At 39.7% G+C, this 276,412-nt stretch overlaps 1 protein-coding gene, 2 long non-coding RNA genes and 2 pseudogenes across 7 annotated transcripts; 3 read left to right on the plus strand and 2 right to left on the minus strand.

The window, feature by feature from the left end:
• The first annotated feature begins 1,326 nt into the window (after nt 1-1,326).
• Nucleotides 1,327-26,282, plus strand: LOC144381728 (uncharacterized). 3 transcript variants are annotated; one of them, XR_013447503.1, is made up of 4 exons: nt 1,327-1,409; nt 21,475-21,625; nt 24,682-24,779; nt 26,026-26,282. It is a non-coding gene; the product is annotated as an uncharacterized LOC144381728 (long non-coding RNA). The 3 variants fall into 3 exon arrangements; XR_013447504.1 differs by lacking the exons at nt 24,682-24,779; nt 26,026-26,282 and adding an exon at nt 14,778-14,855 and having other exon boundaries at nt 21,475-21,713; XR_013447502.1 differs by lacking the exons at nt 24,682-24,779; nt 26,026-26,282 and having other exon boundaries at nt 21,475-21,713.
• A 12,841-nt stretch (nt 26,283-39,123) lies between these two features.
• On the minus strand, nt 39,124-75,338 carry ZBTB10 (zinc finger and BTB domain containing 10). Of its 2 annotated transcripts, none has more exons than XM_036097088.2 (6): nt 75,211-75,338; nt 62,415-63,300; nt 49,127-49,225; nt 44,687-44,863; nt 44,303-44,475; nt 39,124-44,041 (listed from the first exon to the last, which is right to left on the minus strand). In XM_036097088.2, exons 1-6 carry the CDS (start codon nt 75,307-75,309, stop codon nt 43,736-43,738), a joined length of 1,740 nt encoding a protein of 579 aa, XP_035952981.1. In that variant the 5' UTR covers nt 75,310-75,338; the 3' UTR covers nt 39,124-43,735. The 2 variants fall into 2 exon arrangements, with proteins under 2 accessions (XP_035952981.1, XP_035952980.1); XM_036097087.2 differs by lacking the exon at nt 75,211-75,338 and adding an exon at nt 73,304-74,367.
• LOC118538840 (uncharacterized) lies at nt 74,420-136,206 on the plus strand. Of its 2 annotated transcripts, XR_013447822.1 has the most exons (7): nt 74,420-74,582; nt 74,696-74,896; nt 75,368-75,639; nt 76,980-77,085; nt 86,884-87,150; nt 118,955-119,190; nt 135,786-136,206. It is a non-coding gene; the product is annotated as an uncharacterized LOC118538840 (long non-coding RNA). The 2 variants fall into 2 exon arrangements; XR_004918792.2 differs by lacking the exons at nt 74,420-74,582; nt 74,696-74,896 and having other exon boundaries at nt 75,069-75,639.
• On the minus strand, nt 128,534-129,138 carry LOC118538838 (ATP synthase F(0) complex subunit f, mitochondrial pseudogene; annotated as a pseudogene).
• Nucleotides 136,207-171,023: 34,817 nt separating the features above from the next.
• Nucleotides 171,024-173,883, plus strand: LOC118538844 (alpha-tubulin N-acetyltransferase 1 pseudogene; annotated as a pseudogene).
• Nucleotides 173,884-276,412: the final 102,529 nt, after the last annotated feature.

A 276,412-nucleotide genomic window follows, 5' to 3' on the forward strand; every position in this document is an offset into this window, starting at 1 on the left:
ATGTTTTTTGAGTCAAGTCTTTTAGCTGTGTGGGGAAAACTGCCAATTTTGCTTAACTGCTCCTGAGTGGGTTACTCCCTGCAAGTCTACTTATGCTAGAAGTAGATGCTGAGAGATTTGCCTCCCTTTGGCCTCTTCTGTCTCGGACTGGGGTTGATGAATGTTTGGGTTCAAAGGGCTTTTCTCTTTGCAAAGTAAATAGAAGGAATGGCAATGTGAAGAGTGCAAGTAATTAAGTAGGAATGTATTGTCAATTTACAATATTGTTTCTACCCATGTCATCATTTATTGACTGTATTTGTTATTGCATGTGCAAAATGTAGCCCTGGAGTAAACAGACTGAAAACAGCCTACTGGTTACTTACAGTGATGTGGGAGTTAGGCCAGCCCAGATATTTATCTTTAACAATAGGGTAGGAGTTCTTTACATCAGAGCTTTATAGAGATAACAAAAGGAGTAACTGATGTGGTAATGATTGCACCAACCCTGCAGAATAAGAACTACAAGCATTCTACAATACCTGGTTTACATATGACTACAAATATATCAATTTTGGTTTTTTTTTAAGATTATTTATTTATTTATTTGTCAGAATGAGAGGGAGAGAGAGATAGCACAAGCACGGGGAGCAGCAGAGGGAGAGGGAAAAGCAGGCTCCCCGCTGAGCAGAGAGCCCGATGTGTGGCTCAATCCCAGGAGCCTGGGCTCATGACCTGAGCCGAAAGCCGACTACAGACTGAGCCACCCACGTGTCCCCAAATATATCAATTTTCAATCCCTCTTCACTCTCACAAAAATCTTACCCAGGTCTATAGCAGAATAATCCCCATCACGGAATGGATTCTTCTTCCCATATTATCCAAATTCTCCTGTCCCCTACAGGGGAGCGGGCTCCAGGGTAATTCCTGGGAGGCAGCTTTCTCAATTCAATTTAGGGCAGCTTACATCGGGGAGGGAAATCTCCCAGATTTTGATACTCCTGAGAAAGATATGTGAATTCCTGTCCCTGATTTCTAGCTCCAGGGCAATGGCTTCCTGTTTGCACCAGGCTCTGATCAGCCTTCTGCCCTTATTCGTTCTGAAACTGTCCAGCTGCGCAGATGGAAGTTTTATTTTCTCCTTTAGCAGAATTGGGGGCCGGGCTGAAAAGACTCTCCCCATGAGCAGAACGTGGATGCCCGATATTTGTGTGAAACCCATACTTTCCCCATCCATGACCCACCCACAGCCGGGAGGCCTGGAGGTAAGGATTTAACCATCTGACGGGCAAGAGCAGAGGGGCCGTGACGTCATCAACATCCGCCCAGCGCGCGCCCGAGGTCGACAAGGTCATGGAGGGCAGAGCTTAAGTGTTCAACTTGCTCCAGCCCTCGCGCAGCACGTCTCCTTCGACGACAGGGCTTCTCAGGTAAGCGAAACATAGCCTAGGAGGAAAAAATGAGCACGCACACAGGCCAAAAAGAGAAAACAGTTAAACACAAAATCTGTAAATGGCCTCCTTAGGGGGAAGTAGCCTGGAAGTTTCCAAGTATCACGAAAAAAAAAAAAAAATCTTAAAATACTGAGCAAACATCCGGCATGGTTTCAGGTAACAAAAGAATAAAATACTAGTAAATTTTCCTAAATTAGCTGCTGAATTACTAACATCCATTTGCGAAAAAGATTTGAGATTTAAATGAAGATGAACGCTCAAGGTACTTAAAAAGTAAAGTGAGAATAAAAATGGACGAGGGCCATTAAGGCTCAAAACCAGATGGAACAGAAACACTGACAAGGGGAGGGAGGAGGTGCTTCGTGTTCTGCATGCTGCCCTAGATATGGCTAAAATTTTACAAGAAAAGGGATTTTCTATAAATGTTTGGAAGAATACAATACCCAACAGAAACATACTATTGTCTATTTGGAAACTTCTGTATACAGTCACTTCTTATGTATTAAGCAAGATACTGCCATCTTAAATATTCAGAAACAGCATTATGCTCTTAATAAGAACCACTAAATCACTAGCAGGAGGAGGCCTGATTAGAAAGTCTCCATGTTAGTTTAGGGTCACTGATTGCACTTCTTCCAGCATGCATTGGTAGAACCACCTATGTGTTTGGCTTATACTGTCATTTTCTGAGGATTCCAGAGCCTCAGGCGTTCACTGGGGTCATCTTCCTGTCAGTGGGTCCACAGCATTCACCAGGCTCTTTGAGCAAAGCACTGACAAAGGTCTTTTGGTCTGCTTTTCTAGATTTACGATGACACATTCTCCCCCATCAAAATGTTTGTACATTTTTTCTCCTATCATTGAACTTTATCTGTATTTTTCTTGTTCTGCAGATAAATACAAACTGATTAAAAGATACTAATTTTAATTTCCCTTTTTATTTTTGTACTAAGGTTTTTTGTTGTAGTAATTCAATGCTAAAGTGATAGTATTGTCATTTTAAGAAGATTACTTAAGCAATTATTTAACATTTTTTAAAAAAAGATTTTATATATTTATTTGAGAGAGAGGGAGAGCATGAGCAGGGGGAGGGGCACAGGGAGGAGGAGGAACAGACTCCCTGCTGAGCAGGGAGCCTGACGCGGGCTGGAACCCAGGACCCTGGGATCATGATCTGAGCTGAAGGCTGATGCTTAACCTACTGAGCCACCCAGGAGCCCCAGTTATTCAACATTTTACATTATATTTGGTTAAGTAAGAACATTAAGACAAAATCTACTGGTTTTATAAAGGAAAAAATACCTCTAACGTGTATATATGCATATGTGTATATAATGTATGTATGTATATGCTAAGGTGTATACAAATCAGTCTTCTTTACTTTAACACCTTAATAATGATGTTTAGTCCTGTGAGATGTCATGATCAAGCAAGATGCATTGCCCTGAAAATTTAAACACACAGTTGCAAAATTCTCATACTTCCAAACTTTCATCCATTATGCCTATAAGAAAACTCCCCTTTATTACTATATATGTGCAAAATATGGACCTAATTCAGTAACAAGTGTTTTCTACAGCCTTTCCATACATTTCTGCATAATGAGATGTCTTACTGTACTTACTGTAAGCATATTACTAGAAATTATGTCTTTGGTTGTGCAGCTTTAAACCAACCCTCAGCCTCTCAGCCTCTAAAAACAAGCAGTAACATCCCAAGTCAAAGTTAGAGCCCTGAGCACCTTAGAGAAGCATTTCCTGAAGTCTATTCTGTGGACAGCAGTGAGAACCTGTGTTAAAGCCCGTGTTTAAAAGAGCGGGGGGAGGAGGTAGGATCCTTGTTAAAAACATTTTGGGAAGCATTTTATATCCTCCCTGTTGGAGATTCACAACACACATTAACATATTAAAGACTCTTACATTTATGCTCAATTGATTTTCAACAAAGGTGCCAAGGCAGTTCAATAGGGAAAGGATAGTCTTTTCAACAAATGGTGCTGGGACAATTGGATATCCACATGCAAAAAGATATATTTAAACTCTTACCTCCCATCACACTCAAAATTTTAACTCCAAATGAATCATTCATCTAATTGTGAGAGCTAAAATGATAAAACTCTTAGAAGAAACGTAGAATATCTTCATGACTTTCATAAATATTACCCAAAAAAGCACAAGCCATAAAAGAAAAAATTTAATAAGTTGAACTTTATCAAAATTAAAAATATTTGTGCTTAAAAAGACACCATTAAGAAAGTGAAAAGATACGCCACAGAGAAGATACTTGCAGATCATATTTGATTCAGGTCTTGTATCCAGAATACAAGGAACTCTTTCAACACAATAATAAGGAAGTAACCCATTTTAAAAATGGACAAAACATTTCAGTAGATATTTAAGCAAAGAAGATATATGAATGGCCAATAAATACATGAAAAGCTCCTCAGTATTATTTGCTATCAGGAAATCAAATCAAAACCACAACTGAGATGCCACCAGGCACCACTATGAAGACTAGTTGCTGAAGATGTGGGGAAATTGGAACTCATGCACTGCAGGTGGGAATGCAAAATAGAGCAGCCACTTTGGAAAACAATTTGGGGGGTTTCTTGAAAAGTTAAGCATAAACTTACCATATCATTCACAACTTTAATCATAAGTATACACCCAAGGGAAATAAAGACGTATGTCCACACAAAGACATGAATGTTCAGTAGCACTATTCACAATAGCCAAAGTTCACAGTGGAAACATTCCAAATCCCTGTAAACTCGTGAATGGATAAAAAAGAGGTATATCCATATAGTATATTATTTGTCAGTAAAATAAATGAAGTACTGATACATGCTATAAAATGGATGAACCTCAAAAACATTATGCTTAGTGAAAGAAGCTAGACACAAAAACCAAATATTGTATGAGTCCGTTTATATAAAATTTCCAGAAGAGGCACATCCATAAAGACAGAAAATAGATTAGTGTTTGCCTGGGACTGGAGGTGGGAATTCAAAGTAATGGCAAATGAGAACAAGGGATGCTTTTGAGGTGATAAAAATATTCTAGAGGGTTCTAGAGGGGAGGGGGGTGGTAGGATGGGTTAGCCTGGTGATGGGTATTAAAGAGGGCATGTTCTGCATGGAGCACTGGGTGTTATGCACAAACAATGAATCATGGAACACTACATCTAAAACTAATGATGTAATGTATGGTGATTAACATAACAATAAAAAATTTAAAAAAAATATTCTAAACTTGGATTGTTAGTAGTGGTTGTACAACTGTAAATTCACTAAAAATCATTTAATTGTACCTTTAAAACAAGTGAATTTTTCATGGCATGTAAATTATACCTCCATGAAGCTGTTGTTGCTGTTTAAAGGAGAGGGTGTTCTCTGTTCAAAACAAGTTTGGGAAACATTTTATATCCGATCTCATGGAGATCCACAATGTATATTAACATATTAAAGACCAGCGCCTGGGTGGCTCAGTTGGTTAAGCGTCTGCCTTCGGCTCAGGTCATGATCCCAGAGTCCTGGGATTGAGCCCCACATCGGGCTCCCTGCTCAGCGGGAAGCCTGCTTCTCCTTCTCCCACTCCCCCTGCTTGGGTTCCTGCTCTCACTGTGTCTCTCTCTGTCAAATAAATAAATAAAATCTTAAAAAAAAAAACATATTAAAGACCAAGAAACTCTATGGTAAAGAAACCTATTTAATTTTTTAATCCAACATAAACCAAATTTATATGACCACAGGAACTTTAAAAAAAATTACACCAATTAAACTGTTTCAAAATGAGTGTTAAGGGAAACATAATTAGGAATTGCTGAAGGGAGTTCCCTCCACTCTCTATCCCTTAACTTCTCCAAACCCTCAAGTCTAAGGAAATGGCATACACTTGACTAATCCTGAGACTTTTTAGCAAAAATAAATACAATTTATATATTTAGTGAGTCTGTATGAATCAGCAAACTGGAAAGGCCTCTCTGCCCACCCATGACTGCCATTTTGTGTACCAGATTTCTGCTAGGGCCTCAGGTTGAGAGGCTGAGATTAAACAGTAATTATAAATGAAGCTGAAGGTAATTAATTACATAATTTTGAGTTGTTCCAGGGTAATTCCACTACTAAAATTATATCATAAAATTAGAGCATTAAGAAGGATTACTGTTAAAAGAAAAATAGGTGTGAATAAAGCACCTGATCCATGTGTGAATCATGTCCAAAGGACTTGGCTCCTATTTGAATCATGTATAGCAGTTGAATGACAAACATGTGCTTGCTAGATTCCTCAGAGTCACTAGTTAAATAATTGATGTAGATCACATCTAGAGTCCTGATCATGGGAACTATCACTGGAAAAAACTGGAAGCCCCCAATTCATGGGTCTTTTGTTCTTTATGGGGGGTAGGGTGACTGTTGAATCTAAGGTATGAGGAAAATTTGATTAGAATTATTTACATAAGGAAGGAGAAGAGGAATTTTTAAAAGAAGCATTAACAAGATATATTTTGCAAACAAGTATTTTATACTTTTCTGTCAAAGAGAGACATGAGGGGCGCTTGGGTGGCTCAGTCGGTTAAGTGTCTGCCTTCAGTTTGGGTCATGGTTTCGGGGTCCTGGGATCAAGCCCTGTGTCTGGCTCCCTGCTCAGTGGAGAGTCTGCTTCTCCCTCTCCCTCTGCCCCTCACCCCCTGCTTGTGCTCTCTCTCTCTCAAATAAATAAATAAAATCTTTAAAAAAAAAAAAGATTCTCTCCCTCTGCCCCTTCCCCACTCACATGCTCTTTCTCAATCAATCAATAAAGAGAGAAATGATTGTGGGAATGAGAAATGGATAAAGGATTTATTATACCCAATTGGTTACTTTGTAAAGAATTCCTTATAACCGTATTAACAAAGAATGGGGCACCTGGGCGGCTCAGTCTGTTAAGCGTCCAACTCTTGATTTCAGCTCAGGTCATGATCTCAGGGTGGTGAGATTGAGCCCTGCATCAGGCTTTGCGGTCATTGGGGAGTCTGCTGGAGATTCTCTCCCTCTACCCCTCCCCCAGCTCATGTACTTTGTCTTTCTCTCTGTCTAAAATAAATGCATAAATTGTAAAAAAAAAAAAAAAAAAAAAAAAAAAGAACTACTACAAACACATATCTATATGGAATACTGTTGGACTATGAAATGGATTTGCTAAGAGAATGATAATTTTTAATGATACTCTTCAGAAAAAATTTGGCTTCAATCAAGCAAGGCACAGAGAATGTTATTTGTCCTTTGTCTTTATTCCAAATATATGCAAATAATATTGATGAGCCCAAAAGATACCAGCCAGAATTTCAGAAATGTTGGTTTTCACATTTGGGAAGTGAATAGAAACTTTTGATGGAATTATTTTAGGGGCATGCAGGGTAAAAGGCCAAAAGAACATTTTTGAACACCATTTAATATACATTTTGCATTAATCTATTCATAGTTACTTGTAACTAGAATACTCTTTTAAACAAGTTTGTATTGAATAGGAAAAGAAAAATCATCCAAGAGTAAACTTGTTTAAGCAAGAGAAGAAAACTCCCTTTGTTCAAATGAGGGGAGAAAGCAAGAACTTTTCGATAATCTCTAAAGTCTGAATTTGTGTTCTAAGTACACATGTAAACTGCAGCTTAATAACATGCTTATGACAGAAGAACAAGTCAGAAAGACTGCAGGTATGCAACCCCAGTGCACTTTGGAAACCCAAAATGCCCCCTTTCTGCCAGCCACCCCCATCTAAATTAATCTGATTTTTGTCTGTAATCTAACTTTTGTTTATACCAACATTTGTCTATAAAGTTTGGATTTCAAACGTACCTATTTTGCAAATTCCACTTCCACTTCTTACTGGCTTTCTTATGCTAGTTTTAAAGTTTTTCCCTCAAAATCAGGCTTGCCTCTGACAGTATCACAGCTTCATATATTCTTCGTGTTGGTGGAATCTTGCTTTCTCAAAAACAGCTTCGCAATTTCTGGTGTGCCGTTGCTGTTTTCTAAATTAAAAAGTAAAACATTTTTTACTCCTACTTATAAACAGAATGCCTTATGTTTACTCCAGGTTGTACAAAGGGTTGAGGATGTGAAGAGTGAGATGGAGAAGTCAAAGACTTTTTTGAAGGATAGGAGTAGAGTTTATTTGTAAAGGAACTGTGTCCACTGATAGAAGTCACCTCTATGTGCCTCTTGAATCTGGGTAAAATGACAAAAGAAGAACCCCGTCAAGACTTTCTCCATATTTATGTGTCGCTTCATTTTAGCCTATAGCTTAAAATGATCTCTGTTCTCTCCAGCTGGATTCAAGCATTGTTAAGTACTTAACGATTGTTTTAAATAATTTTACTTTATTTTTTTTTAAAGATTTTTTATTTATTTTTTGACAGAGACACAGCGAGAGAGGGAACACAAGCAGGGGGAGTGGGAGAGGGAGAAGCAGGCTCCCCGCAGAGCAGGGAGCCCGAACCCCGAACCGGCGCTTGATCCCAGGACCCTGGGATCATGACCTGAGTCGAAGGCAGACGCTTAACGACTGAGCCACCCAGGCGCCCCTGTTTTAAATAATTTTAATAACAATTATGTAATCACCTTCACAGAATGTAGAGAAAAATGAGAGAAGAAAAAATAATCACCCTTTGTTCTACTCCCCTAATGCAACCTTTGTTAGCATTTTAATATGTTTCCTTCGGTTTTCTATCAGCTCTTTTTTTGCATAGTTGTGATCACAATCTACTTACAGTTTGGGGTTATGTTCTGTAGAATAAGATCTCCCTCGTTACTAAACGTTCTTTATAATCGTAATGTGGAAGCTCTGCATAATACAACATATTGACAGTCTTTCATTTTTTGACATTTAAAAAATCATAAAACAGTACTGTGATGAGCATTTTTCTGCATATGCTATATCAATATTTTGGGTTTAATAATTATCTGTAATGAATCTTAGCCCTCCAAGACTGGCAATACAGCAGGGTGGCGCTCCGGGAGGGAGTCCACAATGCCAATGGATGCCAGCCTTCTCCTAAAACTTTGCACTGGTTTAAAAAATGTATTAAGAATCAGATTTGTAGCTTGTTTAAGTCAGCAACCACTCAGAATTATAAGCAAAAGAGAAAAGATGAAAAAACGTTAGGAGGAACAGAGGGTCTTGAAGTTCATTTCTTCCAACTGTATCAGGGAGGATATCCTACTGCCAGAGAGCAACTAAAATGCTTGCATTTGTTTGATTGGATATCCAAAGGAATGCACTCTTGTTAGTTAATGTCAGACTCCTGTGCCATTTTCAAGGTCAAAAATAGGTTGTTTGACTTAAATGGGAATTAAAGGAGAATTAGAATCTTTTTAAAAATTATTTATTTAAATAATCTCTACACCCAATGTAGGGCTCAAACTCACAACCCCAAGATCAAGAGTCACATGCTCTTCCAACTGAGCTAGCCAGGTGCCCTGAAAATTAGAATCTAATAGCCTTTTGTTCTCAGTAAAAAATAGTTTATAGGGGGCACCTGGCTGGCTTATTCAGTAGAGCGTGCGACTTTTGATCTCAAGGTCATGAGTTTGAGCCCCATGTTGGGTGTAGAGATTACTTAAAAATAAATAAATAAATAAAACCAAAAAAATAGTTTATATTTTGTTTTCATTAAAGAACCCTGGCTGGCTGGCTCAGTGGGTAGAGCATATAACTCTTGATCTCGGGGTTGTAAGTTCGAGCCCCATGTTAGGTGTAGAGATTACTTAAAAATAAAATCTTTAAAAAAATTAAAGAACCAAGGCAGTGCTACTCAAGGTTATATGCTGCAGTATTTTCATAGATTGAAATGGTTGATAAGCCCCAAATTGGTTTCTTCAATCTCATTCTTCATTGCTTCCTCCCAAATAATGTATTTCATTGTTAATATAAAAGTGCACTGTTGTACTCTCAAAAGAACTTGGCAGTTCATAAATAAAGAATGGGGAAAAAGTATGCAAATCTTTGCCAACCTCCAAGTCCCTTCAGGTTACTTTAGCTGTCACACGTAATTTCCCAGGAAAGAAAGCAGCCCATGTCTATAAACCAGCCAGTTAACTCATCTACACTTGCATCAAGCACTTCACTCCTGTGTAATTTTTTCATCACAGTATGATTTACTGTGACAAAAGCATTGATGAGGTCAGTAACCACATTTTGCTCAAACTGATTATTCAGTAACTGTAGGCAAATCTTGAAGCATCCTGCAGCAAGTAACAGGTCCTTCGTCACAACGTCACAAAACACCAGCATTAATTAAATTTCCATTACCTATAACATGATTCTTAACACGTCAGTAAGATAATAATAGAGCTGTTGTTTATAATTGCTTAAAATATTCTTTTCTGCCTCCTCAAAAAAACAAAAATCCAGACATCACAAATGCATTTTTAGTGTATCTGTTTGAACTATAATGAGCTCTAATTAATTTCCTAGGGACTGTTTGTCCTAGCTTGGGTCATCCTTTTGGTTCTTTTTTTTTTTTTTTTTTAAAGATTTATTTTATTAGAGAGAGAAAGAGAGTGGGGTGGAGGGGGAGAGAGAGAATCCCAAGCAGGCTCCCCACTGAGCGTGGAGCCCATGCGGGGCTCAATGCCATGACCCAGAGATCATGACCTGAGCTGTATTCAAGAGCTGGACACTTAACCAACTGAGCCACCCAGGCGCCCCCATCCTGTTGGTTCTAATCCTACTTGCATTTGACCATGTTGCTTCTCACTGCACCTGGATTAAGAACAGAAATAGAAGAGAGGGCTCTGGGGCCCCAGCCCTTCCCTCTATTTCCACTGGCATGTGAACTGGTGGTAGCTGTTCTATTTAACTATTGCTGCATAGCAAGCTACCTGTAGTTAGTGGCTTAAAACAACAACCATCATTTATTTTGCTCATGAAGCTACAACCTGGGACAGGGTTCAACAGGGACAGCCTTTTTCTTCCCACAGCATCAGCTGGTGACAACAGCTATGAGCTGGAACCATCACCCAAAGACCCACTCACACGTCTAGCAATTGATGCTGGCTGGAAAGTGGGACTTTAGCTGGGGCTGTTGGATGGAACACCAGTATGTGGCCTTTCCATGAGCCTGCTTGGCTTCTTCACATAGCAGCTGGGTTCTAAGAGCACATGTCCTAAGAGGACAGAGCAAAAGTCTATGGCATTTTTATGAACTTCCTTTGGAAGTCATATGGCATCACTTGCAACTATATTATATTGATCGAGGCAGTCAAAGAGGTCCACCCAGGTTCAAGAGGAGGAGACCTAAGCCACACTACTTGATCAGAGGAGTGTTGGGTCTCATTGTACAAGGAGCATGTGGGATAGGGTATATTGTGATGGCCGTCTTTGGAAAATAAAATCTTCCACAGTTGCTAAATAAATCATTCAGATGGAAATACTAATTTTTTAAGAAGTCTGTTTTTAAAAATACTTAGGTACTACCATTGATCTCTAAGTACAATTATCTCATTCTATCTTAGTGAAACATAGAGGCCTTCGCAGGGGAGGACCCTTTATGCTGGCTCTTAAGAAGTGTGGTAATAAAAAAGGAGGGGCGGAGGAATTATTTATAGTGGTGGGAACAAGATACCTCATCAGTTATATTTCTAATGACGATACCAACTTTCAGACTGTTGGAAATAAATGATCTTGTACTCAGGTTATTCTGGTTGCATCTTAAGTTTAATTTTTCATGTAATGTATCTGAATAGGTCATAATTGACTTAGTGACACTTTAGTGTTTCACTAAGAGAATGACACACTAAAAACCAGGAATTAGTACATAATAGGAAATGTTATAAATGTGTTATAAATCTAAATACCTGATGTTTCCACAAGACACTAGAGTATTGGTTTCCAAACCATTATTTACCAATAAATGGGCATTGAATCAATGAATAAATAGCCATTTATCATTGTTCTCAAACAGAACTATTTCTCAAGTATAACGTGTTCCTTAATTACTCCTAAAACAAACTTAAGTCATGTCTATGTGAGATCAAAGGAGATGTTTTGGATAAAAAATAAACATCCAAATCCTTTTGCATCTGCATTTTTAGCATAAATGAGGTCATTTTATGCACATAATTCTGAGACGTTTTCATTTTAAATTGATGGTGGCTATTTCCTATGTCAGTTCATATAGTTCTACTTCATTCTTTTTAACATGTACCTAATAGGGTATCTTAGGTATTAGGTACATACCATAATCTAACCATTCCCTACTTATGGGCATTAAAATGTTTCTAGTGTTTCACTCTTACAAACAATGGCATCTCTGGATGATTATGAATTGCTTTGACTTTATTGTATTTTCTAAAATTTCATTTGTAAGTAATATGAAAAACATAATTTGGCTTCTAAAAAGATACCAATGCACCAGATGCATAAGATAGCCAGAGATAGGTTATTTATTATGTAAGTAGGTGTTCACATTTGGTTTTAATTCTCCCCATTTCATTTCAAAATGTTTGTTTCTAAGGGGAGTCTTCCAGAAAAAAAGCCTTCTGATTGGCCTTTTATTCACCCTACTTTTACTCCAGCTAGGCAAACAGTATAGGAGTAAGGGAAACATCTTGAGTAAACAGTTGAGAACAGGTTGGAAATGGAATCCTTATTTGGACAACTTTTAAAGAAATACCTTCTTTCATGTGGATTTATCTATTGGAGAGCTTGGATTATTTTCTTGCTCAAAGTGTACTCCTTGTTAGAAGTCAGGAGAGTGATTACCCTTGGATGGAGAGAGAATAACTGTTAAGGATCCCTGGGAATGACAGACTTCCAGGGTGCCGGTAATGTTGTTTCTTAAAAGGGGTACAAGTTTCACACAGATGTGCTCTGCTCACTTTGTGAAAATTCATCAGGCTCTGTACTTTTGTTGCCTTCACTTTTCTGTATTATGTTATTCTTTAAGTACAAGTTAAGAAAATAAAGGGCCATGGAATGAAAGATGATGTCATTTTGACCAACTCAAAGAAATCAATGAAATAAAGGGATGAGGCAAGAGGACTTGTAATTTGAGTAGTTTCAGGACAATGTGCTATCTATGTATCATTCAAGAAAATGAGAAAAGGCAGCTAATGACAAAATTCCCTCCATATCAAATAAAATTTTTGCTCTCATAAAAAATTTAACAATATTGCAGGCCTTGACTATTATTTGTTTGTCTTATCCATAAAGTTGTCACCGTTATTCTTTCCCAGGTGATTCCCTCCACCTCCGTACTTGATCTCTCACCCCCAAAATCCACCAACACCCTACTACATTAATTAGTCATGCCCAGTGTTGGCCTTTACACTGGTTCCTTTCCCTAAACCTATAAAAAAAATATCCAAATCTCTTCCTATCCTGGAAAAGGTCTGCCAACAACCAGGCTCCTTTCCCAGTGTTTGTCCTCCACTGTTGTCATCTCCTTCCCTGCAGGCAGTCTTCATTTTCTCTGTTTTTAACTATCTGTTAAATCCGTGCAACTACAAATGGTTATGTTGGTCTATTGCATTATTACATGGTTATCATAATAATTTGTGTGTTGCCCACCCCCACACTATCAAACTATCAGCAGTGAAGAGACTGTCCATACTTAATCATCATCATATTAGCAGAACCAAGTACAGTGTCTTCCTTTCTTTAAACTTCATTCATTGTTGCCACCAAGAAACTCTTAAGTAAATGACTCCCCTAGGGCCATGATATAAGAGCACATTCCACCTCCTTCCTCCCTCCACCACTGCCCCTCCTTTGGGGTCTTGATCTTTTCTGACTCAAGTTCTCTTAGAGTTGGTTAGTCCTGTAAGGTCTGGAATCTATCCTGCCCACCACCATATTCCCAGTAACTGACCAAGTGCCCAACTCGTGGCAGAGGCTTCATAGATCTTCCTCTAATAAATGAAATGAAGGAATGAATGAATGAGTGAAAAAGAAGAGTGGAAAGTGAATCTGAGGTAGATTGGCAAAGTTTTGGGAGCTGATACATATATAAGACATTTCTAGTTTTCATTCTTTGCTGTATCCTAGACCAGAGCAGTGTTTTTCAAGCTACTTGTTAAGATCAATTAGTAAGTTGTGAAATCAACTTTCTGAGTCATAATTGACATTTTGAAAATAAACAGAATACATTAGAACGAAACAAATAGAGGAACAGATTAAGATGGAATGGAATAAAAAATATTCAGTGCATTGCAGGAGGAAAAGGAAAGAACTATTTCATAACGCTTTCTCAGTTATATGTATACATGTAAATGCTTGTTCTAGATTTCAGTTTAAAATATTTCTTAACATGTGTCAGGCTCAAAAAATTGGAAAGCTACTGCCCTAGTAGCCCGTGCAAGATAGAGTTAACGAAACTTTGAAAGGTAGACAGCCATGAGAGAAATCAGGTTATCATAAAGATCAGCAAAGTTTGAGCTGCTTATTTCTTTATTATTTTTTGTTATCTTTTGGTATTTTTGGCAGCACAAAGTCTTCTAAACAAGTTAATCTTCAACTCAAAGGCACAGTTCACTTCAAAATGTCCAGAAAAATTTCTTGAAATAGGAGATAGATAAATCAACTATCTGTATAGAATATATTAATGTACCGGTGTCACAAAAAAACATTATACAGGACTCAGTGTGAAGATAGCATGCACTACTTTTTTTCTTTGTCAAAAAAATAGTTTCAATATATTTTAGATACACATATGCCGTTTAATATAGTTTAGGAATATTTTTACTTGATTCTCAGTTCTCTAAAAATGTTCTCAGGTTCAGATCTACCTTTACATTTCCTTAATTCATAGCAATTTCTTAATGAAATCTCATTTTCCTTTCATGTAACATATCTAATTTTCTTGCTATCCTTCCAATCAGATTGAGCTGGTGACCTTCACTTGTGACCAGTCACTTTGACTCTCTCTGACCATGTTACCCTGAGGTTAAAAGTTACACTATAGTACCTGTTATTGGATCTTGCTCTGGACACCCGCGTCTGGCAGGAGGCAATTCTTAGAGCCCTAGACAGAGATAAGGGATCATGCGGTGGCTTCTGTCATCACATGGAATGCGATGTTGGGAAAGTAGGTTGGGATGACATGCTTGCCCATTAAAGCAGAGCTCTGCCTGAATCACATGGACGAAGAATGGGAGGAAGGATGACATCAGAGATCTTGAGAAGACAAAAGACTAAACCAAATAAACAAATGTATCCCCCTAGGAGGTCTCGCAGCTTCCAGGCTCCATTGCACCTCAGGCTGTTCTCTAGACCGCTGACTGTTGAATGCATGCATGAGCTGTACTGATGTGGAAGGCTCAGCTGTCACATAGTCTGTTCATTAAAAATATTTTCTTTTAAGATCTCCTACATCCAGATTGCATTTAGGAGGAAAGAAAGAAAGCCTGAAGCAGTCAAGACACAGAACCAGACCAGACAGGTGATTCCAAACACTTTTCTTTCAGGTACACAAGAGAGCCATTTTTTGCTGTTTTCTCAAAATCTATTGTAATTGTAAAGAGAAGAAAATGAAGGAACATTGACTTTAGGTGTGGTGAGATTTCTGTCATTGGAACTTTCTGAGTATAAGCCATGTGATTATTGTCTGAGATGTGAGGGAAAGAATGCCAGTGTGGGGGGATGGGAGATGAGCCCACAGCGCTGAGGCCATTTTATCTCTTAGAACCTGTTCTAGAAGTTCTCCCAAATCACACAAACAAGCAAAAGGTGTTCCAACTCCCTGGCATCACTTGAGGGCCTGAGTTATCTGTTAAAGGCATGAAGCCACTCAAGGAGCTCTCTGACAGCCACTGATTTTTACAGATGGAGAAAATGACTCATAGGGAAACAGCAGTTTTTTGCCTTTACTATTTTCTTCTTGTGCTTTTATTTTTTATTTATTTATTTATTTTGAAGATTTTATTTATTTATTTGACAGAGAGACACAGCGAGAGAGGGAACACAAGCAGGGGGAATGGGAGAGGGAGAAGCAGGCTTCCTGTGGAGCAGGGCCCAATGCGGGGCTTGATCCCAGGACCCTGGGATCATGACCTGAGCCGAAGGCAGACTCTTAACAGCTGAGCCACCCAGGCGCCCCTCTTCTTGTGCTTTTAGAAACCTATTCAAGAAAAGGATTGAATGCTATAAGCTTTGTATATGAAAGCCCTATAAATATATTTCAGGGAGGAAAGGGAAGTTATTGTTTAATAGGCACAGAGTTTGCAAGATGAGAAAGTTCTGGAGATCTGTTTCACAACACTATGAATATATTTAACACTGCCGAACTGAATACTTAAAAATGATTAAGATGGTAAATTTTAGGTTGTCTTTTTTACCATAGTAAAACTATATTTCATCATGCGTGTTTCTTAAAATACTATTTAGGTAGGAACATTAGATAAACTATCTCTTCATTACTCTTCAGTAGTCCCTAGGTTCAACAAGGGATTACAAATCAAGTCAGGTATTTCAAAGTTATGTGCCCTGTGGTTGTTATCCTAAAAATAAGAGTAGTTATAAGAACCTGGGCACGCATGAGCTTTCATGGTCTTATCGAAGCTTTGCCTGGGTGCAAAATACGATTAGTCACCTTACCCTGTAGCCCATGGATGTAGCCCATGGGCTAGGAGGCAGTTTTCATGGTGCCTACTCGATGGTGAACAAGGAAGAGCTATGAACCAGAAAGGGAACTTAGTAAATTTTATAATCTGTAGAGAGATATGGCGTAGTTAGTGATAATTTCATGGTCTCTTTGCCACTCAAAATAAAAGAGATTAATGTAAATTAGAAACTTTTCCCAGTTCTCTAGGTTGAAGTGCACCAGACACTTGGAAAGTTAATTCTTACATGTGGCTGGATGATATACGTAGAAGACATCCAGTCCAGAGCCCAGACACATAGCACAAATTTTTATCTCTTCTATTTTGTAATTACCTACAACAGTGTTTGGCGTATCATAGATACTCTACATATTTGTTAAATAAGTGAATAATGGGAATGTAAATTAGTGCAGCCACTGGGGAAAACAGTATGGAAGTTCCTCAAAACGTTAAAAATAGAACTACCCTATGATCCAGCTATTCCATTTCTGGATATTTATTCGAAGAAAATGAAAATGCTAATTCAGAAAGATATCTGCACCTCTATATTCATTGCAACATTATTTACAGTAGCCAAGATATGGAAGCAACCCAAGTGTCCATCGATAGATGAATGAATAAAGATGTGTTATAGATACACAGTGGAATACAACTCAGCCTTAAAAAAGGATGAAATCTTACAATTTGCAACAACATGGATGGACTTAGTATTATGCTAAATGAGATAAGTCAGAGAGAGCAAAACAGATATCATATGATTTCACTTACATGTGGAATCTAGAAAAAACCCCAAAAACAACAGGACAGAAACAGACTCATAAACGCAGGAAACAAGCTGGTGGTTGCCAGAAGGGAGGAAAAGAGGGGTGGGGATGGGTGAAATAGGAGAAGATTAGGAAGTATAAACTATAAAATAAGTCACAGGGATGAAAAGTAAAGCATAGGGAATATAGTCAGTAATACTATAATAACTTTGTATGGTGACAGATGGTAACTATAGTTTTCATGGTGAGCATTTCGTATTAGATACAATTGTTGAATCACTATCTTGTACACCTAAAACTAACAGAATATTGTACATCAACTATACTTCAATTAAAACATATTTTTAAAGTGACTTTTAGAGAAAATAAAAGTAAGGGTTCAGTAAATGTTAGCTAACAATGTTTTAGATTTCCAACATAAAGGAAAAAATGCGCTCCATGGACGATGTGACAAAGCTGAGAAAACTGGAACGAATTGCAGTTCAAGATACTGTGCAGTGGGAGATCGGCTAGAAATTCAGATGAATTAAAAAAGGCGGTGAGACTTAAACGAAGATAATAAAAAAAGAGAGGCAGCTTTTGGAAACCTGAGCACATAGCAATAGGCGGTCATCCACTGTGCTGATAGATCGTATTCTCACACTAACGCATGTAGCTTTGAGACTTTCCTTTTTCTCGTAGTGACTCAGTTTCTTCAATATTCATTTAACACACATTCAGTAAGTGCTAAGTGCTCCTCTGAAGTTAGGAACATGTGTAAAACCTGGGCCCTGTCATTTAAAGAGTTCACAGTGGGGGGAGTGCAGACACACAACTCAAAATCATAATGTAATAACACGGGGTGCCTGGGTGGCTCAGTCGTTAAGCATCTGCCTTCGGCTCAGGTCATGATCCCAGGGTCCTGGGATCGAGCCCCGCATCGGGCTCCCTGCTCCACGGGAAGCCTTCTCCCTCTCTCACTCCCCCAGCTTGTGTTCCCTCTCTCGCTGTGTCTCTCACAACATAATGTAATACAAGTGTCCACATGGAAGAAGGGTGTGAGCAATGTTATCTAGTTAGTGGGAGGGATGGAAGGGGTATAAAAGGGTTCCCAGAGAAAGCAGTCATATTGCTAATGGGCCTTTGGAGTGGGAGTTTGCCAGGCAGATAACTAAACGGCAAAAAAAAAAAGAAGAAAGAAAAGAATAATAATCAGTAATAATAATAAAGGCCTATCATGCACAAGGCATTGTAGCAGACATTTGAAATGCATTGTATATTACATTATGTCATATTTCATTGACCTGTGAGGCATCTCTGTCCAGGAAGAGCTGTATTGGGGGACAAAGTATAGAAGACAATGACAGTGATTCTCACTTTCTTCAGTCACGTGGAAAACGATATCAGGATTCCATCCTTCACGGTTTGGCTCCAGTATCGCAAGCACTCTCTCCACAAATACACATACTCTGCAGAAATACAGTAAGTGTGCACGACAAGGGATCGAAGAGTCTGCAGACATCAACTACTTGTCTACACCGTGACAAGCTGAGGAAGAAGTGGTGCATAAACAAGAAACTTCTCCAGCTTTGTAGAATGGATCCCAGCAAGCCTGGGACTGGGGCAAAGGATTCTCCAGTCCTGTTTAGCCACAGAATTTCTCTTCCTCTTCCTCCGCATCATTCCCTTGGTAATTAATCAGGAACTGCAGTGTTACAGTACTTGAACTACTAACTAAATTTCATACTGTTACTCTTGCCATCACCTAAGAAGAAGAAGAATCTCACTTGGCTTCTTGTATGTCCTCCCTCCATCTAGGATTCTGCATGACTCTTGGTTGGGGCTCAGTAAAACAGAACTTAAAAAAGAAACTTTCTCAATAGGTTGATTTATGATACAGATACTATGTGAACAGCCATATGAAAGAATGGGGGCTGTAGGCTTCGTGCAGCGGTTCTGACTTGAACTCATCAGAATCCGTTGGAGGGCCTGTTATGTGGGGCCCCACCCTCCTGCACCTTCCCACACCCTCCCTTCCCCCCCCCAGAGGACCCAGAGGATTCTGGGTGGGGCCCCCAAATTCACATATCTAGCAAGCTTCAGGTGATGATGCATTCTTTGAAAATCACTAGCTTAGGGTCGTGAAGTTTAGTTGGCATTTGAACCAGGGTGTGAGAAATGTATGGCTTGTTCAGCTGAGCCTCTGATTCAGATTGTCAAGGCACCCAGATACCCACTTTAGAGATCACAGTTCTGCCTGTGTTTTATCTGCTGTGAGAGCAACATCACAACCACTGTCCTTCCATGTCAATGTTTGGCAAAGGAACTACAATAGAGGCTTTTATTTTTTTTTAAGATTTTATTTATGTATTAGAGCACAAGCAGGGGGAGTGGCAGGCAGAGGGAGAAGGAGAGAGAGAAGCAGACTCCCCGTTGAGCAGGGAGCCCGATGCAGGGTTTGATCCCAGGACCCCGGGAGCCGAAGGTAGCCGCTTAACCGACTGAGCCACCCAGGCGCCCCCAGTAGAGGCTTTTAGAAGTACCACCTCTTTAGTGAGAAAATAGTGTTTATTTGTTAATAAAACAGAAAAGACGGGTAGGGGGCATTGGTTCCTGGAGATGGTGATAATCCGCATCTAAGTGCAGTTGGTGTTTGTGAGATAGGCCATTGTGATGATGCAGTGTTGGGTTAAGGTTTTTTTTTGTGCCAGTCTGCCAGCCCTTGACTCGGCTCCTGAATGGTCCAGAGAGGCAGAGGCTGCCTCTTTGGCTCACGGTGGCACAGTGTAGGACTACATCCAGCTGGATGGAGGGTGTCAAAAGTTTTGTGTAGTAGCGTTACTTCCCCCCAGTCCCCAGAATCTTACTTGGACCCAGAGTGCTGAAGCTGGGCCACAGGAGGGGTTTAAAACCACTATCTAATACTAAGCTCAGAAACAACAAAAACAAAAACCAGAAACAAACTCGTAATTCCTGAATCTGAGAGACACCTCAAGAAATTTCCAGGAAAACCACCAGCTTTATAAAAGGGGCTTAAGGAGGGACGCTGGAGGCACACAGACCTGGGTTTAAGTTCAGCCTTGCATTTTAGTTGCTGATTTGAAAGATTTCTTAAATACTTAGTTTTCCTTATTTGTGAAAGTTGGACATTGAGGTGGTTTTTATTTTTTATTTTTCACAGTTGTGTACAATACTGTGATCAATATCTATACATACATCCTTGAATTAATCTATTATTATTTAGAAGAGATTCCTACAAGCTGCATCCCTTGGTCAAAAGTAGGAATTCGAGACATATGATCAAATTGCCTTCCTGACAGTTTCCAGCATTTTACATACATTTTTTTTTTTAAAAGATTTTATTTAGAGGCACCTGGGTGGCCAAGTCGTTAAGCGTCTGCCTTCGGCTCAGGTCATGATCCCAGTGTCCTGGGATCGAGCCCCGCATCGGGCTCCCTGCTCCGTGGGAGGCCTGCTTCTCCCTCTCCCACTCCCTCTGCTTGTGTTCCCTCTCTTGCTGTGTCTCTCTCTGTCAAATAAATAAAATAAAAATCTTAAAAAAAAAAAAAAGATTTTATTTATTTGTCAGAGAGAGAGCACAAGCAGGGGGAGCAGCAGAGGGAGAGGGAGAAGCAGACTCCCCGCCGAGCAAGGAGCCTGATGTGGGACTCGATCCCAGGACCCTGGGATCATGACCTGAGCCGAAGGCAGACGCTTAACCAGCTGAGCCACCCAGGCATCCCCCATTTTACATCCATTGACAGCAAATGAGAGTGCTTATTTCCCAGCATCCTAGATATCAGGGGATAGTTAATTCAAAACTCTTGATTTGGGTAGAGTTTACGTAACGATGTGCACCCAGTGTCGTGCTCTGTGGCAGTGCTGTACTTACTAATGAAGTGCAGTATTTTTTCACATTCCTTGGCCATTTCTGTTTCTTCTTTAGTGAATTGCCAGTTTGCGACCCATACCTATTTTTCGGTTTGTGTATTTTCCTGTTTTCTAAAAATTCATTATACCCACAGAACAGTAATTTTTTTAAAGATTTTATTTTTAAGTAATCTCTACACCCAGCATGGGGCTCGAGCTCACAGCCCCGAGACCAAGAGTTGCCTGCTCTACCGACTGAGCCAGCCAGGCGCCCCAGTAAATTTCTGTCTGCCATAAATTTGCAAATTTTTTGTCTTTTTATTTTTTTATTATGATGGCTTTTCATATTTAGAAGTTTAAGGTTTATGTGCACTGAATAATTTCTGATGCTCTTTGAAATTATTTATGGCATGCATTCCTAATGATTTTGGGGAAAATTCATTTATATGTACACAGAATTACTTTGGACCCCATCCATGGAGGGTTAGATGTGCAGATACTAGAAAGATATACAAAGTACAGTAAAGCCAGAAATGAAAGAAGTCACTCTTACACATTTAGTTATAGAACTAAATGTTTAATGTTTAGAGACATATACATGAATCAATACAATTCTTTTTTAATAATTTCATATTTTTAATATACTTTTACATATTTGTATCAGGTATCTTGGTGTTTAAATATTTAAATAAAACATTTATTAATAGAGATGATGAAATGTATTTTTCTTGGGAAGTAGCAAATGCACAATACACCAACAAAATATCCCACACTTGTGTTTACTCAAGCTATCACAACAAGGTAAATACGAATGAAGACTAAATATTGTTCTTTTTTATTTGTATAGGTCTTAAGACTCATTTTCTCACATGATTCCATAACGGAGGAGGGAAACATTTCCTTACCTTCAGGTTAAAGAAAGGACACTGATTGGCCCCATCCTGAGTTGGAGGGATAAAAAGAAATGTCCTGGGGAGCCAAACACCAGAGTTACCTCGGTACATTGCAAAAAGAAACTGTGGTGAATTTTTTTTTTTTTTCAAGCAAAGTGTTTTTTAATTGAAGTGTAATGCATACGGAAAAGTACACACATTCTAAGTATAGAGTTTGGTGAATGTTTACAAAATGAAAACACCCCTGTAACTATTACCAAGATCAAGAAATGAAACATAACATCTGAATTTTTAAAAAGTTCTCTCTCTTGCTGTGTCTCTGTCAAATAAATAAATAAAATCTTTTAAAAAAATAAATAAAAATTCTCTTAGGTCTTGACTGGCTTCCTTTGAGACCCTTTTGGGGCAGTTTTCTGTATATGTTATCTCAATAAATAAATTTCCTCAAAATGGTAAAATTACAATCACCAGTGCTAGTAATCAAAGAGTTAATTCAGTCTTCTAAATAATAAATACAGAAATCTTTTGGTTTTCAAGAATTTTTTCTCATTCTAATAAATGTTCCTTTAAAAAAAAAAAGAGGGGCGCCTGAATGGCTCAGTCGTTAAGCTTCTGCCTTCGGCTCAGGTCATGATCCCAGAGTCCTGGGATGGAGCCCCGCATCGGGCTCCGTGCTCCTTGGGAGGCCTGCTTCTCCCTCTCTCAGTCTCCCTGCTTGTGTTCCTGCTGTCGCTATCTGTCTGTCAAATAAATAAATTTAAAAAATAAATAAATTAAAAAATAAAGAAAATAGAAGAGAAACAGATGTGAAACAATTTCCAGAACCTAAATGTCTTCCCACCATTTGTCAATCAGTCATCTGCACCCTGTCCCCATGTTCTGGGTTTTCTTCATCAGCTTATTCTCTACAGTGCTATATAATAAGCACGGTCTTGGTAATTATTTTTTATATTTTGCTACATTTTTATTTTTGCGTTTTTACTTAGAAATAAAGTTATTATAACTGTAACATCTATTCCAGTATGTTTTAGCAAAAGGGAATAGGTCTATATTTTTTTCCCAAGCAACTATTTTTTTTCTTTTTTTTTTTTTTTTTTTCACCTCTCTCATATTTTATTGATTAAAAACAAGTCACAGGGCGCCTGGGTGGCTCAGTTAGTTAAGCGACTGCCTTCGGCTCAGGTCATGATCCTGGAGTCCCGGAATCGAGTCCCACATCAGGCTCCCTGCTTGGTAGGGAGTCTGCTTCTCCCTCTGACCCTCTCATGCTCTATCTCATTCTCTCTCTCAAATAAATAAATAAAATCTTAAAAAAAAAATAAAAATAAAAATAAAAACAAGTCACAGATTCTACCCTCACTTAAGGGGAGACCCAAGGAAGTATTTTCTAATGTAAAAGTAATACATGTTCATGTTAAAATTTTGGAAATGACAAAAGAAATTATAAAGAAAATGAAATTGTCCATAATCCTTTCACTCAGGAATAACCACTGCAAATGCTAAGATCTTTCCAGGATTTTATTTTTCTGTAAATAATATAGTTTTTTTCTTTTGCACAAAATTTGGACCCTGTGCCAGTTCTGTATACCGCTTTTTCTCACTTACGTTTACAATCTTATGGCTTTGTGTTTCTCATCAGAAAAACACATACCAAGAAATGTAAGTGAAATTAAATTCACATGCTACTCAGTAGTATTTCACCTTGAGCAGAAGAGGAAGTCTCTAGAACTAGAACATCTCTGTGGAACCAGGAAGAAACAAAACAAAACAAAAAGTTATCATGGAGAATTTAGTGGAGCTTTAGGGAGATTGACATTTTAGTTTCTCTCCACAAAGTGTCACAAGTACACACACAAGCTATACAACAAGCACTTTCTGAATTAATTTTATCTGTCATGGGAAATTAATAAGAGACCATCCAAGAGATCATTTAAGATGGGAGATAACTATTTAGAGAGTAATCTGAGATTAATCTGTAGGAACTGTCTTTTCCACAGTTCATGGGTTTCTCTGCAATTCATAAACATGAGGCACAGTTTCAAAGGTAACTGAATCTGTTAAAAAGCAAAGTTAGATTTGAACATGATAAATTCAGATATCAAAACTGGTAATGGAGAAGAGGATGTGACAGTAAAATTGTTATCTACCTGGCTGAGACTGAAACCAAGGTGAAAGCGTATTAAACTCAGATCCTCTGACGTGGATTTCTTCTAAATAAATCGCCAAGCAATCTTACTAACAGTTTGGAGATTTGCTTACTTTAAGAGAAATATTGAAAGGAAAATCATGGCTATTTTAATAATTTTGAATTGAGGAAGGCCTTTCTATACAAGACATCAAAGGCAGAAACCATAAAGAGAATAAAAATGTCAAAAAACTGGTCTATACATTTACATAAAAAAATCTGTACGGCAAAACAACTTTTTTTAAAGATTTTATTTCTTTATTTGAGAGAGAGAGAGAGATTGAGAGAACGAGTGGGGGCAGGGACAGAAGGAGAAGCAGACCCCCCGCAGAGCAGGGAGCCTGACGTGCTACTTGATGCCAGGACCCTGGGATCATGACCTGAGCTGAAGGCAGATGCTTAACTGACCAAGCTACCCAGGCGCCCCAAAACAATGTTTAGAAGGTTTTTTTCTTTTAACTGTATGTGTTGTATAACAGAAAAACATACCTCTCTCCACTGCGGGTTTTTTAAATGTAATTAATTTGTTGAGCTTAATTCATTCTGTGCCTCTGACCATGCTGGCCAATTTGTAATTTGTTTTGGGTGGGATATGGATCTTGTAGAAACAGGCCTTTGTAATTACATCAAAATAACTTCTAACAAGGTTTTTATTGAATACCAAAAATTATACTTAATTGGGGGGGCAGATAAATTGTAAGGAAGCAGGCTAGCACTGTTCAAGAGCACTCACAGCCTTTGAAAGGCTCCCAAATCTAGGTTTTAAATTCTGATCCTACACTTGCTAGCTGGCAGTTTATTTACCTTCATGACCCATAGTTTTTTAATCTGTGAAATGGACCTAAATACCTACTATATAAGGTTTATATGATGATTAAACGAGATAATGTATATTAGGACTTTGGGAGAGTACTTGGTAAACAAAACATTTCTGAATACACGGTCACTATTAATGCTCGGTATTCCTTTGTGGCAGTCATTTAAGAAAAAAACAACAATACTAAACAGTACAAACTAAAAAAGAAGCATGTATAATGAAGCTTGGGAATGTGGCTTCCACAGGACTGCACTAAGGTAAGGTCTTTGTCTTCAATATGGAGTCAGTTTTGTCTCAGTGAAAGTATAAAAGCAATGGGAAAATTTTACAAGTAAAGAAAGAAATGGAATTTATCAAATACACCACTGCCTGCATTCAATGAACATGTTCAGTTTCTGGAAAAGTGAAATCATTGTGATTCTAGACTAGACATGAAGGTGTTCAGCCTACCTCTAAATTTTGTGGTTTTAGGATTTAGATTGGAAATGTGTGACACTCCTTAGGGATTCTCTGTACCATCCAAAGAACATTTTACAAGAAGGTTAGCATCTAACTGCAGGAAACTTAGGTGTGACACTGATACGCCTCATGGCAGAAAACGAAAGCTTTGAAGGGAAGCATTCAGCTAGAGAAGTCTGCAAGTCCAGCCCAAATCTGACCGGCCACTTGTTTTTGTATGACTGGCAAGCTAAGAAGAGGGAGAATGGTTTTACATTTTTAAACAGTTGAAAAAATTTTTTCATGGCATGTGACAATTACATGAAATCAAATTTTGGTGTGCATAAGTACAATTATAATGGAACACAGCCACGCTCATTTGCCTAAGTACTGTCTATGGCTATATTCCCAACGCAGCAGCAGAGTTGGCCAGTTTTGATAGAGACCATATGGCCCCCAAAATCAAAAATATTTACTATCTGACCCCTTACAGAAAAAGTTTGCTGACCACTGGGCTCAAGACAAGCTTAGCTGGAAAGCAATATAGATGGCTGTTTTAATAATCTTGAAGTGGAGAAGGTCTTTCTAAACACACAATCAAATCTAATGCAGTTGTTAAAACGATGAAGTAGACCCACATTGTTTATTAACATAAAAAGATGTTGCTATGTGATTACATGAAAAAAAGTGCATATTATAGAACAGAGCACATAATATGATCACATCGTTTAAAATATAAAAATACCAGCCAATGGATTGATCAACCAACTGATAGATTGCGAAAGGGTGATAATTACCGTATTTTGCTACCAGTAGGCATGGACACCAAGCCACGAGAACGGTTGCTAGTTGTAAATAACTGATATGCTTATTTATCACTGTATATCCCGGAAAACCAGCCCTGCAAATAGACATATATGCATCAACATTATTTGGAAGAATAAACAATAAATGCTAACAATGACCATTTCTGGGTGGTGAGATTATGGTAATTTTTCATGTCTCTCTTTTATTTATTTATACTTTTCTGTATTTTCATGTTTGTTTGTTTTTTTAAACTAACAGCATCATTACCCTTATAATCAGGAAAAAGAAAAAAAGCTATGTCTGTCTGGAAAATGAAATAAAGCAACCAGCTAATTACTCAAAGAGCACCATTTCCGTAAACTGTGAAATGGAAATGATGTTTGTTTCCTAAAATAAGAAGAAATGTTTTGATTTATATATGATTTATCATACAATTTTCTGATTAAAATAAATGTTTATCGAAGAAAATTTGGAAAATACAGTAAGGGATAAAAAATAAATTATCCTAAAAGTTATCATTTTTTGTGTATTTTTTAAAGTTTGTGTCTTTTTATCTTAGTATTAAGATAACACACTAAAGGGCGCCTGGGTGGCTCAGTTGGTTAAGCAACTGTCTTCGGCTCAGGTCATGATCCTGGAGTCCCAGGATCGAGTCCCGCATCGGGCTACCTGCTCAGCAGGGAGTCTGCTTCTCCCTCTCCCGCTCCCCCCTCTTGTGCTCTCTCTCTCTCTCTCACTCTCTCTCTCTCTCACTCTCTCTCTCAAATAAATAAATAAAATCTTTAAAAAAAATATTAAAAAAAAGATAACACACTAAATTATCAAATATTCTTTAAAAATATTAATGGGTGCCTAATATAATGAGAATCTACCATAATTTATTTATTCCTACATGATTGGAAATATGTTTGTTTTTTTTTTAAGATTTTATTTTTAAGTAGTCTCTATACCCAACATGGGGCTTGAACTCACAACCACAAGATCAAGAGTTGCATGCTCTGCCGACTGAGCCAGCCAGACACCCCTATTTTCTTTCTTACAAATAACACTTTGAAAAACATCCTTGTATAAAAATCATCTCTGCTGTGGGACAGTTTTCTAGAAGTGCATTTGGGGGGCATAAACATTTTTTAGTGACTCTTGAACATATTACCAAATTGCTTTCCAGAGAGCCTCTTCTAGGAGTCCTGATAATCTTAATTAACCTCATACTTGCCAATTTAGAGTATTAAAATTTTTAAAAATAACGTCATCCATTTTCTAGAATGTTTTAATTTATATTTGACTAGTTACACTGAATTATCTTTGTATGCTTATTTGCCACGTAAATGGTATTTTTTTTAAAGATTTTATTTATTTGAGAGAGAGAGAACATATGAGAGGGGGGAGGATCAGAGGGAGAAGCAGAGACTCCCTGATGAGCAGGGAGCCCGATGCAGGACTCGATCCCGGGACTCCAGGATCATGACCTGAGCCGAAGGCAGACGCTTAACCAACTGAGCCACCCAGGCGCCCCTGTAAATGGTATTTTGATGGCAAGTGCTATTATCATAGCACTATCCTGATGACAGTTATACAATAAATAAATTATGGGCCAGAAATTTATGGAAAGGTTTTAAGGAATTTTTTTTCTAACAGTAGGGTTAAGGAAGAACTTTATCTGTAACTCTTATTTCTGTTTGTTTTTGTTTTGTTTTTTTTTCAAAAAACTGATGGCCTTCTATTAATCCACCACATGGGACTATTCTGATATTACAGTATTTTAACTTTAGCTGTTAAAGGAACTTTTGGTATTGATATTAGGACTAGATCATAGTCATTCTACTAAATCATTAAGAAAAAAAAAACTATATTCAACTTAGAGTAGGGTATTTGCCATTGATACATATATATATATATGTTTGTAAGTTAACATCCAAAAGGACTTATTTCTGTGGAATATTTTTAATGCAGTTAGTATGTGGTAGCATCAGATAACTGCAGAGGTGTGGTTGTTTACTTAAAACACACACACACACACACACACACACACCCACCCAAAACTTCAACTTTTAATGTTTAGGCTTAGATGCTTTAATAAAGTGACTTAGAATTATGAAGGAGAGCAAGCTTTTGAAACACACATAACTAACCCTTTCTCGCCAAACCTTAAGTGCTACCAAACCCCATTTAATATAATCCTGATATCATCTCCAGTCTTAATTTATACTGTTTCTTTCTACATTTCTAAAGTCTTATCTTAGAATCACATAGTTCTTTTTAGCTGGCTTTTCTCTACTTCATGTGTGCTACCAATCCTAATAGTCTTTCGTGTGATTGAGTCGCTGGCTTTGGTTGACATTTTCAGCAAGCCCTGATCAGCTTCGCATAGGGCAGCTTACAATCGGCTATTCTATTTTCTCATTTGACAAAAGCAAAAACCAGGAGAAAAGAGGCTTGTGGAGCTCACTATATGCTGCAACCAGCGGAAGGTGGTTCTTTCAACTCTCTTCAGAGAAATTCCTAGTTGGTGGCACGAGGTGTCATGTGGACCAGTCACTCTGATTCATTCCCCATAGCACTGCTCAGCGATTTCTACTTTTACAAATAACTGGAAAGAGAATACATCAGAAATGGCTTTTAGGAAGAAATATTTTATTCATATAGAGAACATTTAAGACATAATACTCAAACAATTTTATGAACAAGAATTTAATGGGTTGCATGATAATGGTCATAGGAAGATCATTCCAATATACTAATGTGTTTGCTGAATGAATGTTAAATAATTTCACAAAAGGAATTTCCATCCATTTAAGAAAATCTGGATTTCAATACCTGTTTACAACAACAAAAAAGTGACTTAAGATTTCTTCGTGTATTGAAAGTTACAAATTACTTGCTACTAACTCTCCATATATACTGTATTGAAAAAAACTGGTTGAGATTGACAGGTAATTTCAGAGAGAAGTTAAATATAGCCTTGGGCCTCTTTGACCCTGTCTTGAGCACAGGAACTACTATGAGTCATCTAAAAAGTCTTGCACCTAACGGGAAAAACTTTAATTGAGCCCAGCTTTCCCTGGTACGAATGGGCACAGCACAGGAACTATTGGTTACCTCCTGGCAAGACCAACTGAAAGATCAGCTGGGGGTTGGGTGTGTATGTGTGTTCCTTTTTTAAGTGTTTGGGCATTCACCCAGTCCTGTGGCTATGACATTCCTGGGCTGGGCATGCTGGTAGTGGAAATAGTGAAGGTTATTCAAACCACTAAATTCTCTACAATATGGAAACTGGCAGACTCACCCCCAAGCATAAGTTCTCCACCCTCTCCCTCCACCTCCATCCCACATTTAAAACATTAGTTCTCAGAATATTAATTACTTTAGGTCTTTATTTCCGTAGGCACTCAAAGAGAAGCTTAAAAAATCCTAACTGTTCTAATTATGAGGATTGTATATAGTGTTTATAATGATCAATTTACACATTTATACAAGTTATAAATATATAAATACAGAAATAAAAATCCTCTATTAGAAGTTGGTAAAAATGAGGATGATATAATTAGGGATTTGTTCGTAAATAGGTTGATCATGAAAAATTAACATGTGGATCAAAGATAATTTGGTGTTTTTCAACTACCAATATTCAAGCTGCCATTGGCAACACTTTTAGACTTTGGAGGAGACTTTTTCTAATCACAAGTGTGAGGTCACAGATACCTCACCTTACAGTGGGTAAATAGGTCTTGAGTGCCAACACCAATGGATCAGGAGTGACTACCCATAGCACCTCATGGGGAATTCTAAGGCTGTGTTGGTGATCCGTGAGAAATACGGTTTTTAGCCACTGTCCCTGTCAGCCTCAAGTGTGGGAGAGTGGGCGGGGTGGGGGGGATGGGGGCACACTGACCTTACATTTACCATTCCTGACTTAAACTAAGACGTTAATCGGCGCACCAAGATTTGAGTCCAAAGTCTGTCACCTGTTAGCCGTGACCCCTTGGGCAAGCTAAAATCCTTAAGCCTCAGTTTCCTCATTTGTAAATAGGGATAATAAAATGCTTAATCTTACGGGTTATTTTAAGGATTAATGGATTAATGTTAGAAAATAATTAAAGCAGGGTCTGGCATATGATAAGCACTCTATAAATAAAAGCTACTATTACTATTATTATCCATGAATATTTTAAGATTAAGTTGGCAGTTACAAATTTTTTTTTAAAAACACTAGGCCTTGAAAGCATAAGGAATCAGATAAAAGTGAAGCTGTTGTAGAGGGTTGGCTGAAGGCCCAGGGCCCCACCTACTCTACACCAGCTAGCCCCACACCCAGAGAGGCATCTTCAAAGAACCCCTACAATCCTAGAGCACAGTTTGAAAATCCCTGAAGAAGGTTATTTAGAAGTGAAAACAATGCTTGTCTTTTGAGGTTTGCTCTGCATTTGTTAGCCAGTTAGGCTTAACTAAGAAAGGTCATAGTCAGGGCAAAATGGTCAAATTTAAGGTAGAGAGAAACACACTAGGCAGTAAATTTACATGGTTACCATTAGAATAAAAAAGTTTTAATTGACACTATTTTTGGCAAATAAGATTAAAATTCACTTCAGGTTCGTTTGAAGATGAAGTAGATCCTTAGCTTTGTATTTATATCTAAAACATAGCTGGATATAGTTGAAAGAAGTTAGCCAAAGATCAGATGAAGGTAAACAAGGAGCTAAAGTAGGGAACTCAGAGATGAGGGTAGAGAATGGGGGACTGCCCGTTACGCACAAATGCAGAAAGGGAAAATAAATGTTTAAACAACGCATTCACTTTGAAAATTCACATTATAAATAATTTTACTATATTATTTATTTACAGAATGAATATTGTTACTAGCAATTATCCTACAAAGTATATTTTCTCTTTAAGGATGGATTTTAAAATAGAAATGCCTTGACATATTTGAAGAGTTCATGCTAATTAGTCACTGTATATCTGGTAATTTGGATCACTGTAAAGAAAAAAACAAAGGGTCTCTAATAGAGCTAAAGAAATGTATCTGATCTGATAATAATGATCTCAAATACCAAATGGACACATTAAAGGAAAACATTCTTTAATTACTCACCAAATTTACCTGCTCAAACATGTAAAATTCACATGAAACTCAATCGTTTATTCTGAAAACTGTCTAAATCTCATCTACAAATCATGAAACTTTTGCTTGAGGAATTCTCTTTCCAATACCTCGTGAGGCTTATGTAAGTCCCTTCTCCAATGTCTACGAATGAGAGAGCCACAGAAATGAGTTACAGCTTTACTTCTTAGAAGCCTCGGAAAGCTTCCAACTCTGAAACTAAAATATTAAAGGGCTTAAATATATACCATATTCTCATTTTTCATCCCACAATGAAAATACTTTAAACATACTTCAATTATTACAATGGAATGCAATTATATAGCACATTAATCTTTAGTTTCAATTGCTTAAGACTCTGCTTTACTGTCATGCTTAAGTTTGGCTTTCTGTTTGTACCTGTGGCTAAAAAATAAAACTGACACTGTTTTTTAAGATATACAAAATGCAGTTGTCTTATTGATCGTCTTCAACAATGAATTATGTTAATAAAGGTGAGAATATAAGAAAAAAGATTCTATTAAAAAGCAGGGCATTAATGACAGTATGATATATTGGGAAAATTCTCAAATCAGATTTTTCAAGTCACTTCCTTTTGCAGAAAACAGACTTTTACAGTGCAAAACAAGCTAACTCAATTTTATTTTTCGCTTGTGGAAAATACTACGCCTGCATCATTTATGCTCAGTTTCCCCAAAATGGCCATTCGGAGGTCTAGATTAGAGTCACAGTAATACTATAAAGTGCTTACATTAAACCTAAAAGTTGTAACAAATTGGCATGTCAGTGAGTGATAAATGCTTAAAGAGTGAAAACATATCCATAAATGGCTGAAAATGGCAATGACATTCATCACCTACACGTAGGCAAAATGTCCTCGGATTCTCAAATCTAGGATTTTTGCTGAGACAAAGATGAAGGATATGATGTAACTTTCAAACAGCATGGGGTAACATGTGATAAACTTCACAAAATGTGTTTTTGGTAATTTTTTATGGAATTTCCTGATTCATATTTTTTTTTTTAATTTTATTTATTTGAGAGAGAGAGAACGAGAGACAGAGAGCATGAGAGGGAGGAGGGTCAGAGGGAGAAGCAGACTCCCTGCTGAGCAGGGAGCCTGATGTGGGACTCGATCCCGGGACTCCAGGACCATGACCTGAGCCGAAGGCAGTGCTTAACCAACTGAGCCACCCAGGCGCCCCTGATTCGTATTTTTAAAGTTGTGCACACATTGAGAAAAAATATTATGCTATGGAGCATTCAGCAATTTTTAAGACTTAATGGCTACCCAAATAAGGACAATAGTCCCATTCTTCCATCTTCGTGACATAAATGCACTAGGACTGTCCTCATAAATTTTTTCAAAATAAGTATAAAAATTAAAGCAGCCATAATTATAAATCTATCCTGTTGCTTAAGGAGAGGAGTAGTCTGGGCCAGAGGGACCTGAAGTTTTATAAGAATTTAATAAAAATGAAAAATTTCTCACCTCTTTTAGACTATGATCTAAAATGCAATTAAAGGAAAAAGTAACCCTCATCTTCCTTGTAATACATTTTCTAAAGGGAGTTGAATCATTAAATTTACACATATTAAAATTATACTGCATTTAAAATCAGTTAATTATGAAATTCTTAAAAGCCTAGGATTAAGCAACATTTAAATTTTTATATCAAGCTGCAAACTTAATCTTACCCTGGAGAAGCAAGTTTAATGTTACATTAAATGTTCTATACCAGTGCCAGCAAATTAATATTCTACTTTATAAGAAATATTTTTGGATGCTTTTCTTTAAAATCTCTTTTTGGTTTTTTATATTATTTAATTCTTAGCCTTAAGAGTGAGACATTAAACTGGAAAAGGGTGAACAGTATGGGTTTCTGATACTATATTTACAGGACTGAAGACATACAATATTGTTTTCTAGGAATGGAAAAGAATTTTTTAAAGATTTTACTTGAGAGAGAGAGAGCAGGGGTGGGGAGGGAGGGACAAGCAGACTTGGCACAGAGCCCTATGTGGGGCTCAATCCCACGACCCTCAGATCAGGACCCCAGCGGGAATCAGGAGTTGGGAGGCTCAACCGAGTGAGCCCCCGAGGCGCCCCTAGGAATGGAAAAATTTTAAGTCCCTAAGTACTCCTCAAATATAGTATACTCACCCCTCCCCCCTTCCAATTTCCACTGTTATGTAGACTATTACATGGAAGGATGAGAATCTGTGTGGCATTAAGAGATGAATAATCGGATTTCAACTCGACTCAGTTTAGAGAATAGAGAAGCATCTCAAGCTAATAGGACCTGCAATGTGAGGTAATGAGCTAGAGATGAACATTTATGGAATGAAATCAAGCAGAGGCCGGGGAAACGTGTAGAGTAGTTGTTTCTAAGGTTACTTCAGTTCACAGATTCTATTGATCCCTATAATTAACAGAGATACATACATGTTGATACGATAGCTAGATACACACCTCACCAAATAAAGTGTTAACCTGATTATTTGCATTAAGTATCTCCAGAGAAACCAGATTATAGTTTTAATTAAGGTGACTTTGCTATGCAGTAGTATGGTATGGTAAGACCCCATATAGTAGAATGTAAATCTAAATAGACTCTTGAGGTCATCCAAGAGAAATTAAAGAACGGTGACCCAAATTAGGATTTGAGTGAAAGTCCTTTGTGTTTCAAACAACAATGCATGGTGTCATTTAAACAAGTATTTGTAAACTCTGAACAGAGGTCAGTGGTGAGAGTCCCCAAGGCTTGTCATTGTGATCATTTGGGCTGAATAAGAACACCAAGGGAAAGAACACTGGGTGAGTGCCCGGCATAGAATTAAGGCAATACCAATACTTACAGGGCCAAGTAAGAAGAGAGTTGTATGAAGGAAATTAGTCATTAACAGAACCAAACGCTGCAGAGATGAGGATTTTGCAACTAGTCATTAGTGGCCCTTATGAGGATAGTTTCAAATACTGAAGTTGCAGTCGAGATTGCAGTGGGTTGAGTGAATGGACTGCCCAGACAGTAACCCTGCTGCATTCTTAAGTGACTATGTTCTTCTCAGAGTTGTATCATATGTCCTTCCCGAATATATCTGATGCTCCTGATGGGATAGTATCTTACTAGAAGAGCGACAAAACTTTTTCTAAATTCCTTAGAATCAGACCTCTGTTCTGATTAACTTGGGCCTTAATAATAAGAAAAAATTCTTGAAACTATTTTAAGTCAACGTTGAAACTTTTTTTTAAAGATTTTATTAGAGAGAGAGAGAGAGAGAGAGGCTGCGCACAAGCAGGGGGAGGGGCAGAGGGAGAGGGAGAAGCAGATTCTGTGCTGAGCAAGGAGCTAGAACTCAGAGCAGTCCCAGGACCCCTGGACCATGACCTGAGCTGAAGGCAGACGCTTAACTGAGCCACCCAGGTGCCCCTGAAACTTTTAAATAGAAATTTTGACTATGAAGAGTTGTGTTCAATACTTGGTTCATTTGACATGTATTTAGTAAAACCCTACTATTTGCAGGAAACTGAGGAACACAAGACCACAAGGGTATCCTCAGTAGGGCTTACAATGGGGAATTAGTGTCTGAAACAATGACAGATTTCCGGTTCAGTTTAGTAGTCTTTAGTCTTGGGAATATTTCCTCAAGGGCTTGATGGAAAGTATTTTTCAGGTCAGATTCTTTGGCTCATTTACTCACAAGCTTAGCATTTTCAAGCTATGTCCAAGATGACTGACAAATCTAATTTACTGACATCTTTTATGAATGGAGATATTGAAGACTCCCAAATAGTTTACATTCTAAAGGTTATGGAAAGTCAATATTGTAGAACATGATTAAGGTTGAGGACTGATGTAAAATAATCTTTTAACATGGGATAAAGTGGCAATAAAAGGGTCTAGATCAGAAAAGTATGTATTTTTATCAGCAAGTGGCATTTCCTCTTATTAAACACTGAATGTATTTCTGAATTGGATGTATTCTTTAATTCTCTTATTTAGGAACCAGGGAATGGGGCTGGGGGAGGACACCTCTGTACCGGGATATGGTATTTAACTGAGTTCCTAAACAGGTCTTACTGTCTAATCAGAGCCAAGATGGTAAGGTTTTTATCCTTCTCAGCTAAAATGGTGCCACCAAAGTGTTACATCTTGTTGCTACTCCAGGTCTGTAATTCTGGAAAGAAAATAATTGATATTAAGAAGGCACATCATTCTTTAATGTATATATTGCAAGGACAGAGAGAGTAAGCGAGAGTGAGAGAGAATGAATACATGTGGAGTGGAGTGAGAACTTATAGATCAGGGGTCAGCAAAGTGCAGCCTGGTGCCTAATCTTGGAAGTAAAGCTTTATCAGAACACAGCCACATTGTTCATTTACATACTGTCTATGGCTGCTTTCATGATACAACAGCAAAGTTGACTAGTTGTAATGGAGACCTTATGGCCCACAAAGCCAAAAATATTTACTATCTGGCCCTATAAGGAAAAAGCTTGCTGACTCCTACAGTTAGAATCCTGACCAAAACGCAAACTGTAAAATACAAGGCAAACATGTGCGAAGTGAGTAAGATTGGACTTTTGAACACTGATTAGATATTTGATGTTGAGACTTAGGTGTAAATATACTATGCTAAAGAAAAAAAGGCGCATCAAAATGGAGTCTGATACTTAGGCTATTACTTTCCTTACTAATTAACTTGGAGTTGGGGGGGGGGGGACTATAGAAGCTTGTGATTTCATCCTTTGAGAAAAGGTGATGTTCTTTCCCTAAGGCCAAAAATAAGTGGACTGAACATTAACCCCAAGGGCTTGCAATTGTACTGAACTGCTTTACTGGATAGGAAAACAACTCTAGGTCCGAGTAACTTCATTATCCCCCTCCACCTCCAAATAGGAGGTAGACTCTGTTAAGGTGTCAGTTTCCCTGAGTACCTAAATGAATCTTCTGAAGAGCTCGTCTAATCTTACACACTTGTCCAATATAGTTCTTGTCCTATAGAACTAGGAGGCACCTAGAAAGTAATATATTCCTATCCCAGAAAAAGATAAATAGCGGATATAAACATTTTCGTTTGCTGTATAAGGTCCATGCAAATATTTTCAAAGTAAAAGCATTTTCTCCTTCTATTATGTTGGAGACAATGCAAAGTGCCGTGTATGCATTTTCTTAATCTGTGCCATTTTATATTTTTAGTTATCCTATCCATCCACAATTCCCAATCATTCCTGCTTTTCAAAACCACTGAAATGAAGGGCCTATTTGTTCCCTGCTTGCTTAATTTTGAATCTCTTTCCTTGGCAAATGGCTTGTAATAATTGAGAACAGAATAGAATGTGAAGTCATTATCCATCACAGGTAACCATTTTCTCACAAATGAGTCTTCGATATTTATCTGTTGAATACATATATAACCAAAGAGAGGAGTCCATAGGCTAAAAGGGGAGCTCACATTTTGAGTACAGAATAAGTCACCAGTAGGAACAAAGAAGGGCCAGAAAATAGACGGGGTGCCAATTAAGAGTCAGCTGCCTTCAGAAGGCACAAGTAAGGGCCAAAGTTTAGAATGCCTCCCAAAAACTGCCTGAAATCTAATGTAGGATTCTAACAAACATTTTTTAAGTCTATGAAATGACAAAATCCTAAAAGGAGGCAAATTTAAGACTACCAATAAAAGAAAATCCATACCAATGCATAAAAAACTGTTTCAAATCTCCATTGCCTTGGGTGACGGTAATTCCCTGGACTAGTACTCTTGGTGGACAAGGACTCAGTCCGTAGACTTACCCTTCTTTGGAATGACCTCACTGATTTAATGCTTTAGGTGACAATTACTTGAAAAATTACTGTGGTAAAATGTACTTCGGAGACTTTACCCACATTGTCTATGTGAATGCCAACATCCCAGTTTAGGGATCCAGGTTTTAGCAAGAACAGGGAAGAAGGTGAGGGTGACGTAAGTACTAAGCTCCATCTTCCACACGAACACACATTTGTCTTTCATATGGTATAAATGCCCTCTCAACATGCCTCTCTAACAAATACAAAAATCATTATTAGCGACAGATCTAAATGATCTTTACTGATGCATTGTTGCACTCTCCATCAAGGTATAAACTCCAATAGGGTTTTCTCTAGGTTTTCACATCCTCCTTATATACACTGAGTATTAGACACTTAAGATTTTAGTGGTGACAAGCCAGCCATTATTTTCAAACAAGTATTTTGCAGCAAATGGCTAATACTTAAGCTTGTCAGTATTCCAAGTTAAGTAGATGGTGTAGGTTAAAAAACCCCAAAGGCTACTTGCATTGAGATTTCTGTAGTCATTATTTGTTATAGCTTGGGTTTGGTCATTATGTCTTCAGATATGGTCACCTAGGGGTGTAGTGGGGAAAAGTCCCAAGGGATCCCACATAACCCTGTGCTTGGCAACACAAACTGCTTGTAAACCCAATTAGCTTGTTAACTATATGCCATTAGATACTAGCAAGCAAAATCCTAAAAAAGTTGCTGACATCTTTTAATCATCACTTAGTAAACAACTTTGAGCTCAGATTTGTGCCAGGAATTGCACCTGACTATACTTTGTAGTCCCTAATTTCAGTTTTCCCAAATCTTAAATCACTTATCCAATGAGTTTTAGATACAGGTAAAATACTGAAATGAAGTTCAGAAGTCCTGGATCCCAAAATGGACTGAAAATCATTGTAACCTCTCTGGGAATCAGTTCTTTTTCTCCCTCAAAATCTTAATGTGAAACATTCTACAATTATCTTGCAATATTTTGTGTTTTCCTACTGAGTTCACTGTTGAGACGTGTGCCAAGAAGATTGTCTTTTGCTTATCTTTCACTACTATTCTAAAACATACTTAATTATGCTTGGAAGATTAGTAATTTCTTATTGCCAAACTGGTTGTGTTGGAAAAAAGAAGTTACCTGGCCGGCAGGCAGAAGGTAGTATCACCAGCATGTAAAGGCACCATGCAGTCAGCCAGCCTGTTTTTTATTCACTTTAATTCAACTGTATAGATTTCTTGTGGTTCATTTATTTCCTTCTTTAGTTCAAAATTCAGAAAAGTTTACAACAAAGACTATGATCCGAAGGACCTTTAAATTACTGGATCCATGGTTCGATGAGAAAATTAATTTCCTACACCAGCTTCCAAATACTGGTCCGTGATGACTTGCAAAGTGAAAAAGAAAAAAGCTCAAACAGCACTTTTTTCTATACAGTTAAGCATGATTTCTAAATGTCCACTGAGTCCTTTTTGGTGTCATGAGATATTTATGCATGACTTTATCAATGTTTTTGCTAAGCAAAACAAAAAGCTGGTTAACTACAATGGTCCAAAAGCTTCTAAGCAAAAAACGAAACAAAACAAAAAAACACCTATAGACAGAAATGTTTGGTCAATATTACCTTAGCCAAAATATTACCTTAGTCACTATTACCTTAGCCAATATTACCTTTGTCAGGTAATCTTTCACTTTCTCTAGAACATCTCAAACACTAGGATATTTCGTTCGTTCTTTCTGAAGCAATCACATTTAATCTTTTGGTAATTATTAAAAGCTGCTTTTTAATCTTGAGCCAAGTGGTCCCAGTCTTAACCTCTCAAAACCATACAGTATACCTAATTATTCTGCCACAGCTCTTTTACAATTTTAAGACACCAGGCCTATGTGTTACATGGGCAGCCTTCTCCAAACAAAACTCTCATTTCCTTTGGAGAGTATCTAGTCATTTGTACGATTTCCTTTGTTCTATTACTTACAAAACCCAGGTAAGTGTGTTTTCTCTGTATTATTAAAGTTTCAAAGACTTGAAACATGTATTTACTTATAATTCATTAGTCTGCTAATATGCAGTAAATATGGGATGAAGTAGTTTACCTTTGCTTTTCAAACCACTTCCAAAATTATGCACACATGTAAATTAGAGGGGAAATATCTCAATGTTTTCTAAAACCTATAGAGAATTCCCACAAGTAATAAAGATGAATAGATGAAATGCTGATTACAAATCACTGTTATCTATTAAAACAGCTCTCCAAGCATCACTAGGAGGTAGTTTGAGTCATTCTATAATTCAAACTTGTAAACCTTAAGTACAAAGGTATCTGAATTATACATAAGTCAAAGTTTACAAAGATGTTCCCCTACCCCAATTAGTCTAAATTAGTACACTTTTAATGCAAAGAAATCTGAATTAAATGTCAGAGTCAACAAAATTCACAAAGCCAGAAGCAAGTTTAGTGCTCACAAGTTTATATTTTTAGGTTTGATAAAGATTCTTGTGTATTTTCTAAATACACAGACAAAACAGTTGTGGAAGTTTACATACATGTCTTAGGACACTTATACTAGGTAGGTAAATTACATTTAAAAAAATTGGTCTTCGTAAAAGATCTTCCCAAAGAGCTTTTACAAACAGCAGGCAGAAGAAAGCGTTCTTTTATGTTTACAGTGTTTAAAATGCCGATTCTCCCATTTCATAATGGCCTCAACCATCCCTCTCTCCTCAACCCAAAATTTTGTTCTCAATAGCCAGTGTACTCCAAATTAAGTACCCAATGTCCTAAAATTCAGGGCTAGAAAACATCTATTAAAGTGTGCTTATCCCTAACACATTTTCATCTATCTAGAACGGTTCAACTTCACTTGAAAGCAGGGATACAGCAGGAAAAAAATTTTCCACTTTAAATCCTAAAAGTGACTACGAAAAAACACCTGTTAGTTCTAAGCACATATATTATGTACCATAGTTAAGTTTAAGGATCTGGGTGACTGAACGGCACAAAAACTGGGGTTCACGTCTAGTTCTTCACTTTAAAACCATCCTTTAAAAAAAAAAAAATGCCACAGCCAATTAATAGCATGTGCTACACTGAGGTCAGGTATCTTATTTCTAGCCAGGTGACAAAACTGCTTTATTAGGAGGAAAAGAGTGATAAGGGTATTTGGGGAAGGAAAGATTAGACACTCAAATTCCTAACATAGATGGTTTACAGGGAAAATAGGTCTCCATACAAACTCCTTTAAAGCCCTGAAACTCTACAAAAGTTGTTTAATGAGGCAGTTAATAGAGCCCCCTAAAAAGAGGATGGGCTTCATTCAAAATCAAATCTGGTCAAAACCCAGCTCTACCACTTAGTAGCTGTGTTATATCGGGCAAGTTATATTGTGCAAATTTCTTGGAGCCTTTCTCTTCCATAAAATGGAGACAATAGCACCTACTTTATTGGGAATTAGAGAAAATAATGTAAAGCTCAATGGCACATGTAGGCACTAAAAAAAAAAAAAAAAGTTAGCTTTTGGAATCATTATTCAGAAAAATAAACTCTATGTTGACAAAATCCTAAAAATATACATAAAGCTTACCAAAGTTTTAAAATTTATGACTTTTTTTAAAACTCCTCTTCCATCACACTTTCCCCTGTCATCTTCAGGCCTTTTACACTTTATTGTATGACTATAGATTTCCCAACCCTGATCCTTTCATTTTCTGTTTTCTCCCCCTTTCCTCTTGGTTTTGCATCTATTATTAAACTAAGATGTATTAGGCCTCTATTATGTACCAGTGTTGGAAGCACTTTACGTGAATTCACTCATTCTATCTCCCTCTTCTCCATCAGGATGGCTCTACCAAAACCAGCTAGTGTTTTCCCCCCAAATTTCAAAGCTATTTATTAGTGTTCAGTTTCCCCTTCCTACAGTTTTTTTAAGCTCTTAATTGCTAGGGCACTAAAATTAGCAACATATCTAGTGAATATGAAAAATGAGGGCCAGGAACAATGACAAAGCAGGGACCATATGGAAGTAACTGTCTCTGAGAACCCTAAGAAAGAATACATGATCTTAATTTATAGGAGAGGGTCTGTTACTAGAGTGAATAGGAAAGAAACAGTTTATATTTTTCCTCTTCATTAAAATTACAACTCTAAAATATGTTTCATTTAAAATATAAGTTACAAGAGAAAAATTCAGCAAATGTGTAACACATAATTCTGCCAGGGCTCCACAGACAAAATTATGAGTATTCCATTGTCACCTATGAGACCAATCATAAGTTCTTAGTATCTATCAACTTCCTGAAATTGTACTGTAAGTCAGAAAAAGAATATACTTAAAAAAAAAAAAAAATAGAAACGTCCAGTAGTATACCTTAGTACTAAAACTATTTTTTAAAAAAAGACCTAGAAGGGAAAAGGCAGTCCCTCGAGATCATGAAACAAATAAGTTAGGCAGTCAGCAAGTAGAAAAATCTGTCAATTCTGTTTCTGGTAAAATGTTTACTTTAAAGAAGAAATTTTTATATAGGCTGAGGCTAATATATTCAAGAGTATAAACATTCCTTTGGATTACCTTTCTAAAAACAAACTTTTAAAGTATCATATTTCAGTTGACTAAAAATATAGCCAAATCTGTCACAATACAACATAAAAGGTAATGGACAATTATAGAATATTTTAAATTAACAGTAACAAGCCATCTACATCAAACCTTGTTTCCAACTAAAACCAAACAAAAGCACAACAATCCCGTAGTGTACCAAGTGTGTATTTCAATTTACTGTATGCAATCTAACAAAAATTTGGTCATAATTTACCAGATATACATAAATGATTTAAGTAGTAAAAGAAAATTCAGTTTAAAGAGAGTAAGTTCATATCTTGAGGAAAAGTAAAAGTACATAAGAATGTAAAGCCAAGTCCAGTTTCTATGCAATAAGTGAACTGTAGTCTAATAAAGCAGATTTAGGTGATTTTCAGATATATATCTTTTCTCTTTAATATATATTTATATATAGACAGATCTACCAATTGTAAACTATGGTTTATTTTAAAGGAGGGGGATAAATGGGATGAAAGAAATCTTTATACTATACTTACATATTCACAAAGCAGAACATTTTACGTTTAAAATACTTTTTCATTCATAGTATCTTTGCCCAACTAACGTCTACTTTGGACCCCACCAGAATTACATTATACTCATTTGTCTAGAACACTGAGAAATAAGATGTACTCTTCAGTCTTAAACAAAAATCAAACCAAACTATTCATGTCAGTTTTACAGTTATGTAGAAACTACAATAAAGTTTAGATGACAAAATATGTATCTAACCATGTCACTGTACTTTTTATCTTTGATTTATCCAAGCAGAAACATCAATGTCTAACATTAAACCATTATACTACCGAAATTGGAGACAATGAGAAAGCTTGTCTCTTTAAAAAAAAAAAAAAAAAAAATCAACCTTTCAACTTTGATCAGATGGAGCACCAAAGGATTATGTCTGTCAAAGTGTACTTAGCAATTTTTTCCACACAAATAGCATAATTTAGTGACCTGATATAAAATAGGAAAATATACTCAATTTCTATTTAAAAGAAAGCTGAAAATATGATATCCCTCAATCTTATATAATATACAATATGTTCCTGATAAATGACATGCATGTTAATATTAATTATGTGAAATGCTGCTGTGAGTTTATCAGCTAATTCATCTGTCAGACTAAATAAATCTGACAATTTCAATTTAATATATCACCCCTTGTACCTTGAAGAATTTAGTTAACAGAATAATTGTAAAGCCTCTCAGTATTTTATTTGTAAGATTTTTGCAGACTGTTGAATCATGGTGACTACCAGAAAGACTAAATATGAAGATGTAGTAAAATGTTGAGGAATTGAAAAAATAATTATCATAATTTCAAAACGCTCAATATCCCAGTAAGTATCAAACAGAAGAGAATGCACTTTTTGTGGTTTTTTTAATGATAAAAAGGGCACAGGAGTAAAAACCTGATATTTCACTTATATCGCATAACAAGCTAACCAAACTGGACATGGAGGTCAAATTAGGAAACAAATCATTTTACTTATTGTTTCTATGACTTTTCTTTTTGATTAGATTTCTGTCTTTTCAAATAGGACTGAGGTATAGTACACTGGCAAAAATAAAGAGGCAAACAAGAATAGTGCCAAAGTAACAGATACCCAAAACCGAATACCATGTCAGAAAACGTCATGTAATAACCATTTATCAGATTAGAGCAGCAGGAGAAAGTTACTTCTAAATCATAATCATTTTAGTGGTATTTGTCAACTTCGTCACGTTAACTTTGCAACATCATTTCTTCATTTGTGAAGTAGTAAAATTCATGTCAAAAAGGAAAGGGGGAATGGAGGAAGTCAGTTCATTCCAATAAATTACCTCTCCAGTTCTTATAAACATGCCCATCAGCACAAAATTGAGAAATAATATCTAAGACTAGAAGAGACTTGGTTTAAGTTATGAAGCAAATTAAAATGGAAAAATACAGAAAAGTAGAACCAATGGGGTTGAAAAGGCCCCTCACTGAAAATCTGTATTAAAAAAAATAAAATTAATAAAAATAAAAATAGAAACAAAACTCTACTAGTACAAACTAGCCTGAGTGGTTTGATGGACAGGGTAATTGGGTCAGCTGTCACTGTAGTCTTAAAAATGGATTTTCTTCATTCATGTTAAAGTGGCACATGAACGTAAGCTCTTTAAGGATAGGTACAATATATTCGTAGGACCCAAGTAGTTACTGTATATCCTATAAATAAAAAATACTTTTACTTTGATAACTGACTGAAGATGTGGGGACTCCATGTAATCCAACCACAAGGTTGTTTGCTGTACAGTCCTGTGCAAATATAAAAAAAATTTTTTTTTTGCTATAAGGCTTTTTGACCCTACAGTTTTCACAGCAACATAACTACCATCCAGCATGTACCATATTTTGCAAGCCTTCAAGTTCAACAATTCAAATTGTCGATTCATATTATGTCCAAATGCAGCATCCTTGAGGAGTATAGGTCAGTTAATCATCTAGAGACATACAAACATCTCCTGATTCATCCCATCGAGATGGATCATTCTGATCTTCTCCATCATCAACCAGCTCTTCATCAGCTTCTCCTACTTCATTCTCTTCATATTCTTCATCCCGAGGGAAATCTGTATCCTGTCCCTGATCTACACCTTCTTGCCCTCCTGGCTGTGATTTATCTGCACAGTCTACACAAACACCATAGCGTCGAGATCCATGTCTTATTCCAACACTGGCTGCTAACATGAAGATCTTCTTACACACCATACATTTGTATTTTTTATCCTTTTTATGCACCTAATTAAAGGGGGGAAAAATCCAATATAAGGACAGTATAGACAATAATGCATTTCAACCATTCAATTAAACCACCCATTTAATAATGAGTGAATGATACCCTTGTTTTTCTGTATAAAGTTCAGTTCATAAATCACATAATTTGTTTAAAGCAATTTAATAATCAACCTTCCCTAAATTTCAGGTAACAGTGTTAAAATACCTTAAACTTCACTGACATATATTTTATCTCAAAGATCAGTTATATTTAAAGTTACTTACCAGGGAATGTCTTTTCACATGTTCTCTGCGAGTAAACAGTTTTCCACAAATATCACAGCTAAATGATCTGACTCCCGTATGAATGAGCAAATGCCTTTTTAGTGTTCGTCTGTATTTGGCTACATAGCTACAATGAGGGCATTTTAACTTGTTCATGATTAGAGATGATTCACCTTTGAGAATAAAAAAAAAACCAAAACAAACACACACAAAGCAATTATATACTGAACAGAAAACTTGCTATCAAAAGCTTGTCTATCCCTAGGAATAGGGATTATTATAGGACTACCAGTATCTTAATTTTTTAAAACCCAGAACATGGAAGCTTTTAACTGTGAAAAATCATTTTAAAATTTCTGTAGAATTCAGTTGACTAATACTTGCCATTTTCCCAAGTTTCTTGTTTTGGCCAAGATTCAGGCAATAATCCATACTTGAAATCATTTGAAGCACCTGGTAGCAATCCATACTTGAAATCATTTGAAGTACCTGGTAGCAATCCATACTTAAAATCACTTGAAGGGCCAGGCATCAGGCCATACTTGAAATCATGTGAAGTACCTAATACAATTGAAAAGTGATTTTGATGTAATGATGGTAATGAAAATCTGTCTCTTATTAGAATAAAAAATAACCCCAGAAAATAAATTTATTATATCTTATGAGCATTATGATAGAATAGCTTATTATAAATAGCTAGATAAAAATCTCTACAGTGTAGTCTGAAACCGAAATGTCTTCATACTTCATTTAATAGTGCATGGAGACCACATGAAACTACTCTTTTATACTGTACTTCAAAGATATTCAAAACAGAACTCTCTTAATAACTGTCACCCTGAAGCCCAGCTTTGGAACAGGATAGTCTCCTTATTGTCTCCAATCACATAATCTTGTTTTAAGACTTATCAGTATAGAAAAATGGACTAAGAATGAAGAATATAAACCTCTCTTTCTAACTCCATCCTTAAGTGAAAATCCGAAAAGTAGAATCAAAATAGTCAATGTCCCTTAAGGAATTTGTGCCTAAGGATCTTCAGACTAGCTAAGATAAGAATTACCTCCTCTGGATAGCATTCCCTCCCCCCCCCCTTTTTTTTTAAGATTTTATTTTTAAGTAATCTCTACACCCAATGTGAGGCTCCAACTTACAACACTGAGATCAAGAGTTGCATGCTCCATCATAAGCCAGCCAGATGCCTCCTAGATAGGATTCCTTCTTGAATATGTATGTCTTTACCTGGCTCCAGGAATCCTTTGGCAATGTAAACATATCCAGTGTTCTCCATAGCTAGCCAGCTATTGCCACCCTGATCCAATCGACCATTAACTCTTGCCTCTGGATTATTTTCAATAGCCATCAGAGTTTATCTCATACTGTTGCCCTCTTAGAGTTTGCTCTCCACACAGCAATTATAGATTCTTTCAGAACTTTAAGTGAGAGCCTGACACTCAAAAGCCTGCAAGGACTACCCATCTCACTCATATAAAAACCAAAGACTTACAATTATCTTACACAGCCTTACCTAATCTAGCCCTTGATCTAACCACCCACTTGGGTTCCTCTACTTCAGCCGTACTGGCCTTTGTACTGTTCCTCCATGGGAAAATGGCTCCCTCTGCAAGACCTTTGCACTCTTTCCTCTGCATGAACACTCCTTTCCAGGCTATATGCTGGCTTACTTGTGCAGTAATTTGTTAATTTTCCTTCCATGAAAACCATGGATTTTATAAAAGAATGCTTGCCAAAATGGGTATTCTAAAAATTCATTTTCCTCCATCTATCTGCCATATATACTACTTCTCTAAAAATTAAAATAACCTAGTATTCCTCTTTGGTGAAAGTATCAATACCCAACAATGCAAAAAGGTCCCTAAGGTATTTAAAAATTTCATTACTAATAATGTAAATTATTTTATACTTGGAATATCTTCACCCATTTTTTAAATGTCAGGAAAGCCTGCTGTTTCCATAATTACATAATTAAACTATAATGTATTTTTGTTTGAGGGAAAGTTTTCAGAATCCTAAACTGAGACACCATTATCTGTGTGTGTGAGGGGCGGGGCAGGGGATGGAAATTAGAATGGGGGTGGTAGCCTGTGAACATGAATCTATCAATTTTCAGCTTTACATTTCTAAATAAAGTTTGAGCTTTGACTCATAGTTCTTGATCAAATCAGTGCAAAAAAAGAAGCTCTGAGAGCAAGGACTGTGCCTGTTTTACTCACCTTTGTATTTCTAATGTCCAAAGCTTACACCCTTCAATTATTTGTTGAATAAATGTATCTTAGCAAATACCAACATGTATATATTTTTGATTTGCTCAAAATACTTGCAAAACTAATATCAGAAATCATGTTAGGTATGTTAATAACCTCAAGTTAGTACTTTCATTACATGTAAGAACAAACTAGCCCTAAAATAATTTATAGGGGCACCTGGGTGGCTCAGTCAGTTAAGCATCTGCCTTCGGCTCAGGTCATGATCTCAGAGTCCTGGGATCAAGCCCCACATCAGGCTCCCTGCACAGTGGGGAGTCTGCTTCTCCCTCGCCCTCTGCCCCTCCCCCCACCCAGACTTGCTCTCACTCTCAAAAAAATCTTTAAAAAAATTTATAAACTGGTAACCCAAAATTCAGAATTAGAATACTTGAAATTCCATGTTTCAAAAAATAATTTATAAATTGATGACCCAAGATTCAGAATTAAGTTTTTAATACTTGAAATTCCATGTTTCTCTTGATAACCTAAAGATTAATAAAAAGCATCCATGAAAACAGACAGGAGACACCATATATCTAGAATATCAAAATGATAATTCAAATTAAGAAAACCTCATCCCAAACTTCTCTCATCTGGCCAAATTAGAGGTTACTTATAGAAGTATATGAGCAAATTAACAAAAGTAGTGCTTTTGTAATTCAATCACTGAAAGATCTTTAAGGTCATTCACTGAAAGATCTTTAAGGTCATTCAAGATCTACTTGAAAATTGTGCTCACTGCTCAGTAATATCCTTCAGGGTGCATTTTTCCATAATGGCAAACTAAGAAGAAAGCATTCTCTTGAAGAAGACCAAGGCTGATCTCAGTTGCAAAAACAAAAATGGATCAAAATGTCCCCTAAAGAGAAATGATTCTAAATTAAGAGTTTACTTTTTTGAAAAGGAGATGTATTATATGAACCATTCTCCAATGAAAATGTGTTATGTGCAGAATTGAAAATTTTACATATGAATTCATATACCCTGTCTAAACCCATTCTTCAACCAGATTTCTAAACCAAATATAAAATACCTTGTACTATTAGTGATTTTTTGTACAAGGAAAAAGTCTTCAAAATTCAACCCATATGATCTGTAAATGGCTAATTTCAAAATTTTCTGTAAACTCTTTTCAACAGTTAGGAGAAACCACCTTAAGGCAATTTCTTTTCTTCAAAATTACATGGCTTAACTTTGGTCAGTGCATACTATACTCAGAAACCTGTGAAAGCTTTATGTAAGAGTACCCCTAGCTGTCCCCCTCCCCATCAGTTTTTTAAACAATTCCAAAGCTATGAGAAGTTGAAATCAATGAACATCTATATCCCTTTGTGTACCTTTGACAGATGTTTGTTTTGCCATGTGTGCTCTCTATAAACACACATACCCACCTTTTATGTATTATATGTATTATTTGGAAACTTGCACATCATTGCTTTCCCCTCAATATAGCATGTATCTTCTAGAACTTTCTCCAACATAACCACAGTACCTTCATCACATCCAAGAAATTTAAAATTGTCTATTTAATCCATACTATACATTCAAATTCCCAACTGTTCCCCAAATGCCCCTTTAGTCATTTTAGAACCCTGATGTCATCAAGACTGACAATGCATTTAGTTGGTTTGCTTGAATCTAGTGGTTCCTCTGCTTGTTTTTCATGGCATTAACATTTTAAAATCCAGAGTAGCTGGATTTGTGTAGACCAGTCTGATGTTCTCCCCCCTCATGATTAGATTTGGGTTAAACATTTGGCAAGAATATTACATAGGTGATGTTGTGTGCTGGCTAGTGCATTATGACAAGAGCCATGGTATTTCTGCTTCTTTTATTATAAAGCAATCTTTCCTCTTTGTAACTCAAACCTGTGAGATGATATGGAGACCATGTGAATATGCTATTACAACAGCCTTTTGCCCAATCATTGTGAGATAAGCCCATTAACAGTGGCTTAACATCCATGGATAATCTTCAATTATTTCCTGTGGGGTATTTTTTCAATTGTCATTCTGTATTTATTAGCTTGGCATTCTTCTCTAAAGAAAGCTTTTTCCCTTCCTAATTTATTTATACTCATGTTGTTCTCTGGAATATTTATGGATTCTCTGCCTCTATGTGTAGGAGGATACTCCTCCCAGAGTACGAAATATTACTATTTAGAATTAACATTTTCTATCACCATTACCAACCATACTATTATTTTACATCAATGCTAATTAAAATACATTAATCAACCATTTGGATAATTACCATTTTCATTCTATGTATATACTAGCAAGAAGCTACCAGCTCTATTAACTTAATTACTTGATATTTAAGATTTTAAAAGCTCTAAATAAATGGCTCCCTCAAACAATAATAAACACCCATCCATTTGTATTTACCAGGCTTCCGAAGTGTTATCATAAACATAGCTACCACGGATTGAAAGTATTTACATAGAATACTCTCTTTTAAGGGAAAGAAACTGCAATAGGTCCTTAAATATGTACACAAACACTTCCCAATCTTCAAATCCTCTTTAACATACTCTTACTAAAATCCTACTGTACCTACCAGCATCACCTCCATCCTGACTGGAGCCGGCTTCAGCCAATAAATTTGTATTCACATTCCTATCACAATCTGGCCCTGAGAGTAGAGCACCATCCAGATCTGAAAAGGAGATGTAGAATAATCTGTTATTTACAACCACACTATAGCTATCACCAACCACTCCCTTCTTGGTATTGTTTCTTATGCTGACTAAATAGAAAGATATCTGCAAATTATAATATCTACTATGTGCTTAATACTACTAAGGCACAAAATCATAAGACAACTACAAGAACAAGTGCACAATCAACAGTAAGAACAGTGTACTAAATAGGAATAAGCTTTAAGAGGCAGGGTGAATTAGGTTACTGGCTATGTGAGCATGTGCCTCAGTTTCCTCATATGCTACCAACCAGATCATAGATATTAAATTAGATAATGCAAGTCAAGTGTTACAAATTATGGCATTTGGCACCCAATGACAGCTGCTACTGTTAGTACTAAGTACTGGCTGTGTAAAACATTACTGTTTCTGTATGGATTCAGAAGTGCAAAAGACCAATTAAAAAACTACAGTAGTAAAGGAAGACTTTGAAGGAGCTAATTCCTTCATCTTGAAATATGGAAAGGATGTAGAGAGGCAGCTTAAAAGAAAAGACATACTAATGAGATGAATACTGGTTCTAATCTGTTAATTTCTTTTAAATCTATTCCATCCCTTCCATTTTTCTACCACTGCCTTAATTCAGTTACCCACCAGCGTTCTCTTATATTAGTGAATTGCTGAAATAGTTTCTTGGTCTCCTTGCTTCAAAATATAATGCTCGTACTTCTGTTCATAATGCCAGAGAGATTTTCCTAAAACACAAAGCCTAAATGGCTCCCTTAACTTAAAATCTTCAGTGGTTCACCAGAGCTTTTTCAAACTCCTTAGTTTAGAATATAAGGTCCTAACGTTCGAGTTCCTACTAGCACTAGTGAATCCAGCATCATCCCACTGATACTATCTACTCTCCCAAATTAAAGTATCTGAAGACAGGGCACCTAGGTAGCTCAGTCTTAAGCGTCTGCCTTCAACTCAGGTCACGATCCTAGGGTCTTGGGATCAAGTCCCATGTTGGGTTCCCTGCTCGGTGGGGGATCTGCTTCTCCCTCTGCTCCTCCTCCCACTCGTCCAATCTCTCTCTCAAATAAATCTTTAAAGTATTTGAAGACATTTAAAAAATGCCACTTTTTATGGACAATCTGTCCTCTGTCATTTAAGACTCATCTTTGATATCGCCATCCCGTACTGCTCTGGCTTCCCCCAACACTCAAGATAAAAAAAGAAAAAAAAGAAAAGGAAAAACACAAACTCCTCTCTACATAAGCAGGTACCTGATTCAAAAAAATTGATGGTGGGCAAATAAAACTGTGGTACATTTATAGAAGAGAATACCACCCAATAATGGTTCTAGTGCATAGTTATAAAACCCCAAATCACTGAATAGATCTAGTACTTATGTTCTAAGAGGCTAGTAGGATTATGTAATTGCATAATGAAGGAGAGAAAGAATAGGAAAAAAAATAAAATGATCCTCAAGCAGGCATAGTTAGGTCATATAGAACACTGCACGCCATGGTAAAGATTTCGGCCTTTACTCTAAAAGCAGTAGAAGGATTTTAAACAAGGCATTAATCTCATTCACCTTTTAAAAAGACTATTCCTGGTATTGTATGAATGAATTAAAGGAGGGCAAAAGGAGATATAGGGAGATTAAGTTAGTAAGCTATTTTAGAAATCCAGATGAGAACAGACGGTGGCCTTGACTTGGTTGATGGCAGTAGCAAATGGAGGAAAGTAGTTTGTGGAAGAACCAACAGTGCTTTGTGAGACTGAATATGGGAGAGGCAGGGTTTGAAAGTAATGAGGGAAGCTTCCATCCTATACTAATGGCAGTTAGGGGTCTCTGGCAGAGGACCAGTTTAGGACCACTTTTAGGTAGTTTTGAGTACTGAGTCTGAGACACCTAAGAAAGAGGAGTTTAATACGTCTGGAGTGGGAACAGTGGGTTAAATGGGTAAACTCTAGATACTGCCTGGGACCAATTCTCAGCTCTGCCACATCCCAGCTGTGTGACAGTTGTGAAGCAGGTTATTTTACTTCTCTAATGCAGTGGTTCTCAAAGTGTCGTTCCCAAATCAGCATGGGCATTATCCAGGAACTTGCGAGAAATGTAGAATTTCAGGCCCCATCCCAACCTACTGAATCAGATACTATGGAGGTGAGCCCCAGAAATCTGTATTTTATAAAGCCCTCTAGGTGATTCTGATGCTTACTAAAGATTGAGAAAGGTTTTATTATACAAGTAGAGAAATTATCAGGAAAAGAGCTATGTACTTTTCACTTATTATTGTCCAAGGACCAAATGACATAAATGAAAAGTGCTTAACTCTTTGCTTGCCTGGTATATAACAAACACTCAAAATTTTAACTATTTCTTTTTTCATTTAAGCTCCCAAGTGGAGAAATTAACACCAAAAGCTATACAGATACGATGCTTAAGCTGGTGATAAAAATGAGTTGTCAGACTATGCTGGTAAATAAGGTAATGGAAGCAAGTAGATGAGACCATGAAGAAAAACTATGACTGATATGTTGAGGAATCCTAGCATTTTAATCAACTAGAAAATGATACAGATTTTAGGAAGAGTTATTTCAAGAACTAGTCCACTGCGACAATGCTGCCAAAAATTTAAGGTAAGGACTGAAACATACATTACTTTCATTCCACAAATACTGAACACCTAGGAGGTCACTGGTGATCTTAGAGCAAGTGACTCTGGTAGATCAGTGGGACAAGGAGAAAAAAGAGTGGCCTGTGTTATGAATGGAAGATGATGAATTATAATCTATAATACAATTTGAGAAATTTGGTTGCAAAAGGGAAGACATAGAGTTTAAGAGTTTGTTTTTTTTTTTAAAGGTGAAACTAATAAACCTTTAAATAAAGCTGAAATGAAGTCACTAAGAAAAGGAGAAGTTAAAAGTACTGAAATTCAAAGAGAAGGATTCTGGAATCCTGAAGCAAATGTTTAGGTATTTAGGAGAGAGAGCAAAGACAATATATAGACAGAAGTTTGAAAACAGGTACTTAAGGACATTCATCTACCAGCTTTTATTTTCTCTGTAAGGAAGGGAGAAGCTTCTCCCCCTGCACCTCTCATCCAGCTTGTACTCTCTCTCTAATAAAATCTTAAAAAAAAAAAAAAAGTCATTATTCTGGAGTGTACAGTCTGTTCAGAGGGCATGTCTTAAAATTCTGCCAAGTGGGTTTGTAAATACAGGCAGGGTGTTTCTATTTATATAACATTCTATAGTGATTTGTTGAAGGCTTCCTCAGCTAGTTCTTAAAATAGACATTTCCTGTCTCCTACCCTACTGCTCTTAAGTATTAGAATTTAATTTGTGATCTTTAATCCTACACTAAGCACAGAACACCTCAACCTGAAAGCTTAACAGATGACAAATACATTCTTCCTGTGTACAGTGTTTCTTCTCGAACGCTTTGAAAGGTTATTACTTGGATCTTGGTATCAAAAACAAATTTCAGAATAGGTGAGCTCTTCCAGGTTGACAATAAGCTTTCAAAAATAGCACACTTAACTCAGGAATCAATACATATCACTGCTTGTACCTTATTTGAAATCAGCCAAACTGCTTAGCAACTCATTTTTTAATCAGTTGATGTTAAGTGGGATAGAAGTGAGGCAACCAACCATTCACTTGAAAGAGAAATGAATTTTTTTCACTAGGAAGTGAAAGCAGTAACTCTTGGTCATCATCTTTTTCTCTAAATTATAGGATTAAAAAATAAACTCTACTATACTTGGTTTTTGACATTCGTGACCTTCCTATGGAAATCCTTCACTTCATTTAAACTTAGCAAAAAGGGCTAAGATATCTCTGCAAACAAAACATCTTTCTGAAGAGCTATTAAAACAGTTTCAGGGGCGCCTGGGTGGCTCAGTCGTTTAAGAGTCTGCCTTCGGCTCAGGTCATGATCCCAGGGTCCTGGGATGGAGTCCCACATCGGGCTCCCTGCTCTGCGGGAAGCTTGCTTTTCCCTCTCCCACTCCCCCTGCTTGTGTTCCCTCTCTCGCTGTCTCTCTCTCTCTCGTCAGAAAATAAAATCTAAAGTTTCAGGAGATAAAAACAACAACAACAACAAAACAACAACAACAAAAACCCACAATCTGCAATGCTAGAAATAAAAGAATGAAGAAGTAGACCCATCCTTAACTTACTTTCCTAGTGGTATTTCATATACTTCTTTGCTAAATGAACAAAAATACACCTTACACTCTGGGTTAAACCAACATTCACTTTAGTAACTTCTTTATTTAATAAAACTATTTCCAAAATCTTAAGTATACCTAGATATCAGCTATTTTTGTTCTTCATAGTTAATACATTTTTGTCTAACCCAAAGCAATCTTCTCTTTAGGTTCATTTTAAAATAATTCTGATTTTTTTTTTTTTTTTTAAAGATTTTATTTATTTATTTGAGAGAGAGAATGAGAGAGAGAGCATGAGAGGGGTGAGGGTCAGAGGGAGAAGCAGACTCCCCGCTGAGCAGGGAGCCCGATGCGGGACTCGATCCTGGGACTCCAGGATCATGACCTGAGCCGAAGGCAGTCGCTTAACCAACTGAGCCACCCAGGCGCCCTAAAATAATTCTGATTAACCATGTTTTTAAAAAAGACATTCATGGATTTAAAAAAATCAGATTAACAAGCAATGGAAAGAAAATGAGATTAAAACGAATGATGAAGTAAATCTCAGTTTCTACTCCTCAAAATTTTAACAATCAACTTTATTTTTCTCACATAAAGAGTAGCAATGTTTGCCCACTTCACAAAGCTGCTATGAAAAGTGACATCACTAAGTGAAAATACTGAGTAAAATGTAAAGTGGAATATAAATCTAAGTGTCATTAAGTGAGGTTAATCTTGGTGCCTGTGGTTACAGGTTTCTCTGGGACCTTGGCAGGTTAGCAATGCTTCCAAATCATCTGGTAAGGGAGTAAGTAGTACAGCACCTGCTTCTAAGTGCTAAACAAAATTAAGTTTGGAAGAAGGTTTCCCTGACCATTTTCTTTTGGTTCTCAAAATTCCAAACATGAGGCAGGTGCAGACTAACTTAGATTTTCTTAAAAGACAAATACTCTTGAGAAGAATGAAATGAGAGAAGACATCAAAAATCAAGGTTTTAGAAATAAAAACTCAGATCTTTCCCCACTTTCATTTTCACATAGATCAACATCAAGTTTCTCTTCTCTGAAGACAGTTTCAGAACTATTTTGTTTTTTCATAAACAGGTATAATTTTTCCTTATTCACTGTGATCAGGTTTTTTCCACTTTTCATTGGAGTAAATTCACTTACAAATTTATTCTATAAACCAACCCTTGAGAGTTCCTGTAACAGCCTGGAGACTCAACATATAGTAGTTTCCATTCACAACCCACTGACTCAAGTGACTGCCCCATCTTAGACTAAGCTCTACTGTTTCTTCCTTGCACTACTCAAACAAGGCTGTTATTTCTGCTCACACTAGTCCTTACAAAAAGGTCTACCCAGATCACTCCGCACTCCAATCCATGAACACCCTTCAAATGTTTTTACCTAAAGGCAAATATAAATGGACCTAATCTCTAGTTAAAAACCTCCTATTGCCTCAGTTTGTAAAATAAAATCCACAAATTTACCACATAGAACAAAGAGAATCACAACCTGGCTCTAACCTATCTACCCAAGCTCATTTCCCCATTGCATTCTTTCTATTCTTTTACCTACTTAACCTGATTTCTTGCCACCTGGTGGTCAGTGAATGCCCTTCTCTCTCTCCTGCCAAACTCCTACACAAGATCCAATTCTTATTACTGCCTTCTCTATACAGCTTTCTCCACATCTTCTGAGCAGTTAGGAACCTCCCATTGCACACCCTGCCGTACTTATTTTAACATTTGTCACAACACACTGGGTATGTTTCTAGCCCACAGCAATCCTATTATGAACAAGTTCCAGGCAAGGAACTCCTCAATCTTGACATCAACATCATCTGGCAAGAGATGCTTACCTTTTTGGGGATTTAAATAAAAATTTAATTACCAAATTTCCTATTATGATGTCGAAAGCTATTCTGGTATCCCAGGAAAAGTAATATTCTCTGGAAAGTAAAACTATGGATGAAGATTTAAGACCATCTGGTCACACCAGAATAGTAAGACTATGTCAGAAATCAAAATTTCAGTTTTATAGATCTCTCAGGGATCGACAAAGCGTTTAGACAACATTATACTTTGAGCAGGCAGAACTCAAAAAATGCTTTTATAACTGATCCATAAGGCTTCTTCAACACCTAGTCTGGCCACACAGATTGTTTCTTTAGGGTTTCTAACTGGTAGGTTAATAAATACGTGCAGCCATCTCTTGGGATGAATATGGCAGATAGGGCAGGAAAGGAACACTAGGCAGAGGAAAAGTAAAGAAGGGAAAAGAAGATGGCAGAATATTCCTACTACCTACTATTATCCTCTTAAGATTAAACACTGCAAGATTCTTATGTATTAGTGTATTTTACAGCCCATGAACTACTGGTGGACCTTTATTTTTTAAAAATGAACATCACAGAGGGAGGGAAAAAAGAAACAAGATGAAACCACAGAGGGAGACAAACCATAAGAGACTCTCGCATCTCAGGAAGCAAGCTGAGGGTTGCTGGAGTGGAGGGGGGTGGGAGGCATGGGGTGGCTGGGTGATGGACATTGGGGAAGGTATGTGCTATGGTGAGTGCTGTGAATTGTGTAAGAGTGATGAATCACAGGGCGCCTGGGTGGCTCAGTCGTTAAGCGTCTGCCTTCGGCTCAGGTCATGATCCCAGGGTCCTGGGATCGAGTCCCACATCGGGCTCCCTGTTCGGCGGGAAGCCTGCTTCTCCCTCTCCCACTCCCCCTGCTTGTGTTCCTGCTCTTGCTATCTCTCTCTCTGTCAAATAAATAAATAAAATCTTTAAGAAAAAAAAAAAAGAGTGATGAATCACAGACCTGTACCCCTGAAACAAACAATACATTATATGTTAATAAAAAAAATCAAAAAATAAACAAAATGAACATCAGGCCTTCAAACTACCATTTAACACCCAATTTTCAGTTTCTGAAAAAGAGTAACTTAACATTGTAGCTCATCCTTCATAACATTCAACCAAAAGGATTCCTGGAAGGTAGAGTACATCTGGAACCCCCTAAGATAAAACAACAACAACAACAAAACAAAAAAACTAATCCAGACCCATAAATCTATCTGAAATGCTTAGAGTAAGATGTAGGATGCAACAATTTTCAGATTTCAGAAAAGTAAGTGGGGTCTAGGGCAGCATCCTATAATCAGAACAGTATTTTGGCAACAAAACATGAATATTCACATTTAAAGAAATGCGTAAAAGATACAAATAGCTGGTTTTGCTGCCGAGTATTGGGTTTTGTTGCCAAAATGATTAAGAAAAAGCTTTGGGTAGTTTTTACTGATTTCAAGATATCAGAATTACAAAATTTTTCTTTCTTCCCATTAGAGGCATTATGTGGGATACACTCAAGGCTGGTTATGGTCAAGTAAAACTGAGTCCAAAGCCTACATCTCCTTAAACAAAGCTAAGTTCCATGATTTTTAAACGTATTTTAAATAGTTTATACAGTAAATTTATATGGCATGGTCAAAATATTAAATCTCAAATGTTATGGCCAGTTTTCAAAATCATAAAAATTTAATCATTTAGAAAGCATTTTAAGATTCTGCAAGATCTGAAAGTAATGCCAAATATCAATTATCATCCAAAACATAGAAAAGCAGAAGTGCTGGTTAGTAGGTAACTCCAAAGAGTTCACTATAGAGTAATTCATTACTTCAAATGACTCATTAGAGTATCTTAAAGATATTTAGCTTGAGCATTCTGTTCTCAAGGTTGTCTTCTAAATACTCAAATTATGTGCGCTTTTTACCCAAAAGGCAAATATACAAATTGAAACTGTGAAGCTGAAACCTGATTTCAACTCTACTTATAAGGGATTAATAAAAATCTACAAATGTCTTAATACTGTTCTCCCCAGAAGTACGTATGAAAGAAAGGAACTTTTAGATTTAAAGAACTCTAAATTATATTCTTTGGTCAAGTAAAAAATCACCTTGCATCTGAATATTTGTATGACATTAAGAAAAAAATCATCTACATAGAATTATATCAGCTTGTATTAAAGACAGAAAATCAATTATATGCTGCTTCATTTACTAGAAAATGTTTTTGAGGAAATTGTTTTATACTACATGTTATCAACTATATAAAAACCCCACTGAAAAAATTCCTTTCAAAATTCAGTACCAGAGAAGTTTGTCATCTTCCAGAACTGGCATCTTTCCTCCTCCTGAGAGGCTGCTTGTTATCTTAGAGCCAATTAAAAGCTTAATTAGGGCAACTATATTAACAGTCTCGACTAGCACACTTAACTTCTTTATTGCTGTATGTTATTTGTTTTGCTGATGTTTCTTGTCAGTCATTTCAAAAACGTCTGTTCAAAATGAAGTATGTATGCATTCATAAATTAAACGTTATGTGTACACATGCAGAGCAGTTATTTATAATGGGTGCAACCTGCTATTGTGACTGAAGTAACAGAAAAATCTAGATTCAGAAAATCATGTTCCTTATAATCCCAGAGCATCAAAAGATCAACAGTAAGATTAACATGTGACTTGCTCCGATTAAAAACAATAGCATGTGTGAACACACTCTGTAAAACAATTTTAGGTATTATATTTACTCCTACAATTTAATTCCTAATCTCAGATTTTTATATACTTTATTTGGCTGAAATTTATTTTCTGGTTGTGAATCAGCAAGACAAGGATTCAAAATTTTTATAATACCAGAGCAACTCATTAATGACTACCTTTATAATTATCCCATAAACTCCAGTAAAACAGTAAAAAGGACAGAAGTTTCTACCTTTCCTAAGTTCTATTTCAAGTATCCTCATATATCAAAAATGATTTGAAGCAAATTGCAGTAGTGAGTCAAATAATGGATATACTAGTTTAAGATATATATATATTTATTTATTTTTTATTTATTTATTTATTTTAAAGATTTTATTTATTTATTTGAGAGAGAGAGTGAGCACGAGAGGGGGGAGCGGGAGAGGGAGAAGCAGACTCCCCACCGAGCAGGGAGCCCGATGCGGGACTCGATCCCGGGACTCCAGGATCATGACCTGAGCTGAAGGCAGTCGCCCAACCAACTGAGCCACCCCGGCGCCCTAAGATATATATATATTTAAAAAGAACCCATGTAAATCCCTGATATTGGGGCACCTGAGTGGCTCAGATGGTTAAGCGTCTGCCTTCGGCTCAGGTCATGACCTCAGGATCCTGGGATCGAGTCCCACATCTCAAGGTTGTCTTTTTTTTTTTTTTTTTTTAAAGATTTTATTTATTTATTTGACAGAGAGAGAGATAGCGAGAGCAGGAACACAAGCAGGGGGAGTGGGAGAGGGAGAAGCAGGCTTCCCGCCGAACAGGGAGCCCGATGTGGGACTCGATCCCAGGACCCTGGGATCATGACCTGAGCCGAAGGCAGACGCTTAACGACTGAGCCACCCAGGCGCCCCTAGGTTGTCTTCTAAATACTCAAATTATGTGCTTTTTACCCAAAAGGCAAATATACAAATTGAAACTGTGAAGCTGAAACCTGATTTCAACTCTACTTATAAGGGATTAATAAAAATTTACAAATATTTTAATACTGTTTCTCCAGAAGTACATAGGAAATCAGGGAGCCTGCTTCTCCCTCTGGCTGCCACTCCCCCTGCTTGTACTCTCCCTCTCTCTGGCAAATAAATAAAATCTTAAAAAAATAGATAAATAAATCCCTATTTCTGGGTATACCTTCTTATCTCAGTATCTTACAACACTTCTCTATGAGGCACTGGAACACGAGCTTCAACAGTACGTGGCAAGGAGATATTATTTAGAGCTGTGGTTTACAGACTACAGGCTTAAGAGTCTGGGGAACTCAGTTCTCAAAGGGATCTACAAGTCCAAATATGCCAAGCACTGCTCATAGACCGTATAAATAACTTATTATGACTTTGCAGATATTTATGTACATAACTTTAAATTCATTTAAAAGCATTTATTTCACTGAACATTTTCAGTATTTTCCCAATAAGTAGAAATCAAAGTGTAACCAATGATGGTGCACTTCATAAAAATGTTCTGAGGTTTTAAAAGGGACCAATTTTTTTTAAAAGACTGAGTCTACCAGTTCATTAATTACAAGGTTTTAATGTGAGACGGTCTTAAACATGAAACCTGCCTCTATTTTTACTAGCTGAGTGACCTTGAGCCAGGCCTCAACCTTGATAAACACAGACCCACTGTGTTCTATATTGGTCAGAATTTGCCTCCAGAGTTGTAGTTAGTTCTGTACACCAAAATTTCTGGGTGGGAAAAAAAAAAACAAACACGTCTACGACTGTAAGAAAGATGGTAAAGGCACTTGGAATTCATAAGGAATTCACTTAGTTTAATAAATTATCTATAGTTATCTGAAGGGTTGGTTATCAGGTAGATTAGAGAGATTAGAGGTTAGGCTCAGATTATACTACTCAAAATGACAGGTTCATGAAGTTAAAAAGAATGAATTTTGGCTCAATATACAATAACTTCTTTTCTAGAATCCAGTAGAAAGCATGCTACACTGGAAAACTGATTTTAAATAATCTTAAGTCTCCCAATTTTAAGGGGATCTATAATGACCATGACAGTTGTGCTTTTGTCATTTAATTTTCGTAATAATTCCTTAAAATAAGTACCACACTTTAAAGATGAAGAAACTGAAGACAGGAGTTTAATTTAATTTGGTCACGGTCACACAGTAGGTAAGTACAGAGCTCATTTTCAGATCATGACTCAATTTGGGCTCTTTCCTCTTTGTCAGTGGATCTCAACCTTCACTCACAGTGTAATCACCTACAGAGCTTATAAAAATTCCAACAACCAGGCGACATCCCAGAACCAATTAACTCAATCCCTACTGGAAAGACCCAAGCACCAAGGTCTGCACAATATGCAGCGAAGAAAGATTAAGACCCACTGCTCTATACCAAGGGTTGGCAATAAAGCTTTATTGAAGCATATCCATGATCATCTGTGTATACCTAATACTGCTTTCGTGCTACAATTAAGTAACTGACTTTATGACCAGCAAAGCCTAAAATATTTACTGTGGTCCTTTACAGTAAAAATTTGCCAAACTCTGGCTCTGCATCATATTATGTCCTAATCATAATATTCTTATAAAACCCCCATTTCCTGCCATTCAGTGAGGCTGGATTTAGAGGCACTGAGAAGTTGCAAAAAGTTTAACAGCTGGAATATAGCGTATCACTGATAAAATCAAATGTCAATTAAGCAAGGTTCAGAAACCAAAGTGATACCCGTAACATAATACAATTTTTGTAAGATGTAAGAGATAAATTGAAAGCATATTAGACTACCAAAAATTTATGATACACCTATTCCACCGATACAAACTCAGCTGAGGGGGTGCTTGCCAAGATAATAGCTAGTAATGTTATTTTTTAAAGTATGCATTGTGGGGGTGCCTGGGTGACTCAGTTGGGTCCTGGGATCGAGCCCCATGTCGGGCTCCCTGCTCAACGGGGAGCCTGCTTCTCCCTCTCCCTCTGCCTGCTGCTCTCCCTGCCAAATAAATAAATAAATGTTTAAAAAAAAAAGTTTGTAAAGTATGCAACGTGGTTCAATAGTAGTGCTTTTCTTTGAATCACTCCAATTATATGTGGCATTAAGAATGGGTTAGCTGTGATTAGTTTTGCCAATTACTACCCCCAAAACCTGTTTATGCCTTACATGGTGTTGTGTGTGTGTGTATTTTAAAAAACACCACAGGGTTCCCACCATACTATTAAACTATTTCTCTCTATAGCAGAAAGACAATGTAGCTCATTTTTGAGAATTACTTCAAGGTCTTCTGTATTAAAAATTAAGCCAAAATAAAGTGATGCTAAGAAAGTCTACCCTATTTTAATACTTTAAAGAAACTGCCTCTGAGATTTAATTATTAAACAGTAGAAAAGTATGAGGGAAAAGATCAGTAAATCATATTCATTATGCAGATATGATTTTCACCTAAGTAAATCTGAAAACCAATGAAAACTAAATCCATACCTAAAAAGCCAGACAAACCATTTCATAGGTTTACTATGGCATTCTGCCCTTTAGAACTAAAAACAATGATTCTTTTTAACCAAGTACTCCATCCCCAGATAATCACCATGATGTAAATCAGACACTGAATAATTACAGAGCTTTGAGACAGCAAAACAAACATTGAATCATTTATGACAGTGGTAGACATATACCTCAAGTCTGGGGTCTGCATAGGAAAACCTCAAATCCACTGCTTCTTCAAATATAATTAAATTAGGCAAAGGCAATTAAAGTTTCAAATCTTTCTATTTATACTCTGTAACAATGGTCCCCCATCCCATTAAAATCCGTTAAAAAAAAAGGTCCACAGCACAAATGTGATATGCTTAAGATTTTGTACATATCCTTTTAGTTATATAGTGAGGAGAAAGGTCTCAGAGTCCTCTCTCTTAATGAATGAAAATGAAAATGAGGGCACAGTGGGACAAATTTGAAACATTTCAGCTTCTGTAAGATTTATGGTGAGAATAGAATAGTAGCTCTAAACAAATTGGAATAATCCCACTGTCATTTGCAAAATTCTAAAAAACTAAATGTTTAATTACCAAATAAAAAAAAACTGGGAATAAAAAATGTTAATTAGGTCTCAAAAATGTTCTGAAATGACAAACTGATTATGTATTACAACTAAGATTTTAACTAAGATTACATTATCTTGTATCTTTTCCAGCACTGGGTGCAAAAAAAGTGATCAGAGATGCCAAAGATCCAGAAGTCAAAGAACTATAAATGAAGAAGAGTCCACACACCACATATAAGATGAACACAAACTTTGAGAAACTCAGAGAAAAAACATATACCAAAATTATATTATTAATTTTCTCCTTTCTAAGATAAACACTCAAATTTAGTATTTGTGTTATTACTTTTTTGTGTATTACTTTTATAGTTTAAGAAATACTTTAAAAACATACTTCAAGATTATAATATCCAACCGTAATTAATTAGAATGAAAACTGAAATATCTTTGTATATAAAATATTTACCTGGTTCTTCCTTGATGAATGATAAATCTTCTTCTGGATAGGCAACAGGTGGCTGCATCACTGAGCAATCTTCTAAATTTGTTTCATTAGGTGGTATATTATAAATAAATCTCTTTGTAGTTTGGTTTTTCCTCCTTGTTTTGCCAGTCTCTTGAATTCCCTGGGAGCCCATATTATTCCAAATAAACACTTTTGTTTGACCTTGAGATTCATTTTCAGCCAATTCTGGTGAACCATCCTGGACCCAACTACTGTCATTCATTTGGTAGTTTTCTATTTGGCCCTCGTCGACGTTACAACCATCATTTTCAATTTTTACATTACTTGCCAAATTGGTAAGATTCCGTGTTGCCCAAAAACTGGCAATTTTTTGATCCCGTGATGAAGACAGACCATCTCTATTAACTGGTTTTCTGTTATTATAGTCCACAACTACAGACTCTGGAGCTTCCGATTTAATGCTTATATTTAAGGCATCTTTAATGAAATTTCGGCAAGTTTGAACAACTTCACTCATTTGAAGATAGCTGGCCACTGTCATCACTTCAATGGCATTTTGGCTTGTGAGCACCAGGTTACCAGAATACAAGAAGTCCAAGATGACTGAAAAACCTTGAACTGCAGCAATATCTAAATGGGTAGTATTGTTTTGGTTAGGGCTTTCTTTGTTTGAAAAGCAATATAAAGTCTTAAAGAAACGGCTGCCTGCAACCAGGATGTTCTTATGAGCTTTAAAGATTTTTCCGCTCACCACAATGCTGACATCGCAAAGAATACCTTTCTTTCTTTGTTCATTTAGTTGTCGAAGAAGTTGATAGCAATAAGAGTTCTCATTTGGCCTACTATTAAAGTCACAGTACCCCTCTTCTGATGGTATTTCTGTCTCCTGTAATTAGATGGAAAACATTAATATTAAATTATTTACTTTTAAAAAATCCCCAAATGAAACAAAGTATCAATTTAACTTTTTAAAAAAGCGCTAATCAAATACACTAATTTGTTAGCAATCATGATGTACTGAGACTGTAGTGTTCACAATCCCAAATATTGGGAGAAGAAGTGTGAAGAGCTCGGTGCAAGCTACTATTATTATTAAGAAAAGTCAAACAAAGGGCGCCTGGGCAGCTCAATCATTATTCATCTGCCATGGGCTCAGGTCATGATCCCAGGGTCCAGGGATGAGCCCCACATTGGGCTCCCTGCTCCGTGGGAAGCCTGCTTCTCCCTCTCCCACTCCCCCTGCTTGTGTACCCTCCCTCTCTCGCTGTGTCTGTCAAATAAATAAATAAAATCTTAAAAAAAAAAAGTCAAACATCTGAATTAAGGATCAGCAGGATTTCATTTAAAGAATAACATGTATCATGTATAAGCCAAGGACATGGATTAAGAATTATTTAAAATTAAAATAGCAATTACTTTCCTATGAAAAGAAACTTTCATATATAGGAATCTAGTTTGCCTTATCTCTGATAGGAATGCAGCAGCCTTTCTGATTGAACTTAAAATATCCAAGTTACAATGTTGGGTAGCTCATCCTATTTAACACTACTAGAAGTAAATTTTAAGTCTTGGCAAACATCCAAATAGTTTAGGTCAATGAAATTAATTAAATCTAAAGATAAAGCTAAGACCCTGATAGGAAAATGTGTTTCAACTATAGGATATCCAGCTATATAATTTCCCAATCAACTTTCAAAATGCCTTATCTTTTTAGGGGCATAAATGGTAAATGTAAGGTAAAATTCCTGAACTAAAAATTCTTTTATGTATTATTTTATTTTAAAAGATTTTATTTTTTTAAGTAATCTCTACACCCCATGTGGGGGCTTGAACTTACAAACCCGAGATCAATAGTCACATGCTCTACCAGCTGAGCCAGCCAGGAACGCTGGAACTCAAAATTCTTAAAAGTTTATAATTTTCTTTCTTATCAATCTGAAAAGTGTTCACTATCTGTTTAGCATCACTTAAGTTATGGTAATTCCTATAAAACACAGCACACTTTAATAACAGCTGTTAGATAACTGAAGTAATCATTTTTTCCAATCAAAGAAGTTCTTAGATATTTCTGGTAGTAAAGATGGCTGAAAATGCTGACCCTAAAGTATTAAAAATTCATATTTTCTTTGCATAAAATATTAATTTAAATACAGACCATTTCTGTAAAATAATGACACACATCTATGACTATATGAGCATGGGGGAAAACGGGAAAATACATACTAGATCGTAAACATGCTAGGAAAACTGATATGCTTGGATAAGAGAAAAGAGGAAGGTAGAATTCAAGAAAAAAATAGAAAGGTGTTGGGAACACAGTTAAGACTGCGAAAGAATTTTCATGGATATATTTTAGTGGTGAGATTCCTAAACAATCCCACAACTCTATTTAACCTCACATGGGTATGGCTAAATTACAAAAATAATTAGGTTTAAGTCTGAGTACTGAACACAGGAGGCCATACATAAAATAATTTCAATTCCCTTGAAACTAAACCAGGTCAGTAGTCCATTTAAGAATTTTTGTGTTGCTTTTTAAGTATGAGAATTCAAATGAAAGAACCAAAATATTAGAATTCTAGGCCCCTTCAGTATTCCCACAGGGGTAATGAACAGTACAGATAACCCTGCAAATCTGGGGTATATGATCACTACAGAAAAAGGATGCATGGGAAGTAGGATTTTCCTTTTCATTTCCAACTGACCCTTGGCAGTCTATTACCTTCCCAGTGCCTTACACACATAATGCCCTTATACTGTAACACCCTCTCCCCCACACACCCAATCTTCATCAAAAACTGATTATCAGCCAAGGTTTGAGGGAAGTAAGCAAAACAAATTCACCAGTAAGTCCCAAATTTTTGCTTTTGAAGGTGTGGAGGGAAGGAAGTGAGATAAAAAAAAAAAAAAAAAGACACTGTTTTAACCTTAGAGCTTGTACATAAACCAGTACGTTGTCAAATTTCAAACAATTTACAAAAGCGAATGAAAACATGTGAATATATAAAGAACTAAATCAATACTAAAAACAACGCTACAGTATGATTTTCTATAAAAGCATCAGACCGTTTACTTGATGTCCCTTTTATGAGACTATTGGGATAAGACTTTTTACTCATTTGCTTATGCCTTCCACTCACTAAAGAAACATCCAAAGTTGAAGAACCTTCCATTAACGCAGCCTGAAACTAAGCTTTCCTATGCATGCCATACCTGCCTAGCAAAGCTCATTTGGTTCAAAGTTCTGATGTTGCAATAACAGTATAAATACTTGAAGAAGCAAAAATTTTAAGCACTGATCAAAATTTAGCAGCACATCATGAAGTATTTGTGGAAGCAGTGAATTAGCATTTGCAAATCAAGAACCCACCTAGAGTTTATACATCTGGCAGTTCAAACCTTTGAGGAGGAGGCTGTGTCTCACTGTACAGTCATTTTAGGCGATGGTCACTGTGTTCTGCATTTTCTGGGCCAGTCCCAATTTCTGAAGTTCTCAGCCATTATCAGACCAAATGTCCTAATTTTTAAAAATAACTCAGACAAAAGCCTATCCACCAAAATATTTGCCCATTCTATTTTAACACAAAATATACAAATCAAACACAACTATTCAACCACTATTTTTTTCTCATTAATGTTTTACAAGAATAGTAATGTTCCTTGCTTTTATAAGCACCACCAATTTCTTTTTCACTACTTATTAGAGCACTGTGCCTTGTTTCTGTAGCACCTATTAAATATGCTCTTCACAATGAAGGCTTTCCATGTCAAGAGTATGTGTACTCTCAAAGGGGAGTATTATTTGGGCACTTGGGCAAATCAGAGCTTAAATAAGCACATAGCATTAAAACAAATTGCTGGTATTATTTGCTGAGCTAAATAAATTAAGAAAATCTTAGTACGAAACATAAAAATCTTAAAGTAGTTCCCTAAGGAACTCATGCCATCTCCGTCTCTGGTTCCTTCTTTAACATTCTAAATGCCCACTCTGAGTATATGGATAACATGAGTTCACTGGTATGTAAAAATCTACTGTTGAAAAGATTAAGTATTTCTAAAATACTTTTCAGATGCTGGGAAACTTTTTCCTTTTCCCAAAATGGAAAACACAATTTAGCCCAGACAATAGTCTAAAATGGCTAAACAAGATTTTAAGAAAACAGACATTCAGGGATGCCTCGGTGGCTCAGTGGGTTAAGCATCTGCCATCAGCTCAGGTCATGATCCCAGGGTCCTGGGACTGAGTCCCACATTGGGCTCCATGCTCAGTGGGGAGCCTGCTTCTCCCTCTGCTTGTATGTGCACAAGCTCTCTCTGACAAATAAAATCTTTAAAAAAATTAAAAAAAAAAAAAAAAAAGGAATTCAGACTTCAAAAAAAATCAGAAAATTTATTACATCAAAGATTCTGTAGGGGCGCCTGGGTGGCTCAGTCGTTAAGCGTCTGCCTTCAGCTCAGGTCATGATCCCAGGGTCCTGGGATCGAGCCCCGCATCGGGCTCCCTGCTCCGCGGGAAGCCTGCTTCTCCCTCTCCCACTCCCCCTGCTTGTGTTCCCTCTCTCGCTGTCTCTCTCTCTGTCAAATAAATAAATGAAGTCTTTAAAAAAACAAAAGATTCTGTAAATGTGAAAAGTTTTCAAGTTTTTTATTTGTGAAGATGCCCGTAAGTAAAATTATAATTTTAGATCTGGAAGAAACCTTAGAATTAACTCTTCTAAAATTAAGAAAATATAGGGGGCGCCTGGGTGGCTCAGTCGTTAAGCATCTACCTTCATCTCAGGTCATGATCCCAGGGTCCTGGGATAGAGCCCCATGTCGGGCTCCCTGCTCAGCGGGAAGCCTACTTCTCCCTCTCCCACTCCCCCTGCTTGTGTTCCCTCTCACTGTGTCTCTGTCAAATAAGTAAATAAAATCTTTAAAAAAAGAATAAAAAATAAAATTAAGAAAATATAAAAAAGAAAAATGCATCTTTACCTTTACTTCCAGAGAATCTAAAAATATAAATATTTTACTGAGAGGAAAAAGCTGCTTAAAGTTTGAAAAATCCTGACTTCACTGAATTATTTAATAAGCATAAAGTGAACGCCTACTTTAGACAAGTTCTACAACGGGGGACCCAAAATAAGTAAGTATAGTTCCCAACTTGAACATCACTGGTGGGCAAGGCTCTTAAGGTACTAAAGAGTGTAACAAAGGTGTTAGGAGAGCAGAGAGGAGGTCTATCTATCTAGTCCAGTTATTTTTGGTGGTGGTGGGCGGGGGGAATGCTTTTTAGAAGACCTGAGCAGAGCCTTAGAGGATGAAAAAATAGGATGGGATGGATGAGCATTCCAAGCAAATAAACAGCATTAAAAAGAAAACAAGATGGTCTTACAGCATCCTAACAATTCCAGATTTATGAAAGAACTTCAAGGTGATCCCCCAGAAGCCCAAGAAATGCAAATATGCACTTATGAACATTTCTAGAGGCAAGTGTCTATAGCTTCCATCAGTTACCGAGAGATTCAAATTCCCCCCCTAACAAGATTAAAAACCACTGTGATAGGTGCCTCACAGAGCTTTAGAAGCAGTGATCTGACTGGATTAGAAGATATAAGAGATGGTTGTGACAGCAAAGTAGGGAATTAATAGCAGCGAACTAATAGATACACTGTGACCCCAAGGAAGGTACTCTTAATAGTGCAACATACTTGCAAGAAACCAGGACCTTAACTAACCTAAGATGGAAAATGTTAATGGGGGGAGGGGTGATGAGTCAGAACCTGGAAAAATATCTGGAAGATAAAAATTAACAGAATTTGAGTGATCAACTAGATGTTGTGGGGGTACTGTAGGGTCAGTCTTCTGTACTCTAGCTTGGGGGGCTAGATAATGCCACCAACTGGCAGAGAACCCAAGACCACCACACAATCTCCCCCACCCTTATGAAAGGAGAGTTGGAGAGAACTTAATTGCAAACAGTTGAGTTCATGTGTAGTCAATCCACAAAGGATAAGAAAATATTTAGCTAAAAAAAATCAACAATTAGTATTTACTTTCCCTACCCAGAATTATAATCCTTTCAATAAATGGATTAGCAGAAAAAGGCATTTCCAATATAAAACATCAAAGTGTAAACTGAAAGCATTAAAAACAAAAATCTTGGGGCGCCTGGGTGGCTCAATCAGTTAAGCATCTGCCTTTGGCTCAGGTCATAGTCCTGGGGTCCTGGGGTCCTGGGTTCCTGGGATAGAGCCCCTCATTGGGTTCCCTGCTTGCAGGGAGCCTGCTTCTCCCTCTCCTCCCCACTCGTACTCTCTCAAATAAATAAAATCTAAAAAAAAAAAAATCTTCACTACTTTTGTTGCAGCAGCCCACTGGAACACTATATTGAAAGAAAAACACATTCCACTTCCGAATCCGAATTTTTTAAGAAAATGGAAATTCTAATTCTATAAGTCAGTAGTGAAAATCTTCAGGTGATTTTAACCTCCAGCCAATTTTAGGTACTAAAGATATGCTTTATTACCAGCTCTCTTCTCAAAACACACACACTACCCAGGTGTCTCTGAACGGCAACATATTTCTTCATGATCCTCCCATTTAAAACTGCTAAAGAGTTTGCCCATTTGTTAACAGAATAAAATACAATCATTTTAGCATGACAAAAGACCCTCCATAGTCTATTACCTATTCAAACTTGATTTTTCATCCTGTTAGCAACCAAATTATCCACTTCTCAGACACATCAATTTTATTTTGTTAATGCTGCTTCCAATTGCAGTTCCTGGAATGCCCTCCCCTCCCCATTCAACACCTATTCATTTAACACGATGAAGTTCAAGAGCCAATTATACAAGCTTCTCCCAACTTTCACCAGTAGAATTGATGACTTCCTTTAGTGTTTTCACTGTAACCTGAACATATTTCTAACATGGTACCTATCATTTTATTATGTCTGCCTCTTCTTACTAGACTACAAGTTCCTTGAGGGCAGAAAAAATGTCTGATTTATAAGTTTTATCTCCAGTGCTCTGGATCTACCTAATGTAAGTTTATAAAGAGGAAGAAGCCAATCCTAGATACACTATATAGTGAAAGACACTACTAAAAAGTCAAAAACACAAGGGAAATGAACCAGCTTAATAAATCAGACATAATGTTAGAACCTATATATTATACAAAGCTTATTTAATGGTCCAGAGGTTGGTTGGTTATTTATTTACATAGGCTCCACACCCAGCATGGAGTCTTGAACTCACAACCCTGAGATCAAGAGCCTGACACTTAACCTACTGAGCCACCCAGGCGCCCCTCATCTTTAATACTTCTTAGGGAAAAGTTTTTCAGACTACCTCCCCGAATTGTTAAAAACAAAAAAACCTTTAAACCTTATCTTTGTCAAATGCAAAGACAGCTTCTAGACCATCTCACTTTTGCTTTAGTTATGACCTCAACATATTCTCATTGGTAATGTCAATCAGATCACTGACCTAAATTCAGTATTTACTTTCTATAAAGATTAATGAAAATTATAGTAATACATTTGACTGTATGTTTTAGACTTAGTAAACTGGAGAGAGTTATGTAAACTGGAAAGAGTTGACAGAATGTGTGATTTAGGCTATGAAAATTTCACAATTGGGTAGAAAGTGATCTGAACCAAGATACAGCAGTAACCACTATTATTAAAGCAATTTTAAAGTCCTCTGGGCCAAATGGTCAAATCCTGTATAAGCTAATCATTGAACTTTCCTTGATGAAGACAGTTATTACTCAAAATAAAAACTGTATGCTGCCCCTTACATCCTTATAGAGAATATAGGAAACTGTATGTTGCCCCTTACATCCTTAGAAAGAAATAGGGATCTTTCTGAAATAGAAGGCTCAGAACAGATTCTGAGCGCATATTTTGACTCTCCCATGAACAATCTTAACCAACACCCAATTAGCAGAACAGCAAGCTTTTTAGGAATGTGTTATAATTCTTTGGTCACCATGATTTAATGAAAAGGAACTTTTCTTACTTTCAGAAAGCATAAGAAAGAAAAGTAACACTTAGTGATTTGGCCAACCTCCTCTCAAAAAAACATCCCTTTTTTTAAAAAAAAGCGGGGAGGAGTTGAGGGGAATAAAGGGCGTGAACTACCCTTAGCCTCAAAGTGAATTCTTGCCTGAAGAACTACAGAATTCTCATTTAATCATTTTTAAGACAGGATAAAGCTAATGCAAGATATTCTTATGAAGTGGTGAAAAAATTTGCATGTATGAGAAAGTCTCAGAATGTTTAAAGAACTGGATAGCCAAAGTCTCTGAAGGTATGAAAAGGAAAACTGGTTTATTCTCTAGAATCAGGATTGATCCCAAGAGATAAAGTGGTTTCCAAACTGTCAAAATTGGTTAACAACTGAGACACATGAGGTACCAGGCTACCAAAAAAAACTTGCCACTGGTGATAAATATACACAATGATGATAATAAATAATGGCTAGCATTTGCTAAGTGATTACATGCTGGCACATATACTTTGCATACACAAGGGAACTAGAAGTTAAACTCCTTTGCCTGCCAAGAAAGTAGAGGATTAGGATTCAGGTCCCCCTAACCTTAAGCCCAAGAATGCTCTTACAGATTGTGTTATACTGCCTCCTACCGGTAGTCAAAGGCTACAGGGCAAAGAAAAAAAAACTGAATTCTGCCCATATGAATCAGTTCTTGAAAAGGTCACTCGTTATCAACAAGACAAAGATATGTTGGTGGTACCTGGGGTCAACAGCAAGGTTAACACCCCAAACTAACGTTGCAACAAAAATAGAGAAGTTAGGATCAATTCAGAGTGGAAACATCCAAAATCCAATCAAGAAAACCAATACATATCCTTAGACACACGACTTATTAAATTGGTATTGTCCTCAGCCTAATGAAAGAATGTCCTAAGAGAAAGACGGTGTGCACATTATGTCTTAAAAAGGGGACTCTTGTAGGGGGCAAAGGGAAAAGGAGGGGTAATTCAGAGATCAAGTTTAGAAAAGGTTTTACCTAGGGAATGAATTCCCTGATCCAGATAATGCCTAGGGGAGAAGAATACACCACACTAACTAGTCTATCATAAGGTTATCCAACTAATTCCCCTTCCTCTGATTTCAGGTTCACTAAGCAGCTAATTATATTTTGCATTCCCACTCAGATTTGCCTACAGGGACAGACTATGCTGATAAGAATAACTGGCCCACTGTATATTAAGAATATTCCTTCTAATTGTCTTTTTATAATTTTCTAAATAACCAACCTACCATTATTTGGAAAAGTACACTTTCATTTTCACAAGTCCCCCACCTCCATCATCTTACAACATATTACTTAACTCTCTAAAGCCCCCGATTCTGCATCTATAAAATAAAGATTACTTTCCAGAGTAAGGTAAAGTGTGCTTGGCATACAGAACACAAGTAAATGTTAGTTATATTTCATTCCATTACCCAAGGTCACAAAGCTAGTAATTGTAGAAAGCTGAGACCTGAATCCAGATTTACTCCAAAACCCATTCGTTTTCCTTTACAACATTCCCTGTAGGCTCTAGTCTCAGTTGTCATCAAGGACTAAGACTTAGAACAATTTACTTAACCTTTTCGGACTGTACATCTTTAAGTGACCTTCCTTCTAGGGCTTAGGCAACTCAAATTTGTGCAAAAACTATTACCATTCTCCACTGGGAAAAATAACCCTATGCTTTAAAGTTAACTTCTGAGAAACTACTGTGCTATGGGGTTATTGGATAGCACCTAATTAACTCCAGTGTAAGTGTTCTGAACAGCAAGATCACGCCAATAAACACATAGAGGGACTAATATCTAAAAGCTGACTTTCTAAAATCAGTGACTGGCTACCAAAACAAAAGAATGAATTCCATCTTCCACACAGGTTGTCTGAAAGACTTAAAACAAGAACTGCTCAACATCATCTCTTTTGGCTTGAAAAAGGATTACCAAAATGGTAAGCCTACTATCTTTAAACTGGAAATATTAAAACAAGAAATAACAACTAACGTATAGCTTACCTGTTTTGTAACTAAGGACTTATACTTTCAAGGACTTTAGTAAATACATTCTCTACCAGCCTACTACCTGATAGAAATAACATCACAGGAAACATCCTTAACATGCGAAGTTTAAAGTAAACTTCATTTACAAGAAACTTTTTTAAAAAGGGAGGATTATAGAAAATCTCAGCGCAAGAATCTGGGTAGAAGGAAACGAGTAAAACTCCAGCAGTTTACCAAAGCATGCCTTTGGTAAGAGAAAGTTCAACAGAAAGTTCAAGGGAGATGAATTTAGTAAAATCATTCACAGGAGTGTTATCCAAATAGCTTCCTCTACATTTACATACTGCTCTCAGATTTCACATTATCCTGACCTGGTAATAAAGAAATTTTCTCAGCTGAATGTTTTCCTGAAAGGGTTAGCGTCAACGGTTAAGGAAATTGTTTAATTCATTCTTCAAAGAGTCGCCAGATTTGACTTCCATCAGCATGCTGAAAAGACTGAAACATAAGGCAGCTTTTTTCTAAAATCACAGCTAGTAAAATTTTTGACCGTAAAGTCCACTTTTTAGGGTTTAAAACCTTCAACCTCGCTTTCTTAAACTTTTTAAAAATTCTGATGGGTAAAAGAAGGAATCATAAAAAAATAAATTCAGCGCTACGATTAGAAAATTGTCATTCCATCCCCCACCCCCCAACACAGATAACTTTTGAAAACTTGTTCTCAGGCTTTCTAAACCCCCACGCATCAGCTCCCTTCAATTCCACAACTGGAACGATGCCTTCCTCACCCAAGAAAAGTGGTGGTGTTTTTTGGCTGATAAATCTTTCCCTAAAAGATCTGAAAAAGTAGGAGCAGGATATACTGTACCTGGGCGTTGGCTTCGTGGAGTTTGTGCTCATTAGAGACGTGGTGTCTCAGAAGAAGGGTTTTCTTGTAGTTTCGGGTCCCTCGCGAAAGCTCATCGTGCCCCACTTGAGGAAGGTCCCCGCTTCCCCCGTCCTCTGGGGTCTTTTGGCACCAGCCGCAGGACATAAGGCCAGTATCCTTGGAATACCGCAGCCAGGGAAAATCTTTGAGCCAAGAGGTCTGGAAGGAGCACTGTAGCTTCTGCATCAGGGACTTGGGCCGCGCGAGCGGGAAGTGCTGGACAGTCTCTCCTTCGCCAGCTCCCACACCGCTGCCCTCCACTTCGTCCCCGCCATCGCCGCCCGACCGCCTGCTGCTGCTGCAGCTGCCGCCTTCCGCCCCGCTGCCGTCGCCCAGGCTCGCCCCCTCCTCCTCGTCCTCGGTGCTGTCGCTCAGGGACGCGCCGTCCTGCATCAACTCCTTCCCCTCCAGCGCGTCCAGCTCCAGATCCACAGCCGCTGGCCCTCGCCCATTGAAATGCCTCAGGGGCCACGCCGAGGTCTCGGGGCGGCCGCGGCTACTGCCATTGTTGCCGAGACCCCCGCCGCCGCCGCCTCCTCGGAAGGCCAGAGTCCGACGGTTCCTCTCCGCTAGCAGGGGGCCCCCCGCGCCACCGCCGCCCAGCGAGGTGGGGCCGCCCGCGTCTTGGGGGAGCAGCAACTCCTTGGTTTCCTCGGCGGCAGCGGCCGCCCCAGCGGAGGCCTCCAGGTCTTGGGGCTCCAGGCCCTCCAATTCCACTTCCTCGTCGGCCCCCCGCCCATTGAGCTGCTGAGGCGCTAGCGGCTGGGGCTGTCTTGGCTGGGGCTGCTGAGGCCAAGCCGAGGCCTCCCCGCCAGCGTTATTGTTCGTGGAGCTGCCGCCGCCGCCGCCGCCACTGGCGGTGACCAACCCGCCTCCTCGGAACGCCAGCGTCCTGCGGTTCATTTCACTGAACGACATGGCGCGCGCCGCCGCCGCCGCCCGGTGCCCCGGCTCGCGCCCGGCCTCGGGCCGCGTCCCGCGCGCTCCCCGCCGCTCCCCCTCGGCGTCGCCCCCGCCCCCACCCCCGGCGTTCCGGTCTCGCGGGGCTCGGCCTCGCCCTCCCGCCCGGCCGCCGGGCTCGCGCTCGCTCCCGGGGCTGCCTCACGCGTCCACCGCCGCCCGCCGGGCCGCCGCCTCCGGCCGCCTCGTCGTCCTCCACCCCCGCCCCGCTGTGCTCCGGACAGCGTCCCGCGCGGAGAAGGGGGCGGGCGGCGGAGAGGTGAGCAGCGAGCCGGGGGCGCGTGGGGCCTTCGAAGTTGAGAGGCGGAGTGCGGGGAGACCCTCCGCTGCCCCCTCTTTAAAGCCGCGCGCACACACCGACCCTCCAAACAGATATCCTTCCTCCGCTGCGCCGAGGAGTCCCGACGCCGCCGCCGGCTTCCCAGGCGCTGAAGGCGAGAGGCACGTTAAACTGCTGGGCTCCGCCACATAACGAACCGACAATAAAGCCGGCGGAGCGTTTCCGTCCGACCAGGCCCTGGCGGAGGTCGAATGGCAAATGAACAACGGACCGTGCGCCCACAATGCACCGGGGTAGCAGTAACCGCTGGAGGGGGAAAGGGTGGGGGCCGGGCTGGGGGAGGGGGGCTGGGCTTGGGGCTGGGCTGGGGTGGGGTGGGGGCGCCAGGGGACCGGGAAAGGGGCTGGGCCGCGCCTCCGGCCTGGGGGCGGGGGTGCGGCCGGGGGGGAAGGAAGTCGGCCGAGGGGCGGGGGACAAAAGGCCGAGCGGCTGGCTGGGGGTCTCGAGGAGGGGGCGGGCGTGTGCGGCCGGGGCCGGGCTACGCGGAGGACAAACAGCTGGCGAGTGTCAGGGTCTGGCCGCCTCCCCGCTGCCCGCACGCACCTACCCGCGCCCGGGACGCACATTTTCCTTCTCTCGCCACGAGTTCACCTGGGACTTTGGAAATAACTGTGCGGTGGGGGCTGCTGCGCTCCAGCCTTGTCATTTGCTAGGGGTGGGTGGCGGTGCCCAAGGAAGTGAACTTATTTTGTTCCTTCACAAAGACTGGACCAGGCGGTGCCTTTCACACAAGGAGGTTACAACCACCGACACCTCCTCGTCTGCAGCATTGTGTGTGCCAGGCAGCACCTCAGGCCCAAGGCAATAATCATTTCACAGAAAATGCACCGCCCCGAGTGTCTTATTGCTGTGATGAAATGGAAATTTAAATAAAAGGTCGAACACGTGCGTTCACTGGGAAGTATTGACATGGGTGTTACATCACCACCAGCCAATCAGATAACTCCAGTCGTGTTTATACTTCTACAACCACCTTGTGAGTATTACAGTATGTCATAACGTTATAAATATTAGGCAGGGTTTTCCCCAGGAGCGGGGAGGAGTCTGCTTGTACGGACGTTGTGTGCGACTCCAAGGATTGTGTATCTAAAGACAAGAATTAGTTATTAAGATTTATTTTTTAATTGTTTACATTGCATATGAAATTTAGAATGATTAGAAGAACAGATTGAGCTAGAAATGAAACTCATAATCTTGGTCGAGTTTTCCAACTTAGAGCCCTTATACTCCTATTCTTGAAATTTTAAAGTGTTTAGACTCGTTTTACTATTTTAAAATGTGAAATAAATCTTATTTTTTATTCAAACCTATTTCAGGTTTAAAAAAGATCTTCTCAAACTATGGCGAGGCTTTTTAACTTTAAAGAAATTTATTAATATTAAAAGTTTAATCACAAACTAATATGAAATATATTCAAGATAAACTCTTGAAAAAGGGAAAAAGGACATTTATATGGCAGGGTACACTTTTTACATTAAATACGTTAGGATGTGCATAGAAAAAATTGGAAATATGCACAAACTCTTTACACTTACAGATTATTGTTAGAGGCTTTAATCGTCTGCATTATGTATTAATGGAAAATTATATATGTTTAATAAAGAACATGTATTACAGCTTTTAGGCCCTCTAGTTTTATGATTCTGTTCTCTTGAAATTTCTATTTTTAAAGTAAGAAAAATATTATACCTTTGAATATGTAATGTGGAGTATGGAATATGGTATGTTTCTGAAGATTAACTTTAAAAAACAGATTTTCTCAGACATATTATAAAATACCATTAGTATTAATATTTTTCAATGGATAAGCACATGCATGCACATCGAGACTCATATATACTGTTGATTGTATTATACAAAGCAACTTCCACTTAATTCACTATAATTTTAGTGTCTGTAGAAATAAACAGTATTATGTATCAAACAAAAAGTGTTAGTTTTATCTTATAGACGAAATATGATTTTAATGTAAAGAATGATGCTGATAACCTGCCACAAAGAGGCTTTGGCTTTGAGTTATTTTTCCAGTAATAATCATATTGTCATCTGCCTACCAGTGATCAACAGCTTGAAATTCTGATAAAGATCCTCACTTGGTATGGTTTGTGGGTTTTTTTTTTTTCTTCTTTGTGTTCTGCTTTGTTTTAATTGTTGGGAAATCTAAGACCGTAGAATCATGACACTGACCTAATTTGTACCTTGGAGAAGAAAGGATTCTGCCTGCTTGGGCACATATAATATGTGCTTCCATGTGATATATAGAAGAATGTTATAATAATACTGTACTTTGTCCTTAATGCATTTTTTCAATTCCAGGCACTTTGCAAATAAATGCATTATTTATTGTATTTTAACCACCACTGCCACCCCCATAAAAAGAAGAATTACTGAAGTTAATTGCTTATCTGGGATTAAAGTAATGGTAAGTGAAAATGGACTTAATTTTTATTTCAACTTTACAAATTGTTTTCATTCCCAAACTGTTAAATGTGTATCTTTGCTTCTTTTCATCTTATATATCTAGTACCTAATAGGCACTATGTAAGTTTATGCTAGTATTATTATTTTTGCTTTCTGGTAGCACCAGAGTCACCAGAAGTGTTTGAATACCTAATGGTGTGAATTGTGTCAGGACTGTGTTTTTCTCAGACATATATCTTACCTTATATTTTGTAAAATTCACCTTGTTTTCTGTCTGGAATTATATTTAAACATGGATTAATTAGGAATGAATACTAGATTCAAATGGTACAAATAAATGACTTAAATCTAGGACTACTGAACTTCCGACAACCAGTGTGACTGTGTGGTTGTATTTATATTTTTATCATTTATTCTGTATAAATATATATTCAGTTGTCTTTCTCTGAATCCTAAGGTAGATGGAATCAGAAGCAAAGTAGAAGATAGTACTCAAAAATGTCTCAAAACAGCCCTACGAGGGGACTTTGAGTAACAGAAGGGGATCTCCTGTTCTGTAAATGGAGTTTTTAAGAATTCCCCCACCCGTTCCAGTCTCCTGCTAGCAAGCAGGGATCTGTTCTCCCCTTAGCCCCTACATTTGCTGTTGGGGGTTCTACCATATTTAAGGGGATTCCCCCTTATGCTTACCAGGGGAACCCCTCAAGAATGGGGCATTCCCCAACCAATTTATCCCCTAACTTCACTTTAGGCTATGTAAAAGTGCTATAGGTTACCTTGATACCGGCCTACTAGAACTGCTGTGAGGCAGGGATCCTATACCTTGGTCAGCTGATCTTTGTTAGTCAAATGTGACTGTCCTTTACTGCCTTGGTAGGGATGCTTTGCCTCTTTAGTTTCTAGGGTCAATGGCCTATGATTCTGTCTGTGGGATTGACACGTGTCATCCACCAGAATGAAGTACCTGAGAATGGTAACTGTGTGTTATTCACTCTTATAATCCCCTACCCCAATCCCAGCTTGGCACATAGTAGGCAGTTAGGAAATGTTTGTTGAATAGTTTATCTTTCCTTGCAATGTGTTTTGCTAGGCAATTTTTTCTTCTGTTTCTTCTTTTTTCTTTCCTTACTAAGTAAAAGGCATTATTTTTTAAAGTACTGAACTAATGTTTCCACTGAATTTACGTTAAAAAAATAATCATATATATACAATGGAATATTATTGTGTCCTAAAAAAAAAAAGGAAATCTTGCCATTTGCAACAACATGGATAAAACTGGAGGACATTATGGTAAGTGAAATAAGCCAGACACAGAAGGAAAAATACTGCATGATACTACTTTTATGAGGTATTCAGTCAAACTCCTAGAAGCAGAAAGTGGAGTAATGGTTGCCAGGCATTGGGGTGGGGGGGAGCAATGAGAGGTGTTAGTCAAAGGGTACAAAGTTTCAGCTATGCAAGGTGAATAGTCTTACACATCTACTGTAGCATCATGCCTATATTTAACAATACTGTACTGTATGAAAGGTTGCTAAGAATGTAGGTCTTAAGTGTCCTTCACAAAAAAGTAATAACAAAGTGGGCAGTAGAAAACTTTTTTTTTTTTAATTTATTTATTTGACAGAGAGAGACACAGCAAGAGAGGGAACACAAGCAGGGGGAGTGGGAGAGGGAGAAGCGGGCTTCCCGCGGAGCAGGGAGCCGTTGAGGGGCTCGATCCCAGGACCCCGGGATCATGACCCGAGCTGAAGGCAGACGCTTAACCACTGAGCTACCCAGGCGCCCCAGCAGTAGAAAAGTTTTGAAGGTGATGGATATGTTCATAGCATAGATAGTGGTGATGGTTTCACAGGTGTATACTTATCTCCATATTCATCAAATATAAATAATATTATTAGTATTAACACCATTTTCTATGTAGCTTACAGTGAATTACAGTTTGCACACTGCCTTTAAGTTAAATCAAGGTAGGTATTATTATCCTCATTTAACAGATGAGGAAACTCAAGTACAAAAGGGTTAACCAACTTGCTCAAGATTATTGGATGAGGCATAAGTTACATTTGTAAGCTTGAAGACAGTCTCTAGTCTAAGGCATCCTTCCCTACTAAAACACACATGATACACTATATCTGCATAAATATAGGCTACACTCAATTTTAAACTTTTTTCATACTTTAAACATGCTCATAGGAGAAAAAAATAAGAAAAAAGATCACTCATTTTTTCTGGTAACAAAACTAACCACTATTGTGTAAATATAGTCATCTTTATCTGTGCCTAGCTAAAATGGTTTTTTGGTGTTTATGAACTGGATCTTAGCATATTTGTGCTTCTAGTTATTAATATGTTTTAATATGAGTAAATATTTTTAGTGTCATTTTAATGGCTATGGATATACCTTAATTTATTTAACCGGTCTTCTATTGTTGGATTTATCATTGTTTACAGTTTTTTTGGTCATTATAAACAATTCTTTAGTGAATATTCTTGAAACTAAAACTTTGTGTCTATTATTTCTTTCGGATAAATCCTAAAAGGGGAATTTCTTGCAAGAGGAATAAACATTTTCATAAAGTCATTAGTATCATTTGATTGCCCTCCAGAAATGCTCTCAAAAGTGTAAAAAGTACCAAAAGAAAATACAATTAGGGAAGTGTTTTTTTTTTTTTTTAAGATTTTATTTATTTGACAGACACAGCAAGAGGGAACACAAGCAGGGGGAATGGGAGAGGGAGAAGCAGGCTTTCCGCTGAGCAGGGAGCCCTATACGACTCGGGGCTCGATCCCAGGACCCTGGGATCATGATCTGAGCCCTGAGCCAAAGGCAGACGCTTAAACTGAGCCACCCAGGCGCCCCCAGTTAGGGAAGTATTTTTATAATATTGGGCCATGAAAGACCTAGTTTCAAGTAGAACATATAAACAAGAGCTTTAAAGAAAAAGCTCTAACAGAATTGCCTATATAAAATTATAAAACAAAAGTTTTTCTTTTTTTTTCTTTTTTAAGATTTTATTTATTTGACAGAGAGACAGCGAGAGAGGGAAATAAGCAGGGGAGTGGGAGAGGGAGAAGCAGGCTTCCCACCAAGCAAGAAGCCTGATGCGGGGCTCAATTCCAGAACCCTGGGATCATGACCTGAGCCAAAGGCAGATGCTTAACGACTGAGCCACCCAGGCGCCCCAAAACAAAAGTTTTTAAAACAAAAATTTTTCAGAGACATAATAAAGTTTTTTTTTTTTTTTTAGGTGTACTAGGAAAAAGAAATCTGGGCTATATGTGACAAAGGCTTAATATCACTAATATACAAAGAGCTCTTGTAAATCAATAGGTCAAACACATATCTAGTAGAAGAAAAAAATGTGCAAAAGACATAGAAAACTATGTAAGAAGGAATACAAATGACTAGTAAACATATCAGAAGGTATGCAGACTTGGCTAGTAATCAGAGCAGTGTGCATAAAAAACACCAGTGGGGGGGAAAAAAAAACACCAGTGGATAAGTGATTTTTTAATCCATCAGAGGTGTAGTAAAGTAAATATAATTGGGAATGTAGAATAACTTATCTGGTAGGCTGTTTGGCTGTATGTATCAAAATAGAAAAAAAAATATATGTATCTTTTTACCCAGCAATTTCCTTTCTAGAAATTTATCCTAGACAGGTATATTAAGATGTCTGTGCAAGGACATTAATTGTAGCACTGTGTATAAGCCTAAAAAACTTGAGCTTTCATCAATATGGGGTTATTTACATACATTATGGTACATGCTTATAATGAATTATTGACCAACCATTAAAAAGGTTGATGTGGCATTTTATGAGTCCAGGGCTTAGTGTTGAGTGAAAAAAAGCAATAATTAACATATATAATAGGAATAATCAATTCAACCATTAATGTTTATTGATAGCAATGGTCCCTAGAATATATACATAACTTCATATGTGAATACTAGCATGGAAAGTAGTTTAAAAGGATAGTTACCAGAATAGGGATGATAATTCTCTCAGTAGTTGAATTTCAGTTTTGAAAAAAAATTTCTTGGGGCGCCTGGGTGGCTCAGTTGGTTAAGCGACTGCCTTCGGCTCAGGTCATGATCCTGGAGTCCCGGGATCGAGTCCCGCATCGGGCTCCCTGCTTGGCAGGGAGTCTGCTTCTCCCTCTGACCCTCCTCCCTCTCATGCTCTCTGTCTCTCATTCTTTCTCTCTCTCAAATAAATAAATAAAATCTTTAAAAAAAAAAAAATTTCTTGACACATTTTCTGTACTGCTGTGTATTGAGAATATAATTTATATTGGGTATATAATCCCAAAAAATCAATAAAGCTATTTTCATTTTGGGAGAAAAAGTTAACTTTGATAATCAATGACATGCTTTTTCCCAGGACTTCTGGGAAGGAGTACTACTCATTCTTTTTCTCCACACACTGTGAACCCATTTTGCCTTGCCCCTAAAAAATAAACATAAAAGATTTAAAAGACAAAAACCAGTGTTTCTTTTCTTAGAAAATCCCAATCTGTTTAAAACCTGAAGTTTCAAAGTCTCAAGTTTACATGCAAATGTTCAGAGAAGCATCTATCTCAGTACACCATACATTCTCGCCCTGCCCTCTAATCCATTCCTACAGGGAAGCCAGTAATCTTTTCAGAATGCAGATCTGATCCTATCACCCCACCCACACTCATGCTTAAAACCCTACAAAGGTCTCAATTATTTTCTGTTGGTCTACATATCAAAACACTTTCTAAACACTGGCCTGTAGAGTCCAGCAAGGTCTGGCTGACTTTCATACTCCTGCCCCATCTCATGCCTGGTTTCCCCCTGCTGCTGACACTCGTCCTGAAGCTAGCCTTTTTCTTTCCTTCATGTTTCCTTTGATACCTACCTGCCTGGCCTTTGTGCAGGCAGTTTCCAGTCAGAAATGTTTTTCCCTCCTTTCTCCTAATTAATTCACAGTCATCCTTAGATCACTTCCTCAGGGCAGCTTTTCCTAACCACCCACACCCACCAATATTCAAATATCCTGTTGCAGATTTTCCTAGCATTTTTTAGTTCTCCTTCACAGTACTTGTCATAATTGCAGTTTTTAAACATGTAATTATTTGATTATTGCATGCTCCCTCAATAAACCAAAACTCCATGAGGGCAAGGAGTATTTCTGGCTTTGCTCAATATTGTATTTCCATCATCTAGAAACAGTGACTGTGACATCACAGACAATCAGTAAGGATTGGTCAAATGAATCAATATATGAATGCACAAATTTGCAAACACTAGGTATACACAATCTTGGACGTCAACAAAAGACTAAAACGTAGATCAGAATAGATCAGAGCAGAATAAACTAGTAGAGCAGAAATACCACAGGTGTTAACTATTGATAATATTTGCATGTTATACAATGTAAGGGATTTCTATAAAGTGTACAGTTGTAGGAAGATTGTTTTGAAGTTTTTAAGAACTAAAGCTAGTGAATAAAAATAATTCCGATTACAACTTCTATACTAGGTCATTAAAAGTACACACAAATGAAATGTTGCTTAACTGTGAAGTTATGGTTTTATTTATTTATTTTTAAAGATTTTATTTATTTATTTGTCAGAGAGCACAAACAGGGGGAGCCTCCGGCAGGCAGAGGGAGGAGCAGGCTCCCCACTGAGCAAGGATCCCGATGCGGGACTCGATCCCAGGCCCCTGGGATCATGACCTGAGCTGAAGGCAGACGCTTAAGCAACTGAGCCACCCAGGTGTCCCTGTGAAGTTATGGTTTTAATCAAAAATATTTGAAAATTCAGGGGTGCTTTGACTGGCTTAGTCAGTAGAGTATGTGACTCTTGTTATCAGGGTTGTGAGTTCAAGCCCCATGTTGAGTGTGGAGCCTACTTAAAATTTTTAAAAAATTAAAAATTAGGTGAGTAGCATTTAAAAAATATTTGAAAATTCAGAATTTAATGATAGCTAACCATTTTGTGGTTGCGGTTTCTCTGCGTTTTAATTACTCACAAATAGGAGTTAGCTCACTATTCTCTGAGAAAGATGAAGTAAATAAAATGACTTCTTCGTATATGTGAGTTGTACAAAAATAGATTATTTTTACAATATGAATTTTTTATATTGGCTGTAAAGAATGAGAACGATGAAGTAGGGGTAGAGGTTTAATATTTATTTTTATTGAAAACCAGTTACTGGAATGCCTGAGTGGCTCAGTCGGTTAAGCGCCTGCCTTCGGCTTAGGTCATGATCCCAGGTGGGATCGAGCCCCATATCTGGCTCCCTGCTCAGCAGGGAGCCTGCTTCTCCCTCTCCTTCTGCCTGCCTCTCTGCCTACTTGTGCTCTCGCTCTATCTCTCTGTCAAATAAATAAATAATCTTAAAAAAAAAAAGACTCAGTTACTAAAACCACATATACATTATCAATTTTTATAGGAGATGCATCTCAAATATTTAGTTTACAGATACTGTTTGGTTCACAAATTGATTTTCCTGATAGGTTGATTAACTAGGCTCTGATCAGTAGCCACAGATTTTATGCTAATCCTCTTTCCTAAGTTTACAAATGCAAACCAGTTACTTTCAGAAGGACCATGTGAGAAAACAGGGAAGGGAGAAAGATGCCAGGGCCATAAAGGTACAGTGCTATGAAGAAATGTCCTAAAGCAGGGCTTTTTTTTTTTTTTTTTAAGAATTTATTTTATTTATTTGACAGAGAGAGACACAGAGAGAGAGGGAACACAAGCAGGGGGAGTGGGAGAGGGAGAAGCAGGCTTCCCACGGAGCAGGGAGCCCGATGCAGGGCTCGATCCCAGGGTCTGAGCCAAGGCAGCCGCTCAAGGACTGAGCCACCCAGGCTTTCTACACAACTTCATGCAATAATTTCATAGGGGGCTTAAATTCCAAATAAGTTAACTGCCCCCAGGTCTGGAGGTAATGTCAAAGTCAGAAAATACCACACTTTGGGGGCGCCTGGGTGGCTCAGTCGGTTAAGCGGCTGCCTTCTGCTCAGGTCATGATCCCAGAGTTCTGGGATCAAGCCCCAGCGTCAGGCTCCCTGCTCAGTGGGGAGTCTGCTTCTCCCTCTCCCTCTGCCCCTCCCCCTGCTTGTGCTCTCTCAAATAAATAAATAAAATCTTAAAAAAGAAAATATCACACTTTGAAACTAAAGCTAATGGAATTTGTATACTTTCAGGTCTAGCCCAGTGCTCTTCAAACTGGGGTATACTCAGCTCTGGAGGTATACCAGGAATTTCTAAGAGATGTGTGAGCAGCACATAGATAGTTTTTAAGAGAATTAGTGGTTAGGTTTTCAACTTCCATATGCCCTGTCTTTCCAAAACTGAGCTGCTAAAGAACCCGCCTCACCTTACCCAATCTTCCTTTTTTCCCCGTCACCAAAAAGAGGCACACCTTTCACCCACTCCTAATCTTAACTGTGTTAACATTGCCCCAGGATGGAAAAGGGGCACCAGAGACAGAAGTAAAATATCCCTAATTACTTGGTAGCTACACTTTTGCAGATGGTTTTCAGCTTTTCCTTTCAACGAAACTGAAGAAGGACTTAACCAAAGTGTCAGTTAATCATTAAAAATAGTTTTCAACAATAGATCACTAAGGGTTTTTTGCACATAACTTGGAAGGAGTTTAAAGAATTTTGTGACGTAGCTAAAACAAACTCCTTCTATTCCCATCATTCATAATTTTTCATGAACAAATAGTCTCAGCATGTCTTCAAAAGAAGGAAAAAAGGAATAAAATGATGATGAACCCTTTCTCAGCCTAGCAAACAAATTCTGACCACATTAATTAGTTGAAGAAACTTAGCTAATTAAGAAATGTATTTTCAATAAATGTTTATATCATGCTTAATATCAATATATTTATGTTGCTTTGACCAAATGTGCACTAGTAATTACAATGGTAGCTCATTTCAGGATATTTTTAGGACATATAAGGTCCAGAAATTTTTGAAATTAAATTTCAATTGATAATGGACTTCTGAGTATAAATGTCATATTATAAAACTCTGGAAGTGGAATGGAAATAAAAAGGAATAATATAAATATTTCAACTGTTTGTTCATATATTTTTAAATGAATAATGGTGGGTATTAAATAATTATGGTATATAGATTCCATTGGATGGATTTTCTAAGATATTTTATTTTGTATTGTCAATATTTATAACATGCCAGAAATGACATTCATTACAACAATTTGAACTTACAATGAAAATATCTCAGATGCTACCTTAAAAATGTATAAAAGGGTACATAGTATTTCAGAATTATTTTGGGGAGGACACTGATCTATTTTTCACCAGTTGATAGTGAAATGAAAAAAAAAACTAGAAAAATTTTCATAAAGTTAAATTTGTTCAATTTAAAAGATTATTATTTTAAATTATATCCTTTCTCATGGTTTAGACTTAAGATATATTTTGAAATTATGATGTTAATGGACCATAGCTTTATTTTTAATGTTCTTTTCTTCATTGTTCCCTAAAATGTTTTTAAAAAGTTATTTTTACTAACTCACAAAATTCAAAACCCTGAGAGAACCACTGGTCTAATAGAATGTAAAGAGGAATGTTTATTTTATAAAACAGAATATTCTGAAATTACTGAGGAATGGAGATAGCCAATTTACTATCTAGTTTAGTGGACATAGCCAACAAGCACTTTAAAGACATTTTTTGAGTTTCTGCTATGTACTGAACATCAGGATTTAGTAGATAAGTAAGATTGTCCCAACCCCCAAGAAACTCACCTTTCAGTGAGGGAGAGGAATATGTAAATTAATAATTATAATGGTTAAGTGTTGATAGAGATATGTAAAATTGCTGTGGAAACATGGAGGATAAAATGACTATTGCTGGTTTTAAAAGTTGAATTGCTAGGGAACATAGATGAAAATAGGAATTTGGCCAAAATAAAAGGATATTTATCCTAAAAGTAAGGCCATTTTGGGGTGCCTGGGTGGCTCAGTTGTTGGGCGTCTGCCTTCCGCTCAGGTCATGGTCCCAGGGTCCTGGGATCGAGCCCCAGATGGGGCTCCCTGCTCAGCGGGAAGCCTGCTCCTCCCTTTCCTACTCCCCCTGCTTGTGTTCCCTCTCTCGCTGTGTCTCTCTCTCTCAAATAAAGAAAATCTTAAAAAAAAAAAAAAAGTAAGGCCATTTTAAGTGCAGTGTGTTTAGACTCTCGGACTGCTCGAGGTGAGATTTGTAAAGAAAGAATGGGGAAACATCAATAAAGAGTTTGTTTTTTATCCTGAAAGTGATGGAAAGACTGAAGGACTTTTTAAGCAGGGAAATGAGTAAATCAGACACTTCTTAATAACATCTAATTCCTAATTATAATGCTCATTCAACAATTTGATCTTTAATTTGGCTTCCTATGTAGATTCACCCACTAGGAAGAAATTCTCTTAGTAAACATAAACAAGATAGGTTACCCTGCCAGGTAAATGTTCTACTAAAAACTAATGAATTGCCAAACTCTTCTGAATTGGTTTGAGATAGTGTCCAAAATCTAATATATTTTAAATATAGTGAACAAACCCAGTTTTGGGATGCTCCAGCCTGAGTTGCAGATCTGAGACAATATTATTGACATCAACAAATTATTTCTATTTCTCGAAGTCCTGCCTGAAAAGCTAGTGGGACTTCTAAAGACTTTCTCGATCATAACCTAAAGATGACGTATCCAACAGCCTCTCAGGTCTATTGAGAATTCAGTAGTCATGATGAAAATAATTTCGTAAAAGATGATAATGATAATTTAAAAATCCTTAATGCAACATCCAGAAATGAAGATGAAGCTCTTCCAAGTATATTCGTGATCAACCAACATAAAATTTGCCTCAACCTTTGGGATATTACTCCTGCGACAAGAACCATAAAGAGTGGCTGTGCCATCATGCCTCTATTTTCAAAAGGAGTGGACCAGACAGTGTGGGTGGAGAAGGAAAAAAATTCATAAGCACCTTTGGATAAACTGCTCAAAGTAGTTGCGCTACTTACAAGGGCTCAGCAGAGGCTTCTGCATGAACAAGGACAGTCGACATGAGTAAGGTAAGTTGTTTTCTTTTTGGTGAAATGAGAATCAGTTCATTCATTTTGACTTGATAAGTTTTTTGACTGCTCTGAGATCTATTCCCCCAGGCCAGTCACAGTCGGTGTTGTACTGTGCAAAGGTATTATGCCTCACTGGTCAGTGGAACCATTAGGCTCACTGAACAAGTACAATTCAGGTCCAGCCTACTTTTTTTCTTCTGTTTAAGTAACCTGACCTAACAACCGTGGGATTCTGTTGTTGACTCTTAAATATTTCAGGATTTTCAGGTTTGCTCAAGAGACACAAATGGTCAATTCGTGATTCAGAGACTTCTTCCCTGCTCATGTGCTCAATGTCACATTAGTTAATACACACGTGTGCAAAGCTATCCACAAGTGATGGGCTTATGGTTTTACTGTAGAGGACTTCAGTTTTCATTTTTCCAGACTTGGGAAAATTACCGAGTATCTCTAGACCCTGGTTTTCTCATTTCTAAAATGGAGCTAATAATAGAAAGGTAGTAACCTTCTAAGTCTGTTATGAAAATTCAATGAAATTATTTATGTAAAGCACTTAGCTCAGTGCCTGGCAAATATAAGCCAACAAATTAATTTATTCAATTCTTCAAATACTACATGTGGGTAGTAGAGATAAGCACTAGAGATAAAATAGCAAGAATAGACAGTTCTTGCTCTCATGATGCTTACAATCTCATGGAGGAGGGTGACAATCAAATAATCACAAAAACAAATGCAAAGAAGAGAGAGAAGAAAGAGAAAAACATGGTTTTGGAGCTTATAATAGAAAGATAAGACGGTTTTTGAGGGTGATTTTCAAACCTGAAAATTCTCTGGGAAAGTGGCATCTGAAGGATGATGAAGAGTTAACTTGGTGACGAGAAGAGAGATGGCTTTCCAGCCTGTGCAGAGGCCTGCAGAAGAATGGGTCATCTCTGGTTTGAATGATAGGAAGCAAGCACCAGTGGCCAGAGCAGTTGAGGGGGAGGGAGCAGGATGTGAGAAAAGGTGGGTTTGAGAAGAAGTGGATGTGATCCATTGAATAGCAGTTTTAAGTTTGTCTTTTTGATAAGAGCAATGGGAACCTGCTAAAGGACTTTTGAATTCAGTAGGAAGAAGGGACAGCATGAAGTACCATGAACAGATTTGGATTTTCAGATCATCTTGGCTGCAGATAACAGATAAGATGAGGACCAAAGGAAATAGAGGTTTATAAGAGATGATGAAAACTTGGACTAGATTAATAATGGTAGAGGTGGAGAGAACTGCACAAATTTAAGAGATAATCTGGGAGGGGAAGTTTATATAAGTTGGTGAGGGATTGGATATGGGGATTAAAAAAGAGCGAAGTGTGGACTCTTAAGTGTCCGACAGCAGTCACTAAAACAGGTAACATCAGAAGAGCAAAGTTTGGGGGTAAAGTAATGAATTCATGTTTGGAAATTTCATTTTGAGTTTCTTTTGAGATATTTGTGAGCACATTAAGTAGGCTACAGCTCATAGGTTATATGTCTCATAAATATATGTGTATACACACATGCACATGCATATATGTCATCTGTGGATAGGTGGTGACTTTTTCACCTGTAAAATGGGCACACTAATCCTGCCTCACAGGAGTGTTGTAAGAAATGAGTTGGAGAGGATGCACATAAAGTGCCTAAGTATGTATCCATAATTGTGCCAGGCCAAGAGATGGAAGAAAGGGCACCGGGTCCAGTAGTGGCAAAGTGATATGGAAATGTCTGAGGAAATGATGCAAGCAGTGTCAGATAAGCAGCAGCTGGAGTCAAGTGTGATAAACACAAGAGTCTGGTATATACCACTTTTGAAGGTTGATCTCTAGATTCTGTCAGCACGCTACCTAGATGTTTTCTAAATGAGCAATTACTGAATCTGAAGTCTGGAAAGGCTCTTACTAATACAAACTATGACATTAAAGTATTCAAGGCAAGTTTTCATGGAAATTCATGAGCATTTATTGAGGGTCACTAGTCCACTGTGGTAAGGGCAATGAGAAATTTCTGGAACTGAAGAGTAGAAGTTGAACACAGAAAGAAGGGGGAAGGTGTGTTCTAGGAGGAGTGAAGAGTACTAAGACTCACAGATCTGTAAAAGCACAGTGGGATGAAAGGAGTGAAATTATCTTGGAATTAATAACATTTGGGGAATGACAAGGGATGATATTGGATAGGTTAAGGGCCCAAATGATGGAAAGCAAGTAAATGATGGGATCTATCAGAAAATTGTAAGCAGGGAAATGATTGGACTTGCTTGTAGATAGAAAGGTTCAGACCATCATATAGACCAGAGAATGGAATTGAAGACTGAGAGACAGAGTTATCAGTTATGATGCTATTGCAGTAGAACAGGAAAAGGATAGAAGCTTGACGTCCAGGAGGCATTTGGAAAGTAGTCTGGATTGGACATATATATCGTATATATACTATACTAAACTATACTGTAGTATATTATATATTGTATATATACTATATATACTATATACTATGTATACTATATACTATATATACTATGTACTGTATATATACTGTATATATACTATATACACACTGTACTGTACCATAGTATATACTGTGTACTGTAATATACTATATAGTGTACATATACTATTTATACAGTATAATATATATTATATATAAATATCCCCAAACATATATGTGGTTGGGGATTATCAGTTATAATAGGTAATTTAAATCAGTGTAAATGAAATAAATTAAGGACAAACTGAAAAGAGAAAGAATTTAAAAATGACCCTGTGAAACAGTATCATTTAAGGAACAGGTGTAATAAGAGGGTCCTGAGGTCTCTTATCCAATAATCCTCATTCTTAAAAGTTCTTCCTTATGTCTAACTTAGATATTTCATGCTGTAATCAAAGTCTATTTCTTCTATCCACTCTCCAGTTGAGATAGAAAGCAACTGTTCATCATCTTGTACATAACAACCCTTTCTATGCTTGAAAACTGTTATTAAGAAACCTGGTAGTCTTCTCTAACTTAGGCTAAATAATTTCTAGCTCCCATTTTCCCAACCCTTTAATCATCTCTGTGACTCTCTGTTGAATCCCTTCCACTTTCTCCACATCCCTCTTTAACTTGTGGAGTCCGTTGCTGGACGTTGGACTTTTGAGATTCACTTTGAGGATCATGGAAGAATTTTCTTAAATTTTTTATGTGGTAACTTCGTGCATCCCAGTGCTATGCTTGGATTTTGCTCCATGTCCAATACAGGATCTCTAGTAAACCAGTTATTTTGGCTCTTTATGCCTAACTGGCTAAATTTTTGTATTTATTGTTAACATTAAATCTCTGTTAATTGTGACATTTTGAAGAGATCATTCTCAATACGGTGAATGAATGAAATACGTTCCCCCCCCATTGGAAATATTTATCTGTATTTAGACTTCATAAAATTTACAGCTGAAAAAGCAGAGTCAAATACCTGCATTTTGAGTGAAATACGTTTATCTGCCCTGGTCTCAGTTTGGGTAGGAGGTAGAAGCTTTGTACTCCCATGTACTTGCATAGGATGACATAGATTAAGCATGTGTTCTTTCCCATCTCCCCTTTCTTGTTTATTTTTTTTTTAAAGATCTTATTTATTTATTAGAGAGCGAGCACAAGCAGGGGAGAGCGGCAGGCAGAGGGAGAAGCAGACTCCCCACAGAGTAGGGAGCCTGACGCGGGGCTCGATCCCAGGACCCCGGGATCACGACCCGAGCCGAAGGCAGATGCCCAACCAACTGAGCCACCCGGGTGCCCCTCCCCTTTCTTGTTTAAATTGTAGAATCAGATTAAAGTGTGAATGTGAAGGAACCTCACTTATTCCACATATCTGTCCCCCATACTCCACTGTGAGCTCCTTAAAGGAGGAACATAGTTCTGGTTATCTTTATATTCTCAGGTCACTTTTTTATCTCAAGGAAAATTACATTTGATGCCTGCCTTAAATCAAGTGTGGAAAAGGAAGGTCTTGACCAGCAATGGCAGTTAAGTTTCATCTTGCTTGTCAGGTCCAGTTGATTGATAGCAATTTAATTATTGCTGAACAATGTGATTAGAAGGATTCCGCAGCAGAGTCCTAGATCATCAAAAAATATTGTGGCAAATTAGAATTGTCAAAAATTAGAACTCTGAATTGCCATAGCAATTGTTTACCTTGGTTGGACATTGGACATAGGAGAGGAGGCATAGGTAGTCCATATTTGCTATTAAGAAAAAACAGGAGTTATGCCTTCATTCCTATACACTGCCTTGGTCCCATACAAGTAAAGGACTACTCCTATGAGAAAGAAAATAGCACTTTGTTCAGTTTATAGATCATAGTGAAAACAACAGAAGATCTCAGAGGTCATGGCCCTACTTAAAAAAAAAAATTATCCACCCACTCATTTTGCCCAATTGCGTAAGGTCTATCTTTAGTAGCTCTTGGACATTGTGTCAGTGCTAATCTGCATGGTTGCCACACATGATTCTGAAATGTCATTATAAGAGTTTTATTCATGGTTCTTTCCTTGAAGCTGCTCAGAAAATAGTTTTGATTTAACTTAAAAGTCAACAAAAGTAATAGTTTTTTTTAACTAATCAAAGAACTCAGCTACTACTTTAAAAGTTCCACAAGAAATCTTATGGTACTATTGCTAATTGTTACTTTGATAGCATGTTGTCAAATGATGTATTAATAGACAAAGAATTGAATCACTAAAAATTTAGTAATATCTTTGCCAGACAGGTAGAGTTTGATAAAAAAAAAACTGAACTAAGAACAAACTGAAGAATTAGTATGTTGGAGGGTATCGTTGAGCCCCTGGAATGTAAGAAATAGTCCTGAAGAACTGTCAATACATTTAATTTTAGATATTTTGTTTGCTTGTCTTTGTTGCTGTTCTGTGCTTCTTCACTTAACATGAGCCTCCGTGTCTAGACTCAGAAGACAACCTCAAAGATACATAAATTAATGATGAATCAAGTAGATTGATCCAGTCATGGTAGGTATTGAAGCTAAAGTCTACAGTTAATCATGGAGATAAGCACTCTAAAAGTATAACTTCACAGTGCATTGAGAGGGAAAAATTCTCTACAGTCTTTCTGAGTTGCTTGACCTGTTGACATGATTTTAACCATCACTTGGTAATGGCATCAAGTCTACAGATGTACCTCAAAACTTTCTGCAGAGTTGCTGATTGGCTGCTACATCAGTGTTTCAGTTACACCTCAGACTCAACAAATCTAAAATTACTGAAGTCATCAATTCCTCTGAAGACTACTCCTTCTCCTGTATTCTCTATTGTACTTGGCATGGTGCTATGCTTCATAACTGTCTTTGACTCTTCCATTTTCTGTATGTCCCACATTCAATCAGTCACCAGCTCTTACACATTTTATCTTCTAATTAGTTCTTGAATCCTTTTCCTACTCCCCACATCTCCTATCACTGTCCTACTTTAGGCTCTCATCTTCTTTCATCCTGAATACTACATCCTCTTAACTAGTCTTCTAGTCTCTGGTCTGGCCCTGTCATTATCTTACCCTTTTGTCTCCCTATTTAAACATTTCAGTGAATCATCATTGCTTATGAGATAAAGTTCAAGCTCCTTAACATGGAATTCAATAATTCTATGATCTGGCCTCCATCTGACTTTCTGTTTTAATCTCTTATCATTTCCCTCCACTTCTTATCTTTCACTTTGCTCTCTAACAGTCGTGCTATTTCTATCTGGAACACCTTCCTTTCTACCCTCTTTCTCATCATCTGATTAATTACTAATTATTATTTAATGAAGCCTACCTCGGTTATCATCTCTTCCTAGAAAGTGTTTTCTACCTACCTACCTGCACGCACACACACACACACACACACACACACACACACACACATACACACACCCCTTTGTGCCTTTGTTAATATCCAGGACCCCTACCTATTTTTGCCCTTACCACATTATATTAACATGCCTAGGTATGGATTTGTCTGTACCACCACACTATGAATTCTCTAAAGGAACATCATGTCATATTTACTTTTGTATCCATAACAGACTAACATAGTGTCTTACACTGGCAATCTTTCTATAGATGTTGATTGAAAAAATGACAGTGTATCATTATTAGTGCATGCAGCAGAACACAATTAGAAGCAGTATATCATCAACTTGAATTTGCAACAGATTATATTGACATGGAGAATATAAAATAAAGTGACTAAGCAAGGATAATAACTCTTGTTTGTACTTTTAAATCCCCTAGAAATCACTGAAACCTATAATTCAAATGAATATAGCAAATATGAATAATTATTCATCTTTAATGCCAAATTATCATAAATGACTAAGTAATATATTTAAAGGTTGCTAACCAAATCAGAACTATTAAATAACACACTTCTAAATGAAAGTATTTAAACCAAAAAAACCCCATTTTCCTGGAGAAGTACAAGCCCCTCTTACAAGGGAAATCTGCAAAAATGTATTAGTGTTTTTTTAATTAATTAAATTTTTTTTGAGAAAGCCTAAGAAATTTTATTTGAATACACATGCATTACTGCTATTCAAAGCACAGGACAATTAGAATCATCAGTATTGGGCGCCTGGGTGGCTCAGTTGGTTAAGCGACTGCCTTCGGCTCAGGTCATGATCCCGGAGCCCCGGGATCAAGTCCCACGTTGGGCTCCTGGCTCAGTGGGGAGCCTACTTCTCCCTCTGACCCTCTCCCCTCTCATGTTGTTTCTCTCTCTCTCTCTCTCAAATAAATAAATAAATCAAATCTTAAAAAAAAATCATCAGTATTACAAAATTAAAAAGAATGGCTGGTTATGCCCTTTTCTTTCCTTCATTGCTAGGCTTCAATAAAATACATCATTTGAGTTCTAAAAGTATATATTTTTTTCTTCCCAATAATTCTATTTACATTTTGAATGAAAAATTTTAAATATAGTCATAATATTTTTATTTTCCCTACATTATCTCCTAGGCCTCCCCCACCCCCACAAAAAAGAACCAAGATTCTAAAATAAAATGAACAATTTTATTTGATTTTATGAACAATTTCTTGTTTATGGGGGTCTTGGAATCCAGGCCTTCCCTTGCCTGGTTAACTTTCCCTGTTTATTCCCCAGGTTAATTATTTTCCCTGACAGCATGTTTTATGGTTGTGTGTGTTTGTTAAATTGTCTACAAATGTACTTGTGCAACAGGTTTATTGAAAAACATTAAATATTACAACTATAATTTTTTTTAAAGACAACTGCAATTTTAAGGTCAGTTTAGTTTCAGTTTTGAAACCTTTACTGATATTTTTGTTTTGAAAAAGGAAATCATGAAAATACTTCTTTGCTTATTTTGGAGTACCTGGTGAATTTTAACAATTCATTCTTTGAATGTTTTGGTTATTGTGCATTCTGTTTTTACTAGAAAATACGTTCTTCATATTTTGCTCACAGAAAATTACGCAAGCATATGACCATGACTAAAATACCTATCTGCCCAGTCTTCAGTTGATTAGTAGGGATGTTGGATGAACATTAGTGCCTTCAGAGATTTCAGTGAGAAGATACTAAGAAATTGCAGGGGCCACAGTTGCTCCATTAGAGCTCTTTATCATCCCAGTTAATTTTTACCATAGATAAATTTTAAAATGAGATCATTTAATATAAAATTTAGTTTTCATGTCTAAGGGACAATCTGAGTCAAAAGTGCCTCTTTCGTGAACTCATATGAAACAAACAAGATGCTCTCTGGCTTCTGAAATATGTGCAATTATGCCTTTTGTGCTTCTTTCTAAAGGACCTGTGCCTACTTTCTGAAGCATATCAGTGTTTTAACACTCATTCTCTTTTCAGTTTGATAAAGTAAAAAATCTTTAGGGATTCAAGAATTTCATATAAGTGTATGTTTTTTTAAATTAACTTTTACAGTCAGAATAATAGTTCCATGTCTATCAAAGGTTCTTAATAGATATGTGTTGAATGAGTAAACAAAGCAACCAATCAATGACATGGAAAGGATGATGTGCTTTAAAATTTTCTGTGTCATCTTTTAAATATGTTATTGTGGACATCTACTGTTTTGTCTACCAAGCAATCGTTCTTCTCAGATAGCCCCTCCCTTGATTCCTAACAGAGCTGCCAGGTTCCCATGTGACACTGCTGGACAGAGTGGTGCGCACTTGAAACAAGCTGGACCAATAAATCCCAGACTTTTTGAACTTTTGATCTAGAAAATAACGTCAGTCACTTTATAATGGTTGAAATTATGAGACATAAAGTCTGGCTGGTGTTAGTGGTAGCTTAGTAGTCTGAAATGTGGGCTCTGAACTTAAGGAAGTTTCCCATGGCCAAAGGTGGGACAATATGGGCATCAATAAAAATAGGAAATGCAATGGATTGAAACAATCAAATATGTTAGAATCTATGAGTTCATAACACTACCAAAAAATACTAATTGCATACTTTTCCTAGGGAATCAACTCATTATTTTGAACACTAGTTAATAAAGGAAAAGAATTGAGGATTTATGTTGCCTTCCTTAAATTTGCTATACATTAAGATAGTTAAATAGTTAATGAAGTAAATTTTAATCTATAAACTATTCCAGCTCATAAACAGAGAAGGAATGATAGAACAGATTACACTCAACTGCAGGCCCCATAAATGAGCTATGCAATACAATATCCACTAGCCATCCATGGTTATTGAGAGCTTGAAATGGGGCTGGTCCAAAGTGATATGTGTTATAAGCAGTGATATGCTGGTAAATGTTTAATAACTGGCTCTCTGAGATGGAAAAAAAAATCTGCTTTGTGATATTTGCTGTGGTATAAATACTACCACCACAGCCAATTTTTAGCTACCAGTGGGATGTCCTGAATGTAGAGTTGGGATGAGATGCTTACAGTCAGCTTTCATGGGCCAGTGCAAGCAGGTTCTAATGCCTACCAGCTATGAGTGGAAAAAATACACAGGACTTTGAAAAATTAGTGTGAAAATAAGAATATAAAATATCTCAATCATTTTAGTAAGTGTTGATTTTGGATATATTGAGTTAAATATATTATTAATATATTTATTATTATTATATTAATAATTTATTAATATAATATTATTATATTAATTAATATTATTAATATAATATTATTATTATATTAATAATTTAATATATTATTAAATTATTTTCACTTTTTAAAAATAGGGGTACTAGAACATTTAAAATTACACATGTAGCTCATATTATATTCATCTTGGGCAGTGCTGCTGTGGACAGTGATCTTTACTAACTGCCAACATATCAGGTAGATAGATAACCAGTTATTATGTGACTCCTGATGGAAGTATATAACACCACCAATGAAGTAGTCTTTTTAAAGAACCAACCCTGTACAAGATCAATCCTTTAAGATAATTACTTGGTTAATAGGAAATACAGAAGGCAGAAGTACATGTTACATGACATCATAGGGCTATAGTCAGCAAAGTCAGGATGTAGGATATACTATAGGATCCAGTTTCTTCAATAAATGTGTACATTACAAGGGAGGGAAAGAGAAATGGAGAGAGAACCTATACAGTAAAAGAGACTTAAGAAACTATCAACTGGGGGCACCTGGGTGGCTCAGATGGTTAAGCGTCTGCCTTCAGCTCAGGTCATGATCCCAGGGTTCTGGGATCGAGCCCCACATTGGGCTCCGTGCTCAGCGGGGAGTCTGCTTCTCCTTCTCCCACTCCCCCTGCTTGTGTTCCCTCTCTCGCTGTGTCTCTTTCTGTCAAGTAAATAAATAAAATGTTTAAAAAAAAAAAAAAGCCCTATTATGAAATTTATGGGACAACTGGAAATTTGAACCCTGACTGGATAGTTGATGATATGTAGGTTTCGTTGGTTTTTTTTTTTTAATTTTATTTATTTATTTATTTATTAGAGAGTGAGCGGGAGAGAAACAGCATGAGAGGGGAGAGGGTCAGAGGGAGAAGCAGGCTCCCCGCTGAGCCGGGAGCCCGATGTGGGACTCGATCCCAGGACCCTGGGATCATGACCTGAGCTGAAGGCAGTTGCTTAACCAACTGAGCCACCCAGGCGCCCATAGGTTTCGTTGTTAATAGTTTAGGTGTAATAATGGCATTATTATCATATTTTTTAAAAATCCTTATTTTTTTAGAGATAAATACTAAAATATTTATAGATCAAATGATACCATGTCTGGAATTGCTTCAAAATAATATGGGAGAGGATAAATGAGTGCGGTTATATATGAAACAAGATTAGTCATGATTTTTGTTGAAGCTTATCAAGGGTAATATGTCAACTGTCACATGTTTAAAATTTATCATAATCAAGTTTTTAGGAATTTGTAAACTAGTTAGGTATAAATGTATTTTCATCTTTTGTGTATATTTGAGCATTAGATCTCCTAGATACAGGAAAGTATTTGAGTGCTTAGAAGTATGAGAATCCTTTGTCATTTACAAGGGATGTAATAGGTATCATGTACTATCCCACTATATTTTTTTTAGAAAAATAAGATTATTCGTGGTGATTTTCACCAACAGTTATTTCTGAATTCCTATCTTAACTTTAGTTCTCTATGTCTTATGCCATATGTCAATTTCTACCTCAAATATAACTATTTAGGTCTTATCTAATCTAATAAAGTGTAGGCTCTTAAAAAAGAGAGAGAGACTTAAGAGATATGGCAATCAAATGTAATGTTTGGGTACCATTTTGATCCCAATGCAAACTAATCACCTATAGAAAAAAAAAAGTTATGAAACAACCAGAAATGTTAACATTGACTGGATATTTATGATGTTAAGAAAGTGTTGCTAGGGGCGCCTGGGTGGCTCAGTAGTTAACTGTCTGCCTTCAGCTCAGGTCATGATGCCAGGGTCCTGGGATCCAGCCCCACATCGGGCTCCTTGCTTGGCAGGAAGCCTGCTTCTCCCTCTCCCACTCCCCCTTCTGTGTTCCCTCTCTCGCTGTGTCTCTCTCTGTCAAATAAATAAATAAAATCTTTAAAAGAAAAAAAAAAGAAAGTGTTGCTAATTGTTAAGTCTAATATTGATGTTGCTGTTATATTAAAAATTCTCTTTCAGAGATATGCACTGAAATAATTATGGATGAAATTAAATTACAGGATTTGCTTCAAAATAATCCAATGCCCATGAGAGTTATTGGCAGGGGTATATATGAAACCAAAGTGAGCATAAGTTGATGATTGTTATAGCTGTGTGTGTGTGTGTGTGTGTGTGTGTGTGTGTGTGTGTGTTGTGTGTCCTAGATTGTCATAGCTAGATTAGTCCATGCATGGGATTAATTGTGCTGGTCTTTCCACTTTTGTGTATCTTTAAACTACTCCACAATAATAAGTTAATGGACTCTGGCAATTGACTGCTTAGGTTTGAATCCTTTATGTGCCACTTAAGCTTATGACCCTGAACAACTTACTTAGGGTCATCATCCTCATCCATCAAATGGAAATGTTACTTGTATCTACTTCAAAGGTGATGAAAATTAAAGTAATTAATATAATGAAAGGAAGGAAGTAGATGTATAAAGGCACAGAGACTTGAGACAGTGGGAACTGATGTGATTCAAGTCCCTGCGTCCAATTCCCCAAGCCCATGTTACTCTCTTTAGGTCCCATAAAACACTCCAGAATCCCCCTAATCAATTCCCCTTTTTGCTCAAACAGGTTCAAATGTGTGTCTCTGTCTCTTGCAGCTAAAACAATGCCAGCTAATAGATAAACATACACTTTCGCTCTAATATCCTATAAATTTGAAATTTGTTGTGTGTGGGCTGGGAGCAGCCTGTCTTTGATTGGTTACTTTTCTGGAGTTGCTACTTGGGCTCCAGGATAGTAGCCTCTCACTTTGGGTAAGGTATTTGATGTTTAGCTGAGAACTTCCTTTGTTATCTAGTTTGTTTGATTGAGTGAGTGTTAATCTTAAGAAGGTTAACTTGACTGCTCTAAAATGTTATCTATATATATGTTTATCTATCTATCTATCTGTCGTCTATTTTTAAATGTGTCCTTCAACAAATGTTTGTTGAGGGTTTTCTAATGCTGGGTACTCTGGTAGAAACTGGAGGAGATAGCGGTGAAGATCAGATGGCCTGTACTTCAACTTCACACATCTTATACTTCAGGAAGGGTATGATTTAGGAGTGCATCTGACTGCACTAGCAGAAAATTTTCCTGAGCGTGGAGATAGCTCCGGGTCTCACATAAAGTGAAGTTCACAGGGGCAGGCAGAGCAGGGCCAGAATTAGGTTGAAATGAGTGGAGGAGGCACTTACTTCAGGTGCAAAATTTGAGGGGCTGCCAAAGCACTTGGTAATCAGGATGAATAATGGTTTACTGTCATTAGGGGGGAGGGGGGTGCCCAAAGGTTATTTATTGATAGGATAAGCTCAAAGACAAATGTCAAAGCTTAATATTCGAACTTCACTGCATGTTGTGATCTACAATTTCATTTAAATTAAAAGATTTAAGATGGCTTCGGTTCTTTCAGGAGTTGTATGTCTGAAATAATAGTACTTTGTTGGGCGCCTGGGTGGCTCAGTTGGTTAAGCGACTGCCTTCGGCTCAGGTCATGATCCTGGAGTCCCGGGATCGAGACCCGCATCGGGCTCCCTGCTCAGCGGGGAGTCTGCTTCTCCTTCTGACCCTCCCCCCTCTCATGTTCTCTGTATCTCATTCTCTCTCTCAAATAAATAAATAAAATCTTTAAAAAAAAAAAAATAGTACTTTGTTTTTCAAAATTCTCTAGAGCCAGTTAACTTACAGAGTATCATGATTTATTGGGGTATATGAAGAAATTGAGACCATTTTTATCTCTATTTATTTTATTTATACAATCAATTAATGTAGATATTAGCAATATTTTATGATTATAGTTTATGGGACTACTTACTAAAAATTTATTTTTACTCATAGGCATGAAAAAACAAAAGAAGTTAGATCAGGGACCTGCAACTAGAAACAATCTGGCCCCCACCCCACTCTCCCTGGGAGGGACAGGGTCCCGTAGCTTTAGGGTCCCCTCCAAAAAAGAAAAAATTCACAGGCATCACTGTTTTCAGCCAATGAGTTTCAAACCTTCCTTTATCACAGTAGGCTTATACAGCCCACCCCAAACCTCAGCTTCAACTGCCTAACTCTGCAAATTGAATTTGTGGTATTCACTCCCCACACAATTCTCCTTCCATCTGGGGTCTCAATGCCACTAATTAATACCACCTTCTTACTCACTTTGGAAATATGGCCATTCCAGAAACCTTCCTATCTCTCATATGTTAGTGCAATCAGTCATCAAATCCTATCTATTCTATCTCCTAAATACTTCTTGAATCCATCCCATTCTCCCTACCCAATGAGATATATTGCCAAGTATCAACCTGTGCTGTTGTAATGACCCCTCCCTTCACCCCCCTGCCCCTAGTTGTCTTTCTGCATTCAAACTGATTTCCCTCCAGTTTGTTTTCCACCAAGCAGACATAGTGATCTCTTTAAAATACAGATCTGGTGTTGTCCTTCTGTGGTTTAAAACCCTTTAATGTCTACTCATTGCTCTCAGGATAAAACCCAAAATCTTTAAGTCCCTGCATGATTTCCCTCACTCCACCTCCCCACTCTTTTCCATGTTTCATCCATAGTGGTTCCTTTCCAGTTTTCAAATACCATGCTGCTTTCTGCCTTAAGATATAATGGTGTAATGTTGAATGTAATGTTCACTCTGTCTTGAGTGCTCAATGCCTACTTACTTGCCGGACAAACTCCTCTTTACTTTTCAGGTTCTAACTTAAGTGTCAGTTGCTAAGGACCCTCCAGAGTAGCTCAGATCCCCAACTTTCAATGTAGCTGTGCTTTTCTTTCAAAGCACATATATATTAATATCTACTGCCCCATTATCTCATAAGTTTCAAGAGAACAGGAACAATGTCCCCAGTGCCAATGTCCCCAGCAGCCCCCAGCATCTGACTATTTGTTGCATTAATGAATAAACAAGTATCTTTAGTGGTGGTTAATTCCTTACCCTGCCCATTTCCCTAAATGACTACTTTAGGTGTAAATTTTCCTTTCTCGTTTGTTTACTCATTTATTCTATAAATAATTGTTCTAGGTACCACTTTCTTTCAACTGATTTGTAGTTCTTGTTTATGTTTCTCAGGATACCATTTATAACCAGACAATTTGTAAAGGTTAAGGTTTCTACCCAAACTTGAGTGCTAGTCACTGTACTACCTACCACTTCCTAATTGTGGGGACTTAAGGCAAGTTAATTAGTTATATCTATATTAGAGGGTTATCATGAGGTTTAAGTAATAGAAGGATAATAAAACAGTGCAGTTCATAGCACCTAGTTGGAGCTCCATGAATGTTCTTTTCTGTCTAGTCTCAGTGGTTAAAGAAAAAGGACTCAGTCCTTGCTCCCTCCAGGGTGTAATTCTGAATCCCTTTTCCCTAAGCACTAATCAGATAGGTCTCTGGGCCAAAATTCAAAGAGATCTCTCCAGTTTTAATCCCTTATTAACTTAATGAGTAATTAAGTTTTTTGTTTGGTGAATAAAAATTGGACCTGAGTTCTGTAATTTAGGCTATTATCTGTGTGCTTAACAAAGGAGAAAATCACAATTTTCCACGGATCTTATCCCGTCTTTCCCACAACAATCAAATAGAAGATCAATTTAGTGGTAGGATATGGAGTTAATTCTGGAGCCTGGAAGCCCATCCATTAAGCTGTTATGCTAATGCAGGCATGAGGTGAGGAGGGCCTGTTGGCAGGAAGAGAAAGAAAGGGGAAAGACAGGAGAAATATCCTAAAGGGAGGCCTTTTCTGACGATTAGCCTAAAGTAGCTACTCTCTACTTACCGTTTTGTTCTAATTTTCCATGAAGCAATTATTATCTGATATTTTTCTTTACTTCTTTGTTTATTAGTTGTCTCCTTCCACTAGAACGTAGGCTCCAAAAGGTAAGAACCATGTGTGTCCCGTTTGCTATTAGAGACCTAGCGCCCAGAACAAAGCATGGCGTAAAATAACACTCGGTATATATTGGTGGAATGATTAAGTTGTTACTGGAAAAAAGAAGCAACCAAGTATAGTCAAAATAATTTCAAGGTTTAAAGCTTGACCAAGATAATAAGGTACCAATAACAAAGGGAAATACTCTCATAGAAGGAGTAGGGAGGTTTTTGTTTCAATTTGTTTGTTATCTTGTAGGAGGAGATGAGTTTTAATAGTTGTAGATATGGTGAGTTGAAATGTTGGGAAATCCTGAAAGGTGAAAATTTCTGACAGTTGGCTATTTATACTCACGACTCATTTTAAAATTGAGATTTAGGGGCGCCTGGGTGGCTCAGTTGTTAAGTGTCTGCCTTTGGCTCAGGTCATGATCCCAGGGTCCTGGGATAGAGCCCCGCATCAGGCTCCCTGCTCCGCGGGAAACCTGCTTCTCCCTCTCCCACTCCCCTTGCCTGTGTTCCTGCTCTTGCTATCTCTCTCTCTGTCAAATAAATAAAATCTTAAAAAAAAATAAAATAAAATTGAGATTTAAACAAAACAAAAAATGGGGGCTCCTGGGTGGCCAGTGGGTTAAGCGGCTGCCTTCAGGTCAGGTCATGATCCCAGGGAAGCCGGCTTCTCCCTCTCCCTCTGCCTGCCGCTCCACCTGCTTGTGCTCTCTCTCTCTTTCCCTCTCTCTTTCTTTCTCTCTCTCTCTGTCAAATAAATAGATAAAATTAATTTTTAAAAAAAGACACTTAAAAAATAAATAAACAAACAAAACCCTCTTTAGTTCCAGGCCCTGTCCTAGGCCATAAGCACACAAGGATGAACAAACGTCTCTGCCCTTTGGGAGCCCATAATTAACAGAAGGAAATAGATAACCAATTATGATGTAAAGTAAAAGTTGCAGTGATGGAATGATACAGTGAGATGGGAACACAGAGGAGGGACTATATAATTCGGCTGACATTGTAGAAGTCCAGGATGTCTTCCCAGGGTGAAAAGATGAGCATTAAATTCTGGGAAAATAAAACTGGGGGAAAAGCCCTGAGTTAGATAGTAGTAGTCATGCACAGCACACAGTGTATGCTCAACGAATCATTGCAGGTGATCGATGGGCATGAAACAAGGTACTGGTTCACTTAAAAAGATAAAATCCAGGGCACCTGGGTGGCTCAGTCGATTAAGCGTCTGCCTTCAGTTCAGATCATGATCCCAGGGTCCTGGGATTGAATCCTGCATTGGGCTCCCTGCTCTGTAGAGAGTCTGCTTCTCTGCTCCTCCCCGCATTTGTTCTCTCTCTTTCAAATATATAAAAATCTTTAAAAAATAAAAATAAATTAAAAAAAGAAAATCCATATCATTGTCTATTTTGCTGATATTAGAAACCATACATCTGAAGAATTTTTAGTGATATGAGAAAATGTTTTTACTAAGACAGTTTTTAAAAAGTAGAATATGAAATTACACACACAGATTCTAAAGATTTATTTTTTTCTTTTGGAGTTTCCAAATGTCTCATAAAGGGAATATATTAATCAATCAGTCCCTTCCCCATTCGTAACCAACATGTTTACTAAGGTAGAGTAAAAGAAATAAAGTGGAAGAAATAAAATTGGAAAAGAAAGAAGTGGAAGAGGGAGGTATGTAAGAATATTAATCATAGCTCTCAGGATGGTGGGGTTATGTGTGACCTTTGTTTCCTTCTTCATACTCTTCTGAAATGTCAAGGTTTCTACAAGGAACTATAATTGAAACATGAAAAATAGAGTTATAGATTCCATTTACTTACTGATTCGTTTAACAAGTGTGTGTTTAGTGCTTACCATGTGCTTAGCACTTTCCTCAGTGCTAGAGTTAGAAACTTGGAGGTTATTTAACACAAGCCATTTGTTTGAGTGGTTAGAAAGACTCAGAAAGGGGCATCTGGGTGGCTTAGTTGGTTAAGCGACCAACTCTTGGTTTCAGCTCAGGTCATGATCCCAGGGTCCTGGGATCAAGCTCCGTATCAGCTCCCTGCTCAGCGGGGAGTCTGCTTATCTCCCTCTCCCTCTGCCCCTACCCCCACTGGTGTTCTCTCTCTGTCTCTCTCAAATAAATAAATAAATCTTTAAAAAAAAAAAAAAAGAGGATATACAACAACCTTAGGTAGGTAGGTAGGTAGTGATGGAACTCGAGTAGGGATCACTCTCCTCTGGTTCTGGACTCTCCTCTTTTTATCATCTTAACACTATGTGCAGGAAGGACGTGATTTGACAACCACATAATCAAATAGCAGTATGTCCCTTAGTGGATATCCCTCCATATCCCTTTGATACACTAACCTCCCGTTCTGCATTCAAAAGTTCCATTTTGTAAATACCATTTCTCTATTCTGAAACCTTCACAGGCTGCTCTTTATCTCCCAAATAAAGTTTGGACTTTTCTACCCTGACATTCAAGGCCTTTTCCAGTCTGTTTTTGCATACTTTTCAGATATTATATTTGGTCTGCTCATTGCTCATGTATAGAAAATAACAAATTTATCATTTGTGGTCATGTTCCATGACTATTCTCAGCTTTCCTCCTATTATTAAGTAATGTTCTCAACACAGGTGTGTGGCAAGAGGGAGAGACAGCCAGTGGCCAATCAATGAACAGGGTTGAACCTTAAACTATTGATCATAAAGGCTTAACTTCTGTTTGGGTCTCTACTTAACAGGTGTATGATCATTGCTAAATAATTTTGGCTTCTTTGAAAAGTGTATGCACATTATAGGATTATTGTTCATTTCTTCATTTATGAATTCTCATGTAATGAGTTTTGTATTACATATTTCCTATTCACCAAGCTCTGTGTTGGGTACTGGGCATTCATCAGAACAAGGTGGGCAGAGTCTCTGTGATCCTGGATCTAGAGGGAAAAGACAAAAACACCAAGTAAACTAGAAGTAAACAAAGTCACTACAAATTGTGACAAATATGAAGAAAACAAATAAGAGCAAGAAAGAGAAAGTAGGACAGGATGAGTATGATAATATTTTAGCCAAACAATTAGAGGGAAATAGCTTAGCTAATGGTAGGGAATCAGTTTTTTAAGTAGAACTATATGTACAGAAACCCTGAGATGGCAAAGTCTTTATAATATTGGAAGAGCTAAAATAAGACTCTTGGCAGGAGCGAAGTGGAGAGGAGAACGGCATGAGATTACGTTGGAGATGGGCCGGGGCCAGATCTTTAGGGCCTCACCCGCCACAGTGAAACATACGGATATTATTCTAAGGGTTATCAGATAGCAGGAGGGTTTTAAACCAGGGAGTGACATATCTGATTTAAATTGTCCTACCAGTTGTGTGGAGAATGGAATGAAGTAAAAGCCATCAATTGTAACCCAAGGGAGCAATGATGAAAGCCTAGACTAAGGAGTGGTGGTATATGTAGAGAGAGAGAGAGAAGTAGACATGCTTAAGACATATTTTGGAGGTAGAAGTTGTGAAGAGGTTATAGAATAATGAACTGGACAAATTTAGTGAATGACAAAATACTGTGAATACTTCGAGTTCTACTACCACCCCTCTGGGCCTTGTTGAACCGACAGGGCTATGAGGAGCTCCTCTGCGGCCATCGAGCCTCCTGGTGTCTGCTCTTGTCTATGTACTCATCACCTGTCCTATCCAACTAAATCTGCTCTTCTAAAAATTCTACCTTTTTAAATTCATTTATTCAAAAACTACTGAGCTCGTAGCATTAATTAATCTAAAGGTAAAAGATTTGAATATAAATGGATCCAAAACAAGATTTATATATTGTTTTCATCCGAAGATATCCTTTAAATACAAAAGAAGCTCCTTAAACTCTGAGAATTGAGTGCTGGCATAAGCGAAGTATGTTGATGGAGAATATCAGAACAGAGTCATAATTTGCACTAGAATTTAAGGTTGCAGAGACTCAGTATTTTTATGTCTAACTAAGGAATGATGCATTAACTGAGTAAAGATTATTAAAAATAACCATTGCATAGAAATAGGTCTTTGATTTTAGAATCTTTATTTTACCAATAAAATGTAGTACAGTAAATTAATCTTAGTGAATTTCCCTATACCTTAGTAAGCCCAAATATGCTTCTAGACAAACAACAAGTGCCCCTACCTAAAACAAAATAAAAAATGCTTCTTTTGCTCCAATTTAACCTCAATGTTCTTTGAGGAGGTTCTGAATTTCAAATAGATCCAGTCATTCCAAAATAATGATAAAGTCTGACCTATCTGCCTACTTCAAGTTCTAGCCTTTGTTTAAAATAAATGGATTAACATTTTCATTGTTGGGATTTTCTCCAATCTAGGTTTGATAGGTTATCAGCAATAAAAAAAAAAGCCACCACCACCACCACCACCACAGTCCTCCTTAGCTCACTCCCCTCAGTTTACTACTCCCATTCCCAAAACCCCTTTCTTTCCCATAAGATCATATGACTCTTTTTTTTTTTTAATGCAGGCAATGGTCTAATACCTTCCTTTAATCACAGTTGCAAAAGTTTTTCCTTGTTGAGAAGCTTTTGATAAATGTTTGCCTAATATTATTATTTTTAAGTTCAGATGTCTCTTTAAATTTTTTAATATAGAGAGTGCTAATGATTTCTGTTCTTTCCCTGTCACTTTTTCAGAGCACTTGTAGTATTAGACCAAAACAAGATTTTCGAGAGTTCATCCTTCTAACCACCCCAATGGGTGCCTCGATGGTCTCCTGGGTGCTTCACGCCAAAAGTTGTGGCTGGGACTTCTGAGCATGTCTGTTTTCCTATGTAATCTTTTTCACTGCATTGGGCCCAAAGGAGAAAGTAACCTAAGTTCTTTTAACAGGTTTATACATTTATTTGGGAATAGGAAGAGAGTTTCCGTACCATGATCAGACCTTGTCTTCAAGGTACTTTCTTTCTTCCAAAGATACAGACTCTTTTTTTATTTTATTTTGATAGGCTTCATTTTAATTCTGATTACAACAATGACTATTATGGCCTCTTGGATTGTACCTCCTTTTCTTTTTTTCCCATTTCTTCACGATTTGGTCAGACACTTAGCTTCTCTGAGCCTCGGCTTCCCTTTCTGTTAAATAAGAATGATACCTGATAGGTTCAAAAGTGTTATCAGTGTACTTTATAAAGTGATATGTTAATTGTTGCTATCATTCACTTAAAAGTAAAGGCAACAAAAATTTTTTTAAAAAGTAAAGGTTTTTCAAAAATTGTAAATAAATAAAAGTAGGAATTTAAAGCATCAAACTTTGGAGGCCCTGGTCCAAAAATGCCTTCTCCTAATCTGAATTTCCCACCTTTCTGTTGTTAAATTGCATTACATTCTTGCTCCAAAACCAAAAATATTTGAAATAACCTACATTCCCTGTTGTGTTTTAAAAGAGCTCTGCAAATATTCAGAATCCATTAGTCATTCACAATTAGAATGTTTTAATGGGAAGTTAAGACAACTACACTGAGAGCATAGGAGTTTTATTAAGGAAGAATAAAGCCATCATTAGGAAATATGACATTTTCAAGGAATTGGATCAGGCCCAAATGGAGGGAAGCACTGGGACCTTGGAGAATCACCAGCAGGAGAGAGAAACAAGGAGAGAAGGGTGGAGATAACAAGACAGACTTCACATCTTCTAGAATTTTCCTCTTTATGTAGAAAATGGGGGAAAGCTCTCTTTATTCCTCTGTCTTCAGTAATGCTTCTAGGATCCAGAATTCAAGCAAGTAGTATATATATAAGATCAACCAGGTTTTTGTGCACTTGCCTAGGAACTTAACCATCACAGTGTTTCTGAAAGAAAAATGTATTCCAACTTCCAAAGAGCCAACCCTCAAATGCATTTTTGGAATGCAATCTGTTTGAAAGTGAAATAACCAGGCAGCCTGTATAAGTTCTCTTTTGAAAGAGTTTACAGTTAGAAACATATCAGCTTCTGTGAAAAAGTGTTTTCTAATGGGGGCTGAGTCTTTTGTAGCTATCTTATATACTTTCTGGAAGGAGATGCGCTATAAATGTATAAATGAGGTGTATACATTAAAACATTTAGGTAGATGTTGAGATTTTTAAGACAGCCCATAGAATAGTTTCACTATATTCAGACATCTTGGAGATCTTTTTTTTTTTTCCCCCATAGCCCTGAAATCAACTATTTACTTTACAATATAATGGGGCTTCCTTAAATATATCTTAAGAATAATCTCATCTATAATAAATCATATCTATGTGAAAAAAAGCTCTGCAAAGCATGTAATACTGTATAGCTATGTCCATGGTTTATTAACCCTTTCTGGAGTATGTAGAATCACTTATACTTACAATTTAAAAATTAAAGTGGCAGGTTGGGGTGAGATAATTTCCAAAGTTCAACAAGTACTTGAACTTTTTTCAATCAGGATAGTTATAACTTAGAATTTCTCTTACAGTAATTTTACTGAGATAAGTGATATGAATAATGAATTATTCATTACTAAATTATTCCAGCCAACTCATTCCTTTTACACACTAGCTTATGACTGCAAACCTAGTAAAATTTGTGTTCAAGAAAAGAGCTAACTTATTTTTTCTTTCTAAGGGTAGTCACCCATAACTAAAGTCCAAACCAAGACACTCTTCTCCAGAAAAATGCTAAACCAGATGAAATATCAGGTCAATAGACATAAAACAGGACTAACATGGGAAATCATGACTATGGTCCCTGATGCATAGCTGAGTTTTGACTGCCCAAATTTCCCTCTCAACCCAGCATGATCTGCGATAGAGGGGAGGTAGCATGACTTAGTGCAAAGAACTCACTGACCCAGCTGACTCAGGTTCCCGGCTAGAGAATAGACACCTCGTCCACCAGCTCTTTAAAACAGGAAACTAGAGAAAGGTCTCCTTCACCTCCTTCTTCCAACCAATGATCAAATCTCGCTATTTTCACTTCCTAATCCCATCCACTCTACCCACTCCATTATCACTACCTTGGTTCAGGTCATCATTGTCTATCACCTGCATGATTGCAGCAGCTTCATATTGGCTTTCATTTTACCTCCTGACCCCTCCAATCCACTCTTCACACTGATGCCTAACTGATTTTTCTCAATTGATCATTCTCCTTCTTAAAATCCTTATTGGGTCCCCATTGTCCTCAGATCAATCTTTACCTTGTCCTATAAGACTCTCCATAATTGGATCCTTATCTCCAGCCTCCCCTCTTAATCACCCCCTGCCCACTCCACCTGCACATAGTGCTTCAGCATTTTGAATTACATCCAGTTCCTGGAATGCACCTCCCATTTAACAATATTTTGCTTGAACACTTCCTCCTCCATGCTCCCCATTCTAGCCCACCCCATCCCACTCCTGTGCTGAAATTCCATCTTCATTACTTAGATCTCAGCTTAGAAAGGGCTTCGGGGGACACCTGGGTGGCTCAGTTTGTTAAGCGTCTGCCTTCAGCTCAGGTCATGGTCCCAGGGTCCTGGGATCGAGCCCCACATCGGGCTCCCCGTTTGGCGGGAAGCCTGCTTCTCCCTCTCCCTCTGCCTGCCGCTCCCCTTGCTTGTGCTCGCTCGCTCTCTGTCAAATAAATAAAATCTTAAAAAAAGAAAGGAAGGAAGGAAGAAAGGAAGGAAGGAAGAAAGAAAGGAAGGAAGAAAGAAAGAAGGAAAGGGCTTACAGGAAGCCCACCTCCCTGCAGGCCCCAAGTCCTTCCTATGCACTACCATCACGATAATCTCTGCTTCCCTCTTCAGAGCCCTTAATCAAACTGTGGGTTGCTTCTTTATCTGAAATCCCACTGGACTGTGATCTCTGTGAGGGCCTGCACTTCAGGTTTTCCTGGTCTTGACTTACCAGCAACCTGTTTTGCACAACAGATCAAGAAAATCTGCTTGCTTTCATGAATGCCAACGTGACTTTGTGCCCATTCCTAATCCCCAGCCTTCAGTCCCAATTTTTATTTTTTGCCGATCACAATAAATAGCTAAGCATACCATCTTGTCTCATTTACTTTCTCCCATGCTCTAAGGCTTCTCCTTCAGGGGAAACGAATCCCATGTACCTTATGAGTGCCTGAGGGCAAACAACATATGCAAAGGAAAATTGGCTTTTTGCCATAAAAAACACAAACTCAGCAGATATTTCTTTCCTCCTAAATTTAACCCAATGAAGAAAAGTGCTTACATCACCAAAGCTTCAGGGACCCCAGGGAAGTCACTGACAGCTGATTTCTCAATCTCTCCTCAAAGTACTATAGAGGGCAAATGCCTCCTGTTTTAGAATCTGTGCATTCACAGATTGGTGAAGGTGCTTAAAAATCATAAAATACTATGTAGAGACTCATTAAGATATGTTTATGATCACTATATTCTTATTTCAAATTTAAGACTGTCCTTCAAACACAAAAGGATATAGAAGCATAGCCTCCCCCTCACTTGGGAGAATACCTTGGAAGCACAAAAAGTCAGCTATGTGAAAATAAACAATGAGGATAAGCTTAGAGCAAACAATATAGTGATCTTCTGGAATTCAAGTATGAAGACAGCAACATCCATCCCTAGCTAAATGTATCCGCTTCCTTATGAGCTCTATCTCAGGTCATACCCCTTTTGAAATCTCATGGCAGGACAATAACAAACTGGATAAAGTGTTGCCATTTGGAACCAGTGTACCCAGAGTTAAAGAGAAAAAATTTTTGCCCCTTGGATCCTAATTTCAATAACACCTTTTTTTCTGTGGATATTTATTTAAGGGTTTGTTGAGAAGGGTGCTGCGATGGTCCAAGCTTCTATGAATACATTATGGACTAGATCTGTTAGAATAAATTGATCATATTTTAGGAAACCGTTCAGTATGCCAGTATTCTTTCTGTTTTATTTATTTATTTATTTATTTATTTATTTATTTGAGAGAGAGTGAGCAAAAGAGAGAAGGAGCAGGGGGAGGGGCAAAGGGAGAAGCAGACTCCTTGCTGAGCAGGGAACCCAACATGGGGCTCGATCCCGGGACTCTGGGATCATGACCTGAGTTGAAGGCAGATGCTTAACCGACTGAGCCACCCAGACGCCCTTCTTTCTGTATTTTGAAAGAAGTATTTTTAGAAATATTGCTTGAGTATCTGGGAAACACAATTAAGTGCTTACTTACATGCAGCATAAGTTAGCACTCACTGTATCTAGTAATTTAGATAGACAGTGAGTGGCCTACCCTGTCCACTTTTTTCCTACTGTGATTAGAAGGAAATCTCATATTTATAATGTCCCATACTGAGTGATCTGGTCTTGCCTACTTCTCCAACTCCACCTTGCTCCTTGCCCAGTATGCTGTATCCACACTGGCCTTATTTGAGGTCCTCAAACACTTGAGAGTATTACTTGGCTGGGCCTTTGTGCATGCTGATGTGTCTGGAATGCTATTCTCTCACCTCTTTCCTGGCTGGCTGCTTCATAGACCTTAGGGCTTAGTCTAAAAGTCACATTCCTGGAAAAGCCTTCTTTGAATATCTGTTTCCTTCTGTCCTATTTTTCCTAACATAGCCCTTCGTTTTTCCTTTCATAGGGCTCACCCAATTTGTTATTATTTGTTTGTATGTTATCTCTTTCCTACTAGACCGTAAACACCTTGAGGGCAGGAGCCACATCTAACTTGTTCGTTATTGAATCCCTAGTACATGGCCTGGCACATACCAGGCTCTCAATATATATTTATTGAATGAATGTATGAATACTGGATTGGAAAAATATATACGATGTTGGGTCTGTGAATTAGGTATTGCTTTTCATGGGTTTATATTTTATTAATCTCAACATACATTTAGAAATATTCATATAGCATCACTATTGAATTATACATACAAAGATAGTCAGACTACAGTAGTGGATTAGAGATTATTTTAAATAGTTTTGAGGAACCCCAGTTCTCCAAGGATTGGTGGCCACTGGAATAGATGTGGAAGGTTGAGAAGATTGTGCTAAATCTTGCGTATGCTAGGACATAACCCTGGAAATTGTCTTTTCATTCTTTCATTCATTTTTAAGAGATCCTTGGTAAAAACATTTTCTTCCTGAGACTTTTTTAAACATAAGCAGTGTAAATCTTCTCTCTTCAAAAAGTCCAGTAAATTTAAGTAGTTAGTTGGTTCTAATTAATTGAGGTTTTTCGTGCACCTAACAATCACTGAAGTCTAACTTCTGCTTTTCTTTTTTCTGTACTTATGTAAAAGCCTTATTTAACTTTCTTTGACTCCTACTAGATGCTGTAGAGACAAAGTTGAGCTCCCCGTGGTAGTCCGTGACCCAACGGGAAATGTGCATAAAGTTAGTTATAATTCAGTGTAGTCCAGTGGGGGAGTTATGCTCTCAGGAGGGCATCAGAGACAGTTTCCTATAGGAAGTGGCACACAAACTGGAACTTAACGGGTGCATAGAGCTAAACTGGGAGAAGTGGAAAGAAAGGGCACAGTGTGCACAAAGACGAGAAGCACTGAAACAAGAACTATTTCGCTGTGTTCCAGGCATTATAAGCAGCTCACTGTTCCTGAAGCATAAACTTTGGAGGAGTGGAAACTGTTGAAGCTCGAGAGGTAGTCAGGGCCAGGTGCAAGAAAGGGAGCTCGTATTGTATTAGGGCGCTTGGACTTTATACTCCAGGCCATGGGGATCCTCCAAAGGTTTCATGGGAATTGTTAATAGTTAATCTCTCTGGGAATATATCCAATGGAAGTGAAAACACTAACTTGAAAAGAAATCTGCACCCCCATGTTCACAGCAGCATTATTTACAATAGCCAAGGCATGGAAACAAAAAGCGTCTATCAATAGATGAATGGATACAGATGTTGTATCACGTATATATCTCTACATATATGTACAGATAGATACACAGACACACACAATGGAATATTACTCAGCCATTAAAAAAAATGAGGGGGGCGCCTGGGTGGCTCAGTTGGTTAAGCAACTGCCTTTGGCTCAGGTCATGATCCCGGGATCGAGTCCCACATCGGGCTCCCTGCTCAGCAGGGAGCCTGCTTCTCCCTCTCCCTCCACCTGCCACTCCCCCTGCTTGTGCTCTCTCTCATTGTCAAATAAATAAATAAAATCTTTTTTTTAAAAAAGTAAAAAAAAAAAGAGGAAATCTTACCATTTGTGACAACGTAGATAGACTTTGAAGGCACTATATGCTAAGTGAAATAAGACCTAGAAAGACAAATACTGTATACTCACTTACATGTAGAATCTAAAAACAAAACAAAACTCATAGAAAGAGATTAGACTTGTGGTTATCAGAGGAGGAGGCTGGGGGAGGGAGAGAGAGTTGGAGGAAGGTGATCAAAAGGTACAAACTTCCAGTTATAAGATAAATAGGTACGAGGGATGTAATGTACAACATGATGACTGTAGCTAACACTGCAGTGTGATAGATAGGGAAGTTGTGAAGAGAGTAAATCCTAAGAGTTTTCTTTTTTTCTTTCTTTTTACTGTATTTATATGAGAAGATGGATGTTAACGTATTATGGTAATTGTTTCACAATGTATGTAAATCAAACAATCATGCTGTGTGCCTTAAATTTATACAGTGATATATATCAATTATTTCTCAATAAGACTGGGGAAAAAATAGTTAATCTCCAAGAACATGTGAATTGAAAAATTTTATGTAAATTACTTTCCATTTTTACACTACTAGCAGTTGGAAGAGACATATCATGAACAAAAACTTCAAAAGATTTACAATTGGGCACTCTTAATTGTGTTTATTCCAAACACTTTCCACATCAAAACGGATGTTTAAAATGAATAAATTTGATATTGTGAAGTAGCCCATCTTTAGTCCTGATGTTTATTAAATAGAAAGATTAAAAAATCATCCAATTATTCTTGGAAAATGTGCATGAATGTGTGGTATTTGGAACTCTATTTTAGAACCCAAATGTCATAGACATCTGGACACAAAAATTATGCAAGAGAGACCTTTAGAAATGTGTTACTAATTATTGACTCTTCCCTGCAACAACACAACTGAGCCTTTGTTACACGCACTATGTGCAGTACTGCTATAGACTGGCTTTTTTCACATTATGGTTTATTTTCATAAGATATTTCTCATAACTAACATCACAAAGCACTTCATGGAGTTAATAATAAAGCTAGTAAGCCTCAGAAAGAAATGAATTATGTTAACAGTGATGAATAGATAAAACAATAGCTTAGAAAAAATTGTATAAGAAAGGAAGAGGAAGAAATATGATCAAGCTAGCTCAAGAATTAGGCAACTAGGAAAATGCAGGGCAACTAGCTATAATGGAGAGGCCGCGTGCAGCTGTGGAATCAGGAGAACTGGATTCTAATACTGGTCTTATAACTTACCAGATATGTCTTTTCCTCTCTCTGTGCTCTAATTTATTATCCATAACATGAAAAGATGGTACTTTGCAATATTTAAGGTCTCCTTCTATTGTAAAATATAGTTTATAAGAGTTTAAAATACCATGAGTTCAGCTACTATTAAGTAACAACTATATGCACCAGGAACAGTTCTCAGTGAGAGTGTCTAAGAACCAGGCAAGATCCTGGTTCTCATAGAGCTTAAATTCTAGCGGGGAGGAAAGACAAACAGAGAAAGAGCTATAAACAAAATAGTCGTAGCTAGGAGCAGGAACTATGAAGAAAATAAGACAGGATCATATTCTAAAGAGGAACTGGGTGGTTTGGGGCAACATTACAGAGACAAGCAGGGAATGGCTAAGACCTAAAGAGAGAAAAGAATCCAAATTTGTGAAATCCAAGAGCCAAGACATTCCTGATGGAAGTTACAGTGCCAAAGACCTGGGTAGAGGACAGACTAGATTTCCTGGAGAAACACAGAGAAACCAGTGGGGTTGGAATATAGAAATGAGTGGAAGAAGGACCAGGAAAAAAAGGTAAACTAAGTCATGTAGATCCTGATAGGCTATGGGAGGAAGTTTGAATTTTATTATTTTATTTTATTTTATTTTATTTTATTTTATTTTATTTTATTTTATTTTATTTTATTTTTTTGCAATGGGCAGCACCAGGAGAAATTTAAGCTGGAAAGTGACATGATCTAATTTATTTAAAAATATCGCTTTGGCCACTGTCTTGGGGCTTGATTGCAGATGGCACAGGGAAAGCAAAGAAACCAATTTCAGAGGCTATTGTAAAATGCCAGGTAAGAGATAATGGTAACCTGGACTAAAATGAACAGGGAGAGGCCTGAAATGTACTGAGTGGTGATGTATTGGTCTAAATCCTCGTATTTAAATGTCTTCAGTGTTAATGTGATACTTTAGAAGCTGGCTCAGATTAACTCATAAATTTTGTAACTTTGATTTAAATTCAGTGAAAAATGAAGGAGGTCAGCGAGGATAAGAGTAATGCCAAATAAATGTCATTTGCTCTGAAAATTTCTGTACTGAATTTGGTGCCATGCATATTTGGGGATTTTCACTCAGGTTTGCAAATACAGAAAAATGGAGTATTTAGAAAAAGAAATCATATATCTTTATGATAGTTTGATGACCAGCACGGATTACAATAGGTACTGCTGTCTATATTTTTAAAAATATATGACTTTATTCAGTAGTCTATTTTGTGAAACATTAGAGTAAATATTTTCAAAGGATGGTCTTCTTACTTTGAACAATTCCTCTAAACCAATTTGGCGCAATTAAACAACTGTAACTGTCCTTTTTTTTCTTTCTTTAAGATTTTATTTGTTTATTTGTCAGAGAGAGCACACAAGCAGGGGTTGCTGCAGGCAGAGGGAGAAGCAGGCTCCCTGCTGAGTAAAGGGCCCTACGTGGGACTCGATCCCAGGACCCTGGGATCATGGCCTGAGCCAAAGGCAGACGCTTAACCGACTGAGCCACCCAGGTGTCCCAATTGGAGTTATCCTTAAAACATATCAGTTTCTACTGCTGTTTCATTACATTTGTAAAGGAATATAGAAAAACACACTGGTCAATAACAGTAGAAAATCAAGACGTGTACTCAGTTCAGAGAGAGCTAAGGAATAAAGGCTGTTACAATTGCCTATTTCTTATTTAAAAATATTAGCATTCTATATCAATATGTATAATATAAACAGACACTTCCTAGGTTTAAAAAATGTCATTTGTAGGCTGCTTACTTAAAACTTGGGAATAATTTTCCCATAGAAATAATATAACTTCCCGGGCCAGCCCAAAAATATCTGTTTATTATATGTAGTCAATATTATATGGTCAAATATTAGTGAGTGGTACCATACCTTGAGGTTACAGGAAGCATAAGGGCCCCCTTATACAAGAGGAATATAAAGAATAAAAATATTTCCATGCTTTCTCTAGATATAGGCATAACTCTGGAAAATTATTTTGCCATACAATAATTTTGAGATTCTACTGTCTCCTTCTGTGCAGCTCTCAGCCCTAAAAGTCCTGGGCTTTTAGATTACCTGGGCAGCTACTAGTTAATTAAACCCAATTTTGTATACTCCCCAAACTGCTCTTTACCCTCTAATTATCTGCCTCCTCTCCTTGCCAAAATGATTCTAGTTTTTCCTCAGTGTCATTTAAAAGTTAGGAAAGCAATCTGACTAAACAACATATTAATCTAGGACTTTTTTTTAAAGATTTATTTATTTATTTATTTATTTTTATTTGACAGAGAGACATGGTGAGAGAGGGAACACAAGCAGGGGGAGTGGGAGAGGGAGAAGCAGGCTTCCTGCTGCGCAGGGAGCCCGATGCGGGGCTCGATCCCAGGACCCTGGGATCATGACCTGAGCCAAAGGCAGACGCTTAACGACTGAGCCACCCAGGCTCCCCTAAACAACATATTAATCTATAAATGGCTGGTCAATAAGTGAACTTCAGAACTATGTGTTCCTTAAAAATGGATGCCTATTAACTTGAGTGAATCCCTAACATAAATTCAGGTAAATCTAATAAAAGAATTTTTACAGAATCTGGGATAGCATATATTAAAGGGAAAAAGAATGGAGCTGCATAATTTTTCCACTTTCTTTACTTCCAGAATCTCAGCTCTGTAAGAGCTCCACGTATAAATTCCTTCATGCATTTTAACCGAGTAAGTCTTTACTACAGTTCTGTGAGTGGGTAATGTCCTACTTGCAGAAGAAATTGATATATCTCTACTATTCTCAGCCATATATTGAGGATCCATCCCCTTAGAATATACCCCTGGTGAGCTTTTCCCCCAAGCAGGGCTAAGCACCAAACCTTCACTCATCTAAGAGTCACCTTTTCCTCTCCACTCAAATAGTTCTTGAAATCTTTCATGTTTTCTGTAAAGTGTTCCTAGGCTGGTCAGAGAACAGTAATTGCATATATGATGCCACTCTGTCTGGGACTGAGATGGATTGCCGCCTATTTGGTGAGACAGGGTGGAAAAGAGTTCTAGACCAGTTTTTGTGCTGATGCAGTTACTAAGCTTAAGCAAGTCATTTCCATTTTGTGTGTCTGTTTCCTCATCCAACTGGAAGATGAACGTGTGTGTATAGGGGGTTGTAAGGGATATGTAATACCTGGTCATCTTCTCTACCAAATTGATGTCCAGATCAAGTGAGATGATTTATCTGAAAACTCTTTGAATAAATAGAAAGCATTGTATTTTAAAACACAGCTATTTGTTGAACTCTCGCTAAGTCCAGGTACTGTGCCTGGTACTTCTCTGTGCTTTATATCATTTAATCAACAAAGAAGAAGGTATTAGTAACCCCATTCTACAGAGGAGGAAATGGAGGCTTAGATTGGTTAAATGCCAACAGTCCAAAGGATGTGGTCAGCTCTCTAGTCATGTGGCACGTTGGTGGGAGAGCCGGACTGTGAGCCCAGGCCTATCTGGCTGCAACGCCCATCCCTTTACCTGGTTTACACTGCCGCTCATTTCACACAGGGAAGTCAGTCCTAGCTGCCTCATCTCTCCTTATGAACCCTAAATACGCTTATCCCGAAAACATACAATCTCAATCCAATCTACTAATTTTTTATAGTGACTTACTCTATTTATTTTGCTATTCATGTGTTGCATGTCAATGTACTCTGTAAAATCCATGAACTTCTTTAAGGCCCCTTTTCTCTAGTGTTCTTTATATCATTCCGATGCTTATACAGATGTATAAGCAACCTTTCTAAGTATTTTATGATGAGGAGGGGGAAGAATCAAGAATCTAGGTTGGTGGGAGGGTGAATGAATCTATTGAAAAGGGTCCCCAAAACAAATGCTCCTCACAGGAACAACGGAGAGCGTTCAGATTTCTAAGCGGCCAGCTATAGTATAGTTAAGCACCAAAATATGCTCATATTGTGTAAAGATAATTTTAAAAGTTGTGTGTGGGTAGTGAGTTGTGAGTCATATACTGAAAGAAGCTTAGCTTTTTTTTTTTGTATTATATAAATAATTGGAATCACATTTCAGAAAAGTGCCCAAAATAGAGCAACTAGGATTAAAACCTTTAAAAAAAATACATTGAAGGGATGCCTGGATGGCTCAGTCAGTTAAGCATCTGTCTTCGGCTCAGGTCATGATCCCAGGGTCCTGGGATCAAGTCCCGCATCGGGCTCCTTGCTCAGCGGGGAGCCTGCTTCTCCCTCTGCCTGCTCTGCCTACAGGTCTCCCTGCTTGTGCTCTCTCTCTCTCTGTCTGGCAAATAAATAAATAAAATCTTTAAAAAAAATACATTGAATAATTTCTTTTTTTCTGAGAAGCTGACATTGATTTGTATCTATATAGTAGATCAAAACCAAGTATTTTTTTAATCTCTCTTATACAGGTGTGAAACATAATGCAGATAATGCACAAGTTATGCCCTTCAGGGCCATGAATAATTGTGGCCAACCTTGGACAAGAAGTCGGTCATCCCAAGAGTAGAATTAAAAAAAAAAATGAAGTCAACTCCTGGGCTACACAGAGAATACCTGTACACACACTCTCTTCTGAGCCTCTGTGACCGCGGGAAACCATGGGGGAGATAATGTGAACAGAGAGCCTCTCTACTAGCCTCTGGCAGTGAGTAATTCTTCTACCCAATATAACTTTATGAAGGTCACCTCCCATCTGCTTTTGAGTTGAGGCAGAAAGAGAAATGTTTTGGAGGGTCAGTATGAGAAAGATTCAGCTCTTTGTGTTTAATTTTGCCTCTTCCGTTTCAAAACGTTATCTTGGGACTGTAGTTGTCAAAACCATCATGTGTGGAGTCTAGTCACTATCTAGGGAACTACTATGAGGTACTTCCAGAATGCTATTGCCTAGGAGCAAAAATCGGAAAGTATAAAAATGTGGAAGATATAGATATTTCATCTATAGAAGATGAAACCGGTTGTAACTGAATGCCTGAGAAAACTGCGACCATCCAAGTCTTACCAGAGTGATTGCCTTATTCCCCCATCTACATGTAAGGTGATTGAGAGGAAGTAAAAATCATAACTAGGAGAACAAGGCCAGGCCAAGACAAAAGGCTGAGTAGCGAACTGTCAAGGGTGAGAGGGGGTAGTTCTGAGGTCACCTGTTTATTATGCCCTGTCTAAACAAAACAAAACAAGTCAAAATTGTTAGCAGACTGCAAAAATCTAGGCAGTGGGAAAAACCAAACTCATCTCCCCAAACAGAAGAGTTGGTAGTGTTTCTCCTGCACTGGTCAGGAGAAAGTCATTTACCCTACCAGACGCAGTGTGTCCAGGTCCTGGAGAGTAAGTGGACTCTGTTACAGTGAAGTCAGGAATATTTCATCTGGCTTTTTTTTTTTTTTGGTCTGGAAGAAATGTCTCATAAGACTGGCCAGTGTCCCTTTGTTATGAGTCCACATTCAACAAGTGGCCCTCTGATTTCTAATTTTACCTCCTATTTAAGGCAGGAGTGGATATGAATAGCAAGGTCTCTAAACATGTCTGTATCTTTTATTGTTAATTAATACATTTGCATTTTGTTTTATATCTCAAACTTTTATGACTGTTGAGGTTAATAGCTACACCTAATAATTGAGTCAGTTCAAGTTCATTTTCAAGGTCAAGTTTCTTGGACACACCTCGACATATCTGGACTAAAACCTAAAACACGTGATTAGAGCAGAATAAGGCAAATAGGTTGGCCAGCTAGCTTTTCTCTATGATTACTTTATGCCGTACTACTATAACTCCAACAACAGGAAGAAGATTTTTGTGGTAGGTGAAATAATTTTTTGCACTTCATGACTGAAGACAAAGAATGAGCAAATGCTATAGGTGACAGAGGCAATAACGCTGTTTCAGTTCCAAGCATCTGGCTTTTGAAAACATTTGCATGAGAGTTAAAAACTTTTCAAGTTGTATGCATGCCCAATATCATTTAACATAGCTAAAGACTGTTATACAATATTGAGGAATGCAATCAATCCTTAAGTTATGTGTCCTATTCCATGTTAGGCATTATGTACAATGTCTGGAAATCCTAACTGAACAAGGCACACAAATAAATAACTAAAATAATCAGTGATGAATTGTGAGATCATGTACAAGGCATAGTGATGGCAAGGGACAGAGAAGTCCCTGATCTTGGGGCTAAGACAGCTCCCTCTGAGCTATGTTTTGAAAGAAATGCCATGTATTGCTGTCTTGGCTGAGGAGGAGAAAGGGAATTCTACGTAGAGGAAATGGCTGGGAAGCAAAGCCTGGAAAGTATGAAACAGATTGGTTTGTACAGCACATTGCTGGAATATTGTCCAGGCAACAGGAAGAGGTAGAAGGCATGCCTGTTAATGACTTAATCAGGTGGGTGTTGGAGGGGTTGTTGGTGACACTGAAAATAGGGAAACAACATGACATTAAGAAAAGTGTTGCTGTTGTGACAGAAAGGCAAAGGTGAGCAGGAGAGAGGAAGACCAGCAAAGAGTGTAGGTCCTGAATTAAGGCAGTTGTAATGAGACTGAAAAAGAAAAGGCAGGTTTGCGAATGGTTTGGCAGCTAGAACCGGGAGGGCTTTGTGACAGATTGTGTTTGGGGGCGAGAGAGGGAGGAACTAGCATAACGCCTAAATTACTGGCTTTGGAACATAGGGATCTTTTATTATATCTTTCTCTAAACCATTATACATTATTCATTATGAGATTGAAGATGTGCCTGTGTAGTGAAACATCATTCATTTCCGACTAAGGGAATCCCTAGATTAGAAATCAACCCCACCTACTCCCATCCATGTTTTCCTGTCCATTTTGTGTTTTCTCAGGAAGCTATGAGATCTGGCTCCAGGGAAAAAACAAAAACAAAAACATGTATAACTAAAACAGACCGATTGTCCTAGAGAAAGAAAAATATGAAAGCCAGAAGATACAATTAAACACATTTGGAATGCTTAGAACTAAGTGTCCATGGCTTTATCACAGACTGCAGCTGTGCTTGGTGTATACAGCTCTGCCTGGTTTTCATTAAGCAAAGAAACTGGCTTTCAAGAGCGAAAATGTAAAAACTTATCAAGTTACAGGATAACCAGAGACTTGTGCTTGAAAATTTAGATGTATATTAACAAAATTCCATCTTGATTTTTTCTACTGGATAAAAATAATGAAGCAAATATATATTATTCTTTTTTTTAAGATTTTTTTAATTTATTTATTTTGACAGAGAGAGAGAGAGAGACAGCAACAGCGAGAGAGGGAACAAAGGCAGGGGGAGCGGGAGAGGGAGAAGCAGGCTTCCCGCGGAGCAGGGAGCCCGACGCGGGGCTCGATCCCAGGACCCTGGGACCGTGACCTGTGCCGAAGGCAGACGCTTAACGATTAAGCCACCCAAGCACCCCAAATATATATTATTCTAAATGTATATTGCATTCTCATATTAAGGATGTTGGAGGATTAAAAAGTTTACAGGAATATTATTTCTCAGATTTTGCTCAGAGTGTCATATTGCTTCATATCTTGCCTCTGTGTGACCATTAGGGAGGCATTCTAGTGTCGTGGTCGGTAAGCTAAGCTCTGGAGTTAGATTGCCCCAGATCAAACACTGACTCTGTCACTTATGCCTCTGGGCACTTCATCAGTTGCCCCTGTTATCTTGTCACACACATGAAGCTAATAATATCAACATGATCTTTGGGCAGAGCCCAATTCCAACATAGAAATATTAGATAGAATTTGACTTCAAGAAATATATGATCTAATTCAGTGGTGCTCAAACTTTATTGGGCATTAGAATCACCTGGAGGGCTGGTTAAGACATAGATTGCTGGGCCCACCCCCACATTTTCCAATGTAGTAGATCTGGGATGGGGATCAAATATTTGCACATCTAGCAAATTCCAGGTGATGGTCTGGGGCCTATACTTCGAGAAATACTGATCTAATTGAAAGAGAATTCTTTAGAAAAAAAAAAAAAAGAGAGGCATAATAGTACTTAGAAAACATGAGTATAGGGGTGCCTAGGTGGCTCAGTCGGTTAAGCGTCTGCCTTTGGCTCAGGTCATGATCCCAGGGTCCTGCGATTGAGCCCCTCATCGGGCTCCCTGCTCAGCGGGGAACCTGCTTCTCCCTCTCCCACTCCCCCTGCTTGTGTTCCCTCTCTTGTCTCTCTCTCTGTCAAATAAATAAATAAAATCTTAAAAAAAAAAAAAAAAGAAAACATGAGTATACAGTTTGTCACAATTTTATTTAGGAAGCTAGACTATAGACACTGGGAAATCCAGTGGCTGATGAGCCATTAAGTGAGAATCACTAACTTTGTTTTATTACTAGGATGACCTTGAGTTTCTACCATTGTAGGAATGCATCCCCATAATTAGAGTATGCATTAGCCCCACTCAGAGAAACCAATTAATTCAACTCACCTTTTCCAGTATTTTAGGGTTTTATGCTTGAACCTGAGCCAGACCAAACCATGAACCATCAACTGGTTATACCAGACTAATTTGTTGAACTCCAGAACTAAATTAAATCTGAGGGACGCCTGGATGGCGGTTAAGTGTCTGCCTTCAGCTCAGGTTATGATCCCAGGTTCTGGGATCAAGTCCCGCATGGGGCTCCTTGCTCTGCAGGGAGCCTGCTTGTCCCTCTGCTTGCTGCTGCCCCTGCTTGTGCTCTCTCTCTGACATATAATAAAATCTTCAAAAATAAATTAATTAATTAATTAAATCCCAGATACCCTTATACCCTTTCCCTCAAGTGTGAGCCAAATGAAAGAGATTTGTTTAAAAAAAAAATGAACTAGTTCAAATTAGAAACAAACCTTTTAGTTTTTTAAAACAATTGAAATCCAAGATCATATTTCCTAACATACCAATTCATTAAAAGTGAAATGAAACAAAACAAAATGCTGTTTAAGGGGTACTTAGTACCCCTGTACTAAGTAACAAGTAGTTGACTGAAATGCTAAAATAGTAAATCCCTCTAAGAGTCTGGGTCCCGGCAAGAAAAAACATCCCACTCATAGGTTTCAAATCAAGACACTTTAATGAAGGAATTCCTTGCGGTGATGTGGGAAGGGATTTAAGGAAACAAAAGAGTGATGTTGGGGAAGACAGGCAACAGCAGAAAGTCATTACCAAGGGGTCTAAGAGGCTGAAGAAGAACATGGCCTTTACTGAACCCAGTGAGAAGAGCCATGGAAAAGACAGGAGATTTAGTCTTGGGGAACACCCCATCCCCACACCACCCCCATACACCACAACATACACAAATTAAAACAGGGTTGCTTAATCAAGAAGGAGATGGAGAAGAAATACCCCAGCCTTTCTCTCCTCCCAGCCTCTGATCACTTCCTGATGCCTCCCCCTGTCTGAACTGAAAAATCTGGTGTCAGTGGAGCCCCAGTGACTGATCTACAGGGTCAGCTTCCTGGCAGAGCAGGGCAAGTGGTGGAGGCCAGATGGAGACTGACCAACACAATCTCCCTTTTCACCAAGTTAATGCTAGACATTCGATGAAGGATTCGTAGCTGAGTTAATGTATGTAAAATGCTTGGAGAAGTCCCTGGCAAGGAAGAAGCATTGTACTCTGAAAGTTAGCTGTTACTGTTGCTACCGGCTGGCCCTGTTTTGTGGATAAGGAAACTAAGGCTCATGGGCTTTAAGCAACTTTTCCTTGGTTAGCACTAGTGACAGAGCCCACACTCAAATGCAGGTTTTCAGATTCCAGTTTTGTACAAATTCTGCTATGAAAATTGACTATCACAACATGTAAGGTAATGTGTTGCATACATAATTAATTTTATAATTTCTTGCTTTTAGAAAAAAACATCCTTATTTACTCTCTGGACCTGACTAAAGAAATCTGAAACCAAATTAAGACCTTATATATATAAATAAAATAAAATGAACTATTATTTCAAAGACAGTTCAGCATATATAATAATAGTTATAGTGATAGTAATGGTGATATTAGTAGTAATTGCAATAGTTGTTAAAATTTTTGAATGTTTACTTTATATCTAGTACTATGCTATTTTTCATGTCTTGTACTAATATAACCACTAACCTATGTCACTTTTTTTTATTTGAGTATAGTTGACACACAATGTTACATTAGTTTCAGGTGCATTACGCTATGCTCACCACAAGTATAGCTCCCATCTGTCCCCATACACCACTATTACAATACCATTGACTATATTCCAAATGCTGGGCCTTTTATTCCCATGACTAATTCATTCCATAACTGGAAGCCTGTATCTCTCACTTTTGGGCAATTTTGCCCGTTCCCCTCCTCCACATGTCACCCATTTTTTATTTCCTGTTTTTCTTTCTTTCTTTTTTTTTTTTAACTTGGAAATAGTCTACTTGGAGGATTTTGCAATTGGTGAGTTAAATAAATTTTACCTTACTCTGCTGGCCCTTGTCTGACCATTTAAGGTTTTATAAAATCATTTAAAATGTGATGTATATAGTATCTTCAAAAGAAAAAAAACCTCCCAGATAACAATGTATTTTTTCCCTGTAACTGTTGGAGAACGTGTTCATCCCATTATCCTGCCGTGATACAAAATTAGCCCTAAGGCCAGAGGCGTGAATTGGCCATGCATTTAGTATTGGATTACATGAAATAAGACATCTTGAAAATAAACACAGTTAGCTTCTTATTTGTGTCAGGTCAGCTTTTTTGGCAACAGATTTTAAACAATGAGATAACCATTTACCCTTAGGTCTTTGCATTTTAGGTTTTTAGAGTTTCAGTTCAAAGAAGGTATAATCAGTAAGCTGAAAAATCACATGTACATTTTCAGTCAGCTAAAGAAACAAACAAAAAATGTTTTTTTCAGTGGAGATGATTTCTATCCTGTCACACTATCTGTCACTTTTTCTCTGATGATGGAGCAATTATCAGACAAGGACACTCTAACCAGTGGCTCATCGTGAAATTTCAGTTCTTTCTTGGCAGTCAAGTTTCAGAGTTGTCAGTAAGAGTCCTTGTCACAATAGCATTAGAGAGATGTCTGTACTTTGAAAATCAACCACATGAAAGAAAACAATCTTAGATGTACACCTTGTGCTTCACTTTCTACTTTGTTGTCTACTTACAGCGTGGGTTGGCCCAAAAGAAGTTACCTAATTATAGTATAAGCTGAACCATATGAAAGTCCAATATTTGGCCAATTATTGATTGCTAAATGCCAATTTGACATCGGACAGCAATGTCATATGGTTTGTCTTAGTAGTTCTGGTACTGATTGAAGCAGTCCATGCCCATGGAACAGTGACATTTCATTTACAGCCTCTTGTAAAATTCACACCGTTGGTAAACATACTGCCTCTGCACATTCGACAAATGAGGGTCACTTTTAATTTTTTCCCCTTTTGTTGAAGATTTCAAGCAAATATGAATGTCCAAGAAATCTGTGCAATTGAGATTTTAAGGTGTTTCTAAAGGGTTTATACATGTAAAGTGTCTACTCAAATTCCTGGCATATGATAGGTGCTCAGAATAATTGAGTCATTAGGTCACTAGTCTGAGTATATCTAATGGTAATATAGTAGCATACTGTGATATGGTCTTTACTGGTTACACAATGCTGTTACAAGCATTATTTTACTTAGAGTCAACTTCCTAACCCATTCAACTGACATGTCAAATCAGATTCCGAGTTTAAAAGGCAGTATTGCATTATTACATAAATACTCTTCTAGTTAGCAGAGAAGCTGAAAAGAAAAGGAAAAGATTTTTTATGCATTTGTATAAACTGGATATTAGAAAATGTCATAGTTATGTTTATTTTTCTGGTGAGATTGGGAGGTGATTTCTTACACACAGTTGTCTGTCTTGTGGTGAACTTGAGGCATTGACTTATGTGATTAACAAGGAAACATCAGCATTTATAAAGAGTTTTGAGGAGTGAGATACTGATTTTATAATTATGGCACTGTACTCCAATTCTCATTTCTTGTGTCTACCCAAATTCTTATAATTTGACAAGTTCACTACAACCCCTGTATGTTAGTTTCTCTTTGATGTTACTATCACTGCTCTTAAATACAGAGGAAACTGTGTGCTGCAACAGGCGGATGGGCAGATGAGTCAGCTGGCTGTGCCCGCTGTACACATGGCCCACAGGTGTTTGTTTGGCTTCAGTATACTTTATGGGCAGAAGTTTTTAAAGGGTCCCACGCCACTTTACGAATCTATTTTTTCTGCAGTTCCTTTGTACCAACCACATCTACAGAACAGGCCCTAAAGTTTAGAAGTTTTAACCTCCAGAGGAGAGGAAGTTTGGTGATTTCCTCAGCAGTTTGGGGCCAAGTTAGATCCCGGGACTTTGCAGGTGCAGATTTACAGTGCAGTTAGATTCAGCAGGTCTGTGGCCTGGAGTGTTGCATGTTTAATAAATCCATAGGGGGTCCTGATGCTGTTGCTCAATGGACCACACTTTACTCTGAGTAGCAAAGAATGAGACATTTCTACTTTTTTGACCTACTGGTATCTCAGAAGTAATGAGACCAAGCTCAAACTTACCATCTTCCTCCCAAAACCAGATAGTCTTCCTCTTGAGTTCTTACTCATTTTTACTGTTACTAATTCTCCACCAAACCTCAGAGTAATGCAAGGCTCCTTCTTATGCCTCCCACTACCAAATGCAAAACAGTTTTGAAGTTCTGATTCTTCCCTCTTGTCTATTAAGCCCATTCCTTACTTTTCATTCTGCCGCTACTACTGGACCAGACTCTAGGACCTTTTTGTTCCTAACTGCTCAGCCAGCTCTTCCCATCTCCACTCAGCCTACTCCGCTCCATTCACAACTGCCATTCTAAAAAGCAGTGCTTAGGGGCGCCTGGGTGGCTCAGTCATTAAGCATCTGCTGTTCGGCTCAGGTCATGGTCCCAGGGTCCTGGGATGAGCCCCGCATCGGGCTCTGTGCTCGGCGGGAAGCCTGCTTCTCCCACTCCCCCTGCTTGTGTTCCCTCTCTCACTGTGTGTCTCTCTCTGTCAAATAAATAAATAAATTCTTAAATAAATAAATAAATAAATAAATAAATAGAAGTGCTTATTTATAGTAATATTCTGCTGAAAACCCATCTGGAATAGAGTCTAGAGGACCTTACCCAGAACTCCAAGCCCCACTCTCTGGCCCCTCTTTTTCCATGCTTATCTCCTTATGTATGTTCTTACATGCAAACCTCATGGATTACCTGAATACTTTTGGTGCTTTCAGTTCTCCTGACTGTCCCAAGTTCCTGTGTTACTCTAAGTGTCATATGCATGCTACAAGATGTAAGCACCTAAAAGAGCCTGGAGTGAACAGCTTCATGACCCAAGTGGCATTTCATTGGGCCTTGAGTGTAATAAGATTTCTACAGAGATTATTAACTGTTTCTTTCTACATTTCTGTATTGTTGGATTATTTAATGGACTTTCATAATTAAAAAAAAGAGAAATTCAGTAAGTTTAAATTTTTAATGAATAGATTAATGACAACAACAAAAGAGCATCCCTTGGGCTTCTGTTTCCATTGCACAATCCATAACCAAGCAGGTATCCCATTGCAATTATTTTTCTTGTTTCTGTTTTACACCAAGCTTCTTCCCAGGAGGGAGCAAGCCTTGTTCATCTTTGTATCTCCAGCATTGAGTATAGTGTGTAGTACAAGGCAGGCATTCAATCAGGAGGATCCAGGGTTTGGAGCCTGAAGTTTATACAATATAGGAGCCCCTCTTTAAGAAATAGAGTTGAAAATTTTCTCTAAATTTTCGAAAACATATGATCTGGAGAAATACATTGCTAAGGCCCCTTATAGGATCTTGGAAGGGGGCCATGCAAATGTGGGGGTTGGAGGTGGGGCGGTAGATCCCAAAGCTTAAACTGCTTTAACCCCATAGTATAGCCTCTTCTGCTCCATAATTTTTTTCTGTTGTTGTTGTTGGGTTGCTAGTATTATTTTAATGAAAGAAAGATTGAGTGAATCTTTTTTTCTCCCATGTACAAGTCATCTTTTATTGAGTGTTAATTCTCAAGTAGAATATGAAAGAACTCAAGGGTGCCAGACAAAGGTCATGGTCAGGAATGCAGAATGTGCCTCCACACTGGGCCCTCTTCAGTGGTGCTTGCCTAGCCACTCATGTTTGAGTTCCTTGTAGTGATGACAGTAGTTGAAAAGCACATAAGCGGGCACCTGGGTGGCTCAGTCGTTAAGCATCTGCCTTCGGCTCAGGTCATGATCCCAGGGTCCTGGGATCGAGTCCTGCGTCAGGCTCCCCACTCAGCGGGGAGTCTGCTTCTCCCTCTGCCTGCAGCTCTGCCTACTTGTGCTCTCTCTGTTTCTCTGTCAAATAAATAAAATCTTTAAAAAAAAAAAAAAAAGAAAAGCACATAAGCTGCCAGCACCATAGAAGTCCCAAGGACACCTGCTTTCTTCACATTGACATACTTGATGTAATACCAGCCACAACCTCTTTGAAATGCTCCAGCAGTGCCTTTAGGATGAAATCCCACATCAGTATCCAGCTTGGCATCTCTCCTAGTTTGACCACCACGAGCTGCTGCTTCTTCACTGGTATGGATGACTCCATCTTAGAGTCCTGAGGGTCTGCTATCAATATTGAGTGAATCTTACTGATTCACTGTAATTTTCACATCTGTGACCTTTCATGTTGTCCTCTCTGAGCATGGGGCACCTGGCATCCATCTGAGGGTGTTCCACTTTTAGGAAACCGACTTCCTTTAGGTTACATGCTATAAGGGCCCTGGGTTTCCTGGAGTTTGTAGGAATTTCAGATACCCTGGGATCATTCTTTAACAGCACAACCTTCACTAACAAATGTTCTAATGAAGCCAGTTTTCAGACTCTGTTTGTATTTTGAAATGAAAACATTGCCTTATAACACCACCATTCTCTAAGTCTTTCAAAATGTGTTCCAAATATTTCCTTCTAATTGGAAACTTCCCTATGAAATCATGGACTTTGAATTCAGTTTATATTCTTTTTGATGCTTTTCAAGGGCACATTTCTTACAGCTAGTTTTACAAGAGGGAACACTTCTTGTAAAAATATGAGACCCCTTTGTAGTTTCATGTTTTTTTTTTTAAGATTTTTATTTATTTATTTATTTATTTATTTGGGAGAGAGAAAGAGAGAGCGAGAGAGCATGAGAGAGAGGAGGTTCAGAGGGAGAAGCAGACTCCCCGCCGAGCGGGGAGCCAGATGCGGGACTCGATCCCGGGACTCCAGGATCATGACCTGAGCCAAAGGCAGTCACCCAACCAACTGAGCCATCCAGGCGCCCCATAGTTTCATGTTATTAAAGAATATTTGTGTATATATATATATATATATATATATATATATATATATATATATATCAAGTACATTTCATATATATGTATTTCACTCTTAAATATTTCAGAAAAAAATTACTGAGATTCATTAATATTTGCTATTTGTGTGAAGAGGGGCAGCTGAAAGGTACATTGGTCAACATCTCCCTATCTAAAGTTCGTTCCCCTGCCCCAGTTACTCTGTTGTCACCCTGTTTGTTGCATTCATAGCACTTACACCAAACTGTTACTGTCTTGCTCATATCTTTGTTTGTTTATCTAGGCACCTCCTAGATGATGGGTAAATCTTCAGTGTCAACTGTTCTTTAATGACACTACTGGTTGCAAAGACTTTCATTTCCCACCAGGTCTTTAGATTCTAGGTCTGCAAAATGCTGTATGAGAAGAGAACCACTCTCCCTGGTTGATCCTTGTGTGCTTCTCAAATCAACTCCAAAGGGCTAAATTTACGAGAACCTCTCAGCCCCGTCTTCCTCTCAGCTGCCAGCTGACTCCTTCCCTCTCCCTTCCACTGCCTGCTCACTAAATCAGCCTGGTAGTCCTTGAGTGCCTTTGTTCACTTCATTTCCTCTGGATTCCTCCCCTCCCCCAACCCTTGCCCAGCCCATGTGGAGGAATGATTTGAGCCATAATTTTCCTTTTGATTAGCCAAGTGATCTTGGACAGACCTCTCTGAACCTTAGTTTCTTCATCTGTAAAGTGTAGATATTAAGAGTACCACCGTAGGTGGCGTCTCATAGTAGGACTTCATTCAGTAAATGACAGCCATCATCATCATTGTTGTTTTTATTATTAATGTCTTTCAGGCTTCACCTCTTTGGCTTATCTTCAGTCATTGTTTATCATTGCTGATAATTTGAAAATAACTTCAGAATCATTTGTATGTTTTACTCTTGAATTAGATTTGAGCTCTTTGAAAGGAAATCTTCTACTGTTACTGCTTTATGTACACTGCCCTGTGTGCTGTAGATCTAAAGCAGTGGTTGTCTGCAATGGAATTAATCCACAACTCTTGAAATTGCACCTAAAGAAAGTGTAAAATGTATCTTCTGCTTATTTGTGGATATTCTGCTTTTGCTGTCTGGATAATATAATTTAGGTGCCTTTTCTATTTGCGGCCTTTTAGAAGCTTTCCCCAATAAAGATAATAAAGGGAGAAACTTTTTACATGTCTACTTTCTGTAAGAATTTTCCCCAATTTTTAAATTATTTAACTATTTTTAATTTCAAATTGTGCTTAGAGTTTCAAGACTTAATGCATGGGGACAATAGATGACTCTATAACCTGGAAACAAGATGGCCTTCAGAGAACTAAACTGGAAGCAGCAAATCTGTAGAGTGGGTGATAGAATTAACCCACCCTAGGAGATGATATTATATAAAGTAGAAAGGATTAGGAATAGTCAGATTTTTATCAAGGGGCAAGCAGGGTAGAGGAATCTTGAAAGCTGTTACCTAATCAATTATATTACACCCTAACAAAGAAAGAACATGTTCATTAAGAACTGGCAGGAGGTGGTATATATAAAATCCTAAAGAAAGAAAAAGCCATTAAGTAAGATTTTGGACAGAATTAATCAAATATTCTTTTGGGAGAGATAGTCAAGAGATATACTGAACTGACCACACATGAATTTTTATTTTTTCATTTTAGTTTTATTATTCATTTGAGAGAAAGAGCACATGCGCGTGAGAGAAGCGACCAGGGCAGAGGGAGAGGGGGAGAGAGAATCTCAAGCAGGCTGTATCTCACCACCCTCAGGTCCTAACCTGAGCCGAAATCAAGGCTCTGATGCTTAACCGACTGAGCCACCCAGGCGCCCCCGACCACACAGGAATTATAGACACACTCTGTAGGTGGGTGAGAATGGCTTTGAAATTTACATGGTCTACACAAACTAACCCCCAAGACCACCCATCTCTCTTGGCTCCCTAAGCAACCTAAGCAACCTTCTGAAGATCTATTCAGCCTCCTAACACCTCTATCCACTGATAACTGGAATGCTCTCTAGAAAATTACCTTACTTCATTGGAAATTTGCATTGTGATTTAACCATAAGTTCCTTGCAGGGACAGATCCAGAATTTGAGAGGGACGGATCCAGAATTGTAAACATTTTTTTTAGAATTAGGGGGGCTCTCTTTGAGAAAAAGAATACAAAATGGCAAATATGAAATTGCTTCCACGGCAGACGAGCACAGGCAAATGGGCCTGAAGCTTTACCTTTGTCAGCATCACAGTGAAGCCATTGAAGTAGGATCAGTGCAGGTGCTGAGAGCCCTTCAGCTCTGGGTGTACCATCCTGCAAAGCTGAGGGCCAGACGCATGGAGCCCCTCAAGCAGCAGCCTTCTCACTCTCTCCCACAGAACTTATAATCATCATAATAAAAATTACCACAAAGGAGTCTAATTCCATACTGCTTCTTAAAAAGATTTTGGCACTTTAACTTTTTATGACCCTTTCTACCTATATTATCATCCTGTTCAAAGATACAGAACCTCTCTCCCATTTCTTAACTCTTCCCAGATTCTGTCTCGTTTTCTGTATTCCAAATAGATAACAATGTTACATAAAGTACAAAAAGAGAAATCTGTGAAGATATAGCAGTGCTCAAAACAAGATTTAAATGTCTATGGGCCAGAAAGAGAAGAAAACTTACAGCAGTAGGCATGATGAAGGTGTGGCCTGACACACTCTAGGTCTGCTAGGAAGCCGGCCAGGCCTGTGGTTCTTATATGGTAACAGAGAGTAAGGATGCCCCATCTGAGGTAGTGGGAGAGTGTTAGATTGACAGCTTTTAAAGCCCTCGGCTGTAGTAGGGCTCATTGTTCTTGAGAAGAGGCTAACAAAATCTGTAGCCTGGAGCCCCAGTTTATATTAAGATGTATACCTAGAGAGCAGGAGGTCACGGACACAGCCCAGAGACTAGGAATTGAGCCCTGTTCAGTTTGGTCCAAAAGCTATTAGGTGGGATTGAGCAAGGTTGTACACGGTGCCGGTGCATGAATAGATTCGCGGTGGCCTGGGTGGGCTGTCAGAGCCTCAGCAAGGTGAGGAGTGTGTTCATATGAAGGAGCTGTCTGGCATGGGGCGTCCACATGGTTGGAGGTAGTTGTGTCAGCCATGGAGGAATCCTTACATTGATTGATCAAGTAAGAAAATACTAAGGATAATGGTGTTGGGCTGGAATTGAAGATTCCACTATGAACTCATGGTTTTCAATGAACAGATGAGAGAGAAAGAAAGAGAGAGGGAGAGATATTCAAATACATATATTCCTAGTTTTGTCCACTGAGAGAGTCTGGGAGCAGTGGCATCCCAAAAGCATTGAGTACATCTAGCATTCAGATCTTAGTTTCTAAGTACTCTTCTTCAGAGGTCCTTGGAGAATTGGTTGACTTCAGTACTGAGGTAGGGAAAATACAAGATGAGCCCAGAACCTCTTTTAGAGCCTGAAATAAAGAAGTGCTCAAAGAATGACGGGAACACAGACACCACCTTGTTGGGGCTCCTACTGGAAAAAGGTGGGGCAATTTGAGCAAGAAAATGAAGCATAGACTATAATGTATTCAATAAAGTAGGAAACCATGAGTTCAAACAGGTATAAAAAAAGTAGTGAATAAGTTAATAGTTTGATGAGGAGTGGTATATAATCTCAAAGCCTCCTCACAAAATATTTATTAAAAGTAATTTCACAGTGCAGAAGCCAAGCAGACAGGAACTTAAACAAGTGATTGAAGTTAATGTCACCAGTAATGGTACAAATACGAATCATGTGTCACTTGAATAGGATAAAATGAGAACGCATCATCGCTTGTGTGGTATTCCTGCCTAAGATGTATAACAGGTACCTAATCATGAAGAAGCATCAGACAAACCCACACTGAAGAACATTATGCAAAATAAATGGCCTATAAACATTGAAAGTATCATGCTTATGATAGTCAAGGAAAGACCAAGGACTGTTCTGATAGAACGAAACTAAGGAGACATGACAACTAAAGGTGTTGTCTGTTTTGCAAGATCTGGATTTAGGACTGCCTCTTTTTCTTACAAAGTGCATGTTTGGGGATAATTGGAGGAACTTGAATAGAACCTGAGAATTATGGTAAAGTATCAATATTAATTTCCTGACTTTAGCAGTTATATGGGAGAATGTTTTCATTTATAGGAAATACAAAAGTGTTGGAGAGTAATGGAGCATAATGTCAGCCATTTACTCTCAAATGGGTAAGGAAAAACAGTTTTTTATATTATATGTGTATATTTTCTCTGAGTTTGAGATTGTTTATATGTATATTTATTTATATATTTCATTGCCTTTGTGTGTTTTGTGTTTTGAATATCCATGTCCAGCCAAGTTCCCCCAAAGCAGATTTTAGTGGGACCTATCAGCTGTAAGCAGTGACCTTGGGATAGGTGGTGACTTTTGCCATGCTACAATGAGAAAAGCTTGTTTTTCCTTTTAGTGACGATGCGTAAACTGCTCAAGAAGCTTGATGGGATGGTTATCTTTGGCAGGTCACCATGCCCCAGTCATACAGAGGCTCAGCACTGCCACCCTAGTTAAAGGCCATTCTACAGGATTTTCTAGAAGCAGGCATGCAAATGATGATATGACAAGGGACACCAGTGACGATTCCTTGCTCTGGAATTTTGTCACAGGCCTTGCAAATCATGTGATCAGAGGAGCTGATGATTTTAATGATTTAATATCAATCCTACCATGTCCACTTTTGTTTGGTTTCTCTTTTATTCAATAGATTTTTATTGAGCCCGACTATGTTACAGGTCCTGTAGTAATCTGAAAAATAAAAAGGTGAAAAAAAGGCCCTTACACTTTCCACTATGAACAAAAGAGGGGGTCGGGTGAGGAAGCAGATATTTACTATCTAAGAGACGAAGGAGTGGGACACAGAGGGGAGGACACTGTCTCTTAGGAAGGCTTCAGAAAGAAAGGGAGTATGAGCTTAAAGTTAAAGGATAAGGTTACTTCAAATTTTACCAAGTGTTTAGAAATTTAAGTGATATTTAAATAACTTTTTGGGGGCGCCTGGGTGGCTCAGTTAAGCGTCTGCCTTTGGCTCAGGTCATGATCCCAGGGTCCTGGAATCGAGCCCTGCATCAGGCTCCCTGCTCCGTGGGAAGCCTGCTTCTCCCTCTCCCACTCCCCCTGCTTGTGTTCCCTCTCGCTGTGTCTCTCTCTGTCGAATAAATAAATAAAATCTTAAAAAAAAAAAAGATAAGTTTAAAATAAATGAATAAATACATAAATAAAAATAAAATATATGACTTTTTGTATGTGGACAAAAATACAGAGAAAAAAGGGGGGGTAGGATGGGAAAGAAACAGCAGTTTTAAGGAAAATGCCTCAACAGTGAAAACGTTATGTATGTATCTTCACCTACATTATGCTACAAAGTAAATCTTTTTAAAAGTACATTTTCCCCGGGGCCTGTGTGGCTCATTGGTTGGGCGTCGGACTTTTGGTTTCGGCTCAGGTCATGATCTCAGGGTGGTGAGACGGAGCTGCCTGCATTGGCCTCTGTGCTTGGGATTCTCTCTCCCTTTCACTCTGCATCCCCCAGCCCGCCCTGCACCAGCGGCATGTGCGTGCTCTCTCCCTAAAATAAAATAAAATTTAAAAGTACATTTTTCAAGAGGTAAAGAAGTAGATAAAATAGTGAATTGTCATGAAACAAATAGATGTATTTTTTTGGAGCTTTATCCTGTGTTCTCAGGTCCCTTTTAGCTCTAATAGTTCTCCACAGGATTCTCATTCCCAGTAGCTCTGTCACCTCCCACTCCATTTCAGAGGTGATAGTCAATGCCACTCTGAAGAATCCAGGCACTTGACTCATTTCTAAACTTTCTTTTCAGTTTCAAATCTCCTAAAGCTGTAACTCAGCTGTCAGCTTGTGGAAATGGATCATTCAGCACCCTTGCAACTTTCCCAGTGACTTCCTAAGGACTTAGCCGTTCTACAACTGATGTCTTCTGTGCCTGATCACTTGGGAATCCAGTGGACTAGGGGCCTCTTGGACCCTCCAGTAGCTGAACTGTCCTTGTTAGTTTCACCAGGAACATTCTGGACTTCATCACTTCCTTCCGTTCTGGCCTGATATTTGAAAGCCGCAGTAGAGTTACTAAGGGCCAGATGTCCAGTGCTTTTCTAAAAATCAAGACGCTGTGAACCAGTGATGTGAAAACAGTCATAATCTGTAATAGTTCCCAGCTACACAGCTTGGTACTCCTCATTTTTAATGTGGTGAATATAATAAATGTAGGTAAGTGTTGTATTTATCATTTTATCTTTTTTTTTTTTAACATTTGCTTTAGAATTGTACTTCACTTTCTTTGAATTATTTCCTATCTTTTGGGGCCAGGATCTTGTTTAGATCTTAAATTATTATTCATGGCTCTGAAGACATTTCTGGATAAAAGTCATTTTATCTCACCAGAGAAAAACACTGTCCTCTCCACATGGAAACAATAACAGAGTAGACCTTTGGTATTCAGAAATTTAACATTTCTTGTAAAAGTACCTCAGAGGTCTGTGCAGAAAGCATATAATTTTGAAGGAATGGAGCTTAATCTCAGGCACAGGGTGGGAAGAAGACACATGTAATGAGAAGAAGGTGTGGCATGTGTGAGATGGTGCGTTTCTGGGATGCCTGGGGAAATAGGAAGCAAACCTGACCCTGCCATCTTCCTTATCGCTTTGTCATTCAAAGTAAAGATGGAGAGGGGTGAGGTCCTGAGGACAGTGCTAGGTTTGTAGATGTTTGGGTTGGTAAGGGTAGGGACAGCAGGAAGGCTTGGCACCAGATTCCACTCACAAGGAGATGGGGAGAGGGATGAGGTGCCCAGTCTCCACTCATAATTTGGCTTTGTGTTCTTGTTTTTGTATCATTGAGGCCAAGAGAACTAAAGAATATTAATAAATTTTTAAGTATACATTATTGAAATTAACATCATTGTTATATATTATCATGGTTTTTACAAATTTGGGGATTTGGGGCGCCTGGGTGGCTCAGTCATTAAGTGGCTGCCTTCAGCTCGGGTCATGATCCCAGGGTCCTGGGATCAAGTTCCACATCGGGCTCCCTGCTCTGCGGGAAGCCTGCTTCTCCCTCTCCCACTCCCCCTGCTTGTGTTCCTGCTCTCGCTATCTCTGTCTCTGTCAAATAAATAAATAAAATCTTTAAAACAACAACAACAACAACAACAACAACAAATTTGGGGATTTGGGAAGCTCTCTGGGAAAATTCCTTTCAAAAGTCAAAGGTGTAGACTCTAGGTCCACATCAAACCCAGTTATCTTCCTGTCCATTGCCACTCTCCCCAGCAACCCACATGGCCCAAGTCATCATTATCTTCATGGTAATCACCTCATAATCGGTCTCCCTGCATCCACTCTAACAGCTCCTGGCCTCAATTCCAGTCCATTCTCTTCAGAGATCTGTTTTTTAATTGAAATTTTCATTGAGATAATTGTAGATTCACATGCAGTTGGAAGAAATAATACAAAGAGATCCTGTAAACCTTTTGCCCAGTTTCACCAAATGGTAATATCTTGCAAAATTATAGTATAGTATTACAACCAGGATATTGACATTGATATAATCCTCCAAACTTATTCAGATTTCCCCAGTTTTACTCATATTCACTTTGTGTGTGTGTGTTTGTATGTGTGTGTAGTTCTATATAATTTCATCTTGTATGTGTCCACCATCACAGTCAAGATCGAGAAGAGTTCCATCACGAGGATCCCTCTTGTTGCCCTTTTATTAACCACACCCACCTCCCTCCTTCCCTCCATTCCTCCTTCCCTAACTCTAGGCAACCACTAATCTGCTCTTTATTCCTAAAATTTTTTCATTTCAAGAATATTACATAAAGAGAATCATATAACATGTAACCTTTTGGCTTTTTTTACTCAACATAATTCTTTGGATATTCATCCAAGCTTTTGTGTGTGTCAATAATTTATTCCTCTTCACTGTTGAGTAGTATTCCATGGTATGTTGGATGTACCCCAGTTTGTTTAACCAGTCATCCATTGAAAGACATCTGAGCTGTTTCCAGTTTGGGGCTATTACAGATGAAGCTGCTATGAACATTCATGCATAGGTTTTATGTGAGCATAAGTTTTCATTTCTTTGGGATAAATGCCCAAGACTAAAATTGCTATCATATGGTTGCAGGTATCATTTTTTAAGAAGCTGCCAAACTGTTTTCCAGAGTGGTTATACCATTGTACATACCCTTCAACAGTGTATGAGTGATCCAGTTTCTCCACATCCTCATCAGCATTTAGTGTTGTCACTAGTATTTTAGCCATTGTATAGTAACAGATGTGTAGTAACACTAACACCTCCTTGTGGTTTTATTTATTTTTTTTTCATTTTTAAAGATTTTTATTTGTTTATTTGACAGAAAGAAACACAGCAAGAGAGGGAACAGAAGAAGGGGGAGTGAGAGAGGGAGAAGCAGGCTTCCCGCGGAGCAGGGAGCCCAATGTGGGGCTCGATCCCAGGACCCTGGGACCATGACCTGAGCCGAAGGCAGACGCTTAACGACTGAGCCACCCAGGGGCCCCCTCCTTGTGGTTTTAATTTACATTTCCCTGATGGTTAATGATTTTGAACATCTTCTAAGTTCTTATGGGAGGTAGTCAGCCTCTACACACTGTCCCAGCCTCTCTTCCAACAGTTCCACCTGTACTTTCTAGGTGGCAGGACATCAGGACATGAGGCTGGAGGCTCTGGATTATGTGAGCTTTGTGTGTCAAGTGCTAAAGGAGCTTTGAAGGGTCTAGGGAACCTCATGATCAGATTTGTATTTTTGATTGACTGCATTGGCAGCACTGTGGAGGACAGACAGGAAAACTGTGAGCCAGGAGGCTATTACAGAGAGCGGCATAAACTCAGGCAATGGCAGGGGAGAGAGGAAGAGGAGGTAGTTTTGACTGATGTAGGGTAATGTGTTTCAATAGCACTCAGTGACATTGAGCGTCAGAAAATTGAAAATGTTGAGACACCCAAAGATACTTTTGCTGTAGGCTTGTGTTGGAAATTATGATCACCATGGATCACTTTGCATCCTTAGTTCAATGCTATGGATGAACAATAAAGCTGGAAAATACGGATACTATAATCCTATAAGATCTAGGGAGACCCTAATACAAGACTAATTTTTCAATGGAAACAGCATTAAAATGAACTATAGAATTCTGCTCCTTGGGCAACTGGGGTAATCTCAATTCAACCCCCTCATTTTCTTGTGGCCAGAAAAGTTCACTAATTTGTCCAAGATAACCCAATTAGATAGAAACTTAGACTTGTAAGTATTTTGTCCTCTCAAAAGGGAGGATGTGAGTGTGTGTTTTGAAAGTCTTAAGTTTAATGCAAGGGGCAAGGGGTGGGGGTTTGTGTAAACCTCATATATATCTTCTCTAGCAATTCCATTACCTCCTGTGTGCTTAGTGCACAGGACATGGTAACATGAGAGTTCATTGGCATTGACATGACCCACAGTTTTACTGGGCAAACAATATGTGAAAAGTGGCCAGAACACACATGGGCCGCTGTTTGGCATTCATCAGGAAGAAGAACCACCAGAAGATTCACGGAAGCCTAGAACCCCTCAGAAAGCCTGAAGCTAACTGGGAACTTGGAGCTGCTCCAAGGCCAGCCGGGCAAAGAGCTGTTAGGAATAAAGCTGTTCTTTTTGGCAAAGAATACACAGTATCTTGTAAAGTCTCAGTGGCAGGGATGCCAACAGCAACTGGACTCTCCAGTAGTTCCGTTCAGCTGGGAAGTACAGTGAATACACAGAATCCAAAATGATGTCTATAGGTTGGGATGATCAGTTACACTTAATATATTAGCATTGATTAAGTCATTTTTAAAAAAACCACACTACGAATAACAACAGCAAAACCAAAAAACTGTGCAAGGACAGATGAGAAAGATGTGGTCAACTGGAATCATATGTAAAAAAGACTGAGGAGTTTTGATTATCTCAGTATGAGTCAGCCATGTACAGTGAGGGTGCTGAAAGTTAATATGGATTTGAGCTACATTCAGAGTGTTCTCGTATTCAGGATTCAGGAATTGACAGTTCTTTCCCACAGTATGTTGAGAAAGGGGGGATTCTATGTTTAAATTACAAACATGGCTAACATTTACTAAATGCTTACTGTCTATCAGGTTATGGGCTAAATGCCTCACATGATCCTCTGACTCCACACAACAAGCCTTGGGTCATGTCCTGTTACTGCCTCCGTCCCACCCAGTGTGTGTGGGTAAGGACATCCTCCCTCCACAGAATTGGACCTGTATGTGATCGGGCTCAGGGCAGGTCCGGGTCTGTCTGACCAAACTCTTAGCTGGGAACAGATTCCTGAAAGCTCACTATTGAAAAACAGCGGGACAGTATTCAGCCATACCACCCTGAATGCTTAGATCGCGTCTGAAAAACAGTGGGCCTGAAGGTATGATACAGGGAGCTGGGTTGGGAGGATCTAGGAAATCTAACACATGAGAAACGGCTGGAAGAACAAACACTGTTCAACAAGAAAAAGAGAAATAGTTGAAGCACTTGAGTCAGAGAAGAGGAGTGCGATCATGCAGCACAGCCCCGGGAGACAGAATAGAAGCAGTGAGGTAAAAGAACAGGGAGGTGAATTGTTCAATTTAAAGAGAAATTTTCTATATAAAATAATTATGGGTGTCTAAAAATGGAGCGGCTGCCTTCTGAGGCACTGAGTACCCACCTCTTCAGGGCCTCCAGCAGGAAGCAAACGACCATCTAATGGGAAGAGACCCCTGGACCCTCAATACAAAAGCAGTTGAGGGTCTGGATTTGCTCTTCTCCGCGGCCTTCACAGAGCATCATTTTTTTAAACAGTGAAAATATGTCTACCTGACAATATTCTGTGATCTGGCAGTTTATCCACTGAAGAGAAAAGCTCAGGTCAGCTCTTCAACAGCAGGAAATGCTAGTATTAGTTGACTATAGGAAAAGTCAGTGATGGCAGAGAAAATGGAGAGCAAAGAATAATTTCTTTTCAGAAGAAAACAGGAAGTTAACACCTGAGTTATAGCATCGAAATGAAGATCTTGTATCTCCATTGTTGCTTTGATAAAAATGCCTTGATAAAAATATAATAAATGTATGACATTGTAAAATAGTTTCTTGAAAGCAAATTTAAATAAGGGACTTCTCCCAGCTTCTTTTAAAAAGATTTAGCAGATGGGGTGCCTGGGTGGCTCAGTTGTTAAGCGTCTGCCTTCAGCTCAGGTCATGATCCCAGGGTCCTGGGATCGAGCCCCACATTGGGCTCCCTGCTCAGCAGGAAGCCTGCTTCTCCCTCTCCCACTCCCCCTGCTTGTGTTCCCTCTCTCACTGGGTCTCTCTCTGTCAAATAAATAAACAAAATCTTTAAAAAAAAAAAAAAAAAAGACTTAGCAGAGCCTTCATTTAATGATATATTAGGATAACAATATCACGTACATTCTATGGGTGGCCTTTGGCTCTCTTTGCCTTACTAATCCCAGAACAAACAAAAACCTCATGACTAGCGGTAATATTTCCACTTCTCAGCAAACTTTCTTGAAAGAATAGATATTGATAAGAAGAGCACTTAACCATTTTACTGCCCATTGTAAATTAACCAAAGTAAATTAACAATTAAAACTCAAAATTATTCATGGCAAGGTTGGCAAGCATTCTTTTTTCAGTGGTGGGGTTCTTTTTTCATTATCCTAGAAGTCTGATGGCAGACAGGTAATATTATTTTAACTATCAATGTAAACTAATAATGAAATTAATCACTCTTGAGTATTCTTTTGTGTATGTTTATTTAGAAGTAAGAACAATTCTGTTAGTTATAAAGTTTTTCATAATTCCAAGTTTGGGCTCAAAACAAGGATAACCTTGCAGTCAAATATGAGAAGAGTGAGAATCTGGTTTGTAATTAGCCATCTCAAAAATTTTCTAAGGATGAAATTTCATAGTTCAACACACTCAGAGATTGCTTGTATAAACTCAAATCAAACAAAAACTAAAGAATATTTTGCCAAGGGGCACCTGGGTGGGTCAGTCAGTTAAGCGTCTGCCTTTGGCTCTTGTCATGATCCTAGGGTCCTGGGATTGAGCCCCACGTCGGGTTCCATACTTAGCACAGAGTCTGCCTGGGATTCTCTCTCCCCCTCTCCCTCTGCTCCTCCCCCTGCTCATAATCTCTCTCTCTCTCTCTCTCTCTCTGAAGTAAATAAATAAAATCTTAAAACAAAAAGAAACAAAAAACATGTCTACAGATTCTTTGAAATTCCTCCCTTCAAGAGGTGGAGCTTGGAGCTTATTCTTCCACTAAGTGTGGGCTAATATTGGATATCCACTTTCTTTTTGGGTGAAGAGCATTCACAGGACTAGATTGGGAGCACAGTAGTGAATAGAGACCAGTCACTGGCCTCATGAAACTAGCTCACTGTTGGATGGAGGACACATGCTAATTGTGGGATGGTATTAGTACAGCAAAGGATAAAATCATCCGTACAGTAGAGGAGAAGTTCAGGGTGCGATGCTAGACACAAGGGGTTCCCAACCCAGACTGCAAGTCAGGAGAAGTTTGCAGGAGGTGTTTACATGTGCTATCTATATGGGTACATATTCCTACTCTTAATTTCTGATCCAAACCTATCTTGATTCCATGTTGCCTCCTTGACTCTTCCACTTCACTGTTTCATGAGCATCTCAAACTTAACATGTTCAAAAAAGTCTTTTGATTCTAGGCCTGCTTTTCACCCAAGCTTCCCTTTTCATAAAGTGGCCCGCTTAGGACTTTTGGTCAAGAACTTAGAGACATCCTATATTCCTTCCTTTCCAGAACATCCACATTCAAATCATTGGCAGGTCCCGCCAGTCCCTGCTGTAAAATGTAACAGATCTACTCAGCAGTCTTCCCTTCCTCTGCCACCACTCTAGTCTGGTTCCATTCTTTTTGTTAGACCTCTGCAATCTCTTCCTTACTGGCTTCTGTTATTGTATGCTCAATGCCCCACCCTCCACAAAGCAGGCAGGGATATCTGCTTAATTGGCAAAGGATTGTCATTTCTCTTTGGATAGAATCCAGACTCCATCCCAGGGTCCAAGGCTGTGAACCTCAGCTCATACCACTCTTCCTCTGATCATCTTGCCCCAGCTGCGCAGACTTTTTTCAAGTCCTTGATAGTGCTTTACTCTCTCCTACCTACGGCCTTTAAATTTTCAGTTTCCCTATTCTCAAAGGAGCCCCAGTGGCACAGCCTCCAGCCACTGTGTCTATCTCAGCTAACTGTTTATTTCCTTCACACCATTTATTTTCTTTAAAGATTTATTTATTTATTTTAGAGAGAGAGTGTGTGTGAGCAGGGCGAGGGGCAGAGGGAGAGAGAAAATCTCCAGCAGACTCCCCCACTGAGCGTGGAGCCTGACACGGGGCTCAATCCCACGACCTTGAGATCACGACTTGAGCTGAAATCAAGAGTCCCACGCTCAAGGGACTGAAACACCCAGGCGCCCCTCCTTCACACCATTTAGAGAAACCTGTAAATGCCTGTATTTGTTTGTTGGGTTGTTTTTATCTGTCTCTCCTACTAGAGAGGTAAGCAGGACTCATATTGCTGAAGGTCATATTGAGAAGAGACTTGATCCCAAGAGAAATGCAGAACCAGTGAAAATTTTTAAACAAGGGAGAGAATGAAGAATGAAATTATACTTGGCAGTAGCTCTGGGGCAGAACAATTTGAAGAGTGAAGAAGTTTGGAGGGTAGCAAGAGAGGGGAGCCCCGTCAGGGTACTATCGGAGAGGTAGATGGGTTTAAGAGATACTTAGCATATTGCAGACTTAGTGATTTTATGTAGAGAGAAAGGGAGAAGGAAAAAGCCAGATGATACCCAGGTTTCTGGTTTGGGCAACTGAGTAGATAGATGATGTTGCCTTTGCTGCCATGGGGACACAGAATGAGGAGTACTCTTAGGGGTCAGGACAGAGTCTTCTTGGGATATACTGAGAGTGAGGAGAGAGGTGAGAGTGGAGAAGGTGGCCCACTGAGAGTCAAAATCCCCCCCCCAACATATCTGGCTTAGAGATATAGATGTTTATTCTATACATATCTTTTAAAGTATATAAACTAATATTTTTATTAATTGTAATATCAATAAATGGTAGCCAAAAGAGTATTATGCCAAGAATATTAATACTTATCTAAGTTAATTGGGGATGTAAGAAAGCATAGTGGTTAAGAGGTGTGCCCTGTTGTCAAAGTCAGTAAGAGTCCCAGCTCTGCCCTACTTAGCCATGTACCCTATGAAAGTTGCTCTACCTTTTGGGGTATCAGTTTCTTTATCTGTCAAATGCTATTCTTCTACCTACTCATGGTGTTGTGCAGAATAAATGCAACAGTCTGCAAGATGCTTAGCACATGCAAAGTGCTCCATTATGTTAATTATCATCAATATCACCATTACCCTTTACTTCAAAAATAGCTTCCTATACTTTATTTATATGAGAGAAAGAAACTACTAGCCTACTCCACTATCTAAGGGTTATTAATTGCCTTTAAAGGTGATTCCAGCTCAAATACATAACATTATGTCATAGAGGGCTAATTCAACTCAGTTATATTTTTTCTGATAATACTTTTTGATAAAACTTTACTTGGAATTAGAACTACAGACATTCTGACTAAATTTACACAGATGTCCACAAAAGGCTGCAACTATTTTACAAGCCAAAATCACCCTCCAAGTAGGATTTTTGAATGAGCTGATGTTTCTAGCTTTAAGTATGCAAACTTCAGTAACAGCTGAGACACAATCAAGAGTGAAAAATGTAGTAGTAGAAAGATTAGACACCTGTTTGACCGTGACATTGTTCAAAGACTTCTTTCTAATAGATTTGTGGTACTACATGAATGGGGGAAATGACCTGCATTAGATGACATGACTACCCAATTGGAATATTTTGCACCAAAGCAAATAAGCCGTACAAACATTTGTGAAGGCAGCAGATGATACTCATTCTGAGAAAAACTTCCCATTTTGTAGCTTTGTGCTATTGGAACACTCTGTGAGTTATAATTAACTACTAATGTTCTTCTTAGTTCTTTACTCACTCTATGTGGTATTCTACTCATCCGCTCTTTTTTTCCTGGATATTCTACTTTAGATATAAACTATACTTTTCTTCTCCTGGGCAAAAAATAAAAAATAAAGCAGATAGCAGGAAGGAGTGTATATTTTCTTAAGAAGACATGTAACCTTTGACGAGTAATTTTCTTATCAATTTTGTCCCTAACATTTTTCTGACACTTGTAGAAATTTGAAGGTTCATATATATGACTGTCAAGAAATAGTTAAAAGTTCTTCTCCATTTGTTTAGGCAAGAAGAGTGGCTATCCAGTAAGTGGCAGCAAACAGCTTCTAGATCCATCTCTTCTGATTTCCTTACTCTCAGATTTTTATGAATGAAGCAGAATCATTGATTGAGCAAATGGAAATAAACTTGAAAGTAGAGGATGCACATTTATGATTCTCCTAAGAAGCAAATAGGAATCTGTCACTGCCTCTCCTCCAAGAAGTTTTTCAGGGCAATAGAGTGTACTGATGCATGAGCACTCAAAAGACACCATAAGGCATTTTCTGCATGACTTAATTCTTTTTCAGACATAAATAACAGATTCTGATGATTTACTGTGATCCGTTTAAATTCATAACACTGCATTGCCAACATTTAGGAACTGCAGACTACTTGTTTAAAGGATAATGAAAAGTGAAAAACGCTATATGATTATCATGGTCACTCTGTGTCCAAGATTTTTCAGAACAGTCCCAATTGCAAAGATTCTATCTTGTTATCCTTTAATTACACTTTTTTTTTTTTTTAATCAGACTGTGCATTCAGGTTTGGAAAATATGTTTTTAAAAGTCCACTCTTATATTTAGGTACATTCAATATTTTCCAGGATCAAAGAACTTGTTTTTAAATATATTACATAAATTTTTAAAAATTATCTCAAGAAAAGTAAATTCCATTCTTAAAATTATGGGAAAGCAGCCTGAATAGCTTAGCTTTTCCTACTTATTCTATATAAACTGACTTGCACAAAATTTCTCCATTCCATTCATCCTTTTTCTGCCCCAAAGGCTGAGGGCTTACTACGATGACGTGGTTTATACACTGAAGAGATCGAAGGTGCCAGATGATAGGCTGGAATGTTTATCCCCTACCAGAACCAAGGCAAGGGCAAGATCCAGAGGCATTTTAGAGTGATTATGTGAAGTTTCATCCTTATTTAGTTAAACAAAAATATAATGCTCACCATGGTAAAATGGAAAGACCAGGGGTTTTATAGTCATACAATTCAGGGTTTGAATTCCTGTTCTATAGCTTACTGCTTATGAACTATATTCAAAGTAACTCTGAGACTCGGTTTTGACATCTATAATATGGGGACAATACTAAGCTCATACAATTTTTCAAAGAGAAGTTTATCTAAAGCTTTAGTACCTGGCTCATAGTAGGCTCTGATTGTTAACTCATTTGTTTAGAAAATAATTATAAGTGGAAGAAGTACAACACAAAAGAGAATATTGAAGTAATAAGGCAACTTTTGCGCCTACATAGTATGTTATAATTGGAAAAGTATGGGATTTAGTGGCCAACCAGTCTTCATCAAATTTCCCAACCAACTGAGCATTATTTTTCTTTTCTGCAAAAATAAGCATGATTATACTGCCTCATGGAGCTATTTTAGTACAGTTAGGCTCAATGTGTGTATATAAAAGATCTTAGTTCCCTGTTTCTTCCTTCTCTTTTAATACTCTTTTTATAGCATATTCTCTGCCCACTCCTTTTTGGACAGAGATTAACATATAATTTAGTATCACTCTCATAAAGCTTGAAGAATAAGAGAGGAAACCAAACTTGGACCAATTTATGTTCTTGCTTATATTTCCAGTGGGAGAAACATATTTCTATTGACAATAACATATCTATATTAACTGTGGGTCTACAGTCCTAGGCAGATGAACTGAGGACTGTAATGTGAATGAGTCAAAGATGCCCACACGAGCTCAGTAAAAAGATACAGCTGTTCTGATTTGCTGATTGCAGCTCATTCATTCAACTTATATTTATTAACTGCCTACTAGGTATGGGCATTGTACTAAGTGCTAGTCATGCAACTATGAGTAGAACAGTCCTCTCCAAGAAAGGCCTATTAGACAAATTATTATAGCAATGTGATATGTAATATAATCCATTTATTTATTTAAGAAGCATTTGTAGAGTTCCTATGGAATACTGGGCACCCTTCTAGTGCCTTGGATACAACAGGAAAGAAGAGAGATCCAGTCCTTGACTCCATCAAGTTTATAATTTATTGGGGAAGACAGACGATTACTCAAGTGGTAACAAATAAAAAGTACTGATAGGGGAAGTATGGAGATCTGTGAGTGATCTTGAAGGGGACTTAAGCTAGTGTATAATCAAGCAAACCTCCTGAAGGAAGTGATGTTTAAGCTGAGAACTGAAAGACAGGTAGCAGTTAGGCAGGTAAGAGATAGCTGCTGATCTGATCCAAAGAGGGCATGGATTGAGGAGAGCAACAGAAATGCAGAATGACTTAACGCAAAGGGGATGTGGAGAGGAAGTTGCCTACAGATCAGTTTTAAATAATTGAATGAGACCTGTATTCTTCTTGTTATCTTTAATGGTGCTATAAGCAAACAATGTTCTTAAGCAGACAGTGGGACAAAGTGGTTGAAATCTGGGCTGCACATGGTTTTTCCACACAACAATACGGATTGGGATGCATGGCGTTATTTACGAAAGTACTGGGCAGCGCATCCCACAGGTTGATAGCTATGGTGTCACCAGACAGGATGCAGTGCTCACTGAGGTGTAGGTGGACAATACTTATATAAACTCTGCATTTGTCAGGAGGCCCTGGGAGCTCTAACAGACCTACAGGTTTGCAGATGTAATAAGGTTAGACCCCTCCAGAGGACCATCACACAGAAACTTAGAAGGACACATATATTTTCAAAATTAATTTTTAGGTCAGGGCAAGAGGTAATGGGCGTGGCCTAAAGTGTTGCTATGGCCGGAATTCCCTGTGTCTGTTTTGAGAACATCATCCAACCCATCCAACCCGGCTCCTTCAATAATTAATTATATTCCTGGGAGAGACTGAAAATTCCGGTGAATGTGTACGGCTACTTCCAGCCTAGAGAGGTTGGTTTACTTACTGACAGGATTTATTGGATTTTAAAATGTTTTCCTTTTTGTGATTTTCCTGACCCAGAAATATGCTTTTTATTTCAGCAGCTCTCAAAAACAGCTGAATAAATGACAGTTTCCAAACAATCACCGTTAACTGTAAATCCAAATGTTATGTTTCCTCAGTTATGCTAAGATCCTTCAGTTTGTTTTCCTTCTATCAGCAATGAAGTATAATCCACCACCAGAATGATGATTAAAGACATTCTACCAGAAATATTTACTCCATTCTGTGGCAAACCCTTGTCATCTCCAACTTAAGTTGAACAGCGCTTGCTTAAGTGTCATTGTGCTGCTTCATGAAATAGAGGCATCTGGAATTTATTTTCTTATTCTCTTTCTAATTATAGCTTAATTATCAACCACACATTATAAAATGGTTATTCTTAGTATCTTTTGCCATTACAAAACATACTAGAAGTATTCGTTTCAAAATAATATTGTTTTTACTTCTCTGAGGGGTAAATGTCACACTTGTTTTTATATAATTTTTCTATGTATACTCAACTGTATAATTTGTAAAGTTCTATTTTCCAAAATTATCTCCCTACCCCAACATCCCCCCACCTCAATAAAGTCTCACCCTCTCAGAGGCAGTGTTTCTGCTACATGGCAGACCTTGGTCATGACCTTTAGAACTAGAAATGACCTTAGAGATCATTAGTTCAATGGTTGTCAACTTTGCAGCATATGATAATCTCTTTGGGGTGCCTGTTTTAAGAGCAGATTTGGGGACTCCAGTCCCAGAAATTATTTTTTAGCAGCTCTAGGGATAGAGCCCAGGAATGTACATTTTTTTTAAAAAAGGACCCCAAGTAGTTTTGAGCCCATAGACCACACATTTAAAAACCTTAATTACTCTAAACTCTTTTTTTTTTTTAAAGATTATTCATTTATTTATTTGACAAAGAGAGAGACAGTGAGAGAGGGAACACAAGCAGGGGGAGTGGGAGAGGGAGAAGCAGGCTTCCCACTGAGCAGGGAGCCCGATGCGGGGCTCGATCCCAGGACCCTGGGATCATGACCTGAGCCGAAGGCAGCCGCTTAATGACTGAGCCACCCAGGCACCCTCTAAACTCTATTTAAGAATTATTTATTTATTTGAGAGAGAGAGAGTACACATGAGCAGGAGAAGGGGGGGAGCAGCAGAGGGAGAGGGAGAAGCAGACTCCCCACTGAGCAGGGAGCCTGACGTGGCTCAATCCCAGGACCCCAGGATCATGACCTGAGCCAAAGGCAGGTGTTTAACCAACTGAGCCACCCAGGCGTCCGTACTCTAAACTCTTCTATAGGTAAGGATGCTGAGGGTAGAAGGTATGGCTTGCCCATGATCTTTGGTGATCTGATTAATGTAATTGTCATCAAAGTGTTTCCGCAGCTCTTCTTGACATCCTTCTACTTATATTCTAAAAGACCAGGAATTGGAACATGGTTGTCTTCTTATGAAAAGCTTCTATTCTTACCTTGAGGGGTGAGGATGGGGTTGGAAATTTTTGAAAGAATGCTATTGCTCTACAAAGTGATCAAATGTTGGCATCATCAAAAAGCAACAACCATATGGGGTGCCTGGGTAGCTCAGTTGGTTAAGCATCTGCCTTCAGCTCAGGTCATGATCCCGGAGTCCTGAGATCGAGTCCCGCATCAGGCTCCCTGCTCTGCGGGGAGTCTGCTGCTCTCTCTCTCAAATAAATACATAAAATCTTTCTTTAAAAAAAGCAACAACCATAAAAGTATAATGTATAATGTTTCCATGTGGCCCTTTAACAATATTTGTGGACAGAGGGTAGACACTGCATGAATGAATGAGTACATGGTGAATAAATGAATGAGTGAGCCAATGAATCCTGCCCCAAAACAGGATGGAAAAAGTTCAGGTAGAGTGATGACTGTCTCAGAGTACCTGAAAAGTCCCCATTTTGGTCACTAATAGTCAAAACTTCTGTCAGGTGGCAGGAGGAGAATTCATCTCTAGAAAAGGAGAAGCTTCCATGGTGAGTACAATTCTATTATTTTAGTCGTTTCTTTTTTATTCCTTGTAAATAGTTGAAAAGTACTTGCAGATTTCAATAGTTTAGGTATAGTGTTGGGTTATAATTTACAAGGTTTTATTTAGGTTATGTTTAGAAAAGAGTTTCTCTTCCTTTTTTTCTTCTTTGGGAGGTAGAGAAGGTATCAGTGTGGGAGGTTTTCACTCTTTAACTAGTTGACTTTTGCTGATGAAGAGGTTACTTAAGTTTGTTTGGCTTTTTGATCTATCATGTTATTCATCTGTAGTTTTGCTTCTAGTCAAAATGGAAAGCAATTGTAGTTTGTCTTCCTTTAATGCTGGGAGATGACAGGAAGCTGGGTTTTATTTGTTTTTCTCTTTGAAGTGATACAGCTGAGTGAGCAGACGTAAGTGTTTCATTTTAACCAGAAATTTTGCTTAGCCTCATAGAAATAGCTCCTTCATTGAGAACTGGTGGGCCTGCTGGGCTTGGCTTCTGAAAAATTATCAGAGGAGAAGATGGAAAGGTAATGTGTGGTTCCAGAAAATTCTGGAGGAAGCACACCAGTGACCAGAAATCCAGTTTGATTACATATTTATAAAACAAAGCAGACCTAACCAGACCATGTTCTGTGAGCCATATGGGCTCAAGGCCTCCTCCCTCTTGTCTTTAATCCTAATTTACATTCTCTACAACCATAAATGAAAGAGACGACACTAACAAAAATAAAATAACTCCTCAGAGACATTGTCAAGACTGCTCCAGGACACACCATCTCCATTAAAAGCCACAGCCTCTATGTGGGACAAGGACAGCATGGAGCAGAAGAGAGGGAGCTGCTTCAGAAGGGAGAGTACAGGCTGTAACTTACCACAGATCTGCATTTTTATGTAAAATCTTCATGTTTTTTTTTTTGTTGACTCTTTTCTCCCCCCCTTAAGGCTCCTGGACTGCAACTAAAACTACATTTCTTTTTTTTTTTTTTTAAGATTTTATTAATTTATTTGACAGAGAGAGACACAGCGAGAGAGGGAACACAAGCAGGGGGAGTGGGAGAGGGAGAAGCAAGCTTCCCGCTGAGCAGGGAGCCCGATGCGGGGCTCGATCCCAGGACCCTGGGATCATGACCTAAGTCGAAGGCAGATGCTTAACAACTGAGCCACTCAGGCGCCCTAAAACTACATTTCTAAAGCCAAACCATTTGCCTTCTGGAGTCTAGAGTCTACTCTATTTTGTAAAAAAATGAAATTCTGGGTCTCTTCCAGATTTCCATATCAGCCTATAGAATACACTTATGAAAATAATTCTGATACAGGAATTGTACTTTTTAATTTTCTATAGAACAAAATAAGATATAGAAGGGATCTCTTGGAGATAGAGTGGTGGAGGGAGGGTAAGCAAAGTCCTCATGCGTGTGTTATCCTAAGCTTAACAACAAAGGGCCTCAAACATTTCCATTGATGATATTGATATAAAAAATGGCTATTAGGACAGATAGCTTCTTTCTGCATATAAAGCACCTTAGTAACCTTCCTTAAATGCAGTCTTTAAGGCACTCTCCTACTTGTTGGCCTGTCAATAGTTGCCTGTCTATAGCTCCCTGTTGCTTTTCAGAGCTAAATCTGACCTCCTTAGCACAGTGTTCAAGGCCCTTTATATGTAAGTATCTTTCCAGTCTCATCTTTGCTATTCTTATTTATTTGCACTTATCTAATTGAGCCAATACTTATGCATAATGAAATGCACAAAACTTAAGTGTACAAAGAGTTCTGAAAAATGTATATACCTGTGTAACCAACCTCCCTGTCAAAATGTAGAATATTCCATCACCCCACAAGTTTCCCTTGTGTTGCCTTCTGGTTGATGCCCACTCCACATTTTCTGATTTCCATCTCCATAGATTAGTTTTGCCTCTTCTTACACTTCCTGTCACTTGTACCTGACTTCCGTTTTCTTCTGTGTATCAATAGTTTCATTTTTTTAAGTTGCTGAGAAGTAAATAACGTGTTGTATAAATGTATCACAATTTATTTATCCTTTCTTCTTTAGATGGGCATTGGAGTTGTTTCCATGTTTTGGCTCTCGTGGATACAGCTACTAGGGGCATTCTTATGCAAGTCTTTTAGCGGACATTTGTTTTTACTTCTCTTGGATAAACACCTAGGAGTAGAATTTCTGGGTTTCTTTTATAAGGAATTACCAAATAGTTTTTCAAAATGTTTGTACCATTTTAATGCCCATCCACAACGTGTGAGATTTCCAGTTATTCTACATCTTCCCACATACTTGGTGCTGTCAGTTTTTTAAATTTTAGTTACCCTACAGGATACAATGGGATCTGTTTGTGGTTTTATTTTGCCTTTCTCTGATGACTAATAATGTTGAACATCTTCATTTGCTTAATGGTTTGTAATCTTCTTCTGTGAAACGCCTGTTCAAGTCTTGAGTGTTTATAGGGTTGTCTTATTATTGATTTGTAATTCTTTATATGTTCTGGATACAAGACTTTTGTTAGTCTTTAGTTGGTTGCCTTTTCATTTACTAATGGCATTTTATAATGAGCAAAATTTCAAAATTTAAATTCTTTATAAAGTTAATCCATTTACTTTTATGTTTAGTGCTTTCTTGGTACTTTTTCTTAAAAAATCTGCCTACTAAAGTTTGTAAAAATATTCTCCTATATTTTCTTCTGGAAACTCTGTAGTTTCAGCTTTTACATTTAGGTTGAAGATTCATCTTGAATTTCAATATATAGTGTGACATAGGGACCATAGTCCAATTTTTTTAAACATATTTATTCAGTTATCCCCAGCATCATTTGTTGAGAAGATACTATTTTCCCATTGAAAAAGTACATTTATAAAAATCTTTAGACCATGTAAGTTTGGGTCGATTTCTGGACTCTGTTCTGTTTCACTGATCTGTCTGTGCCAATACCACACGGCCTTGATTACTGCTGTATATTGTCTCCTTATATTAAGTCTTGAAATACAATTGTGTGAGTCCTCCAACGTTGTTCTTTACTTCCAAGATTATTTTGGCTATTTTAGATCTTTTGCATATCCATTTAAATTGTAGAACAAACCTGTCAATTTTACAATAAAGCCTTTTGGGATTGTGACTGGGAATGCATAGGTTCTATAGATCAGTTTGGGGAGAATTGACATTTTTAACCATATTGAGTCATTTAATTCAATAATAAAATTTATCTTTCTATGTATTTAGTTCTTTAACTTCTCTCAGCAATGTTTTATAGTTTTCATTGTACGAGTCTTATTCATAGTTTGTTAAATTTATCCTTAAGTATTTGATATACTTTGATGCTATTATATAAGTTAATGCTACTATAAATAAAATTTCAAATACTTTCAATTTCTAATTATCCACATAGTGCATAGAAACACACAATTGATTTTTGTATATTGACCATGTATCCTACAAACTTAATTTATTTATTAGTTCTAGTAGCTTTTGGTAAACTCGTTAGGATTTTCTATGTGCATGATTATGTTATATATGAATAAAGACAGGTTTTTTTCTTTCATTTCTCTCTATATGTCTTTTATTTCTTTTTCTTGTATTATTTTACTGACTAGGATGTCTCATGTAATGTTGAATAAAAGTGGTAAGACTGAACATCCTTCTTTGCTTTGTTCTCCATCTTAAGGGGAAAGAATTCAGTGTTTCAGTAATTATAATAGTAACTAAAGATACCCTTGATCAGATTCAGGAAATTCCTTTCTATTAGTTTGCTAAGAATTTTTATCATGAATCGATGTTAGATTTTGTAAAACACTTTTTCTGCATCTGTTGAGATATGCATATAGTTTTTCTCTTTTATTCTGTTAACATAGTAGATTACATTGATTTTTAAAATGCATATTCCTGTAGCAAACCCAACTAACTTGGTCATGATGCCTTATCTTTTCAATATATTTCTAGTTGTGATTTACGTATTTTTTCTTAAGAATTGTTGCATCTGGATTCATGGGGAATATTTGCTTGTCATTTTCTTTTCTTGTAAATTCTTTGGCTTTATAGGTTAATATTGGCCTCAGAAACGGAGTTGGGAAATGTTCCCTCATTCTCTGTGTTCTGAGTTTGTGTGGTTTGGGATTGGTTTTTTTCCCAAATGTTTGATAAAATTAACCAGAAATCACTGGGACCTGGAGTGGTTTTTTTTTGGGGGGGGGGTTCTTTATAAAAATTTTATTGAAATTCATGTGGTGAGGTTTCTAATAATATATTAAATATCTTTGATATAGAATTATACTGCTTTTTAAAATTCCTCCTTGTATCGGTTTTTATAAATTGTGTTTTTTAATAAATTTGTCCCTTTCATGTAAATTGTTAATTTATTGGAACTACAGTGATATTCCCTCTTTTACATCTGATATTAGCAATTTATATATTTTTTCTTTTTTTCTTGACCAAACTTTCTAGGTATTTATCAATTTTATTAATTTTTTCAAAGAGTCAACTTTGGCTTTGGTAATATTCTTTATTTGTGGTTACCATTTTTTAAGTTTCTGCTTTAATGATTATTTCCTTTTTTTCTATCTTAAATTGAGTTTCCTTTGGTTTTCCTTGTTTCTTAATGTAGAAACTTAGATCACTGATTTAAAACTTTTATTATCTTCTAATATAAGCATTTCAAGCAACAAATTTTGTTCTAAACACTGTTTTAACTAGGTAATACGTTTTGTTAGTTTGTGTTTTCATCATTCAGAATAGTTTTTAACATTCTTTGTGATTCCTTTTCTGACCCAGGTGTTATTTAGAAGTATGCTGTTTAATTTCCACATATTTGGGATTCTCTTGGATTTCTTATCATTACTGATTTCTAATTAGTTTTTCTGGGGGCTGTCAGAAAATACTATGTAAGATTCCAGTCTTTTGAAATTAACTGAGACTTGTTTTATAGCCTAGCATATGGTCTCTTTTGGTGCATGCTCCATGTATGTGTATTCTCCATACAGAACATGTGTTCTGTAGTTGTTGGAGGTGGTGGTCTACAGATGTCAATCGGGTTAAGGTGGTTGATAGTGTTGTTAAGATTTTCTGTATCCTTACTAATATTTTTGTTTATTGTTCTATCAATTACTAAGAGGGTGGTGGTAAATCTCCAACTGTCATTGTTTGTCTGTTTCTTCTTTTAATTTATATATATTGAAGTTTATCATTATTAGGTAATCCATACTTAGGATTTTTATGTCTTCTTAATAAATTGATCCTTTTATCATTTTGAAATGTCCTTCCTCATTTCTGGTGTTACTCCTTGTCTTATATAAGTCTACTCTGTCTGGTATTAATATAACCATACCAATTCTTTTTTTTTTTTTTTTAAGATTTTATTTGTTTATTTGACAGAAAGAGACACAGCGAGAGAAGGAACACAAGCAGGGGGAGTGGGAGAGGGAGAAGCAGGCTTCCCGCTGAGCAGGGAGCCCGATGTGGGGCTCGATCCCAGGACCCTGGGATCACAACCCGAGCCGAAGGTAGACGCTTAACGACTGAGCCACCCAGGAACCCCTAACCCTACCAATTCTTATGCTCACAGGTTGATGAAGTATTTTTTCTAGCCTTTATTTTCAACCTGTCTGTGTTTTTAGGCTTCAAGTACATTTTCCACAAATAGTAGATGGTTGAGTCTTGCTTTTTAACCCAGTCTATATATATCTTCCTGTTAATTGGAGTGTTTAGTCCACTTACAAATGTAATTATTGATAAGGTTGAATTTAGGTTTTCAATTTTGCTACTTTGTCTTCTATATGTCCCATCCATTTTTCATTTCCCTGTTCCTCCTTTCCTGTCTTCTTTTGTGTTCATCAGATCATTTTTGGTATTTCATTTTCCTTTCTCTGTTGGCTTAGCTATCTCTGCATTTTTTTTTTTAGTTGTTCGATTACAAGATGCCTCCTTACCTTATTAGAATCTACTTTGAATTAATATAATACCACTTCATGTAAAATTTAAACTCCTTGAAACAGTATAGGACCTTTCACACTCATCTTTGCACTAGTTTGAATCTATATACATTATAAAGCCCACAGAATGGCATTACAGTTTCTGCTTTAAACAATCATGTCTTTTAAGGAAATTAAGAGAAGAAAAAAATATGTGATATTTTCATTTGCCCACATAATTAACATTTTTAGTTCTCTCAATTTTTTTCTGAGATCCAAATTTTCTTCTGATCACATTTTATTCAAGCTTGAAGAACTTCCTTTGGCATTTCTTGAAGTCTGAATTTGAGTGGTATTTATGCATGGATGAGGGGGCTTCTTTCCTCTGTAGCTCCCTCATCTCTGAGATAAGCTCTACAATTTCCACATACTCTAGCACCTTTGAATTCTGTCAGCTGACATATCTCAAGTCAAGTAGACTTGGGAAATATCCTAACAGAAATGCTGTATAGATTTGGGTCTCACACAGGAGGTCCCATCTCTCAATGGTTTAATCCCTTTCAGGGTCTGCCCGCTTTTATTGCTCTCCAGTGTCTTCAAATAGTTGGTTTTAATATTTTGTGGAGGGGCGCCTGGATGGCTCAGTTGGTTAAGCATCTGCCTTCGGCTCAGGTCATGATCTCCGGGTCCTGGAATGGAGCCTGGTCCTAGGATTGAGCCCTGCATCGGGCTCCCTTCCGAGCAGGGAGTCTGCTTCTCCCTCTCCTTCTGAACTTCCCCCTCACTCATCCTCTCTCTCTCTCTCAAATAAATAAAAATATCTTTTAGGGGCGCCTGGGTGGCTCAGTCGTTAAGCATCTGCCTTTGGCTCAGGTCATGGTCCCAGGGTCCTGGGATCCAGCCCTGCATCGGGCTCCCTGCTCCACGGGAAGCCTGCTTCTCCCTCTCCCACTCCCCCTGCTTGTGTTCCCTCTCTCGCTGTGTCTCTCTCTGTCAAATAAATAAATAAAATCTTTAATATATGTATATATATATCTTTAAAAAAATATATTTTACGGAGAGTTTATAAATGTTATCTGTGGGAAACCTAGTTTAATACAAGCTACTCTGCCACAAGAGAAACTTACCATTCACTTATTACTCTGTAGTAGGGGTTAGCAAACTTTTTTTTTTAAAAAAGGCAGGTTAATAAATATTTTAGGCTCTGTAACCCAAGAAACAAAATTGAAAATATTATGTACATATTTATAGAAAGATAAAACAAATTTCCACAAAAAATTTTTAATGAAATTTAGAACATAGTAATTGAGTACAATTTTGTCTACTAATGAGAAGAATGGAATTTGGGGGGGGTAATAACATTTTGCTAGATTGGGGTTCAATATTAGCATTCCCTATTATTACAATTGATTGTAATTTTTCATCTGGTGATGCTACTTCTCTAATAAGATTTTATGGATTTTATCTTTGAAATGTCTTTTTACAGAGATAAATACTGCCAAATACTGTTATTAATCCATTAGCACACAATCTTAATTGAACATATTCATTGCTTAGAAGGCATTTACAGAATTCTATTAGGTTCTTAGTATTTGCCTTTCAACATGCCATTACGTTGCAGATTAATCGCTTCTAATTGAAAGTTAGGTAGAAGCTCCTCAATTGCACAGTTAAACTGATTTTGAAATATGAAAATTTCCTTTGGATCTTGCATTGAGCTGCAAAGAATGCTGCTGATTTTAGAACTTGGAAGATATACTCTATGCAAATTTCTGTAGAAGCGGAGATCTTCCTTCTTGTTTCACTTTTTATAACATGGGAAGTATATAAAGCAACTTGACATTATTCATGATTTAAACAACATTGTCTTCAAAATGACTCTTCCACAGTATAAGTGTCACATAAGAGAACTGTAACTTTGTAACTTTGGTTCAGTTTATTAAGAAACATTATTGGATTTGAAGCAAAAGCTATTCCAAAGCCATTTGGTGTTCAATAATAGTAGATGAGGGTGGTTTTCGTTCAGAAAAAAAAAAATCAGTCTTAGCCCTAAACTTTAAGAAAATTACAATAAAACTTCGCCATTAAGCTCTTGAACTGATTTGTAATTAAGCAAGTCAACATGTTCGGCTTCTATTTCTGACAAAAATTCATGAAACCCACAATTGTTAAGTCCTTGAAAGTAAGTGAAGTTCACCACTGACATTACTGTTTCAATGACACATGGTAGATTCACAGACTTTCTGCAAAGTTGCTGCCGATGAACAATACAATGAACAACCTTACCATTTTACAAACTTTGTAAATCTTTCCAACTAAGCCTTTTTATGCTGCACACATATTTTTATCACCATCAGCCGTAACACATCCTGGTAGATTCCACTTCAGGTTGTACTGCATTAGCATTTTCTCAACTTTTATCTTGCCTATCCTTTCTCAATGCATACTTTTCATAGAAGCTAATTCTTCGGTCACTTCAAACTTGGCCTACCTCCTCAAATAACCAGTCATTAAGGAGTATGAGTAACATCTGTCAACTCATCAAGAGCCAAAGGAAACAATTCAAAATCATTTGCCTTGTTTTTAAATTGGTTATTGACCTTGCTCTCCCAGTCCTCAACTCCACAAGCAACTGCTCTCACAGAAAGGCTAATAGTCTTAAACATGTTCTTTTTTGTATGTACATATTTCTTCAAATGCTGGAATCAAGCATAATTTAATTAACTTGTATTGGTAGATGGCTTTCTGCTTGAATAACAAATCACTTGGAAAGTTACTTTGATTGCAGCCTCATTTTCACTTTTTATTTTGTGCAGAAATTTTGCTGTGATGAGATATTCTGTTTTAAATTAAAATTATCTGGTTGTTTTTTCTATTACTTTCCTACAGGTTGGAATGCTGAGAGGAGGGTTTAGCCTGGTGACATCAATGTATATTCTTTCAGCACAGCTATTGTGCGGTCCCACATTAAATGCAGTGCTTTGCCACATAGTAACAGAATAATCCACACTCCACTCTGCTTTCAAACATACCATTTGAAACCTACTTTTCTTTTCTTGTTTTGACATGATAGGTATGCATGGGTAATAAACCTAAGTGGTTTGGTATAGTGATGTATGTGGTACTCAAAAAGGTACAGTTAAAATTGCATCCCTGTGATTTATTGTACACGAAGCAGCAGAGAGAAGCAGTGAGAATGTCACGTACATTCTATGTTTCGAGTACTGAGCTCTGCAGCTGTGGCGCGAATGCAACCATGTACAATATGCAAACAAACGAGTGTGTCTGTGTTCCAGTAAGACTTTATTTGTGAATACGGAAATTTGAATCTCACATAGTTTTATGTGTCGCAAACTATTCTTCCTCTGATTGTTTTTCAAACACTTCAAAGTGTTGTAAAAATCAGTTTTAGTTCACCGGCCAGTGGCACTATTTGACCTGTGGGTCCTATTTTGCCAACCCCTGCTCTATAGTAATTCTGAATCATTTACAGTCTTCCTTATCCCTTTCGCCATCATTCCATGCCTCCATGCCTTTGCACATACTGAATCTTTCCTGCTGGAATGCTCCTCCTCTCTACATCTTCCTGATGTCATTTTCTATTTTTTTTTTTAAGATTTTATTTATTCATCTGAGACACAGAGATACACACACACACACACACAGATCGAGAGAGAGAGCATGAGCAGGGAGAGAGGCAGAGGGAGAGGGAGAAGGAGGCTCCCCTCTGAGCCAGGAGCCCGATGTGGGGCTCAATCCCAGGACCCTGGGATCATGACCTGAGCCGAAGGCAGACGCTTAACCATCTGAGCCACCCAGGCACCCCCCATGTCATTTTCTAAGATACTGATAAATGGTCACCTGCTAGATGTTTTATATGGTTCAATAGCTGTACTTTGCATAATTTTGCTATTGCGGAGCTAAGTCCAGAAAGAATGTATAAAGGAGTGAAAATCTGTTACTTCACTCTTTCCTGAGTCACATAGAAACAACCTGTTGTTTTGTTTTGCTTTTAAGTGATTAACTAGAAATTGTCCTGAGAGGGAGTGGGGGTTTTCAGGATCAGAGAGAAAGTGCAGAAGAATATGATTTACACCAAAAGATTGTGATGAGGATTAAATAAGATGGAGAATGAACGTCCTAAGCATAAAGAAGGCTGGTAATAAAACTGGGTTTCTTCTCTCTTTTCTCCTCTGAAAATGTTTGATTTTAAGAGCAAACTGGTAAAAACATATGTGCACCACCACACACAAAATTCAGCTTCTGGGCACTAAATCTACATAGATTTTCTTATGCCAGTGTCATCTTTATCTACTAGTTAGATCTCTCTGTGATTCCACTTCTATTTCTGTGAATAATATGTAATTTTCAAAATTATTTAGCTTTATTGAAATGTTTTTAAAAACATGTAGAAAGAAAAGAGGAACACTTCCTTTAAGAACCCCCTTGTGTTGGGCGCCTGGGTGGCTCAGTCGTTAAGCGTCTGCCTTCGGCTCAGGTCGTGATCCCAGGGTCCTGGGATCGAGCCCCGCATCGGGCTCCCTGCTCGGCGGGAAGCCTGCTTCTCCCTCTCCCTCCCCCACTCCCCTTACTTGTGTTCCCTCTCTCGCTGTGTCTCTCTCTGTCAAATAAATAAAATCTTAAAAAAAAAAAAAAAAAAGAACTCCCTTGTGTCATAAACCAATTATGTCACAGATTTATGGCAGGTTGTAAAATAGAGAGGTTAGCAAAGAACCAGTGTTAAAGTTTTTGTTGTGTTGGAAGAAGCTAGTTCTTGGACTGTCAACAGATCTTACGTCTCTCGTGCTATAGAATGAAGAACCAGGAAATTAGAAGGACCAAGATTATTATTTTGCCGAGGGTCACTAAAAGGGATCTCATAGTATCCATGAGAGGAAGCAGGATTTTTTTGGCCAAAAGTAAAAAAAAAAAAGAAAAAAGAAAAAAGCACCTCACATCCTCAAAAAGGGAACAAGACTGAGTTCTAGCTGAAGTAATAAAGTTAAATTAGGTCAGGTGGTACTTCCCTCCTAAAGCCTTCCCTGATCTCACCTCACCCATCTCCCTGCCAGAACATTACCGCCTCTCTGCCTCCACCATTACCATATACGTGGCTTGGGCATACTACTTTCAAAACATGACTACTCTCGGGCGCCTGGGTGGCTCAGTTGGTTAAGCGACTGCCTTCGGCTCAGGTCATGGTCCTGGAGTCCCGGGATCGAGTCCCGCATCGGGCTCCCTGCTCAGCGGGGAGTCTGCTTCTCCCTCTCCCGCTCCCCCTCTTGTGCTCTCTCTCTCTCTCTCATTCTCTCTCTCAAATAAATAAATAAAATCTTTAAAAAAAAAAAAAAAAAAAAAACATGACTACTCTCCTTTGCATTTCCTTTTTTACATTCCTGCCTCCCAGTACTACAGCAAGCCACACTAGGTTGGAATCACAGCTCCACCACTTAACTCTTTAATAACTGGAGCCATGTCTTACTTCTAACTCTCTTTGTGTACCCAGCGACTAGCATAGGTGTAATAAATATCTATGGAAGAGAGAAATAAAGGACTGGGTGGATGGGATGAAAAAATAGGGGAAGACAGCTAACTGGAATCTCTTACGCTGATGGACAAGTCCTCTGTCTTCCATAGCACTTCTTACTATCAACATCTGCCACCACACACACCCAGGTTCCAAACAGTGTGTATTGCCAAGTTCTGGCTCAAGAAAGGAAAATTGAAGGTTCAATTATGACAACTGACAATTCATGATAGGTATAGTGTGTTGTGAGAGAAGGCACTGGTCTAGGTAGAAGGGTGTGTGTGTGTGTGTGTGTGTGTGTGTGTTTTCATGACATGTTCTCCTATGGTTTTATAAACAAAGGAAGAGATATCAGGAACAACAGGGAGGGATAGACTGGAATCATAGTAAAAGAAAGGTGATTACAAATATTGTTAAGCATTGTGCTAAAAAAATCAAATCTCCAGGGCACCTGGGTGGCTCAGTTGGTTAAGTATACGACTCTTGATCTCAGTTCAGGTCTTGATCTCAGGACTGTGCATTCAAGCCCTGTGTTGGGCTCCACAGTGTGGAGCCTACTTAAAAAAAAAAAAAAAAAAAATCAAATCTCCAATAAGCCTCCATTTCCATAGATATAGTCACCCAAAATGGTACTTGGATGGCTAGGTGACCATAGAAATTGTTTTCTCCCTTACTTCGTTTGGAATTTCTTCTTCCTCCCTTTCCTGTTATCTGCAGCTACCTGCACATGGTCAAAATTATTCGCCTCTCCTAAATGCCTAGACAGGCAGATCTATGATGGCAAGATCAAAGTACCAAAGGAAAAGGGAAGTTGGTAGAATAACTTCTTGTGACACCCTCTTTCCCCTTCTACTACCTCTCTGAACTCTACTTTGGTGTCCTAGTCAGTCTCTAGCCTTTATACCTATGCTTCTCAAAATGTGATCCTCATTGGATCACCTACATCAGGAGCACCAGGGAAAGCTTATAAAAAAGGTAGGTCTCTGAGCTATGCTTGCGGAATCAGAACCTCCAAATTTGGGGCCCTGGGGACAGTGAAAGTTTTTTAGAGTGTCTGGTTGTTTGTATGGTTTCTTAATTATTTTTTTTTTGAGGAAATAGTATATTCATATAATTCTATACTTAAAAAATGTACAAAGGTATATGGTGAAAATTCTTTCTTCCAGTTATGTTTCCTCCCTCCCAGTTTTCCAGTTTCTCCATTATAGACAACTATAAATTCATTTATTTCGTTTATTAACATCTCTTAGAAATCTTTTCATATTAGTACAAAGGAGTCTTTACATTCCTGTTTTACAACTGCCTATTTTCCCACTGAATGGACGTACCATAATATATATGGTTTTTACTATATTTATTTGTACCAAAATCTATCATTTATTTTTTTGTTTGTGTTGTTTATATGTCAGACAGACTTTAAAAATGCTTTTATGAAGTCAAAATGATCCATCTTTTCTCTTATGTTTTCTAGAGTTTGAGTTATATTTAGCAAGATGTTAGGCATTTTATTTTCCTTAGCAGTTTCACATATTATGTTATTTTTAAAGTGTTTTGCTGTATAATTCCAGCTGGAAAATTCAACAGGATAAAATAACTACCATCCCATCAAGTGTTTTAAATGTTCAGAGCATGGCTAAGTCAACTTAAGGCTATATAGGAATAGAAGTTCACCTGTATTAGTGGTTTTATGATTCCCTCTTTTTTTTTTTTAACACTTAAATCTTTTCTTCTGTGTTTTAATAAGCCCTCCAGATGATTATTCTATACATCAAAGTTTGAAAACCACTTCTTCACCAGATCTCTTATCTATCTCCTCATCTCACCTCAGAAAGTTTCATCAAGCCTCAAAGATCCACTTTTATCACCACTGTGGTCTCTGTATTTTCCTGTAAGAAGACCTGATAACAGCATTAAGGAAAGTCCATTTCTTATGGTCTTACTGTCAGCGTCACTTAGGGATGTTGCTTCTCTCAGGAACTGAACTGAGATAACTGAATGTGTTCAAAACATCTTACCACTCATGGTGTTGGTAGGTATTTTGACTTCTAAGAATTTCATTTCCTCATCTGTAAGACAGGAGACAACATTGCCTATCTCAAGATTGTATTACAAGTTAAACAATACTATGATCTAAAGTACACAGTAGAGTGCTTGACACACAGTGAGCAGTCAGTAAATGGCAGTTGGTATGAACAAGGTAGGCCAGAAGTTGTGAGGCTGTCTTCTGTTCCACACTGTACCAAGGGAGGAGATAAACACAGTTGGAAATAACAGGTGGTAACAGTGGAAAGGAAACAGGCTGGCCAATCCCTAGGGCTCAGAGAAGAAAGGAAAGAGGGCTTTTGAGAGCTGGCGAAAGACCCGGAATGTCCTTAGAGTTTTATATTGGCAAGAGGCCTCAGCCTCCCACAGCTGCTCACCTACCAACTCTTTGGAATTTTAGATTTCAGGCACGAGATGATTTATATGGTTGCTTGAGAGCAGTGAATAAATGAAGGGAAAAAGTGTCCATGAAAAGACCAGTTTAGTAAAACCTTCTGGTTTTTCTTTCTTTGCTGGTGGTACCCTGCCAAGACCTCCATCCAGACTTGGCTCACAGCTACTCTGCTCTGCGACCCACAGCTCACTGGGGAGGTCACAAGCTGGTTATTATCCCATAACCACACCGCTTATCAAGCTTTGCCCTTGTCTTCTTCAGTGTGAATGCTTGGGCTCTTCACTATGCAATGAAAATAAACAGCTATGTAAATGGTCTCCTGGCTACTTGATTCAAACCATAAGGAAAACCTGCGTTACAAGCTTCCACTGAAACTTCTAGTAGAATAAGCAACTGATAATTCTACACCAAATGTCTGGCTTTTAGCCAGGACTAACAACTGTTCCCTTTTTGTAAGCCACATTCTGGTGACCATGGAGAGTCAAAATAGACATTTTGATTCTAGAACATTTTTTAAAAGAAGGTGAAATCACAGTGTCATTATGCAAGCTAACTATAGGTTTAGGATGAAGAATAAGTTAGCTTAAAAACTTTAAATTGGTTGACTGTCAATCATTCATTAAAATATTACTGTTTTTCAAATTGTTGGTACTCATTGCTATTAGAGTAGGGTTGCCAGACTTAGCAAATAAAAATAAAGGGTGCCCAGTTAAATTTGAATTTCAGATAAACAAGGGATAATTTTTTAGCAGAAGTATGTCCCATGTAATATTAATTATTTATAATATTTAGTACATGAGACATACTTACACTAAAAAATTATTTGTTGTTTATCTGAAATTCAAATTTCACTAATCTGGCAACTTTAACTTAGATGCATTTTCACTATGATGCCAAGAAACATGAGAAGGGCAGGGTAACATTTTAAAATTCTGATGAGATAGTTGAACTTCTTTGCTAGTCAAAAGATAACATGACCTTTTCTTTTTGCCACTTGTCCTCTATTTAAATTAATTTTGTATTTTCCACCAAGCTCTAGAGTTAGGGTTTTTATGATTCTTTTAAAATATGTGTGAGGGAAAGAATTAATATAAAGTATTGAGTACTTGCTAGATGCCAAGCATTTTTCTAGGCATTTTAGATATTATACTACTTAAAATAATTTTCCTGTATAATTTCAGTTTGAGAGCACCTCAGCAGAATAAAATTATTATCATCTGGATGGATCTTTGTAATATATAGAGTGGCTAAGTCCATTTAAGTCAATAAAAATTTATTAAACCCAAGATGAGTCAGATACTGTGCTACACAATAGCCCTTAAAAAGGATAATATTTATTCATTTATCTTTAGGGAAAAAATAGTCTTCATCTAAAGCACTAATGCCATTATTAGCAGCAGAGCATATTAATCCAAACTTGAGAGGAAAATATAAATGAACTTTTAACAAATTTGCTAATTATTCTTGTTTGTAGATATAATTATTTATTCAACTAACATTTATTGAGTGGACGTAAGTGCCAGGCAAAGAGGCTGAGGCTATAGTTCCTGAACTCATATTGCTTACAGTCTGGTGGGGGAGACAGACGGTATGACCTTGGTTGCAAAGAACCTCCTAGAGTGTGAACACAGTTATGTGTTCCAAAAAGGCTCCCCACAGTCAACTGTGTGAGAGCACCTCAAAGACTCTGTACACTCAGCACGTGAATTCAGATGACCCACTTGGCACAGTCTGGAAATCCTAAAGAGTTACAACGGGAAGCAAGTAAATAGACTTCTCTAAGAATTAAGTGTAAATATAATTTACAGGAATTGCCTTGGTGACTGACGTCAGACTACGTAACACAGGTACACATTGTACTACTTGGGCTGACAATATCCCATTCGTGGATAAGGTCTACTTGAGTGTAATTGCAATTCTGTTTTTCAAATAGTCTGTCATAGGCAGACAGAATATTCCGTGGTGATAGGTAGAATGTGATAGGTTTTTTTCCATGAGGGAATGTCATGGGCATTCTTGCAATAACTGTACTAGTTTGTTATGAAATGCTTGACAACAAAGACAAACAGTACACATTTGCTGAAGATACAAATCTCATATATTTATCTGTGTGAATACTCACATATATTCACAGATAATCACAAATCTTTTGAAAGATTAAAGAACCAGAGCTACCTCACAACTGTAAGTGCTTGGTCAGATGCAGTGCCTCTTAGACTCGAGCTGACTTGGTAACAGTGGTTGGCATTGATGTTCTTAACGTCATGCATCCTATGGGTGTTTGAGATACTCAGATAGGCTGCAACCAGGAATGCAGGGGGAAGTAAAGCACTGAGACAATCCTCCAGTTTCATTTAAATTAAAAAAAAAAAAAAAACCAAGATGACTGAGTTGTTTGGAGACATCAGTTTTTTAGATTCTATAACTACTTAAGTTTTCCTTTTGACACACTTACTCTTTAAAGACACAATATAAGAGTATGTGAATATATCACTGAGGATATTCAAATTTTAATCAAGTCTGGTTGTTCATGCGGCTAAAGCCTCCAGTGGGTTCACTCATGATATTCAGCGCCAGTGTCTTCACTTCTCTTTCATTAATGTTTAGGTGTGGGTGACCTGAAACAAATTCCATAGTGTGTTTGGGTTACCCAGGACCACCTCCAATGTATTTAGGGAGGAAGCCTAGTTAAGTGAATAGTCTTAAGGACAAGAAGTCATCAAAGGGCAGTATGCAGAACAAGATGTTAGTGTGTGGGAGAAGAATTCCTACTAGTTCTAATTTGATGATAAGCAAGTGTGAGACGAGTTATAAACATGGGGCCATTCCTGTTTCTCCATTGGGTGCCCTTCCATCTTTCCCTGAATATCGGCAGTGAATTCTGCCCTGATTTGCCATAACTCAGTGTCAAGTTAAAATGAACCTTACTATTTATTTCCTCAATCTGATTGTATTTGAGGCTCTAATTCTAATACCAGTCAACTTTTGGGAAATCATCAACTTAGGACTAATTAAAGGCAAAATAATTACCAGACATCCTGCCACAGTGGAATTTGCTTTTTTCAGTAGTCTATACAGAGTCTCAATTTAATTTTTTACAAAATAATTAGTCAACTGCAATCTTTTCTGTTTAATGTAACTCAACAAATGTTTATCAAGAGTCTGCTTTGTGCTCTGTGACGGTAACATTCAAATAGGTAAGGATTAGAGTCTTAGAATTTTATAGCTTGCCGCCAGGAATAACTTTATAAATCACCTGGCCCATGTTCCTTACTTTACAGAAAATGAAACTTCTTTTTTTTAAGATTTTATTTATTTGTCAGAGAGAGAGAGAGCACAAGCAGGGGGAGTGGCAGGCGGAGGGAGAGGGAGAAGCAGATTCCCCGCTGAGCAGGGAGCCCAAAGCAGGGATCGATCCCAGGACCCCAGGATCATGACCTGAGCCAAAGGCAGATGCTTAACCAACTGAGCCACCCAGACATCCCTGCAACTTCTCAATAAATGAGAAATTTCATACATAGAAAGTAAGTTAGGATCAGGCCACCTCCTTTCAATTACAAGTTACCATTTATTCTCTTTCAAAGTGCTGTGTGTACTTTCAATAAAAGTTTGAGTTCATTCCAAACCATCTTTCCAAGGGAATGAGGAAGGTGGGATTTAGGATTAGAAATCATGGTATTGCCCTTTTTCTTCCTTGCTGGGATAGAAAAGCCCACCTCCCACCTCCCCAGAGGACGTGGAAGGGCAGTAAACCAGCTTCTCTCCTAAGGTATTTGCAGATGAGCTCATGCATCTCTTGGCTGCCTCTACTCTTCGACCAAACCTCATCCTCACCAATGCTTTATGTGGCTCACCCGCCAGGATTGTAGACGTTTTCATTACTGGAAAACAGATGGAATCCAAGGGCTTTAAAGGAACAGACAAAGCAACATTCCAAATTGCACGTACATTTTCAAAGACATTCAGTTCCAGTATATATTCCAAGGCAAAAGGTTTTTTATTTTTTCCATGATGGTTCATAATCACATCATTGGATACAATGGGAACAAAGGAATTTTTTACCATTAGATCTTGAGAAATACATAAATACAAGTTCTCCTTTTAAATCATATAGATAAACAGAATTTGAAAGGATAGAGATCCTTATGTTATGAGTGGCTATCTGTGAATGTTGAGTTTATGAGTGATTTTTCTTTTGAGATTTTGCTTATTTCTGTGATTATTTCCAATGAATAAATAACCAGGAGAAAAATTTTTAAGTCATGCTTCTTAATTTGTCAAGAGCATACAGATATGGTTATAAGGATAACTATATATTCACCTGAAACTGTTATTACACTGTATAATAACTAACTGGAATTTAAATTAAAATTTGGAGGAAAAAAATTCTCAAATGAATAATTTCAAAACATCAATTTATACATAAATCTGAATTTAATTTTAAATATAAATTTAATGAATGGCATTTTAGTGAAAAAAATAGAATAACTATTTTCTTTGTGTGGTGTTTATACTAATGCAGAGACAAAACAAACAAGGAAACTGAATGGTTAAAAAGGATTAAAGACCATGGAATATTATGAATCAAACTAATGTCTATTGGTAGGGATTGGTTAAATTCAATGCAAGACTATGAGCATATAAAAAGGATGTTGTATATTTGCATATATTACATGAGAAAATGTCCATCATAAATGTTACATAACTTGATGTGTAGTATGAACCCATTTATGTTAAAGAGCACTGAAAGGACATGTTAAACTCTTAGAAGTATTTTGTTTTATTCTGAGGGTGGGATTATAAGGAAAATTTAACTTTCCTACTTTTATACTATATTAGTTTGCTAGCACCACCATAACAAAATACCACAGATTGGGTGCCTTAAACAACAGAAATTTATTTCTCACAATTCTGAAGGCTAGAAGTCCAAGATCAAAGTGTCAGCAGGTTTGGTTTCTTTTGCGTCCTCTCTCTTTGCTTTGCAGGTGACCACTTTCTCCCTGTCTTCACACAAGAATCCCTAGGTCTATGGGTTATCTCCTAAATCTCCTCTTATAAAAACACCAGTCAGATTGGATTAGGACCTATCCTAAAGGCCTTATTTTAACTTAATCATCTCTTTAAAGACCTTAACTCCAAATACGATCACCCTGAGGCACTAGGTTAGGACCTCAACATATGAATTTGGGGAGTGGGGAGAGGGGGCACAATTCAGCCCATAACATATACTTTAGTATTTTCTTAATTTTTTTCTCCTATAAATATTTATTAATTTTACAACCAGCAAACAACCATAAATATTCAACTTTGGAACAGCACTATTCAAGTAAATAAATATTGTGTATTTCTGTTTTCCAGGAGGAAATGGTACCTGGATGATGGTTCTTATCTGTGCTAGTATTTTCTTATGGCTGGGCTTGTGATTTCATTATTCATTTAATTTTATAATCATTACTATTTTACATTTTCTTTAAATATGGGTCCTTCAAGATTCTATTTTTGCTAAATATAAAATTCCAAGGCCGCCTGGGTAGCTCAGTTGGTTAAGCAGCTGCCTTCGGCTCAGGTCATGATCCCGGGGTTCTGGGATCTAGCCCCGCGTCAGGCTCCCTGCTCGGCGGAGAGCCTACTTCTCCCTCTCTGCCTGACGCTCTGCCTACTTGTGCTCTCTCTCTGTCTCTGTCAAATAAATAAATAAAATATTTTTAAAATAAATAAATAAATATAAAATTCCAGTATAACTATGAAAAGTAAACATAGATAAAATGGTATTAGCTAAATGATCTTCGATAAAAAATATGACTTCTTATCCTGAGTTCATAAAGTCATCATGAGGATCATAAACTCACATCTACACTGGGATTATTTTGAGCAAGTCTGTTTCAATGCCATTGATGAATATGGAAAAAGAGATAAAATATTTAAGTTTGATTATTAGACCTATAAATTACAGTCTTTCCTAAGTTTTATTAGTGATGCATTTTGTTGTATAATATGTATGTGTTATGTTGCATTTGCTGTATTATGTTGTATAAATAAGAAAACTATTTCAGGGATGCCTGGGTGGCTTAGCCTGTTAAGTGTCGGCCTTTGGCTCAGGTCATGATCCCAGGGTCCTGAGATCAAGTCCCACATCAGGCTCCTTGCTCAGCAGGGAGCCTACTTCTCCCTCTGCCTGCCGCTCCCCCTGCTTGTGCTCTCTCTCTCTGACAAATAAATAAAATCTTAAAAAAAAAGAATGGAATATGTTTAAAAAAAAAAAGAAAACTATTCCAGTGAGTGGAAAAAGAAAAGCATAATTTCTTTTAAAATCCTAGGAAAGTTCATAGTAATTGAGTTTGAATATTAAATTTTTCTATATATAATCTCAATATCCTATCTAATAAGCTAAGGATTTATATATGTATTTATACAAATGATGAGAAAAGATCAAGCTATAGATTTCATTTCCAATGAGCTTGCAGTCAAGTTGAAGAGGGACAGATAACAAAAATGAAAGGGTGACTAGTACAAGGTAGTAAGTAAGTAATGGCAAATTATGATTGGTGTTGTAGGTCTAAGAAAACATAAAATCATTATAAATTTGGGTAACTGGAGGAGGTACTGGAAAGGAGTTGTGAATAGATCCAGGCCTTGAAGGATTGGCAATAAATAGAAGGAAGAAGGAGGTAGGATCTCCCAGACAAGATGATAATATGGAGATGAGGGTAGGGATAACGGTAATGAGAATGATGCACTTTGAGAACAATTAGTACATTGTAGAGTTAGAGAGAATGAGAATATGATATGAAAAACAAAGCTGAATAAGTAAGTACATGCTAAGTTATAGAGAACTGTGAAAGCAAGGGAGAGAAGTTTGGAACTGACCCCATTAGACAACTGGAGCCAGTTTTTATTTCCAAGGAGGGGAAAGAAAATGTTAAACAGAGATGAGAGAGACTCACCTGGCAGCAGTATGTAAAGCCATCTGGAGGAAGGAAGATTTTCAGAGAAGACAACTTGGTTGCATTTGCTTAAGGTGAGAGAGAAGGATAGTTGTAAGAGATATTTCAAAGGAAGAAATGCCTGTGATGTAATACAAAAGAAAATACTTATTTGACCCAGCTTGTTCCCTGACCTCTGTAGCATCCCCTCCCCAGAGATGGAGTCATATAAATCCCCTCCTGATCCCAGTTTCCAGAACCTATTCTAATCTCAGAAATTAAATACTTCTTAGCCTCTAGGCTAACACTCAGTGGTTCAGCATCAGATCTCTCTCTCATGGGGTCCAAGTTTGATTACTATGCTTCTTCTTAAAATTGAGACTTGAGACTTGATCCCTTATTAATTTCCCTTTTTAGAATCTTTTAATTACTCTAGTTCCCTATTAGGATTGGGTCCTGCCTTATTCTTGCCAGTTCCCCTTCCAAGAATGAATGTGTTTTCCTTGAAATTAAAATACAAAAACAAACAAACAAATCTGAGAAAATAAATAAATAAGCCAAAATGGTAAATGTGATTATCTGAATAGTAAGATTACTCTTTCTTTTTCATTTTGCTTTCTTGGTTATATAAGCTTTCTTGATGAAGCATGCAGTTTATTTTTTAATGCAAAAACAAAAGAAAATAAACATAAGCATTAAAGGGAAAAATAATTGGTTGATATGAGTTATTGCTTACAATACCAAAGTTGATGGCATTGTTAAGATAGGAAACACATCTTGTCAAAGGAAATAAAAAAAAAACTCATTTCCTGCTTATGGGTGAAAAGGGTGAGGACATTGCTTCATTCTAACAAATTCAGAGAAATCATCTGCCTTCTCAGTTCTCATTCTAACATGGAAATAGTGTTTTCTGTATAAGCTTAGCCACAAGGAGCCGTGGGATAAGGCTGTGTGCCCTGAGGAGACAGGCTGGTTTCAGTCAGTAACTTGCTGGCATATAATAATACTCAGTTCTTTTTAGGCAGTACAAAACTGCTTTGACCTGATCTGACAACTATTTCCTAATGGTTACATCTAGGCCAGACACAGAATAGAAATTTGACCTGAGAAGTCTTCCTTTAAGAACTGACCTAAAAATATTTTCCTCCTCTGGTTTTGGAGGATGTTTGTCTCTAATGATGAGAACTCTGATGACATAGAAGGGTCTTCACAGTTGAACTCTGACCACCCACCTGAGGGGAGTCAACTTAATGAGAGTATACAGGTGCCACATTAGCCCCATCCCAACTGAGCCCTACATCCTCCCAGGGGGTATGGCACCACCATTAGGCAGTGATGTGGATGACTCTTGGGTATAGGAAAGTGATCCCTTATCCCCCAGAAGAGCTCCAGTCAAAAAGGGCTCCTCATCATCTAAGCCAGCGAGTCTCAACCCTAGCCACACCACAAAATCACTTGAGGAGTTTGTAAAAATTATCACTGTCTAAGCTCCCCCCATTTTAATTAAATCAGAATCTCTGTGAGTATGGCCCAAGCATCAATGTTGGGTTTTGTTGTTAAACACCCCATGGTTAAGAGTCACCAGTGTAGGCAATCAAGATGTTTCAAGGAGGGTCTCCAAGGTAAGTGTTGATCTGCAACAGCAAATTATGACCATTGTAGATGAACTGGGCAAGGCTTCTGCCAAGGCTCAGCATCTTCCTGCTCCCGTCACCAGTGCATCAAGGATGCAGAGTAACCGCCATGTTATGTATGTGCTCAAAGACACTTCAGCGCGACCGGCTCGAAAAGGAGCCATTATCGGCTTCCTTAAAGTTGGATACAAGAAACTCTTTGTACTGGATGATCGTGAGGCTCACCATGAGGTAGAACCACTTTGCATTCTAGACTTTTACATCCATGAGTCACTTCAGCGCCATGACCATGGGCGAGAACTCTTCCACTATATGTTGCAGGAGGGAGTTGAACCACACCAACTGGCCATTGACCAACTCTCACAGAAGCTGCTTAAGTTCCTGAATAAACATTACAACCTGGAGACCACAGTTCCACAGGTCAACAACTTTGTGATCTTCGAAGGCTTCTTTGCCCATCAGCATCCTCCAGCAAGAAAACTGCCACCCAAGAGAGCAGAGGGAGACATTAAGCCATATTCTTCTAGTGACCAAGAATTTCTGAAGGTAGCTGTGGAGCCTCCGTGGCCCCTAAACAGGGCCCCTCGCCGTGCTATGCCTCCAGCCCATCCACCCCCCCCCCCCCCGCTCCAGCAGCCTGGGAAACTCACCAGAACGGGGACCCCTCCGCCCCTTTGTGCCAGAGCAGGAGTTGCTGCGTTCCCTGCGCCTCTGCCCCCCACACCCTACCGCCCGCCTTCTGCTTGCTACCGACCCTGGGGGCAGCCCAGCCCAACGTCGGCGCACCAGGGGGGCTCCCCCAGGGCTGGTAGCCCAAAGCTGCTGCTACAGCCGCCATGGGGGTTTGAATTCCTCATCCCCCAATACAGGCAACCAAGAATCGAAGCAGGGGGAACAGGAAATAGAGAATAGGTCTGCCAGCGAGGAGCAGGTCTTGTCACAGGCTGGGTCTGGGGAGGAACACATGCACACAGTTCCTCCCCAGGCCCAGGCCCTACCAGCCCAGGCCTGGACAATGGGTGGGGACATATTCAACACCAGGTTCATTCAAAACTTGCAGGACCGTCGCAGCACCAGGCCTTGGTGACCGCAACACCCCCTCACACCTTCAAAGTCAGTATTCTCACTACAGGAGGTAGCCAAAGCCGGCCCTCATAATGGATGTATTCATGCATTCATTCATTAATTCAACAGGCTTTATCAGTGCCAAGTCACTTGTATTTTATTTTTAACCTGAGTAATAAAAGTATTTTTATCACGAGAAAAAAAAAAAAAAGATGTTTCAAGGAACAGAACAGAATCAATGCAGTTACTCTGAGCTGATACTGCATCTAGAAAACCCCAGCGTTCAGGAGAATGCTGGGAGAGTTACAACTCCTGGGAAGCTCACGTTGGTATACCATCAGACTTGCTCGCCCTGGCACCATAACTCCTGCTGCCTATGATATTTATGAATGACACTAGCCTATGTGACCCTGAGCCTACAACGAAAGTTCATGCTAATCTGTTTGCCCCAGTCTGTGGCTGGATGCAAGGGTGCGCACACACACCCCCTTCCACCTGGGTTCTACAACAAAGCATTAAATGCTACTGGGTTTGTTTTTTTTTTTTTTTCTCAAATGCAGACTTTTCCTTTCTACAACCTTATCTTTTGGATCTGTTATGTTCTGTATATAATTATATTTTGTCATGTCTGTTCACCCTAAAACCATTGCTCCGTGGAGATCTTTGTTCTACTTTACTGGCTCCAAAAATGAATCTAACCTACCTGGGCAGTTAGCCATTGTCATCACTTGCTCACATTTAAAATCACTAATACTAGTGTCACTATGACACAATATTGAAAAAGTATAAAATTGTAAAGATCTTTGTAGAATTCATTTAAATTCTCAACTCCTTTAAAGCAAGTTCTTACTCTACCCATTGAAATTTTTTGCCTTATTTCTGAAAAATGTCAACAATTCTCTATAAATTTCAGAAAGTGAATATAGGCATTTCTGTTTTTTAAAAAATAATCTCAATGTCTGTGGACTTCAATTTTCTCATCTTTAAATGAGAGGATTATGGGGTGCCTGGGTGGCTCAGTCGGTTAAGTGTCTGCCTTCGGCTTGGGTTGTGATCTCAGGGTCCTGGGATCAGCCCCATATGGGGCTCTCTGCTCACTGGGGAGTCTGGTACTCCCTCTCACTCTCCCTCTGTGCTCTCTCTCTCTCTCTTTCTCTCTCAAATAAATAAAATCTTTAAAATAAGTAAATAAAATGAGGGGATTAGGGGCACCTGGGTAGCTCTGTTGGTTAAGCATCCGAATCTTGATTTCAGCTCAGGTCATGATTTAAGGGTCCTGGGATCGAGCCCCATATAAGGAAGGCTCCATGCTCAGCATGGAGTCTGCTTGTCCCTCTGCCTCCCCCTTTACCCCTCCTCCACTGCCCCTCCCCCACCCTGCCCCATGCATGCATGAGCTCTCTCTAAAATAAATAAATACATAAATACATAAAATCTTGAAAAAAAATGAAATAAAATGAGGGGATTAGACAAGATAATCAAGTCCCATCTAGTTCTCTGACTTTATGATTCATTTCTACAACTTATTTTTCCCCTAACCTATGGGAAACAATCCTGAACAATGCATACTAGGTATTGTTTTTAACAAAACATATTTACCCATGAGATAGGATATATTTTTAAATAAATTTTTTTAAAAAGGCATTTCTTTCTAATAAAATCAAAAGAGCTTGTTTCAAGTCCTAGTTCTTCTAAGTCATGTAAGTTTGGGCACGGTGCCAAGGTGGCTTAGTGTCCACATTTGTTATTGTTAAAACCACTACCATTTACCTCAAAAAGGGCTTTAAATATTGAAGTACTTATGAATGAAATAGGGGTTTATTTTCTATTAAGTGGTTGCAAGGAAAAAATGATATAAAATGACCAAAACCTCTGAAAAGTTTTTAAAAAAACTTTAAAATTTTTACCAATGCAAGGTCTTTGTAGCAAATCTTGATTTACATATGTGTGAGCTAATATGGGCATTTTCACATTCCATGCCTTTCTGAAATTGGAAACTGGCTAAATAAAGTGATCTTTTTTCAATGCACTCAATTCTAAAGAACACACTTCAGCTGGACTCTAATAGTATTTCACCTCTGAAAAGTAACTTATAGTGTCTGAAATATGCTCACTCAAATTATGTAATCTTCCTAAACAAATTTTGACAGGAAAGGCAGGTATTTGCAATCCCATTTTTCAGATGTGAAAACTGAGACCGAGTATGATTTTTTGCACTATGCCAGAAGTTTTCTAATTGTTCCATGTTTAACGTGCTTACTAAGATCTCAAGGAGATACGTGGTTTGTTTTTTGTTTTGGGTTTTTTTTTTTTTTTAGTTCTAATCTAGAACTAGAAGCTCAGAACCATGCATCTGATTTTAAAGTGGATTATATTACTACATATTTTGTCCACACCCATGGCTTTTGTAAACTGCATTATGATTGTGTTTAAGAAACTTGCCATAAAACCCCATAGGCTTTTCTTGCTGTTGCGGAAGTAGGCCTCAGTGCACACCAAACTGGAAAATCATGTTATAACCATCCATACCAACTTGTCTGAAATCTAACTTGAGAAAAGGTTAATTGTAAATATCTCCAAAGGAATTTGGTCCTGAAAGAATGTGAAAAAATGGGCATGAACAGCAGGCCACGCCTCTAAATTTAGGAAGGCATTCAGTGGCTAGTGTCTACGTGGAGAGACCAGCAAGAGTCATAAGGCCGCAGGGAGTTTCCAGGGGTGATGACAGATCATCTCCTCCTCTTCCCACAAGATAGAAGTGGGGATTTCTTCCATTGCTGAACAGTCCTTAGGACTTCCCCAGGCTCCTTAAGAAAAGGTACCAAAATGGAGATCCCCACTGTTGGGGACTCCTGAAGGGTCCTTTAAGCTGGGGTTCTTAACCCAGGCTGCATTTGAGAAACACTGGGGGAGTTTATAAAATACATCCCCGGACTCCGTCCCAGATCAGTGAAATCACCTGGCTGGAGATGACAGGCTTAGCTTGTTTTAGAACCTTCGGGGTGAGGTTAATATATAGAAGTTGAGAACCACTGCTTTAGGCTCTCTGCCTGATCACCACAAGGGCCCCTGCACCCCACTTTCATGATCACTCAGAAAAACTGGAGCATATGAAGATTTGGGGTTTGGCACTCTTTTTCTTTCCTATCCTTCAATAGCCCTTCTCCATCCCTCTTCATATACCTAGTGCTCTTATGTTCTATTTGTTTCTGCCTCTCTCCTGTATGTCCTCTCCTACAGACATCAGTTCACAGGAAATGATCAGGAACCCATTTACATTAAAATATATAAAATTGATTACCTTAAATGACCATTCTGTCAGTGGCCTTAATATATTATTCATGTATACTATAGAATACAGTTAAGGGAATAGAGCTTTCATATACCATGGACAATGGGCTTTGGTGGGGCACTCCCATACCATGTTTAGGACATGACACCCATGCTTAGGAAAAGCAGCATCTGTTTGTCCAGAAGAAGCCTGCTTCCTTTGCCCTACTGATCAGAACTCTGAGGGCTTCACTTGACACAATGTGTCTTGGTTGGGTGCCCTTGGGAGCAAACTCTACAAAACCTAAAAGAAGCAGAGAAACAGAAAAAAGTATGTGTTGCCATCCAAAGACATTCTGTATGACTTGAAAAGTGATCCGAAAGCAGAAAAATTCTGTTATGCCAAGGACCACATCATTTTCCCCGAAAAAAGAATATTGTGCCCTGAACAAACATAGGGAGATGGAATATAATTTAGGAGTAAGAAATCAAATAAATATTTAGCTGTATCCTATTTAACTGTATGATAAACAGTCAAAACCAAACTGGATGTATCTTGTGTGGTTTGAATTGAAGCCGATAGATCAGCGAGAGTGTGAAGGATGAGTCATTTCATGCTTTCAGGATGTTTCACAGGAGAATGGGCACTGCTGCCCAAACAGTGCAGGTTTAAAACAATCCAAACAGCAAAAGCCCCATGCTCATCACAACCTCTTTCCATCAAAATCAGTTTTACTGTGTTTACATCCTCTGGGAAAGTCACCACAGAACAAATAATGAGACTTTTGTGCATACAGCATAGCAGTTATCAGAAGAAACCAAAAAGTTGTCCTTTTAGAGTGGCTGGTTTAAAATATTTATTTACTGAATGCAACCAATGTTTGAGCCCAGATTGCTTATTAAATATCAAGTCCAGGATTTGAAATGTGACAAGCTAACTTAATTATAAATGACATAAGAATAATATGGGAGACTTAGCTATGTTGCTAACTCACCCAAGAGCTCTGAACCAAATTTCTGTGAGTCATGTGTTATCAGAGAAGGTGAGGGGCAAAGAGATAGAGCAGATAAGTCTATATTCTGTCCTAAGACCTAGCGTGTGACTGATGAAGGGCTGCCATGGTCAAGGATGAGAAGAGAACAAACGGACAATTGATACAAATACATTAAATTCACAAAAACTCTTCAGGACCTGTTCTGTTATGGAACAGAAGCAGCACCAGCCAAGACATTTTTAGATGGCCCTTTTGTGGTAAAAATAATTTGAGGTTATTCTATTCTTAGAAGTTTGGAAGGAATCTGTTGACATATGGCTCTAACAAATTACAAACACCCCCAAATTTTTGTTAGGAAAACATACTGCCAACTGTGAAATGTGTAGCTCATTACTATTTGGGAAATGCTTCTATAATAATTTAATAATAATCATAGCAATACTTTTAACTTCTGACTGTTTTAGAAATACTATCAACCCTATCCTGTTGGCTAACTTCACATTAGAGGTTTCAAATTTACTGTGAAAACAGAAGTAATAATAATAATAATGGCATCTAACATTCATTAAACCCTATCCATGTGCCCAGAGTTGGGTCAGGAACTTTGTGTGTATTATGTTATAAAATCATCATTGTTTCCATTTTTGCCTCTGAGGAAAGTGGCTCTGAGAAGTGAAATGACTTGCCCGGTCGTGGCCACTCTGCATGGGCTGCAGATTTCAGTTCCAGGTTCATCTAGTTTGCATATCCTTGCTCTTAACCACTACGCTAGATTGCCTCCTCATAGAAATTCATCAGCACACTAAGAAAATACAGTCTAGCTAAGCTATAAGGTGGAAATACAGACCTGTCCAGTTGGGTAATATTGAAATATTTCTCTAGCACTTTATACCACTCAGCATTTTTTTAAAAATTTTGTGGGAGTCAAAATAAAACAAGAAAATACACATTATGTTATGGGAGAAAATCTTCACAGCTTTGAGGCAAGCAAAGGCTTCTTGAGATACAAGCTCAAATAATAAAAAATTTGGTAAGTTGAACTACATCAAAATGTCTTCTCTTCAAGGGACACCAGTACGAAAATGAAAGCAATCTGTCCACTGGGAGAAAATATATGTGGTGCAAATACCTGACAAAGGACATGTGCCCAGAATATATAGAGAATTCTTACCACTCAGTAAGAAAACAATAACCCAGTTAAAACCATGGGCAAGTGACTTGAACTGCTACTTTACCGAAGAAGATATATGGATGGCTGATAAGCAAATGAAAAGACACTTAACACTATTAGTCATAGAGAAATGCAAATTTAAACCACAAGGAGATACCACTACCCACCTACTAGTATAGCTAAAATTAAAAAGACTGAAAATATCAAGTGTTACCAAGGATGTAAGAGCAACTAGAATGCTCATATGTTGCTGGTGAGAATGTAAAATGGTACAATAACTTTGGAAAACAGTTTGGCAGTTTCTTATAAAGTTAAATATGTACTTACCATATGACCCAGCAATTGTAGGGATTTACCCAAGAGAAATGAGAACATAGCCATGCAAAGTTTTATACAGAAACATTTTAGAATGTTTATTCACCTTTACTTGTAAGAGTTCCCAACTTGGAAACAAATCAAATGGCCATAAACTGATGAATTAATAAACAAGTTGTGGTACATCCATAAAATAGAATACTCCTCAGAAATAAAAATGAACTACTGATACATGCGATAATACGGATAAATCTTCAAAAGTTATGCTGAATGAGAGATACCAGACACAAAGAGTATATACTGTAACAGTTCCATCTATAGAAATTCTAGATGATCTGCATCATCTATTTTTCTCTATTGGATCTTTCCTATTAGAATAAAACATGTTGTTCTTTCTCCCACACCCAACCCATGATTAAAGAACACATCAGTTGTTGCCTGGAGCCAGGGTTGGGGAGATAAATTTACTGCAAAGAAAGGAGCAAAAGGAAGCTTTTTGGCCTGACAGAAATGTTCTATATCCTCATTGTGGTCATAGTTACATGTGTATAAATGTGTCAACCTCATGAAAGACACACTTAAAATGAGTGTTTTGAACTGTATATAAACTACATCTGTGTGTGTGTGTGTGTGTGTGTTTGCGTGTGTATAAAGTTAAATGTTAGCAAATGGTAAAACAAAGCAAGGAAGAATGGGAATGTGGTGTTGATGTCATTTTTAAGTAGGTAGAAGCAGGGAGACCAATTAGGAGATTATTATAGGAGAGAGACAATGATGATTTAGTTAGACCATAATGGCAGCAATAGAGATAGTGAAAAGTGATCAGATTTGGATAGATCTTGAAGGCAGAGCCAATAGGATTCACTCATAAATTGTATTTGGGGTGTGAGTAAAAGAGAGGAGTCAGGTACGAGTCCAAGATACTAAGCCTGAGCAACTGTGAGGAGGGCATTGAGTTGGGGCAAGCCTTCATGGAGAGGTCTTCAGGGAAAGACCAGGAATTCAATTGGACATGTTAAGTTTGAGATATATGTTAGACATCCAAGTAGAGATATTGAGTAGGCAGATATGAATCTAGAGTTCAGAGGAGAATTCTAGACTGAACATATATATTTAGAAGTCATTGCCCTATTTATGGTTTTTAAAGCACCAGACTGGATGAGTTCACCAAGAGAGGAGAGAGAGAAAAGAGTTCCAAGGACTGAGCCTGTAGCACTTCAATGTCAAGAAGCCAAGGAGAGGAAGAGAAATCAGGTTGGAGACAGAAGGATAGACCAATGAGCAAGGAGGACAACCAGGAGTGTGCATTTTTTTCCTAGAAGCCTGGGGTGGGGGGGTGTTTTTATTTATTTTTTTTAAGATTTTTTTATTTATTCATTTGAGAGAGAGAGAGAGCACGAGCAGGGGGGAGGGGTAGTGTCAGAGGGAGAGGGAGAAGCAGACTCCCTGATGAGCAGGGTCCCCAAGGTGGGGCTCAATCCCAGGACTCCGGGATCATGACCTCAGCCAAAGGCAGATGCTTAACTGACTGAGCCACCCAGATGCCCCTGGCAAAAGTGTTATTGAAAAGGGAATGAATACCTGTGCTAAATCCTACTGATAGTTCAAGTAAATTGAGGACTGAGCTGACCATTGGATTTGGCAATGTGATGGTCCATCATAACTTTGACAAGAGTAGTTTGGTGGAGTAGGGGGGCAAAGCCTCATTGGAGAGAGTTAAACCAAGTGTGTGAGGAAAGTGATTGGAGACAGCAGTGTAGAAAAAATTTTAAAGGACTCTTGTTATAACAAGGGAAGTGAAATGGCACAGGAACCAAAGGGAAAAGGAGGGATAGAGAAAGGACTTAGGAGACATAAAAGAAATAACAGGGTTGATGCTGATGAGAATGACCCAGGAGAGAGGAAGAATTGGCAATGCGAGGAAGGGGAGGGATGACTACCAGTACAAGGTCTTTGAGTTAGCAGGAGGGGATGGGAGTGAGCAGCAGATAGGCCATAATTTGAGAAATGTAAAACAGGAAAGGACCCTCAATCAGACTTCCAATGACACATGTGTTGTGATTCTCTGGGTGCTCCCAGTGTAGCCCTGGCTCGATATCTTCCAGATGTGGACCATAAAGAAAACCCTCCCCTTGCTCAACTGCATGTCTGGCCTCTCACCCCGCTATGACCCTGGCTGGCTGTCCATGCCACGAATCCTATTGCCAAGTTTCTGAATGTTGCAAACACCCTTCTCCAATTTATGGGATGTGACTTTTCCTTAAAAGTAGCAAGTACATTTCTTTTTCTCCTAATTCTGACATTTTTCACATTTGATGGATGTTGAATTATTCTCCCAAATAGTTTCTGGCAGGATGAAACCAAGTGAGCTTATTTTAGCTCTCCGTTGTTTTTCCTGTGGCATTTTCTCTTATGCCAACCCAACTAAGGAACGAGGCATGGTGGTGAGTGGCTGCTGTGGAACTAGCAGGCTGTGCTCCTAATCCAGGAGGTAAGTCAGGGAGCAGTCCTGTGGAGTCCACAGAAACCACAAAGTTAAAAAAATACTTTGTAAACAAAGCCACTAAAAAAACAACAAGGGTTACATAAAGTCTCTGACTGGCCAGTTATATCATCTGAGATGGAGTACAAGAATTTTTAGCAAAAATGCCCAAGGTATATATTGTAGGATGAAGCCTTAATACCCTTGCCTAATCAGTTCAACCACTGTAGTGGTGACGCCTTGACTGCCAGGAGCATAAATATTTTGAAAGTCTTTGCCATTTGTATTATTATAAGAGTGAGTTTCTAGTTTCCATGTGATAGAATTGAAGTACATGCTGCTATAATTACCTTCCTATCTCTGGTTATGCTGCAGGAGAAAATATGGTTATGTGAATTCATTCAGAAACTTTAACAACAGCCTTCTATGTGTCAGGCGTTGTTCTAGCCAGCGGGGATTTTAAAATGATGAAAGCATGCTTCCTGCTTTTCGGGATCTCACTGTCTAGTTGGGGAGACAAACAAGAAGTGCAGTAGGTGGTAAATGCATTGAAAGTGATCGATAGGTGGGACGCCTGGGTGGCTCTGCCTGCCTGTCTGCCTACTTGTGATCTCTCTCTCTCTCTCTGTCAAATAAATAAATAAAATCTTTAAAAAAAAAAAAGTGATCAATAGGTTATTAGACCTATCCTTAGCCCACCTGGGGGGTCTGTGCAGGCTGAGAGACCTCTAGAAGTTTCACAGATCATGGGAACACCAGAAACCAAACAGATGATAAGGAGATGAATGGGGAACCCATGATGTTCAACATTTCTGAACCACAGAGTAGGAAATTGGGATGGGTTGAGCCTTAGAGCTAGAGGGGTAAGCAAAGGTAAATAGGGGCCAGCCTTGAATGCCACATGAAGGCATCAAGTAGGTAGTGAACATCTACTGGAGGCTTTAACAGGGGAGTGACGTGGTCAAATCTTTCTTTCTTTCTTAATTAAGTAAATAAGTAAGTAAGTAAGTAGGCTCTACACCTGACGTGGGGCTTGAACTCATGACCCTGAGATCAAGAGTTGCATGTTCTATTCAACTGAGCCAGCCAGGTGTCCCTCAAATTTTTATTTTTTTTATTTTTATTTTTTAAAGATTTTATTTATTTATGTATTTGACAGAGAGAGACACAGCGAGAGAGGGAACACAAGCAGGGGGAGTGGGAGAGGGAGAAGCAGGCTTCCCATGGAGCAGGGAGCCCGATGCGGGGCTCGATCCCAGGACCCTGGGATCATGACCTGAGCCGAAGGCAGATGCTTAACGACTGAGCCACCCAGGCGCCGCTCAAATTTTTATTTTAGATAGATTTCTGGTGAAGGGATTTTAGGGGCCGGTGTAAGTTGGATTGTCCAAGAAGCAGACCCCAAAGCAAGGACTTGAGTTCAAGTCATTTTTTTAAGGAAATGATCTCACAAGAAACTACTAAGGAAGTAGAAGAAACAGGATAGGGAGAGGCAAGAAGCCAAGCAGAAGAGCCATTTCAAGTTAAGTCCAAGACAGCCTGATCCTGTGAGGAACTCTGGAATATAAATTACACTTCAGAGTTGGCCCCACCTTAAGGCAACGAGCTGGGTTTTTGTACGCCCACACCAGTCAGTTGTCATCTACTGCCCAGCCTGGGGAAAATGAAGACTCTGGGGTAGTTCCTGTTTTCCCTATCGGCTAGCAGCTTCATTGCCAAAGGACAGTCCTCTTTCACTTACAGGCGCTGGCAAAGCATGCAGAAGCTGGGGGATGTAAAAAACTGAGCTGCTGAAAGAGATGGAAGCAATTTGAACGGGGCACCAACAGTATCCGTGCGGGAATAATTTTTGTTTGGTTGGTTTTGGAATAATTTTTGAACTATGTTTTAAATAAGTAATTTGTTCAATAGATAGCTTGAGCCCCGACCCCATTCCTAAATCTTACCCCATCCCTGACTGACATTTCACTTCTAAATGAGTGATGGCATCATCAGCATCCTTGGGCTAACTAAAGGGATAAAGGAGAAAGTGATAATTGGGGATGAAGTAAGGATAACGAGAGCACACATTAACAACTGGTAATGAAAAACAATGATTTTTTTTTTAAAGATTTTATTTATTTGAGGATGGGGGGAGAGCAGAAGTGGGGGAGGGGCAGAGGGAGAAGCAGACTCCCTGCTGAGCAGGGAGCCCGCCTCTGAGCTGGATCCCAGGACCCTCAGATCCTGACCTGAGCTAAAGACGCCCAGTGAGCCACCCAGGCGCCCTGAGAAACAACGATGCTTTTAAAACTGAGTCAAACATCTCCAATAGCAATATTTCCAAGTAAAAGAGTATGTATAAAAATGGCATTTATGGGGCGCGTGGGTGGCTCAGTCGTTAAGCATCTGCCTTCAGCTCAGGTCATGATCCCAGGGTCCTGGCATCAAGACCCACATCAGGCTCCCTGCTCGGCGGGAAGCCTGCTTCTCCCTCTCCCACTCCCCGGGCTTGTGTTCCCTCTCTCGCTGTGTCTCTCTCTGTCAAATAAATAAATAAATCTTTAAAAAAGTGGCATTTATCTGGCTTGAGATGAGAAACCAGTTAAGAGGGTGTTGCCATATGAGGGTGAGGAATGAAAAGGGCTCATTAGACCTGTCCCTTGGGAAGGGCAGCTGGGTGGGCTCTGCCCTTGGAACATGATGCCTTTTATTTTACACATAATGTCTATATCTCCAGAATAGGGGTGCTTGGGACTGGCTGACTTGCCACAGTTAATAATTACATATTTTTGGAGCTTCTGCTCATTAAATCTTCAATAGTCTAGACAGTATCTAAAGAAACAAGGCTCCTTGAACACTGTCAACTGTGCTGATTTAGCTTTTAACTTCATATTGGTCCCAAATCATAATCTGAGATAAATATTAAAAGCAGATCTAGATCAATGGCTCTCAACAGGAGAGAGGGAGTGCAGTTTTGCCCCTCAGGGGACAATTGGCAATATTTGGAGATCCTTTGGGTTGTCATAATGGGATTGTTCACAGAGTGCTGCTAAGTATCTAGTGGGGAGGGGCAGCGAGATGCTGGTAAGCATTGCACAATGCACAAGACAGTCTCCATCAACAAATAATGATCTGGTCCAAAATGTAAAACACAAGGTTATAAAATCCTGATTTAGATAGGTGTGTGGCAGTTGGAAAATCCTGCAACAACAATAAAAACAAAAAAAGGAGAGAATATTGGGGAATGTCCAACTTGGAGCTCCTCTAACCTCTCTGCTTGGCAACTCATCCTATGTAATCCTTACCTCCTCATCCATCAAGGTCTGTCTCAAAAGCCCATCTCCTCAAACATACTCCTTCCCTCCTTTGTATCCCTGTTGCTTGGTGGTATGTCCATTATGACATCACCTTACTTTGCCTTGTGTTAGTGTCTTTTTGGAACTTGTCTCACTTCCCCCATGTGACAGGAAGTCACACAGGGGCCTCCAAGTTTGACATTCCCCAATATTCTCTCCTTTTTTTGTTTTTGTTTGTTGTTGTTGTTCGGTTGAATCAAATAAAAATGGATTAAGTTTAATGACTTGCTCAGTTTATATCTAGTGATGGGATGAGTGAGAGTAGACAATGATGTTTACTTTTAGTCTACTTTTGGTCTGTCGTTTTCAGTCTTCTCCCTGGAACATTTCAGTGAACTCAAGGGAACTGAATGATCCTTGTCCATTTTCCTTTTGTTTCACTGCCAGTTCCCTTATAAGAAGTGGCCCCAACCATGGAATTCTTTGGAAAACAAGTCCAGAACTCTAGTGAGTAGATAGTCAGTCAAGAATAAACACTGAAAGAGAGAATACTCCAAGCCTTATAATATTTAGATGTTTTCAGGTGGGGTGGTAGGCAGAATTACGACCTCCCAATGATGCCCATGTCTAATTCCTGGAAACTGTGAATATGTTACATTACATGGCAAAGGGGAGTGAGTTAGCAGATGGAATTAAGGTTGCTAATCAGCTGACTTTGCAGTGATTGATTATTGGATTATGGGGGGGGGCAGTATAATCACAGGGATCCTTAAATGTGGAAGGGGGAAACAGAAGAAGTGTCAGAGTGATGTGAGACCTACCATTGCTAACTTTGAAGATGGAAGAAGGGACCGTGCATCAAAAGCAAAGTGGGTAAGCCGCTAAAAGCTGCAAAAGGAAGCATGTACTTCCCTATAGCATCCAAATGAAATCCACCCTGCCAAATTTTTTATTTTGGCCCATTGAGCCCTATTTCAGAATTCTGACCTCCAAAACCATAAGATAATAGCATATGTTGTTTTAAGCCACTAAGTGTATGGTAATTTGTTACAGCAGGAATAGGGAACTAATACAGGTGGAAACTTAAGTTTGTTGTCTGCACAAATCAGGTGACCACTTTATGCAGCAATTCATAAAAAATTGCATCTTACTGTACAATTTTCTAAAGTTTCTTCCTGATCACACAAAGTTCCTGACACAAGGGGGAAGAAAATTGGAAAAGCGTAAACTGAGATAATTAAGGACAAGCCTGAATCTTATCAAGACTTCCAACAACTGAAGTAAGAAAAATGGGGTCAAGATGGCCTTATTTTCCAGGCTCTGTTTCTTGAGACTCCCAGATACCTCATATCCAGAAAAAGTGGGAATAAAAAAGGTCTAGAGCTAAAAAAAACAAAACAAAACAAACAAACTTTAAAATACTATGCTTCCCCACCAGGGAAACCACTTCATTTGCATAAGACCATAAGAATGGAGTGGGGGGGATTGGTATGGACAGAAGCGAGATGAAGTGGTGGGTCTGCCGACAACTAGTTAGGTGTCAAACTTGAAGGGGAACAAAAATGTTACCGAGTATTAAGACATTACTGAAAGTGTAAATGGACATAGAAAATAGTACTTGCCAGAATTTCTCTCTTGCAGAAAATGTGGAGAGCTACTCCGCTAAGCAATGTGGGGTAGGGACCCCCTGCCTTTTAAGAAAAATGAGTCCTGTTGAATTCAGGGTATGAGAGGGTATGCAAGCTTGGAGCCATAGCTGGACTGCTGAAAACAGTAAATGTGAAGCTCAGAACACCTGCCCGCGATCCACCATCTCTATCCTTCCTTACGTGGCCTTTCCTCAAAATAAACAGTGAATAGGTGCTTACAGAGTATCCTTTGGAAAGGGCGCTAACCTGTTATCCTGTCTCTGCTTGGCACTGGTGTTCGTGCTGTGTGTGTGATGAGATTCATCTACAGGGACGTTCAAGGTCATTTTTCTAAACTGAGGGTTTTGAAGTAATCTCTGACTTTTAGGAGCCTAAGAATATTAACTTGTCTCCTTAGTTTTATTGTAACCACAGTCTTAGAAGTGACAAGTTGTTTGGTTGGCATGTCAGATTAGAGTTACATTTTAAATAGCCAGACGTTTTAAATGATTCTCACTTAGTATTACAGTGTTTACATGCTATACTACAACATCTTATGGAAAATATAAACAGACTAGCTTTCAAAAAAGAGATAATCCACACTAATTCTGGTAGTGCTCTGTTTTAAAGTGTATATATTTTGTGATGAGTCTGGTATGGAGAAGTTGGAATTAGAATGTAGTATTTTAGGTTTAAGATCCTAGATCCCCTTCTTACTGCGTAATCAAAATAAAAATGAGAAAACTCTGAGTTAGTAAAAAGTGTGCTATTCAGTTTTCCTGGTGCTTGGATAGAATTGGGAAAGGTGATATATAGGAGTTCTCATCCCCCAAAGAACCACCGTAACCCCTTTAAAGGATTGAAAATAATATAAAAGTAAGCTAAACTTTAAGTTTTCAACAGAAGGATAAGCATTTCAGTTATATAAAACCAATCAGCAGGGTTTGAATACAGGCATTTAACTGTAGGTAAGAATAACTGAAGTAAGTTCAAGCCCCCCTCTGGCTTCTCTAAGGAAAGTCAATTACATCACGTAAGTGAAGAAAACCAGAAGGGAATACAGATGTTCAAAGAATCCTTTTCCTTCCCACCAGTGGCAGCTCCATGGGGTGGCTTGCGGCGGAGAAGGGAGATGGACTTTAGTTCCCTATAACCTCCCCTGCCCCAAAGTCATCTTCCAAAACCAAACAAACCTACAAGTCAAAACGGTGATTGTTTGGCCAATGTAATTTCAGAAGAAGTTCTCCAGCCCATTTTGTCAACTCCATCTGTGTCCCTAAACCCTCCTTTATAGAAATCCTGGAGTCTTGACTGCTTCTCACTCAAGGACACAGTAAGGGGGAATTTAGAAGGCACGGCCCCACATTCTTGTGACACCTCATTAACACCTTGTAATAAAGAGTCATCTCTTTGACCTTGATATTTTTTCCAGAAAAGTGAATTATTCATATCTTCTGGTAGCCACATATGCTGCCCAGAAGCCACCCATTTATCTGACATGTTTTATTAAGGATACCAGATGTTCCTGCAGTAAGTTTTAGGTATCACACCCTCTGACAACAGAGTCTAAAGGAAAAACAGACCTTCAAGTAAATGTATACAGAGACTCCGTAAGCCTCTGTGGATGAAATTTATTTTCTGAGACATTAGCATCCAGAGGCCGAGAATTGCCCATTTCTACCTCATCAAGGGTAAATAACAATTTATTCACATACCCTCTCTTCCCTGCCACCCCCTTCCCTGGCTGCCCATCTGCCCTCCCCCCCCCCCCACTCTCCACTCCCCTAATAACTCCCCCAAGCTAGGAGTTATTGAAAGCTATTACAACTTGGAGTTTTACTGTCTATGTATCTGTTAAGTCAGGCTTTTGGACAATAGTTTCCTTTGATTCTCCTGATGTCTACACAGGCCAGGGTAATTAGTCATTAGCAATTATGTGCTGCTAATTACCATGAGTGTGAAGTGCCTGGGAGACGCCAACACAGGGTGTTAATAGCAATTTGTTTCGTGGCTTGGAGTGGTGGTTTGATTCCATTTCCTATTACATCTTCAGGACACTGTATCTAAGTGGCATTGTAGATTTGAAGTGGCATTCAACTTTCAGCAGAAGACATTCTTCTTCCCACTTGGACATTTTCATGCTAAAACAGCCCATTTGTCAAAACTCTTAGCTCTCACGGTGACAGATGTTACACGATACACAACTAGGTAGAAGCTGGTCCCCGACATCTTTTAGCTGTGCGGGCGCACACGTCAATATGCCATAAAATGCAGACACTTCCCCAGGGAATCTGGATAAACACTTCTTACTGAGCCTTTGCTGTATCGATTTGGAACAGATGGGTTGCTGTTTTTCTGATGTATTACGACAAGCAGAACAGCTACTAATCATAGCACCAAGAACTGTTGGTGTCTAATGCTGGTCTTTTTCAGTGTCACCCATTAAGTCACTGCTCTGCTCCTGAACGGAGACTAAAACTTTAAATTTTTAAAAAAGAGGAAAAAGATTAATTGGTAGTCCCGAGAGAGAATGTGAGGGCCTTTAAGACTAGGGTTCTTCTCTTCTTTTCTCATGCTTTCAGATCTTGGTCTGCACACCGCTGTCTGTCCTGAATTCTGGACATTTTCCTCGGCCCCAAACTTTGAAACCAGGTATCTGGGCAGCGTGTTAAGGAGGCAGGCAGGGGGAGAAGGGTTGGGCTAGCCAGTGCCCATTAGGACCTGAAGCTGCCCTCGGCACTGTGAATCTTTACGGTTGGTCCCTTTTCCCATCCGAAGGCCCCGCGGATTTGTTTTCACCTGGTTTTATTTATATCCAAGAACACCAAGAATGTACACTGACTGAGCTCGCCCGTGTGTATCCCTGCGTCACGCATGCCATCCAGGCGGCCCGGCACCTCGAACCAAGCATATCAAATCGCCCGAGTTTCGTGGTCTGATTGGGGAGCGGAGGCTGGTTTTGGGAAACAGGGTGCCAGAAAAAGGAATCAACGTTAGCTCAGAATGTCCCCACGAAGTCCCCGAAGCAGCGTTGCCTTTCCTTCTCACAAACTCCACTTTCACGGTGTGGGGGCCCGGCCTGTCCCCAGTCTGACTTCGGCGCTTCATGGGGCCGGCCAGGTTTGTTTGCATTTGGAAAGAGGCTGTAAAATGACTTCGTTTCTTGAGTGACAGCTACACTGCTTACAAGGTGGCTGATGTAGACGGAATTCACGGAGTGTGAAACAGGCTTCTGTGGGTCAAAAGAGGAGAGGGAAAACCGCAGAGTGATTTATAGCCTCGAAGGCTCTATTCACAGATAATAGAGAGGAAGGAGCATGGTCCAGATCCAGAAGGGGCAGTGGCCTCTTGTCTCACGACTAGGTAGTGGGAAGCAAAGGTAGTTTCACTGGTAATTCCACGACATTTATATTCCTTCTTATAATATCGAAAATGCAGAAATTCCACCTGGAATTCAGAAATTGTGTCCTGGTAAAAAGATTCAAAATATAAGTACAGTGGTTAATAGTGTGGAACTTGGAGTCAAACATTCATACTCCAGCTGGCTGTGTCACTTGCTTGCTGTATGACCTTGGAAAAATTACTTAAACTTGGCTTCCTCATCTATAAACTGAGGATAATAGTATTCATTTTACAGGGGCATTGTGAGGATCAAATGAAACATTGTTTGTAAAATGTTCAGAGCCCTGTCTGACAGAAGAAATGCTGTGCAAACCAACATATAATTATTGTTTAGATTAATAGAGCAGGGGAAGGGAAAGAAATGGTGAAGGCAGAAAAAAGTATGATTTATACGGGTGCCTGGGTGGCTCAGTCGGTTGGGCGTAGACTCTTGGGTTTCAGCTCAGGTCGCAGTCTCAGGTAGTGCGATCCAGCCCCCTGTCCAGCTCTGCGCTCATTGTGGAGTCGGCTTGGGATTCTTTCCCTTTCCCCCCTCCCTGCTCCTCCCCCTGCATGCTCACTCATGCTTACTGGTGTGCACACTCTCTTACACTCTCACTCTCTCCCTCTCTCTCAAATAAATAAAATCTTAAAAAAAAAAAAAAATGGTTTATATATGACCATGGTTACCTGTAAAGATTTTTCCCTAAAGTGAATATATTATCATGAAGATTCAGTAAATTCAACCTATCCCAAAAGGGGACTTAGAAGTCCTTTGCATTCCTATCTGCAGGATGCAATCTGACATTTACTGCCACCTTATCGATTCAAGTTTGCAGGGACTTTTATCTATTCAATTAATTTTGCCTGGAAGCAGGCTCCACTGTCTCCGGCTAATGCCTGAGGATGGCCTCCTGGAGGAAGTATACCATGGCACGGAAGAGTGACAAAGGACTTAGTTCTCTTTCCCACTCAGTCATTTTTTTTTCTTTTTTCAATAGGTGACATAACTATCTAGTAAAGCAGCCAGGTATAAATATAAGTAATACTGGTAAAACTGTATGTTTAAATAAATATAAAAGAACCTCATTCCCAATTTCTTAAATGACATAAAATTTAACTTTGATTTCATCTCCATGCTTAAAGAGAACACTTCTTTTTACTCACCATAAATCTTTACCTCTGGGTATTCAAGGGTCAGCAATTTTATTCTGATAAATACCCACTAATACTAAGTAGCCCAGAAAATAGTCCTATGACAGCTTCCTTAAGTGAGGGATAGGAAACTTTTGATAATCAGATAATATTTTATTTAGGGTCAAAGATTCAGATTTTATCCTCAGTACAAGCCTTTTCAATTTCACAAAGAAATAAAAAGCCTTCCCAAAAAATACATAAACATCAGAGGCAATTGAGTTAAAAATCCCTTGACTTTATTTAATTAGCCACCTATTCACACTTAATCAAAAGACAAGAAGTAATCTTAATAATGCACTCTCTGTTCTTAGAATACCTGGTTGCATTTTTGTTTTTCTCAGTGTGTCCCCTGCTTTTACAGTTTTTGATTCCTCATTCTATTTAAAAAGAGGAGAGATTTTAAACAACAAAAACAAACAAAAAAACATATAGTGTCTCTTAATGTGATGGAAGCAGGTCATATTTTATTTTCTAATGAAACCTCTTTCTATTTTTTTTTAAAGACTTTATTTATTTATTTGAGAGAAAATGAGATAGAGAAAGAGAGCATGAGATAGGGGAGGGTCAGAGGGAGAAGCAGACTCCCTGCTGAGCAGGGAGCCTGATGCGGGACTTGATCCCAGGACTCCAGGATCATGACCTGAGCCGAAGGCAGTTGCTTAACCAACTGAGCCACCCAGGCGCCCTCTAATGAAACCTCTTTCTAGCTCACTGCAGGCAGCCCTCTACTTTTATATACATTTCTGTAAATGTGTTTGAAGATCAGATGCGTGAACATGGAAAATCAGATTCACATGTTGTCATAGGCTGACTAGTGGCCCCCAAGGACACCCACATCCTAATCCCCAGAACCTGCAAATGTGTTACTTTACACGGTATAAGGAATTTCGCAGCTGTGATTAAATTAAGGCATTTGAGCTACAGAGATTATACTGGATCATTCAGGTGGGCCCAATGTAATCACTAGGGTCCTTATGGGAAGGAGGCAGGATATCAGAGAGGAGAGGAGATGCTACACTGCTGACCTTGAGAATGCAGGAAGGAGCCTCTGGAAGCTGGGAAAGGTGAGGAAACAGATCTCCCCAGAGCCTCCCGAAGGAACGCATGCAGTCCAGCAGACTCCTTTTAGACTTCTGAACTACAGAAGTGTACGCTAATATATTTGTCATATTTCAGCCATTGCATATGTGGTAATATGTTATGGTAGCAATAGAAAATCAATATACATGTTATAGGAGGCCTTTGGATCCCAGAGGAATAAAATATATTAGAAAATTTCTTAGAGTTCCCCCTGTTGCTACTGCTTTCAGGAGCTGAAAGATTCTGCACAGGAAAGAATGTTGCCAGGTCCCAGGATGGGAGGGGGCGGGGTGTGTGTAGTGAGAGACTGGTCAGGCTGTCCCCTGGCATCCCAGGGCTTTAGGCAGTTAAGCTAGGTATTGCCCCATCTGCCTCCGGTTCTCTCTCCTGTCTCTGCCCACTCGTGCACTGCCTCTCACCCTGCCATCTTTAGATCGTAGGCAATTCTGATAACTAACCAGCCTCGTGCAGATGCCAGGGGTATGCACATGAAAGGGGTCTCTCTTCCTCGGACAGCCAGCCAAGTGGTGCTCTGGTCTACCATCTGCCCCAGTGCCTACAACTAACTACCAGCTAAGCTGCACCTGGCTGATTGCCAAGCCAACCTACCTTTGCTCCATGCCTACCCTTGAGAATTATGAGGAGGCAGGGTAAGGCAGGACAATGGGATGATACCTACCCTGGATGTTTTCCTTTGTAAGCCAGCAAGCTCAAGGGCCCCGGCATACGAGAGGCTTGGCGATGGGGCTGGCGAGCAGAACGGTAGCGCAGGTTGGGGGCACAGGCAGGACGTGCCTGTCAAAGGTTTTTAAGCAAAGATACATACTTGTTTCCACATTCACCCCAAATTTCTGCTCAAGGAGTAATAGAAAATGATCCAAAGAACCAGTTCAGAAAGTCTAGGGAACAAAGGCATAATTCATTTAATACGGTTTGGAGGTACCCCAGTCTGCTTCATAGCTGACAAACTGAATAGCAAATATGGCCTTCATCACTTTATGATTTTTTTAAGATTTTATTTATTTATTTGACAGAGAGAGACACAGCAAGAGAGGGAACACAAGCAGGGGGAGAGGGAGAAGCAGGCTTCCCGTAGAGCAGGGAGCCCGATGCGGGGCTCGATCCTGGGATCACAACCCGAGCCGAACGCAGACGCTTAACGCCTTAACTGAATAGCAAATATGGCCTTCATCACTTTTAAATAGAGGTTAAGTTTGATAGTATTTTGTAAAGATGGGGTGTTGGGGTAGATTGGTCACATTCAAACTGGAATCAAACCCCTTTTTCTCCCTAAATTTAATGATCTAGAAAGCTAGTCTCCCAATCAAGCTAATATTCTATTGGCCTAAAATCTTTGTGTTAACGGGCTGCTGACTTTGATTCCTAAATAGTTAATCCTTTATACTATAGAAGTGGTTTTATTATCTATTTTAGATTTCAATTTTAAGGGCTCAGATTTTTTTTTCCAACTGGGCCAGGAGAGGATTCCAAATATTGAGACAAAATTTGGTTTCATGAGGAGCGCCTGGGTGGCTCAGTCGTTAAGCATCTGCCTTGGGCTCAGGTCATGATCTCAGGGTCCTGGGATCGAGCCCCGCATCGGGCTCCCTGCTTAGCGGGAAATCTGCTTCTCCCTCTCCCTCTACTACTCCCCCTGCTCATACTCTCTCGCTCGTACTTTTTCTCTCTCAAATAAATAAAATCATTAAAAAAAAAAATTTGGTTTCATGAAAGGCAGAAGAAGATAATAGAAAGAGCCCTGATCTTATCCTCAGAAGACTTTAGTTCTCTCTGCTCTGCAGCTTCTTAGACACCGGCCAAAGCATTTAACCTCTCTGAGGCTCTGTCCGTATTCATAAACTAAAATAATCATAGTACCTATCTCTTGGGGTTATTCTGAGGAGTAAATGAGATACTCTACGTGAAATGTCTAGCATAATGCCTGGCACATGGGATGTACTCAATAAACATTAGTAATTTTGGTATTTTATTTTTATCACTATTATCTTTTTTCTCTCTTTCTTACTGAGTTGTTTGGAAGCCAAATGAGGTCACTGCCTCCAAACATTTATTGAGTTCTTGCTATGTGCCAAGCATTACAATAGATACAGAATACAGATGTGAGTGCCTTCAAGGAACTTGCACAGGAAAGGCACGATTTGATACCTATTAGGTACCACAGGAGAATCAGCAGAAATAGAAGACATGACAAGTTTATAGGTAAGTCAACAACCTAGTTAATAAGATAATAAAGCACATGAAACAACTTAATCAACTCAATGTATATATTGGCATCATCTGTGTGGGAAGTCAGATGAGGGAAGGATCAATGGGTAGAGCTATATTGCTACCCTCGGTGATGGCAAGAGATAGAGTGAGAACCATGATCAGTAATTATGGCTGAAGATGAGACACTGAGAGAATCATTTGCTAGGACCCTTCTAGAAACCATCAAGCAAGTGAACTTCAAAAGCTTACTTGACCCTGCTTTGCACCCAAGCATTCTTCCCAATTCTATTTTCCACTGATGAACTTTTCTTTTTTTCTTTTTTTAAAGATTTTATTTTTAAGTAATCTCTACACCCAGTGTAGGGCTCCAGCTTGTAACCCCAAGATCAAGAGTCCCATGCTCTACCCACTGAGCCAGCCAGACGCCCCTAGACTTTTCTTATAAAAATAATTTGTCCTCATTGTAGAAAACTCAAAAACATAAAAACAAAATAAAAATTGTTTATCATTCAATACTACAGAGATAAAAAACTAGGAATAATCTGTCTTTTCTCTAGGAATTTCTAGAAAAGTTAGGATTTCACATATGTACCTGAGATGGCCACTGAAATTACCCTCAGCCCTGAGCTTATAGAGTAGGTTGGCTCAAGGCCCCTCCCACCTCTCACTGGAGTTAACAGTTCATTCTCTAAGATTGCTTCAAGTTCCCAGGGGTTTACAGTCTCATAACTGGCTCCCAGTTCTGATTCTACTGATTTTAATCATGAGTCCACCTTCTCAAGCTGTTCTTTTTTCTTTATTCCCCACCAGTCTAACGGTGGAACTCTACCCCTATGGTTTGATTTTTCTCCCCTGACACTGTCACATAAGACATTCCTGTATTGGGGCACCTGGGTGGCTAAGTCGGTTAAGCATCTACCTTCAGCTCAGGTCATGATCCAAGGGTCCTGGGATCGAGCCCTGTATTGGGCTCCCTGCTCAATGCGGAGCTTGCTTCTCCCTCTCCCTCTGCTGCTCCCCCTGCTTGTGCTCTCTCACTCTCTCAAATAAATAAATAAATAAATAAATAAATCTAAAAAAAAAGACATTCCTATATTTAGCAGACTTTACCAAATGAGAAAATGGAAGTTTATATTGAATATATGAGACTTAAAATTGAATATTAATATCCCTTTCCTAAAATCTTTTACCCCGCCAAGGAGCATTTTTTACCACCTCTCTCTGTAGGATCCAGCCTCTATCTTCAATGTTATTTAGAATTGCTTTGTCAAATGATCCCAAGAGTGCACTGGGATTTTGATTAGAGTTGTATATTAATTTATGGATGCTTGATACATATACAATATTGGACATCTCATATCCTTCTTAGTCGTTTTTAGTCACTCTCAGTTTCAATTGTGCACTGATTTTTTTTTTAATTAAGTGATGGCCATGTATATGTACTTTAATTAGTCACCTTATGAGCTATTGTATTAGCCTTAATAGTTTTGTTTTGTTTCTGGTTTTAATAGTTTCTTTCTTTTTATTTTACATCTTTGAGGCACCCTAGGTAGAAGGTAATATAATTTATAAATAGTACATGTATTTTGCTAACTTATTTTCAATTTTTATACCTCTTTCTCTTGCACCTGTGCATTGGGTTAGGAATTTCAAATTAATGTGAAATAATAGCAATGATAGCAGGCATCATGGTCTTGCATCCAAAAATTTCAAAGACTGTTGTATAGTAGTGATCTCCAAATCCTCACTGGGCTTCTACCCCCAGCCTTCCTTCAAAGGCATGCCTACCTCCACCCTCTAACCAGAAATACAAAGCTTAAGTTGCACTGTCCAGTCACCTCGTTAGCAGCTCTGATCACCTTCGACCTCTTTGCAGTATTTGATGACTGACAACTCCTTCTTCAAATTCTCTCCTTCCTGGGTTTCCATGACACCACATGATCTTAGTTTTATTCTTTTCTCTCTTTATTCACACACTCCTCTGTTTTCTTTCCCCTTCATCTCTTCCTTCATGCAACAGCATTTGTTTTCTCCTTTGTCCTCCTCTCTAAGCCTTTTCCATTAAGGAACTGTTCTTTTTCTTGCACATACGGCTCCAGCTCTTGACCTCTCACCTGAATGTGAATCCTGCCTGTAACTGACTATTGTCTGAACACCTCTACTAAGACATTCTGCAGGAAATGCACATTTGTGTCCAAAATTAAACTTCTGATTGTTGCTCAAGTCCACTCCATCTTCTGGTTTCCCATTTCCCACACACACCCCAAAAAGATTATATCTCAGAATTACTTTGGACGTATTTTACCTACATTTATACTCCTTCCTAACTCCAAATTTTGGAACATTCTGCTTTCTCTACCTAATACCTTACTCCCTTCTATTTGCCAAATTTTATTCATCGTAAAAGGTTTAGGTTCCTCCTGCCTGTCTCAAGTGGCCAGACATGACTACTCCCATCCACACCAGTGTCCTCCTTTCTGCATTTCCCTAGCACTGGCCTGTTCCACTTGTGGTGGCCGCGGACACCCCTAGGAAGTGATGGGCCTGAATTCAAAGCCAGGTCTGTCCAATTCTAGAGTCCGTGTTCCTTAACTACTAGGTCTTGTCCACTGATGGGTTTTAATAGCTGACTAAAACAATCTCCTGATAAACAGAAATATATTTCAGGTAAAACACTAGCCCTTCACAAAAAATTTAATATAGTGGAGGAAATGCATATGATGTATTATTTCTGCTTGATATTATTGTACTTGCTCTGCAAGATGATGATGCCATTGAATTATACCACCATTGATAGGTGCAGTTACTAGTGCTATTTATGGGAGCCTGTTCTGGACCGTCCTCATCCTTTGCTCATGGACTTCCCTCCATGGATCAGCCTTCCTGGCTCCTCTTTGCCTAGTAATTCCTACTCCTCTTTAAGTATCAGCCAATACTTCACTTTTTAAAGAAAGCCTTTGATGCCCCTCTTGACCCTCCCCCACACCACAACTGATTGATCTAGAAGAGAGTTTCTCAATCTCAGCACTATTTACATTTTGTACTGGATGGTTCTTTGTTATGGGGGGAGGGGCTGTCCTATATGCTGTAGGATGTTTAGCAGCATTCCTTGGGTCCAGCCACTAGATACCAGTAGCACCCTCTCCACCCCCACCAGTCATAACAATAGAAAATATCTCCAGACATTGCCAAATATCCCTTGAGGGGCAAGACTGCCTGCAGTTGAGAATCACCAGTCTAAGATGAACATGTGACCCAAACTGGGTTGATTTGAGTTCTTCCCTGGGGATTTTTAGATTATAATTGAAAAAGGGGATCCAGTCCTCTCTGAGTCAGACCAGAGGTTGATGTGAGGCTTCGAACTGATGGAGGCCTTGCTTCTTGACCGCTCACCTGAATGTGGAGAGAGCTGGTCTGTGGTAAGGGAGAATAAAGCCTACACGTGGAAAAAATGTACAAGACCCCTGGGGATATTCTAGTGCCTGGTTCCAGTTGGTACCAAGTTCTTGCTGTAGCTCCGTCCTTCCCAGAGCATTGTTATTCCAACTTTCTATCCCTAAGCCAGTAAATATTAATACTTTTGCCTAATCAATTTTTGAATTGGGTTCATGGCTCTTAAAACCATAAGATTACAATACTCCTCTTTTATGCTCCCTCAACAGTGTGTGCTGTATTTACTTAACCTCTTTCTACAACTAGACTATAAACTCCTTGAGAACAGGAACTTCTCATTCACTGTTATGTCCCTAGCACCTAATATGCGACTTGGCACATGGTAGATAAGCAATAAATACTTGTGGAGTAAATTTAATTAATAAATGGATGGATGGATGGATGGATGGATGAAGCAAGATATGTTATTCTCTGGCTCTCTTATACCTTTGCTGTGTCCCATCCTTTATGCCTCCAGAGGAGCTAAGCATGGGCCCCCTGCATAATTCTTTTTTCTGAACACTGACTGTTTAGGAACCACAATGTTCAAAAAAATCACAAGGACTAGTTACCATAGCCTCAAGGGCAATGCATGACTAGATGAATTCCTCTGGCAGTAAGGAAATAAGATGGAGCCAAATCCACCAGAGAAGAATCTGTGATGCAAGAGGCATCACATGACGAGAGACAATCCTCTGGCAGCACGGCCTGAGATCTGTCTGAGCCAGGCAGGAAGGAATCCCAGCCATTATCAGAATCTAGTGTAACTGTAAAATATGACCTAATTAAGAGGTGTGTCAGCAACAGATTGAGAGCGTTCCCTCATACTTTTCTTAGAGCAATAAACAGAAAAAACAATTGCATTCTAATGTAAGGGTAAAAATAGTGACCACCTTATTTCAAATTAACTGATACACTCTCACTGAGGACTCTGCCTGGAAAGTAGCATGAGCCAAATAAATGGCGGCTATTGGTATTATCGATTTGATTTTGATTCCCAAAGTAGGTTTTCTCATTTTGGAAATCTTTTTTCTTCTTCACAGGTGAAAGTGTCTCCACAGAAAGTCTTGGGGGGAAAATGAATTTTTTTTTCTCCTAAACCTTCAATGAATTTAGACGTTATTTTTCAAAAGCTTTTTTAAAAAAATCCTCATACTTCCAATTATGGCAATCTAATGAGTGAAAGGGGTTTTTCAAATGTCTTACTGTAAGTGAATCTTATGTTAATAGCCGGAAGTAAAGGATGTCCGAAAAATAAGTTCCTTCAACAAAAATTTATTCTATACCTACTAAGTGTCAGGCAAATTCACTGCCCTCATGGAGCACACAGATGAGCATCTGGAAAGGCATTGAAAATTTCTGCAAATATAATGATGATAATACTGAGAAGGAACACAAACTGTTTCCTAAGGGGGTGTCTGGGTGGCTCAGTTGGTTAAGAGACTGCCTTCAGCTCAGGTCATGATCCTGGAGTCCCAGGATCGAGTCCCACATCAGGATCCCTGCTCAGCAGGGAGTTTGCTTCTCCCTCTGACCCTCCCTCCCCAATGCTCTCTCTCTCAAATAAATAAAATCTTAACAACAACAACAAAACTGTTTCCTAAGGGTCTGGAAGATTGGTTCACAAAGCCTTTTTTGAGTATGGGGTATTTATACCAAGAACTAAAGAATAAGGTATCTATGTTAAAGTTGGGGTTAGGGGAGGTCTGGAGAATTGTGGGAGATGACAGAGAAAAGACAGGAGTAGGGGCCAGAACATTAAGCTAATGTATTCCAGGCAAAGTCCCAAGGTAAGAAGGAGTGGGACTCCTCATTGAAAAGAACTGAGAGGCCAGTTTCTGTAATGGAAAGAGTGAGGGACAGAATGACATGAGATGAATACAACTTGGCAGAAGGAAGATCACACACAACCTTAAGGATTCGAGCCTTTATCCTAAAGCCAATGGGAAATCATTGGAGTGTAAGGAGAGAAGTAACACAGTCACATGTGCTTTAGTGGGAGGGTAAAAGACTGTCACAGAATACAGTTGAAAGATGATGGTACCTTAGACTTAGCAGCATTCCTTGGTGGTGACCATGACAGTTTAGGGAAGTAAATGGATTGAAGTGTGTAGGAAATAGACTGGAAAAGTCCTGGTGATTAATGAACTGGAAGAGGGGGCATGATAAGGAAGAGATAAGGATAAATCAATGATGACTCCTAGGTTTCTGGATTAAGCAACTGAGTGGATGGTGGTGGCCTTTACTAAAATAGAGAACACTTGAGAAGATAAAAATTTGCAAGTAGGAAGACAATGAGTTCTGTTTCATTTATTTTATTTATTTTTTAATTTATCTGAAAGAGAGAGAGTGAGCAAGAGAGAGAGCACAAGCAGGGGGAGGGGCAGAGGAAGTGGGAGAAGCAGACTCCCCACTGAGACACAAAGGAAACTGAGAAGGGGCAACCAAAGTAGGCAGTCACCAGGAGAGTGTAACGTCACAAAACCAGCGAAAGAGAAGGTGTCACAGAGGGGTGATCAGTTGCGTCAAACATTACTAAGAAGTTGAGATTTAAGTCTGGATTTAGCAGCAGGAAAGTCTTTGTCAACCTTAATAAGAATATACTCAGATAAGCAGAGGCAGCAATCTCTTAGGGAGAAGATGAAAGGCCTCTTGAAGCCAGACCAGCTGTTTTTATAGCAGGCTATGCTTTATCCCTAGAGTGGACCAAAAAGTCACTTTGGGTGCTGTGACTACAAGAAACCTACTGAGATGGGGAAAAAAAAATTATATAAGGGGAAATGGAAGCATGTGGACAATTTATGTAGTGGGCACTACAGGAAATTTTGTATATTTCTTTTATTATACTATTGTGTAATACTTTATAAAATTTTCAAGGGTATACCTTGGGGGAAAAATAGTATTCCTAGAGGAAAAGGGAATGTGGACACTAAATTGGGATGTGAGGAATGCAGAGGACAAAATAGGTTGTTAGAAATAGAATAGAATAGAAATAGAATTCACTGGGGTGCCTCGGTGGCTCAGTCAGTTAAGCATCTGCCTTTTGCTCAGGTCATGATCCCAGAACCCTGGGATGGAGCCCTGAGTGGGGCTCCCTCCTCCGCAGAGAGTCTGCTTCTCCCTCCGCCCCTCCTCCCACTCGTTCTCTCAATCTCTCTCGCTCTCAAATAAATAAATAAAATCTTAAAAAAAAAAAAAAGAAATAGAGTTCTTTGGACATGTCTGACATAAGGGATAGAGCGTCAAAGCAGTGCTACGTGGTTCAGTCTGGGAAGGTATGAGAGTGTTTAATATTGATGCAAAAAAGCTGTAGAGGGCAAGATTAGAGTCCTGCGGAGAACAGAAGATGCAGAGTGCTCAAAGTTCCCATAAAGAGTAGGATGCTTCAGACCAGAAAGGAGGTCCAGGGGGAAGGGGAAGGCTGTCATCATGGTGGTTTGGGGACAGGACGTTGACAGTGATCTCGTCAAACCACTCTAGTTTCCCTGGGAGGTTGGAGGTGAGGTCACCAGTGAGAATAAGAGGGGACAGCAGGTGGTCAAGGAGCTGAAGAGAGTGGAGAAGGGCTGCAATATGTTTCGAAGAGCTCTTTATTAGAGTAAGCGTGGTTTGGGTCTGAGGAGCTTATAGTCTTGACTGTAACTACTCTTCACAATTAAGGAGTAAGTACCTACTCAGGAGCCTTGACATGGTTTACATTATACTCTAGAGATCAATTAAAAAAATGATATTAGTCTCAGAAAGTTAATGATCACAGTGGAATATATAAAACATTAATTACCATTAACATATCTTTTGATTAGTTATATATGTGATTACATTTTAACACTTGAAGTTATGTTTTTAAAACTTCACATAAACTTGCCACAGTTTTATGTTGGGCCTGTATAAGAATGTTCTTTTCATCAAAGTGATTTTAAGTGGATTTTGCCCCTGTCCTTTTGCAGTATTTTATTACTTTTCTGCTATTTTCTAACCCATGTCATAGTACATTGTTGTATATCCATTCTTTAAATGCTTTCTAGACTCTCCTACCCTTCTGAATAAACTGCCTACTACCAATACAATACAACTTTCTTCTCCCAACACACTAATTTCCCCTTTATTTAATGGCAATAACTAATATATATTGGGTGACACATTTTTCAAACTGCTATCATATACATTACCCTATTTATCACCAAAACAAACTGAGAATTATATTTTTGATCATTATTCTATAGATAAAGAAACTGATAACTTGCTCAAAATTACATGACTAGCAAAGAGCAAAACTAGGATTTGAATTCAAGTCTTTTGATCCTTCAGCTCAAGGCACTACACTATACCAGTGTTTCCTAAGTGGTGTATGAACAGACTTTTTTTTTTAACTAACTTAAAGAGGTCTGTATTTTAATACAACTATGCACAAATTATTTGAATTAAAATTTGGTCAGTTTGAATAAAAACACTAAGTAAATAATGGAGATGGTATGCAGATTTGGCAAAATTCATAAATATATGTGTGCATGAATGCAATTTCATAATCTTCATAATCACTGAAAGATGAGCAAAAACCAGGATAATTCTCCTATTTTAAGATAAAGGATAAGTCGGGGCACCTGGGTGGCTCAGTCGTTAAGCATCTGCCTTCAGCTCAGGTCATGACCCCAGAGTCCTGGGATCGAGCCCTGCATCGGGGTCCCTGCTCAGCGGGAAGCCTGCTTCTCCCTCTCCCACTCCCCCTGCTTGTGTTCCCTCTCTCTCTGTCAAATAAATAAATAAAATCTTAAAAAAAAAAAAAGGGCACCTGGGTGGCTCAGTCATTAAGCGTCTGCCTTCGGCTCAGGTCATGATCCCAGGGTCCTGGGATCGAGTCCCACAGCGGGCTCCCTGCTCAGCGGGAAGCCTGCTTCTCCCTCTCCCACTCTCCCTGCTTGTGTTCCCTCTCTCACTGTCTCTCCCTCTGTTAAAAAATAAATAAAATCTTAAAAAAAAAGATAGAGGATAAGTCAGTGAAGGATGTGACCTCAACTAGGGTAATACAGAGGTGTGCCTGCCCTTTAGCAAACCTGATATTTAAATCCAACACCCTGCCCTCTAAGAAAAAATCAACTGAAGGGGAAATTATATTACAAAATGACCTTTCATTATGAAGATCTTTAATAATTATAGATAACATTTATGTGCCTGGTGCTTTGCTCTCAGCTCTTGTAGGCATGAGCTCATGGGAGCCTTCTACCATCTTGTTGAGTAAGTACGTTTATTAATCTAATTTTTCAGATGAGGAAGCGCAGTAAGATTCCAACCTGTTATCAAATTAATAAACTAAGTACATGTAGTTTTGTGGAGCAGCAAATTCCACATTAAGCAGCAGCAATTAATGACAGCGTCTAATGAACACTCTGTAAAGGTTTTGTTTCCCCTTTCTTTCTCTAAGAGGAGACCCAGATTCTTTTTTTTCTTTTTAAAGATTTTATTTATTTATTTGAGAGAGAGAGCAGGAGCAGGGGTGAGGTGGGAGGGAGTGGGCAGAGTGAAAAGCAGGCTCCCTGCGGAGCAAGGAGCTGGATGCGGCACTCAATCCCAGGACCCTGGCATCAAGACCTGAGCTGAAGTCAGATACTTAACTGACTGAGCCGCCCAGGCGCCCCAGGAGACCCAGACTCTAACCCTGTTTCTACCTATACTAGCTGAGTCACGGTCCTTAAACAAATCACTTAAATTCTAGGCCTTGTTTTTCCACATCTATTAAAAAAAAAAAAGTTGAATTTTGCCATTCCTAATATCCTCTTTATTTCTAAAACTCTATACTTTTACCCTTCAAATTATTAATAATATTTCTGTTTGTCAGGTCAGGAATGCGTAGACTGTATAAGTGAGATGTATTGCTGAGGACCTAAAGCTAAAATCAACAATTGTTCTCAATTGTTCTGATAGAGCACCAGCATTATAATTCCTATCGCTTGTCCTAAAAGAAAGAAACTGGGTTAACTGACCTATTTCAAGCAATAGGACTGGAGCAATTATTAATGCACAGCACTTGAAGTGATAACCCAGAAAACGAACAAACATTTCTGGAGCAACCATTCCAGCACGACATTCTGGGGGGACACAAAAAGATAGTCTTGTCCTTAATAAACTCCTGGACAATTGAGGAAACAAGATCGAAAACCCATGAAAATGTAAATTGCTGATCAAGGTGTAGAGTTGGAAAGGCCCTTTGACCTCGTCTAGTCACAGATTCACAGAATGGGAGAGCTGAAAAGGATCTTAGCAAAGGATGCACCTCTTCCCCTCCCTGTACCACCCCTCATATGTGGATGAGAAGACCAGGAGCCAGAAGAGTGAGATCACCGGTCCGCAGTCAGGCAGTGTGTTAACTAAAGAGCCGGGATTAGGCACTCGAGAGCCACGGTAGGTCAGCTTAACTGGAGTGGAGAACTCAGGCCAAAGAATGGCTGCCAATTGGGTTGTGTTGTGGAGGCCTTTCCGTATCATATCTGGGCCCTGAGAAGCAACAAAAGGTCTTGATGGTGGAGAAGGTTTCACTGGACAGTCCAGAAGTTACTGCATGGAAAAGAGCCGTTAACAATTAAGCACGTCTCTGCGCTGATGTGGAGCCATCAACACGCACTTTTTAAAAAAAAAAAAAGAAAGAAAAAAGCAAGGTGTACGAGTCTGTGTCTGTGTGTGCACACATGTGTGTAAATGCATAAAAATTCTCTGGACAGATAAGTAAAAACCTGCTTTATGGCATTTGCAGGGAAGGAAACTGCACGGCTGGAGTGCAGGTGTAGGAGCTGGGTACATTTTTCACTGTATGTTCTTTTTTTTTTTTTTTTTTTTTTTAAAGATTTTATTTATTTGAGAGAGAGAGAATGAGAGAGAAAGAACACATGAGAAGGGATAGGGTCAGAGGGCGAAGCAGACTCCCTGCCAAGCAGGGAGCCCGATGCAGGACTCGATCCAGGGACTCCAGGATCATGACCTGAGCCGAAGGCAGTCGCTTAACCAACTGAGCCACCCAGGCGCCCTTTCACTGTATGTTCTTTTGAACATTTTTATTTTGGGGACTTTTCCATCTATTACATAAAATCATCACTTATTAAGAAGGTATTTTTGTCTGGTCTGAAAAGCTCTTTTTTTTTTAATTAGATACAATTTTTTTGAGGTAGATACTACCTTTCGGTAAAGTCGTTGTCTGACTACGGAGCGATAGGATCAAGGCTAATTATACAGTTCTGCCTCATTCATATTCCGAAAATGTTAGAAAGGGTGTGATATCCTGACATTAAAAGTTGATTTATTTCTCCCTGTGCTTGCTCTCCAAGCAATGACTACAGTTGTTGAAAGAGAGCCAGATACTGTCACACACAGCTCAGATGGGAATCTAAACGTGGCCATATCCTCCCACAGCTGGCTGAGGACTTAGTGTGTGCTATAAATAGCAAGGACAAATAAAATCAATCCGGCTTTCAAAATGCGGTTCATGAGATATCTGCAGAAAAGTGAAGTTGATAACATATTGGAATCTTTCTGTAATGGAATTGGAAGAGAGGAACAATAAGTTTCATCAGCCTTTGCCTTCCCTAGTTGTCTAGTTTTAAGACCACAACTGGACCCAAAGCTCATCCAAATCCACTGAGCAAGCCCTGTTTTAGCAGGCTTAAACTAGTTCTGTTCCTCCAGAGAAAGACCCTCCCAGCTGAGTTTGGGTGATGGAGGAACATCTGCTCCATCCAAGATAATGTTTCAGAGCTTTTGTGAATGCATCCTCAGCCTCATAATTGCCTATTTTAGCTAGGTTTAGATTTTCTAGAAAGTAAAAAAGCATCTACCCAGCTGCTTTTGGGGTAGCAGAAGTAGCAGCACGACCTGCTCCTCTAGAAATTCTGCCCAGTAACTCGCCTCTTTGGGAAATTTTCCTGGCCTGCTTTATAAACCTGAGTCAGACCCTGATGCTCACAGGTTCAAACTGATCATAAGGAGCAAGTTTCAGATTGGCTCCACCTCCATTCTAGTTGCTTTCTACCGGGCTGGCGGTTCAGAACCAACTAAGGAATTTTGGGGAAAATTAGGAACCTGGGTCTTACCTGTCTCTAAATCTCCGGAGCTGTGCAGAGCCCTGAGGAGAGCAGGGCGGGTGGTGGAGAGGATGAGGAAACAGCGAAGTATGGGAGCACCCTGGAGAGTTGAGCAGGGGCCAGCTCATTCATGGCCTCTAGGCCAAGGTGTGCATTTTGATCTTCAGGCTAAGAGCAGAAGGGAAACCATTGGAGGCCTAAGGAGAAGGATTGCTCAAGTTTATGCTTGCTTTTTTAATCCACCTGGCCATAGTACCGGGACTTGGCAGAGGGGACAAAAGTCGATGGATGTAGCCCACTTGGAAAATCCAGGCATTCCCACCCACAGTGCAGGAAGGTTCCTTTTACTCCACATCCTTGCTAACACCTGTTGTTTCTTGTGTTGTTGATTTTAGCCATTCTGACAGGTGTGAGGTAATATCTCATTGTGGTTTTGATTTGCATTTCCCTGATGGTAAGTGATGATGAACATATTTTCATGTGTGTGTTGGCCATCTGATTGTCTCCTTTGGAGAAATGTCTGTCTGTTTATGTCTTCTGCTCATTTTTTAAATTGGACTATTTGTTTTTTGGCATTGGGTTTTATAAGTTCTTTATAGATTTTGGATACTAACCCTTTATCAGATATGTCATTTACAAGTACCTTCTGCCATTCGGTAGGTTGCCTTTTAGTTTTATTGATTGTTTTCTTTGCTGTGCAGAAGCTTTTTATCTTGATGAAGTCCCAATAGTTTATTTTTGCTTTTGTTTCCCTTGCCTCAGGAGACATATCCAGAAAAAAGTTGCTACGGCCAATGTCAGAGAACTTACTGCCTGTGTGCTCTTCTAGGATGTTTATGGTTTCAGGTCTTACATTTAGGTCTTTCATCCATTTTGAATTTGATTTTGTGTTTGGTGTAAGAAAGTGGAGGTCCAGTTTCTTTCTTTTGCATGTTGCTGTCCAGTTTTCCCAACACCATTTGTTGAAGAGACTGTCTTTTTTTCCTTTGGATATTCATTCCTGCTTTGTTGAAGATTAACTGACCATAGAGTTGAGGGTCCATTTCTGGGCTCTCTATTCTGTTCCATTGATCTATGTGTCTCTTTTTGTGCCAGTACCATACTGTCTTGATGACTATAAAAGGAGGGGGGTGGGGGTTGGGTTAAATAGGTGATGGGGATTAAGGTGTACACTTGTCCTGATGAGCCCCAAGTGATGTATGGAAGTGTTGAATCACTATATTGTACACCTGAAATTAATATAACATTGTATGTTAACTAATGGAAATTAGAATAAAAACTTTTTTAAAAAATCCAGCCAGTGTGGCCTAGGAAAGAAGCAATAGACTTAAAGAGGAGTGGATAGTTGGAGAGGTATTTAGGGGGTGGAACCAGTGGAGAGACAGTGGTAATTGATTGGATATAAGAAAGAGGGAAAAGGGAAGAATTGAGAATAATTCCCAGATTCCCAGGATTCTGACAAAGACAGGAAGTTATATGTCTGACTAGTCCTTCCTGGCCTGGGCAGTGCTCTGGTGTTGGCTGAACTTGCCCCGGGGCCTGGCCGAAGGCCACTCCTGCCAGTGTTTCATGAATCAATGGTTCACCAGCCTGTTGTGTCCTAAAGGGCTGGGTGCCCACATAACCACAACTCTGGCTCCAAACAATAATGCAGTCACTGAATCTTTTGTGCCTCTTTTTAGCTACAGAATACAGTTTACAAGTGTTAGGGAGACATTTTATTTATATTTAGAGACTCAATCACCAAGTGCTCCTTGGGGACGTTTGGACTATGCAGAAATAAAATTGAAAGGGCACATATTTATGGAAATTTTTTTCTAGAGGTTAAAAAAACAAAAGCTATTTAGAATTATATCTTAATTCAGTTATTTTACCTGTATGTGTGTGTAGGTGTGTGTGTCAGCAGTTTTGAAAATATGATTGATCTTTCATATTTTTTTCTTAATTAATCCCTGAAAGGCAACATATTATCACCATGATATGTATGGTTAAGAAAATGATTCTATCTTGACAGAGTAAGTTTGATTTTTAATGTGCAGATCAACATTCAACAATTAGTTGAGCCTAGACAGATTGGTACTAGACCTCTATTCTCTTGATTTGGCTGATAAAAAGGTTCTAAGAGCTTGAGCAGCTCAGTGGTGATCTTTTGTAGTAAGAGCGGGGAGACCAAATTCCAGAGACTCCCCTTTGAGCTGCTACTTACTCTCACCCAGTGTTGGATAAATGCACATGTGCCCTCTCAACCGAGCCAAGACTCCTAAAAAAAGCATTCCCATCGCAGAGGGAAACTATTTTAAAGAACTTGACAGCAGGCACTTTGAGTCCTCCATCTTCCCTCTCTTTGTTGAAATGGCTTATACCAGTAAACGGCAGCTAATGAGGTGGTTTATCTGGTTTTATTGTCCTTAATTTTATTACCTGCCCAATATAATCTTGGCCCAAGCTTCCCCTGCTTAGAGGCATGGTAAAAGCTTTATGTCTAGGAAAGCCCCACCCAAGTGGAGATTTTGCTTTCTCGAGTGTGGGCTCTGAGCCAGGCCTGTAGGCTGAGGTGCTGGTTTCTGTAACAGACTAATTTAGAAACTCTAAACCTTTCTGTAATCTTATTTTCTGGCTCAGGTGGAGGTAGAAACAATCCAGAGACCTAAGATTAAATGAATAAGCCAAGAGAAAGAGGCAAAGACCTATTTCTCCATCCCCCAAGCTTATCAGAATCTCTGTTTTAGATTTTCCTTGCCTTAGCGTCCAACCACTGAGAAGGGGTCATAGCCAGAAGTAGACATCAGTCATCTAGAGTCATGGATGGGGGCTGAGCTCTAGTGAAGTCCCTCAAAGAAGTCAAATAAAGGAATTGGGCTAAGAGCAGTGAGGTGGGAGAAGGCACAAGCAGGTGGAAAATGGAGGAAGTTAAGTCTAATTTTCAGTGAGGAAGGGCAGAGCATTCCCTCTCCTTCATCTGGCACTAGGCCCAACTTTGGTATCTTGCTGTTTCCTTTCCCTGAAGGGATCTCTCTCTCACCATCCCCCACCCCCCACACTTCTGGAGAGCAGGTTTGTCCACAGGGACCCCAAGGCCCTTCTTACGCCCACATCCACAGACTGTGCTTTCATATGCAGCTGTGGCTACCACTTTAAAGAGCCTGGTGTTCCTGTACCCACTGCCTTTTAAACCCTTATAGAACATTCTTCTTGATACCTTTTATTTAAATACATGTAATAAAACACTTTTGGGTGCTAGTGTCTTATGTCAATTTGATTTTACTCTTGTTGCTCTTTCCCAACTACTCATGGAAAATTTGTTTTTTCTTCCTTCTTTGCTACCCTCAGCCACACCCCCACTCTCTGCTGCTGGTTTGACCACAGCCGGCCACAGGCCAAGAAAACATGGGTGGGCGGGTGCCAGTCTCTGACCGCTAGAAGCTGCTGGGGATAAGACTGGGGAGTTCCGGGGGTGGAGAGCGAAGGAGGGTGTAGCCCACAAACTTTCTCAAAAAGCTTAAGAGAGGTTTGGTTTGTGTGTGTGTGTGTGTGTGTGTGTGTGTGTGTTGAGAATATTATGAAATCCTCATTCTGAATAAGAACAATAATCGCTGCCCTTGGAAAACTCTCCAGTGTATACTATTAAGTGAAAATGCTAATGATAAACAGTAGTATCTAATTTCATTTGCTGTTTGTAAAGGATGCGCATATATATACTTGTATAAGCACAGGATTTTGGGAGGGAGGGCAAACAATTGTTTATAGTGATTACTTCTGAAGAAAGAATTGGGGGCAATTTTTTATTGTACATGCTTCTGTACTCTTTGAATTTGTTTTTGACTCTAGGGCATGTATTGCCATTATAATAAGCAAGTTTAAATATTTTTTAAAAGAAATGTTAATTTTCTGTCCCTTAGTGATTTGCTGAAAACCATTAATAAGATACTAAGTGGAAGTTGAGGCTGAATAGGCTGGACAACATATAATACCATTTTTTTTTATTTTATTAAGATTGATTTATTTAGGCGCACCTGGGTGGTTCAGTCGTTAAGCGTCTACCTTCAGCTCAGGTCATGATCCCAGGGTCCTGGGATAGAGCCCCGTATCGGGCTCCCTGCTCCACGGGAAGCCTGCTTCTCCCTCGCCCACTCCCCTTGCTTGTGTTCCCTCTCTCGCTGTGTCTCTCTCTCTCAAATAAATAAATAAAATCTTAAAAAAAAAAAAAAAGATCTATTTATTTATTTTAAGGGGTAAGGGGCAGAGAGAGAGACGGAAAGAGTCTCAAGCAGACTCCACACTCCCCCCATGATATGGGCCTTGATCCCACAACCCCTGAGATCACGACCTGAGCCGAAACCAAGAACTGGACGCTTAACCGACTGCACCACCCAGGCGCCCCAATGCCATTTTGAACACTTAGCATAGCTGCAGTCATTGCTTTCTATAATTATTTAATACTTATCAAAATCAAATAAGGCAGTAATTTACAATCCTCAGTTTATGAATGAGGAAAATAGGCTCAGAGAGGTTATATAATATTCACGAGGTCACACAGCTAGTTAGTAAGTTCTTGGGAGCTGACCACTTCCTAAGGGCAAGCTACACATCTGCCTTGTCTACTAACGGAATCCCCAAATCCTAGCAAAGTGCCTGGTATGTGGCAAGGGGCATAAATACATTTATTGAATAACTTAATGTCTAATACAAAGCTTATGCCATTAACTAATACATTAAATTCCCCTCCAAAGTTATACTTGAGCTGGGCAAAAGGCACTTCATCAGCATATTCACAGCTGCAGGCACAGATTCTGAATCAGAGTGGCATCAAAAAAGACCCAAACCTAAGGTAAGCCTTACCTCCTAGCACTGTACTCAGGTTTGTTCTCTAGAACTTTTGTTCTATACTCCCCACCTACTCAGGCAATAAAGACATTTTTGTTTTTCCTGACTGATTTACTACCCTAGTATTTCTTTCATTCATTCATTCCCTCATCAAATATTTATTGAATACCTACCACCTTCAAGGAATTGAGGATATAGCAGTGAAAAACACATATAAGGAGCTAAAGGAGTTCAGCACCACTAGATTGGCCTTACAAGAAATGTTAAAGGGACTTCTCCAAGCTAAGATGAAAGGATACTATTTAGTAAAAGGAAAACATATGAAAGTATAAATCTCACTGGTAAAGGTAAATATATAGTTAAATTCAGAATGCTCTAATGTTGTAGTGGTGGTGGATAAATAACTTATAAATCTAGTATGAAGATGAATAACAAAGCATTAAAAATAACTATAATTATATAGCTATAATAATTTGTTAACAGATACAAAAGATAAAAATAGATGAATTGTGACATCAAAAACATAAAGGGGGGAGTAGAAATGTAATGCTTTAGTATGTGTTCAAAGTTAAGTTGTTATAAGCTTAAAACAGACTATTATAAGATGTTTTATGTAAGCCTCATGGTATCCACAAAGCAAAAATGTATAGTAGATACACAAAAGAAAAAGAGAACGGCATCTAAGCATACCACTATAGAAAATTATCAAATCACAAAGAGAGAAGAGGGGGAGACAGGAACAAAGGAATTATAAAACAGCCAGAAAATATAAAACAGCCATGAAAAATGGTTATAATAATAATAAGTCCATACCCATCAATTATTACTGTAAGTGTAAATGGACTAAATTCTCCAATCAAAAGACATAGAGTGGCTGAATGGATTTAAAAAAAAAAACAAAACAAGATCCAACTATGCTGCCTACAAAAGACTCACCAGCTTTAAGGACACACACAGACTGAAAATAAAGCAATGAAAAAAGATGTTCCATGCAAATGGAAGCCAAAATAAAGCAGAGGTGACTGACTTATAGCAGACAAAATAGACTTTAAGCCAAAGACTGTAATAAGAGACAAAAAAAAGGTCATTATATAATGATAAAGGGGTCAATTTGACAAGAGGAACAAACCCAAAGGGCAAAATAGCAATATAATAGTAGGGGACTGCAGTGCCCCACTTTGAACAAAGGATAGATCATCCACACAGAAAATTAAGAAAAAAATAGACTTAAACTACATGTAAGATTATCTGAACTTAACAGGCATTTCCAGAACATTCTATCCAATAGCAGCAGAATACATATTCTTCTCAAACATACATGGAACATTCTCTAGGATAGATCAAATGTTAGGCAACAAAGTAAGTCTTAATACATTTATGAAGACTGAAATAGTACCAAGCACCTTTTCTGACCACAATGGTATGAAACTAGAACTCAGTTACAAGAAGAAAACTGGGAAATTTACAAATATGTGGAAATTAAACAACATGCTACTGAACAGCCAATGGGTCAACAAAGAAATCAAAAGAGAAATCAAGAGGCACCTGACTGACTCAGTCGGAAAAGCATATGACTCTTGATCTCAGTGTCGTGAGTTTGAACCCCATGTTAGGGGTAGAGATTACTTAAATAAATAAATATTTTTTTAAAAGAAATTAAAAAAATAACTTGAGAGAAAATAAAATGTAAATATACAAAAGTCATCTAACAAAAGTGATCCTAAGAGGGATATTCATAGCAATAAATGCCTAGGTTAATAAAAAAAAAGATCTCAGGGCACCTGGCTAGCTCAGTTAGTAGAGCATGTGACTCTTGATCTTGGGGTTCAAGCCCCACATTGGATGTAGAGATTCATCTAAAAGAAATTAAAAATAAATTTAAAAAAGCTCTCAAATCAACAACCTAACTTTATACTTCAAGGAACTAGAAAAAGAACAAAACTAAGCCCAAAGTTAGTAGAAAGAAGGAAATGAAAATACTCTGGTGTCTCTTCAGATCATATAAAACTTTCACCTTTTACTAAAGAAAAAAAGAAAGAGTAAAAAAGACATAGAAAAGTTCAATAAAACTAAGAACTGTGGTTTTGTTTTGTTTTGTTTTGTGTGTGTGTGTGTGTGTGGTTTTTTTTTTGAAAAGACAAACCTTTGGCTAGACTTACTAAGAAAAAAAGAGGACTCAAAATCAGAAATTAAAAAGACATTACAACTGATAGCACACAAATGCAATGCATTATAAGAGACTACTATGACCAATTAACACCAACAAATTAGACAAGCTAGAAGAAATGGATACATTCCTAGAAACACACAGCCTACCAAGGCAATCACAAAGAAATAGAAAACTTAAACAGACCGATAACCAGCAAAGAAATTGAATCAGTAATCAAAAACCTCCCAAAAAATAAAAGTCCAGGAACAGATGACTTCAATGGTGAATTCCACTAAACATAGAAAAATTAATACCAATTCTTCTCTGCAAAAAATTAAAGAGGAGGGGCATGTGGCTGGCTCAGTCAGTGGAGCAAACGACTCTTGATCTCGGGCTTGTGTGTTTGAGCCCCAAGCTGGGTGTAGAGATTACTTAAAAAAAAAAAAAAAATCTTAAAAAAAAAAATGTAAAGAGGAAGAAACACTTCCAAATTCATTTTAAGAGGCCAGCATTACCCTGATTTGAAAACTAGGTAAGAACATTCCAAGAAAAGAACAAAACAAAGAACATTCCAAAAAAAGTAAATTATAGGCCAGTATCCCTGGTGAATATAGATGCAAAAAAATCTTAAACAAAATATTAGCAAACTGAATTCAAAAATACATTAAAAGAATCATACACCATAATCAAGTGGGATTTATTCCAGGGATGCAAGCGTGGTTCAACATCCACAATCAATGTGATATGCCACATTAACAAAATGAAGGATAAAAATCTATGATCATCTCAATAGATGCAGAAAAAGCATGTGATAAAATTCAATATCCATTAATGATTTTAAAAAACCTCTCAAACTGGCTAAAAGGGAATGTACCTCAACAGAATAAAGGCCATATATGACAAAACCACAGCCAGCATCAGACTCAAAGGTGAAAAGCTAACAGCCTTTCCTCTAAGATCAGTAACAAGACAAGAAGGGCCATTCTTGCCACTTTTATTCAACATAATACTGGAAATTCTAGCACAGCAATTAGGTATGCAAAAGAAATACAAGACATCCAAATTGGAAAGGAAAAAATAAAACTCTCTATTTACAGATGACACGATATTATATAGAGAAAACTCTAAAGACTCTACTAAAGACCTGTTAGAGAACTAATCAACTAATTCAGTGAAGTTATAGGATACAAAATCAACACATAAAAATCAGTTATGTTACTATACACTAGTAATGAACTATCAGAAGGAGAAATTAGGATAACAATCCCATTTACAACTGCATCAAAAAGAATAAAATACCTCGGAATAAATTTAACGAAGGAAGTGAAAGACCTGTACAGTGAAAGCCATAAGACATTGATGAGAGAAATTGAAGAAGACACAAATAAACGGAGATATTCCATGCTCATGGATTGGAAGAGACATCTGTACTCCCATGTTCATTGCAGTATCATTTACAGTAGCCAAGATATAGAAATGACCTAAGTATCTGTCAAAAGTTGGCTGGATAAAGAAAATGTCACACACACACAGGATTATTATTCAGCCCTGGGAAAGGAGGAAATCCTGCCATTTGCAACAAATGGATGGACCTTAAGGGCATTATGCTAAGTGAAATAGATCAGGGGTGTCTGGGTGGCTTAGTCAGTTGGGTGTCTATTTTCGGCTCAGGTCATGACCCCAGGGTCCTGGGATCGAGCCCCACATCGGGCTCTCTGCTCAACGGGAAGTCTGCTTCTCCCTCTCCCCGCTGCTCATGCTCTCTCTGGTTATCTCTCTCTCTCTCAAATAAATAAAATCTAACAAAAAAAAAAAGAAGAAGAAGAAGAAGAAGAAGAAGAAGAAAGAAATCAGAGAAAGAGAAATAGTACATCTCATCCCTTACATGCATAATCTTAAAAGAAAAAAAAAAAGTCATAGAACCAAAGTAGAAAAGTAGTTGCCAGCATCTGAAGGGTGGTGGAAATAGGAATTGAGTAGGTAAAAGGGTACAAATTTTCAGCTATAAGGTCTAAGGATCTATAATTGATATCACTGTATTGTGTAACTGAAATTTACTAAAAAATAGAACTTAAATATTCTCATAAAAAAAAAAAAAGTGAGGTGGGGCGCCTGCCTGGCTCAGTCAAAAGAACATGTGACTCTTCATCTCAGGGTTGTGAGTTTGAGCCCCATATTGGGTGTAGAGATTACTTAAATAAATAAAAACTTAAAAAAAAAAGGGAGGTGCTGGATGTGTTAATTAACTAGATGGAGGAATCCTTTCAAAATGTATATATATGTAGCAAATCACCATAATGTACACTTCAAATATCTTATAATTTTACATGTCAATTATGTCTCAATAAAGCTGAAAATTTAAAAGTAAAAGTATAAAAATAGAAGAGACAATAACATAAGTTGACAAGGCTATGAAGACAAGCACATTGATTGTTCTGCCTTCTTATCTTGTTGGTGAAAATGTAAAATGGTGCAGCCACTTTGAAAAATCATGGCAGTTTCTTAAAATGGTACACATAACTTTACCATATGGTCCAGCAATTCTATCCCTAGGCATCCAACCAAGAGAAGTGAAAGCATTGATCACACAAAGACTCACGCAGGAATGTTCTCAGCAGCATTATTCATCATAACCAAAAAGTGGAAACAATCCAAATGTCCACCGGCCTGTGAAGAGGTGAGCAAAATGTGGTATAGCCACACAATGAAATACTGTTCAGCAGTACGAGAATGCAAGACTGGTACTTGCTGCAACAGAGATGAACTTCAAAAACATTGCAAAGTGAGAGAAACCAGTCACAAAAGACCATATATTATGTAATCCCACTTAGATGAAATGTCCAGAAGGGCCAAATTTATAGAAAGTAGATCAGTGGTTGCCTGGGGCTTGGGGTAGGAATGGAAATTTACTGCAAATGGGCAAGTGAGATCTTACCAGGGTGATGGCCAAGTTCTCAAATTGGACCATGGTGATACTTGTACAACGAGGTACATTAATAAAAGATAATTGATTGTATATTTAAAACTGGTGAATATTACGGTATGTTATCCTACCTTAATACAATTATTTTTTTAAAGATTTTATTTATTTGTTTGAGAGAGAGAGGGAGGGAGCACAAGGGAGAAGCAGGCTCCCCACTGAGCAGGGAGCCCGACATGGGGCTTGATCCCAGTCCCCTGGGATCATGACCTGAGTCCAAGGCAGATGCTTAACCGACTGAGCCATCCAGGTGCCCCTCCTCAATAAAATTATTAAGAAAAATATCTGGAGACTTTGGGCCAAGATATCACAGTGAGTTCCCTCTCTCGAAACCAACCCAATCACTCAAGAGCAAATTAAGACAAAAAGTTCAAAGCAAAAAGTTACTAGAAAAAAATTTTTTTAATTCATTATAGAACCCTGTATTAATTTTAAAGAGTTACTGATTAGATCCCAGTAAAAATTTCGAGATTCGGTTTTTAGGTTTCCATTCAGTCATCCCCTAGCCAGATAAATGAAGAAAACTTCCAGTTGGATTTCCAACTATATTTTCTTGATAGAGAGGAACGGGGGAAGGGATCCTGGTGAAGGAACAGCGTTTACCTTCTGAAATGTGTTTCTTCTTTTTGCATGTGATGCCTTTGTCCTTACTGACAGATCTGCTCTTCTATCCGTCTCCCTAACTTAGTTTAATGGGCCTCCCCCCGGGTTTGATTTTCTCCATCCCATCAGCCCCATCCTTCTACACATAGACCAGCTTTCCCCCCTGGTTCATTTGCCCTTGTTCTCCAGCTCCTTTTTTCTGTGCCTCCCTGCCTCCTCTAGTCCTTCTTCCTAGTCCTCCTTGCTAAGTGGAGAAATAGGGAAATATTCTTGTCCATTCCTTTCGGAGTCCTGTGTGGTTCTCCTGGCTGGTAGAAGGTGCTGGAATGTGACTTCAGCACATTCCAGTCAACCCGAACCGGGTTAGGGAAGAATGAGCCCTTGCACAATTAGGGGGAGTGTTTTATGGCCTGTTATTGTTACTCTTACATTGTCAGACTTTTCAAAGAAACAGAGGATTAATTATTGACGAAGTCGAATGAAACTTTCACTAAAATACTTCACACTTGGGGGAAAGGGGGACCTAAAAACCAAGCACTTCAAGGAATTAAAAAAAAAAAGGTGTCTCCCTTCTTAAAAATTTTCATTTTTCTCAAACACTCTAAAATTGAAAGAAAGGCTCTGTGTGAGAGGGAACCATTAGAACTTTTAAAAGTATACTGTAATTTTTTATCTTTTTTCTAGCTACAAATAGAGATATAAATGAATAATAAATTTCTTTTAACGTCTGATAATTTTTTTACAGCCTATAGAGGAACTTTCATGAATAATCATAAATTTCCTTCCCCTCCAGAGTGCCTGTGTGAAAAGAACATTCCATAAGAGAGAGATTATAATCATTGGTGGTAATTACACAAAACTCTGAGTCATTAGACACTATTAATTGTCTGAAATATAACTAGAAGAAAAATAAACATCGGGAGGAAATCTAGCGTGACTACAATTAAGTTTAATTATGATCCCTCCAGTCTATAGGAAAAATCTCAAAGTCAGTGTTTCAAAATTGATCCAATTAACTTTTAAGTAACTTTTTAGTAATGTTTAAATAGCTTTTTAGTTATTTAACCAGCTAGAAATCTTTGTTCTTTATTTAGCTGGATATGACTCCAAAACTCCTTTTACCCATGTTTTCTGATGCCATTTTTTTTTTTAAATCAGTGGTGTTCACGCAGTTACCATTTGGTAGGAATCCAGTCAAGTAGAACACTTGACCGGAACCAGCTGCTCTGACCATCACGCCAGGCAAATGGCTGCTAACCCCGAGCCCACGGCCAGGGCCTCGGAGCCTTTCTCAGCAACTTCGGAGCTGTCATCTGCCTCCCGTCACCTTGAGCTCCACACACCCACACCCCAGATCCTCCGTTCTTCCTGCCCTAGGTAAATACACCCATCCCCCAATTCGGGGTCCTTCCCAAATTTGAAACAATCTACACGATCCCGCCCTTCCTGTCCTGCCGGCCACCTACAACAGCAACTCAAGTCCCGTGCGCCTCACTTCTGAACTGTCTCTCACCCCACCCCCTGCCCATCCTTCCTTGGCATTTCATGTCTGCACCACGTGAGAGGTGTCCCTCAGGTGCTTCCACCAGTCGTCGGACCTCCAGTCTCCCTGCACCTCCATCTGCCAGGCACTCGGAGACCAGCACACTCGCTCACAAGCTCGCGCACCACCTCACTCCTGGCCTTCAAACCTCCACGAGGCTCTTGTGCCTCGTGAACAAGTTAACCTCCTGTGCCTGGCGTCTAAGAACTTCTGGGCTCTGGATACACCGTTGGTCCAGGGTTACCTCACACGAATCCACTACTGCACTTTTTACTTCCGTTGGAGTAGACCACACGCCATGTCCTGAAAAAGTTCTGTGTGTGTCCCCCACACCTTGTTTTTGCCTTCCCTACTGGGCATAAGCCTCTGTCAAGCATCTCTATCTGCCGGCTTTGACCTGCTTTGAACGCCCTTCCCCAGGAAGCATTCCAGAAGAGTTTGCCTTCGGCGGGGAATGATTTCCAGCCTCGCCTTCATTCTTGTAGCAATGAGCTTAAACTTCTCGGAGCATGGTGTTTTATTTTTAGAGCCATACCTTTCCTCCCCAAACAGACTGAAAACTCCACAAGGGCAGGCAGGCAAATGGTTTCTTCCTCTTTTGACATAATAGACAACAAAATACAGTGGAAAGACAATGAGTTTTAGAGCCAGCAAGTACAAGTTTGAATCTTGATTCCACCATTTACCAGTTGAGTTACCTTGAGGAATTGACTCACCCACTCTGAGCCTGTTTTCTCATCTGTGAAGTGGGGATGCTACGTAATACTAGCATTAGCCTTTAGTGAGAATAAAATGATATGGTATATATATCCAAGATATTCCTTCAAAAAGCATTTGTTTTACCACTTCTCTTTGTGTGTCAGTGTCTGTACTGTGCCTTATACATAGTAAGTGCTCAGTTATAATAAAGGCAGAAGGATTCTGATATACGTCTGACTTGGGTTGGTAGCCTTAACAGCTCCATCCTGCCCACAGGTGAGGCTGTGGCCCAGCATCTGAATGGCCACACCTGTATTCCTATGGGTCTGCATCCCAGCCTGCCCTGGTGGTTTTCAGAGTCCCCCCAGAGTTTCTTATTTATGGGGTACAGGGTGAGGCCGATTAAAAGCTCCCGCAGTCCTTTTCCTATGTAGCTAGAGTGGTGCATGACTGGCAATCCCACAGCCTGATGATGTGATGAGAAAAATCTGCCTGGTTTCGGTTTCAGTTTCATTTCAGTTCCTTTTTATCTGTTGCCCTCACTATAGAGAAACCCTCCTCAAGGTACTTCCCAGACCCCACCTGAGCCTAGGCTGGGAACTGTGCTCTGGGAAATAAGATAATGAGAAACGTACATCAAAAACACAGAGGATATCTATCAATGAAGAAGCAATGTGTTCATATTTACTAATGTATTTTTTAAAGATTTTATTTATTTTTTAGAGAGAGAGCAGGAGGAGGGGCAGAGGGAGAGGGACAAGCAGACTCCTCAGGGAGCATGGAGCTTGACGTGGGGCTCGATCTCACAACCCTGAGATCATGATCTAAGCCAAAATCAAGAGTTTGTTGCTTAACTGACTGTACCACCCAGGCACCCCTATTAATGTATTTTAATACAGACGTCACAGCTATTTTCTTGCAGCCACTGAAGTAATACCTGCCACTCAGTTGACTGCGTGGATGATATATATTGATCTGTGTGTCCCTTTCTCTATACTCACTCAGTTTTCCTGTTGTATCAGGATTTGGGTGGAAAGAAGGGGAGAAGGGGGACTAAAAAATGTATCAAGCTACTTTTGAACTTCAGAGTACAGAAGACTCACCTGGAGCCTTTGCTGATCATGCAGAGGAACACTGGAAATATTTGAGTTCAGTCAGTTAAACATGCAACTCTTGATTTCGGCTCAGGTCATGATCTCAGGGTCATGGGATCAAGCCCCACATCGGGCTTCTCACTCAGTGGGGAGTCTGCTGGACACTCTCTCCCTCTGCCCCTCAACCCCGTGTGCATGCACATGCACTCTCTCTCTCAAATAAATAAATCTTTTTTTTTTAAATAACTGAGATGGTAGATATAGCAAAGAGGGGACCAGGAACATGGTTTCATTCATTTATTCATTCATTCTTGCCTCTATTCAACAAAGATTTATTCAGTACCTCTTACGTGTCAGGTGCTGTTAGACAGGAGATACAAATATGACTAAAATAAAGTTCCTGCCGCTACAATGGCAATCACATAACAATATATAAATGTATCAGATGAAATTTATCCAATGCTATATGTCAAATATATTTCAGTTTTAAAAATAAGTGAGTAGGGCGCCTGGGTGGCTCAGTTGGTTAAGCAACTGCCTTCGGCTCAGGTCATGATCCCGGAGTCCTGGGATCGAGTCCCACATCAGGCTCCCGGCTCAGCGGGGAGCCTGCTTCTCCCTCTGACCCTCTCCCCTCTCATGCTGTTTCTCTGTCTCTCTCTCTTTCTCTCAAATAAATAAATAAATAAAATCTTTTAAAAAATAAAAATAAGTGAGTAAAGTTCCTGCTCTCAGGGGGTTTGCACTCCAAATAAGTCAACAATTCCCACAAACATTTATTGAGTGCATTTGGTGTATAGGACACAGAGCCAGACATTGGATTAGGGGGATTAGGGGAGATGCTCCCTTGGGAAGTGATGATAGCCAGTTACTCAGAAGACACTCATGTCTTAGGCACTCTGCTAGGTTCTTCAGATACAGAGATTAACATGGGGTGGTCCTCACGCCTTGGAATTGGGAGTACAAGAGCTAGTTAAACAACTAATTCTAATACAATGTGGAGATATACCTGGAGTGTTTGGGGAGCATGGGCTGGTGAGAGATGAAGCTGGAAAAATATGTTGGGGCCAGACTGTGAAGACATTGAATGCCATGGTCAGGGGCTCGGACTTCACTTTGTGGGCTATGCAGCCTTAGAAGGTCGTGGGGGGGAAAAGTGGCATGATCAGACTTGTATTCTGGAAGTGACCTGGAGACAGGCCAGTTAAGAAGCTATTATGATAGTCTAGGCAACTGATCATGAAAGACAGAGCTAGGATTGTGGCAGGAAGATGAAATGAGAAGTCAAATTCAAGACTTCCAGAATCAGAAATGGCAAGATACATAAGAGGAAGGAGGGGAGAGGGAGTAGGAACTGAAACTCATAAGACCTAGCTTGGGTGACTGTGTGCATGGGGTGCCTATTAACCAAGCTAGGAAAGCGGGGAGGAGAGCTCAGTCTGAGGCATGGGAATGAGGGTAGAAATAATGACCTGTTCCAGTTGGCTAGCTGTGAAAGGTCCAGTTGGAAGATTTATGAGCAGCTGTAAATACAGGTCAGGAGTTCGGGAGCAAAGTTGAAGCTGGACATGGAGATAACAAGAGATAGTTGAAATTATGGGAAGAAAATGGATGTCCAAGGGATAAGTAAGGTAAAAGAAACCAATGAGGGGTGCCTGGGCAGCTCAGTCGGTTAAGCATCTGCCTTGGGCTCAGAGTCCTGGGATGGAGCCAGGCGTCGGGCTCCCTGCTCAGCGGGGAGCCTGCTTCTCCCTCTCCCTTTGTCCCTCCCCCCTGCTTGTGCTCTCTCTCTCTCAAATAAATAAATCTTAAAAAAAAGCAAAACAAAACAATGAAGGAGACCAGAGAGGATCTATCACCAAAGTAGCAAAAGTAGAATAGGTTGGAACTTTTGGAACCATGGATAACAGTTTCCAGAAAAATATACGTGGTCAAACTGTGAGAGCTCAAGAATGAAGGTTCACCTTTGAAAATCTCATCTCTCTCATGATTCAAACATCATCAATGTGCTCATGGTTCCTAATCTATATCTCTCATCCAGAGCTCTCCTCCAAATTCCAACTCATTCATCCATCTCAACAAAATGTATAGCTCCCTTCTATAGGCCAGACACTATGATGATTGGAAGACAGTGTTCCATAAAATAGTCATGATCTTGCTCTCTAGGAGCTCCCAACACAGAGATTTACAGACACACACCAGTGTGATGACACCTATGAGAATAGACAGGAGGGGTCCCTCATCCAGCCCAGGCTTCCTGGAGGGAGCAACATCTTAGCTGAGACACAAAGGAGAACAAGTTAAACAGAAAAAACGGGAGGTGAAGAGTTCCCAAGTCTGGAGATGGGAGGAGGCCGGTGTTTTCTGTGAACTGGGGAACTGTAATGCAGCCAGAGGAATGGGGACAGGTGAGTCTGAGATGCAAACAGAGGACAGACAGCACAGGGCTTTGGAAGCTGTGTTAGTTATAGACTCATAATAGCAAACACACAATTCCATGTGCACTTAATATGTTTTCAGTATTTGAGTTGCATTAATGAATCTTTAGAATAATCCTAGGAGGTAAGTACTACTAGAATTGACATGTATCTAATGGCAATAGTCGTTCATTGAAAGGTTTGAGTAAGGAATTGGTGTAAGCAAGATGTCCCTACATGAAATATGAAAGTCATGGGACGCCTGGGTGGCTCAGTCGGTTAAGCGGCTGCCTTCGGCTCAGGTCATTATCCCAGGGTCTTGGGATCGAGCCCCGCATCGGGTTCCCTGCTCGGCGGGAATCCTGCTCCTCCCTCTGCCTCTGCCCCTCCCCCTGCTTGTGCTCACTCTCTCTCTCTCTCTCTCTCTGGCAAATAAATAAATCTTAAAAAAAAAAAAAGAAAAGCAATACGGAAGTCCTCATCCTGGCTCTCCCAAACCAGCCTCTTCTCTACATTCTTTGCCTCAGCTCTGGTACCACGATCCTTCCAGTCAGTAAGCTAGAAACTGGGGAATCCACCTTTACTACCCACTTCTAAATGCTTACTAAACCTTGACAATTTTACCTCCAATTCCTTCTGCTCATTCTCACCCCCTGGTTTCAGAACCTCCTGTCTCTTAGGTACCCTACGACTCTGCCACAACCTCCCACTGCTCCTGGACTCCTCAAGGTCTATTTCCCTTCTTTAAGTCTGTCTCTCTCTAAAATGCAAACATGACCACCCGAGGCCTCTACTTTCAACACACCATGCCTTCCCATAGCCCACGAGTGTGGCTACAGCCGGGCCACTCCCATTGTTACAGTGGCTCGCTTCCAAGACAGTGACACGCCAGCCGGGTGACATGTTCACACCGGGAGGCTCTGCTCTCAGCCCTTTACATGAGTTAACTCAATTCTCACAGTAATGTCCAGCCCCCAGCCCTCGGCCCGAGTGTGCTCTGCCGCGCAGCTCTCCTCTCCTCTCCTCCTCCTCCAGGCTGGCAGCCCACTGCCTAGCCCAGGGGCTGGAACAAGATGGTACCGCCAAAATAACGTTGCCCACAGACCGCTGGGTTGACCTGCTCTCCCTAACCCACCTTGGATTTTTCCCCCTTCTATTCAGTTTTACAATGTTATGCCAATATTGGAACTCAGGTTTGTTTGTTTGTTTGATTGAAACTGACAGAGACAAGGTCTAAATTAGCTCCATTCATTCAGCAAGTCTTTTTTCAAGTCCTTCTCTGTGGCAGGTACTGTGCTAGGTGCTGGAACAAATAAATAGTATAGACCACCTTAAAAGATGGCCCCCTTTCATTTGCCACACCAAGATGGGACTGCAGGGAAACACAGCGGAAGGTCCCCGGCCAGTTCCCATAGCACGAAGCGCACCCTTACACAACACACAGGATTCCGATTATCTGTCTACCTGTCTGTCTTCACTCTAGACCAGATTCCCTGAAAGCTGGGACGTGTTCTTTTCTTTTTATATCCCAAAGCCTAAAGTGATCATCTACGGAATGGAAATGAATTCGAGTACTTTTCAGGAATACAGCACTCAAGTTCTAGCACACGTTCTCACGTGTGCTAACTATGAGCCAAGTACCCCTCCCCCCCCGCCCCTATGCTTCCCTCACGTTAGCTCAGGTAATCCTCAGGAGCGGATGAGGCAGGAACCAATACTAGCTCCATTTTCCAAATGAGAAAAAGGGCGAAGAGAAGGTAGGTGACTTGTCCTAAGACACTCTTCGATGCAGAACGCCGTGTATTCCTCAGGTTCCACTGTTGGTCTAATTTGAGTCTTCATTTAGCTACAACCCGAAACTCCCTAATCCTACCAAAATCTCCAAATCTCTGTGTATCTCTCTGGCACGTGGTGTGCTTGTTCGGAAAAATGTTTCCAAGCGTGCTGTCATTAGAATTCACTACTCCCAGCAGAAGCAGAAGAGTAGAATTCTATTTTGTGCTCACACAAGGTTTAAAAGGAGACCTGGGTGTGTACACATACTATGGACATGTGTGGGGGTAGAGGAAAGACCTATTTTTCAAGCAAAGTCAAATTTCTCTCTTTTGTAGCCAGGTCATTTTTGGAGCATTTAAATTCCAGCCACAAAAAGGGCTTTTGTTTCTTGAGCTCGTTTGGCCTCCCACTTTAAAAGGAAGAAACCCTTCCCCACACCACCACCCCCCTACACACACACCCCCACAACTGGATTTAGATAAGCCTAGAGCCAAAACCACCCTGTAGATTGCAGAACAATTGGCCTTCAGGTGGGGCCTAATGAAAGACTTGAATTCTTAGGGGTCACCTGAGTGCCTTTTGCAGCACTTCCCCCTGTTCTCCCTGGGGGGGTTTCTCTCTCTCCTCTCTCTCCCTCTCTCCCCCTCTCCCACCCTCATTTATCTATGTAAAGGTACTTCAGAGACTACTTGCTGACTCCCCGCAGATATCCAGCCCGCAGTCCCCACCCCTCCCACCCACACCCTCAGCACCCAGGATGAGTCCCCGCTGGGCCTGTTACCCGACACTGAAGACCCAGGTGGGGGAGGGCTGGGCAGGGCAACTCAGCTGCCTCCTTCCGGGAAATCCCAGGTGGCCTCACCTGCTTCCCTCTCTCCAGTCCTCCCGCAATAAGCAGCAAACGAACTTTCTCCAGCCTTGGACTTTGCTCCCAGGTGTCCCACACCCCCAGTTCCTCTCTGCCCCCTAAATGCTTTCCACTCCGGGGCCACCAAGTACCAAAGCATCCCTTACGGTCCATTTCCATGCCCTACCTCAAAGATACTCCAAGACGTAAAGTCGAAACAAATTTTTCATTTAGTAAAAACCCAATCTTTTCCAAAGACGCGCCAGTAACTTTATTAGCATTAACTTGAAATGTCATAGCATATATATGTTTGCTTATATTTGTTCATCGCCCTCATATTTTTACTGAGCAGCTATTATTTGCCTGCCTGGTATGGTGTTATGCGCTGATAAAAGTCCTGTAAGAACATGCTTTTTTCCTCAAGGAGCAGGAATCCCCCCAGGGAGACAGACAAGTGCCAACATGAAACTCCCCAGTGCCACATTAGGGGCAGATTGGCACAGGGGTGAAGGCAGCTGAGGAAGGGCAGCCAGGGCCTTCCACTTCTCCCTTCGACCCTCTGCCTTTACCTGAGACGCACACAGCAACCCCTGAATTTCACTGCGGCTTCAGCTTCAAGTGTGTCTTGTGCCTCCCTCCCTCCCTCGCTCATTCTTTCCCTCAACACATGTTCTCGGAGCCCTGCCTGTGGGGAGGCCCTGTTCTAGGCACTGGGGAAATGGTGGCAATGGGATTGTGACCTCTGGGGGCACACACTCTCGTGGTGGAGGAGTCTGGACGTAGGAAGGTAAAGAAGCAAACATAAAATGAGTTCAGATGGTGCTAGGTGCTGAGAAGATGTAAAAGGCGGTAGCTAGAGAGCTCCTGGAAGTAAGAGGGGGCCATTTCTGCAGAAAGGAGGGAGCCGAGAGGGAGAGCATGTGGGTCTGAGCCCAAAGGGACATGCAAGTCTCCTGCGCAGAAGAAGCAGGCTGAGAAGAGAGGCGGGGACAGGGCCAGAAGATGGGAACGAGCCCAGCCTGCTGGGGAGCAGAAAAGCAAGACCAGTGCGGCCCCCGGTGCCAAGGTCCCAGGGAGGGGAGGAATGGGAGGCGCTGAGGTCCCCCATGGGACGGGTCAGGTCGCAGGGGCCTGGTAGGGAAGAGAGGCAGGGATTTGATCCTAACCGCACCAACCTGGGAGGGAGTGTGCAAAGCTGGACATTTTCAGTTCATTGTTTTGTAAACAAACAATATAAAGCTTACTCTGTACCAGGCTCCCATCTAACTACTTTGTAACATGTCCTCGCATATAATCCTTACAACAACCCTGGGAGGTTAGGTATTCCGATCCATTTTGGGGAGGAGAAACTGAAGCCTAAACTGATTAAGTAGCTTGCCCCACGTGACTCAGCTGACAGTGTCCGGACTTGAAAGGCAGCGTTCTGGCTCCCGGGTCCTCACATTTGACTAGTATTCCTGGCCTCACAGGAGGCTGAAGATCCATTAAATGGTGTCTTTAAAAACAGACGGGGAAAAAAAAAAAAAAAATCCCTCCCCTCTTTTGTCTCCGACCAGAGTTTTTCAAATTCCCAGAAAGCACTTCTTTGTCCAAGACTCAGGGAAACTCTTAAAATCATTCACACATTCTTTCAATAGATTTATCCGGAGAGGCAAAGAAGTTTCTAGGCCCACTTGCCTGAGGCCTGGGCACGTGCTCCTGATGTCCTGTTTTGTTTTGTTTTAAATGCCCTCAGTTAAATGCTCCTAAGTCTATAAACCTTTCTTTGTCCTACTTTGGACTTTTTAGAAATGTAACTTTTGGCCTGGTATCTCTCTCCTTTGAAATTCTGATTCCCCCTATAGCGCTTCATCAGTATTCATGGTTCTGAAGGCAGCACTTCTCCCGGCCCGCTGGGAACTGATTCTCGGGACTGATCTGCAGAGCGCTAGCCCCGGGCTCCTCAACCTTGTTGTGCACACACATGACCTGGGCGGCGGGTTTCAAATGCACGCAGGTTCTGACCCAGAAGGTCTGGGTGGGGCCCGACTGTCTGTCTTTCCAACCGGCTCGGGGGGGGGGGGGGGGGGGGGGATGATACGGGGGCGGCCTGCAGACGACTCCACGGCCAGAATAGCAATCCCAAACCTTATCACCGGGCCGGGCGGCTTTTCTGGGCGACGCGGAATAAAGCACAAGAGGAACGTATGACGAAGTTCAGAGAGCCTCACTTCGGGGCTTTACAGCAGGGAGCCTGGACCAGACATGAAACAGTTTCACCATAAGCTCTCTGAACACACTGCGAAACTGGATAAGATCGCCACGCAGCGGGGCTTGACGCAGTCCCGGCTTCCACGTGGTTGGGGGGCTGTCTCCGAATCTGCAAACCCTCGGGGCAAGAACGGGGCTGGGCCAACGGTTCTGAAATTCCTTCCCGGGCAGCAGGAACTTGGGATGGCCACACAGTCGGTGACTGCGGGCTCGAAGGAGCCCCCTTGTGGGTGGAGAGGCTGCTAACCCCCTTCTCCGGCACAGGGGTGGGAGTAGGGGAAACGGGGTGTCAGTCCTCCCGTTCCGCCACCCTCCACACACCTTGAGGACTAGCTCCTTCCCCAGAGGACTGCCATCCAATAATCTCTCCAAATCCTCAGGGCACCTGGTGTTGGAAAGACACAGCTCTTGAAGGGCGTCACCAAGTGAGCCAGCCCAAAGCCGAATGAATATAAAGACTGAACTGAAAACGAAGACTCTCATTTTATAAGATGCAGGGATTAGTTATTCCTTAAATAATCCGTTGGATTAATTATGTCTTAAAACAAGTAAAAAAAAGTCACCAGCCTTACCTCTTAAGTGGTCTATGCTTTTATCCATATTTGACTTGAATTCCATCTTCGATTGGTATCATATTAAACATTTTTACTTTATAAGCTACAAAATCTAGCAGCATACATTAAGCCACAGGGTAGATGCATGTTCCTTTGTTACCTTATGCTGTGTGTTGGGAGTTTTTAAAAATTAAATATGATTAGTTTATCCCAGCCCCCTCCCACACCCTATAGGTCCTTACGGACAGACGTTCTAGAAAGCCTCCATGGAGACTTCCCTCTCACGCCAGGGCAGTGGTCCTCACTGCTGTCTAACAGCTGGTTCCCTGACTGCCGGGCTTTCCTTCCCCACCGCACACAAAGCCTCCTAAGCATACCTTCCTTGGAGCCGCAGGCCTGCTCACAAGCCTCCAGCAACTCTCTCCCTGCCCACCAATAAAACCCAACTCTAAGCCTGCCACCGAGGGTCCCTTTCCCGGCCTTTCCTACTTTTCCAGGTTACTTAACCTCTCTGAGCCTGCATTATTCATTTAAAAACCATGGCCCATAATACCAACCCGTCCAATGTGTGTTTTAAGGATTGCATGTGGCCTCAGGAAATACCACCTCTTGGGCAGCCAGGCCCACGGTGAGTTCACAGAAGATTCGATTTCTATTTCTGCCTCATGAACAGACATTGTCCTCCCGATTACTTTTTCTTAAATTTACTGAGCACTTTCCTGACTTTGGCCATTTGCTGGGGTCCGAGGCCCCTTCCACCCCCACACCGTCTACACTTCCTGTCTTTGCTTGCCATTTTACCTTTATTTGTGTGATTGCGCTTGAACGTTGGGCTCCCCCATTAGACTGAGAATTCTGTAAGGGCAGTGGGCACAGTGGTCCCTGGTGTCCCTCGCAGGGCCTGACGCATGCAGTGGGCGGTGCGAAAGTACATTTCCAAGCTACAAGCCCAGTTTGACATATCACTACTTCCTAATGTTTTCCATTTTTCCCAACCTACCTCAGCTGCTGGTCTGTTTTAACACAACTCACAGGAGCTCGCTCAGTGGTTACTTATGAACAAATATTACCCTCTGACAATGGCACCACATATTTTCAGTGTGAACATCTGTGGCTTATAAGGACCAAAGAAGAAGAAGGAGAGAAAGAATGAAAGGAAAATAACAAGATAATGAGCAGTGATGTTCCTAAGCAATGAAGCAAGCAGGTCACCGCACAGGCTGATTGGAGTGATAATGAATGACTTTAAGGATCCCAGAGCCAGGAAAGTGGGGAGTGGTTGTGTCTCCAAGAAATTACAGAATTAACTGGGGGCCCCCCGGAAACCAATACCGCGTTAGTAGACCCTTACTCTATCATAAATGCAACCATAGACTATTTTTGGAAGCTGATTTAAGTATTTTCAGGGGTTATTGTGACTTGGCATAATTTCTACCTTCAAAACCTAACCACTACCACCCCCATAAAATTAAACTCCACTAAATTATAAGCACTTGGAGGCAAATCAGGGTCTTTTACATCTTGGTGTGGTCATAAGTCATAAAGACAGAACAGTTTAGAAATCAATGTATCTTCTGGTGATAATCAGCCAACACTCTCTTTTAGCAAATGCTCTTTGGCTGTATATCAAAACTTATTGAATTAACATACATTCGTCAAAAATTGGTACTATTTAGCCTCATCAATGAATTTGAAATTTCAAACATGGACTTGTAAAGACTCCATTGTGCTGTAAGTATGCTAGATTTTTCCAAGTGCTGATAACATTTTTGGCATAGTTTCAGTTCTTAGTGGTATTACATATTTATTACCTAAATTACATAAGCTATCCGTGCTTACTGTAAAAAAAAAAAAAAGAAGAAGGTATACACTTACACACTTACACAAAAAGAAGAAAAAAATCACATAAGATTCAATTACCCAAAGATAGGAATTATTAATATTTTGGCTTGTAATTACCCATACTTTTTAAAAAATCTGTGTGTGTGTGTGTGTGTGTGTGTGTGTGTGTTCTCTCTTAATGAATACTTTAAAATTACATTGATGGTTATAAAAACGAATCATAGAATGTTAGCAGTGAGCGACTATAGCCTAAGCCCTTCATTTGACAGTTGCAGAAACTGCAAGATTCTTTCCTGAGGGTTGAACATGGCTGGACTATAATTATAGCAGCTTTGAAAATATGAGGCCTTTAGGTCTCAGAATATAATTCATGTTTTTGCTTGTTCAAATCACAGTGGCACAGGACTCCACAGACACTTACTATGTTCCAGAACAACAACAAAAAATACACAACAGGATAGAAAGGGGGAAATTAGATCAATGAAGGTTCATAACAGTCAGATAATGCTCTTATCAGATTGATAATGAAGTCAGTTATTCATACTAGAAAAGTACTTTCAACCAAGAGTCACAAAACTACATTGTAATTCCCACCCTACTAGTGACAAGACTTGTGACTTTGGTAACCTCTCTCTGCCTATTTCCTCATCTGTAAAATGGGAAGTATCCCATTTTCCATTCCTATTTTCTACAAACCGAATGAAACACAGAATGTGAAAGTATTTTTAGATGTAAAGTGTCATGCAGAGTAAGGTGGTTGAAAGCGAGCAGAGGAGCACTAAATGCATAGACTGATGGTCTAACAAATCATAAATTTGTGTCTTCCCTGAGCCTACAAAGCTTTCCCCTGCTTGGTATCCCTCTCCATTTGAATTGATGCTCTGTGCGTATGTATGTGTGTGTGTGTGCACGTGTGTTGTGTGTATCGTGTGTGTGTGAGAGAGAGAGATTTTATATCACTATATTCATATTTCCTTCACACAACTATCACATTGCATTGTCATTCTTGGTTTCTATTTCTGTTTTCCCCACTAGATAGTAAACTCTTTATTGATGAGGAGGTTTGGGGGGCATTTTAGCCCTGCTCCCCATCTCCATCAGCCCCCCCAAAACAAATTTCCTCCACTCCTTCACTCAGACTTTGCCAACCAGATTACCTCCTTGAGCCCTTCCCACACCTACACCTCACCCTCTCAAGAAGTTTTTAGGAGCACCATTAACTCTCTTCCAGCATCTAAAATAGTGCCTAGCAGCTACCACTGTAGACAGTCAGTGAAGGTTGGTTGAGGGTGAATGAAAGAGAACCCAATCGGTCTTTAAGAATGCTCTCTTCCTGTCAGTCAAGGCCTCCTTCTATTTAAATCTTTGAAATCTGATCATGGACAGTTTTGGTTTGATTGTTCAAGAAGGGCCATGACTTGTAATAACTTGTGATTTGCTGAAGAAAGAATGAAAATGAGTTACAGGGCCAGACCAGGGTCAGACCCTCACCTCCTGGGTAAGCCAGCCCAACCCCCCACCTCCTGAACATGGCTTTGTTATCACAGATTCAGCCATGTGTTCATTGAAGCTCAGAATCTACCTCTTCTGACTCTGAAGTCCAAGTCCTTTCTTCTATAGCTCTCAAAAAGATTAGTGTTTTCAAAGCGTTTTGCTATCTCATTTGACTGCCACAACAACCCAGTGAAAGTGGGGACTATTATCATCCCCTTTACAGATGAGGAAAGAGGCTCAGAGAGGTTCAACAATTTGCTGAAGGTCACCCAGCTAATAAGTGACAGAGAGGACCCTAGAAATCAAGATCACTGCCTCCAAGTAAATGTTCATTTCTCTATACCATAATATAATAATGTTGGACCAAGAAACCACCAATACATTTACTAACTATAGGAAGAAACAACAAAAGTTAGTAGAAGAATGGGGCAAAGGAGACACTGGGGTCAGTTATGTGTACAAATTCGCTCTGTACAGAAACATTTTGGAGACTTAATGAATATTATTTGCTGGTAGTATTTATAAGCCTTTGGAGGGCATGCAGCTATATCTTATATTCTCATAGAGTTGAATGCAATGCTTTCCATAGGAGGGCTCAGTCAGGGTCTACTTTACTATGCCTGGAGATCACTGGATGAGTTTACTGGGTAACTTTCCTGCCGTGGCAGGTAGTTGAGAGTACGCCTTGTGAGGAGAGGTCTGTACGATCTGGTGAGTGCTACAGGGAGGCCCAAGGATGGGACACAATTCCCCGAAGCACAGACTGTCACATCCTGGGGACACCATCACCCGGAGATACCCCAGGGCGGTGGAATCCAAACTAAGGAGGCCCCCAAGTCCAGCAAGGCAGCAGGGGCAGAGAAGAAGCCCTCGGGCCTCTCAGGCTAGGGCCTGGCTCTGCTTTCAGCTTAGTTGTCTTTGGTTTTTAGTTTCCTCATCTGAAAAATGCATTTTAAGATCCCTTACAGCTCCACTTAATAGAAAAATATTAACTAAGGATAACACAGATGGTATGCAATTTACAACTACAGTCGTTTGATGGGTGATTTCTTTTTTTTTTTTTTTTAAAGATTTTATTTATTTATTTGAGAGAGAGAGAATGAGAGAGAGCACATGAGAGTGGGGAGGGTCAGAGGGAGAAGCAGACTCCCTGCCGAGCAGGGAGCCCGATGCGGGACTCGATCCAGGCACTCCAGGATCATGACCTGAGCCGAAGGCAGTCACTTAACCAACTGAGCCACCCAGGCGCCCCTTGATGGGTGATTTCATAAGTTAGCATTTTGGTAAAGTTTACAGGCTCTGGAGACAGGCAGGATGTGTATCCCAGCTCAGCTACTTACGGTGTGTATGATCTTAGACAAATTCCGTAGCCCCTCAGGGCTTCAGATTCCTCCTCTGTAAAGAAGGATAATAATTCCTACTTCATAAAGTTGTTAGGACAATTAAATAACTTTCAATGTGCTTAGATCAGTGATGACACAGATGACAGAGTGTTAGCTATTGTCACTAGCATCAGACCTATTGAAGTTTCATTATCTGTTAAGGATGAGAAAAATACAAGAGTAAGAACCTGGGGTAAATCAACTTTTTAATTAGTTTGAAGCCACAGAGGTTGATATACATGTTGATCGAGGGCAAGGGAAAGACAGGAAGTGGTAGGAGAAAAGACCAAATGTCTGACCATTGCCATAGACAGTAACCAGAGTCAGGAAATATTTATCAGAAATGCAAGAATAAATATGAACAAATAGCTCTTTTAATAGTGTAATTTCAAAATACTGGCAAGAAGAGGAAAAAGAAAATGACTTTTATTTGAAACAGAATACACTCTCCAAAAATAGACCCACACTTATATGGTCAATTAATTTTCAACAAAAGGTGCCAAATTAGATAATTCAATAGAGAAAAGAGTCTTTTCAATAATAGGTACTGGAACTACTCAATATTCTATATGGAAAAAAATTAACCTTGACCCTCACTTCCCACCATACAAATATTAACTCAAAATGGATCATAGACCTCAATGTAAAAGCTAAAACTAATTCTACTTTTAGAAGAAAATGGTTGTGACATTAGATTAGGCAAAGACTACTTAAACAGGACACAAAAGCACCTACTCTAAAAGAAAAAAAATGATAAATGGACTTCATCAAGCTTAAAAATGGTTGCTCTTAAGGATAAGCCACAAGACTGGATATCTTTTTGCAAAATATATATCTGACCCAAGTTATGAAAGACACAACTCAATAATAAGATAAACAACACAATTTTAAAAAATTGGTCAAGGAGTTGAACAAATACTTAACTGAAGAAGGTACCTGAATACAAATAAATACAAATAAAAAGATGTTCAACATCTAGTCAGCAGAGAAAAGCAAATTAAAACCATAATAAGATATTCTGAAACGATGTTATCAGATACATAAAAGTTCAGAACTGTTAGAAAGATATATAGTGGCATCATTCTTGAAATTTGGTTTGTTGCATACAATGTTGTGAATATATTCTTTGAATGATATTTATTAGATTTTCTTTAACACCTTTCCTCAAAATATACACAAATATATTCCAAATATATGTGTTATATATAACCTTGCTTGTGTTTTTAAAATTAGTTTTAACTAATAAGTTTTTAGTACAGAAAAAAAATCAATGAGCTACAAACCCACAGGAATAGCTAAACGTAAAGATTGGCAATAGCAAATGTTGGCAAGAATGTGGAACCACTGGAACTCATACATTCCTAGGGGGAATGCAAAAGGTTGCAGGCACTTTGGAAAATATTATGGTAGTGCCTTATAGAGTTAAATATATGCATATGAGCCAGCCATCCTACTCCTAGGTCACTACCGAAAAGAAATGAAAACAGGTCCACAAAAAAACATGTACATGAGTGTTCATACAGCATTACTCATAATAGCCAAAAACTAGGAACAACCCAGGTGTCCATAAATAGGACAATGGATAAACAAACTGGAATATCCATAAAGCAAAACATTATGCAGCAATAGAAAAGGAATGAACTATGACCATGTAACAACTTGGATGCATCTCAAAAACATGCTGAATGAAAGAAGCATTACCACAAAGGAGCACATACCCTATGATTCTACTTTCACGAAGTTCTAAAACAGGCGAATGTAACCTATGGTAGAAATATCTGAAATATCAGTTGCTTCGGCAGGGACGGTTAGGAGCAAAAAAACTCCCAAGAGACGGAGGTCAAAAAGTGTATAAAGTAAGTAGCTCACTGCCCCCGTCTTCCTTTGCCTTACACTTCAATGGCTTCGTTGCCATTCAGCTAGTTTCAGGAAGCTCTTGTCCTTGTCTCAGCAAATTTCTTTTTTTTTTTTTTAAGAAAACAACTTTTCTTTTCTTTTCTTTTCTTTTTTAAAGATTTTTATTTATTTATTTGTCAGAGAGAGCACAAGCAGGGGGAGCAGCAGAGGGAGAGGGAGAAGCAGGCTCCTCACTGAGCAAGGAGCCCGATGCGGGACTCGATCCCAGGACCCTGGGATCATGACCGGAGCCGAAGGCAGATGCTTAGCAACTGAGCCACCCAGGCGTCCCTGTCTCAGCAAATTTCACCTCCTGTACTGGCATTTTGGCCTTAGGGAGCTGACAGTTTGATGAATAATGTAAAGAATTAATCAGAGAGACCCAATCTGGAATAATATGTCTTGCTAACCTTCCAAATGTGTCCCAGGGGTCAGAAATCCAACTGGTCACTGTTTAAGAAAAAGTGCTAATAAACTAGTACTATAATAACATCAACAGACCTCAAAGAGATCCTGAAAGCTAGGATAAAATATATGATGTATAATACCATTTATGCAAATTTTATTTTATTTATTTTTATTTTTTTAAGACTTTATTTATTTGTCAGAGAGACAGAGAGTGAGGAAGCACATAAGCAGGGGGAGAAGCAGGGAGAGGGAGAGGGAGAAGCAGGCCCCCTGCTGAGCAAGGAGCCCGATGAGGGTCTCGATCCCAGGACCCCAGGATCATGACCCGAGCCAAAGGCAGACGCTTAACCAACTGAGCCACCCACGCATCCCAATTTATGCAAATTTTAAAAGCACACATACAACAGTGTTATTTCGATTGTAGAGTCGTGCATATTAATAAGAGTATAAACATATAGACAGGAAGTATATGCACCAACTTCAGTATGATGGCTGCTTCTGGGGAAGAGAGAAGAATAGGGCTGGAGAATAGTACGAAGGGGATATCAGTTACATCTAAATCTATTTACCATCTATCCATATTAAATAGGTAGTGGAAACAAATAAGGAATGTTGTTGAAATATGTTAAGTTTGGGTTGGGGTGGATATTTTGTAACAGTATTCTCTGTACTCTGTGTGTTTGAAACTTTTGATAGCCAACCACCATAGGAGGAGTGAGACAGACACCAGTCTTGTGGGGGCTGGCCTGCCTGCTCTGCTTCTGGTAGCATCTCTCCCAGCTCTGCCTGCCCTGAGGCATTTAACAGAAAAAAAGAAAACTATGTCCCACCAAAAGCCTTCTTAGTAGCATCTTTGTGAAGGCAAGTCTCCTTTCTCCCTTAGCAAGTGTTCTCAAGAAAGTCTACTGATAACCACATCTTCCTTTTCCTGAATATTAACTTCTATCAACCTATAATTCCTAGGAAATGGTGCTCTAGCCCAATACAGTTCAAGTCAAACCAGTCATGTCTGAACCACATCATTCTTTGGAACTTGAGCATAACCTTAAAAGTCCCTTCCAACCTGGAGTTTCTAAGATGATTTTTTTTTTTTTTCCCAGAAGGTTTTTCAACTTATGAGATGCTTTTCTCCTCAACCACCAATAGAACAATACCATCAGTTTTACCTATAGCTTTGGATTTTGTTTTTATTTTTTAATAATTTAACCTCTGGATGCTACTCTTATTGCAAACAAAACAACTATTAAAAATAAACCATTTATCTGGAAGCAGCATCTAGAATTTTCAAGGTCTCCCCTAACTATCAGTGAGTGAGGAGATTGCTTTATCTAGGACGCGGAGATGATTAGAGAAAGCACGATGCGCTATTACCAAAAAAGGTCCGGTTTCAAGATCAACATTAGTTTCCAACCAAATCCACTACCATCATTAGCATTCATTGATGATGGTTCAAATTATATGAGTGTCCACATTAAATGTGTGACTTGGATAGTCACCTAAACCTCTATGTATATTTTTTCAGGACACATATCACATTTCAGTATATCATGTCATTTGCTTACTGATTTTGCTTGTTATCTGCCTCTCTGTTCCAGAATACATCTCCAAGAGAGCAAGGATCTCAGTCTGCACTATTCAATAACGTACAGCAAAGATCCAAGCGGATGCCCGTGGCACAGCTGGTGTTCAATGACTAGTTGTTGAATAAATGAATGAATTTCTGCACCTCGTAATCCCTCCCTGCCAAATTCTGATTTTCATGATAAAATAAATACAGCTTCTCTTTATTGAGAGCTTACTACCTGCCACACCCTAGGCTAAGCACTTGACATCTCTTTCAATGTCTCAGTGGCCTCCCGTGACCGAGGTCTTCGTCCTGCTTTGCAAATCAGAGGGAACCGAGACTTAGGATCAGTGAACTGCCGAAACTCACCCACTGGCCAAGATGCAGAGCAGGGCTGAATTCCAGTCTGCAGAGCGGCCACGCTGGCTCCCAAACACCGGCTTGCATGCCCGCCATGTAGGAGGGCCCTGTGGACAACACCGGGCAGGAACACTCCACTCAGGACTGGAAACCTCCCGGCGTCCAGCAGCCCCATCGACCTTGACCGGACCCCTTCCTTTGTTGCACATGGCAGACTCACAGGAAGAAAAATGGGGCTCCCCTCCTGAGTCCACCCTTGCCCCCACTTCCACCACCTGGCAAGGGCCTTGTCACATGCTTGTGCATAGTGACCTAGTGACGTTGATTTGTCAGACATGCTCGCAGTCCAGATGAAATCATGGCGTCCTTAGAAGTGTGGTTTAGGGGGAGAAGCTTGAGCCTTGGAATCACACAGGCCTGGGTTCAAAGGCCATTTCTGTATGTGTTACCTGTGGGGCATTTGCATGTTATTTGATGCTTCTGGGCTTGGTTTTTTTCACTGGTTAAGTGGAAATCCTGATGCCTACCTTGTAGAGCTGTTGAGAAGTTAAAAAAGATTCGTGCACTAAACATGCCCCTTCTCTTTCACAAGGAGACATAAGGGACCAACCAGCATTCTTTTTCCCTGTTAGAAGGTGGAGGTGTAAAGAAATGGCATTTAAGATTTCCACAGCAATTTGTTTCATCTTGTTTGAGTCCTGCTTTGTGGAGGATGGGGCTCAGCGTGAGGAAAAAAGGAATTGGGGTGGTTTCTCTTCAAGCTCCCTCTGCCCTGAGGTGTGAACTTCTGTTGTGAGTGAGTAGTGAGAGGAGGAAGAGGGATGGAAAGCTCGGGGAGATTCACCCAGATGTCTTTGCCACAAAACGACCAGAAGGGGTTCTCTTTTTCTTATTGGTTTGTAGAGCCATTTATATATTCTGGAATAGTTCTTCTTTTATCTGTTGGGAGCATGCAAATACCTCTTTATGGTTTATGGTTAAATCTTTTCATTTTTTTCCTCGGTATTATTTGTCGTTTAGTTGTGTAATTGTTTATTACTTTACGAGTTAAAAAAAGGTAAATAAAGCCCAATGTGAGCTTAAGAACAAAAACCAGGTAAATGGACATTTAACTGATAAATGAGTGTTTGTGAGGCTAATAGCTGCAGTTACTCTTTTTTCTATTTTGTGATATTTCATGAAACAAAAATAAAAGACACCAAAAAAACCTTTGGCCCTCATTCCTCTCACCACAAGGAGTAAAAGAGCTAGCTACACAAACTCCTTTTCTTTTCCCAATCTTAAACTTACTTTATTGAGGGCTATCGACCACAGGATAAGAAAACTGCCTCTAAAAATGACTTGGAATTCTGGGGACATTCTTGGCGGAGACACCCAATCACAGGAACAGCCCCAGGCCAAGTTGTGAAAGAGGCTACGTGTCTCTGGGCGCCTCCATTCCTGAACCCCCACCCTGTCCTTTCAACATCTCCCCCCAGGCACCTGGCAGCCTCCTTGGATTCCCAAAGTCACCTCTATCAGCACGAGACACACATTCTTAGTCACGCAAAAGGAAGACTTACTAAAGGTGGACTCAACCCCAGAAGTGTTTACATTTTGGAAGTCTTCAGAGCGTGGGCAGAAAAAGACAAAGGAAACAGCCAGAATTCCTCAGCGGGGTCGCTCAACAGCCGCCGCAGAATGACCCAGGAGACCTCCCAGAAGGGCCCGACACTTCCACACCAACAGTGCTCCCGGAGCGTAGAGACCCCATCTTGTTCAACATCGGAGCCCAACGGCGAGCCGGCCCGTGGCGCTGTGAGGGAAGCAAACAACTATGGTTTGAATGAATTAAATGACTTCCTGTCGGTCTCGTTCTGTGCCAGGCACTGTGGGAAGCCTGGGGGATCTGTCCGTGAGGAGAACACAGAGACTCCTCTCCTCGGGGAGCTTCCATTCTATGTATGTGGTGGTGAGGGGAAGGGGATGAGCGTGTTGAGAAGGTCTATAAGTAAAATAAGTAAACTTATATTATCTGTGACAATAAATACTTTGGAGATAAACAGAGCAGGAAAGGGGACTCGAAGGGCGGGGGGGGAGGGGCTGCTGCACTTTGACCCAGGAAGGTCGCGGTGTCATTTGAGCAAAGAAGGCGAACATGAGGCCTTGTAGGGAAAACAGAACAGCGACTGGATGAATCCCCCTCAGCCCTCCAACATTCCCTGTCTTTGAAGACTGAACCTCTCAAGTTCTAAGAAGGCATTCTGCCACGTCCTGCTTCAGTAGTTTGCATACACTGTTCCCTTTCCCTGATACCTGCCCACCTGTCTTTTCTGCCTGGCCAATTCCTGCTTGTCCTGCAAGGCCCATATCAGACGCCACCTCCCCTCTGAAACCTTCCTCAGAGCCTCCAGGCGCTTGTCATCGCTACTTCCTTTGCCCTCACGTAATACGGTGCTCACTTCTTACTAGAAGCTCTCAGTACTTTTCCTGGGGCGGCACACGTGTTTCTCAGAATCCTCACAACCAGGGGTAAGCTAACACTATCATCATCACTGTTGGACGTATAAGAAAACAGGTTCTAACAGGTTGAGTAACTTGGCCCTGGTCATCAGCTAGGTTTGGAAGACAGGACGTGAAAGTCAACAACCCACACTCCAAAACAAGGCTCTCCCCGCAACGCTGGGAGCCTCGCCTTGCACTGGGTAAATTGTACTTGTGTCAGAGTTTTCTGCTATTTCTTGATTAACTTGAGGACAGACACCATTTCTGTTTGAATGGGGGAGGCGCTGTCTGGGGAGTTTTCAATAAATATTTGTTCAGAGAATAAAGGGATGCATTAGTCACCAACAGTTCAGGCATTCGTGTGGAATGTATTTTTGAGCGGGGGGGCCTCCTGTGCTACCTCAATCATACCTTAGAGGGGGCTGCTTGCTCCGCCTGACCCCGCCAGAACCAAGTAGGGCTGGGGAAGGGATTCTTTTGGTATTTGGCTACGGCCTCCTTTGCTCTCCTTCGGGAGCTCTTAGGGCAAGTGGTTTGCAACAGCTGGGGGAGCGCAGGTCAGCAATGGGCGGCGGAGTGCGTGGTTGGACCCAAAGGCCCCTGAGCAGCCCAGACCCGGTACTAAGCCCTTCTTCCGCATCCTAATTGCCTCTGAGTTTCTCTCCCAAACACCTAGGCCAACCTCCAGTCACGACGTGAAGACAAGGTGGGTTCTCCCAGTCTTTCCGAAAAGGTGGAAAGTATAGTTTTCTGTTGGCTGGTCCCTAACATAATAAATGAGATGCTATGTCCATACTCCAACACGGGAGAAAAGGAAAGGAAGAAGGTCTAAGGGTGACCAAGAACAAGGGACAAGGTGTTCTAGAACAAGGCGACTTGCTCCGGGAGGATTCGTCCCTGTTCCTGGGAGGCAGCTTGGAAAGGTCTACTGACTCAATCACTTGGGTCTAGGGAGGGAGATGCTTTCGCTTCTGGTAGTTGGAGATGGTGTTTTTCTTCCAAATCAGGGTAAAGATATATTTATGTCAAATACTTTATTTTTTCCATAGTTAACATCTCGGTATTAAACTCTCAAGGTTGCTAATCATTGCGACTCCACCTCCCTCATTCCCTCATTCCACAGTATTAAGCATCCAGGATATGCCAAGTACATGCACTCAGCCTCAGACAGCAAGACGCCATGGCCTGTCCTCAGAGAGGCTCCGGTCCCAAAGGGGAGACAGACAGTGAGCGTGGAAGCAGGCACGGGAGCACGGTGGTTCTCTGTCAGGCCATAGGCCACCACAGCAGCCCAAAACAGGGGACACAGGCCCCAAAGATGATTCATGTGTGAGCAAGGCCTTCCTTGGAAACTTTTTAGCTGTTTTTCTTTGTTGGGGGAATTGGGTGGGAGAAGAATCATAGCCTGTTTTAAACTGAATTATTTTATTGTTTAAACTTGAAAGCAATTTATTATGTCCTTAAGGGGGTTGGAAGGACTGAGACAAAAGCCCTGAGGTGTTCATTTCCGTAGAGCCCTGGCACCCCCTTCCGGGGTGGATAAGGTTTCAGGTCCATGGGGAGGTTGGGGGAGAGGTGGGGACCTCCCACCTCACCCCGCACCCCCCCACCCCACACCACAGTAGAAGTAGAGGTAATGCATGACCCTCGGGTGCCTCTCTGTAAAACAGAAGCATCACATTAGACATTCTCTCCAAGGCTGAATCGAGCGCTCTCATTTTGCAACTCAGCCGTATCAACCATTTTCATCTCTACGTGCTTTTATGGTATGTTATCTTGAAAGCTAAGGGTTTGTGATCAGAGAGCAGGGAGTCAATAAGGGTAGGGTGGGGGAGAGTCAGAGGGAGGTTGAGAATGAGGGAGCACTGTGGGGTGAGGTGGGTGGAGCAAGAAAAACCTTTGAAAGAGGGTACTCCTCCCCATCCTTTTCTTTCCCTCTTTGGAGGGCATTTGCTTTTCCCCACTAGTGACCAGTGTTTCTTCACTGGAGATAATGACAGATAACCAGCATCCCCAAGCTATTAGCTTAATGCCTTGGCCCCACTAAGAGTCCCAGTCCTCACGTACTGAGCTGTGCTGTGGGCCAGGCACTGTGTGCGTTTCACATAATGCTTGCGGAGTTTTGAAGCAGACGCCTTCAAACTACACCAGGAATAGATAAGTAGAGTACAAACAACTAACCTTTGTTTAGAATCTTGCCATTTACAAAGCAGTTTATTGCTTCATTCCACCCCGGGCACAGCCCTCTGACTTGGGCAGCGCCACTCTCTACGTCTTACTGGTGAGGAAAGTAAGGCCACGTCGAGTTAGAACAATTCCCAGCGTTCTTCGTCTGGTTGTTGCCAGACATTAACAGCAGGACACAAATATGAAGGACGAAGATGAAGGGAGAGTGAAGAATCCACTTTTTTGGTGCAGGTGGGCCACCAAGGCTAATGGTACCCACTCCAACCTGAAAAATGAGAGGGTCACCCCAAATGTCTGGTACAGTGAGTACATGTCACTTCCTGCTCCGCAGCCCCCTTCTTCTCAAGATCTGAAGGCTGTAAGGATAATAGATGCTCTGATCACGACCCCTCCCCCTTCATTCTGCTTCGAACCAGCTCGGGAGGAGCCAAACCCCCTCTGGGCCGTTTAGAACTGGCAATTTTTTCGCCAGTGTAACAGTTATTTTAAAGAGCAGGCTTCCCCACCCAGCTCCCATGAAGGGAGGGGGTGTGACTCAGCAAGACACCCCGGGTGCGGCAGGGGGTGGGGAAGGCACAGCTGTGGGGCTCAGGGTTTGTTTGAGGTCCCGAGTCCCTCCCATCCGGGAGAGCAGTGAACCGAGGCTTCGTTTTCGTCTGTGGCCTTGTGCCCTTTCGTAGCCCCAAAGGGGCTTCCACCCAGACCTCGGGCTTGGACGGAATCCTAAGTATAAAAATATAACAATTAAAAATAGAAAAACAAATATAAATACTGTCTCTCTTTTTCTAAAAAAAACATGAATATATTATATAGGGTCTCTATTATAATTTCTTGCTCAAAGAATTTTTGGAGTTTATATCGTCCCAACTGTACTGCAAGGTGAATTTGAGGTGAATTCCCAGAGCCTAATGTGGTGCTTGTTGCTCAGAAAGTTTTTATTGACCAAAGGATCCTCCCCATCCTCAACCGCACACACCTAAGGCTGAAAAGAAGTTCAGGGAGGTGAAGCAGGGAAGGCTAGAATCTTCTCCAGTATCTGCAAGTGAGGATTTTAGAGTTTAATGAAGGCTGCTACAGTTTGGGGTAGACCAGGACCCATTCTCCCTCCCTCCCCTCCCTTCCCTTCATTCCTCCCTCCTTCCCTCCCTCCCTCTGTCTTTCTCTCTCTCTTCCTTTCTTATTTTAATTGGGAAAATATGAGTATACATGGTAAACTGAGAGAGGGACCAGCAAAAAGGGAGACATGCTATTTATAATTGCCATGTTTCATCAAACCCAACAGGCTCTCAATTTGAAGGTGAATGACTATTTTGTATATCACTAAGAAGGAAGAGATGTTGCCACGTTATGACATCCTGTCCTGATTTCAGAGATGTTACAGTGGGGAATATTTAAAAAGCACAACCACGTCCACGTGAAGGTCAAGCAAGTCGTCATTAACAACATATTAGACAGCTAGTATTCATTGAACAAACCCTCATTGAATGTTACTGTGTGCCAGGCACAGTTCTTACTATTTTATAAATAATAATTAAAGTTAATTATTGAAATCCTTGAAAGAAACCTGTGAGATAAGTACTGTTGTCACCCCCACTTTACAGATCAGGAGATTGAGGCGTTGAGAGGTTAAGAAATTTGTCAATAAGTAGCAGATCTAAGCTTCAAATTCCGGTCATTGCCCTTGGCGTCTGTTCTTTTCATCACTAAGGTATGTGTTGGCCTACAGGAAATGGTGGGTGAATAAATGAACGAGTGAGTAAGTGAATGAATGAAAAAAAGAATCAACACTGGATTTCAAGCACAGGACCTCGAATGCATGTCTCCTTTCTGTCCCCTCCTCCTCTTAGGAAAAGAGCCAGCCCTTTGTCCTTAAGTTCAAGGTCTTAGCACATTGATGAAGTTCTAAAGGAGGTGAGGAAACAAGAGCAGGGAGTGGGATATGGTGTATGGGAGGGGAGGAAAAGTTGCAAAATCGTCAGCATGACTATTTTGTACTCGTAACTCTGCTATTCATCTAGCAGGAGTCTAATGATTTATCAATAAGGTCATCTGGGCTGTGAAGAAGGATGGTCTTATGGGAGAGAGTGCCACCTATTGAATGACCATCACCACACCTGGGGAGTTTCATCCAGGCCACCCAAGACGATGGGAGAGAGGACAGAACAGCTACAGAAATGGACCTAAGACAAGAAAGCCGATTTCCCAACAGACAGTCTTGAACCTAAAGCTAAGTTCTTATCTAGAACATGCAGATGGTAATACTCGGGAAGCCTTCTTTATAAGAGGTTAGAGAATCTGGAAAAGACCCGTTTGGCCCAAACAATGAGGACTCTGCTGAATTCCATGGCCTGACTTGTGCAGTGTGGAGTCCAGGTCATTTCTGAGCTAGACATTGTGACACTGAACACAGAGGTAAACGTAAACTCGTAAGGAGGAAGAAAACTACCAGTTACTGACTCTCTATTCTGTGCTTTACAAAAGCATGAATTTCACCTTTATTCATACAGTAAATATTTACTAAGCAGTTACTATGTGCCAAGCACTGTTCCCAGACAATGGGAAAACAGCATTGAACTTACATCAGGGCAGAAAGAGCAAGCGAGAGAATATAAACAAGTACTATGGTATTTCAGGCAGTGAAAAATGCCTGTCAAGAAAAGAAAACCAGAAAATGGGGTGAGAGCGGTCACATTATTTACAACTACCGACGATCTTGCCCATTCCACAGGCTCTGAGAGGTAAAGTATTTAGTCCAAGTTCAGCTGAACTCAATTGTGAGCAAGCGTGTGAGCAGTGGGGCTAGCTAGGATTTAATTCTCTGCCTTTCTGAATCTAAAACTGTCTCTCCCCACTACACAAGGCTGTGCAGGACGCGTCAGGAAGGACAATCAGTATAGGACGTCCTCATTGGCATGTTCTGTCAATTACCGCCTCTATTTTGTTCTAAAAGTTGTTAAGAAGACCGAAGCGTCTCTAGCAGGGCACACAGGTAAAAATACCACGTGGGCACTTCCACGGATTCTCAGACTCTGACGGTCCTTGCTCGGTCAGAGTGCCCTTAAGAGGGGAAAACCATCAAGGACCCTTCAGCTCTTACCCTGCGCAGCAGTCGGTTAACCAGTGAGGCTCATACTGATCATGTACATCCAAGAAATTTGTATCATTTTTTCTATGACACAAATCTCATCATGTTAGAGGATATGTGGGCTTCCTTATGCTTTCACAGTAAACTGTCATTTCCAAGAAGCTGGGAAGAGGCGCTCTGGAGAGCGTTCCACGGTGTGGCTGATGCCAAGTGGCCTGGAGGACAGAGAATATTGGATTACCTCCCCAGAGGAAGAGGCTGCCCTTTGTGTGTGAGGTCGGAAGGATGTTGCCATCTCCTCTGAATGGGCCAAGGCAGGGTCTTCACATTGTCAGAGGCCCTGTCAGCCAGCCTGTTGCTTCCTCCCCGGAAAGGACATGTGTTTCCTCACCTCCTCCTGCCCTTCTCCTCTGGGGGCGGGCGCAGGTTGGCTGGCGGCAAGCGAGCAGAGCGCCTGAAACCACTTCACTTCACACGAAGTCTGGAAGAATATTTGGTCGCCATGACTCTGCATCCTAGAGCTGGGCTGAATCAGAAGAGAGTTGCTCAGTTTGACAGGCCCAGCTGCCGGCTGACTTAAAAAGCTGCCTATCAGGCTCCCAGATAACACGTAGGAAATGCATTGTTAAGACCCAGGCCCCGGTGCACCGCTGTCCTTAGGGACGGCCTAGGGACCAGTGTGGACTCGACCCCGACCGCCGCCTCTGTCCGCCCAGCCTTCCGTTTATTACCCTGCGGGCCACTTGCCTTCCAAACAGCAAGACACGGTTTAATGTGTTTTTATCGAATCTGAAAATGGCTACAAGCATTTTGTAGAACTAACTGATTAGAAAATAGAAAATGACCAGAGCAGGCTTCTAAAGTGCTTTTTAAAAAAATTACGACATGGGCTGATAATGCCAACACTTCACTCTGTTAGCTTTCCCTAGATTGTTCAGGATTATCTGTTTGTGTCCTGCTGTTCTCCTTGAGGAAATAGAGCGACAAAACATTAGGAAGGCAAAACCGAGGTAAAGCCTGACGGAACATGGGGCTCCCTTGGTAAGATCTTCCCTGTGCAAAGCTTGATTATGCTTTTACACAGTTTCCCCCGTCTGGCCCTCTGAATCCTCAACCCCAGGACTGAGAGTTCCCTTCTGGTTTTATTTTTTATTTTTATTTTTTTAAAGATTTTATTTATTTATTTGACAGAGAGAGACACAGCGAGAGGGAACACAAGCAGGGGGAGTGGGAGAGGGAGAAGCAGGCTTCCCTCATAGCAGGGACCCCAATGTGGGGCTCGATCCCAGGACCCTGGGATCATGACCCAAGCCGAAGGCAGCCGCTTAACAACTGAGCCACCCAGGCGCCCTGAGTTCCCTCCTGTTTTTAAATAATCTTTTTTCTCACTGGGTTTGGCATCGGATGCAGTAAGCAGTCTAGAATGCCCGCAGACATAACCCTTAAGAAACGGCACTTTCCTCTTTCTTGTATGGTCCTCTAACCGTCCTGACTCTCAGAATGTTTCCAAATGACTGTAGCTTTTATTTGTTCTGTCATTTTGTTATCATGGATCTTTTCAGGTAGATGTCTTGGTAACTTGGCACCTTGTTATCTCAATGTCTTGATCTATAGAAATGTATTGATTACGACAGTGACGGTATGTTTCCCCTGAGACATTTCATTAATTCAGCCAGCATTTTGGGGAGAACCGGCAGTATTAAGCCACCAGTGGTTCAAACATCTGTGCTAAATAGGCCAGGTGACCAACACTGGGAGAAGAACAGTTCGAGGAAGTCTTGGAGGCATGCCAGATTTGGAGCAAAGCAAGGACTCTTTTGCATTTTGAACAGAGGGAGCAATTTAAGGAAGGAGTTGGAGGCATGTCAAGTTGGAGAAACGCAAGCACTGTAATTCGATGAGGCATGAATGGAAGGTCCACCTGAGGAATGGCAAGGAGTGAGATGAGGGGACTGGGGTCATAGGTTAATTTCTTTCGTACATCAGGAAGACAACAGAAGGCTCCATCCCTTTGATTGCTAATCAAAAGTCCTGTCAGACTGCTTCATTTACCTTGGAGTTTACACACACACATACACACACACACACACACACACACACACCCCTCCATCTCTTTACATTTGGGGGGGGTTAAAATTTTAATTTTTAAAATTTTACTTTTATTTTCATTTTTTGACATACAAAAAGGTGTATGGAATGAATGTATACAACCTGATGAGCTCGGAGACAAGGACGCATCTTTGAAACCATCGCCACAATCTATGCCTTTAACCTTGCTATCACGTCCGAAAGTTTCCTTCTGCCCTCTTATTTATTATTATGAGTTTTACTTTATACTCCTTATTTTTGATTAAAAAATAATAGGCCTTCTCATCGCTAGCAATTGATTATGGCACATGGGAAGATTGATATTATACTTGGAATCTTGGAATATTCATATATTCATAAACTATGTACATTTTCGGTTCTACGCTTTGGCTTATAGGCTCTTTTTCAAAATTATCTTTCCATCCCAAATAGTGGAATGTATAAAGCATAAAAATATATATGTATACATCTGAGTTGATGCTTAGATTATTCGGTATAAGTAGCTATACGGATTTGGGGAAATTCTGAGAGACTTGAAAAACTAGATGCGCAATAAAATAGACATTTAATTAGCTGTCAATTAGAGAAACCAATGTACAATAGCCTGTAAAAATTGCTCATTGTTCAAACCCTCAATGTGCAAAACTGCAGTTTATGTGCCAGGCCCTTGCACAGCAGCGGTTCTGAGTAATTTTCCTCTAACTGATGCCCATGGCTCTCCATCTGTTGATACATTACTGTCTGAATTTCTATAGGGAAGGCATATTTTTAAAATCCTTTCTTCCCTTTTGCATTTCACTGTGATTTTTCTACTGAAGTGATGTTAATTTCAGTCCCGGCAAATTGTTGTCCCCAGCCTGTTAGGAATGGGGGAGGGGCACTTCTGCAGGTGCTTTTTCTGATTATCATAAATTATGAGGTGATACGGACGAGGTAAAGTCAGATCAGTATGACCAAGAAAGCTAGGGAGGGAGTCAAATGGTTTTTTAATGGAATAAAGGATAAGCTAGGCATCTTGATTTCCAGGCTGTTAAGAGTAAGGAATCCACACAAAAAAAATTCAGTGAAAATGAGAGAGATCACACACATTACTTTCTCATCAATGAGAGTATCTCCTAATGACCAACATTTTGGTGAAAATTCAGAGATGAGCAAAGCCAACAAAGAGTTTGGGTTACTGATTTGCAAATAAAGACGAGAGCAACCAAATCCAGATACCTAAAGCACAACTAAGTGAAGGAGGAGCTGAAAGAAATCAAAATATAATCTGAAGACTTCTGGGTTCCAAGAGAAAGGAGTACTTTTTCACAAGGAAATAGGAAATTGAGGCAGGTATAGGAAAATTGAAAATAAAAAAGTCTGTAATTGAAAAAGGGAAGAAGTTTTGGGGGAAAAGATAATCCTAGAAATAAGAGTAGAAATTTTTACATACCCATATTTAAACTTAAAGTACAATTTTTAGGGGCGCCTGGGTGGCTCAGTCGGTTGAGCATCTGACTCTTGATTTCAGCACAGGTCATGATCTCAGGGTTGTGAGACTGAGCCCAGTGTGGGGCTCCGTGCTGAGCATGGAGCCTGCTTATGATTCTCTCTCTCCTCCCTTTGTCCCTCCCCCTGCTCACACAGGCTCTCTTTCTCTCTAAATAATAATAATAAAATAAAGTACACATTTCAGAAATCAAATCTCAGCCCAGTCAAGTGTGTTAGGGTTTATTGGACAGGATGTACATACATAAAACAATCTTATATACAAAGAATTGGTGTTTAATCGACACACAATCTCCCTCTTTCATTCCCTTCATGTGACTCCCACGTCTTTTACTCCTACTTACAACAGGCATGATCCTTGCAAAGAACCCTGTAATCCCGTGATGAGATGCTATGTAATGTTAGTTTTTAATGCCAAGTTGCTTCTTTCTCTCTCGCTCTCTTCTCCAGCATTTTGCATTATCCCCCCCGCCCCATCCACCCATTTTACAGAACATAAATTATAATCTGCCCAAGATCACACAATGAATACATGTCAGAGTCAGGATTCAACCCCAAAACTTGTTGCTCCGTTTTTTTTTTTTAATTTCAGAATATGCATAATATCTGCTATAATATGCTGCCACCTCTCAACATGGGGCTACTTTACCTGCTTTACCTCATAGGGTACAAATACCTGGTTAGGCGTAAGTCCACCTTGTACCCTGCACAGTTTGGGGGCTCCAACCGCACCATAGTTTTTCTGAATGTCTCCCCCTGCCCAAGCTGTGCTCAACTTACTTGGTCACGCACGGCAACCTGGATTAGGTCCACCTCCTTTGAGCAGCCGTAGGGTCCTGTACGGAGTTGTCATGGCCCTGATTACGTGATGCTGTAGGATATTAACGAGTGTAATATATTGTGTTTGAGATATATATATATGTCATCATTATGTCCTGCTTCCCCTACTTGGGGCAGAAATGATGTCATTCCACACGGTGTCCCATCGTCCCTGATTACTAGGAACTCCAGGCTTCCTCAGCCTTGGCCTCTGACTGTGAACCTGAGTGCCACGGACGCACACATGTGTAAGGAGGGGTAACCCTGGTTACTATCGCCTCGCTGCTGATGCCGGAACTGAGGCTGGATGACCCCTCACACTGAGGCTGATGGCTCCAGAGTTGCCTCCACACGGCTGTGGCCTCCACCGTGACCACTGAAGCCAAAGGGCCGATGTGGCTGATGAGGTCTGACAAGTGTGGGGCAAGGATGCTGGGGCTGAGCTTCCTGCGCAGCCGCAGTAACCACCACCTGTGCAGAGCAAGGCAATGTTTCCTTGACATGGGCAGGTGGGATGCTACTTCCCCCAGTGTCTCAGTCAGCCACGTTGGCTAGGGATCCTGGCATTACAGAATTTTCAGTGCAGCTCTTAGGGGGCACATGGGGAGGGGGCTCCATGGACAGCTGCAGAGCCGAACCCCATCCCATTTCTGATCCCAACTTTTGGGTGCAGAGGCCACCATACAACGCCCCCCCCCCCCACCGCCCCACCTCAGGGGCTTCCTGGCAGCCCCATTTCCTGCATCAAACAAAGTTTAAGGCATTTGAAATAAAAAGGAAAGGGGTCAAGCTCTTGATCCCATTCTTCCCCGGCTAAAATGTCTTCTTGCCCTAGTCATCTCCCCACCTGTCTTCACCGTGAGCTCATTGAGGCCTCTCTTCACACTGGTCTCCCCAGTCCTGCCACAGCGCATGGATGACCCAGAGTAAATTCAGGAGTATTTACTAAATCAGCATCATTTCCCTTCTGGTTTCTCTACATTTCTGTAATCTATTGTTTAAAGTCTTTAATTTCCTTTTTGAGTCAACATCTTTTAGCCATGTTGGGGGAGAAATGAGAAACTATAGTATAAGGCCTCCAGTCCCTGAAGATGCTAGGATTGAGGTGGCCAGCCTGGGATGGTTCTGGGGTGCCTAGGATCTCCAGAGCACCCTGGGCCGGCTTGAGAACAAGTAATAGAAAACAAATTGCTGTTTAAAATTTCAGCTGTAGTAAAGCTGAAATTAAATGGAGTATTACATGTTCCTGAAATGGCCTAAAATGCCATTAAAACGCAGAAACATATGAGGATATTAATCTGCCAGGAACAGAGAGGTGTGATTTGTAATAGCATTATAAGGTGCAGGGAGAGCACTTATTTCGGTTGCTTGACGATTCCTTTCAACTTCCGAGTCCTCCTGCTTCTCGCCCTCCTCCTGCCCTTCCTCCTCTCCTCTTCCTGTCCAGCTGCCGCAGAGCAGGCTGAGGAGCTGTCCTAGGCCTTCCGTGGGTTCGTATCATTGCCTTGTATCCTGGTGCAGTCAAGAGTAGTGTCGATTTATACTATTCCTTCAAGATCATGTTTTTGTTTTTGCTTAAAGCACAGAAATACCTAAGCGCTGAAGTAATAGGTACAAGGTGGAAAGGAGATTGTCTAACAGTGTGCTACCATTGCAGTAAGCAGCCCCAGGGCAGCCTTTCCTTCATCCACCCTTTTCTGCAGAGTTGCTGAGGGTGCTACATACACCCAAAGGGAACACCTTATCTGCCCCAAAGGAGCTAGACAGACCACAGTTATGTGCCTGGCATAGTTGAATAACTATGAGGCAACATACTGTCACGAGTCAAACATGTGGATTAAATACTGAGAGACCTGGGCCTGCAGAGAAAGGAGCAACCCTGTGGGCTGGCGGGGTCAGGGAATGTCTCCAAGGACAGGGAAATTAGTGGGCACTTGACAGGATGGGGAAGGTCTGAGTGGTTGGCATAAATCACGTGAGAGAAGATGTGGGGGGTGAGACTCAAACACACCATCAAGAAAGACCTACTGTGGCCTCCTTCTGGAGAAGGTACCCATTCTAGGGAGTGCACTGAGTGTTCGGAAGGTGGCAAGCTCAGCAGGTTGTTAGATATTAAAGGCTCATAGGAGAAATGGTTAGAAAGGTAGATTAAAGCCAGTTTGCTGAGGGCCTTGAATGCCAAGCAAAAAAGTTTGGAATTTATCCCAAGGGCCAGAGTTTCCCCCAAGTTTGCTGTCCCACTGGTGTGCCCCACAGTCAGGGAGGATGCGGGTACCTGGACATCCCAGTGTCCAAACACATTTATCCCCATCTCCACACAAATAGCATAGTGTATGTTTGCCGTGACTTGGAAATGTTTGGCTGGCAATGCCCCATAGACAATGCCTCGCTGAAGGTATTCGGGCACTTGTGTGATATTTTGAGTTATAATTTTATTTTCCTCCCCAACTGGACTGTAAACTTCTCCAAAACAGGAACTCTGTTACCTTTCTTCTGTAGTCCCCACTTTGCTGCGTGGGGAGTAAATGCTCAAGAAATTCTTATTTGATTAAATGAATATTATGGCTTTAAAAAACTAAACATCACTAGGAGTTCCTGGGTGGCTCAGTCAGTTAAGTGTCCAACTCTTGAGCTCAGCTCAAGTCTTAATCTCAGAGTTGTGAGTTCAAACCCAGCATTGAAAAATAAACAAACAAACAAACCGAACATCACAAATCACCTATTAGGAATGCCTACTCTTCCTGCTTCCAGGAAGGCCTAGAAATCATACAATTCCAGGATGCCTGGGTGGCTCAGTTGGTTAAGCGTCCACCTTCGGCTCAGGTCATGATCCCAGGGTTCTGGGATCGAGCCCCGCATCGGGCTCCCTGCTCATTGGGAAGCCTGCTTCTCCCTCTGCCTGCCACTTCCCCTGCTTGTGCTCTCTCTCTCTCTGACAAATGAATAAAAAATTTTAAAAATAATAAAAAAAGAAATCATACAATTCCAAGTGGGAATAACTCTAAGTGGTGGGTCAGAAAAAAAAAAAATGCTTCAGAGGAACGTGAAAAGATTTATGCTGGTGGTCATGTTCAGAACTGTCAAGAAAGAAAAGATCAGACAGGCTCAAGAGGTGAATAATATGGAAGAACAAGTCTCTGGGTTAAGACTTGGACTTTTGCTCTTCAAGAATCAAGACTGACTAATTTGTATGGTAGAAACCTCCTGATCATAATTCTAGTACATTCTGTCAGGGCAACAAAAACTTCCCCCTTATTAATATTTCTTTATTCTTAGGTGGGGGTGGATTATGAAGTCCCACTTAAAGGTGAAGGAATATGACCACTCTGCAGTCCTTCAAAATGTTAAACATAAAGTTACTGTATGACCCAGTAATTCCATTGCTACGTATCTACCCAAGAAAAATTGAAACATACATCCACACAAAAATACGTGAATATTCATAGCATCCTTACGTATAATAGCCAAAAAGCGGAAACCACCCAAATGTCCACAAACTGGCAAATGGATAAGAGACGGTACATCCATACAATGGAACATTATTCAGCAGTAGAAAGGACTGAAGTACTGATACACACTACAGCTTGAAAGCATGAACCATGTTAGTGAGCCAAGTCATTGGTAAGAGACCACATATTGTATGACTCCATTTCTATGAAATGTGTAGAACAGTCAGATCTATGGAGGGCGAGCAATTAATGATTGCCTAGGGCTGAGGGACGTGGGGGGAAATGGGGAGCGAATGGTAATGGGTGAGGAATTTCCTTTGGAGATGATGAAATGTTCTAAAATCAGATTATGGTGACAGTTACACAGCTCTGTGAATATACTCAAAGTCATGGAAAACAAGTTAAGATGCTGCTACAAATGAAAGGATCAGATCACAGTGAAGGAAGAGCTGTTCCTGCTCAGCAGGCAGGGGCTTTCCCCCGAGGATGGGCTTGTGTCCCCCTATTTCTCCCAATGAGAATCACGGTTTGGCAGGTGAAAGAGGGGGCAGGTGGAAAGGGCTGACAGTGCAACTAACCTTAGGGAGGAGGAGGATGAGCATCAGGTTAGTGTGGGAGAGAGGGAGGGGAGTAGAGTAAATTAGGGCTTGTTAGGGAAGGAAAGGGATCTGGCAACAAACGGCAACCATCTCTCCTCTGCGTGGGTCTTGGTGGGCTGCCTAGTAGCCCACTTAGCGACCAGCTTTTCCTGGCGTGGACGGCTGCTAGACTGCCACCCTCTCTCCTTTCAAGGCCGGTGCGAACCACTTTCCTGTGGATCCGGTTTTCTGAATTCCGATTTGCAGGTCTAGGGATTGGATTTGGGAGCAAAGCTTTGCTCCTAAGCAGTAGAGGGCGCTGTTAGCACGTAAAGTCTGCGCTGAAGGGCGCAGGAAGGCGGAAGTAGTTGAGTCAGTCTGCAGGGCGTTAGAATCTGATGCTCTGAGACTGGAACAACATACTTTGGATTTTAGAACACAATTGCCACATTCTTGAAATAATGATTTGGCACACATGCCACTGCATTAAAATAAAACCAAACTCCAGCAGCACTGTTGATTCCTAGAGGGATGATTTATTTAGAGTGTCCGGATATTTCTTTCAACCAGTAAGAACTTACTGAATGCTTACTATGTAGAGTACTTTGATACGGCTTAAAACTGTACAATCAAGGAGAGACCCGAGTGCTGCTCTTGACAGATTTAAAAAATGAAATCCATATAATCCATATCCATATTCATCACTTGAACGCAGAATCCAGTAGAATTCTATTCAAGGACGCAGTGTTGTCATGTAACATCTGATAGAAAAGGAGGGAAAATTGTTGGCTTTTCCATCTCGTTTCCCTGCCAGCTACACGGCGTGAAAGCATCATAGCCTCATTTATGTAGCGCCTCCTGGGTGCCGGGCATTGCTCTAAATGCTTTACAACCTCGATATGAAGGCGTGGTCTGTGGGCCAGCATCTCTGGCCTCCCTGGGAGATTGTTACACATGCAGCATCTCAGGGGGCACCCTGGAATCTGCATTTGAAAGAGATTTGTGTGCACATTAAAGTTTCAGAGGCACTCCTCTATCATGTATTGTCTTACTCAATATCCATAACCACCCTGCGACACGGGTACTTTTATTATGTCCATTTTAAAGAGGGAAACTGAGGGGCGCCTGTTGTGGCTCAGTCGTTCTGCCTTCTGCTCGGGTCCTGATCCCGGGGTCCTGGGATCGAGCCCCGCATCGGGCTCCCTGCTCAGCAGGGAGCCTGCTTCTCCCTCTCCTGCTCCCCCTGCTTTTGTGTGCTCTCTCTCTGTCAAATAAATGGGTAAAATCTTAAAAAAATAAATAAAGAGGGAAACTGAGTCAAAGAGAAGTTAAATAACTTGACCAATACAAAGTTGGGATTTTTAACTCAGGCTCATGCTCTTATTCATATTGCTTAACTTTTTTTGTTCTTCATCTTCTCCCCTCAAATGCATAAAGTGGACATAATAAACATGTCTACCTAATTTTTTTTTTAAGATTTTATTTATTTATTTGACAGAGAGAGCGCACAAGCAGGGGGAGCGACAGGCAGAGGGAGAGGGAGAAGCAGGCTCCCCAAGGAGCAGGGAGCCCGGTGCGGAGCTCGATGCCAGGACCCTGGGACCATGACCTGAGCCGAAGGCAGTTGCTTAACCAAATGAGCCACCCAGGCGCCCCCCTAATTTTTTTTTAAGATTTTTTTTTTTTATTATTCATTTGACAGAGAGCACAAGCAGGGGGAGCTGCAGGCAGAGGGAGAAGCAGGCTCTCTGCTGAGCAGTCCTGATACAGGACTCGATCCCAGGACCCTGGGATCATGACCTGAACCAAAGGCAGACACTTAACTTTGACTGAGCCACCCAGGCGTCCTATAATTCAATTTTTGGACCAGCTTCATTGAGCTATAATTCACACACCATACAATTGACTCATTTAACACGAACAAGTCAATCGTTTTTTTTTTGTTTGTTTGTTTTTAAAGATTTTATTTATTTATCTGACAGAGAGAGACACAGCGGGAGAGAGAACACAAGCAGGGGGAGTGGGAGAGGGAGAAGCAGGCTTTCCACTGAGCAGGGAGCCCGATGTGGGGCTCGATCCCAGGACCCCGGGATCATGACCTGAGCCGAAGGCAGACGCTTAACGACTGAGCCACCCAGGCGCCCAAGTCAATCGTTTTTACTATACTCATAAAACTGGACAACTAATGCTGCAGTCAATTTTAGAATATTTCTATTATCCCCAAAAGAGACCCTTCGCCCGTTAGCTCTATCTCTTGCCAATCCTCCCATTTCTCCCAGCCCTAGGCAAATACTCATCTACTTCGTTTCTACACATTTGCTTATTACAGACATTTCAAATAAATGGAATCATATATGTGTTCTTTTGTGACTGACTGCTTTTACTTAGCACTTAGCATAATGTTCTCAGGGTTCATTAAAATTGTAGTATGTATCAGAGCTTTATTTCTTCTTATGGCCAAGTGATATTCCATTATTTGGATATGCCACATTTTGTGTATCCATTTATCACCTAATGGATATTTGGATTGTTTCACTGTTTTGCTATTACAAATAATGCTGCTATGAATATTTGTGTGGATGTGTATTTTCATTTCTCTAGGAGTGGAATTGCTGGATCATATGATAACTCTGTGTTAAACTTCTTGAGGAATCGCCAAACTGTTTTCCAAAGTGTCTTTACCACTTTATATTCCCGCCAGCAGTGTATGAGGGGTTTGATTTCTCCATATCCTCACCCACACTTGTTATTATCTGTCTTTTATTTATTTATTTATAAAAGATTTTATTCATTTATTTGAGAGAGAGAGAGAGAGAGAGCGAGTGGCACGAGGGGCAGAGGGAGAAGCAGACTCCCCGCTGAGCAGGGAGCCCAATACGGGGCTGATCCTGGGACTTCAGGATCACAACCTGAGTGGACGGCTGACGCCTAACCGACAGAGCCACCCAGGCGCCCCTCTGTCTTTTTTTTAAAAGATTTTATTTATTTATTTATTTATTTATTTATTTATTTATTTGAGGGCAAGCAAGAGCAGGGCGCATGCGTGCAAGCAGGGCGAGGGGCAGAGAGGGAAGGAGAGAGAGAATCCCAAGCAGACTCTGTACTGAGTGCAGTCCAACATGAGGCTCAGTCTCACCACCCCAAGATCTTGACCTGAGCCAAGCCAAAAGTTGGACGCTCAACCAACTGAGCCACCCAGGCGCCCCATCTGTCTTTTTGATTATGGACATCCTAGTAGGTATTAAATGGTAATTCATTGTGATTTGATTTGTGTTTTCCTGATGACTAGTGACATCAAGCACATTTTCATGTCATTATGGGTCATTTTTATATCATCTTTGGAGAAATGTCTAGTCAGATATTTTGCCCATTTTTAAAGTTGTTTTTTTTTATTATTGAGTTATAAGAAGTTTTAAAAATATGTATATTCTAGATCCAAGTTTCTTATCTGATATATAATTTGCAAAAGTCTTCTCTCATTTTGTGTGTTGTTTTTTCACTTTCTTCATTTGTCCTTTGAAGCACAAAAGTTTTTAATTTTGAAGAAGTCCTGTTTGGGGCACCTGGGTGGCTCAGTCGTTAAGCGTCTCCCTTCGGCTCAGGTCATGATCCCAGGGTCCTGGGATCGAGTCCCACATCAGGCTCCCTGCTCGGCGGGAAGCCTGCTTCTCCCTCTCCCACTCTCCCTGCTTGTGTTCCCTCTCTCACTGTCTCTCTCTCTCTGTTAAAAAATAAATAAAATCTTAAAAAAATAAAAAGTCCTGTTTATTTTTTGTTGTTGTTGCTTAGGCTTTTGGTGTCATATCTAAGAAACTATTGCCAAATCCAAGGTCATGGAGATTTACTCTTAGGTTTTCTTCTAAGAATGTTACGGTTTCAGCTCTTATATTTAGATCTTTAATCCATTTTTAGTTAAATTTTGTATATGGCATGAGGTAGATATTTAACTTCATTCTTTTGCATGTGGATCTCTTCTTGTCTTAACCTCACTTGTTGAAAAGACTACCTTTTGCCCATTGAATAGTCTAACACACTTGTCAAAAAAATCAGTTAACCATAGATACATGGGTTTATTTCTGGACTCCCTGTTGTATTCCTTTGAACTGTATATCTACCCCTATGCCAGAATCACACTGTCTTGATCACCATTACTTTATTAAGTTTTGAAATTGGGATGTGTGGGTCCTCCAACTTTTTTCTTCTTTTTCAGGATTGTTTTATAATTCATTTTTTAATTGGAAACATGCTTTTCTGTTCTACATACCAGGAAATATGTGAGGGGAACACGACAGGACTGGCCAGCCAGGAGAAAGATACACTTAGAGAAGAATTAACAATGTGATGGAGATTGTGATAGGACAATTAAAGATACTTATAAAAACGTAACCGGGAGACTTAGCCAAATCTGGGAATTATGAAAGATGGACTAAAGAGACGAGGTTCAGACTGAGAGCTGGGCAGGAAGAGGAGATAACCAGGAAAAGAGATAATATGCCACATGCCAAGCCATTTCAAGGAATAGCTTTTGTGCATCCTGGGATGGGGGTACAGCTGTAAGAAGAGAACAAAGTTCAGAAAACCTTTAGTAGAGAGCACAAGTGTAGAGTGGTAAAAGTTGAGTCCAGAGAAGGATGCAAGGTAGGGCCTACTTTTGTCTCAAGGACAATGAGGAGCTTTTGTGGGCATTGAAAGAGTGATGGGAGGCATGGGGGGCATGATTGGTTTACTTGTGAAAGGATCACTAGCTCTATGGAGGAAAGTGGATAGAAGAGAGAAACACAAAGAAAGGAAAACCAGTTAGGGGGCTTTTGAAGTGAAAGATGATGTGATCCAGACTACAATGGTGGAGGCTGAGGGGGGTGGGAGGTTGGGCGGTGGAAAAGAAAGTAGAAAGTGTGACACAGAGTCTATAGGACTCAGTGATTCCTCAGATGTGACGGATAAAGGGATAAAGGAGAGACAGGAATCAAAAGTAGCTCCTAAGTTGTCAAATTATGGAATTTGTGTATAGTTCAAGTATCATGTAGATATTGAATAAAGGTGAACCCCAATTAAAAAAAATAAAATGGGAAAGTGGAATGTTTCCTTTTCTCAAAAATCCCTAACAAAGTTAAGTTGCCTGTAATTTGTGTGGTCTCTAAGTATTGGGGTTTTCATTGTATTGGGGTGGTCTCTAAGTATTGGGGTTTTTAATAGATTGCTCTGGGGGCACCTGGGTGGCTCAGTCGGTTGAACATCTGACTCTTGGTTTCAGCTCAGGTCATGATCTCATGGGTCGTGAGTCTGCTTGAGATTCTCTCCCTCTCCCTCCCCCTCAACCCCTCCCCCTCCACCTGTGTGTACATGCCCACTCTCACGCGCTCTCTCTCTCAAATAAATAAATCAATAAATCTTCAAAAAAAAAAAAAAAAGACGACTCTGTATGATCTTTATTTTAAAAAAAGCATGTGCAGCCAAGTGAGAGGTTGTGACTGCAGGAGCTCCCGGGCCCACAACAGACAGAACAACTTCTCTCCAACTACTCTCGCCTCTTCCCTGGATTGCCAGGACAGCTCCCCGATGGTCTTCCAGCTTCCAGCCTTGTCTTTCCCAACGGTCCCTTCTATCATTGTAGTGCAACCAGAATGATTTTTCAAACAGGCATATCTCAGCTTGTCACCTCCTTTGCATAAGACTTTTCAGTGGCTTCCCATTGCCGTTAAGACAGAATTCAGACCTTTGACGTAGTTTCATGGGTCTGCACAATCTGGCTCCTGCCTGCCTAGTTGCCCTCTTGCCACGTCCTCCCTTACACTCTACGCTCTAGCCATGCTGAATTGTCCTCAGTTCCTTCAATGTTCTGTGCATACTCTCTCCCTCTCTCCCTTGCCTCTTGGCTCTCTTTTACATCTTCTTTATTTGCCTTGCTACTGTGTCTACTTATCCTTCAGCTCTTGCCTTAGACATCACTTCCTCAGGAAAACTTCCTCCCCTCCCCCATTTTGAATCGGGGTTAGGAACCTTCCCCTGTTCAGAGGCCTTCTGTGCCTCATGTTAATCGACCTGATGGGACCCAGCTCTCTTTTGGCTTGGCTTGGTCCAAGGATAAATCATAGACTTTCAGAAAGAGTGAATGGACTGTGTTTTCTTCAAGTAGCTTTACAAGAATATTGATTTTCTCAGCTGTTGAGTGATGTGCTGGTACCTGCTGCACAGTTAGCTACTGGTGAGCATCTGCTCTTCAGTCACTTGATTTTGCTTGAAGATAGGGTTTTGTGAAGGCCGAGGAGATGAATAGGGTGTCGGGTCTTGCCCAACTCCTATCCACTGGACGGAAGAATGGGCAGCCAATCCCCAGAGCTCTACTTCCTATTTATAGCCTGGGCCATTTTTAAAGCAGTTGTACCCAAACCTCCTTGTCAACAACAGGGAATCGTTTTTAGTAAACCATTCGTACGATACCCTGCGCTGAGTATGGCTGCTTCCTGGCATTTCGTTCACCGTAAACTCCCTGAAAAATGGACTCCAAGGTAGATAAATGAGGAGAACTAAAACATGAAATTGATACTTATAAACCAGTTAAAAGTGAAGCAACCATTTATGGCAAGCCATAAAAGTTGAGAAAGCTGAAAGCAAGAACAACTGAGCTCTAATGTTCCTTTCTGGTAATAATTACCCAGTAGGCCATTTATCTTTCTGGGTTACTTGTGCTTCAAGATAGTATTTGTAATGGAGGAACACCTGTCTTTATGGTTTCTTTAGAAGACAGGCATGCAGGGGCGCCTGGGTGGCTCAGTCGTTAAGCGTCTGACTTCGGCTCGGGTCATGATCCCAGGGTCCTGGGATCGAGCCCCGCGTCGGGGGGCTCCCTGCTCTGCCGGAAGCCTGCTTCTCCCTCTCCCACTTCCCCTGCTTGTGTTCCCTCTCTCGCTGTGTCTCTCTCTGTCAAATAAATAAATAAATAAAATGAAGACAGGCATGCATCCAGCTTCTCCAAATCTCGTCATCAGTCAATACACAATGGGCTTAAAAAATAAGGAAGTAGGAGAAGGGGAAGGAGGGTGGAAACATAGAACTCACTGGAAAGCCAGAGGACCTCCTCAAGAAGCTCTCCTCTTTGATCCCAGCACTGCACAAACTGTACTTGTGCAATCCCAGCTCCATAGAATCATCCACTAATGGTGCTCTAACAGGAGCACATGCTGTTTCACCTAAACCAGATTCCCAAACCCGAAGTCAAAAGCAGAGGCCAGAAAAATTCAAAGCCAAATAATCCAATAATATTTGTTTTCCAGGTGATGGCAAATGGTAGAGCAATATTCATGATAGAACATCCATATTTAGGGGCGCCTGGGTGGCTCAGTCGTTAAGCGTCTGCCTTCGGCTCAGGTCATGATCCCAGGGTCCTGGGATCGAGCCCCGCATCGGGCTCTCTGCTCGGCCGGGAGCCTGCTTCTCCCTCTCCCACTCCCCCTGCTTGTGTTCCCTCTCTAGCTGTCTCTCTCTCTCTCTGTCAAATAAATAAAATAAAATCTTTAAAAAAAAAAAAAAAAAAGAACATCCATATTTAAGAAGATCTCATTGCTCCCTTGTAAGCACACACACACACACACACACACACACACACTTTTTCTTTGAGGGTCAAAGTCTGGACTGGGCTAGGCAAAGAGCTGGAAAGGATGAATAGATCCTAAAGGGATAACTCACCACTAGGAGAGGAGGAGAAAAGACTAGTGCGCTGGCTCCTGTACTATGGTCTGTAGGGGGAAAGGGACAATTATTGGTCTGGATTTGGAACAAACTGGTGGCAAGCTTGAGCCTGAGGGAAAAGATTGTTTATTTTTTAAGATTTTATTTATTTATTTGAGAGAGAGAGAATGAGAAAGAGAGAGAGCATGATAGGGAGGAGGGTCAGAGGGAGAAGCAGACCTCCCCGCTGAGCAGGGAGCCTGACTTGGGACTCGATCCCAGGACTCCAGGATCATGACCTGAGCTGAAGGCAGACGCTTAACCCACTGAGCCACCAGGTGCCAGGAAAAAATTATTCAAGTGCATCTAAAAGCTGATTTCAGTGTGGAGAATCTTTTTTGTTTTTCTTTTTAAAAAGATTTATTTATCTATTTGGGGGGAGGGGCGCAGAGGAAGAGGGAGAGAGAAACCCAAGCAGACTCCATGCTGAGCACAGACCCCGACGTGGGGCTCGATTTCACAACCCTGAGGACAGGACCTGAGCCGAAACCAAGAGTTGGACGCTCAACCAAATGAGCCCCCCAGGCACCCCAGGGTGGAAAATCTTTCACAGAAGTTGCGATGGAAAGGAGGGACTGGAGCGTGCAAAAGAATTAGCAGAAATAGCATCAGCAGCAACCAGAGCTGGACAAGAGGCTGAGGCGCAAGAGGCTGAGCCACATCCCTGAGGCTGCCTGGGTTTTAGGGCGCAGCTACACCAACTCAAGCTGAAACACTGAAACAGTAGCAACAAAGGCACAGGGATTCAAGGGCCATGAGCTTTGGGGCAGCCATCGTGATGTGGCCCAGCTCCACAAGAAGGCAAGCAGCTTCCACGACACTTGTGGAACAGGTTAGAGTGAATATGCTGAGTCCTTCCATATGTACCATGAAGACACAACCAGGTGAAAGGCTGAACTCTTAAAGGCAGAACTTCCTAAATTTTTTCACATCTTGGCACTCATTAAATAACACATTTAGATAAACCGAAGATGCTACTCAATGCCAGAGATGGCCATCTTGGGAGCTCAGGCTGATTCAGATTCTGCTCGATTACCCTGAGGGCGGAGGAATTCAATATTGAGGTTAACCCATTTGGGGTACACTAGTTAGAAAATTCTTGCTTAATGCACCCAGTAAATTATCTTTGGGGAGACAACTATAAAATATCAGGAACATTCAGTATGGTCTAGACCCTAAAACTTGTTTAAACCTGTCTTCAGAAACTCTACTTACCCTGAAGATCATCATACTTTCTTAAATAATGGGCAAAAAAAAATTTTAACAGTGCAGCATCAGCCCTGTCCCCATATCCCAAGAACTTTCTAGGGTAGAATCATGGCTAATGATTAGAAAGTGAGAGGGAGCCTCTCCTCCTTAAAACTTGCCCTCTAGACCATTCTAAACAGCCAGATACAGAATCTGTCAGATGAAAAAAATCATCCACCAGAAGAACAATGAGCCCATTAAATATCTTTGAGTGATAACCTTCACTTTAACCAGCTTCTCCTTGGTCCCTAAGATTAGAAAAGAGAGCTGGAAACACCTATCATTTAAGAGAATCCTCCTGTGATTTTCCAGGGAAGGGAGGGGAGTCATTGTGGTAATAAAAGGGTAAAGGCAGTTGGTTTAGAAGTGGTGCCAATAATTTGGCTGCATACTTCTCTACTTCCTTCCCCTGTGCCATGTCATTTCAGAGTCTCCAAAAAGGTTCACCACCATTTGCTTCCTGAGCAAGTGCTTCCTGAGCAGGGTCAAAATCCTGGTCATTAGCTGAGCAGTCCCTCCCGCATGCCATCACCACCTTCTGTCTTGTGGCTTTGCATTGACAATTTGCCTAAAATCCAACTGGAGTCCATGGGTTTTATGGTAAGTAATTTTTTAATATAAATACCAGATAGAGTAACATGTCAATAACATGTCAATAACACTTTTTAAGGAAACCAAATATGTCATCTTCACAGTGGAATTTATGGCTCTGGAGAGACTTAGCCCTTGAGTTTATCGTCTCTTCAGAGGAAATTCTTTTGAGAGAATCTCAGAAACTGCTCCATGGGACTTGTTTTCACGGGAGGCCAAGAGAGCAGGTGGCTGAGCAGCTGGGAGAAGAATTCTTGTTTACAATGTGAACACTCCATGGTTCACACTCCTCCAGGCCCGGGTTCTGGCCGAATAGTATAAAGATGAATCATCAAGAGGAATATAGGAAAAACAAAGGGGGAAATGAAGCAATATAAAGAAGGGGACAGAAATTAAATAGATAAAGCCAATAATATTTAAAATGGGACCTATAAGAGACTAAAAAGAAAGTAGATCAGATGGTTGGAGCTAATATTTCCAAATTCAGTTTTAAGAATTAAAAAATGAAATATTTTGGAAGGAAATTTTCCAATATCTTATAAATTTAAGCTATTCATATCTTTTGACCAAGAAATATACTTATTAGAATTTATCCTTCAGTAAGTCACATAAGTGTATAAAGATAAATGTATGAGGATATCCAAAGTATTACATTTTTAAAAAAGATTTTATTTCTAAGTAATCTCCACACCCAACACGGGGCTCGAACTTACAACCCCAAGATCAAGTTGCTTATTCCACCGACTGAGCCAGCCAGGTGCCCTCAAAGTATTACATTTAAAAATAAAAAATTAGGGGCACATGGGCTCAGTTGGTTAAGCGTCTGCCTTCGGCTCAGGTCATGATCCCAGGGTCCTGGGATTGAGCCCCGCATCGGGCTCCCGGCTCCCCGGTGGGCCTGCTTCTCTCTCTCCCATCCCCTCTGCTTGTGTTCCCTCTCTCTCTGTCAAAATAAAAATAAATAAAATATAAAATAAATAAATGAATAAAAAATAAAAAATTAGACACATCTAAATTCCTATAAAATTTATTGAGCACCAGTTAAAGTCCCCTTGCTAAGGCTAACATCTTCATCCATGCCCAAGATCCCACCCCTTCTCACATTTTCAAGGACTTTGCTCCTGCTGTTATCCTCTCATACATCACCAATATGTCACTCTCAATTGGACTATTCCCATTCTTATAAAACATGATGTCATCATCATCATTTAGATAACAAAGAACCAAAACTCTTTCTTGACTTAGTCCTTTTCCGATTGCTCCATCTCTCTGCTTAGCTTGAAAGTGTTTTGTCTCCCAGATAGTTCTTTTTTTAAGATTTTATTTATTTATTTGAGGGAGAGAGAGCAGGAGAGAGAACAGGTAGTGGGGAGGAGCAGAAGGAGAGAGAGAAGCAGGCTCCCCGCTTAGCGGGGAGCCTGATGTGGGGCTTGATCCCAGGACTGCGGGATCATGACCTGAGCCGAAGGCAGACACTTAACCTACTGAGCTATCCAGGCACCCCTCTCCCAGATATTTCTATTTCCCCACCTTTCCTTTTCTCTTTAACACCCAACTCAATATCTCCATCACTCTCTGTAGGTCAAGGTTTGCACTGAACTCCATCTTTCCAGATCCTCTAACCATTCTTTTTTTTTTTTTTTTTAAAGATTTTATTTATTTATTTGAGAGAGAGAGAGCACAAGAGCGGGGAGCGGGAGAGGGAGAAGCAGACTCCCTGCTGAGCAGGGAGCCCGATGCAGGACTCGATCCAGGGACTCCAGGATCATGACCTGAGCCGAAGGCAGTTGCTTAACCAACTGAGCCACCCAGGCGCCCCCTCTAACCATTCTTAGTCCTCATCCTACCCTATCAAAGGAGTTTGACTGAGGAGACTTATGAGACACATTCTTGTTATTTCTAAGAACTGCTCCTTCTTCACCACTTTCCTGTTCTTTCTCTCTTCTAAATGTTGGAAGCCCTTAGGTAAGGGTTCTCATCCGCCCTCTCCTCTTCTGTATTTGTATGCTCTTCCAAAATGACCTCACCCAGTCCCATGGCTTTAAATAACATCCGTATGTTGATGACTTCTAAATCTGTATCTCCAAACCCGATAATCCTCTCATCTCTCCTGGGAGAACTCAACCACCTACTCAACACCTCTACTTGGATGTCTAATAGGTCACATTCAGTATCAACGTATCCAAATCAGAGTTCTCCAGTTTTTTTCCCCTTGTCTCTCTCAAAACTCATCACCTCAGCCAATGTCACCCCCAGCCATGCAAACGTTAAAGATGACACCTGCCAAAAGCCTAGAGTCATTCTTGATTTCTTTCTCCCTTAGTGTCACCCTTCCTCCCATTCAATCCATCAGCAGATCCCATGAGTTCAACATTCACTGTAAAACCCAAATCTGACCCTTCCTCACTATATTCCCAGAACCTCAGTGAGTTAGAGCTTCTCTCAAGAATAGATTCTTGTCTGGTCACCCTTCTTTTGTTCTTGCTCCCCTATAATCCATTAGCTACTTAGCAGTCAGAGTGATCTGGTAACATCCTAGGTAAGTTCATATCACATCCCTGCTTAAAACCTTTTACGGCTTTCTGTTGCACCTAGAATAAATTATAAACTTCTTACGATGGTGCCTAGTGACTTCTACCAGTTACTATTCTCCCTTCCCGCTAGTTCCATTCCAAACTCCACTAGGCTTCTCTGGGTTCCTTGAACAAGCCAAGTTTGCTCCTCTCCCTGGCACTTAGCACCACCTCTGCCCTCTACCTGGAATGTTCTTCCCCAGATCATTATGTGCTCCGACGTTCTTATTAGTTATCTGCTCCAGTTCAAATTCTTGAGGAGATACCTTTGTGACCAATGAGAATAAAACTTCTCCCATTATCCCCACCCTCTTACTGATTTTATTTTCCTTGTGGCACTTATCACTTATTTATTCACTTGTTTGCTTTCTTAATCCCCCTCTTACTCATGTATGCTAAGGTTGGAACATCATTTTTTTTTTTTAAAGATTTATTTATTTATTTATTTGACAGAGAGAGACACAGCGAGAGAGGGAACACAAGCAGGGGGAGTGGGAGAGGGAGAAGCAGGCTTCCCGCAGAGCAGGGAGCCCGATGCGGGGCTCGATCCCAGGACCCTGGGATCATGACTTGAGCCAAAGGCAGACGCTTAATGACTGTGCCATCCAGGCGCCCTTTAGGTTGTTTTCATATCTTAGCTATTGTGAATAATGCTGCAATAAACACAAGAGTGCCGGCATCTTTTCAATATTCTGTTTTCATTTCCCATGATATATTCTTAAATGAAAAAAGGGAAAATTTTTAAATGATGTGTAAAATCAAGTACCATTTCTCTTACTATTAATGTCAATAAAATATTTTTACATATATATGTAAAGATACCCAGATCTAGAGAAATATACATCAATTATTAACAATGATTATCCCTGCAGATGGGATTTGGGGAAGTTTGCTTTCTACTTTATATATCTCAGCACAGTTTTAATTTTTACACTAACTATGAACTTGAATCTGAAAAAAAGTTATATTAAAAATAAAGTCAAATAAAGTAGAAATATTTAGAATAATAAAGATGCTGAAAGTCAATTAGGTAATTAAAACATAGACGTTAAGTGATATAAAATTATGATGAAATTAAAATGCATGGGTAAAATCGCAGACTCACGGGTGGAGACAGAAAGAACAAAGTGGAGGAATAGGCCAGGTCTCCTGGGATCAGAGGGAGAGCCTCTGAGAACACCTAGGCTTGCCCAAGCCCTGTGCAGAAGAAAGGGCAAGGCCGGCGCCTAGTGCCTAACATAACCTGCATCAGAAGGCAGGTGCCGCTCTTGACTTTGAGGGTTCCACAGGTCCAACCTCGAACATATTTGGACAGGCAGAGGGCCCAACAGCAGCCTGTTTCCAGTACACTTTTGTCCAAACATATTTGGACAGGCAGAGGGCCCAACAGCAGCCTGTTTCCAGTCCTTATGCCAAGGACCATGTGGGTCCCATTCCTTTCTGTATCCAAGGTCCCTAATCCAGGGCCTGGCACATTATAAGCCAATGGGAAGTGCTTGCTGGGGAGCTCGGATGGCTTCTGAGTGAGAAGATGCACCAGCCACGCAGAGCTCAACCCGGGAAGTCTGTGAGACTTGCCTGGGGAGCCTTGGAAGCCCTACCCCCAGAAATTCTGGCTAAACTGATCTTGGATGGTGTCTAGACATCACCATTTTCAAGTAGGTTTTAGTTCTTTATTTTGACATCATTTTAAATGTACAGAAAAGTTAGCAAAATCCTATGAAAAGCGCTATATACCCTTCTCCCAGATTTGCCTATTGTTAGCATTTTACCACATATGCCATATGGCTCTCCTTCTCTACACTGCCCCCCCAACACACAAACATGCAAACACACATATATTCCTTTTCTCCCCTTAATTAAGTTTTAGGCACAAGGTTTCCGTACCCCTTACTACTTTGATGTGTATTTCTTAAGAAAGCAAAGATTATGGCTGTGGTGCTGCCATCAAATCAGAAAATTAATAATGATTCGAAAGTGCCTCCTAATCCTCAGACCCTCATTCAAATTCTGAATGTTGTCCCCATAATTTTCATTATAGGTCCAGGATCCAGCCCCAGGTCACGTGTTCGGTTTAGTTATGACACCTCTTCAACTTCCTTCAATAAGTAACTGTTTTGCAGACCTTCCTTGTCTTTAATTAACCTGTCATTTTTTGGGAGCCTGGCTGGCTCAGTTGGTAAAGCATGTGACTCTTGATCTCAGGGTTGTGAGTTTGAGCCCCATGTTGAGTGTAGAGGTTACTTAAAAGTAAGTAAATCTAAAACCTGTCATTTTGTAAAGAGTATAGTCTAGTCATCATTTAATTATTCATTGGTTTGGGTTAGTCTGATATTTCTTTATGATTTACACACATTTGTAAGAATACCATAGAACTGATGCTGTGTTTTCCTCGTTGCATCATATGAGGGGCACGTGATTTGTCTCGGGGGGGGCAGGGAGAGAGGGAGAGAGGGAATCTCAAGCTGAGTGTGGAGCTCGATGCGGGGCTCGATTTCATGACCCTAAGATCATGACCTGAGCTGAAACCAAAAGCCGGATGCTCAACCGAATGAGCCACCCAGGCACTCCTTTTATTTTTTTTAAAGTAGGCTCCACACTCAAGGTGGAGCCCAACAGGGGGCTTGAACTCATGACCCTGAGATCAAAAGTCGGACACTCAACCGACTGAGCCACCCAGGCACCCCAATTTGTCTCATTACTGATGATGACAACATTTATCACTTGTTCAGTGTGATGTTTGCCAAGTTTCTCCACTATAAAGTTAACTAATGAGTACTTTGTGTTCGCTAATTAATAAGTTATTAATAGGTACTTTGTAGGGATATATTTTAAGACTTTTACTATACGGTAGAACTTTCCTTTCTCCCCACTTATTTATATTGTGATGTGTTCATGTACTCCTAGTGTAGTCTGAACTTCAGTCTGAACTGTTATTATTCGATGTTCAAATTGTTTCAGAGTTTGCCAGTGGAAGCCCCTTTCAAGTGACTCCCGTCTCCTGTGTTAGCTCTTCCTCACTCAGGCAAAACAAGATACTCCATGCTCATCTTGTATTTACCTTGTCCCAGATTTACGTGTCCCAGCAGGACATTTCTCCAAGGAGCACTAGTTCCTTTTACTGGAGGAGGATATTTAGAAACCAAGATCTGGACGCTGAGTATGCTCATTACCACCAGGATGTCATTCCATCCAGAAACCTGGTAAGAGAAGCCTGAGTAGCAATCTGTTTTACTGCTAGATTTCTTCATTTTTCTCAAGGACACCCCCAAGATAGCTCTCTGAACCAGATATTTTCTAGCCAGTTTACAGCCTTCTCCACCTTGCCCTTTGCCCAGGAGGCTGAATGGTATGGACTATAATAATGTGTTCTCAGGTCCTCTGTCACGCTCCTTGGGTTTCCGCCAGTGAGGGGTCCCAGTAAGAAAAGAGAAGAGGAAAGCAAAGTCAGGGTATTTATCCCCTTGCCTCCCTCCCTGCGAGGTCTCCTGGAGTTGGCTATGTCCCTCGAGGAGGAGTCCTCATTTTTCTCGGGATCACTAACTCTTCTCCGTGTTCTTGGCAACTGTTTCCTCCCCCCTTCAGGTGGTGAACCCCAGCTCCCAAATTCGTACCTTTTTAAATAAACCCTCTTCAAAGTACCTATGTTCAAATGGCCATCTGTTTCTCGTTGGGACTCTGACTCATACCTTTTGGGCAAGAATATGGATGTTCCTCAATTGCTCTCCCTCTTTCCCAGTGATCCAGAAAAACAAGACTCTGTAAAGCTGCAACTCTGGTAATAAAGCCTTCCTGTTCTAGGGAGGGGTTGGCAGACTTCTCCCATAGGGCCAGATAGTAAATATTGTAAGTTTCGTTTACAGCCACCCCATGCTGCCGTAATATCATATAAGTAGCCACAGGCAACAGATAAACAAAGAACTTGACATTCAACTCCAGACATTCAAATAATGCTCCTACTGTATTATTCAGTAACGTGGTTGCTATAGGATTTTGTCAGACATTCCATAAAGTCTAGGAACACATTATTTGTAAGCTCCATTTTACAGACTGAAAAGCATTGAGGTTGATAGCTTGCCATAAATCCCATAGTTATGCAGTGGGGTAGTAGAAGTGATCCTCTGATACCAACTTCTTTGTTCCCCTTATCATGCAGTTTCTTTGAGCAAGGTATTGTTAAGGCAATATGATTTTAGAGGATAATGGCTTAGTGAGTGAGATTTTTGAGGCTAACAGGATTTGAGGATTTACTGGAAATCATATCATCTACCGGTAGGCTTGATTCTAGACAGGCTGTATCACTGTGGGATTGCATCTATTATGACAGTAAGACTCTAGGAATGAAAAGAAAAGAAAAAGAAAAAGAAAAAAATGTGACATTTGAGTTTTTGCCTAATGGGGTTCTTCTGATACCACAGAGCTGCTAAATCAATCCATTTTGAAAGCTGTTTCACCTTTAAACTAGTTGTTGTTAACCAGTTCTAGTTATTGTTAACCAGTTCTAGTTATTGTTAACCAGTTTGAGTTGTGCTCTCTGTCTTGCAATTGAAAATATGCTAATAGACAGCCAGTGCTTCCTGCTGTTTATTGATTGAGAAGCCAAAAGAGAATATTTAGCAACCCCAAAGCTATTGAATGCGTAACACCACAGGTGTACTGTTATTTTCTCCTGCTTTTGCTTTCTGAAATGTTGTAAGCTTTTCAGGAATAAGTCAAAGTGTTTTTGCATATTTAGGAAAACTTGTTAAATATTTTTAATTACCCAAATATTATTTAGCTTGTGGTATACTCGAGTACATATGTTGTCTGAAAACTATTCAAAACGTAGAGTGAAAGGAGGTTATATAAAATTAGGCATTTTATCATTACCTCCTTTTTTTTTTTTTTGAAACTAGTGGAGGGGCGCCTGAGTGGCTCAGTCGTTAAGTGTCTGCTTTCGGCTCAGGTCATGGTCCCAGGGTCCTGGGATGGAGCCCCGCATCAGGCTCCCTGCTCAGCGGGAGGCCTGCTTCTCCCTCTCCCACTCCCCTTGCTTGTGTTCCCTCTCGCTGTGTCTCTCTCTGTCAAATAAATAAATAAAATCTTAAAAAAAAACAGAACTAGTGGCTAGTTGTTTCAATGGTGAAATGCTAACTTTATTTACAAAATTAATTTGGGAAGGGGACGATTGACAAGGTTTTTGGTTTGTTTGCAAGCAAAGCAATGACAATTTCTGCTGCAGGAACACTGTTAACTGTTGCTTTCCAATAAGAAAAAAGTGGGCACTCCGGGAAGAAAATATTCCAAATGTTTTTCATACTTTGTCTAGTCTCTGAAGTTCTCTTTGTTCTGTTGGAATGCCTAAGTCAATGAATTCAGTATTGATTTATCTCAAAGGCCCAAGGCTTGAGGCTTTGAGGGACAATGAAAAGAACGAAAGAAACATTTCTCATAGACTGTGTTAAGCCTCCAGGCAGAGAAAATGTACAAGTGAAAAGCACATCAGAGACATCTTGGTTCCTTGTTAAAACATGTGGAAAATAACTCTATGGCCAGGGTGGAAAGGTATACTACTGATTAATGATGAAATTTATAATTTAACCAGGATTTCTCTTTTTTTTAAGATTTTATTTTTAAGTAAGTAATCTCTACACCAAGTGTGGGGCTCGAACTCCCAACCCCAAGATCAAGAGTTGCATGCTTTAAGCCAGCCAGAAGCCCCTAACCAGGATTTCTTAATTTCACCAAGCAAACCTCGACTGCAGTATCGTGACCATAGCGGGTTTCCACTATGTCCCACGTTCAGATCGCACACCTTGCTTGCTCTAATTGCACAGGTCCCAGCTTGCACGTACTGGGCATTCAATAAATAGTTCATGACTGACTGGCTGGCTGAATTAATGAGAGAGTGCAAAACTAATGTAAGTATCTTTTTGATATAATTTTTACTTCCATGCTGCCCAGTTAAACATGTTAAATATTTTGGTTCCCTGTCTTCAATTACAAAAAAGAAGTAGGGTAGGAGAAAGTATTATGTTCCAAGAGTGCTGCTGTCATTTAATACTCTACTTGAAATAATACATCACCTTCCCATCAAGAAAAATTTTAACATTTATTGAGTTCTTACTGTGTGCCAAGCAATGAGCTTTATTCTTTACATGAAATTTAAAAATTCATCTCCAGGGGCGCCTGGGTGGCTCAGTCGTTAAGCGTCTGCCTTCGGCTCAGGTCATGATCCCAGGGTCTTGGGATCGAGCCCCGCGTCGGGCTCCCTGCTCAGCAGGAAGCCTGCTTCTCCCTCTCCCACTCCCCCTGTTTGTGTTCCCTCTCTCGCTGTGTCTCTATCAAATAAGTAAATAAAATCTTTAAAAAAAATAAATAAATAAAAAATAAAAATTCATCTCCACAACAACTTTCTTTTTTTTTTTTTTAAGATTTTATTTATTTATTTTTGAGAGAGAGAGAGAGAGAGAATGAGCAGAGGGTCGGGCAGGGGCAGAGGGAGAAACAGACTCCCTGCTGAGCAGGGAGCCCAATGCGGGGCTGGATCCTAGGACCCTGGGATCATGACCTGAGCTGAAGGCAGACACTTAACCGACTGAGCCACCCAGGAGCCCCACAACAACTTTCTAAGTAGGCAGTATTGTTTTTCTTACTTTACAGATGAGAAAAACTGTAAACTCTGTTGCCTCTTGAGTTGTACAAATTATACAAGCTTGCACAGAACGAAAACGAGGACATTAACAATCCTTTTACACTGGGTATTCACCCAAAGAATATGAAAGCACTAATTTGAAAAGATACATGCACCCCTAGGTTTATTGCGGCATTATTTACAATGGTCAAATTATGGAAGCAGCCCAAGTGTCCATCGACAGATGAATGGATAAAGATGATATGGTATATATATACAATGGAATATTACTCAGCCATAAAAAAAGAAGAGATCTTGCCATTTGTGACAACACTTGCCATTTGAAATAAATCAGTCCAAGAAAGACAAATACCATATGATCTCATTCATATGTGGAATTTAAGAAACAAAACAAATGAACAAATTAAAAAGAGACAAACTAAAAACAGACTCTTAACTATAGAGAACAAACAGATGGTCACCAGAGGGGAGGTGGGGGTTGGTGGATGAAATAAGTAAAGGGGACTAAGAGTACACTTATCGTAATGAGCAGCGAGTAATATGTAGAATTGTTGAATCACTATATTGTACACGAAACTAATATAACACTGTGTGTTAACTATACTGGAATTAAAAAAAAAAAGAAATAAAACAGAGGCCATATTTAGGACTCTGCAAGTCATGTTGAAAATAGAAATAAAAAATAAAAGAAAAAGAAAAAAGATCTGGCTTTTAGATAATTTCCCCTAGCTGTCTCCACTTAACTTGCTTCCAATTCAATTCTCGAAGTCCTATTTCTATTTCACCTTCATGCTCAAGAGTCAGCTCTTCCTAAACTGAACAATCTTTCAATGTCCATTTTTTCATCATTAAATTACTAGAAGCCTCTAATGCACTTGGTTTGCTGGTATTTCCCTGCATCACCATTTCTTATTCATCCTATAATCTTTGGTTCAAGTGTCATCTCCTTCAGGAAATTTTTGTGTGTTATCCTCTCCCTACTCTCTTAAAAAAATAATCCTTTTACAAAAAGATATTTTTTTTGTGACAATATTCCCTCTAATCTTTTAATATAACAAATACTTCTAATTCATTCCAAAACATTTCAATTATAATAGTTCAATTTGTGCGCTTTTCAGTTACAACAACTCTTCAGGAATACAATGTTTTGTACACAAGAAGAGAACTCTTAGTTATTGCTCCATTAAAGATATTTTTATATTTGAAAGAGAGAGATAATTATTTGAACTTAAAAATAAATGAATACTCCATATTTGTTTAAACCATAACTATAAAAACTTAACTATAGATATATATAAGATTTTTTAGTATGGAAATTAAATAAATCCCCATATACTTATCGCCCAGCTTCAAAAATTATCAAAACTTTCCAATCTGCAAATATTTTGAAATACTGGTAATAAAAAGGATGCCCATATAATTTATTATTCAAACCAGGACACTTCTGAGAGAGTGAGAAGGGGTGTTATTAGTAATTCCACCAGGACAACAGGCATAAACCAAATCTGTACGTGGGAAACCAGGGCATGTAATCAGCCCTAGAACCAATTCACTTTTGTAATATTAAATGTATTTAAAAATACGCCCAGACCTAAGAATATGTAAGACAATATAGTTCTGACGTGAAGGAGGACACACATCTCTTACTTTTTTTTTGTTTTTTTTTTTTAAAGATTTTATTTATTTATTTGACAGAGAGAGACACAGCGAGAGAGGGAGCACAAGCAAGGGGAGTGGGAGAAGGAGAAGCAGGCTTCCCGCTGAGCAGGCAGCCCGATGTGGGGCCCGATCCCAGGATCCTGGGATCATGACCTAAGCCGAAGGCAGACGCTTAACGACTGAGCCACCCAGGCGCCCCCATGCATCTCTTGTTAAACAGTTTTCTTTACTCATCTTTGTTCTGGACTGAATGCATCGCCTCAAAATTCGTATGTTGAAGCCCTACCTCCCAGTGTGATGATATTTAGAAGTAGGGCCTTTGGGAGCTCGTTAGGTCATGCGGGTGAAGCCTCACAACGGGATTTGTGTCTTCTAAGAAGAGATACAGCTCTCTCTCTCCATCTCTCTTGCTTGCTCTTTCTGTCTCTCCATGCCATATGAGGATCAGTGGGAAGATTTTCATGAACCAGGAAGTAGGGCCTCCACGAGGAACTGAACGGGCTGGCACCCTCAGCTGAGAGTTGTCAGCCTCCAGAACTGTGAGAAATAAATGTCTGTTGTTTAAGCCACTTAGTCTATGATGTATTGTTACGCAGCCTGAGCAGATGAAGATAATTTGTATGGGCTGTGACTACTCCGAGGCAGAATTAAATAAAACATGTATTTTTTTTAATTTTTTATTGTTATGTTAATCACCGTACGTTACATCATTAGTTTTTGATAATAAAACATGTATTTTAAGAGCACGTATTGGGCAATAAATGGATTCCTGTAATCTAGCAGCAATGTAGTAACGCGAGCTCTGTCTGGCGCAGCAGTCAGAGTGCATGGGAGGAGACAAACCCAGTGTGCGGCTGGCGCCTGCCAGGGGCTAGCTGAACACGATCCCCAGCCCCTCCGAGGCCCCTTTTCTTCCTTCAGCCCATAAAATGGGGATAATAATAGGACCTATTTCACAGGGCGTTTATGAGGACAAGTGGCTAACGTGGGTAAAACACACGACCTGTCCCCTGACACGCGTGAACGTTCAATGAAGGCTACCTTCTCTCTCGTCTCTCCTCTTCTTCTTCTTCTCGTCCCCTGTTCCGGCTCCTCCATCACGCAGGGGCCGGCACAGCACACGCCTGGGTTGGTGACTTTCCAGGGAAGCCGGAGGGAGGAGCCGGGGCTGCTCCGGGGCCAAGACATTCACCGACACTCGTCACATACCAGGGACAGTGCGATGGCAGGCCGTTCCTTGTCCCTAGTCAGAGGGAGTTCAAAGCGTCGTAACTTGAGCATCTAAAATTACAACCTTATTTTCAGTCGAAGACTGGTGGGATCTGAATGTATCAATTCAAAGTAAAATAGGGGTGGGACGCCTGGGTGGCTCAGTGGGTTGGGCGTCTGCCTTCTGCGGGGGTCATGATCCCCGAGTCTTGGGATCGAGTCCCACATCAGGCTCCCTGCTCAGCATGGAGCCTGCTTCCCCCCTCCCTCTGCTCCTACCCCCTGCTTGCTCTCTCTCCCTCTCTCTCTCTCTCTCAAATTAATAAAATCTTTTAAAAAAACAAGTAAAATAGGGGTATTCTTCACCTCAGAGAATTGCTATGAGGAGTCAAGTAACTTACCTACAGGGTGTAGCACAGTTCAGTCTGGCTCACAGGCCTCAAAATGGTGGTTACCTTACAAATTACTTCTCCTGGAAAACCTCCTGAGAGGGCACAATGAATGGAGAAGAATTATACCAAAGGTTCTTTCTCTGTCACTGAGGAGGCAAATCTTCAACGCCCCGCATCAGCCCATGGAGGATTCTTCCTGAACAGCCAACACATTCTTTAATCTGCTCAAAGGAATAGGTTAATAATTTAAATTTAAAAGATCCATTCCTGGGGCACGTGGCTGGCTCAGTCGGTGGAATGTGTGGCTCTTGGTCTCGGGGTTGTGAGTTCAAGCCCCATGCTGGGCGTAGAGATTACTCAAAAAGTAAAATCTTTTTTTTTTTTTTTAAAGATTTTATTTATTTATTTGACAGAGAGATAGACAGAAGAGCACAAGCAGAGGGAGTGGCAGAGGGAGAGGGAGAAGCAGGCTCTGCACTGAGCAGGGAACCCGATGCGGGACTCGATCCCAGGACCCTGAGATCACGACCTGAGCCGAAGGCAGACGCTTAACCATCTGAGCCACCCAGGCGCCCTCAAAAAGTAAAATCTTAAAAAGAGAAATAAAAGATCCATTCTTGACCACATATCAACTGACCGAATAGCAAAAATGTTTTTAAAGAGAATTTCTTTTACAAGGTATGTACTGATTATGAAATTTCCACAGTTTATGATTTTTGTCAGTAAAAAAAATTTTCTTAGTGAAACACCTCACAGATGTTTCATTTCTGGCAGTGACACATGAGAAAAATGATACCATTTTGTTCTTCACTCATTGTGTTCATGGTACATAAGAGAAGAGTGCTTCACAAACCTGTAAGTGCTGCCATCCAGTCACTGATATGGACACAAATAAAGATAAATCTTCTCAAAGGAAATTATGTGAAGCCAGCGGCCCATTAGCTAATCCTTCTGGAACACTTTATTGTGGTCCTAGAGAGAAAGGACTGAAAGATGGACACTTAAGATCTGGCAACATGCAAGAGGTAATCACCCAAAGGAAGGCTGTTTGTTATGTCGCTCCTCTATTTTTCAGTAGATAATATATTACCACTGAATTATATAAAGAGCGAAGCAAAAATTTTACCAGATACAAATACCTTAACAGAATTATGAATATAGAATTGCAGTGCGGATGTATATAAACAGAAGCGTCCTGTTGGAGTCAGGGCACTAATTGTTTTCAAAGCAATAAACATGGACAAACACAGACAAACTGGAGAGGAAAAGCAGCAGCAG

This window comes from Halichoerus grypus, chromosome 5 (genome assembly GCF_964656455.1).
Source record: "Halichoerus grypus chromosome 5, mHalGry1.hap1.1, whole genome shotgun sequence".
NCBI lineage: Eukaryota > Metazoa > Chordata > Mammalia > Carnivora > Phocidae > Halichoerus > Halichoerus grypus.

Bases quoted from the DNA above. Each gene is read 5' to 3' on its own strand.
- ZBTB10 (XM_036097087.2), bottom strand. From the start codon at position 74,281: ATGTCGTTCAGTGAAATGAACCGCAGGACGCTGGCGTTCCGAGGAGGC. The intron at 63,301-73,303 runs GTACAGTATATC...ATCTAATTACAG, and splicing joins TCCACGAAGCCAACGCCCAG to GAGACAGAAATACCATCAGA. The intron at 44,864-49,126 runs GTAGGTACAGTA...CAATTGTATTAG, and splicing joins TCAGGATGGAGGTGATGCTG to GTACTTCACATGATTTCAAG.